The sequence below is a fragment of the Tachyglossus aculeatus genome, chromosome X1 (genome assembly GCF_015852505.1).
Source record: "Tachyglossus aculeatus isolate mTacAcu1 chromosome X1, mTacAcu1.pri, whole genome shotgun sequence".
Classification (NCBI taxonomy): domain Eukaryota; kingdom Metazoa; phylum Chordata; class Mammalia; order Monotremata; family Tachyglossidae; genus Tachyglossus; species Tachyglossus aculeatus.
Genome location: NC_052101.1, coordinates 58,177,098 through 58,465,455, shown reverse-complemented (window position 1 = coordinate 58,465,455; position 288,358 = coordinate 58,177,098). Strand labels below are relative to the sequence as shown.

At 45.3% G+C, this 288,358-nt stretch overlaps 1 protein-coding gene and 1 non-coding gene across 2 annotated transcripts; both read left to right on the top strand.

Annotated features, from left to right (window-relative positions):
• Positions 1-154,036: 154,036 nt before the first annotated feature.
• Positions 154,037-267,044, top strand: LOC119950242 (RING1 and YY1 binding protein). The gene is made up of 5 exons (XM_038772434.1): positions 154,037-154,249; positions 155,057-155,182; positions 258,895-259,071; positions 259,206-259,304; positions 263,247-267,044. The coding sequence occupies exons 1-5, from the start codon at positions 154,218-154,220 to the stop codon at positions 263,497-263,499; spliced, it is 687 nt and encodes a 228-aa protein (XP_038628362.1). The 5' UTR covers positions 154,037-154,217; the 3' UTR covers positions 263,500-267,044.
• Positions 267,045-271,254: 4,210 nt separating this feature from the next.
• On the top strand, positions 271,255-271,392 carry LOC119920539. Its single transcript, XR_005448278.1, has one exon. It is a non-coding gene; the product is annotated as a small nucleolar RNA SNORA7 (small nucleolar RNA).
• The last annotated feature ends 16,966 nt before the right edge of the window (positions 271,393-288,358 follow it).

Here is a 288,358-nt window from a genome sequence, read left to right as displayed (position 1 = left end):
AAGACTGTTCATCTGATGAACTTTTTATTTTCATTTAACTGGCCACACACCCTAATTATAGTCTTTTTAAACTACTGAACTCAATTTATAACCTAATTGCCCTTACCTTGTTTGTTTAATGAAGCTTATATAATGATTCTTGTAATTTTTCATGAAACATTACCCTGAGATTTTATTTTTCACTTTGGAAGTTGTGATTTTATATTAATGTTTTATAACCTCAGGTTATTAATCATGAAGTCATAAGTAGTTTAATTGATTTGAAACAAGCCATGCCCTGCAGTATGTACATTTCAAATTGACTCAAATTGATCCAATGTACTTAAATAAAGCTTAGTCCAGAAAGTACATATCACCTTATGCTACCAGATATTTGCCTAAAGCATTTAACTCTGGCTACTTAATTATGGTGCTATCTTGGTATGATAGTTATTGAAGAAACACTTTCATGTGTGTGTTGTTTGTCACAGCGTTAGAAGCCAGGATGATTAAAAAATAATGTCCAGGAATATCCAGACCAATTGAGGAATATTAGAGTTTTAGTGCTCTTTTCTAGGCTTTGCAGAGAGCCTAAATTGTATGCATGTTGGTGTGAAAAAAAATGAATTTGCATGTTTTGCTTTGAGACTTGAAATTCAACCTTAAAGTCTACAGTGGGAACATTTGGAAATTAATAGGAACAATGGAACATAATGAAGCTCCATTTTGCACAATTTCCTTTTTGATCATTCCAGACACCTGATCAATACAACTTAGCTCTATTAAGCTGTGAACTTTCCTCAGCCAAACATGCACAAACTGGCAAAATCCTAAATTTTCAAAGAACAGGGTAAACTGTGTTAGGCACTTGGACCAGAGACCAGATCAATTGAGTTATTATTAGTTTTAATTGGCACCCGATCCCACATGCTGTTAAATTCTTTAACCGCATCCCAGCAGCATGTACAGAGGTGTGAAATTCTCTACTAGACTTTGAAACATCAAAGGCATCATTTCCCTGCCTATCCTTCTAAGCCTGATTAGTGGCTGAATGCAGAAGAGTAACTGCTTTGGGATAAATGCTATCCTTGCTACACTGATGGTGCTTGGAAGACTGGACAACCTCGCCCCATTAGTGTTGGGGAAAAGGTCAGACAAGAGCCCTTGGCCGTACCACAGGCCACCTTAGGATCTTGAGAAAATTTCATATGGCAGTCCAACTTTTTTAGGTGTATCCAGAGCCTAGGTCTATTGCTTAGGCCCCAAACCATGTAGGCAGCTTGACATCGTTGCCTGTATCCAACATGCAACAAAAGGTCGGGACCAATGTGGTTCAGAGCCTCTTTGAGATTAGGATTTGTGAGGAGGGAATGTATCCATTTATTGTTGTACTCTCCCAAGCACTTAGTACAGTGGTCTGCACAGAGTAAGTGCTCAGTAAATACAACTGAATGAATGCATGAATTTGGCCAGCAATCGAGAATAATGAGATCCCACAATTTCCCCTGGTAGGTTCCTCTTCCTCTTAACAATGGCAATAATGGTGACATATTTGAAATCCAGTGGCAGTTCCTCTAGACTATAAGCTCCTCCTCTGGACTCTAAGATCCTTTTTTTAAAAAAATGATATTTGTTAAGCACTTATTATGTGCCAAATACTGTTCTAAGCACTGGGATAGATACAAATTAGGTTGGACACAGTCTCTGTCCCCCATGAGGCTCACAGTCTAAGTAGGAGGGAGAACAGGAGAACTGAGGCCCAGAGGAGTGAGGTGACCTGTCCAAGGTCATACAACAAGCAATCGGCAGAGCCCGGATTAGAACACTCTGATTCCTAGGTCCATGCTCTTTCTACTGGGCCATGCTGCTCCTGGAGGGCAGGAGTGGTGTCTCCCAACTCTATTGTATATTATACTTTCCTGAGGACTTAGTACAGTTGTTCTGCACATAGTAGGCACTCAACAAATACCATTGATTCATCGCATTTCCTCAGCGTTCCACATGCCGAGGAAGAGTCTTTGCAGGAATCTTAGCAGCGCATGCTCTTCCTGCCTGTAGACTTTGGCAGATCTGGAGTTTCATCATTCTTCCTGGCTCTAACTCCTGGGTGACTCTGTCAAACATCAGAGTGAAGGCCAAGCCTTCCTTCACACATTGGCAAAAACTATTCTGGCTAGAGCCTCATCTTTCAAGGCGGAAGGTGTGTGAAGGAGATCACTGAATTGCTGCTGCCATCTCTTTGACATTCCCTCATTGCCTGCCTTGCCTTTTGGAGAAGTGAGCCAATGAAATTATTCAGCAGTGCTGTGGCTATGTGGATAATAATAATAATAATGATGACATTTATTAAGTGCTTACTATGTGCAAAACACTGTTCTAAGCGCTGGGGAGGTTACAAGGTGATCAGGTTGTCCCACAGGGGGCTCACATTCCTAATCCCCATTCTACAGATGAGGTAACTGAGGCACAGAGAAGTTAAGTGACTTGCCCAAAGTCACACAGCGGACAAGTGGTGGGGCCGGGATTTGAACCCATGACCTCAGACTCCAAAGCCCGTGCTCTTTCCACTGAGTCATGCTGCTTCTCGATGGAGATGGATGGAGCTATAATCTGTGAAGCCTTTGATTTCTTCAGCTTGGGTCAGGACGTTCAGTATGCCACAAGACAGGAGTCCTTTTTCTTTATCAAGATCACAAGGAGCTTCAAGGGGTTAAACAACACATTGCCTGCTTTCTATTCTTACGTGAGGAGAAAGGGCCGCAACTGAATATCCTAACAGCTGCTGTGGGCTGAGCTGAAGTGGGGGAGGGGCGGCACACAAGGAGGGTTAAAAAAAAAAGAAACCTTTCAAAATCATAACAAACCAAGCCTCACTCATTGTGGCAGAGTTTTGGACAGCTGTGAGAAAGCAATCAATCAACCAATCAATCGATAACATTTATTATGGAAAGAGAAAGAAAAAATGAAAATAGGCTCATATAAAGACATTTAACATAACCACAGTAAAACTGACAGTAATAATAATAATAATGGTATTCTTTAAGCACTTACAATGTTCTAAGCACTGGGATAGATACAAGGTCATCAGGTTGTCCCATGTGGGGCTCACAGTCTTAATCCCCATTTTACAGATGAGGTAACTGATGCACAGAGAAGTTAAGTGACTTGCCCAAGATCACACAGCAGACAAGCGGCTGAGTCAGGATTAGAACCCACATCCTCTGATTTAGAGTTGATCTCCCTTGGTCATATCACAGCTTCAGGCGGGGTCATAGGCCACAACCTTTCCAACATTCTAAAAGTTGGCACGGTGGCTTCAACTGACCTCTAATCCTGAAGGGGGGTGTGGGGGTGAGGGTCATAAGAGTTGGGGGACTTAGCTCCTGTGGTAGGGTATGGCAGCATGAAGGTGGCTCTTGCTACTAGGCCACCACTTGTGGATCCCAGAGCTTCACCCGAGAGAAGACCAGAGGGTTAGGATTTGGCTGCTATAGGTGTTGAATAGAGGATGTAGCAGTCAGACTAACCTGATGAACAGCAGTTAAAATTTTTATGGTATTTGTTAAACACTCACTTTGTGTCAAGCACTATTCTAAGCACTGAGGAAGATACAAGTTAATTAGATTGGTTACCTTCCCTGTCCCACAAGAGGCTCACAGTCTAAGTAGGAGGGAGTAAGGTTTAATCCCTATTTTAGAGTTGAGGAAACTGAGGTCCAGAGAAGTTGAGTGACTTCTATTTATTCTGATGGTATTGACACCTGTCTTCTTGTTTTGTTTTGTTGTCTGTCTCCCCCTTCTAGACTGTAAGCCCCTTGTTGGGTAGGGACTGTCTCTATAAGTTGCCAATTTGTACTTCCCAAGCGCTTAGTACAGTGCTCTGCACACAGTAAGTGCTCAATAAATACGATTGAATGAATGAATGAATGAGTGAATGAATTTGCCCACAGTCACCCAGCAAGCAATTGGCAGAGCCGGGATTAGAACCCAGGTCCTCTGACTCCCAAGCCCGTGCTCTTTCCACTAGGTCATGCTGCTTCTCTAATGGGGTGACTCTCAGAGCAGAGACTACCAGAAGATTGTGACTCAAAGGGGGAGAAATAAAAATGTCACCAGGCCTTGAAAGAAGCAAATATGGCAGTGCAACCAGGAACAATCTGAACATGAACACTATATAGAGAGAACTGTCCATTATGGATCACTCTTTTCAGCCTCACTTGCACACTTTGAAAAATCTCACCGTCATTGGTGTCAACAAAAAACTCCACTCCACAGGACACCTCTTTTTCTCTCTGTCTCTCCACCCCCTCCCCCTTGCCCCACCCCAAAATACACACACACACACACACACACACACACACACATTAATATTGAACTGTGAAATCAATCAATCATTTTTACTGAGTGCTTATTGTGTGCAAAGCGCTGTACTAAGAGGTTGGGAGAGTACATTATAACAGAGTTGGTAGGTATATTTCCTCCCCACAAAGAGTTTAATCAATCAATCATGTTTATTGAGTGCTTACTGTGTGCAGAGAACTATACCAAGCACTTGAGAGGATAACATATGATAGAGTTGGTAGACACATGCCCTGCCCACAGCAAGCTTACAGTCTAGAGAGGGAGATAGACATTAACATGAATCAATAAATTACAGATACATAATTTACAGATATGTGATATGGAGCTGAGGGAGGGGTGAATAAAGGGTGCAAATCCAAATGCAAGGGTGATGCAGAAAGGAATTGGAGAAGAGGAATTGAAGGCTTAGTCAAAGAAGGCCACTTGAAGGAGATGTATTTTCAATAAGGCTTTGAAGGTGCAAAGAGTGATTGTCTGATATGAAGGGGGATGGAGTTATAGGCTAAAGGAGCACCTGGTGGCAAGATAGATTCATTCATTCATTGTTGTGTTTATGAGATCAAGGTACAGCAAGTTGGCATTGGAGGAGGGCAGGTGGTAAGGTAGGAAGGGGCAAGGTGAATAACTTAAAGCCAATGGTAAGGAATTTCTCTTCGATGCGGAGGTAGGTGGGCAACCACTGGAGATTCTTGAGGAGTGGGGAAGCATGACCTGAAAGTTTTTGTAGAAAAGTGATCTGGGCAGCAGAGTGAAGTATGGACTGAAGTGGGTAGAGACTCAGGAGTCAGGAAAGTCTGCAAGGAGGCTGATGCAGTAATCAAGGCAGGATAGGTATCATGTGGTATCAATTTGGATAGTGAGAAAAAGGCAGATTTTAGCGATGTTGTGAAGGTTGAATTGACAGGTTTTAGTGACAGATTGAACATCAGTCAGTCAGTCATGTTTATTGAGAGCCTACTGTGTGCAGAGGACTATACTAAGCACTTGGGAGAGTACGATATAGTAATAAACAGGCACATTCCCTGCTCACGATGAGCTTACAGTCTAGAACAAATAAATAAACAAATAAATGACAGATATGACTATAAGTGCTGTGGGGCTGGGAGGGGTGATGAATAAAGGGAGTGAGTCAGAGCGACGCAGAAGGGAATGGGAGAAGAGGAAAGGAGGGCTTAATCAGAGAAGGCCTCTTGGAGGAGATGTGCCTTCAATAAGGCTTTGAAACAGGGAGACTAATTGTCTTGTGAGACAGGAAGGAAAAATTGTCTCCTGAGACAGGAAGGATGATAGTGCTGTCTACAGTGATGGGAAAGTCAATGGGAGGACAGGGTTTGGTTTGAAGATAAGGAGTTGTGCAGAGAGGAAGAGAGATCAGGACTGGAGATGGAGATTTGGGCATCATCTGCAAAGAGATGGTACTTGAAGCCATGGGAGCAATTGCATTCTCCAAGGGTGTGGGTATAGATGGAGAATAGAAGGGACCCAAAACTGAATCTTTCAGGACTCCCACAGTTAGGAGGTGGGAGGCAGAGGATGAACAAGTTAAAGAGGCTGAAAATGAGCAGCCAGAGAGATAGAGGAGAACAAGGAGAGGACAGTGTCAGTGAAGGGATGGAGTAGAGGCAGTCACATTTGGCAAGAAGGAGACCATTGTTGCCCTTTCAGAGGGTGGTTTCTGTGGAGTGAAGGGAGTGAAAGCCAGATGGGAGGGGGGCAAGGAGAGGAGGAGGAGGAGAGGAGAGGAAGCAATGACAGCAGACGTAGCCAACTCACTGAAGGAGTTTGGAGAGTGTATCAATCAATCAATCAGTTGTGTATGGTAGGAGGGAGATGGGGCGATAACTGGAGGGAGCCGTGGGGTCAAGGGAGGGTCTTTTTTAGGATCAAGGAGACATGAGGATGTATTAAAGCAGTGGGAAAGGAGGCATTGGAGAGTAAACAGTTGAAGATGGTGATCCGGGAGGGAAGAAGGGAGGCTGCATGTGCTTTGATAAGGTGCAAAGGGAAGGGATAGGAGGGGCAGGTTGAGTGGTTGGATTTTGAGAGATGGCAGGAGATTTCCTCTTGAGATACAGTGGGGAAGATTGGAGATTTGAAGAAGGTGCAGGATGAGGGAGGGACTGGGGAGACTTTACACCCTAGATAGGGAGACAGATATTCATATGAATAAATAAATTATTAATATGTACATAAGTGCTGTGGGGTTGAGGGTGGGGTAACTAAAGGATGCAAATCCAAGTGCAAGGGTGGCACAGAAGGGAGTGATAGAAGAGGAAATGAGGCTTAGTTGGGAAAGGCCTCTTGGAAGAGATGTGAAGCTGAATTCTGCTGCGATTCATCTATTGAAATACATTTCTCTTTGCAAAAAACTTCCCCAATAGCACAATAGTTCCTTTCACACTCAGAGTTTCTGTGACTTGTGGACAGTTCTTTTAGCTCAATCCTTTTCAAGTACAGGAAAGTGTCTTTTATTCATTCATCCATTCAATCGTATTTATTGAGCGCTTACTGTGTGCAGAGCACTGTACTAAGCGCTTGGGAAGTACAAGTTGGCAACATATAGAGATGGTCCCTACCAAACTGTGGGCTTACTTCAGTCAATCAATGAATCACTGAGTGCTTACTGTGTGCAGAGTACTGCATGCAGTATTTGGGACAGTAAAATATAACAGACGTGGTAGACATATTCCCTGCCCCCAATGAGCTTACAGTCTAGAGGGAGAGACAGACATTAATATAAATATATGAATTATGGATTGTACATAAGTGCTGTAGGGCTGAGGGAGGGGTGAATAAAGCGTGTGAATCCAAGTGCCAGGATGACGCAGAAGGGAGTGGGAGAAGAGGAAAGGAGGGCCTACTTGGGGAAGGCCTCTTGGAGGAGATGTGCTTTTAATAAGGCTTTGAAGGTGGGGAAGTGATTGTCTGTCAGATATGAAGAGGGAGATATGGTAATAGTTTTCATGGAAAGGAAAGGGCAGATTTTAACAATGTTGTGAAGGTTGGACCAACAGGAGTTGGTGACATTGAATATGTGGGTTGAATGAGAGAGATGAGTAGAGAATAATAATAATATATGGAATTTGTTAGCACTTACTTTGTGTAAGGCACTGTATTAAGCACTGGGATAGATATGAGCTAATCAGGTTGGACACAGTCCCTGCCCCAAATGGGGCTCACAGTCTTAATCCCCATTTTACAGATGAGATAACTGAGTCACAGAGAAGTGAAGTGACTTGACCAAGGTCACACAGTAGACAAGTGGCAGAGCTGGGAGTAAAGCCCAGGCCCTTCTGACTCCCAGGCTCATTCTCTATCCACTAGGTCACGCTGCTTCTCGATAATGCCAAGGTTATAGGCTAGTGAGACAAGGAGGATGGTGGTGCTGCCTACAGTGGTGGTAAAGTTCTGGGAAGACAGGGTTTATGTGGGAAGATAAGGAATTCTGTTTTGGCCATGGACATCTAAGTAGAGATGTCCTGAAGGCAGAAGGAAATGTGAGATTGCAGAGAGGGACAGAGATCAGGACTGGAGCTAGAGATTTGGGGATTATCTTCATAGAGATGGTAGTTGAAGCTATATGAGTGAATGAGTTCTCCAAGGGAATGGATGTAGATGGAGAATAGAAGGGGACCCAAAACTGATCCTTGAGGTACTCCCACAGTTAGGAGGTGGGAGGCAGAGGAGGAGCCTGCGAAAGAGACTGAGAATGAGCGGCCAGAGAGGAGGAGAACCAGAGAGGACAGTGTCAGTGAAGCCAAGGCTGGAGAATGTTTCCAGGAGAAGGGGGTGGTTGACAGTGTCGAAGGCAGCTGAGAGGTTGAGAAAGACTAGGAGGGAGTAGAGGCCATTGGATTTGGCAAGAAGGAGGTCATTGGTGATTGTTTCTGTGGAGTGCAGAGGGTGGAAGCCAAATTGGAAGGAGTCAAGGAGAGAATTGGAGGACAGGAAGGGGAGACTGCAGGTGTAGACAACTTGCTCAAGGAGTTTGGAGAAAGAAACAGTTGGAAGGAGAAGGGATGATAACTGGAGAGAACAGTAGGGTTATGGGAAGTTTTTTTAGGATTGGGGAGACATGAGGATATTTGAAAGCAGTGGGGAAAAAACACTGGAGAGCGAATACTTGAAGATGGCTGTCAGGGAGAGGAGAGGGGCCAAGCTTTTTAATAAGGTGTGAAGGGATGGGGTCGGAGGCACAGGTGAAGGGGGTGGAATTTCAGAGAAGGTAGGAGAGTTTCCTCTGCCTCCACCTCTTTCTCCTGGAAACATTCTCCAACCTTAGCTTCACCGACACTGTCCTTTCCTAGTTCTCCTCCCATCTCTCTGGCCGCTCATTCTCAGTCTCTTTCATGGGCTCCTCCTTTGTCTCGCATCCCCTAACTGTGGGAGTTCCTCTAGGTTTAGTTCTGGGTCCCCTTCTATTCTGCATCTACACCTGCTCCCTTGGAGAACTCATTCGCTCACATGGCTTCAATTACCATCGCTATGCAGAGGATTCCCAAATCTCCATCTCCAGCCTTGATCTCTCCCTCTCTACAGTCTCACATTTTCTCCTGCCTTCAAGACTTCTCAGCTTGGATGTCCTCCCATGACCTCAAGCTTAACGTGTCCAAAATAGAACTCCTTACCTTCCTTATCTTATGCTGCTGAGAACAACGGGAGATTTGAAGAAAGGGCAGGAGGAGGGAGGGACTGGAGAGGAGCAGGGGTGATTTGAGGAAGATCACGCCTGATGGTTTTGCTTATAGTGTATCTTCTTCTAGACTATAAGCTTGCCTTCTAGTCGAAGCTCGTACTCTCGGCCGTAAACTCATTATGGACAGGGGACGTGTCTACCAACCCTGTTGTATTCTCCCAAGTGCTTAGTACAGTGCTGTGTACATAGTAAGCACTCAATAAATAACATCAATTGATTGATTGGAGGGGCATTGAGCTGTTTTCGAGAAGCAGCATGGCTCAGTAGGAAAGAGCATGGGCTTTGGAGTTAGAAGTCATGGGTTCAAATCCTGGCTCCACCAATTGTCAGCTGTGTGAATTTGAGCAAGTCACTTAACTGCTCTGTTCCTCAGTTCCCTCATCTGGAAAATGGGGATTAAGACTGTGAGCCCCACTAGGGACAACCTGATCACCTTGTAACCTCCCCAGCGCTTAGAACAGTGCTTTGCACATAGCGCTTAATAAATGCCATTATTATTATTATTATTATTTTAGCTGTCTGGCACTAAACACCTCATATGCAGGAAATTATGACTGGATTCTACCCATCAGCCTCTTCTTTAGCATTAGACTTGATGCCTTGAGTCATTACTCAAATGATGACTTTGAAGGGCATTCCTTTAAAACACAGAACTTTACTCTAGATCTTCATGACATTTAGCAATATCTGTATCTTAGAATTATGTCAAGGTCCTCAATTTTAGCTGGTGTGAAGTTTTTCCCTTGAGTTTTCGATGAATTTAAATCATCCAGAAAAAACCCAACAGCAAAAAACCTCCCAAAAAACAAGATATCTCAAACCACTGTGACCCCAGTGGCAGTATTTCCCCCTTTTCTTGTTCAATGTCATGTGCCTTGAAACCTGTACAGCTTCAATTGGGAATCTCCAACTGCTTCAGTCTATTCTGAAATAAATTCAGTTTATCTTGAAGTTGGGGAACTCTAGGAAATGTCTCTGTGAACCTGCCTCAACAATTCCATTTGGCCTGAAATATCTCCAACCCACCTGTGGTCCCCGCCCCTTGCTACACACACCGTCACCACCTTTTTGTTTTTTATTATGAAACACTTAGCTCTGAGCCATGCAGAACTGAGTTCTCTGTGAAATTTTGAGGTCCATGCTTTCTTCTTTGTCCTCAAACTCCAGCCAGAAAGCATCCATTCCAGAATGTGAAAGACTTGGTCTTGTCCATAAAATTATCTGAACTTTACTTAAGAAACTAGAAGAGTTGGTTCCTGACCAATTTCTTTGCGTAAATGACAAAGCGAATCCTGCTTATGTGGAGTCTCTTAGAGTCTGATTTCTGCAACTTGTCCATGTCAGCGAAATGTAGATTGGGAACATGACCATGTTAAAATGAAAGAATTACCTAAGCACCTGATTACTAAAGAAAATATTTGGCTGGCTTCAGCATATTTTTCAGGCCCTTTTACTCAGGGATAATCTTAGATTGCACTTTCCAACTTTTCTGCATAAATTATATTTTGTCTATCCTCCTGGTTATTAATAAGCCTGACACAACTGTGGCATCCCAGGGTGATGGGGAAATCCCCAGAGAGAGCAATTGGAAGGGTTTTTTTTGTGTTTTGTTTTAATCAAGTATTTTCTCCATTCCACAAACAGAGTCAGCTGGAACGCAGTCAGCGGGCCACTCTTCAGTTTGCGGAACATTTCAAACCATCCTTCAGCGAACACTTGGTGTTTGCATTTTGCCAAGCAGTTCCCCTTCATTTTTATACCCCAAAGGGCTTTAAGGGGAATTTAATCCATATGTTTAACTCATCAAAATGCAGCTTTCCTAGAGCTATTTGATCTCTAGGATGTCATATGAGCCTCCTTTTTCTTAGACAAAGTAACAGTGTTTGCCAAGAGAAAATGAACTGCAACCCCCCCCGCCCCCCCCCCCAAAAAAACCCGAGTTTGGTTCGAGACACCAGGTCCAGAAAAGTCAAGCAAATTTTCACTTGGCCACAGATCTTTCTTTTTTTCGGATGTCTGCTTCCAAAAGCCAGGTCATTCGGGTACTGCCGTCTGCCTGGGTACTTGACCCCCAAGTTCAATGACTTCTCCATTTTGCCTTACCAAGTTCTGATAGCTGTATTGATCACAGCATACTCAACAATCAAGGAGCACATTGTTTCTCTGATGGGCTGCACCCCTTTAACATGCAAATTGGATTCTCATAATAGGTCATCATGCACAGCCCCAGCTGTGCAAAGAGAATTGACATGTTTTTTTTTCCAGACGTTTCTCTGCATTTTTCACTTCCTTTGGGATTTCAAAATAAATTGCTATCTCTTCTTCAGTCTCTTTGTATTTCCAAAGCATGTGGAAATGCAAGTGCAATCACATTTTTCTCTTTAGGGCTCCATTTTCTATTTTTTGTCTGAACAATTGCCACAATAAATGGCATCTCTTTCTTTAAGAGTTAAAGGCCATGGAAATCCTCAGTCGGTGCCAATCTCCAAAGGTGGGAAAATCAAGATGAACATATTGATTTCAGAGTTTGACTTCCAGTGGCAACAGGGTATATCTAGGGGCTTCTCAATGAGTAAATCACCCAGCTTCACTCTGACCTGAGGTTCTATAGCACCAAGAGAACTGTGTTTTAATCAATGCCCTAATGAAAGGGCTAAGCAATGACACTAATTCTAGTATCTCTCCAACCACAGCTTCCTGAGGAGAGAATCACTTTTTCAAAGACAAAAAAGGCATTTTAATTTAGCATCCTCTTGACATTTTCCTTTGCAAGCCTATAAAGGATGCTTATATTAAAGAAGAAGTATTGGGAAATTTTGTTCTTGGATCATTGCATTTCTTGCCTGGTTAGGCTAACCCACACACAACCGCTTTAAATTATAAGCAAATAAATACAGGAAGCTTTTGTAGTGGGGCTAATATGCCATAAGACAAACCAGGACCTGGAATTACTAAGTTTGAAAGCAGAGACTAGGAATTTCAGTTCAGGACATCATCCCGTTTCACTGCTGATTCTTCAGGGGCTAAGGCTGGTCCCTGATTGGCTCTTTTTGAAAATGTCATGATGGTTGATTTATCTACCTCGGAAGAATGAAGGACTACACTGAGAGTAGTAGACTTCAAGCTGCTGACCATGAAAGGCAAGATACACTCGAATGGCTGTTTCTAAAATACTTCAAACCAATTGGTTTCATCTATTACTTTTGAGTCTCTTTCATAAGAGGATAGGACTCCACCTGGACTATGTGTGCATGGGAATTGAGCCATGAGCCACCCACCCTCTACTTCTTCTCCTAACCTCTCATGCTCCTTTAGACTCTAAGCTCACTGTGGGCAAGGAACGTGACTACCAGGTCTGTTGCACTGTACTCTCCCAAGCATTTAGTACAGTGCTCTGTGCACAGTAGGTGCCCAGTAAATGCCATTGATTGATTGATTGGTTGAGTGATAACCATCTCATCCCCTCCTCTGGGATTTATTAAACTCCTTTCAAACCAGCTGGAACAGTGACAGACATGGCCAGGGGGCCAAATCCAGGAGCACAAGAGGGGGATTCACAGCCTGGGAATTGGGATGATGGAGGCAAAGTTTATAATTTCTCTTCTATGCCTTTATTGGTTGATTGGTGTGCCAGAAGTAGGAATCCCCCCCCCCCCCCCCACTTCTTGGAGCAGAATGGAGATGTCAGGAACCAAAGCAGCAAAGTGGGGGTGCCATTTCAATCCATCATTCATATTTATTGAGTGCTTATTGTGTGCAGAGTAGTGTACTAGGTGCTTGAGAGAGTACAATTCAACAGAGTTGGAAGACACATTCCCTGCCTACAAGGAGATTATAGTCCACAGGGGGAGACAGATGGTAATATGAATAAATATGTACATAAATGCTGTAGGGTTGAGGGAGGGGTGAATAAAGGGTGAAAACCCAAGTGCAAGGGCGATGCAGAAGGGAGTGAGAGAAGAGGAAATGAGGGCTTAGTCAGGGAAGGCCTCATGGAAGAGATGTGTTTTTAATAAGTCTTTGAAGGTGGGGAGAGCGATCATCTGTAGGATATGAAGTGGGAGGGAGTCCCAGGTCAGAGGGTTGGGTTGCAGAAGACTTGCATTCTTCCTTAACTGGGGTTCGGAATCTTTGGGTCGGAATCTTTCTGGCTCTGGACTATGGCCAGAAGCAGGCTGTTGTCCAGACCTAGCTACAACTGGGAGGGAGCTCTTTTCTATACCCGGTCAGTGATGAGATCACCCTGCTCCCTGTGGGGCTGGGCTTCCTCTAACCATGGCTCCAGACCTAAGCAAGGGCTCTGTGCTTTCCTGCCATGTTCTAGGCCTGGGGAGGTGTCACAAGTTGATAAGATCTGGGTTCCGGGATCCCACTTAACGGCCACCAGTGTGAGCCAGGGAGCTGAACAGAACGAGCTGAATTGCATTTAAGAAAAGAATCTTGATTTCTTTATTTGGTCCCTCACCCCAAACACACACAAGCAAAAGTAGAATCACAGAAAGGTAGAAGCAAACAGTCAACACCCAACCAGCAGGCTCCCCAAGATCATCTACTGTATAATAATGAATAATAATTGTGGTACTTTTTAAGCGCTTACTATGTGCCAGACACTGTACTAAGTGTCTTTAGACTGTAAGCCCGTTGTGGGCAGAGATCATCTCTATTGGTGTATTGTACTTGCCAAGCGCTTAGTACAGTACTCTGCATACAGCAAGTGCTCAATAAATACGACTGAATGATGAATGAATGACTACCAAGAGCTGGGGTGGATACAAGCAAATTGGGTTGGACACAGTCCCTGTCACACGGGGAGCCCACAGTCTCAATCCCCATTTACAGATGAGGTAACTGAGGTACAGAGAAGTGATGTGGTTCACCTGGTTCTCCTCTTATCTCTCCGGCCATTCATTCTCAGTCTCCTTTGTGGGCTCCTCCTCCCACTCCCATCTCTTACTGTAGGGGTTCCTCAAGGGTCAGTTCTTGGTCCCCTTCTGTTCTCTATCTACACTCACTCCCTTGGTGAACTCATTCACTCCCATGGCTTCAACAATCATCTCTACACAGATGACACCCAAATCTACATATCTGCCCCTGCTCTCTCTCCCTCCCTCCAGACTCGTATCTCCTCTTGCCTTCAGGACATCTCCATATGGATGTCTGCCCGCCATCTAAAACTCAATATGTCCAAGACTGAACTCCTTATCTTCCCTCCCAAATCCTGCCCTCTCCCTGACTTTCCTGTCACTGTAGATGACACTACAATCCTTCCCATCTCACACGCCCACAACCTTGGTGTCATCCTCAATTCTGTTCTCTTGTTCACCCCTCACATCCAGTCCGTCACCAGAACCTGTTGGTCTTACCTCCACAACATCGCCAAGATCCGCCCTTTCCTCTCCGTCCAAACTGCTACCTTGCTGGTTCAATCTCTCATCGTATCTCGACTGGATTACTGCAACAGCTTCCTCTCTGATCTCCCATCCTCTTGTCTCTCTCCACTTCAGTCTATACTTCACGCTGCTGCCCGGATCATCTCTGTGCAGAAACGCTCTGGGCATGTTACTCCCCTCCTCAAAAATCTCCAGTGGCTGCCTGTCAACCTACACATCAAGCAAAAATTCCTCACTCTCGGCTTCAAGGCTCTCCATCACCTCGCCCCCTCCTACCTCACCTCCCTTCTCTCCTTCTACAGCCCAGCCCACACCCTCTGCTCCTCTGCCACTAACCTCCTCACTGTACCTTGTTCTCGCCTGTCCCAATGTCGACCCTCGGCCCACGTCCTTCCCCTAGCCTGGAATGCCCTCCCTCCACACATCTGCCAAGCTAGCTCTCTTCCTCCCTTCAAAGCCCTACTGAGAGCTCATCTCCTCCAAAAGGCCTTCCCAGACTGAACCCCCCTTTTCCTCTCCTCCTCCCCATCCCCCTGCCCTACCTCCTTCCCCTCCCCACAGCACCTGTATGTTTGTACATATTTATTACTCTATTTATTTTACTTGTACATAGTTACTATTCTATTTATTTTGTTGATGTACATTTTGCTTTAATTCTTTTTGTCCTGACGACTTGACACCTGTCCACACATTTTGTTTTGTTGTCTGTCTCCCCCTTCTAGACTGTGAGCCCATTGTTGGGTAGGGACCGTCTCTATATGTTGCCAACTTGTACTTCCCAAGCACTTAGTACAGTGCTCTGCACACAGTAAGCGCTCAATAAATACAATTGAATGAATGAATGAAAGAATGAATGAACATCCGCCAAGCTAGCTCTCTTCTGCCCCTCAAATCCCTACTGAGAGCTCACCTCCTCCAGGAGGCCTTCCCAGACTGAGCCCCCTTTTTCCTCTCCTCCTCCCCATCCCCCCGCCCTACCTCCATCCTCTCTCCACAGCAGTTGTATATATTTCTACAGATTTATTACTCTATTTATTTTACTTGTACATATTTACTATTCTATTTATTTTGTTAATGATGTGCATATAGCTTTAATTCTATTTGTTCTGATGAATTTGACACCAGTCTACATGTTTTGTTTTGTTGTCTGTCTCCCCCTTCTAGACCATGAGCCCGTTGTTGGGTAGGGACCATCCCTATATGTTGCCGACTTGTACTTCCCAAGCGCTTAGTACAGTGCTCTGCACACAGTAAGTGCTCAATAAAAACAATTGAATGAATGAATGAATGTGATTTGCCCAAGGCCACACAGCAGACAAGTGGCGGAGGCAGGATTAGAACCCATAACCTCATGACTCCTAGGCCCTTACTCTATCCTCTGCGCCATGCTGCTAATTCGTTACAACTCAGTCTGGGTTCACCTAGTTATCTAATATGGTAGCATTCAGATTAAAAGTCATGACAGGCCTGAGCCACCGGACTTACCTAGGTCCAACGCACTATGCTATGGACTATGCTGTGAGTACAGTCCATAGCTATTCAGACACCCGGGTCAACTCACAAACAAACAATGACCAACCAGGTGCCCCATCTTCCTAGTAGAGCCATTGCGAAGCAGACGTCCCACACTCTGGGTAGAGGAGAGTGTTAGACCAGCTAACAGTGATCTCGTCCTGCTACAGTTGAATTAATTTAATTTAATTACAGCCACAAAGGGCTGTTCCCCGATATCGATTTTTATGGGGTCTAGTGTGGGTTGGGCTCCACCTCGTTCTGCTCATTCCAGCGGGGTTGGGCGAATACCACTTCCGTATCTTATCTCTTTATCAGTAGCTGGTCAGTGTTGCCCAAAGGGTCTGCTGGCTCTGAGATAAGAAAGATACATGATGTCCAAACAAGATGGAGTACAGTTCCTAGGCATGTCACAGGCAGAAGCTCCATTCATCCCCACCAGGCTCTGAAGTTGTGATGGGAACTTCTCTCTCTTCTATGCCTATCCCTAGGGCTGAGTTGATAACTTTTGGCTCCTCCAACGGGCTCTCTGTACCCCCAACAAGGCTGGGGCAGGATTTCTTGTATCTTCGTTCAATTACTCGTCTGACTCTCTCCTCCCTACGTTTCTGTCTGTCTCTCTGTCTTCGGTCTCTTGGAAATCCTGCCCTTGCACGTCTCACTCCAACTTTTCCTTTATGCTCAAAATGGAAAACTGACACTTAGAGAACTGGTGTGTCATCTTCAAATGGTACGCTTTTGGCAGGGAGATTACTGCCTCTAAGCCTAAGGAGAGCTCTTTAAAGCTAGCTCACAAGGCAGTAGAGAACTGTAACAGGAAGTGACACTTCCGCTCTTTCCCAGATTTTGGGCAGTCAACTTTGAACACTCAATACTGGTCTGGAGCTATTCACTCTGCCTGGCTCCAAGTGATTTCATCCTTGTTGTTTTTTTAAATGATATTTATTAAGCATTTACTATGTGTCAAACATTGTACAAAGTGCTGGGGTAGATACAAGTTAATCAGGCCAGGTGCAGTTTCTATTCTACATGGGGCTCACAGTCTAACTAGGAGGGAGAACAGATATTGAATCCCCATTTTGCAGTTGAGGAAACTGAAGCCCAGAGAAATGAAATGACTTGCCCAAGGTCACACAGCAGACAAGTGGCAGAGTCAGGATTAGAACCCAGGTCGTCTGGCTCCCAGGCCCTAAAGGAAGGAAGTTAATCAAGCTTTCTTTCAGTAAAGGGATTTTGGTGTGAGGGAGTGGGGAGGAGAAGGCAAGTGAAGGGGCTGATCATCTTTGCCCCAGGTTCTCTCGCTGAAGGTCTGGAGGTTCTCTTTCTCGACTTCCCAACTGACAGAAATTGAACCGAGGTTCCTACATGGCCAGAGCCTACTGAATGGTGGCCTTAGTAACAGGCCAGAGCTACAGAGTTGTATGTGTGTTTGGGGTGGGAAGGAGGAGGAGCAGCAGAGGATTCCGCCACAGGATGGGGAGTGATTGAGGAACAAGTGCGTTCCATCCTGCTGAACTTGAGGGTGACTTTTGGTGGGGGCAGGGATAAGAGCTTGGGGCAGCACTGTGGGGTGTTCAGGGTTCCTTTATCCCGGGGCGGGGGGGGGCTCTGGGCTTCAGCCCTGTTAATAATAACAATAGTAATGATAACTGTGGTATTTGTTAAGCGGTCACTATGTGCCAGGCACTGTACTAAGCACTGGGGTAGATAAATGAAAATCGGGTTGGGCACAGTCCCTGTCCCATATGGGGCTCACAGTCTTAATCCCCATTTTACAGATGAGGTAACTGAGGCACAGAGAAGTTGTCAATCAATCAATAATAGAAACAGCATGGCTCAGTGGAAAGAGCATGGGCTTGGGGGAGTCAGAGGTCATGGGGTTCTAATTCCGGCTCCACCACTTGTCAGCTGTGTGACTTCAGGCAAGTCACTTAACTTCTCTGTGCCTCAGTTACCTCATCTGTAAAATGGAGATTAAGACTGTGAGCCCCATGTGGGACAACCTGATCACCTTGTATCCCCCCCAGGTGCTTAGAACAGTGCTTCACACATAGTAAGTGCTTAACAAATGCCATTATTATTATTATTTTGAGCATTTACTGTGTGAAGGGCATTGTACTAAGTGTTTGGAAGAGTACAAGTAACAATATAACAGGAATATTTCCTGCCTACATTGAGCTTTTATTCTAGAGGAGAAGACGGACATTAATATAAATAAATAAATTATGGATATATATCTAAGTGCTGTGAGGCTCTTGGTGGGGGGGTGGGGTGAGAGGCATGAATAAAGGGAGAGAATCAGGGTGATTCAGAAGGGAGTGAGAAAAGAGGAAATGAGGGCTTAATCAGGGACAGCCTCTTGGAGGAGATGTCTCACAAGCCCGCACCCTGGATGTCATCCTCGACTCCTCTCTCTCGTTCACCCCACATATCCAATCCATCAGCAAAACCTGCCGGTCTCACCTCCGCAACACTGCCAAGATCCGCCCTTTCTTCTCCATCCAAACCGCTACCTTGCTGGTTCAATCCCTCATCCTATCCCGACTGGATTACTGCATCGGCCTCCTCTCTGATCTCCCATCCTCCTGCCTCTCCCCACTTCAGTCTATACTTCACTCTGCTGTCCAGATCATCTCTGTGCAGAAACACTCTGGGCACGTTACTCCCCTCCTCAAAAATCTCCAGTGGCTGCCTGTCAACCTATGCATCAAGGAAAAACTCCTCACTCTCGGCTTCAAGGCTCTTCATCACCTCGCCCTCTCCTACCTCACCTTCCTTCTCTCCTTCTACAGCCCAGCCCGCACCCTCTGCTCCTCTGCTGCTCACCTCCTCACTGTACCTCATTCTCACCTGTCCCGCCATCGACCCCCAGCCCACGTCCTCCCCCTGGCCTGGAATGCCCTCCCTCCACACGTCCGCCAAGCTAACTCTCTTCCCCTCTTCAAAGCCCTAATGAGAGCTCACCTCCTCCAGGAGGCCTTCCCAGACTGAGCCCCCTTTTTCCTCTCCTCCTCCCCATCCTCCCCGCCCTACCTCCTTTCCCTCCCCACAGCACTTGTATATATATTTGTACAGATTTATTACTCTATTTGTTTTCCTTGTACATATTTACTATTCAATTTATTTTGTTATTGATGTGCATATAGCTTTAATTCTATTTGTTCTGACGATTTGACACCTGTCTACATGTTTTGTTTTGTCGTCTGTCTCCCCCTTCTAGACTGTGAGCCCGTTGTTGGGTAGGGACCATCTCTATATGTTGCCAACTTGTACTTCCCAAACGCTTAGTACAGTGCTCTGCACACAGTAAGCGCTCAATAAATACAATTGAATGAATGAATGACTGTGCCTTCAATAAGGCTTTAAAAGTGGAGAGAGTAATTGTTTGTCAGATATGAAAAGGGAGGGTGTTCCTGGCCAGAGGCAGGTCATGGGCCAGAGGTCCATGGGTGAGATAGAAGAGATCGAGGTACAGTAAGTAGGTTGGCATCAGAGGAGTGAAGTGTGGGCTGGGTTGTAGTAGGAGAGTAGCAAGGTGAGGTAGGAGCGGACAAGGTGATGGAGTGCTTTAAAGCTGATGATAAGGAATTCTGTTTGATGCAGAGGTGGATTGGCAACCACTGGAGGTTCTTGAGGAGTGGGGAATCATTTGTAGAAAAATGATCTGGGCTGCAAAGTCAAGTATGGGGAGAGACAGAAGGCTGGAAGGTCAACAAGGAGGCTGATACAGTAATCAAGGTGGGATAGGATAAATGCTTGGATTAGTGTGGTACCACTTTGAGTGGGGAGGAAAGGGCAGATTTTAGCAATGCTGTGAAGGTTGAGCTGACAGGATTTACTGTTAGGTTTATATATGTGGGTTGAATGAGAGAGAGGAGACAAGGATAATGCCAAGGTTCCAGGCTTGTGAGGTAGGAAGGATGGTGGTGCCATCTACTGTGATGGGAAAGTTCGGGGGAGCACAGGATTTGGATGGTAAGATAAGGAGCTCTGTTTTGGACATGTTAAGTTTGAGGTGGTGGCAGGACATCCACATCTTGAAGGCAGGAGGAAATATGAGACTGCAGAGAGGGAGAGAGATCAGGGTTGGTGTGGTAGATTTGACTAAGTAACTTGCCCAAGGTCACCCAGCAGACAAGAAACAGGATTAGAACCCAGATCCTTCTGATTTCCAGACCCGTGTTCTATCCACTAGGCCACACTTCTTCTCCAGCCCCAGAAGTTGAACTGTTGCTACCAGAAAACAGGGAATGTACATGTAAAGCAGGGTGACTGGGGAGTTTAGCAACAGTCTGATTGTTTTAAAGACCTTTCGTTACAAGTGTCTGGTGCCTGTACTTCATGAATTGCCTTTTTCTCTATAAATACCTCTTATACAGACTCCACCTGGAAATCCAAAGCTTGATCTTTCCTAAAACCTGAATAATGTTTTATCCGTTCAAAGCTATCTTCCCTAGTCTTCGTTTCATCTGATACAACATAAGAATACTGTGTTCTCTTGTGAAACAATCTTGCCTGAATCCCAAAGCATGATTAGCCTCTTTCTTTTTGGCCCTAGATACAGGAGGTAAAGCATTTTATATCCTCAGTTTTACAGAAAGGGTGTTCAAGGCCCAGAAAGGGAAAGTGACATCAAAAGTCCTGCCACAGGTGAGTGACAGAGTGGGGAGAAGAAACTCAGACTGGGGATTCTGAGTCCTCTGAAGCCTCACCAGAATGCTCCACCCAGTTCACTCACACTGGACAGTGTACTCATGATCGTGAGAAGCCACAGTCCCTCCATGCACCCCTCCCTGCCCCTCCCCCCAAACACACACTTCCTACCCTCTCCCTCCTGCGCCAACAGATCTTTTCTCACTGCTGTACAGCCACAACTGCTTTGGACACAGTGATGCAGGGCCCTGTGTTACCCATTTTACCACAGTTCTTTGACTGAAAGTGGCAGTGACCATGCAACAGGGATGGTAAGCGGAGCCATGGGGCTCCATACAGCCACTTCTACAGTCAGGTCCTCTTTCCTGAGCAAACTTCATCTCTGAGAAATGGTTTTAACTTAGAAGCCTCCCCCACCACTTTGATCTTCTGCAGCCTGGCCCACACTCCCTGGCAGTACTCCTGGCCTGAGGATCCCATTCTAGGCTCTGCTAGTAAACTGGAGAGGAGAGTGAGAAAAGTGTATTAATTCTACTACCTCTGATGTGGAGTAGACCTCTAGGGGGCAATTTTCTTTCTTGCTGCACTGGAGTTATGCGCAAAGCTTCTTTTATTTTAGGTTATTGTTAATAGGAATTGTGCCCTTATTCCCCATACACCACTCTGAAATTTGCCCCATATGTTTTAAAAGGTTGATTACATTTTGGGCAACTTTGACTAATATGAACATGAACTCTAAAGTCTCAATAGAAATTGCTCTTGGGGAATGAAATCTTATAGGACAGTTTTTAAAGAATCCCATGTCTGATATTTGTTTGGTGACATAAATGAAGTGTCGTTCTTCTCCTTCCCACCAAAATGGCTGTTGTTAGATTGCAAACTCTCTGAGGGCAAGGATTGTATCCACTAACTCTATTATACTCTCCTCAGCCCTTAGTATAGTGCTGTGCACACGATATGCAATAGATCAATGCTATTGATTGAGATTTATCAAGTAAGCAGTAGCACAATCTAGAACCCGTTATCAAAAGAAATAACTGATTCCTTGTGGGCAGGGATCATGTCAACCAACAAGCATAGCCCGGTGGTAAAAGCACGGGCCTGGGAGTTAGAGGACCTGGGTTCTAATCCCTGATCTAACACTTGCTGTTTTGGGCAAGTCACTTAAATTCTCTGTGCCTCAGTTCTTTCACCTGCAAAATGGTGATTCAATACCTGTTCTGCTTCCTACTTATTCTGTGAGCCCCACTGGGAACCCGATTATCTTTACCTATCATAGGGCTTGGCACATAATAGGTGCTTAACAAATACCACCATTATCATTAATAGTAATTATGACTAATAATACCACGTGCTGAATTGCATTAAAAACACTTGTTTTCTAAGTCCTTTCTGTCTGGGGTGAAAGCAATTTGAAGTTGATTCAGGTTTCAGAACACCCTTTTTGGTGGGGTCCCTCTAATTCGAACATTGGGCTCAGATGGAGATAACTACTCAGCAGTCTTCATTCAGAGGGAGAAGCAGTGGGGATGCAATTCATGGCTAAGCACAGAATACCCAGTTTCACCAATGGAACCCTTCATGAACCAAAGCGGTAGGATAATCTCTGTGAATTTATTTCAGGTCAGCGATTAAGTGGAGATTTCAGTGGTTCAGCAATCAACAGAGCACTACTGTGTGCAGAGTACTATATCAGCTGCTGGGAGAACAAGCCAAATAAGTAAAAACACACAGTTCTCTGTCTTCTAGAAGCTCAGCACTCACTGATGAATATACCATAGTAAAGATTAAGAGAATACACATATGAAATAGGCTTAGGTAAATATACGAATAAACCAACAGACATATACATGAGTCGTGAGGTGGCAGATGAAATCTCACAGCCAGATAGGTGGCAGATGGGATCGGGTGTGCAGTTAATCAGGGAATGGTTCCTAGAATTGACTTTTTAGGAGAGCTTTGAAGGAGGGGAATGTTCCAGGTAGGAGGAAGAGACTTCAGATGGGGAGATCAGAAAGGATGCTATTAAAGTAGTCCAGCCAGGCAGTTATGGGAGCCTCTTCTCTGCTCTGTTTCCTTGGGCAAGTTGCTTAACTTCTCTGTGTCTCAATTTCCTCACCTGCAAAATGGGGATTAAGTCCTCCTCTCTCCTCCTTGGACTCTTAGTCCCTGTCCCACGTGGCACAATGTCCAACTTGATTATCTTGTACCTACCCCAGTGCTTAGTACGGTGCTTGGTACATAGCAAGAGCTTAATAAATACCATAATTCTTATGCCATGGTGGTTGTGGGATTAGAGAAGAAGGTATGGATTCAGGAAATATTATAGAGGAATGAATGGCAGTACTGCAAGACATGTTGCTGTGAAACGTAAATGAGAGAGTGGAGGTTGGGTGCTTGTGGGTCAGAGAGAATAGTGGTTTAGGTGACCGTGATGGGAAAAGTTAGGAAGAGGAGAGGGTTTATGTGGGAAGACTAGGAGTTCAGTTTTGGCCATATTAAGTTTAAATTGACAGAGGTCATGTAGATGGTGATATCCCAAAGGCAGAAAGAAATGCGATCTTGTACAGCAGATAAGTCAGGGTAGGAGTTATATAGAGTTGAGAGGTTTTTTAAAAAAAATTTTAATGGTATTTATTAAGCTCTCACTATGTTCCAGGCACTGACTGTAGTAAGCACTGTGGTAGATATAAGCTAATCAGTCAATCAATTAGTCATATTTATTGAGTCCTTACCATGTGCAGAGAAGCAGCATGGTCCAGTGGTTAGAACACGGGTTTAGGAGTCAGAAGGACCTGGGTTATAATAATAATAATAACTGTGGTATTGTTTAAGCACTTACTGTGTGCCAGGCACTGTACTTAGTGCTGCAGTGGATGCAAGGAAATCAGGTTGTACACAGTCCCTGTCTTGCATGGGGCTCACAGTCTTAATCCCCATTTTACAGATGAGGTAACTGAGGACCAGAGAAGTGAACTGACTTGGCCAAGGCCGCACAGCAGACAAGTGGTGGAGCCGGGATTGGAACCCATGACCTTCTGACTCCAATACCCATGCTCTATCCACTATGCCATGCTACTTCCCATAATCCTGGGTTTTAATCCTGGCTCTGCCACTTGTCTGCTGTGTGATTTTAGGCAGGTCACTTCATTTCTCTGTGCCTCAGTTGTCTCATCTGTAAAATGGGAGTCTAGACTGTGAGCCCAATGCGGGACATGGACTTTGTCCAACCTGGCAAACTTGTATCTACCCCAGCACCTGGTACAGTACCTGACACATAATAAGCACTTAACAAATGCCATAAAAAAGTAAAAAATGTACAAAGCACTTAGCAGAGTACAATATATCAGAGTTGGAGACATGTTCCCTGCCCATAATGAACTTAAAGCCTAGAGGGGGAGGCAGGCATTAATATAAATAAATAAGTAAATAAATAATGGATTTGTCCATAAGTGCTATGGGGCTGAGGAAGGGGTGAATAAGGGTGCAAATCCAAGTGCAAGGGTGATGCAGAAGGGAGTGGGAGAAGAGGAAATGAGGGCTTAGTTCAGGAATGCCTCTTGGAGGAGATGTGCATTTATTAAAGTTTTGAAGGTGGAGAGTGTTTGTCGGATATGAAGAGAGAGGCTGTTCAAGGCCATTGGTCAGAGGCAGGATTTGGGCTAGGGCTCACACAGGGATACAAGATAATTGGGTTGGATACAGTCCCTTTCCCCATGGGGCTCACAGTCTAAGTAGGAGTGAATAGGATTTAATCCCCTTTTCACAGATGAAGAAATTGAGAAGTTAGGTGACTTGCCCAAGGTCACACAGCAGACAAATGGGAGAGCCAGGATTAGAAACCAGGTCCTCTCGCTCCCAGGCCTGTGCTTTTTCCACTGGACCACACTGCTTCTCTAAGAGATAACTGAAGGAGTGGTAACTCAGGGCATTTTTGTTTTCAGATCAGGGTAGACATGGGCATAATAATAATAATTATGGTATTCGTTAAGCGGTTACTATGTGCCAGGCACTAATGTTTGGAGTCAGGTGGAAAAGAGCCAGAGGAGAGTGAGAGGCTTAAAATAGTGATGTCCTGACAACACCTCATGCTAAACATGTCCAAAACAGAACTTCTTATCTTCCTACCCAAACCCTATCCTCCCCTTGACTTTCTCATCATTATAGATAATACCATTATCCTCCATGGGTCACAAGCCCGTAACGTTGGCATTGTTCTCAACTCATCCCTCTCATACAACCCACGTATTCAGTCCATCACCAAATCCTGTCAATTCTACCTCCAAAACATTGCTAAAATCTGCCCTTCCCTCTCCATCTGAACTGCTGCTTTGCTGATCCAAGCATTCATCCTATCCAGTCTTTACTATTGAATCTGCCTCCTTGCTGACCTTCCGGCTTCCTATCTCTTCCCACTCCAGACCATACTTCACTCTGCTGAACAGATCATTTTTCTACAAGAATGTTCAGTCCACGTTTCCCCACTCATCAAGAATCTCCAGTGGTTGCACATCCACCTCTGCATCAGACAGAAACTCCTCACCGAAGGCTTTAAAGCACTCAATCAGCTCTCCCCCTCCTACCTTACCTCACTGAGTTCCTACTACAGCCTGGCCCACATGTTTCACTCCTCTAGCGCCAGCTTGTTCACTGTTCCCCAAAATTGTTTATCTTGCCACTGACCCCTTTCCCACGTCCTCCCTCTGGCCTGGAGCTCCCTCCCCCTCCATATTTGCCAGACCACTTCTCTTTCCACCTTCAAGGCCTTATTAAAGTCACAACTTCTCCAAATGGCCTTCCCCAATTAAGCCCTCTTGCCCAACTCCCTCTCCCTTCTGCATCATCTGTGCATTTGGATCCTACCCTTTGGGCACTTGGAATTCACCCCACCCTCAATCCCAAAGCCCTTATATACAGATCCATAATTTATTTATTTATATTAATGTCTTGTCTCCTCCTCTAGAGCTTTTTGTGGGTAGGGAACGTATCTACCAACTCAGTTATACTGTACTCTCCCAAGCGCTTAGTACCGTTCTCTGCACACAGTAAGCGCTCAGTAAATACTATTGATTGATTAGAATCAATCATTCTACCACTGGTTCTAATCTCAATTCCACCACATACCTGCTATGTGACCTTGGTCAATCAATCAATCAATCAATCGTATTTATTGAGCGCTTACTGTGTGCAGAGCACTGTACTAAGCGCTTGGGAAGTACAAATTGGCAACATATAGAGACAGTCCCTACCCAACAATGGGCTCACAGTCTAAAAGGGGGAGACAGAGAACAAAACCAAACATACTAACAAAATAAAATAAATAGAATAGATATGTACAAGTAAAATAAATAAATAAATAGATAGAGTAATGAATATGTACAAACATATATACATATATACAGGTGCTGTGGGGAAGGGAAGGAGGTAAGATGGGGGGATGGAGGGGGGACGAGGGGGAGAGAAAGGAAGGGGCTCAGTCTGGGAAGGCCTCCTGGAGGAGGTGAGCTCTCAGTAGGGCCTTGAAGGGAGGAAGAGAGCTAGCTTGGCGGATGGGCAGAGGGAGGGCATTCCAGGCCCGGGGGATGATGTGGGCTGGGGGTCGACGGCGGGACAGGCGAGAACGAGGCATGGTGAGGAGATTAGCGGCAGAGGAGAGGAGGGTGCGGGCTGGGCTGTAGAAGGAGAGAAGGGAGGTGAGGTAGGAGGGGGCGAGGTGATGGAGAGCCTTGAAGCCCAGGGTGAGGAGTTTCTGCCTGATGCGCAGATTGATTGGTAGCCATTGGAGTCACTTAACTTCTCTATGACTCAGTTTCCTTATCTATAAAATGGGGATTAAATACCTGTTCTCCTTCCTCCTAAAACTGTGAGCCCCATATGGGACCTGGCATGGTATAGTGGCTAGAGCCTGGGCCTAGGAGTCAGAAGGTAATGGGTTCTAATCCTGGTTCCACCACTTGTCTGCTGTGTGACCTTGGGCAAGTCACTTCACTTCTCTGTGCCTCAGTTACCTCATCTGTAAAAACGGGGATGGAGACTGTGAGCCCCATGTAGGACAGGGACTGTATCCAACTTGATTTGCTTGCATCCACCCCAGTGCTTAGTACAGTGCCTGCCACATAGTAAGCACTTAACAAATACCACAGTTATTATTACTTTACAGGGAAGCAACATGGCTTAGAGGATAGAGCATGGGTCCAGGAGTTGGAAGGTCATGGGTTCTAATCCTGACTTTACCACATGTCTGCTGTGTGACCTGGGGCAAGATACTTAACTTCCCTGGGCCTCAGTTCACTCATCTGTAAAATGGGGATTAAGAGTATGAGCTCCATTTGGGACAGGGACTTGTATCTACCCCAGTGCTTAGAACAGTACTTGGCACATATAAGCACTTTAAAAGTACCATTATTACCATTATTTATTATTATTATTATTATTACCCCAGCACTTAGGGCAGTGTTTGGCACATAGTAAGTGTTTAACAAATACCACAATCATTATTACTATTATTACCCCAGCATTTAGTGCAGTATTTGGCACATAGTAAGTGTTTAACAAATACTATAATTATTATTATTATTGATTAGAAGGAAAGGAGAGTGGAACCAGCACTTTTAAGGAATGAGAGGGAATGGATTCCAAAGCCCAGGGAGAGGGGGTGAGCTTTTAGAAGAGGACAGGGTTCCTCTTGAGAGGTAGCTGGGATGGAGGAGCATGTGGGTGGAAGGGGCAAAAGGGTCCTTGGGGGAGCTCACTTATGGTGGTTTCTATCTTGTTGATGAAATAGTTTGTGGGGTCACTGAGAGTTAGAGAAGGAGGAGGTGGGGGCAAAGGAAGCTTTGGGGATTAAAACTGTGAGCCCCCCGTGGAACAACCTGATCACCTTGTAACCTCCCCAGCACTTAGAACAGTGCTTTGCACATAGTAAGCGCTTAATAAATACCATTATTATTATTATTATTTAGAAAGAAGTCAAAGGCCTACAATACTATCCTTGAACAAGGATGAAGGAGCTGACAAGGAAAAAATAGAAGCATTGTTTAGGGTAATGATAAGGTAGAGTTGTCCCATGAAACAGAGAGGTGAACATGGCTTTTGGATTTTTAGCCAAGATTTTTCAGCAACACAATTGCAGGGATAGAGAAAGTGAATTGTGGAGGCGATCAATGTTCTTTTTAAATTATTGTTTATCTTCTTTATTAATGGTATTTGTTAAGTGCTTACTATGTGCCAGGCACTGTATAAAGTGCTGGGGTAGATACGAGATAATCAGGTAGGCCACAGTTCATGTTTCATACGGGGTTTATAGTCTTAATCCCCATTTTACAGATGACATAACTGAGGCACAGAAGAGTGAAGTCACTTGTCCAAGGTCACACAGCAATCAAGTGGCTGTGCTGGGATTAGAACTCTCTTCCTCTGACTCTCAGGCCCATGCTCTTTCCACTAGGCCACGCTGCTTCTATGAGCCACACTGTGCTCTTATTGTGTGCAGTGCACTGTACTAAGCGCTTGAGGAAGTACAACACAATAGAGCTGATAGACACAATCCCTGCCAGTGCTTGGCACATAGTAAGCACTTAACAAATACCATCATCATCACCATCACAAGGATCTCACAGTCTAGGGGGTTCCTGGCTGGAGGAAAGGAAGTAGAGAGTGCAGTGTGGAAAGCAATATGATCACTGCACTTTGTGCCCTTAGCAAGAACATGACTGGCAAGGACGAGAAGAGCAAGAGTGGCTCTGTGCAGACCACTACTGCTCTCTGTGCATAGTGGTTAGAACATGGGCCTGGGAGTCAGAAGGACCTGGGTTCTAATGCTGTCCCTGCCACTTGTCTGCTGTGTGACGTTGGGAAATGACTTCACTTCTCTGTGCCTCAGTTACCCCATCTATAAAATGGGGTTTAAGACTGTGAGCAACATGTGGGACAGGGACTGTGTCCAACCTGATTAGCTCGTATCTCTTAGAACCATGCCTGGCACATAGGAACACTTAACAAATACCACGATCGATTCTCCTGTGCTGGCTCTTGGTCCTGAAATCTTATGACTGAGATGCCAATCTGTCATTCCAAACAGGATACTCCATCATTGAATGCATGGACCACCGAGTCTCGGGAAAGGCCTTCCTGTGACAGAGACAAGAAGGAGCACAGTAGTGTGGATTAGGTGAAGACAGTAGTGAGGCTGAAGGCCTTGATTGGGACAGAGAACAGATTTGGAATGGGAGGGAAAGTGGGATTACGTGTGAATGATGTGGCTGGTTAAGAGTTTGTGGTCAGAAAGCAGGAGTTTGGAGCTGGTGGCACAGGAGATGGAGTTTGTGATATCAAAGGTGATGAGTGGCCCATTGGGAGTGGAGTTGGAGGCCAGCAGAATTGTGTAAAGTACAGAAATGAGAGGCTGTGGGGATCAGTATGGTCCGAAGCAGCATGGCCTAGTGGAAAGAGCACGGGCCCTGCGGGTCAGAGGATGTGGGTTGGGTCAGAGGACGTGGGTTGGGTCAGAGGACGTGGATTCTAATCCCAGCTCTGCCACTAGTCTGCTGTGTGACCTTGGGCATATCACTTCACCTCTCTGTGCCTGAGTTACCTCATCTGCAAAATGGGGATTCAATACCAGTTCCCCCTTCTACCTAGGCTGTGATTCCCATGTAGGAAAGAGATTGTATTCAATCTGATTAACCTGTACCTATTCCAGCACTTAGAACACATAGAAGCAGTTAAAAAATAAAATAATAATAATAATAACTTCATTAACAATCGAAACCATCAGGCATCGTCTCCCTAAAATCTCCCCTGCTCCTCTCCAAACCCCCCTCTTCCTCTGCCCTCTTTGACTCTCCCTACATAGCCTGCAGTAACTCAAGAAGAAATCTCTTGCCTCATCTCTAAATCTACCCCCTTCACCTATGCTTCTGACCCCATTTCTTCATACCTTTCATAAACACCCCCCCCTTCCCTCTTGACTGCCATCTTCAACCATTCGTATTTTAACAGCTTCTTCCCCATTGCTTTCAAACATGCTTACATAACCCCTATCATAAAAACCCTCCCTTGACCCCACAGTTATCACCCCATCCCTTTCCTACCATCCCTCTCCAAATTTCTTGAGTTGTTTATATTCACTGTCTCCACCTCCTCTCCTCCAATTCTCTCCTTGATCCCCTCCAATCTGGTTTCCACCCCCTTCGCTCCACAGAAACAACCCTCTGTAAGGTAACCGATGACCTTCTTCTCACCAAATTTGACAGCCTCTACTCTATCCTAATCCTCCTAGACCTCTCAGCTCCCTTTGAATGTAGACCACCTCCTTCTCCTTGAAACATTATCCAACCTTGGCTTCACTGACACTGTCCTCTTGGTTTCCTCCTCATTCATTCATTCAATCGTATTTATTGAGCACTTACTCCTCCTATCTCTTTGACCGCTCTTTTGCAGGCTTCTCTTCTGCCTCCCACCCTCTGACAGTAGGGGTCCCTCAAGGGATTAGAACCCAGGTCCTCTGACTCCCAGGTCCATCCTGTTTCCACTAACCCACACCGATCCAAGCATTTATCCTGTCCCAGCTTGATTACTGCAACTGCCTCCTCTCTGACCTCCCACCCTCCTGTCTCTCCGCACTCCAGACCATACTTCACTCTGCTGCACAGATTATTTTTCTATAAAACCATTCAATCCACATCTTCCCATTCCTCAAGAACCTCCAATAGTTGCCCATCCACCTGCACATCAAACAGAAACTCCTTACCATGTGCTTTAAAGCACTCAGTAGGCTCACCCCCTCCTACGTCACCGATCTCCTAGTACAGCCCTGACCACACACTTTGTTCCTCTAGCTCTAGCCTACTCACTGTGCCCTGATTTTGTCTATCTCTCCATTGACTCCTTTTCTATATCTTCCCCCTAGCATGAACCTCCCTTCCTCTCCATATGTGCCAGACTGCCACTTTCCCCACCTTAAGGGCACATCTCCTCCAAGAGGCCTTCCTGTAGTAAGCCCTAATTTCCCTGGCTCCCCCTCTCTTCTGCACCATCTGTGCACTTGGAACTGTGATCTTTGGGCATTGTATTTTTACCCCATCCTCAACCCCTACTAATAAAATAATGATAATAATAATAATAATAATAATAATAATAATAATGGTATTTGTTAAGTGCTTACTATGTGCCAGGCACTGTACTAAGCACTGGGACAGTACTTATGTTCATATCTTTAAATTATACTTTATGCATTTATTTATATTAATATCTGTCTCCCCTTCTAGACTGTAAGCTCACAGTGGTCAGGGCATGCATTGTATTTTACTCTCCCAAGCACTTAGTACAGTGCTCTGCACACAGTAAGCACTCAGTAAATACCATTGATGATGATAATATTTGATTTATTATTTGATATTTATATTTTATACTCACCCCTCCCAACCCCACAGCACTTTTACACATGTCTTTAAATTATTTATCATAAATTATTTATTCATATTAATGTCTTTCTCCCCCTCCAGACTGTAAGCTCATTATCGGCAGGGAATATGTCTGCTAATTCTCTTGTATAATAATGTATTTGTTAAGTGCTTTAACCATACGCACATAGTACAAACTATGTGCCAAACGCTGGAGTAGATACAAGATAATCAGGTAAGATACAGTCCCTTTCCCACAGGAGGCTCATAGTCTAAGGAAGAGGGATAACAGGTATTTCATCCCCATTTTACAGATGTGGGGGAAACTGATGCCCAGAAAAGTGAAGTGACTCTCCCAAGCGCTCAGAAAGGTGCTCGGCACATAGCACTCAGTAAATACCACTGATTGATTGATTAATAATAATAATCATCATGGATGCTGACATTTCCAAGGACCAGAGCCAGAGGATGGGGTAAGGAGGGGAAAGGTAAGAGAAGAACATAAAAAATGCAGAGGTGAGTCCCAGAGTGGGGGAAATGATAGCAACTAGGAATCTGTAGCAGGAGTTAGAGGTGGATGATGTGGACTTGGAATGATATGGAGGTGGTGAAATGGTCTGAAATTGACCCCCAGGGGAAAAGAGTAGGCTGAATCTTCCATCTTACCCCAAAAGCTGGAGGGATTCAAGGAAGGCGAGGCTTCCCCGCTACTGCTGGCCCCCAGATCATGCCAGGGCGTCAGGTGTTTGCACCACATTTAGAGTGGAGAATTGACGCATAACGCTTTAGTTAGTGTGGAAAGGAGGACTAGAGAAGCAGTGTGGTATAATGGAAAGGACACGGGTCTGGGAATCAGGGGACCTGGTTTCTAATTGCTGCTCGGCCACCTGCCTGCTACATAACCTTGAGCAAGTCACTTCAATCAATCAATCAATCAGTTTCCACATCTGTAAAATGGGTTTGAAATACCTGTTCTCCCTCTTCCTGAGACTATGAGCCTTGTGTGGGCAAGGGACTGTATCTGACCTGAATATCTTGTATCTACCCCAGCGTTTGGTACATAGTAAGCACTTAACAAATACATTATTATTATTACAACTATTAGAATTGACATTTCATGAGTCCTGGGTCGGTATTCTTTGTGGACTGTGTTTCCTCCACATTAACTACATAGTAAAAATTCACCAGTGGAATTACCTATATTCTCTTGATTGATCGATCAATATAATAATAATAATAATGGCATTTGTTAAGCACTTACTATGTGTGAAGCACTGTTCTAAGTGCTGGGGAGCACTGTTCTAAGCGCCTGCTATGTATACATTGCCAATCTAAATCCTCAAGAGTTTTTCTCCCACGTTTTTTTTTTGGTTTGAACTCAGAAGGAGTGGATGATTTGGGTGCTCTTGTGTTTGTGTTGGTTTGCAGCAGATCTTGGAGTCCTTTTGAAATTCTCTAGCTCCAGTGTCTCGTGTGGCTCTCCAATGCTGTCTGCTCAGTAAAGCTTTAAAAGCCAAGCATGCAATTCTCACAAAAGAATTGTGCTGCATACTGTCTTTGGATTGCCTGTTAGTGAAGAGTCATTTATAGCTCAGCTGAAGCTACTAATTTATTTTACATAAATCTTCCAATAAATAATTCTGTATCCTAGCATTGTTATTACTGGACCACGAAGCTGGTAACTTTCAAAAAGGGCAGACATGAGTAGAGCATCCTTATTTATTGCGACCGAGCTAACCGAACTGGGTGATCTTTCAAAAGGGGCAGAGGGAGTTAGAAGTGATAGAAAACAGAGGGCAGAAAGAATTATCCCCAGAGTTGGAGGGGAAAATCTTTATGGGGCCAGAGGCTATGCTGTTTGTGTGATAAATTTAGAGTGTAAGCACAATATGGATTATTCCTTAGAGTTTTCATTTTAACTATGTGATGATTTTGCTGGACGTTAGGTATTTATAAGATATAAGGTAATGAGACACGATACATTTCCCAGCAGAGTGTCCTTACTAACCTTTCAATTGTTCCCCAAATGCCCTCAGTAACCTCCGCTTTAGAATAGATTAGAGGTCTTAATTCTCCTCTTATCACAGACAACACCCAGGGGAATCCAGTCATGCCCTTCTCCGCCCACTCTCCTTTAGGGTTTAATTTCCAGATCACATCATAATAGAGCAAAGCTGGCTGGATACTGACATTAGTATGGCGGAAGAGAAAAGGAACAAGAATTGCAAGAAGTCAGGTGCAATAAGTATGTGGCTATGTAGGCACAGGATTTTTTAAAGAAACGGAATGACAAAGAATATTTAAAAGGTTATCTGTCAGTCGTCTTTCTTATCAGAATCCCAATTTTGTCCTGTGTAAAGGAAAAATCACTCCTTCAGAATTCATGTTTATGTCTATGTTTTAAAGCCTCAAGGTTTTACAAACCAGCCACTAGTGTTTCTAGTCCGTAAGCTCATTACGGGCAGGGAACGTGTCTGCTAATTCTGTCGTACTCTCCTAAGTGCTTAGTACAGTGCTCTGCACACAGTAAGCACTCAATAAATGCCATTGATCGACAGTGATATTCTTCTCGGGGTAGGGTTAAATTGTACCATGAAGCAGGCAAATGACTTTAGTCGGCATCACACTGGATGCCACTAGTGAAAATGCAAAGAGATGCTGACAGACTGGCATTTGCTCTGAGGTTTAAGATGGCTGAAAAAACATTTTGATGCCTTTCCATTTTAGCCCCTGTCATTAGGCAGATCCATATCCAGCTATTAGAGCACCCGTTTAATAAAGAAATATTGATTTATAAGAAACCAAGCAAATATCTTAGAAGCAGACTATGGTGGTTTCTTCTGGTACAGTGAAACTCTGAAATGCTGTTGTGTTGACGACCAGTTTCTTTGATAGCTGGTGAAGATTGTTGAATTTCTTCCCAGTGAGGCAAAAAGTTCTAAGGAATTTACAGGTAGTTCTAAGGAATTTACAGGTCCAAAGGGAACCCTGGAGTTTTATCAATCAATCAATCAATCAATCAATCATATTTATTGAGCACTTACTGTGTGCAGAGCACTGTACTAAATGCTTGGGAAGTACAAGTTGGCAACATATAGAGACAGTCCCTACCCAACAGTGGGCTCACAGTCTAAGAAGGGGAGACAGAGAACAAAACCAAACATACTAACAAAATAAAATAAATAGAATAGATATGTACAAGTAAAATAAATAAATAAATAAATAGAGTAATAAATATGTACAAACATATATACATATATACAGGTGCTGTGGGGAAAGGAAGGAGGTAAGATGGGGGGGATGGAGAGGAGGACGAGGGGGAGAGGAAGGAAGGGGCTCAGTCTGGAAAGGCCTCCTGGAGGAGGTGAGCTCTCAGTAGGGCCTTGAAGGGAGGAAGAGAGCTAGCTTGGCGGATGGGCAGAGGGAGGGCATTCCAGGCCCGGGGGATGACGTGGGTCGGGGGTTGATGGCGGGACAGGTGAGAACGAGGTACGGTGAGGAGATTAGCGGCAGAGGAGCGGAGGGTGTGGGGTGGGCTGTAGAAGGAGAGAAGGGAGGTGAGGTAGGAGGGGGCGAGGTGATGGAGAGCCTTGAAGCCAAGGGTGAGGAGTTTCTGCCTGATGCGCAGATTGATTGGTAGCCACTGGAGATTTTTGAGGAGGGGAGTAACATGCCCAGAGTGTTTCTGGACAAAGACAATCCGGGCAGCAGCATGAAGTATGGATTGAAGTGGGGAAAGACACGACGATGGGAGATCAGAGAGAAGGCTGATGCAGTAGTCCAGACGGGATAGGATGAGAGCTTGAACGAGCAGGGTGGCGGTATGGATGGAGAGGAAAGGGCGGATCTTGGCAATGTTGTGGAGCTGAGACTGGCAGGTTTTGGTGACGGCTTGGATGTGAGGGGTGAACGAGAGAGCAGAGTCGAGGATGACACCAAGGTTGCGGGCTTGTGAGACGGGAAGGATGGTAGTGCCGTCAACAGAGATGGGAAAGTCAGGGAGAGGGCAGGGTTTGGGAGGGAAGACAAGGAGTTCAGTCTTGGACATGTTGAGTTTTAGGTGGCAGGCAGACATCCAGATGGAGATGTCCTGAAGGCAGGAGGAGATGCGAGCCTGGAGAGAGGGGAAGAGAGCAGGGGCAGAGATGTAGATCTGGGTGTCATCAGCATAGAGATGATAGTTGAAGCCGTGGGAGCGAATGAGGTCACCAAGGGAGTGCGTGTAGATCGAGAACAGAAGGGGACCAAGCACTGAACCTTGGGGAACCCCCACAGTAAGGGGATGGGAGGGGGAGAAGGAGCCTGAAAAAGAGACTGAGAATGAACGACTGGAGAGATAAGAGGAGAACCAGGAGAGGACGGAGTCTGTGAAGCCAAGGTCAGATAGCGTGTTGAGGGGAAGGGGGTGGTCCAGTGTCGAAGGCAGCTGAGAGGTCGAGGAGGATTAGGATGGAGTATGAGCAGTTGGATTTGGCAAGTAGGAGGTCATTGGTGACCTTTGAGAGGGCAGTTTCCGTGGAATGTAGGGGACGGAAGCCAGACTGGAGGGGGTCGAGGAGAGAGTTGTTGTTGAGGAATTCGAGGCAGTGCGTGTAGACAACTCGTTCAAGGAGTTTGGAAAGGAATGGTAGGAGGGAGATGGGGCGATAACTAGAAGGTGAGGTGGGGTCAAGAGAGGGTTTTTTTAGGATGGGAGAGACATGGGCATGTTTGAAGGCAGAGGGGAAGGAACCAGTGGAGAGTGAGCGGTTGAAGATGGAAGTTAAGGAGGGGAGAAGGGATGGAGCGAGAGATTTCATGAGATGAGAGGGAATGGGGTCAGAAGCACAGGTGGCCGGAGTAGCACTTGAGAGGAGGGAGGAGAGCTCCTCTGAGGATACTGCTGGGAAGGATGGGAGAGTAGCAGAGAGTGTTGAGAGCCGGGGGGTTGGAGAAGGGGGGGAAGTGACTTTGGGGAGGTCGGACCTGATGGATTTAATTTTGTTAATGAAGTAGGAGGCCAGATCATTGAGGGTGAGGGGGTTTTACCCAAATGACCCCAGATTCCTTCGCCTCGAAGACATAATTGAGTACATTTTCGTCATGACTCATTTATAATTGTAAATAATTTAAAATCCAGAAAAAATATCAGCAGTATCTGTGTAGTAGCCCGTGGACATTGGACTCTTTCATGACTAAAGTGGAAGATCCTTTGGAAGCCTTGAATTTCATTCTCAGCTCCAGTTCCACAGTGCATGATGGTTCCCTACTCTCTCTCTCAGTTTCCCCTGCTAATCAATTGGGCTGATCAGTGCTTTGAGGTGTTGGGGTGGAAGCGGCCATGCAGGTGCCAAGCCTGATAATCAGGGGTGGAACTGGGGGAGATGGGAAAGCAAGAGCAGGGTGGGTTTCAGGCAGTAACTGAGGTAAGTAATTGCCCCAAGATGGCACCCAGCAGAGGCTGTGGCACACCTCTTGACCCTCTCAAGATGGCTGCTGCTTGGGCCATCAGTCATTCATTCATTCATTCAATCGTATTTATTGAGCACTTACTGTGTGCAGAGCACTGTACTAAGCGCTTGGGAAGTTCAAGTTGGCAACATATAGAGACGGTCCCTACCCAACAATGGGCGCACAGTCTAGAAGGGGCACAGTCGATCAATGATATCTATTGAGCACTTACTGAGTACAGGGCACAGTACTAAGAGCAGGTGAGAGTACAACACAATGGATTAGGTAGCCACGATCCCTGCCCACAAGGAGCTTACAGTCCAGAGGACATTCGAAGATGACATTTTTTCTTTTATGGTATTTGTGGAACGTTTCCTGTGTTCCAGGCACTGTACTATACTCTGGGCTAGATGCAAGCCAATCAATTTGGACACAGCCCATGTCCCATGTGGGACTCACAGTTTTAATCCCCATTTTACAGATGAGGTAAAGGTCACCCAGCGGACAAATGACAGAGCTAGGAGCCGTCATTCTTACCAGACCTGACCATAAGAACCACCTCACACCTGCACAGGGTGGCACTGGAGCTGATGTGCATGTCCCACCCCTGCCACTCCCTCTGATGTTGCGCATAAGCATTCCTCTAGTGATTCTGCTCTTGCTCTGCCTCCCCCTAACATCCCCCAACAGCTCCCTGAAATTCATTCATTCATTCAGTCATATTTATTGAGTGCTTACTGTGTGCACAGCACTGTACCAAGTGCTTGGGAGAGTACAGTGTAACAATAAACAGACACATTCCTTGCCTACAACAAGCTTGTAGAAGCAGTGTGGCTCAGTGGATAGAGCACGGGCTTTGGAGTCAGAGTTCATGGGTTCAAATCCCGGCTCTGCCAATTGTCAGCTGTGTGACTTTGGGCAAGTCACTTCACTTCTCTGGGCCTGTTACCTCATCTGTAAAATGGGGATGAAGACTGTGAGCCCCCCGTGGGACAACCTGATCACCTTGTAACCTCTCCAGCGCTTAGAACAGTGCTTTGCACATAGTAAGCGCTTAATAAATGCCATTAAAAAAAAGCTTACAGCCTAGAGGACTGAAATAAAAAAAATGTCTCTACAAAGGTTTGTTTGTACATTTTCTTAAGTGCCAAGGACTAAAGCACTGATTTCTGTCCCTTCGGCCCCCTTCCCTGGACCGGAGAATGTAATGTCATGGGGGTGGGCAGCATACAGCCAATGAGGTGAGGAAACCAGAAGTGCATGGATCTGTGAGGTATGGGTTGTCAGCGCCAGGTGGCCCCAGGAGGGAGACTGCAACCAGGTTGCATACACAGGCAGAGGGGAGCAGGAGCTGGGAGGATTTGGCCATGCTGAGGGGGGGGAAAGGAGGAGCCTGGGGCACTGCCAGGGGAGTCAGGAGATTGGGTTCCAGGCTGCAAAGGGGATGAGGGAGTGTGGTGTGTGTGTGAGGGAGATGCCCATGTGAACTACAAGCCCGTAACCATGGTGTTATCCTTAACTCCTTGCTCTCATTCAACCTACATCACGAAATCCTGTCGGTCTCACCTTCACAACATCGCCAAAATCTGCCCTTTCCTCTCCATCCAAACTGATACTACGTTAATCCAATCACTTATCCTATCTCACCTTTTTTTTACTGTATCAGCCTCCTTGCTGATCTTCCTGCCTCCTGTCTTTCCCCACTCCAGTGTATACTTCAGTCTGCTGCCCTGATCCTTTATTTTACAAAAACGTTCAGCCATGTTTCCCCACTCCTCAAGAACCTCCAATGGTTGCCCATCCACCTCAGCATCAAAAACTCCTCACAATTGAATTCAGAGCACTCTTACCTTGCCCCTTACCTTTGTCTTGCTACTCTCTTACTACATCCTAGCCTGCACACGTCACTCCTCTAATGCTAACCTTCTCACTGTACCTCGGTCTCATCTATCTTGCCACCAACCTCTTGACCACGGCCTGCCTCTGTCCTGGAATGCCCTGCCTCCTCATCTCTGAAAGACAATTACTCTTCCCCGCTTCAAAGCCTTATTGAAGGCACACCTCCTCCAAGAGGCCTTCCCTAAGCCCTCCTTTCCTCTTCTCCCACTCCCTTCTGCATCACCCTGACTTGCTCCCTTTATTCATCCCCCCCGGCTCCACAGTGCTTATGTACATATCTGTAATTTATATATATTAATGCTTGTCTCCCCCTCTACAGTGTAAGCTCACTGGGGGCAGGGAATGTGTCTGTTTATTGTTGTTCTGTACTCTCTCAAGCGCTTAGTACAGTGGTCTGCACAAAGTAAGTGCACAATAATTGAATGAAATGAACTACTAGCTGGGGCACTGCAGCAGCTTGGTGGGCCATGGTGGGGCTGCCTGGGAAGCGCTAAGCACTTCGCCTCACAGGTGATGCCATGTTGCATAACATCATCACACTGTGCTCTGAGGGTGGCATGATGTGCTTACATCATGCATCTGGAGGCTGCGGCACCTGTGGACTCTTGTCTCAGTGCACATGCCAGGTTGGGGCTTGGTACTGAGTGAAGAGGCAGAAGAAGGAGAAACTGGGGTCCAGAAATGGGTTTGGAGTGACTTTCCTCCACCTCTGGCACATGTACCCTATTAATAATGCTAATATTAATAATAATAACAATAATCACATTTTATAAATACTGTGTTTCAGGCACTGTTCTGAGCACTGGGGAAGATACAAAATAATCGGGTCAGACACAGTCCCTGTCCCACACAGGGCTCACACGCTAAGTTAGAGGGAGAACAGGTATTGCATCCCCATTTTACAGACGAGGTAGCTGAGGCAAAGAGAACTGAAATGATTTTTTTATGGCATTTGTTAAGCACTTAGTATGTGCAAGACACAGTACTAAGTACTGGGGTAAATACGAGCTAATTGGTTTGGACATAGTCCATGTGTCAAGTGGGGTTCGCAGTCTTAATACCCATTTTACAAATGTGGTAACTGAGGCACAGAGAAATAAAGAGACTTGCCCAAAGTGATACAGCAGACAAGTGGCAGAGCAGGATTAGAACCCAGGTCCTTGGAACAGGTGCTCTTTCCCCACCCCTTCCCCAAGGCAGCTGCCTTGTTTTAATAATAATAATAATTTTGGTATTTGTTAAGCACTTACTATGTGCAAAGCACGGTTCTAAGCGCTGGGAAGGATTCAAGGTGATCAGGTTGTCCTATATGGGGCTCACAATCTTAATCCCCATTTTACAGATGAGGTAACTGAGGCACAGAGAAGTTAAGTGACTTGCCCAAAGTCACACAGCTGACAAGTGGCGGAGCAGGGATTTGAACACATGACCGCTGACTCCCAAGCTCGTGCTCTTTCCACTGAGCTATGCTGCTTCTTGTTTTGTCTTACGTCATCGAGTTGTCTCCTACCCATAGCAACTCCATGGACACATCTCTCCCAGAATGCCCCACCTCCATCTTGCAATCATTCTGGTAGTGTATTCATAGAATTTTCTTGGTCAAAATACGGAAGTGGTTTACCATTGCCTCCTTCCGCTCCACCCTCGACTCTCTCCCATGCCGCTGCTGCCCAGCACGGGTGAGTTTTGACTTGTAGCAGATTGCCTTCCACTCGCTAGCCACTGGTCAAGCTAGGAATAGAATGTAGCTGAGACTGGTAGAGTACTGGAAACTGCCCTGGTGCCATCCTGAGAAGGGAAAGCAGCTGTAGAAGAAGGGAAAGGTGGAGGTGGCAGAGAGGCCTCCAACCCCATGGCCTACTCCCTGGTCTCTGGGTCAGCAGTGACCCAGCAGACAATGCTCCTCTCCCTCTGGAGAACCTCCAGGGTTGCCACCCTACAGCAACACGAGCAGGCTCTGCGGCCAAGACACTGAGACGCAAACAGGGTTGGCTTTGGGGCTTTCCCTGAATTCAGGGAGTGGGCTAAATGTTGGAGGCCAGCCCTCTCCCACCTCCCACACACCGCCTCTGTGGCCATGCTGGACAGCAAGGAGGGGCAGTAGCTGGGTGCCTGCCCCCCATTCCTCCATGTTGTAGAGGAGGATGAAGGCTTGCCTCTCTTGGGTGAGGTGAGGAGGAAGAGCCACGCCAAAGCAGGCCTCTCCCTCTGGCACACGATCAGGGAGTACTACTTCTACTGCTGCTAATCATGAAACTTTGTATTGGGTACAGTGTGAACTGAAGATCTGATCTCCTTTTAGAGTAAATGCTAACTTCCCCTGTTGTGTCCTCCGGTACACGTGGGAGTCTGAGAAAGTAATAGGCCTTTGGAGTTGTAAATCACTCACTCCATCTAGGATCATAAAAAGAAAAAAAAAAGCCAGAGGTTTAGGACGGTGTGAAGGTTACTAGTTCTTCTGCTTAACCTAGGAGATGGCAAATGGAATCGGCTTCTCCAGAGAAGTTACAGTGTAGCTGGCCAAGTGCCAGAATATTGCCAAATTGCTATTGATTTTCGAGCAGGATGTCTGAGTCAGAGATAAGAGAGTTTGCTCTTTAGTTCCACTCCATGTTGTGACTAAGGGAAAAAGCAGTAATGTGAGTTTTGAAGAGACTAGTGCTGCTCACCAAAATAAAGAGGTTGGGTCCAGAAGCACTAATGGAAAGATGATTGTTTTGCCATTATTATTTACAGTATATAAATGGGGAGGGCAAAGAGAAAAGGAAGCAGGAGTCTGGTGAAAGGCAGGAAGATAAGCCTGCAAAGGATCAGACGGACTTTCTTTGTGCTTTTTTTTTCTTTTTTTTAGTTTTCCTCTTTGGTTCCAGGAAAAGCCCCAGCAAGGCCCAGCACTAGATATTTGTTCACCCTCGGGAAGATTCCTTGGGCTTCTTTTTTTTTAATGGTATTTGTTAAGTGCTTACTGTATGCCAGCCACTGTACTAAGCGCTGGGGTTGATACAAACTAATCAGGTTGGACACAGTACATGTTCCACATGGGGCTCACTTCAGTCTTAGTCCCCATTATACAGATGAGGTAACTGAGGTACAGGGAAGTAAAGTGACTTGCCCAAAGTCACACAGCAGACAAGTGGAGGAACCAGGAATAGAATCCAGGTCCCTCTGACTCCCAGGGCTGTGCTTTATTCACTAGGCCATACTGCTTCTCCTTTGCTCGGGGAGCGGTAGACGGTGAGGGGGTTAAGGAGCAGAACTACTCACCAGGGCACAAGTTCTACTTCTTAACTCCCACTAGACTGAGCCCAGGGCCGCATTTTCTGGGGTTCTGCACTGGATTTTCCCCTGATTGGTGCCCCCTGAAAATTGGCAGTCATTCAATCATATTTATTGAGTGCTTACTGTGTGCAGAGCACTGTACTAGGCGCTTAGCACTGTACTAAGCGCTTAGCACTCGACTTCACCCACCCCTAAAAACCGGCTCTGAGTATCAGCAGATACTTGAAGCTCTCAAGTCGAATTCCTGCCTCACTAAAGTCAGATGGAAGCACCGCATAACTGAGCCGCTGGACAGTATTAACGATTGGCGAGGCACCAATATTGCCTCTCATTAGTGCACCACATTTGTGAGGGAGCATAATTACTCAGTCTTCCAGTAAGTGGAATCTTTCCCTTTCTGGTTGGCCACAAGTAGAAGGTGGGTGGGTCCCCATTTCTGAGGAGGCTAGAGGATTTTCAAGAAAGGCAGGATCCCACTTGGTCCCAGGAGGGACTGGAATGATCCTGCTGCCTCTCAGGGGTTAAATCTGTGCCTGTGGCTTAGCCATCCCACTTCCTCTTTTCTTTCCCCACAAGGTCTGGGGAGATAGCCATTCAAATGGGAAATTCAGAGAGCATCCAGCATTTGAAATGGAGTGGATGCAGCCCAAGCAGAGAAGAGTCTGTTTATCCTGGTCATTGTGTTTATCCTTTTTCAATGAGAGTTGCCCACCCTGACATTTTAATGACAACTCATTTATATTATTCAATGACCATGACATAATTTGGCTTTGATTTTCATTCAGCAATTCTTTTGCAGGGGAGTCTCTTTCCACAATACATATGTTTTTTGTTGATACCTAATCCTCTCTCTGGACGGGTACTGATCTGTGGTGTCCACATTTTCGTCTTCCTTAGTCAAGTGAGTTTCTTCCAACATGCGTTGAGTCGCTACACTTAGTGCAGGCCATGATTAGATCTTAGCCCCCCTTCATCTCCTGCATCTGGTTCATCTGTAAACTCAGCAACAGCTCAACTGCCTTCCATTTCTCTCTGCTTTTTGATCAATCTCCACACATTTCCACTTTTTAATATGAAGTCAACTGTTATATAACTGTCTCATGGAACTGTTTCACATAACCAAAGTGCCTGTTGCTATAACTACAATGCTCATAAATTCAGCCCTAACTTAAAATTATGTGTTTTCTAAACTCTTGCATGGAGGGTTGGATTAGCTGGGTTTTTTTTAACCATAGGCAAAGTTCATATCTAGACCCCCAAATCCATAATGTTTATTTTTAAAACTGCACTGCAGAGAAGCAGGTTGAATAGAGTCTTGGTTTCCTTTATTTTTTTCATTCCCTGCAGATGTCTAAAAGGTAAAAACTTTTTTCTTTCCTTGACTGGAATCATAGTCACATTCTACTCTTACTTAGTGAAAGAATTGCCTTGATACAGACAGAGGAGATTTGGGCAGGATATTGCTGTTAATTTCCTTACAGGCTTATACATACTGGTTTTGACATCTTGTGCTTTTCCATGATTACCAACCCCCTCTCCAGTGGTCTTGTTGAATCTATTTTTCGAACATTTTGAGTTCCTGATTCTTTATTCAAGAGGTCAGAGCCCTAAAGGGATTAAGGTGACTTTGTAAATTTGCATAGAACCTAATTGAGGTTTAGGTGTAGCTTTCAAGGTGGACAGACTTGGGGCAAGCCAGAATCTTATTAAAAAGGGAAAGAAAATCCCTCAGCATTGGTACAATTCTTCTCGATGATGATGACAGTGATGGTATTTGATAAGTGCTTATTATGTGTCCAGCACTTTTCTAAGGGCTGGTGTAGGTGTAAGTCAATCACACTGGACACAGTCTCTGTCCCCCATGGGGCTCACAGTCTAAATAGGAGGGAGGTAGGGTATTGAACCCCCATTTTACAGATGAGGAAAATGAGGCACAAAGAAGTGAATTGACTTGCCCAAGATCAGCCAGCAGGCAATTGGCAGAGCTGAGATTAGAACAGAGGTCCTTTGACTCTCAGGCCTGTACTGTTTGCACTAGGCCAAGCTGCTTCTTCAGGTCATTCTACCCATCATCCCCCTTGGTGTTGGCCCATCTGTGAGGGAAGGGATGGTGAATTTTTGCAAGCTGATTGGAGTTTTGCTGAGCTAATGAATTCGCGAGACATACTTGGGCTATGGGTTATAACTTCATAGCATATCCAACCTGTGAGTTGAGTAGGGTTCCAACAGAGGTGGGCATTTTTTTTTTCTGATGATTGAGTGCTGATTTAGCCTCTTAATCATGGTGGTCACAGTTGGACAGCAATTTCTTTGAGTTCCATTTAGACTTGTGGAACTGTGGAACCGATACCATGGACTCCACGGTACCGGATTCCAGAGGACTGTAAAAGTTTCATTTCAAGGATGAAGGTGGAAAGGCCTATGAAGGAGGCCTGAGCCCTAGACACATATTGAGAAGTGATATTGTAGCAAGGAAAACTTCCCATTGGATATATAAACTTGAAATTCAGTGAATCATCCCATGACACTCTTCCCCATAAGGGTGAGTAAGGGCAGGACAAAAAAAGCCTTGGATGTTGTCTTTGGAATTGACATTATTCAATGTCTGATTATGGTGGGAACCAAGTAGGATAGGATCAGGTGGAGTCACAACATGATCAAAGCTTCCTTTTATTTTGAAGCTGACAAAAACTGTGTTTCCTCAGTTTAGCTCTGGCTTAATTCCAAATACTTTCCAAATCCGAGTCGAGGGTTAAGGGAATAATAATAGTAGTGGTGGGATTTATCAGGCACTTACTGTGTGTCAAAAACTGTGCTAATCACTGGGATAGATACAAGATAATTAGATTGAATATAGTCCCTGTCCCACAAGAGGTTTGCAATTTGCGTGAGGGAGAAAAGGAATTTTATTCCCATTTCACAGATGACAAAATTGAGGCAGAGAGAAGTCAAGTTGACCTGCCCAATGCCACACAGCAGGCAAGTGGTGGATTCAGGACTAGAACCCAGGTTTCCTGACTCTCAATCCCATGTTCTTTCCATTAAGCCACACTGCCTCCCTGAATCCTTCAGGGAGGAATTTTTCGGAAGAGGCTTGGTATATTCTAAACACTGAACTTCCAGGTTTCTTAGAAAATTCAAAGAACCTTCAAACCTGAGACTCAAACCACTTAAGAACATGGCGCCAGAAAAAAGACATATGGCCTGACCTCTCCCTATCCCAGGGTAAATGTACTGAACACTGAATGACTCTGATCACCCACTGGGATAAGGGCCTGAAATATGATCAGGGCTCGGGCAATAACAAAGAAAATGGAAAGTACAGTTACTACCCTTGAGGAACTTAAAATTTAATGGGCAAGACTGAACACAAGCACGCATTAGAACACAAATGACAGGAGTTTCTGAGCAAGAAATAGCAAAGGGCTGTACCTGGACTTCTCAGTGCTTTCCAGCCCTAAACTACAATAGGGCAGCTGTAGAATCTCAGCCACAACTCCAGCTCCATGCATTTCCATGGTGGAAATTTGTGTTTACCAGCCACAACCATGGCTCAAGGTTGTGGAAGAAAGTATCAGAGGTTTCCATTTCATTCATTCAGTAATATTTATTGAGTGCTTACTGTGTGCAGAGCACTGTACTAAGTGCTTGGAAAGTGGCAACAGATAGAGACAATCCCTAACTAGCAACGGGCTCCTAGCCTCCCCACCTCGTGTCTACAGATCATCATCATCATCATCACTAGCATTTATTGAGTGTCCACAATGTGTGTAACATGGTACTAGGTACTTGGGAATACACATAGAAAATTGATTTTCCTTCCCACAAAGGAGCTCACAATATAGGGAAGTGGGGGAAGGGAGTGGGGAGGGAAGACAAGCATTCAGACAATTTAATATCAAACAGAGCAGCAGTGAACCACCTCCCCTTCTCTCTCTCTCTCTCTCTCTCTCTCTCTCTCTCTCTCTCCCTCTCCCTCCCCCTCTCTCTCTCTCTCACACACACACACACACACACACACACACACACACACACACAGAAAAATGGCCCAACGTTCTAAATTTTACAAAGGTCCGAACTGTCTACTTCACAACCCCTCTTTTCCTGTAGAGGGGTGGGACTTAGACAACCACCAAGCCACTTTCTCTAGCAGTGGGACTAAGGCCTTGAGTCCCTGAGCAGTAAATACATAAAATGTAATTCATCTATTGTATGAAAATGCCATGCTGGAGACAAGAGTAAAAATGAGCTCCTTTTCCCCTCCAATTTGCATGAATTTATTCTTTATAATTAGAATCACCCTCCCAAAGGAATGGAAATTGACATTTTTAGAGTAACTATTGAACTTTTTAACACCTCACATTTAATATCTAACTCCCATCAGTCAATGTAAATATAATCTTCTGATTTAAGTAAGGAGGTGGATACAATGTGGCTGAAATATGGGGATGTGCTTGTGAATGCAAAGCAGTCATTTAGAAAACCACCAGAACTGGAGGGGAACTGATGTTAAACCAAGCAGCTGTTTGCTTTGATTTCACTCTAGAAGCTTGTCAGAGATCATCTCCTCCATCACAGGCACTTAAAAATCTTTGACAATCAATTCATATTCTGCTCTGGGCAGAGAAAAGAATGACTACATTTGCTACTGTGGTTGCTGTGGAATTTTCCCATTGCCATTTTCAGCTTTGCCCCTCAAAAGCAATACCTGGGTCTTTCATTCATTCATTCATTCAATCGTATTTACTGAGCACTTACTGTGTGCAGAGCACTGTACTAAGTGCTTGGGAAGTACAAGTCGGCAACACATAGAGACAGTCCCTACCCAACAGCGGGCTCACAGTCTAGAAGGGGGAGACAGACAACAAAACAAAATGTATTAAAAAAATAAAATAAATAGAATAAATATGTACAAATAAAATAAATAAATAGTGTAATAAATACGTACAAACATATATACATGTATACAGGTGTGGTGGGGAGGGGAAGGAGGTAAGGTGGGGGGGATGGGGAGGGGGAGGAGAGGAAGGAGGGGGCTCAGTCTGGGAAGGCCTCCTGGAAGAGGTGAGCTCTCAGTAGGGCTTTGAAGGGAAGAAGAGAGCTAGCTTGGCGGATGTGCGGAGGGAGGGCATTCCAGGCCAGGGGGATGACGTGGGCCGGGGGTTGACCGCGGGACAGGTGAGAATGAGGCACAGTGAGGAGACTACGAGGAGATAAATATAGACCCTGGGAGATTGGACTCACTTTGTTCAAAAAAAAGTGTAGATGGCTGTCCTTCAGAATTCAGAGCTGACATCAATAGGGGTGTATAACACTTATGCTTTACCATTCTTCCCTCATTGTATGCATGTTTAAACCTATCCCCTCCTACCCTGTTACATCTGCAATGCCTGGTGCCATTTTTGTTTCTGTCTGACTATACAAACTACAGTTTGCCCCTGCCTGTGCTTAACTTGTGCAGGGTTTTTAACCTAGCACCCATCCCTTTACCAAGTAAGTGTTGGCCTCTGCTCTTTGAAAGGCACTCCATTCCTAATCCTGAAGGCCAGGCTAGTCTGTCTCCTGCTGATGGCTCTTAACTGCCTTTATATGATGCCACGTGTGGTTTTGCTTCATTATGTCTTTTAATTGGATTCCCTCCACCACTTCAATTCACCATCCTGCAGCTGTTGGATTTCTTTCTGTCATCCATTTTCATCAAGTATTCCATCCTAGCATACAAGTTTAAGGCTGTGAGGGAGCAAATCTGGGGGCCCCAATTGTATTTTCCCTTGAAGAACTTGAAACAGGCAGAAAAGGACTTAGAACATGTTATGAGCGATTTCCTAGCTCACAGGAGGAGGGAAAATGAGCATACAGCATCTGGGGACACTTAATGCAAGTTTGAAGTAGTGATTTGCTTCCAGAAAGCCAGTAGGCTACACAGACTTGTAACATTTGTGGCAAAATAGGGGTCTGCCTGTAAGGGGAGGGGCTCAACCAGTCCAATAGTCCATTACCCTAGGGCTCTGGGTGGAAAGAATTGCAGTCATGCTTGGGTCTTTTTCATAATGACAATGATATGAATTAAGCACATACTATGCGCCAAGCACTAAGACAGATACAAGATAAATCAGAGCAGACACAGTCACTATCCACGTAGGGCTCACAGTCTAAGGTGGAGGGTGAACTGGTATTCTTCATTTTTTTAGATGAGGAAACCGAGGCACAGTGAAGTTGCTCGCAGTCACCCAGCAGGCTAGTGGCAGGGCTGGGATTACAACCTGGGTCTGCTGAATCCCAGCCCTACCCACTCTCCACTAGGCCAGTCAGTCAGTCAATTGTATTTATTGAGTGCTTACTGTGTGCAGAGCACTGTACTAAGCACTTGGGGAGAGTACGATATAACGATAAACAGACACGTTCCCTGCCCTCAGTGAGCTAGGCCATGCTGCTTCTCTTTTTGACCCAACTTCTTTTACATAGGGGCCTCAATATGTCAAAAGTGACATCTGAATGGCAGTGCCATTTGGCAGATACAGTTCCTACCAATGAAAAATCACTCTAGTAACTTTGTTTCAACAGGATCTTTGGGGCCTGTTTAGAAAGACAGTCTGGTTTAGAAGCGATGACCCTGATTCTCCTCTGAGCCGCTCATAGCTGTCTGTTAGGGTATTTGTAGCCTGTTGAGGTAGCTGATCACAGCTGGGAAGTCGGAGGGGAGAGACAGAAGGAGAGAGAGAGAGAGAGAGAGAGAGAGAGAGAGAGAGAGAGAGAGAGAGAGAGAGACTCAGGTGGACTGTCTATCCCTGCTCTGCTGGCTTCTCAGTTCCTTGCTGTAGCCTGAAGAGGCTGCTGCCAAGAACAATTGATGATGAGCATTGGTCTGAGCTGAAAGAACTGACCATAGCGCTGGTGATTTGCTCATCTCCCCTCTCACTCTCCTGTCCCTGCAAATCATGGCCCTTCTAGGTCTGGAGTACAATGAGCAAGAGAAGCAGCATGGCTTAGTGGATAAAGGACGGACCTGGGAGTCAGAAGGACCTGGGTTCTAATCCCGGCTCCACCATGTGTTGGCTGTGTGATCTTGGGCAAGTCACTTCACTTCTCTGGGCCTCAGTTACCTCGTCTGTAAAATGGAGATTGAGATTCATTCATTCAATCGTATTTATTGAGCACTTACTGTGTGCAGAGCACTGTACTAAGTACTTGGAAAGTACAATTCTGCAACAAATAGAGACAATCCCTGCCCACAGTGGGCTCACAGTCTAGAAGGGGGGACAACAAAACAAAACAAGTAGACAGGCACCAATAGCATCAATATAAATAAATGGAATTATAGTTATATACACATCATTAATAAAATAATTAGAATTTATTAGCACCAAAGGAGCAGAGTGTGTGGGCTTGGGTTGTAGAAGGTGAGAAAGGAGGTGAGGTAGGAGGGGGCAAGGTGATGGAGAGCTTTGAAGCCAATAGTGAGGACTTTTTGCTTGATATGGACGTTGATAGGCAACCAATGGAGATTTTTGAGGAGGGAGGTGACGTGCCCAGAATGTTTATGTAGAAAGATAAGGTAAGAGTGTAAGCCCCATGGGAAATCGGGACTGTGTCCAACCTGTTTAACTTGTATCTACTCCAGTGCTTAGAACAGTGCTTGGCACGTAGTAGGCATTTAACATGTACTTTAATTATTATTATTAAGTTGGCAGGCAGGAGTGCAGCACTTTGCGAAGGGTACCCAGAGATTCTTTATGTGCAGGATCCATTTATGGCTAGAGGGACCATAGCATAGAGTCAGTGCTCTGTCAGGGCACCTGAACCCGACAGGCAGTTGCCTTGAGAGCCACTGTGGTCTTTGCCACTCGCGTTAGCCCATTGAATTTCTACAGGGCTTCTTTGGGAAGATAGTTCCAGGACATTGAATCTGCAAGACAGTACACTCAGTTCTGCCTGAAAGAATGTTTTTAATGAGTGTCTCTGCTAGAATGCAATGGTAGAATTAAGGAATATTTTCCTGACAACACCCTGCCTCATTCATTCATTCAATTGTATTTATTAAGCACTTACTGTGTGCAGAACACTGTACTAAGTGCTTGGGAAAGTTCATTACAACAATAAACAGTGACAATCTCTGCCCACAATGAGCTCACAGTCTAGAGTGGGAAAAACAGACATCAATACAAATAAATAAAATTACAGATAAATGCGTAAGTGCTATGGGGCTGGGAGGAGGGGGAAGAGCAAAGGGAGCAAGTCAAGGTGTTGCAGAAGGGAGTGGGAGCTGAGGAAAAGTAGAGCTTAGTCTGGGAAGGCCTCTTGGAGGAGATGTACCTTCAATAAGGGGGAAAGAGTAATTGGCTGGAGGATTTGAGGAGGGAAGGCATTCCAAGCCAGAGGCAGGACATAGGCCAGGGGTCAGCGACAAGACAGGCGAGATCGAGGCACTGTGAGAAGGTTAGCACCAGAGGAGTGACGTATGTGGGCTCGGTTGTAGAATGAGAGAAGCAGGATGAAGTAGGAGTGGGGAAGATGATGGAGTGCTTTAAAGCCAATGGTGAAGAGTTTTTGTTTGATACGGAGGAGGAGAGGCAACCACTGGAGATTTTTGAGGAGTCGGGGGTGACATGCCCTGACCGTGTCTGTAGAAAGATGATCCGGGTAGCAGAGTGAAGTATGGACTAGAGTGAGGAGAGATAGCAAGTTGGGAGGTCAGCAAGGAGGCTGATGCAGTAATCTAGATGAGATGGATGAGTGATTGTATTATTGTGGTAGCAGTTTGGATGGAGAGGAAAGAGCAGATTTTAGTGATGTTGTAAAGGTGGAGCTGACAGGATTTGGTTACAGATTGAATATGTGGGTTGAACAAGAGAGAGGAGTCAAGGATAATAATTCCAAGGTTACAGACTTGTGAGATGGGAAAGATGGTGGTGCCGTCTACAATGATTGGAAAGTCAGGAAGAGGACAGGGTTTGGGTGGGAAGATAGGGAGTTCTGTTTTGGGCATGTTAAGTTTGAGATGAAGAGAGGACATCCAAGTAGAAATGCCTTGAAGGCAGGAGGAGATGTGAGCCTGGAGAGAGGGAGATAGATCGGGGGAGGGGATGTAGATTTGGGTATCATCTGCATAGAGACGGTAGCTGAAGCTGTGGGAGCAAATGAGTTCTCCAAGGGGAATGCGGATGAGTTCTTCAAGGGGAATGAGGATGGAGAATAGGAGGGGACCGAGAACTGAACCTTGAGGGACCCCCAGAGTTAGGGGGTGGGAGACAGAGTAGGAGCCCATGAATGAGGCTGAGAATGAACAGATGAAGAGATAAGAGGAGAACCAGGAGAGGACAGAGTCAGTGAAGCCAATATTGGATAACATTTCCAGGAGAAGGGGGTGGTCCACAGTATCGAAGGCAGCTGAGAGGTTGAGGAGGATGAGGATGGGGTAGAAGCCATTGGATTTGGCAAGAAGAAGGAGATCATTGGTGACCTCTGAGAGGGTGGTTTCTGTGGAGTGAAGGGGATGGAAGCCAGACTTGAGGGGGTCCAGTAGCAAATTGGAGAAGAGGCATTTGAGACAGCAGGTATAGATGGCTCGCTCAAGGAGCTTGGAGAGGAATGATAGGAGGGAGATGGGGTGATAACTGGAGGGAGCCATGGGGTCAAGGGAGGGTATTTTTAGGATGGGGGAGACATGGGCATGTTTGAAGGCAATGGGGAAGAAGCCATTGGAGAGTAAACGGTTGAAGATGGCTGCTAGGAAGGGAAAGAGGGAAGAGGTCAGAGGTATTTTTATAAAGTGCAAAGGAAAGGAATCTGATGCACATGTGGAGGGGGTGGCATTTGAGAGGAGGCAGAAGATCTCCTCTGGAGACACTGCTGAGAAGGATGGATAAGTTGAAGGGGGGGTGGGAGGGGGAGGGAATGAGGAGGGAGAAGGGCAATTTTAGGGAGCTCACAACTGATGGTGTTAATTTTCTTAGTAAAGTAGATGGCCAGGTCAGTGGGGGCAAGGGATGGGGGAGGCGGGTGGACAGGGGGCCTGAGGAGGGGGTTAAATGTCTGGAACAACTGGTGAGGGTGATGGGACTAGGTATCAATGAGGGAAGAGAAATAGTTTTGCCGGGCAGAGTTAAAGCAAGCAAAGATAAACTTGAAGTGGACAAAGTTGGCCTGATAGTTTGATTTCCACCAGCAGCATTGTGATACTCGAGCACAAGAGCGAGTTATAGGTGATCCAGGGCTGTGGATTTGTAGCACGAGAGCAACAAAGGGACAGGGGAGCAAGTGAATTGAGTTCAGTAAAGAGGGTGGTGTTGAAAATGTCTATTTAGTTATCAAGAGTGGGTAGATTGGGTATGGAAGCTAAGTGGGGAATGATGAGTTGAGAAAGTTGGATGGGGTTCAGAGATAGGAGGTCTATGTGGGGGAATAGCACACATTTACAGGGAAGAGGAGTGTGGGAGAGGAGGCAAGTGAGAAGGTTTGTGGTCAGATAGAGGGATTAAAGAGTTGGTGAGGGTAGAGATTGAGCAGTAGCTAGAGATGATGAGATCAAATTGGCAGGTGGGGGAGGTGGAGTGGAGCAGAAGGTTAGCGAAGTTGAGGAGTGATAGAAGGGGGACAGCAGAGGGGTCATCAGGAACATCTATGTGGATACTGAAGTCCCCAACGATCAAAGTGGGCATGGAGAGAGAGAGAGAAGGAATGTGAGAAAGGGATCAAAATGGTTAAAGAAGTTGGAGGTGGGACCTAGGGGGTGGTAGATGACCAAAACTAGAATCTGGAGGGGGTGGTAGAGGTGGATGATATGGGCTTCAAAGGAAGGGAAAGAAAGGGTAGGGGAAGGTGGGATGGTACGAAAGCAGCATTGGGGCGTGAGAAGGAAGGCAACACCTCCTCCTTTCCCAGTGAGTCTGGGGGAGTGGGAGGAGAAGAGGCCCCCTCTGGAGAGAGCAGCTGGGGAGATGGTGTCATTTTGGGAGAGGCAGTTTTCAGTAATGGCGAGGAGGAGGAGTGACTGAGACAGGAACAAGTCAAGGATGAAGGGGAGCTTCTCCATCATGGAGCAGGGGTTCATTCATTCATTCAATTGCATTTATTGAGCGCTTACTGTGCGCAGAACACTGTTCTAAGCGCTTGGAAAGTACAATTTGACAGTAAATAGAGACAATCCTACCCAGCGGGCTCACAGTCTAGAAAGGGGGAGACAGACAACAAAACAAAACAAGTGGACTGGCATCAATAACATCAGTATAAATAAATAGAATTATAGGTATATACACATCATTAATAAAAATAAATAGAATAATAAATACGTACATATATACACAAGTGCTGTGGGGTGGGGAGGGGTGGTAGAGCAGAGGGAGGGAGTAGGAGAGATGGGGAGGAGTTCCACAGGCCACACTTGGCAGCCACTGTGCCAGGGCCGGGAGGGGTGTCGTGGGGGGGAGGTGTGAGGGCTCCTGTTTCTCCCCACTCCAGTCTGTACTTCACTCTGCTGCTCAGATCATTTTTCTAAAAAAAACTGCTCAGTTCACATCTCCACAATCCTCAAGAACCTCTAATGGTTGCCCATCCACCTCCGCAGCAAACAGAAACCCCTTAACATCGGTTTTAAAGCATTCAATCAGCTCGCCCCCTCTATCTTACCTCCTTGATTTCCTACTACAGCCCAGCCTGCACACTTCACTCCCACAGTGCCAACCTATTCACTGTAACTTGATCTCATTTATCTTGCTGCTGACCCCCTCGCCCACATCCTCCCTCGGGCCTGGAACTCCCCCCACTTTTACATACAGCAGAATACCGACGCCCCACCTTCAAAGCCTTATTAAAATCCCATCTCCTTCAAGAGACCTTCCCCAACTAAGCCCTCATTTCCCTTACTCCCACACCCTCTGCATCACCTATGCGCTTGGATTCATACTCTTTAAATACTTGATCGTCACCCCACCCTCAGCCCCACAGCATTTATGGATATAGCTGTATTTTATTTTAATATCTGTCTCTGCCTCTAGACTGTAAACTCCTGGTAGGAAGAGAACATATCTACCAATTCTGTTGTAATGTACTCTCCCAGGTGCTTAGTATCGTGCTCTGTGCACAGTAAGTGCTCAGTAAACACCATCAATTGACTGATATACAGCATGATGTCTGGAAAAAACAGTTGTGCGCAATATCAGATTAGTTTTCCTTAAAGATGCAAGAACACAATCCCTGTGGTCATAATAATAATGAATAATAATCATGATACTTATTAAATACTCACTATGTGCCAAGCACTGTTTTAAGCACTGGGGTAGATACAAGATAATCAGTCTGGACCCAGTCCTTGTCGCACATGGGGTTCACAGTCTAAGTAGGAGGGAGTAGGATTTAATCCCCATATAACATATGAGGTAACTGAGGTACAGAGAAGTGAAGTGACTTGACCGAGGTAATGCAGCAGACATGAGGCAGAGCCGGGAATGGAACACAGGTCCTTTGACTCCCAGGCCCGTGCTCTTTCCATTAGGCCACGCAGCTTCTCTTATAGGAGTTATAGGAGAATGGGGTGCAATAGAATTAGTTCTATTCACCAATTTCATTTCCTTTTGTTCTGTACAATAATGAGGTATTTAGGAATAATTTTACAAATAACTCATTGTCAACTTGCAGCTATTTAAAAATCCAATCTGACTGCATGTCATGTGAAAATTGAAATAGTAATCCACACATGGTAATGAGTTTGACATGCCTGGCTTCTCCTCAGGTGAGGGTTAGGCACCAGTTCAAGGTGGCTGGATAAGCTAGATGGGGGTGAGGTTTAACAATGGACAGGGCCAGTTTGGCCACTGATGGCATTCTGAGAAAGTGGGAGTAAGGGAAGCGGGGAGAGAGGAGGGGGAAAGGGAGAGAGGAAAAATGGAGAAGGAAAAGAGAGGGGAGGGGGGAAAGATGAAAGGAAGAGAAAGAAAGAGGAAAGGGGAAGAGAAAAGAACAGGGGAGAGGTAGGGGGAGTGGTGACTTATCTCTTCCTCTTCCTCCTGAGCTGCCAACAGATCTTCTGGGCCAGGTAGCTGCTACTGGCCATTAGTGCAACTGTCACCCCGAGCCAGGCAACGACGATGAGCAGCAGTGGTTGCCACATCCAAACGGGCTGCTGTTTTTTGCGTGGCCGGATGGCATAGCTCTGTCCACTCTGGAATTTCCCAACCGGGGCCAATTCGTCCACCAGAGTCACCATGTTGATTTCTGGCCTAAGGAAGGATCCTAATGGCATTGACTTAGGCCGATTGGGTGGTAGTTCAGAACCCCAAAAAGCATGACTGTCCACTCATTTGGGGACATTGAGTCACCTTGCACCAGCTGCAGGAACTCCTTCAGATTCCTGGATACTAGAGGGACTTTCAATGCACTCCTCATTTGCCTCTTCACTTACAAGCTTCATGTACAATCAGTTAAAGCTTAAGCACTGGAAGACTCCAGGATCAACATGTTCTCGGGCGAAAAACAAACTAGAGTGCAAGCCCACCAAGCAGATCCGGCACAGGCCTGCCAAGGCACGTAGAAAAGTACAACAAACCCCAAGAGAAGTGTTTGCCCAGGTTGAGAGGTGGAAAAGGAAGGTCAGAACGTGAACGCATAGAGGGGATTTGGGGCAGGCCTCACAACCAGTATTGAGTTGCAACAACCCTAAGTCCCGGCTCCACCACATGTTTCCTGTGTGACCTTGGGCAAGTCATTTCGCTTCTCTGGGCCTCAGTTACCTTATCTGTAAAATGGGGATTAAGAGTGTTAGCCCTATGTGGGACAGGGACTGCGTCCAACCTGACTAACTTGTATCTACCCCAGTGCTTGGAACATAGTAAGAGCTTAACAAAGTACCATAATTAATATTATTATTATACTCAATAATGGCTTAGGAAATAATGATAATAACTGTGGCCTGGAATTCCCCCCCTTCCTACATGACAGACCTTCACTCTCCGCACCTTCAAAGCCTTAGTACAATCACATCTTCTCCAAGAGGCCTTCCCTGATTAAGCCCTCGTTTCCTCTGCTCCCTCTCCCTTCTGCATCGCCCTTTCACTTGGATTTGCCCTCTTTATTCACCCCACCCTCAGCCCCACAGCACTTATATACATATCCAAAATTTAGAGCACGGACCTGGGAGTCAGAAGGCCGTGGGTTCTAATCCCCGCTTTCCCACTACTCTGCTGTGTGACCTTGGGCAAGTCAGTTCACTTCTCTGTGCCTCAGTTGCCTCATCTATAAAGTGGGGATTGAGACTGTGAGCCCCACATGGGACAAGGGATTGAGTCCAACCCAATTTGCTTTCTACTCACCCCAGAGCTTAGTGCAGTGCTTGGCACATAGTAAGTGCTTAACAAATACCATTATCAATATTATTATTATTATGATTAATTTATGTAAATTTCGGTCTCCCTGTCTAGACTGTAATCTCCCTATGGGCAGGGAATGTATCTACTAACTCTGTTATATTGTACTCTCCCAAGAACTCAGTACAGCGCTCTGCACACAGTAAGCACTTGATAAATATAACTGATTGATTGATTGAATTGTGGCATTTGTTAAGCTCTTACTTTGTGCCAAGCACTGTCCTAAGTGCTGAGGTAGATATGGGATAATCAGGTTAGACAAAGTCTCTGTCCCACACAGGGCTCACAGTCTAAGTAGGAGGGAGACCAGGCTTTGAATTCCCATTTTACAGGTGAGGAAACCGAGGCACAGAGAAGTGAAGTAACTTGCCTAAGTTCAGACAGCAGACAAGTAGCACCTGTTCTCCCTCCTACTTAGACTGTGAGCCCCAGGTGGGACCTGATGATCTCGTCTCTACCCCAGCGCTTAGTACAGTGCTTGGCACATAGTGAGCCAAGGACTAGCTGGTTCTCATCCCGGCTCTGCCACTCGTTTTCTGTGTGACCGTGGGCAGAATCACTTCACCTCTCTGGGCCTCAGTTCCCCCATCTGTAAAATGGGGAGTAAGACCGTGAACCCAATGTGGGACAGGGACTGTGTCCCCTCTAGACTGTAAGCTCATTGTGTGAGGGAAATGTATCTGTTTATAGTTGCACTCTCCCAAGCGCTCCCCAGACTGAGCCCCCTTTTTCCTCTCCTCCTCCCCATCCACCCGCACTACCTCCTTCCCCTCCCCACAGCACTTGTGTATATTTGTACACAAGTTTTATCACTCTATTTTATTAGATTTTATTTAGTTTTATTAGATTTATTACTCTGTTTCTTGTACATATTTACTATTCTATTTATTTTGTTAATGATGTGCATATAGCTTTAATTCTATTTGTTCTGATGACTTTGACCTGTCTACATGTTTTGTTTTGTTGTCTGTCTCCCCTTCTATCAATCAATCAATCAATCAATCAATCGTATTTATTGAGCGCTTACTGTGTGCAGAGCACTGTACTAAACGCTTGGGAAGTACAAGTTGGCAACATATAGAGATGGTCCCTACCCAACAGTGGGCTCACAGTCTAGAAGGGGGAGACAGAGAACAAAACAAAACATATTAACAAAATAAAATAAATAGAATAGATATGTACAAGTAAAATAAATAAATAGAGTAATAAATATGTACAAACATATATACATATATACAGGTACTGTGGGAAAGGGAAGGAGGTAAGGTCGGGGGGGGATGGATGGACTGTGACTGTGAGCCCGTTGTCGGGTAGGGACCGTCTCTATATGTTGCCGGCTTGTACTTCCCAAGCACTTGGTACAGTGCTCTGCACACAGTAAGCACTCAATAAATACGATTGAATGAAGTAGCAGCCAGGATCAGAGTCTGTGAAGCAGTGTGGCCTAGTGGAAAAAGCACAGACCTGTGAGTCAGAGGATCTGGGTTCTAATCCTGGCTCTGCCACTTGTTTGCTGGGTCACCTTGGGCAAGTCACTTAACTTCTCTATGCCTCAGTTTCCTCAACCATAAAATGGGGATTAAATGCCTCCTACTTAGACTGTGAGCCCCAAGCGAGTCAGGGACTGTGTCCGACCAATTAACGCTTGGAACAGTGTTTGACACATAGTAAGCACTTAGCAGATACTAAAAGAAAAAAAAGGTCTCCTGACTCCCAGGCCCAGACTAGGCTATGCTGCTTCCCAATGAAATAAGTTAAAGCAAAGCAGAATCTGCTGCTGAATGTGGTCTCATTCATTCAATCATTCATTCAATCATATATATTGAGCATTTACTGTGTGCAGAGCACTGTATAATAATAATAAGGATGTTGGTATTTCTTAAGCGCTTAATACGTGCCAAGCACTGTTCTAAGTGCTGGGGTAGATACAAGGTAATCAGGTTATCCCATATGGGGCTCACAGTCTTCATCCCCATTTTACAGATGAGGGAACTGAGGCCCAGAGAAGTGAAGTGATTTGCCCAAGGTCACACAGCTGACAAGTGGCAGAGCGGGGATTAGAACCCATTACCTTTGACTCCTAAACCCGGGCTCTTTCCACTTGGAAGAGTACAATGCAACTATAAACAGACACATTCCCTGTTCACAATGAACTTACAGTCTAGATGGGGGAAACAGACACAAATATAAACAAATAAATTACAGATATGTACATAAGTGCTGTGGGGCTGGGAGGGGAGAAGAATAAAGGGAGCAAGACAGAGAGATACAGAAGGGAGTGGGAGAAGAGGAAAGGGGGGGCTTAGTCTGGGAAGGCCTCTTGGAGGAGTAGTGCCTTCAATAAGACATCAAAGGCAGGGAGAGTAATTGTCTGTCCGATTTGAGGAGGGAGTCTAAGTGGGGCTTGAAGAGTTGAGAAAATAGAGTGGGATCTAAAAATCGGAGGTCTCTCTCGGGGAACAGTACAGATTTACGGGGAGGAAGTGTGTGGGAGCAAAGGCAAGAAAGTTGTGGTCGGATAGAGGGATTTCAGAGTTGGTGAGGGTAGAGACTGAGCAGTGGACAGAGATGATGAGATCAAGTGTGTGTCCACTTGTGTGTGTCCTTCTAGACTGTGAGCCCACTGTTGGGTAGGGACCGTCTCTACGTGTTGCCAACTTGTGCTTCCCAAGTGCTTAGTACAGTGCTCTGCACACAGTAAGCACTCAATAAATATGATTGATTGATTGTCCAAGTTAGTGGATGAAGTGGGGTGGAGCAGGAGGTCAGCGGAGTTGAGGCATGATAGAAGGCGGTCAGCAGAAGGGTCATCGGGAATATCTATATGGATACTGAAGTCCCCAAGGATCAATGGTCATGAAGAAAGAGAGAAGGAATGTGAGGAAGGGATCAAACTTGTTAAAGAAGTTGGAAGTGGGACCTGGGGCGGGGCGGGGGTGTCGATGACCGTGACTAGAATCTGGAGCAGGTGGTAGAGGCAGATGATATGGGCTTCGAAGGAAGGGAAAGAAAAGGATTGGGGGGATGGAATGGAGTGCGAGAAGGAAGCCAACACCTCCTCCTTTCCTAGTGAGTCTGGGGGTTGGGAGAATACACATCTCCCCATTCCTCAAGAACCTTGATTACTGTATCAGCCTCCTTGCTGACCTTTCAGCATCCTGTCTCTCCCCACTCCAGTCGGTACTTCACTTTGCGGCCCGGATCATTTTTCTACAAAGTCCTTGTTTCCACAGCCCTCAAGAAACTCCAGTAGTTGTCCATCCACCTCCTCATCAAACAAAAACTCCTCACCATTGGCTTTAAAGCACTGAAACACCTTGCCCCTTCCTACCTCACCTCCCTACTCTCCTACTACAACCCAGCCTGCACACTTCGCTCCTCTAATGCTAACCTTCTCACTGTACCTCGATCTCCACTGATCTTGCCACTGATCTTGCCTCTGGCCTGGAATGCCTTCCCTCCTCAAATCCGACAGACTGTTTCTCTCCCCTTCTTCAAAATCTTACTGAAGGCACATCTCCTTCAAGAGGCCTTCTCTGATTAAGCCCTCCTTTCCTCTTCCACTCCCTTCTGTGTCACCCTGATTTGCTCCCTCTATTCATCCCTCTCCCCACCCCCACAGCACTTATATACATATCTGTAAAATATTTATTTATATGAATGTCTGTCTCCCCCTCTAGACTATAAGCTCTTTGTGGGCAGGTAATATATCTGTTTATTTTTGTACTCTTCCAAGCACTTAGAAGCATCGTGGAGTAGTGGATAAAGCACGGGCCTGGGAGTCAGAAGCTCTAATCCTGGCTCTGCCACTTATCTGCTGTGTGACCTTGGGCTAGTCACTTCACTTCTCTAGGCCTCAGTTACCTCCTCTGTAAAATGGGCATTGAGACTGTGAGCTCCATGTGGGACAGGGACTCTGTCCAACCTGATTTGCTTGCATCCACCCCAGTGCTTAGCACAGTGCCTGGTACATAGTAAGAGCTTAACAAATATCGTTATTATTATTCTTCTTCATGATTCATATGGGGATTTTTTGAAAGTGAAAACTACTGGGAGGGCCATACAAAAATAGAGCAAAGTACATTTTCTAACCCATTATCCCATTGGGTGAACATTACATGCCTCATAAGGGCTGCTCAGGCACCAAGGCATTACTGTCCAATGGCACTGTTATCTCTTCACCTGCCCCCTTTCATTGGGTGTGTGGAGGAAGAGGAAGGAAAAATTACCATAAGATTAACTGACTGACTGACATGTGTTTGAGTAGTTTTTTCTAGTAGTGATGATGGACAGCACCAAGTCAACCATACTTCCTTGCCTGTTCCCAGGAGATTCAATTAATCAATCAATTGAATTTATTGAGCACTTACTATGTGCATAGCACTGCACTAAGCGCTTTGGAGATACAATATAACAATGTAACAGGCACACTCCCTGCCTATAACAAGCTTGTTATGGAGCTTAAATTACGGATATGTACTTAAGTGCTGTGGGGCTGAGGGGGGTATGAATAAAGGGAGCACATCAGGGCAATGCAGAAGGGAGTGGGAGAAAAGGAAATGAGGGCTTAAGTGAAGGCATTTTGGAGGAGATAGGCCTTCAGTAAGGCTCTGAGGGAGAGTAATTTGTCTGTCAGATATGAAGAGGGAGGGCATTCCAGGTCAGGGGAAAGATGTGGGCGAGAGGTCAGAGACGAGATAGATTAGATCGAGATACAGTGAGTAGGTTGGCATTAAAGGAGCAAAGTGTGTGGCCTTGATTGTAGCAGGAGAGTATTGAGGTGAGACAGAAGGGGAAAAGGTGATTGAGTGCTTTAAATCTGATGGTAAAGAGTTTCTGTTTGATGAGGAGGTGGATGGGCAACCACTGGAGATTCTTGAGGAGTGGGGAAACATGAACTGAATGGTTTTGTAGAAAAATTATCCAGGCAGCAGAGTGAAGTATGGAGTGGAATGGGGAGCGACAGGAGGCTGGGAGGTCTGCAAGGAGGCTGATAGAGTAATCGAGGTGAGATGGATAAGTGCTTGGATTAATGATAATGATAATAATAACAATAATAATAATAATAATAGTTCTGGTATTTGTTAAGCACTTACTGTGTGCCAGGCACTGTACTAAGCTCTGGGGTGGTTACAAGCAAATCTGGTCAGACACAGTCCTTGTCCCACATGGGGCTCACAGTCTCAATGCCCATTTTACAGATGAGGTAACTGAGGCGCAGAGAAGTGAAGTGACTAGCCCGAGGTCACACAACAGACAAGTGGCAGAGCCAAGATTAGAACCCCCGACCTTCTGACTCCCAGGTCTGTGGTCTATCCACTTTACCATGCTGCTTCGAGAGGAAAAGGTAGACTTTAATGATGTTGAACCGACAGGATTTAGCGATAGATTGAATATGTGGGTTGAATGAGAGAGAGGAGTCAAGGATAACACCAAGGTTCTGGGTTGTGAGACAGGAAGGATGGTGGTGTGGTCTACAGTGATGGGAAAGTCAGGGGGAGGACAGGGTTTGTATGAGAAGCTAAGGAGTTCTGTTTGGACATATTAAGCTTGAAGTGATAGGAGGACATTCAAGAAGAGATTCTTGAAGGCAGGAGGAAATATGAGACTGCAGAGAGGGAGATCAGTGCTGGAGATGGAAATTTGGGAATCATCTGCATAGAGGTGGTAGTTAAAGCCATGGGAGTGAATGTGTTCTCCAAGGGAGTGGGTGTAGATGGAGAATGGAGGGGACTCAGAATTGAACTTTGAGGGACAGCACAGTTAGGGAGTAGAAGACAGAGGCGAAGCCTGCAAAAGAGACTGAGCAGCCACAGAGATAAGAGAACCATCTGGTTCTATTTCTGCTGGTTCAATCTCTCATCCTATCTGACTGGATTACTGCATCAGCCTCCTCTCTGATCTCCCATCCTCCTGTCTCTCCCCACTTCAATCTATACTTCACTCTGTTGCCTGGATTATCTTTGTACAGAAACACTCTGGGCATGTCACTCCCCTCCTCAAAAATCTCCAGTGGTTGCCTGTCAGCCTACGAATCAAGCAAAAACTCTTCACTCGGCTTCAAGGCTCTCCATCCCCTGGCCCCCTCCTACCTCACCCCCCTTCTCTCTTTCTACAGCCCAGCCCGCACCCTCTACTCCTCTGCCGCTCACCTCCTCACTGTGACTCATTCTCGCCTGTCCCGCCATCGACCCCCAGCCCACGTCCTTCCCCTGGCCTGGAATGCCCTCCCTCCACACATCCGCCAAGCTAGCTCTCTTCCTCCCTTCAAATCCCTACTGAGAGTTCACCTCCTCCAGGAGGCCTTCCCAGACTGAGCCCTCTTTTTCCTCTCCTCCTCCCCATCCCCCCCCACCCTACCTCCTTCCCCTCCCCACAGCACCTGTATATATGTTGGTACAAATTTATTACTCTATTTATTTTGCTTGTACATATTTACTATTCTATTTATTTTGTTAATGATGTGCATATAGCTATAATTCTATTTATTCTGATGATTTTGACACCTGTCTACATGTTTTGTTTTGTTGTCTGTCTCCCCCTTGTAGACTGTGAGCCCATTGTTGGGTAGGGACCGTCTCTATATGTTGCCAACTTGTACTTCCCAATTGCTTAGTACACTGCTCTGCATACAGTAAGCGCTTAATAAATATGATTGAATGAATGAATAAACCAGGAGAGGACAGTGCCAGTGGAGCAGAGGTTGGATAATGTTTCCAGGAGAAGGGGGTGGTCAACAGTGTCAGAGGCAGCTGAGAGGTTGAGGAGGATTAGGATGAAATAGAGCACAGGCCTGAGAGTTAGAAGGACCTGGGTTCTAATTCTGGCTCTGCCACATGTCTACTGTATGACTTAGGCAAATCACTTCACTTTTCTGTGCCTCAATTACCCCGTCTGTCAAATGAGGTTAACACTGTGAGCCCCATGTGGGACAGAGACTAGGTCCAACCTGATTACCTTGGATCTACCCAGCATTTAGTACAGTGCCTGTCACATAGTAAATGCTTAACAAATACCGTTTAAAAAAGGGTCATTGGATTTGAAAAGTAGGAGATCATCTGTGATCTTTGAGAGGGCAGTTACTGTGGAGTGAAGGGGTTAGAAGCCAAATTGGAGGGTGTCGAGGAGGTCTGGAAAGTTTTTTTTTTATTAAGTACTTATGGGAGGGTGGCCAAATTTAGGACACTGGAGCCAGAAACACTGCCTCTACCATTTTGAGGAATGTCTTCCTTGACTAATTTATCATCCCCCCACCCTATTTCCCTCCCTAGTGCATCACCTATTCAATTGGGTGTTTATCCCTAAGGGCTTTGTTACTCATCCCACTACCACCCCTACAGCATTTATGTACCTATCCTTGTACCCTCTCCCTCAGCTGTAATTTATTTTAATGTCTGCCTCCCCAACTAGACTATAAGCTTCTGGAGGACAAGGACTATGTCAACCTACTCCTAGGTGCTTAGTACAGAGCTCCACCCACAGTAATTGATTGACTGAAGGCTTCCCCTCCCTTGTTCCTTTGAGTGAAAGAGGAAAGGATGACGTTTATTATTTGTCACAATTCCACCGTACCAAGCCAAATTAGTACTTGCTAGGACTCTGCAGGAAGTCCACAAAGACCTGTGAAACACAGTTTTTTCCCTAGGGAGCCATTAGGTGAAGTGGGAGGAAATACTGACATACATGGAAAAGAGGGTTTAACTGCAACTTACCCTAGATTTAGGGTGAGTTGGTTGTGTCAAAGGGAGTTGGGGCATATGGTTTCTGACTTCTTTTAGGGAATCGGGCTTGAGCTGGACCCCTTTTTCAAGATCATGTAGAGGAGGCCACAGCTTTCCAGTCTGCAGTGGAGGTGGTAATAATAATAATAGCATTTATTAAGCGCTTACTATGTGCAAAGCACTGTTCTAAGCGCTGGGGAGGCTACAAGGTGATCAGGTTGTCCCGGGGGGGGGGCTCACAGTATTTATCCCCATTTTACAGATGAGGGAACTGAGGCCCAAAGAAGCAAAGTGACTTGCCCAAAGTCACACAGCTGGCAATTGGTAGAGCCGGGCTTTGAACCCCTGACCTCGGACTCCAAAGCCCGTGGTTTTTCCACTGAGCCATGCTGCTTCTCTAGGTGGTAGGTCCAGTCTGGGAAGGAGTTCATGGCAAGGGGCTTTCAGTACCTAGGACGAACTGTGGTCATGCATGCAGAATATATGCAGAGCCCTGAGGCAGTCCTAATTCAAATGAATAGCCACTTCAGAAGACTGCTGCATTTGGAAGCTCTGTTAAACTGTGTGTACAGGATTGAGGAGAATCCAAAAAATCAGTGAGGGTTTACTTGTTCAAACTTCTGTCTAGCCATTCGCTGGTGAGCCTGTTTGCCACTCATAATGGAAAGAGCAAAGGTTTGGGGGTCAGAGGACCTGGGTTCTAATCCTGGCACTACAACTTTAAAAAAAATCATATTAAGTGCTTACTGTGTGTCAAGCACTGTACTGCACTGGGGTAGATACAAGCTAATCAAGTTGGATACAGTCCATGTCCCACATGGGGCTCACACTCTAAATCCTCATTTTACAGATAAGTGAAGTGACTTGCTCAGGGTCACAGAGCTGACAAATGGCAGCAAAATTAGAACCCAGGTCCTTCTGACAAATGGCAGCGGAATTAGAACGCAGGTCCTTCTGACTCCCCGGACCATGGTCTATCCACCCAGCCATGCTGCTCCTCACTAGGCCACTTGCCTGAGGTGTGACCTTGGGCCAGACACTTAACTTCTCTGTGCGTGTTTCCTCATCTGTAAAATGGGGATCAAATCCCAGTTCTCCCTCCTTCAGAATGTGAGCCCTCTGTGGAACAGGGACTATATCTGACCTGGCTACCTTGCATCTGCCCCAGCGCTTAGTACAGTACTTGACACATATTAAGTGCTAAACAAATACCACAGTTGTTATTATTCTTGTCAAACTGCAAGCAACAAACCCTGGTGATGGTAAGAATAAGTAGTCCTGTGGTCATTCAGGAAATGGATGAAGGCACCCATTTTCTAAACTGCTTAAACCCCAGAAAGCAATTTTCCATCAACGATTACAAATGGGATCTCAAAGAAACACTATAGGAGTGGAGAAAGGGATCATCCAGGTCATTCATTTTTGCAGGTCGACCTGGAAATAATAATAATAATTAACAATTATGGTATTTGTTAAGTGATATGTGCCAAGAACTATTCTAAGCACTAGGGTTGATATAAGGTAATCAGGTTGTCCTACATGGGGCTTACAGTCTTAATCCCCATTTTACAGATGAGGTAACTGAGGCACAGAGAAGTTAAGTGGCTTGCCTAAGGTCACACAGCTGACAAGTGGCGGAGCCAAGATTAGAGCCCATGACCTTCTGACTCCCAGGCCCGTGCTCTATCAAATATGCCACACTGCTTCTCTACATGCATTAGTTTTGGCATAAAACACATGGTCTCCTGGGTTATAATACCATTTTTAGAATCTGACATCTTCGATTTGAAAGTGGTATTGTTAGAGTCAGGGGGTAATTTGAAAAGTTTGAATGGAGGAGAAAAACAGACACTTGATTTGCAGCAGAGCCTTAAAATGAAGATGCATGGAGAAGAACAACAGACTGGCTTGAATGGCCTCATCCAGTCTTCTTTAGTGAGGATTAAAATATATGGTTTAATAAAAACTGCAAATTCAATTTCAAACAGGTTTATATACAATGCTTCAAATATGCATAAAGAGATGCTGTAGAAAATCTGAAGCCTGATACCAGGAAGAATATGGCCTGTGGTGTTTCAGTGGGGAATGCTGTCATTAACTGGGGGAATTTTCAGTGTGGGTGCATTTGGCCTGAGTTTACACAATGGGATAAAGTCAAAGTTTTGATACAGAGTTGTTTTATGGAAGCATAAAACAAAATCTCAGCTTAATTAGCAGAAGATAATAAATCATCAAGCAGCAGGGTAATTTCAGAGAAAAAACCAACAACCAACTTCCCCACGCCAATTCCGCATCCCCTCCCAAGCCCTTGGAAGGACCTCAACCCAGGGGTTACATGTTACTTTAGAAAGGCAGGAGTTCCCAGTGTTAGATGCTGAAGGGCATTTCTATCAGCTCCGAAGTGGTTTGCCAGAGTCTGGCTGTCTCCTGTGCAACCTTTTGTCCTTTTTCTATAGTGGTGGAACAACCCCTACCTGCAAGCAACTTTATTCTAAAAAACCCTCCCTGCACTCCTTCCCCCTTTACAGCCACTGGGTTATTATCTAAATGGAAGAGATCAGAGGTTAGAATAAAGATCAGCGTTCAGAAGCCAAGAAAAAACAGACTCATTCCATTGTAGGTAGCACCTTTAAATACAATCGGAGGATAGTCAATATACTGTACTGTAAGTTATTATTATTAGTAGTAATATACTATGTACTATGTCTGTGTACCCTGAAAATCATCCTCCAGTGAATATTTGGGAACTGTGTACTTTGTTTCTTCTTTTTTATTGGGCTAGATATATTTCACTTTGATTAAAAATAGGATTCTATATTATTTTGGATCTAATTTCTTGTCATTAGGGGCCAGTTAGGCTGGCCTAAGTATACATTAGACATTCAAGTCCCAGCCTGGGTGACCTAGGGCAAGTCACTCAACTTGCAGTTCAGCTTCCTATTTGCAAGTGAGGATGATAATAGCCACAGAATGGTGATGATGTAGAATGCTGGGGTATAGGAAGCACCTTATGATTACTCATGAATGAAGCATTATTGGTCAATTTCCCAGAAAGGGAGCAGTAAAGATGCTGGAAAAGAAGATAGCTCTTTCTAAATATAATGTATGCTCCTTGTGGGCAGGGAATGTTCATTCATTCATTCATTCAGTCAGTCAGTCATATTTATTGAGCACTTACTGTGTGCAGAGCACTGTACTAAGCACTTGGGAAGTACAAGTTGGCAACATATAGAGAACGGTCCCTACCCAACAACGGGCTCACAATCTAGAAAGGGGAGACAGACAACAAAACAAAACATGTGGACAGATGTCAAGTCATCAGAATAAATAGATATAAAGCTAGATGCACATCATTATCAAAATAAGTAGAATAGTAAATATGTACAAGTAAAATAAATAGAGTAATACATCTGTGCATACATATATACAGGTGCTGTGGGGAGGGGAAGGAGGTAGGGTGGGGGGAATGGGGAGGAGGAGAGGAAAAAGGGGGCTCAGTCTGGGAAGGCCTCCTGGAGGAGGTGAGCTCTCCATAGGGCTTTGAAGGGAGGAAGAGAGCTAGCTTGGCGGATGTGCGGAGGGAGGGCATTCCAGGCCGGGGGGAGGACGTGGGCCTGGGGGTCGATGGCAGGACAGGCAAGAATGAGGTACAGTGAGGAGGTTAGTGGCAGAAGAGCAGAGGGTGCGATGTACTAAGCACTTGGAAAGTACAATTTGGCAACAGATAGAGACAGTCCCTACCCAACAACGGGCTCACAGTCTAGAAGGGGGAGACACACAACAAAACAAAACAAGTAGAAAGATGTCAATGCCATCAGAATAGTTAAATAGAATTATAGATATACACACATCATTAATAAAATAGAGTAATAAATATGTACAAATATACACAAGTGCTGTGGGGAGGGGGAGTCTGTAGGACAGAGGGTGGGGGGCCGATGGGGAGGGGAGGAGGAAGAGAGGAAAAGGGGAGGCTCAGTCTGGGAAGGCCTCCTGGAGGAGGTGAGCTCTCAGTAGGGCTTTGAAGGGAGAAAGAGAGCTAGTTTGGCGGATGTGTGGAGGGAGGGCATTCCAGGCCAGAGGTAGGGTGTGGGCCAGGGGTCGACGGCGGGACAGGCGAGAATGAGGCACAGTTAGGAGGTTAGCGGCAGAGGAGCAGAGTGTGGGGGCTGGGCTGTAGAAGGAGAGAAGGGAGGTGAGGTAGGACGCGGTAAGGTGATGGAAAGCTTTGAAGCCAATAGTGAAGAGTTTTTGCTTCATGCAAAGGTTGACAGGCAACCCTTGGAAATTTCTGAAGAGGGAAGCGACATGCCCAGAGCATTTCTGTAGAAAGATAATCTGGCAGCAGAGTGAAGTATAGACTGAAGCAGGGAAAGACAGAAGGATGAGAGATCAGAAAGGAGGCCAATGTAGTAATCCAGTCGGGTTAGGATGAGAGATTGAACCAACAAGGTTGCAGTTTGGATGGAGAGGAAAGGGCGGATCTTGGCAATGTTGTCAAGGTGAGACCGGCAGGATTTGGTGACGGGTTGGATGTGTGGGTTGAACGAGAGAGTGGAGTCAAGGATGACACCAAGTTTCCAGGCTTGTGAGACGGGAAGGATGGTAGTGCCATCCACAGTGACGGTAAAGTCAGGGAGAGGACAGGGTTTGGAAGGGAAGATAAGGAGCTCAGTCTTGGACATGCTGAGCTTTAGGTGGTGGGTGGACATCCAGGTGGAGGTGTCCTGAAGGCAGGAGGAGATACGAGGTTCCTGCCCCTCCTCCTTCCCTCACCCCCAACGATCTGGCCTCCTACTTCATTAGTAAAATTAACTCCATCAGGTCTGAGCTCCCCAAAGTCACTCTTCCCCCTTCTCCAACCCCCCGGCTCTCAACCCTCTCCGCTACTCTCCCATCCTTTCCAGCAGTATCCTCAGATGAGATCTCCTCCCTCCTCTCAAGTGCTACTCTGGCCACCTGTGCTTCTGACCCCATTCCCTCTCATCTTATTAAATCTCTCACCCCGTCCCTCCTCCCTTCCTTAACTTCCATCTTCAATCACTCACTCTCCACTGGTTCCTTCCCCTCTGCCTTCAAACATGCCCATGTCTCCCCCATCCTAAAAAAACCCTCTCTTGACCCCACCTCCCCTTCTAATTATCACCCTATCTCCCTCCTACCCTTCCTTTCCAAACTCCTTGAATGAGTCGTCTACACCCACTGCCTCGAATTCCCAGGTGCAGGAATGTCCTATAGGGAGTCTGGACTAAATCAGACCACGAGGGCTGGTATAAGCTGTTGGGTAACCTTGGGCGAGTTGGCATTTCAAGATTCTGGTATGGGGTTGGGGGAGCAGAACTATGTCGCCATTCCTTAAACTGGTCATCCCTGGGTTGGGCTTGGAAGATATTGATTCTGGGCCTAACACTGTCCTGAACTTGGTCTGAGGAGGGGACTATTTAAGGAGTCAGAAGGTCCTGCGTTCTTATTCTGGCTCTACCACTTGTCTGCTGTGTGACCTTAGGCAAGTCATTTCACTTCTCTGTGCTTCACTTTCCTCATTTATAAAATGGGAGTTGAGACTGTGAGTCCCACTTGGGACAAGGGACTGTGTCCAACCTGATTTGCTTGTATACACCCCAGCACTTAGTACAGTGTTTGGCACATAGTAAACGTTTAACAAATACTGTAATTATTATTATTATTATTATTATTATTATTATTATTATTAAGTGGACCTGAGGCCATGGCAGGGAGTTCTGTTTTGAAATAATAATAATAATGGCATGTATTAAGTGCTTACTATGTGCAAAGCACTGTTCTAAGCGCTGGGGAGGTTACAAGGTGATCAGGTTGTCCCATGGGGGGCTCACATTCTTCATCCCCATTTTACAGATGAGGTAAATGAGGCACAGAGAAGTGAAGTGACTTACCCAAAGTCACCCAGCTGACAATTGGCAGAGCCGGGATTTGAACCCATGACCTCTGACTCCAAAGCCTGTGCTCTTTCCATTGAGCCACGCTGCTTCTCTGAAATGGTTCTGCCTCTCCATCTCCTCAGAGCCATCAGATGACCACATCACCAGGGCAGTGGAGAGAGGTCAGGAGAGTTTCCCCTCCATGTCTCCGCTTTTGGAAGCACTGTTGGATATGGCAGGCCTTTGAATTGGAACTCCCAGGCCATGGGTAGTTCCTGGTGTCTGCTTCACCAACCTCTAAAATTGGTGTTGCCAGCCACTGGGATATAGAGCAACACAAAACAGGCCCACAAACAAACCAAAAGGTTGCTTCAGAGGTAATAATAATAATAACTGTAGTATTTGTTAAGCACTTACTATGTGCAAGGCACTGTACTAAGTGCTGAGGTGAATACAAGCAAATCGGGTTGGACACAGTCCCTGTCCCACAGGGGCTCACATTCTTAATCGCCTGTTTATTGTTATATTGTACTTTCCAAAGCTCTTAGAACAGTGCTCTGTCACAGTAAGTGCTCAATAAATATGATTGAATGAATTTTACAGATAAGGTAACTGAAGTAAAGTGATGTACCCAAGGCCACACAGCAGACAGGTGTCAAAGTTGGGATTAGCACCCAGGACCTTCTGACTCCCAGGCCCATGCTCTATCCACTAGGCCACGGTGGGTTCCGGGATTTGTTGGCCTCAGGCCTACAGTGACCATTCCATTTTTTTCCCCTTATGGCTATTTGTTAAGCACTTACTATGTGCCAGGCACTGTACTAAGCACTGGGGTAGATACAAAAAAATCAGGTTGGACACGGTCCCTGTCCCACATAGGGCTCACAATCATCCCCATTTTACACATGAAGTAATTGAAGAATAGAGAAGTGAAGTGAGTTGCCCTAGGTCACAGAGCAGACAAGTGGCAGAGCCAGGATTAGAACCTGGGTCCTTCTGACTCCCAGGGCCATGCTCTATCCACTAGGCCATGCTGCTTCTCATTGAGATCCTCCCGATTCTGGAGGTTCCATCCAGTCATTCATTCATTCATTCATTCCATCGTATTTATTGAGCGCTTACTGTGTGCAGAGCACTGTACTAAGCGCTTGGGAAGTACAAGTTGGCAAAATATAGAGACGGTCCCTACCAAACAGTGGGCTCACAGTCTGGAAGATCCAGACTGCCTAAGATGGGACCCACTATACTTTGGGCCGGGTGGCAGGAAGACAACCGAAGCAAGTATCGCCACCACAACCAGAGCATAAACAGCGGCAGATGAGCTGGAGACAATGTGCAGAGGCAGATAAGTTCTGTTATTTGCCCTTCTCTCAGTTTCCTCTTTGTCACTTTCCCCTCTTTCCCTTTTTCCTTCTCTCTTAACCTCTTTCCTCCCTTATCCCTCTCCCCTATTAACTCCTTTCCTCTCTCCTCCTCTTCCCTTTTCTTTCCCCCTTCTCCTCTTTTTCTGTTCCAGTCTCCCTCCCCTCCCCACAACCCCGCCATTTGGGTCCCAATTCTGGCACACTTAAAGGGTTCAGATTTCTGGTCACTGTAATCTGTCCTTCCTGGTCAGAGGTCCCTGAGAGCCAGTCTCCCTCGGAAACCTCAAACCAGACCAGTCTCTACTCTACCCAGAAGCCTATAGGTGACTCCCTACAACTCATAGGCTTCCTCTCCTGTGTGACCCAGCTCTTAAAGGAGCTCTGTGCTTCAGCTTTACTCTGAGCCACTCACTCTGTGAGGCTGCTCATTTTTTACCTCCTCATTTTTACACTTAATGAATAGCTTCCAACTCGACATTTTGAGCCCTGACTTTTACAGTAACATGTGTTTAGTAATGTCCTTAAAGAAATAACTCTGGGGCACATGTGGCTCTTGAGGCAATAGCTAAGAGAATGATTTCTCTGAATGTTGAATATACCCAGAGATTACCTAATCATTGCCCTCAGCTCTGACCTTTATCTCAACAAGTGAAGAAAATGATAACTTGGTGTCAGGAGAGGCACAAGTGACTTATTTGATTTCTCCTCGAGTTGAGATAAAGGTTGACTCATTATAGGATGTAGCTGTCAAGGATCCTCTTAGGTACAGTGGACGTTATTTTCCTGTTCTTCATCTTCTCCCCTTTTTATGGCAGTATATAGAAATAGTTTAACATGAAATACTCTGAATATCAATGCAAGAATTAGTTCTGGATGAAGAAACTATTAGAAAGCTTAAAGAACAGAATTTAGTTTCATCAATGATTTTATTAAGAGTTGGTGAAAGAGAACTAAAAAATTATCTTCACTATTGTTTCTAACGAAATTTTTTTCTTAATTAAAATTAAGCACAGGATAATAGGATGTGTATTAAGCAGAAAATATTTAATTTTAGATCCTTCACATTCTATACTTTAACTTATATGAGATGAATACTGGAAAAATATAGGAATTGAATATATGGAAAATCAAAAAAGTAAAAAAAAACCCCTAAATATCATTTTGGAGGCAGAGATCATTTAGGATTCTATGCCTCTTTTTCTCAATTCTCTCATTCTGTGATGATGATAATAATAATACTGGTATTTGTTAAGTGCTTACTTTGTGCCAAGTTCTGTACTAAGCGCCGTGGTAGATACAAGGTAATCAGGTCTGACATGGGGCTCACAGTCTAAGTAAGAGGGAAAACAGGCATTGAATCCCCTTTTGCAGATGAGGGAACTGAGACACAAAGAAGTGAAGTGACTTGCCCAAGGTCACATGGCAGACCAGTGGCGGAGCAGGGATTAGACCCCAGGTCCTGTGACTCCCAGGCTGGTGTTCTTTCCAAGCCACGCTGCTTCCCTGTCTACTCCATTACCCATTTCAGGCTCCTTGTACAGTGATTTACACACAGTAGGTGTTCAATAGATACTATTGATTGATGGATTATTAATTGGTGTCCTAGTTCAGCTCTGAAACTTCATCTCCTTGCTAGAGGAAACAAAATGGGAGGCTGAGATGATTTTTAACATCTGCAATCAGTCTCCAGTGTTCACCAAAGAAAGGGCTTAATAGTGAAATAGTTAATGCTATTACTTCTTCACACCGTATCGTGCCTCCAAACAATTGTCAGGGCAGGGGCACTCACACAACACTGATAGAGAAGCAGTGAAACATCTTGGAGCTGCTCTTTCATGGACATCAGATTCATTCATTCATTCAATCATATTTATTGAGTGCTTACTGTGTGCAGAGCACTGAACTAAGCGCTTGGGAAGTACAAGTTGGTAACATATAGAGATGGTCCTTACCCAACAACGGGCTCACAGTCTAGAAGGGGGAGACAGACAACAAAACAAAACATGTGGACAGGTGTCAAGTCATCAGAATAAATAGAAGTAAAGCTAGATGCACATCATTAACAAAATTAATAGAATAGTAAATATGTACAAGTAAAATAGAGTAATAAATCTGTACAAACATATATACAGGTGCTGTGGGGAGGGGAAGGAGGTAGGGCAGGGGGGATGGGGAGGAGGAGAGGAAAAAGGGGGTTCAGTCTGGGAAGGCCTCCTGGAGGAGGTGAGCTCTCAGTAGGGCTTTGAAGGGAGGAAGAGAGCTAGCTTGGCAGATGTGCAGAGGGAGGGCATTCCAGGCCAGGGGGAGGACGTGGGCCGGGGGTCGATGGTGGGACAGGCAAGAATGAGGCACAGTGAGGAGGTTAGCGGCAGAGGAGCAGAGGGTGCGGGCTGGGCTGTAGGAGAGAAGGGAGGTGAGGTAGGAGCGGGCGAGGTGATGAAGAGCCTTGAAGCCGAGAGTGAGGAGTTTTTGCTTGATGCGTAGGTTAACTGGTAGCCACTGGAGATTTTTCAGGAGGGGAGTAACAAGCTCAGAGCGTTTCTGCACAAAGATGATCCGGGCAGCAGCATGAAGTATAGACTGAAGTGGGGAGAGACAGGAGGACAGGAGATCAGAGAGGAGGCTGATACAGTAATCCAGTCGGGTTAGGATGAGATATGGAACCAGCAAGGTAGTGGTTTGGATGGAGAGGAAAGGGTGGATCTTGGCGATGTTGCGGAGGTGAGACCAGCAGGTTTTGGTGACTGATTGGATGTGAGGGGTGAACGAGAGAGCAGAGTCGAGGATGACACCAAGGTTGCAGGCTTGTGAGACGGGAAGGATGGGAAGCTGGTTGGAATGTTGATCTGTTTTGATGCAGAAATGAAATATTGTACTACTATACAACTGTACTGAAGCAATGCCCACATCATTTAAGTAGTGAATTATATGCAAATAATGACTTTTGCTGGTTATTGTGGGAGTTGAAGCAGATTGGATTGATTTTTCATGTTTCAAAGAAGTGATCTCAGGCAGAATACTAGGCGGACAAAGTTTCGGCGAGCTCACACTTGGTTTGCCAGAAATCAAATAGTGGTGATTTCTTTTCAGCAGGATAGACCTCATTCACTCAACTCAGAGCAAAGGGGTTAGAGACTCTAAGTTGCAAAGAACCACACTCTCATTTCAAATAGTGATAAGAAGAGCAAAGTTCCGAGAACAGAGCCAAACAGCATCAAACCCAATTCTGTGTATCCCTTCTGCTGCTGTTACCAAGGCAAAAGTTCTGCTCATCGAAGGAGGACAAAACAGTACAAACTACATGAAATACATTTATACAGACCTGGCATGGATAACTGTAGAGCTGCACCAGGCTTGCAGAAGCCATTTGGAAATCTCAAACTAAATGTGTAGTGCTGTATTTTGGGTTGGATTTCCCACGGTGGGTTTTCCCTTTTTTTGTTGTTCTGTAGTTAAACAGGTGGGGTTCGCTCCTTTCTAAATTGGATGAATTCTTTACAAAAAGCTGTGCGTCAGTTCACACGGCAGTTAGACTGGACTTGTAAGCACCTGATTAAACAGAATTCTTCTTTATAGTTTACTAGACATCAGTTCCTTTCTCTGCTAGTTTAGGGCGGGGAAATCTGTAAACCTTTCTCTTCCAGAGAGCACAGATAGAGCCCTGGAACACAACTAGCTGGAGTTTATGGACAAAGACCCCAGCTTAGCTTTGAGTTCCAAGTTTTGCCAGGTTTTGTGATTCTACATCACCGCCATGGATCAAACTTTTCAGTTCAGGAGGCTTTTTTTGGGGAAAATTGTTAAAAACACTCAGCAGTGCAGTCACATGAAACCTGTCACCAAACCCAGCATTTCTTTGGTGAGCTCTTCCCTGAATGATAGTGTTCTACATCAGATCAATTGGACAAGATTTGAGCGATGAAGCCTAAATCACTGAATTTGGGGTGAAATTGAATCCTTTCAACACAGTAACAAAAAGACCAGTTTGAACTGACATTTATGGCCCTTCCAGTAGATGATTAGCTCAAAGCAGGAGGCTGAAACAGTCATTGCTATTGTAGTGAAGATGGGGTCACTGAGATCTGGGTAGGTTAAGAATCTCAGTTGAGGTGACACTAATGGTGAGTGGATTCTAAACTGGAAACAGAATCCCAAACTTTCATGTCAAGATCTCTGTCTAATCAGGTGTCTCCTTTGGCTATCTTGAAGTTGGGGGTATGAAAATGTTGAGATCCTAGTAGCTAATGAACAAAAAATGATGCTATTCTGCTTCACCAAGCACTAGAAAAATTGAACTCGGAGAATGTTCAATTCAAAGAGTTTGTCTGCACCCAGAAGAGGACGTTCATGACCTTGGACTTTCCTCCATCCTTCACTCCTCCCTACAAACACACACACACACACACACACACACACCAAAAAACACCTACTTTTGAAAAGATCTCTTCATCGTAGAGGTGCATGAACTGTTGTATTTCTTTCCTGTCTGAAAGGAATTCATGTCAAAAGCAGATAAGGGAAATCTGTGATAAAGTCTTTATGAGGTTGGAAGACAGTAATCTTAGCAATGTGAAGGTGTCACTTGGTGTAAAGAAAGATGTCAAGTGCTTTGTTGGTGTCCCACTACAGATACTTGAAGTCTTAGAGTTACTTACAATGATTTGGATTTCATAGCCACAGTCAATCCCACTGGATATTTATCTCCTGGAAGCTTAGTGAAAAGGGATGCAAGGAAGAGAAGGAAGCAGCGTGGCCTAGTATGTACATCACAGGCTTGCGAGTCAGAAGGATCTGGGCAAGGACCTTGGGCAAGTCACTTAACTTCTCTATGTCTCAGGTACCTCATCTGTAAAATGGCAATCAAAACTGTGAACCCTAGGTGGTATATGGACTGTGTCCGACCTGATTAGCTTGGATCCTCCCCATCACTTAGTACAGAGTGCCTGACACATAGTTAAGTGCTTAACAAATCCCATAAAAAAGAGAGAGAGAATCAATCAATCAAAGGGATATTTATTGAGCACTTACCATGTACAGGGCACTGTATTAAGTGCTTGGGAGAGTCCAGTAGAGTTGGTAGCCAGGATCCCTGCCCTCAGGGAGCTTTACAATCTCTTGAGACTCAAGTTTGTTGTCCCAGGGTTGTTGTCCTAGAAGTGGTAGAAAAGAGTCTTCCCATGACTCTAAATGGACAAACTGCTGAAGAAAAGAAAACAGAGAAGTAACTGGGAAACAGCTATGGATGATAGCTCAACCTAAAGGAAAGGTTGCCTAAACTTAAGCTAATAATAGTAATAACAATTCTGGTACTTGTGAAGTGCTTACTATCTGCTGGGGCAGATACAAGATAATTAGCTCCCACTTGGGGCTCATAGTCTAAATAGGAGGGAGAACCGAGGCACTGAGAAGTGAAGTGACTTGCCCAAGTTCACACAGCAGACAAGTGGCAGAGCTGGTATTAGAACCCAGCTCCTTCTGAGTCATATTAATGTCTGTCTCCCCCTCTAGGCTGTAGGCTTCTTACGGGCAGGGAATGTTTCTGCTAATTCTGTTGTACTGAACTCCCCCAAGCACTTGGTACAGTGCTCTGCATATAGTAAGTGCTCAATAAATACCATTGATTAATGGATTGATTGATTCTGACTCTCAGATCCATTTTCTATCCACTTGGCCATACTGCTTCTTAAGACATTAGGTAGCTATTAAGGCTGAGGCATTACCAAAAGCAACGGCAGACCTAGTCAAATACGGCCAACACACGCACTCAGCAAGGAAAGGAATGCTGGTCAAGTACTACTCTTATCAGGGCATCCCAAAAACGAGGACAACAGTATTATCAGGGTCATTTTCTACTGTGACTGGTGTTTAGATTTATATGCATATGTGTGATTCTGTTCACCCATCTGGTGTCCTCCTTCCTTTCAAGGGGAATAATTTCCTCTTGGATGGTTGGTCTTTTAAGGGGCAAGGAACGGAAGTAAGATATCAGGAGATAAATGGAGAGATAAGGTCCCTTCTGAGAACTATCATTGGTTTGATTTCATAAATGTTAGTTTCAAGTGTTAGCATGTGTTTCAGATGCTCGGGAGCATTTTTAATAAACACGCCTCCTTCCTTAATGAAACTTTCTTGTCATTTTACACCTGGATTTCTGGAGATGTGAGGTAAGTCAAAGTGGGAGCGTATAAATGAAGCTGTAAATGAAGAGGTTCTCCAAGGCAGGAATTTCTTTCATCAAAGAAAAGGAATGCTTCCAGTCTGACACAGAGATCACCAATCAAAATGCTCAACAATGTGTGGTCTTGAAGTTAACTGTCATCATCGTCATCATTAGAATTCATTGATCATAATAATAATGATGATGGCATTTGTTAAGTGCTTACTATGTGCCAAGCACTGTTCTAAGCACTGCGGTATATACAAGGTAATCAGGATGTCCCATGTGGGGCTTACAGTCTTAATCCCCATTTTACAGATGAGGGAACTGAGGCACAGAGAAGTTAAGTGATTTGCCCAAGGTCACACAGGCCAAGATTAGAACTCATGACCTCTGACTCTCAAGACCCTGTTCTTTCCACTAAGCCATGCTGCTGTTCATGTCAGTGGTACTGTGGCAGTACCATTGGCGACCCTAATAGTATGCTAATCTTCTAATTAGCAGCCAGATTAGTTACCACAGTGTCATTTGCTACAAGTCCAGAGGCCCTTAACCCTCCTTCAGCCACTTCTGACAGCTTGCAAACCACCGATCCAGCCACTCCAGGCACACCTCAACTCCTTTTCCCAAACTTTCAGCCTGCAGACTGATTTAAAGTTGGTGCTGGGAGTATGTACCGGCTCTTCTCCCTTTCCTGTCTTGGAGGGTGGGAGAGGGGTCCCCCTCATGCTCTCGGCAAAGCCAGAGTAAGGTTCTTCTGGGCCCGGGGTAGGGGAGGCTGGGAGGGTTACCAAGCTAAAGTTGACTTTTGCACTCAGTGTTATTTTCATCTGGTTGGCACCCTGAGAGCAGGGCAAGGGAGCAGCTGAAACTAAGGAAAGTGGAAGGCAGAAGACAGTGCAGTTTTGAAGATCCCCAAACCCTCCTCTTTCCTTCTTCCCCATGACCTACTGATGGTGATTGGGAAGCAGAGGCTGATCTCCCTCACCCTGTCTCATCTCACCCAGCCTCCACTCCTAAATGTCAAGGTTGGACCACTCTGGATGTCATATGCCCTGCTGAAGGTCAATCCACAGTTTCTATTTTCATTGTATGTGGTGTCCCAAGAAAGATACGAAATGCAATCTTAGAAACTGCCTCTCTGACTCCAAATTCCAGGAGAGGAATGTGAATGCAGGAATGCTGTGATACATTATTACACAGTGGTCCTTTGAGTACAATAGACTTCCTTTTTTCTCAATTATTCTCAAGGTCCCCTGCCAGTAAAGTTTCAAAATATTGGTGGTGGAAAAAGTGATTCTGAGATTTTGCTGTTATCTCAATAGATTGGGTTTGATTCTGAAAAGCTTTCCACTCATTTCAGGCATTGGCCCAAGAGTGAAGGCAGGTTTGGGAAACCATCCTTCAGAGCTCTGATTTATTTCAAAGATGGAGCACTCCATGATACCTCCACTGTCTTCCAGCTTTCCGTCTCTCTGCAACCAGGGTGTTGGACAAAATTCAAATTTCCTACAAAGAGCCCCTGTGTTGTTGGGCTTGCTTATTCCCTGTCATAGAAATTAAGACTCAAGAGAGTCTAGGCCATGAAGCAGGATGGCCTAGTGGAAAGAGCCAATGCAGAAGGGAGTGGGTGAAAAGGAAATGAGGGCTTAGGCGAAGGCCTTTTGGAGGAGGTATGCCTTCAATTAGGCTTTGAAAGTGGGGAGAGTAATTGTCTGTGGGATATGAAGAGGGGGGGCATTGCAGGCCAGAGGCCAGATGTGGGCTAGAAGTTGGTGGTGAGATAGACGAGACTGAGGTAGAGTGAGTAGGTTGGCATTGGAAGATTGAAGTGTGTGGGCTGGGTTGTAGTAGAAAATCCGGGAAGTAAAGTAGGCGGGAGCAAGATGATTAAGTGCTTCAGAGGCGATGGTAAGGAGTTTCTGTTCGATGCAGAGGTGGATGGGAGACCACTGGAGATTCTGGAGGAGTGAGAAACATAGGCTGAAAGGTTCTGTAGAAAAATGACCCAGACAGCAGAGTGAAGAATGGACTGGAGTGGGGAGAGACAGAAGGCAGGGAGGTCAGCAAGGAGGCCAATGAAATAATCAAGGCGAGATAGGGTAAGTGCTTGGATTAACATCGTAGCTGTTTGGATGGAGAGGCAAGGGTGGATTTTAGTGATGTTGTGAGGGTCTAACCAACAGGAGTTGGTGACAGATTGAATATGTGAGTTGAAGGAGAGAGATGGGTTGAGGATAACGCCAAGGTTCCAAGCTTGTGAGACAGGGAGGATGGTGGTGCTGTCTACAGTGATGGGAAAGTCAGGGGGAGGACAGGGTTTGGGAGAGGAGATAAACAGTTCAGTTTTGAACATGTTAAGTTTGTGGTAGCATTGGGACATCCAAGTAGAAATGAGACTGCAGGGAAGGAGATAAATTCGGGCTGGAGATGTAGATTTGGGAATCATCCACATAGAGATGGTAGCTGAAGCTATCGGGGCGAATGAGTTCTCCAAAGGAGTGGGTGTAGATGGAGAATAAAAGGGAACCCAGACCTGAGCCTTAAGGGACTCCCACATTTAGGGGGTGGGAGGCAGAGGAGGAGCCCACGAAAGAGACTGAGAAGAAGTGGTTAGAGAGAGAGGAGGAGAATCAGGAGAGGACAGTGTCGGTGAAGCCAAGATTGGATAATGTTTCCAGCCAATTGCTTGCTATATAACTTTGGGCAACTCATTTAATTTCTCTGTGCCTCAGTTTCTTCATCTGTAAAATGGGGATTAAAACTCCATTTCTAAGTCTACTACTTAGACTGTGAACCCCATAAGGAACAGAGACTGTACCCGACATGATTGTCTTATATCTACGGAATTGCTTAGAACAGCCCTTGACATATAGTAAGTGTTTAACAAATACTATTTTAAAAAAATAAGAGACAGAGCACACACTGATTCTGAGAACTATCTTACCTGAGAGATATGAGGTACACTCAGTCTTTTCATAGCATGTGTTTTCACTGCGCGTTGGGGATAGAACACGATTAGGAAATTAGGGACCATTCTTCTGACAATTCACAGCCATGCCTAGCTGCTCAAAGACAGTTGTTGGCAGAATCCCCTGAACAGTCTACATGCCCCCCCTCCTATTAAATAATAATAATAATAATAATGACATTTGTTAAGCACTTACTATGTGCCAGGCACTGTACTAAGCACTGGGGTGGATACAAGCAAATCAGGTTGGACACAGTCCCTGTACCACATGGGTCACCCAGTCTCAATCCCCATTTTACAGATGAGGTAACTGAGGCCCATAGAAGTGAAGCGACTTGCCTGAGGTCACACAGCAGACAAGTGGCAGAGCCAGAATTAGAACCCGGGTCCTTCTGACTCCTAGGCTTGTGCTCTAACCACTAGGCCATTATGCTTCTCATGGATATGCCAAATAGATTGTTAGATCTTCCATAGTTGCACAGGGTAGTCATACTGTCCACCTGGAAGCATGAGGGAAGACATATAGTGGGAGACCAACCCGCCCCCACCTCTGCCTGCAGCGTGGCTCCTTCTCCAACCTAAAGGGGCTGTTGCTGCCTCAGGGGAACCCCAACATCATCAGCAGCAGAGACAATGGCTCCCCCAGCCCAGAGCAAGGAACTAAATTGCCGGTCAAGGTGGGAGCGGGATGATCTCCATTATGTTGCAATAATCTGTGAGGAAGATGATTTGGGCCTCTGTGAGTGAGTGGGTGGTGTGAGTGTGTGTGTGCGGGCATGTTTGTGAGAGAAAGTATGTGTGTGTGCGTGGGCTTCTCTGTCCCCATGTATTGCTTGGTGTCTAGTTCCTCTGTCTTCATGACTCTACATCTCTCTGTCTCTTGTTGTCTCTCTCTCCTTCCTTCCCTCACTGTCTCTCACTGTCTCTTTCCCTCTCCCTCCCTCCCTCCCTCTCTGTCTCTCACTGTCTCTTTCTCTCTTTCTCCCTCTCCCTCCCTCTCTCCCTCTCTCTGGTCTCTTCCTTTCCTGCTTTTTCTTCCCTCATTAAAATTGCCAACTAAAATTCCTGCCCGCTAATATTGTCTGAACAAGAAATGAATAAATACAGTTTTATTCATCAATTTCATCTTTTGATTCTACTTAATAATAACGAATCAGGTTGATAATTATTTTACAAAGAGTGTAGAAGTAACTTATTGCTTTATAAAAGTGCCACCCATGTGCAGATGGATAACTGCACAAGTATCCTATCCAGAGGAATTACTTTGACATGGCCTAAAGTGTCATAGTGTCCGCTGTACACTGCTCCTAGCTGGGTCGGATTTGGATGTTCCACCGTGGAGAAGGTGCTTTAGATTTTTCCTGGAGAATTACCACAGGTCACAGGCCACATGTGTAAATGCCCGGTGAGAGTTATGACCACCTTCCTTATGTGCTAAGTAAAAAGCTTTGCACCCTCACCTCTGCTTAAAGCTGATTAATAGGGCTCCCTTTCTCCCAACCCCAGGGAATTGAGCTCATTCTTCTTAGAATTACTGCTAGCAAGAATGCAGGAGAAGCACCCTATTGTACTCTGCAGCTTATTAAATAACAACACTGCTCATGTGAATGGTGGTTCAGTGGCATCTGGGTTGCGGCTTCTAAGAGAAATAGAGAGAGCCGATAGTATCTCAGTGTTAAAAACAAAAAGGCCTGAGCAGCAGCTTAGCAACTGTGGTATGTGTTCCCTGGCCACGCAGGTCAGCAACCATAAGCTTTCTAGGAAAAAGGAAGCCAGGAGAGGGTAGAACAATGGGAGGAAGTAGTCAAATGCTCTCCTGCAAGTTTCCTGCAGAGACAGAGTGCAAAGACAGCTCTGGTTGGCTCAGCCCACCATCCCCTATTTATCCGGGGGAAGGAAAGTCAGATGATAAGTCATTGAGCTTCACTCCATGACCAAGGCATTGTTGAAATCACCCCCAAGTAGAGTTGGTCCCAGGCTCAGAAAATGGATTTTGATTTGATAATAAAGCTTGAGTCATTAAACTCCGACCGACCTTAATGGACGGAATTCAGTGGGTTGGAGCCTAACTGTCAGGAGCCTGCCTTCTGAAGTAAGGGAGAGGGAAAGGCACTCCAACCCCCACTAAATCCTTCCACCTCTGCTAACTTCTTCCAGGCCCAGCTGACTTCTCCCCATCTTCCACCTTCTTTCAAATCCTTCCATCCTCTATCTCCACCCCCTCCACTAAGTCTCCCCATCCCTACAAATTCTCCCCGCTCCACTCTGAGTCCCTGGCATTTTGTGCTAACTTGTCCCATCCTTTCTGAGTCCCACAAAATTTTCCAACCCCCGCCCCCCACTGAGGCCCCCTACTCACTGTTACCCCTGCTTCTCCCTCCCTTCTCCTGTTGCTCTCTTCTTAGCCCATCGACTCCTCCCCTGCTTCTTGTTTCGCTCTGCTTATCTTTTCCCATCCTACTGCCCAGATACTACTCCTCTTCCAGACTCTTCTGGCCACTTCTCTCTTCTTCTTTCTCCTTGAGCTTCCAGAGCTCCTGCTGCTTCTCCTAATGCCCCAGTGCTTCTGAGCGGGCTTCTGTCCATTTGAGGGCAATGAGAAATCCCCCAGAAATTCAAAGCAAAATTCAAAGATCATAGCCTAGAAAGAGAGAGCTAGAAATGTTTCATAGAGCTTGAAAAATCCTCAAAAGATCAGCTGGTCCTGTCTCTTACATCCACTTTTCAGATCATTTCTGAAACTGGGAGTGCTAAGGCTTAGGTTTTAAGTCTACAGAACTTCTGAGTCCTTCATAGATCATCTTCCTTGTTGGTCCTATCTTCGTGTCAGGAACATGCTTTTTAAAAAGTGTCTCGGTAATAGATACCTGGGTGTACAAAGTTGAAGTTATAGCTCTTTCACAATCTCTCCTGAGAAATTTTACAGAATTCATGAGCCCACAATTTGACTGTAAGTGCCTGAAGGGCAGGAATCATCATCAACATCATCGAAATAGTATTTCTTGAGTGCTTACTGTGTGCAGAGTACTATACTAAACGCTTGAGAAAGTACAAATACAGCAGAGTTGGTAGACACATTTCCTCCCCAAAATGAGCTTACAGGCTAGAGGGGCTGACAAACATTAAATAAATCAACTATGGAAACAGACATAAGTGCTCTGGGGCTGAGGGAGGGAAGGGGAGGGCTGAGAGATCAAGTTTCTTGCTTCTACTGTGTGTTTCCCAAACCTGTTGCAGAGAATGGAACTGCCTGGCTAGCCAAAGAAGAGTTCTTTTAAATTAGCCTTCAAAATAAGTACAAAATAATTGCTAGCTCTTACAGATTTCTAAAGTCTGATTTCCCTTGGCAGAGTACACTGATCATAAAATGAATGAAATCAGAGGAAATCTTAATTGTTCTAGGGTAAGTGGTTATACAAACTATGTGAGCAGGAGAATGGGTCTTTTAACTAAGGCTATTCTAAGAAGTGTTTTGCTTGGATGTTCATCTGTTATTTTCTCAAGATTGCATTGCTATTTAAATAATAATAACAATAAATAGTTATGATATCTGTTTAGCACTTACTATGTGTCAAGCATCATCATCGATGATATTTATTGAGCTCTTACTGTGTGCAGAACACTGAGCTAAGCATTTAGGGAAGTATAAGACATCAGAGTTGGGAGAAACATTCCCTGCTCACAACAAGCTTACAGTCTACCGGGGAGACAGACATTAACAGAAATATATAATTTATTATTTATTATTTATAGATACGTACATAAGTGCTGTGAGGCAGAGGATAGGGTGAATTTCAAATTCCCAAAGGTCACAGATCTAAGTTCAAAGGATGCAAGAGCACTGTTCTAAGCACTGGGGTAGATACAAGTTAATCAGGTTGGACAGTCTCCGTACCACATGGGGCTCACAGTCTATGAAGGAGGAAGAATAGGTTTTGAATCCTCCTTTGAGAATTAAGGAAATGGAGGCTCAGAGAAGTTAAGTGATTTGTCCAAGGTCACACAGCAGGCAAGTAGCAGAGCCAGGATTAGAACCCGGGTTCTCTGACTCCTAGGTCTGTGCTCTTTCCACTGGGCCATGCTGCTTCTCTTTTCTGTCCTGAATTACTGTGACAAATGTGCTTCATTCAATACAGGTTCAATACAACATATTGTCAATACAAAGTATTAGTAGTGTCTCTGATATTACGGGATAAATCCTTGACAAATCAAACCAGTACAAGAAAGGCAAACTTCCCAACTGTCTCTTGTGGAAGTTAGTGGAAATAAATACAAACAGATAGATACCGTGTGGCCCACAGAGTTGGTGAAGGAAAAATAAAGGTTAAAACTATAAGACAAGACTATATAGACACAAAGGTCCCTATAAATGGTAGATTCAAAATGCTTTGCCAACATTTGAAAAATATATCCTGTAGATTTATTTAAGGATTAAGGAGTGAGAGACAAGTGAAATTAGCTACAGTTTCAGCATTTACTATAGGAAAGCAGCATGGCCTATTGGGGAAGCAGTGAGGCCTAGTGGAAAGTATATGGGCCGGGGAAACAGAGGGCCTGAGTTCTAATTCAGCTCCACCACTTATCTGCTGAGTGAGACCTTGGGCAAGTCACTTCAGTTCTCTATGTCTGTTTCCTCATCTGTAAAATGGGAATTAAACCTTACTCCCTTCTACTTAGACTGTGAGCCCCATGTGGGAAAGGGACCATGTCCAACCTGATTATCTTGTATGGAGCCCAGTGCCTAACACAGTGCTTGACACAAAGTAAGGACTTAAAAGTACTGTAAAAAAAGTACCAATTGTTTTTTTCCAGTCAGACTGGGAGTATGGATACTTTGCATTGGGTCTGGCTTTATGGCAACCAGGCTTTTTAGATAAGGATTAATAAATATAATGATTATGGTATTTGTTAAGCACTTACTATGTGCCAAGTACTATTCTAAGCACTGAGGTAGATACCAGGTAATTAGGTTGGACACAGCCCCTGTCCCACGTGGGGCTCACTGTCTTAATCCCCATTTTACAGATGAGGCCACTGAGGCCCAGAGAAGTGAAATCAATCAATCAATCGTATTTATTGAGTGCTTACTGTGTGCAGAGCACTGTACTAAGCGCTTGGGAAGTACAAGTTGGCAACACATAGAGATGGTCCCTACCCAACAGTGGGCTCACAGTCTAGAAGGGGGAGACAGAGAACAAAACAAAACATATTAACAAAATGAAATAAATAGAATAGATATGTACAAGTAAAATAAATAAATAAATAGAGTAATAAATACATACAAACATATATACATATATACAGGTGATGTGGGAAAGGGAAGGAGGTAAGGCGGGGGGATGTGGGGGGGGAGAGGAAGGAGGGGGCTCAGTCTGGGAAGGCCTGCTGGAGGAGGTGAGCTCTCAGTAGAGCCTTGAAGGGAGGAAGAGAGCTAGCTTGGCAGATGTGGGGAGTGAGGGCATTCCAGGCCAGGGGGATGACGTGGGCCGGGGGTCGACGGCGGGACAGGCGAAAACGAGGCACAGTGAGGAGATTAGCAGCAGAGGAGCAGAGGGTGCGAGCTGGGCTGTAGAAGGAGAGAAGGGAGGTGAGGTAGGAGGGGGCGAGGTGATGGAGAGCCTTGAAGCTGAGGGTGAGGAGTTTCTGCCTGATGCGTAGGTTGATTGGTAGCCACTGGATCAATCAATCAATCAATCGTATTTATTGAGCGCTTACTGTGTGCAGAGCACTGTACTAAGCACTTGGGAAGTACAAGTTGGCAACATATAGAGACAGTCCCTACCCAACAGTGGGCTCACAGTCTAGAAGGGGGAGACAGAGAACAAAACCAAACATATTAACAAAATAAAATAAATGGAATAGATATGTACAAGTAAAATAAATAAATAAATAAATACATAAATAGACTAATAAATATGTACAAACATATATACATATATACAGGTGCTGTGGGGAAGGGAAGGAGGTAAGACGGGGGGGGATGGAGAGGGGGACGAGGGGCGGCGGAAGGAGGGGGCTCAGTCTGGGAAGGCCTCCTGGAGGAGGTGAGCTCTCAGTAGGGCCTTGAAGGGAGAAAGAGAGCTAGCTTGGTGGATGGGCAGAGGGAAGGCATTCCAGGCCAGGGGGATGACGTAGGCCGGGGGTTGACGGCGGGACAGGCGAGAATGAGGCACGGTGAGGAGATTAGCGGCAGAGGAGCGGAGGGTGCAGGCTGCGCGGTAGAAGGAGAGAAGGGAGGTGAGGTAGGAGGGGGCGAGGTGATGTAGAGCCTTGAAGCCAAGGGTGAGGAGTTTCTGCCTGATGCACAGATTGATTTGTAGCCATTGGAGATTTTTGAGGAGGGGAGTAACATGCCCAGAGCGTTTCTGCACAAAGACAATCCGGGCAGCAGCATGAAGTATGGATTGAAGTGGGGAGAGACACGAGGATGGGAGATCAGAGAGAAGGCTGATGCAGTAGTCCAGACGGGATAGGATGAGAGCTTGAACGAGCAGGGTAGCGGTTTGGATGGAGAGGAAAGGGCGGATCTTGGCAATCTTGTGGAGCTGAGACCGGCAGGTTTTGGTGACGGCTTGGATGTGAGGGGTGAATGAGAGAGCGTAGTCGAGGATGACACCAAGGTTGCAGGCTTGTGAGACGGGAAGGATGGTAGTGCCGTCAACAGAGATGGGAAAGTCAGGGAGAGGGCAGGGTTTGGGAGGGAAGACAAGGAGTTCAGTCTTGGACATGTTGAGTTTTAGGTGGCAGGCAGACATCCAGATGGAGATGTCCTGAAGGCAGGAGGAGATGCGAGCCTGGAGGGAGGGGGAGAGAGCAGGGGCAGAGATGTAGATTTAGGTGTCATCAGCATAGAGATGATAGTTGAAGCCGTGGGAGCGAATGAGGTCACCAAGGGAGAGAGTGTAGATCGAGAACAGAAGGGGACCAAGAACTGAACCTTGGGGAACCCCCACAGTAAGGGGATGGGAGGGGGAGGAGGAGCCTGCAAAAGAGACTGAAAATGAACGATCGGAGAGATAAGAGGAGAACCAGGAGAGGATGGAGTCTGTGAAGCCAAGGTTGGATAGTGTGTTGAGGAGAAGGGGGTGGTCCACAGTGTCGAAGGCAGTTGAGTGGTCGAGGAGGATTAGGATAGAGTATGAGCCATTGGATTTGGCAAGCAGGAGGTCATTGGTGACCTTTGAGAGGGCTGTTTCCGTGGAATGTAGGGGACGGAAGCCAGACTGGAGGGGGTTGAGGAGAGAGTTGGTGTTGAGGAATTCGAGGCAGTGTGTGTAGGCAACTCGTTCAAGGAGTTTGGAAAGGAATGGTAGGAGGGATATGGGGCGATAACTAGAAGGTGAGGTGGGGTCAAGAGAGGGTTTTTTTAGGATGGGACAGACATGGGCACGTTTGAAAGCAGGGGGAAGTAACCAGTGGAGAGTGAGCAGTTGAAGATGAAAGTTAAGGAGGGGAGAAGGGATGGAGTGAGAGATTTCATGAGATGAGAGGGAATGGGGTCAGAAGCACAGGCGGCCAGAGTAGCACTTGAGAGGAGGGAGGAGAGCTCCTCTGAGGATACTGCTGGGAAGGATGGGAGAGTAGCAGAGAGTGTTGAGAGCCGGGGGGTTGGAGGCGGGGGGAGTGACTTTGGGGAGGTCAGACCTGATGGATTTAATTTTATTAATGAATTAGGAGGCCAGATCGTTGGGGGTGAGGGAAGGAGGAAGGGGAGGAACCGGGGGCCTGAGAAAGGAGTTGAATGTACGGAAGAGCTGACGGGGATGATGGGCATGGATGTCAATAAGGGAGGAGAAATGGTTTTGTCTGGCAGAGGAGAGGGCTGAATTAAGGCAGAAAAGGATAAACTTGAAGTGAACGAGGTTGGCATGGTGTTTAGACTTTTGCCAGCAGCGTTCGGCAGCTTGAGCATAAGAGCGAAGGAGCCGGACAGTGGCAGTGATTCAGGGCTGTGGGTTAGTGGTACGAGTGCAGCGAAAGGAAAGGGGAGTGAGTGAGTCTAGCTGAGTAGAAAGGGTAGAGTTGAGAGCAGTAATCTGATCATCAAGCTCAACATGTCCAAGACTGAACTCCTTGTCTTCCCTCCCAAACCCTGCCCGCTCTCTGACTTTCCCTCTCTGTTGACGGCACTACCATCCTTCCCGTCTCACAAGCCCGCAAACTTGGTGTCATCCTGGACTCGGATCTCTCATTCACCCCTCACATCCAAGCCGTCACCAAAACCTGCCGGTCTCAGCTCCGCAATATTGCCAAGATCCGCCCTTTCCTCTCCATCCAAACCGCTACCCTGCTCGTTCAAGCTCTCATCCTATCCTGTCTGGACTACTGCATCAGCCTTCTCTCTGATCTCCCATCCTTGTCTCTCTCCCCACTTCAATCCATACTTCATGCTGCTGCCCGGATTGTCTTTGTCCAGAAACGCTCTGGGCATGTTACTCCCCTCCTCAAAAATCTCCAGTGGCTACCAATCAATCTGTGCATCAGGCAGAAACTCCTCACCCTCGGCTTCAAGGCTCTCCATCACCTCACCCCCTCCTACCTCACCTCCCTTCTCTCCTTCTACAGCCCCCCCCCCCGCACTCTCCACTCCTCTGCCGCTAATCTCCTCACCGTACCTCGTTCTCGCCTGTCCCGCCATCGGCCCCCGGCCCACGTCATCCCCCGGGCCTGGAATGCCCTCCCTCTGCCCATCTGCCAAGCTAGCTCTCTTCCTCCCTTCAAGGCCCTACTGAGAGCTCACCTCCTCCAGGAGGCCTTCCCAGACTGAGCCCCTTCCTTCCTCTCCCCCTCGTCCCCCTCTCCATCCCCCCATCTTACCTCCTTCCCTTCCCCACAGCACCTGTATATATGTATATGTTTGTACATATTTGTTACTCTATTTATTGATTGATTGATTTTACTTGTACATATCTATTCTATTTATTTTATTTTGTTAGTATGTTTGGTTTTGTTCTCTGTCTCCCCCTTTTAGACTGTGACCCCACTGTTGGGTAGGGACTGTCTCTATATGTTGCCAACTTGTACTTCCCAAGCGCTTAGTACAGTGCTCTGCATACAGTAAGCGCTCAATAAATACGATTGATGATGATGATGATCAAGACTGGGTAGAGAGGAGAGGGAGGCGAGGTGGGGTGTGAGGCGCTCAGAAAGATGGATGGGGTCAAGAGAGTGGAGATCTCTGTGAGGGAGTAATATGGATTTACAGGGGAAAGGAGTGTGAGTGAGGAGGCAGGTGAGAAGATTATGATCAGAGAGAGGGATTTCAGAGTTGGTGAGGGTGGACACAGTGCAGCGGTAGGAGATGATGAGGTCGAGGGTATGACCAAGTTGGTGACTTGCCTAAGGTTACACAACAGACAAGCTGTATAGCTGGGATTAGAACCCATGACCTTCTGACTCCCAGGCCCGTGCTCTATTCACTAGGTCATGCTGCTTCTCGCTACAAACTTCTACCCCCTCCCTCCTCAATGGCCTTCCTGTTCTCCCTTAACCACCTCATCCCTTGTCTCCCCACCCTTTCCCCTCGGCTCAGCGTTGTTCCATCCACTGCCTCTGACACTTTGGAACCCCACTTTTCAGAGCCTTTAAGCTGGGAGGGCAGACTGGTGGTGGCTGCAGTAGCTACAGTGGCAGATGATGTTGCCATTCATGCATAATTATCCCCTTGGTTACCAAGACAACTCTTAGCAGTCAATGGTTAGGCAACGCAGAGCCACCAAGAAATGAATTCTAGGCTGCTGCTTCTGCTGAGTTTGAACTCAGCCCAGACTTGACTACCATATTCTGTTTATCTACTTAAGCTGGGCTGAGATCTCATTGCTGGGCTTTTCCAGGTGTAAAGGGCCAATTATCCTAGGCCTGTGCCTTTCTTTCATTAATAGTGTTTATTTAGTGCTGAACTCAAGAGCCTCTCAGAGTACAACAGAAGCAGAACACGTGTTTCCTATGCTCACTATCTCACTAGCTTACTATCTAATGAGGGAGCCAGAAGACAAAAATGATTTACAAAGGGAAACAGTATGGCCTAGTGGAAAGAACATGGACCTAGGAGTCAGAGGACCTAGGTTCTAATCCTGGCTATGTCACTTGTCTGCTGTGTGACCCTGGACAAGTCACTTCACTTCTCTGTGCCTCAGTTACCTCATCTGTAAAATGGGAATTAAGACTGAGAGCCCTATCTTGCTTATTTTGTATTTGTCCCAGCCCAAAGTACAGTGCCTGAAACATAGTGAATGCTTAACAAATACCAGTAAATGAAAAAATAGAGGGAGTAGGATGATGTGAGTTTCCTCTGAAGCCTATATCACCCGCCTCTACCACCCATTCCAGTTATTATTATTATTATTATTATTATTAATAATAATAATAATAATAATAATAACAATGGTATTTGTTAAGTGCTTACTATGTGCCAAGCACTGTTCTAAGACTGGGAGGGGGGATACAAGGTAAACCAGGCTGTCCCACGTGGGGCTCACAGTTTTAATCCCCATTTTACAGATGAGGGAACTGAGGCACGGAGAAGTTAAGTGACTTGCCCAAAGTCACACAGCTGACAAGTGGCGGAGTCGGGTTTAGAACCCATGACCCCTGACTCCCAAGCCCAGGCTCTTTCCATTAAGCCATGCTGCTTCTCAAGTCACATAGTCATCTACTGCTGTCCCGAGGTGACCCTCAGGTACCGGCCATCTCAAGATCAAAAGCTATCTCGTGACCACCTGAGCCAGCAGGCGGAACTCGGAAGTGAGGGTGGGATACCGCCCCCATGACCAAATCTGCTAGATTGACAGCCCAAGCTGGGAATACAGAAGGTGTCCCTCGCCCCCGTGCCAATCAAATTAGGTATGGAGGAGGCGGGGAGGGCAGAGATTGGATAGACTGAGGCCGGAAGCTGGAATGGCCTAGGGGCACAGGCAATAAATACCTGTCGCCTCTGACCTTCCGGGTCAGAACACCAGGACACGCAGCAGCAGCCCACGTGTCTCTCCCTGCCCAGAAGGCCAGATGCCCGCTCTACAACCAGAACCAACACACTGAGGCAAGGGCCGCGGGATGGGTGAGTGTCTCGTGGGTGGGACCCAGGGATCCCGCTGCTGATGGGAATTATGAGTGGATTCCTCCCATGTAGGGAGAGCACATTGTGAGAGCTAGCCGCCCACCACGTGCGCGGGTAATGTAATGAATTCTTCCCATGTGGGAAAGTAAGTGGATTCTTCCCGAGTGGGAAGTGCACATGGGTGAGAGTTAACCAACTCACCCATGTGCGATTAACGGATGATTGTGTTCCTCCCGTGTAGGGAAGCTCTAATATTGCTAATTGATTATATTCCTCCCGAAAGGGAAGCTCAATCCATTGCACCTAAACAATTACATAAATTCAATTCACCTCGCGGAATTTTATATAAAACTTAGGCTTTCCGTCCCCGGCCTCTCTCTCTCTCGCCTCGCCGATCACTGAATGAACCCGTCCCCGGACGACGGGTGACAACTGCCCAGCCCTATCTCCCGACCCCCACCTCTAACTTTCTGAACCATTTTGATCCCTTTTTCACATTCCTTCCCTTTTTCTCCATCCTTGCATTAATAAGTGGGGACTTCAATATCTTCAATATCATTTCTGATAACACTTCTGCTGCCTGCTTCCCATCATTCCTCAAATTTATTGACCTCCTGCTCCACTCTACCTTATCTAGCCACCAATTTGGGCACACATTCAACTTATGATATCTATTCATTGTAAAATCTCTACCCTTGCCTCCTCTGAAATCCCTCTCTCCGAACACAACCTCCTCACCTGCCTTCTCTCCCACACATCCCCTCTCCACAGATCTGTACTGTTCCCCCAACAGAGACCTTTGATCTTTTGACCTGCACCAATTTTCTAAAGTCTTCATGCCCTATTTGGTCTCCATACCCAAACTAACTTCTCTTGACACACAAATCAATGCCCTCAACACTGCCCTCTCTCATGCCAGCTGTTTCAGATGTTTCACACCCTCCTCAAACTCCATGACCTCTTACCCACGCATCTTTTGACCCTAGTAACCTGGCCACCTGGCCACATATTTTATTGATAAAATTGAAACCATCTCCCTAAAATCTCCCGTTCCTCTCCAATAATTCTCTCCTTCTGCCCCTCCTTCGACTCTCCCATCTTTCCCAGCAGTACCTCAAGAGGAGATACCTCGCCTCCTCGTAAAAAACAACCCTCTCCACCTGTGCCTCTGACCCTATCCCTTCATACCTTATTGAAACACTCGCCACCCCTCCTCTCTCCCTGACTGCCGTCTTCAGCAGTTCATTTTCCGGTGGTTTCTTTCCCACTGCTTTCAAACATGCTTATGCCTCCCCATCCTAAAAAAACTCCCTTGACCCCATGACTCCCTATAGTTATCACCGTATCTCCCTCCTACCATTCCTCTACAAACTCCTTGGTGAGTTATCTACACCCGCTGCCTCCACTTCCTCCAATACTCTCCAAAGGGGTTTCTGCCACTTTCATTCCATGGAAACTGCCTTCTCTGAGGTCATCAATGACCTTCTTCTTGCCAAATTCAGTGGCCTCTACTCCACCCTAATCCTCCTCAACCTCTCAGCTGTCTTCAACACTAAGGACCATCCCCTTCTCTTGGAAACATTACCCAACCTTGGCTTCACTGACACTGTCCTCTCCTGGTTCTCCTCCTATCTTTCTGGCCATTCATTCTCAGCCTCTTTCACAGGCTCCTGTCTGTCTCCCACCAGCTAACTGTGGGAGTCCCTCAAGGATCAGCTTTGGGTCTCCTTCTATTCTCCATCTACACCCATTCAGTTAGAAAATTAATTCACTCCCATTCCACCATCTCTATATGGATGATTCTCAAATTTACCTTTCCAACCTTGACCTTTCTCCTTCTCTGCAGTTTTATATTTCCGACTGCCTTCAGGACTTCTCTATGTGGATGTCCCACCCTCACCAAAAGCTTAACATGTCCAAAACAGAACTCCTCTTCTTCCCACCCAAACCCTGTCCTCCCCGTTTTTCCCAACACTATAGACCCTATCTCACAAACCTATATGCTTGGCCTTATCTTTGACTCACCACTCTCTTTCAAACCACATATTCAATATTATCACCAGATCTTGTCAATTTTACCTTCACTACATCACTAAAATCTGCCCTTTCCTCTCCATCCAAATGGCTACTACACTGATCCAAGCGCTGATTATACCCCACCTTGGTCCAGCAGGTAAGCGACAGATCTGGAATTAGAACCCAGGTCCCCTGACGCCCAGACCTATGCTCTTTCCACTAGACCATGCTGCTTCTCAAGTTATGATTCTGCTCTTTAACAAACTGCCCATGGTAAAACTAGGAATATCTGATCCTCTTCCTATCCCGTTCACTTTCAGCCTGCTACCATTCTCCTGAAAGGAAGATAAATAGCAGCTGGAAGTGTGTGTGTCAGTACAGCAAGTTGTGCACGTGGAAACCTAGAGTTGTGATGCAATAGAGAAAAATGTGAATTGGTCCTCTATTGCAGTCCGATCAATTAGAACATGCACTTTGTTGAATGAGGTGGCAGAAATGCTTTCCGTCTGTTTAACTTACTGGGAGAGTTTGCCCCAAAAGCTGGCTTTACAGAAACCTTCTCTAAATTTTAATGAGCCACCTGTCTCCTGCTACTAAAATCCACAAAGGAATGAAAGTAGCCACATTGTCTTTGGAGCTTTTCAGGAGCACATGTCGGATCACTCTGGAAAATTAAAGTGAACTCTATAGGGTCATAAATGTTAATCATTGCCACATTGGAATACCCATAGATGGAGACAGCATAACTTGGTGAACTCAGAAGCTCATGAGATTTGAGGCCTGGGTTCTACCAAGGATTTTTTTCATATATGGCTCTCTGGTATCAGTAAAAATAATTATAATGATGCTGATGGTATTGGTCAAACACTTACTTGGTGCCAATAACAATAATGACTGTGGTATTTGTTAAGCACTTACTGTGTGCCAGGTACTGTACTGAGCTCTGGGGTGGATACAAGGAATTGGGGTTGGACACAGTCCCTGTCCCACATGGGGCTCCCCATTTTATAGATGAGGTAACTGAGGCACAAAGAAGTGAAGCAACTTGCCCAAGGTCAAACAGCAGACAAGTGGTGGAGTCAGGAATACTGTGCTAAGTGTTGGGGGGTAGATACAAGATAATCAGGTTGGACGCAGCCCCTGTCTCACACAGGGTCCACGGTGTAAGACATGATATCTGTGATAAAATCAGATCATTCCAAATGTACCGTTGTCATTCTCAAATCTACCTATATGCTGAAGGACATTTGAGAAATAGCCATTGATTAACCCATCTCATCATTATACATTCTTATTGGTACCTCAAAATAGCATTTGAAAATGAATCCCTTTTGTTGTCATGATTTCTGGGGGCGTATTAAGACTTAAGTCTGTAAAGCATCTTAGTTGTTACTGGTAGGCTATTTCATCATTACCGCCGGATCTGCTTTAATGAGTGGAAAACTTAATTTTCATATCCTTCCTTTACCCATACAGATGGTTGCCTTTGAACTATGTCATGTCTTTCATGTTTGTGTGGAAATGCTGCTTTGTTAGTTTTATGCAAGAAATAAAAATATGGTCAAGATGCTTACGGAGATTTTGTGTTTGGATAGAGGAACTGTCTTTTCAGGAAAACTGTAGGAAATGGAGGTCTTTCTTATTAAACGATTCCACATGTTTGGATAATGGACCTGTATACTTAGATTAAAAGATGTGAGCGCGGGCCTGTGAGACAGGAAGGATGGTAGTGCCGTTAACAGTGATGGGAAAGTCAGGGAGAGGGCAGGGTTTGGGAGGGAAGACAAGGAGTTCAGTCATGTTGAGTTTTAGGTGGTGGGCAGACATCCAGATGGAGATGTCCTGAAGGCAGGAGGAGATGCGAGCCTGGAGGGAGGGGGAGAGAGCAGGGGCAGAGATGTAGATTTGGGTGTCATCAATGTAGAGATGATAGTTGAAGCTGTGGGAGCGAATGAGGTCACCAAGGGAGTGAGTGTAGATAGAGACCAGAAGGGGACCAAGAACTGAACCTTGAGGTTCAGTGATAAACAGTAATGGGATGGGAGGGGGAGGAGGAGCCTGCAAAAGAGACTGAGAATGAACGACTGGAGAGATAAGAGGAAAACCAGGAGAGGACAGAGTCTGTGAAGCCAAGGTTGGATAGCGTGTTGAGGAGAAGGGGGTGGTCCACAGTGTCTAAAGCAGCTGAGAGGTCGAGGAGGATTAGGATAGAGTATGACCCGTTGGATTTGGCAAGCAGGAGGTCATTGGTGACCTTTGAGAGGGCAGTTTACGTGGAATGTAGGTGATGGAAGCCAGATTGGAGGGGGTCGGGGAGAGAGTTGGTGTTGAGGAATTCGAGGCAGCGCGTGTAGACAACTCGTTCAAGGAGTTTGGAAAGGAATGGTAGGAGGGAGATGGGGCAATAACTAGAAGGTGAGGTGGGGTCAAGAGAGGGTTTTTTTAGGATGGGAGAGACATGGGCATGTTTGAAGGCAGAGGGGAAGGAACCAGTGGAGAGTGAACGGTTGAAGATGGAAGTTAAGGAGGGGAGAAGGGACGGAGCGAGAGATTTCATGAGATGAGAGGGAATGGGGTCAGAAGCACAGGTGGCTGGAGTAGCACTTGAGAGGAGGAAGGAGAGCTCCTCTGAGGATACTGCTGGGAAGGATGGGAGAGTAGCAGAGAGTGTTGAGAGCCAGGAGGTTGGAGAAGCTGGGGGGGAGTGACTTTGGGGAGGTCAGACCTGATGGATTTAATTTTATTAATGAAGTAGGAGGCCAGATCATTGGGGGTGAGGGAAGGAGGAAGGGGAGGAACCAGGGACCTGAGAAGGGAGCTGAATGTACCGAAGAGCTGACGGGGATGATGGGCATGGGTGTCGATAAGGGAGGAGAAATAGTTTTGTCTGGCAGAGGAGAGGGCTGAGTTAAGGCAGGAAAGGATAAACTTGAAGTGCAAGAGGTTGGCATGGTGTTTAGACTTTTGCCAGCAGCGTTCAGCAGCTTGAGCATAAGAGCGAAGGAGCCGGACAGTGGCAGTGATCCAGGGCTGTGGGTTAGTGGTACAAGAGCGGCAAAGGGAAAGGGGAGTGAGTGAGTCTAGCTGAGTAGAAAGGGTAGAGTTGAGAGCAGTAATCTGATCATCAAGATTGGGTAGAGAGGGACGGAGGCAAGGTGGGGTGTGAGGCCCTCAGAAAGATGGATGGGGTCAAGAGAGTGGAGATCTCTGTGAGGGAGTAATATGGATTTACAGGGGAAAGAAGTGTGAGTGAGGAGGCAGGTGAGAAGATTATGATCAGAGAGAGGGATTTCAGAGTTAGTGAGGGTGGACACAGTGCAGCGGTAGGAGATGATGAGGTCGAGGGTATGACCAAGTTGGTGAATGGGTGAGGCGGGGTGGAGCAAGAGGTTGTCAGCGTCAAGGAGAGATAGAAGGCAGGCAGCAGAGGAGTCATCAGGGATATCCATGTGGATGTTGAAGTCTCCGAGGATCAGAGTGGGCATGGAAAATGCGAGAAGGAAGGTGAGGAAGGGGTCAAAATCGTTAAAGAAGTTGGAGGTGGGGCCGGGGGGGTGGTAGATGACGGCTACAAGAATCTGGAGGGGGTGGTAGAGGCGAATAATGTGGGCTTTAAAGGAAGGGAAGGAAAGGGAAGGGGGAGGAGGGATAGTACGAAAGCGACATTGGGGGGCGAGAAGAAAACCGACACCTCCTCCTTTTCCGGTGAGTGTGGGGGAGTGGGAGAAGAAGAGGCCTCCACTAGAGAGAGCAGCAGAAGAGACCGTGTCGTCCGGAGACAACCATGTTTCAGTTAGGGCGAGGAGGAGTAGAGAGCTGGAAAGGAATAGGTCCAGGATGAAAGGGATCTTACTTAAAATGGAGCGGGGGTTCCAGAGGCCACACTTGGCAGTAGCTGTCGAGGGAGGGGAGGGAGGGGGAAGGGTGCGAGGGGTGGGGAGGGTTTGGATTGGGATGAGTTGGCGGGGGCCTAGGCGGGGGGAGTGGGAAGAGGGGTGGCGATCGGAAAGGAGAACTGGGATGGGGTGGGGGTGGGGAGGAGGGGAGGGAGGGGGCTGCAAGGGAGGAGTGGAGGATTGGAGGGATCCTTGGTAGGGGGTGAGGGGGAGTGGTCTTGGTGGGGGAGAGGGAGGGAAAAATCTGGGTGGGAGAGGGGAAGGGGAAGGTGAGGAATGGGAATGGCAGTTGGGAGCAAGGGAATTGAAAGTTCATGGTGAGGTCAGCAGGTGAGTGACAGTACAGTGGGACGTTAACATTTGAGATGCAGAAGCGATAAAACATTATAAATGATATAAATAGGCGATGGCATCACAGGGGGTAGTTAACGATTAACATGCTATGGCAATAATAAAATTGGCAGATGATGTCACAGAGAGTAGATACAAACTATTATGTGCTGGAGTAGGTTGGACCTGTTAAGGGGGTCAGGGAGCAGAGATACCTGGGGAGAGGAGTGAATAGCCCAACTAGCATGGGAGGGCTGAGTAGGTGCCAATGAGGTTGTCGTTAATGTAACTTGGTGATAACAAGGGCCTTTTTCCCAGGAGAAGGGGTGGGGGGGAGTCAGTCAGGACCGGACCGGGAAGGGGGGGATGGGGGGCACTTTAATGAAGGTCGCTTAAGTGGGGGGGGTGGCAGCAGGGGGCGTCTATGGGGGCGCTCTGAGGAGAGGATCCTTCCGGGAGCAGCAAGGCCGCGCGGTGTGATGGCGGTTGGGTCTCTCGGGAACGGGGTACCGGGCGTCAACGGCGGCGCTGTGAGGAGAGGAGCCTTCCGGGAGCAGCAAGGCCGCGCGGTGTGATGGCGGGCGGGCGGGCCTCTCGGGAACGGCTGTAGTGGGGGAATTACTTAACTTCACTGTGTCTCAATTTCCTCACCTGTAAAATGGGGATCAAATACCTGTTCTTCCTCCTCCTTAGACTGTAAATGCTGCAAGGGACAGGGACTGTGTCTGACCTGATTATCTTGTATCTCCTCCAGTACTAGTAGTATAGTGCTTGGCACAGAAGTGCTTAACAAATACTCCAATTATTATTGCTAACTTATTAAAGCATCATTTTATTTTAGTTCTTTCTCTTCCGGTCTTAGCATGTATTTATTGCTTAATGCGTGTTCAGTGCTGCAAACTCGTTGTGGGCAGAGAACGTGTCTGCCAATTCTGTTATATTGTACTCTCCCAAGCACTTAGTGCAGTGCTCTGCAAACAGTAAGTGCTCAATAAAGATGATTGATCGATTACTGTAATAAGCACTAAAATAAATATAAAATAAACACATTTAGATAGATCCCGTGCCACAAGGGGCTCACAATTTCACCTGGGGTGGACATTACTTAGAAAAGAAAAATAAATGATAACAATGTGCAGACAATAGAAGCATTCAAAATATAAGAACCAATACCAAATGGAAAGATAGGTAGAAAACAGGAAGGGACAGTCCTGATGCTCAAATGAAACAGCGTGAACTAGTGTAATGAGAAGGGGCCTGGGAGTCAGAGGATCTGGGTTCCAATCCCAGCTCTGCCACTTGTCTGCTTGGGCAAGTCACTTTACTTCCCTGTGCTTCCCTCATCTGCAAAATGGGAATTCAATATCTGTTCTCCCTCTTTACAGAGACTGTGAGCCCCATGTGGGACTTGATTATCTCGTATCAGCCCCAGCAGTTAGTACACATAGCAAGTGCTTAACAAATACTCCAATTACTTAATAATAATAACAACAATAATAACAATTATTATTATTATCTTTCCCCACATCAGGCACACCTGCCCAATGTTTCAACCCTTTTAAATCAATCAATCATATTTATTGAGCGCTTACTGTGTGCAGAGCACTGTACTAAGCGCTTGGGAAGCACAAGTTAGCAACACATAGAGACGGTCCCTACCCAACAGTGGGCTCACAGTCTAGAAGGGGGAGACAGAGAACAAAACCAAACATATTAACAAAATAAAATAAATATAATAGATATGTACAAGTAAAATAAATAGAGTAATAAATATGTACAAACATATATACATATATACAGGTGCTGTGGGGAAGGGAAGGAGGTAAGGCAGGGGGGATGGAAAGGGGGAGGAGGGGGAGAGGAAGGAGGGGGGTTGCTGGCAGGCTGTTGCTTGTCTCTGGCTCCTAGCTCAGTTTGGGGCCTGAACTAGACTCTGGTCCTGGCTTTTTCTGGCCTCTGGCTCCTGCTGGGACAGATGGAAGTTGGCACTGCTGTGGGAAGGGCAGGTGGAGACAAGTTGTTCTGGGCAGAGTTGAATCCCCACAGACCTTGGAGTTTGCCATGACAGGATGACTCTAGGTTCATCTTTGTGGATGTGCTGAGATCAATCAGCTCACTCATCTCCCATTGCCACAACCCAGCCCACATGCTTCGCTTCTCTGATGCCAACCTACTCACTATACCTCCATCTCATCTATCGCACCGCTGACATCATCCCTCTCCATCGCCCTTCATAGCTGACAAACCACCACTCTCCCCATCTTCAAAGCCCTAGTAAACTCATGTCTCCACCGGGAAGCTTTCTGAGACTAACCTCTCATTTCCCATTGCTCTTCTTCTGCATTACCTATACATTTGGTTCTGTACCTCCTATTCACTTTGATACTCACCCCACCCTAGCTCCACAGCACTTATGGAAATATCTTTATACTCTGCCATATCTGTAATTTATTTTTAATGTCTGTTTTCCCCCACTAGACTGTAAGCCCCTTGGGGGCAGGGATTGTGCTTAACAGTTCTATAGAGTTGAACTCTCCCAAGCACTTGGTACAGAGCTCTGCACACAGTAAGTGCTCAATAAATACCATCGATTGAATAGTCTTGCCTTCAAGATATTGCTCTTAACCCTCTCCAGATCTATGCATAGGGCAGTTAAGTCCCCACTGCCTCTGCGTCTATTCCTCTCTTGGGTTAACTGAGGCTCTGTTAAACACCCCGCAGAGCCAAAAGCATCCTACTCTAGAGCCATTCCTGTAGCTGCAGTAGAGAGAGCAGAGGGAAAAAGAACTGGGCTGTCCAAATAAATGTTCACAGATTCCTAATTATATGGATCCGAATTTGTGAGGTTTTACAGTACAGCCAGGGTGGGAATTCAGAGTTTAGAATCAGACTGTCCATCGAACAGGTGACAGGTATGACTAGGAAGAGGTTTCTTCAGATGTTCAGCTCTGACCAAGGGATGCCAGTCTGTCCTTTCGACTTATTATGGTGCAATTCTGCTTTGGAAGGGGGGCCCTATTTGCGTATTAGCTTTCACTTCCCTTCAAGCGGGAACCAGGGTATTTGTGCTACATAAGAGAGTACAGGCTTGGGATTTTACTGACCCCTTCCATTTGTTTCCAGAGTCCCAGAGCTGCTCTTTGTTCAGATCCTCTAGGGAATGAAATATTATTACTGTAAAAGGCAGACAACAGGCATCTTCTAAGACTAGGAAAATGTCGGTATGGCCAGAAAGACTTAGAAAATAAGCATTTGAGCCACAAGGATAACAATGAAAATAATAGTGGCCATAATCATATTTTCCCACTTGTTCGTGTGTGTATGTGTGTGTATATAAATATATATATATATATGTGTATATATATATATATATATATATTCATTCATTCAATCGTATTTATTGAGCACTTACTGTGTGCAGAGCACTGTACTAAGTGCTTGGGAAGTACAAGTCGGCAACTTATAGAGACGGTCCCTACCCAACAATAGGTATATATACATATATATATATATATATACATATCTGAAGAGAAAGAGAAATAGAGAGAGAAAGAGAAAGAGAGAGAAAAGCAGCATGGCTTAGTGGAAAAAGCGTGGGCTTGGGAGTCAGGGGGCATGGGTTCTAGTCCCAGCTCCGCCACTTAGCTGTGTGACTTTGGGCAAGACACTTAACTTCTCTGTGCCTCAGTTACCTCATCTGTAAAATGGGGATTAAGACTGTGAGCCCCACGTGGGACAATCTGATTACCTTGTATTTACACCAGTGCTTAGAACAGTGCTTGGCACATAGTAAGTGCTTAACAAATACAATTATTATTATTATTATTATATACCTATATATATACAACTACATAGAGATATATGTGAATTTTTCCTTTCTACTGAGTCATAAAAGTCACAGAACGTGGTGTTTACAACCCAGTGAGTGTACTTGGAGGACTTCATTTTGAAAAGATGGTGAAAACTAAAAGCTACCAGCAATGCTGGCTTGATCCCCAGGAAGAAGCTTTAATAGAAGGGAAGAAACACGTATCAGTAGAGCACATTAGGCTCCACTAAAGTACTAGAATGCTTTCTCCTAAGAAAGCCTTCCTCCTCTGGGGTTTATATTTCTTGAATAAATTAGAATAAATATATTTGGTTGAATTTTGCAGCTGGGCTGCACTGATTTTTACCACTGTTGGAAGCAAGAGCCATTTTCCCCATTGAAAATGGTCATTTTTGCATTTCATCGATGACCTTTCATTTTTTTCAGAGTTTTGTGATACTTCCCTGAGCTTTATTGCTGAATTCCCCTAAAGAAAAATCATGCTCAGTGAACTTCAAAGTAATGCTGACATCCCTGATAAAATACTGAAACCTGCACCCCATTTTGCTATTTTTCAGATCATATGAGGACTACAAACAGCAAGGATGGATTCCAGCTTTGTATAAATTATTTGTACATATTACCCTTAACATAGTTGAAACGTAGATCTCTAAGTATCCATTTGAGGCATGGCCAATGTTCAGACTCGCTGGCCTGACAAATGAGTCCATTTTTCAATGGAATTTTTTTTTATTTCTACTCACGGGCAAATGCTACTAAGAATGCAGAATATACTGCTGCGATCTCCTGAATTAGCTTGAGAAAATACAAACATATTCTTGCCCTTTTCACTACAGGTGACAATAACGTGATACTGTGTTGATTCTAATATGAGGTTAGGGGTTTTGTTTGAGTTTTTCCTCTTTATTTTTTTGCCAGAAGAAGCTTGTGAGGTTCAAATTCAAGAACTTAGCAAAAGGATAAGCCAATCTAGAATGCCCTTTGGATAGATAAGAGGGCCAGGACCAAACCAAGGGTGAGGCCATCATGGCCACTGCCACAGAAGGGCTTTCGTTGGTCATCACTCTGCAGTGAGGGGAGAACGGGTGAGGCAGCAAGGCATCGGAGACAAAGGGAGCCATGGGATTTTGTTGTAGTCAGGAAGCTCTCCTCTCACACTTCTCCTCCAGATCACTCCAGTTGCTGTTCAACCAGAAGTTGTAACTGTAGCTGCTATGTGGGGGGAAGGGTTCACATTTCCCTGAGGGTGGAAGGAAAGGTACAGAAGCAGGGCTGCATCCCTGAGCCTTGAACAAAAAGGGGCCACAGCCATGGCCCAGAGCCATGTGATTCATGCTGCTAGTGCTTCACATGGTAAGTGTGTGCCTCCTGATCCTATCAAGATGGCCGCTGTTGGGGACAATCTAAGATGGAGCCTATATCAGACTTTACTAAAATGACTGCTGCACATATGCAATGTCATATGCAGTGTCTGCCACCTGCCATCTGCCCTTCCACCACACCCCCTCTGATGTTGCAGGTGCTCAGCATTTCGGGATTTTTGTCTTCTCTCCCTATTGAAGTTCCCCAAATGCTTAAGACACTACTCTGCACAAAGCAGGGGCTCAATAACTACTAATGATTGATTTGATGGATATGATACAGCCCCAGTTGGAGCCATAACAAAGGTGTTTGGGACTGAAATGTTTTGTGAATGTCCCTGATGTTTTTCTTTTGTTTTGTTTTGTATTTACTGACGTTTTGGGGTTCGCTGCCTGTTTGAATATTTCTTTACAGTGTCTTGCATTCTTTGGAGAAAAGGTGTTAGAGAAAGCTAACATCTGAATAGTATAGGCCCATTCCAAGCTTCAATTGTCCCCTTTTACTTCCTTTGAAAAAAAATACCATCAACCTGTAAACAAATTACAGCCCATAACTATAGTAGTCTTCTTTGAAACCATGTAGTGTGTTATACTTTCCAGCCTTTATATGTTGAATGGGATCTTCATCAGTCAGTCATATTTACTGAATGCTTACTATGTCCCTGGCTTCGGGACATCTCTACTTGGATGTCCTCCTGTCACCTCAAACTTAACATGTCTAAAACAGAACTCCTTATCTCCCCACCCAAACCCTGTGTTCCCCCTGACTTTCCCATCACTGTAGATGCCACCACCATCCTTCCCATCTCACAGGCCCATAATCTGGCATTATCCTCGACTCATCTCTCTCATTCAACCCACATATTCAATTTGTCAACAAATCCTGTCGGTTCAACCTTCACAGCATCATTAAAATCTGCCCTTTCCTCTCCATCCAAACTGCTACCATGTTAATCCACCTATCCTATCCTTCTTGATTACTGGATCAGCCTCCTTGCTGACTTCCCTGCCTCCTGCCTCTTCCCACTCCAGTCGATACTGCTGCCCAGATCATTTTTCTGCAAAGACATTCAGACCATGTTTCCCCACTCTTCAAGACCCTCAAGTGGTTGCCCATCCACCTCTGCATCAAACAGAAACTCCTCCCCATTGACTTTAAAGCACTTCACCACCTTGCCCCCTCCTACCTCACCTTGCTACTCTCACTACAAACAACCCACATATTTTGCTCCTCTAATGCCAACCTTCTCTCTGTAACAAGATCTCTTCTATCTCACCTCCGGCCTGTCGCTCAAGTTCTGCCTCTGGTCTGGAATGCCCTCCCTCCTCATATCTGACAGACAATTACTCTGCCCCCCTTCAAAGCCTTACTAAAGGCACATCTCCTCCAAGAGGCCTTCCCAGACTAAGCCCTCCTTTCATCTTCTCCCACTCCCTTCTGCATTGCCCTGACTTGTTCCCTTTATTCATCCTCCCGCCCAGCCCCACAGCACTTATGTACATACCTGTAATTTATTTATTTGTATTAATGTCTGTCTTTAATTCTATTTGTTCTGATGATTTTGACACCTGTCTACATGTTTTGTTTTGTTGTCTGTCTCTCCCTTCTAGACTGTGAGCCTGTTGTTGGGTAGGGACCGTCTCTGTATGTTGCCGAATTGTACTTCCCAAGCTCTTAGTACAGTGCTCTGTACACAATAAGCGCTTAATAAATATGATTGAATGAATGAATGAATGTCTCTCCCTCTAGAATGTAAACTCGTTGTGGGCAGAGAATGTGTCTGTGATATTGTTATAGTCTACTTTCCCAAGGGCCTGTTTTAGTGCTCTGCACACAGTTAGATCTTGATAAATATGATTGACTGACTGTAGTGCACTGTACTAAGTGCTTGGGAGAGCACAGTACAACAGAAGTAGCAGACAGGTTTCCTGCCCATGGGTGAGTCCTTCACTTTCATTATTGGATGACAGGTGGAAAATATTGGATAAAGAAAATACAAGCATAAAAATAAAATAATAGGGAAAAACTAGGAGCCCCTTAAAAGTTCCCATGAGGAAAAAAACTTATCTGAGTACTTTAATAGATTATTTGGAACCAAATGATAAATATCCAGAAAAGCTTCTATAAGAAATGGTGTTGAAGAATTCAGATTAGCTCACTGTGGGCAGGGAATGTGTCTACCAACTTTGTACTAAGCACTTGGGAGAGTACAATACAACAATGCTCTGGATTCAGTAAGCCCTCAGTAAATACTATTGATTGATAGATTGATTAGTAGCATGAAAATTTACTGATTTATTGATCAGCACTGATTGGGTTTCCCTCATAATGATAGACATTAGAATCAGAATTAACACTGTTCCTCTCCCATTTCCCAAGAAAGAAAGGAGGGAGAGGGGGCGAGGACTGGGAGGGAATGAAATGCATGTGTGTGTGCTTTAGGAATATGTGTTGCTGCTTGCCTGTCTTAGGTTTTTAGTCTCCATTTTATTTTTGCAAGAGTCTTTTGTGAACCATGCTGCCTAGGCTATGGGAAAGACGGGGTCACCCCGGGGTGGGGGGCCTCACCATTGAATCACATTTATTGAGAGTTTATCCTGTGCAGAGCACCGTACTAAGTGCTCACCACGCCTATTCACTGAGGCACAACGACCCCGCAAGTCTCCGGTTTACGGTTGGAGGCCTTCCCACACTGAGCCCCTTCCTTCCTCTCCCCCTCCTCCCCCCTCCATCCCCCGCTGCCTTACCTCCTTCCCCTCCCCACAGAACCTGTATATATGTATATATGTTTGTATGTATTTATTACTCTATTTATTTATTTTATTTGTACATATCTATTCTATTTATTTTATTTTGTTAATATGTTTTGTTCTCTGTCTCCCCCTTCTAGACTGTGGGTAGGGACCATCTCTATATATTGCCAACTTGTACTTCCCAAGTGCTTAGTACAGTGCTCTGCACACAGTAAGCGCTCAATAAATATGATTGAATGAATGAATGAACTTCCATTCAGCCAACTACCATGGACCTCATAGAAAACTTAAGCAATCAGTCTTTGTTTTAGCCTTTGATTTTCTTCAACAAAATAAAAGATCATCTGCACAACTTGTTGCAAGTAAGCTAGACATTTTCAAAACAACCCCATTTCCTGGATTTTGAAGTAGGATGGGGGTGGGGTGTCAAGAAGATGGGCTCCTATAGGTCAGAGAATACAAAGTGGATGGGAGGGAGGCAGGGAAGGGAGGCAGAATATACATGTATGTATGTATAGAGAGAGGGAGAGAGAAAAGAAAGAAAGAAAGAAAAAGAGGAAGGGACAAAGAGAGGAGAAAGACATTATCAGAATGACAGAAAAGAGGCAGTAAGGCAAGAGGAAAACACAGAGGGACCCAGAAAGATAGAAAGAAACAATTTAATAGAAATATAGAATAATAGAAATAGAAATAGAATAATAGAAATTAACTTTCTCCTGAAAGCTTCAAATGCTGTCCAGAGTTTAAGGTCCTTGAGGGCAAAGGCTAGGTCTTTGGAGTACTCGTACCTATATGGGAACATTTTTGGTGAAGAATGCCTATTTTCTGTAAAGATCATCAAGAACCTAAACGTATGAAACCAAGAGGATCAGTAATAAATGAGCATTTACAAATAATAATAATTGTATTATTTGTTCAGTACTGTCTATGTACCAGGCACTGTATTAAGTGCTGAGGTAGATACATAGTCCCTGTCCCACATAGGACTCAAACTGGGGATTAAGGCTGTGAGCCTCATGTGGGACATGGACTCTGTCCAGCCTGATTAGCCTGTATCTACCCCAGCAGTTAGTACAGTGCCAGGCATGTATGTAAGCACTTAACAAATGCCATTAAAAAGCTGTACTGTACCCTCCCATGTGCTTACAAAAAATACAAATGGGATCAGAGAAATCAATCAATCACATTTATTAAACACTTACTGTGTGCAGAGCACTGTACTAAGAATTTGGAAGTGTATAATATGACAGAGTTGGTAGAAACTTTCCCTGCCCACACAGAGCACACAATTTAAAGGGGGAGAGACCGATATTAAAATAAATTATGGATATGTACATAACTGCTATGGGGTTTAGTGTGGGGTGAACAAAGGTACAAATCCAAGTGCAAGGGCAGTGCAGAAGGGAGAGGGAGTAAGGGAAATGAGGGCTTAATCAGGGAAAGCCTCTTGGGGGAGATTTTTAATGCTTTTAATAAGGCTTTGATAAGTGCTTTTAATAAGGCTTTGAAGGTGGGGAGAGTGGTAGACTGTTGGATATGAAGGGGAAGGGAGTTTCAGGTCAGAGGCAGGACATGGGTGAGGGGTCAGGGTCAAGATAGATGAGATCGAGGCACAAGTGAGTAAGTTGGTGTTAGAGTGAGCAGGCTGGTTTGTAGGAGGAAGTTAGCATGGTAAAATAGGAGGGGACAAGGTGATTAACAGAAATATATGTCCTGTTCTTGGGTGTACCTTATGGGCATTTATTATTCATAGCATACCTGAAACACATGTTATTTTATTCTGTAATCAAATTGCACTCCATCCATAATGTGGATGAAGTGTGAAACTAATAATAAGATTAACGGTATTTGTTAATTGCTTTTTGCCAAGCACGGTACTAATTGCTGCAGAAGCAGAGTGAGCTAATGGACCTGGGAGTCAGAGGATCTGGGTTCTAATCCTGGCTCTGCCACTTGACTCCTGTGTGACCATGGGCAAGTCATTTCACTTCTCTTTGCCTCAGTTCTCTCATCAGCAAAATGGGGATTCAATACCTCTTCTCCCTCAGACTGTGAGCCCCATGTGGAACCTTTCATTCATTCATTCATTCATTTATTCATTCAGTCAGTCATATTTATTGAGCGCTTACTGTGTGCAGAGTACTTTATTAAGCACTTGAGAGAGTACAGTATAACAATAAACAGACACATTCCCTGCCCACAACAAACCTACAGTCTAGAAGGGAAGAGAGACATTAATCTAAATAAATAAATTACAGACATGCACATAAGTGCTGTGGGGCTGGGACGGGGGATGAGCAAGTCAAGGCGACGCAGAAGGGAGAGGAAGAGGAAAGGGGGGGCTTAGTCAGGGAAGGCTTTTTGGAGGAGATGTGTCTTCAATACGGCTCTGAAGCCGGGAAGAGTAACTGTCTGTCAGATATGAGGAGGGAGAGCCTTCCAGGCCAGAGGCAGGACGTGGGCAAGGGATCGGTGGCAAGATGGGTGGAGACTGAGGTACAGTGGGAAGGTTAGCATTGGAGAAGTGAAGTGTGTGGGCTGGCTTGTAGCAGGAGAGTAGCGAGGTGAGGTAAGAGGGGGCAAGGTGATAATCTTGTACCCAACCCAGCACTTAGTACAGTGCTTGACACATAGTAAGTGCTTAATAAATACTATCAATAGGGTAGATACAAGATACACAGAGTGGACACTGCCCCTGTCCAGCATGGGGCTCATAGTTTAAGAGAGAGGGAGAACAGGTATTTAATCCCTATTTTTACAGATGAGGAAACTGAGGCACAGAGAAATTAAATTACTTGCCCAAGGTCACACAGCAGACCAGAAATTAAGACTTGAAGTCTTTTTAACACTTTCTCAGCCCAATAATCAAGTAAATCATTTACTTTTCTAGATATGTGACTCCCAAAAAACAAAACACCCTGAAAAAAGGACCTGACTGAAAATGCTTGAATTTCTGGAACAACAAAATGGTGTGCTGTTAGTGTATTTCTCATCTATCTAGTATGTAGCAAAATGATGACATCTCAAGGCGAGAGCCACAGAATAATAATGATTTTTAATCAGTACACATTTTTGGAAAATGTGCCTGTAAAGATATTCATCTAAATAATCACAGTACATTTGAAAAGCCTGATTTTCACCAAGAACATTCAACAACAGTGCTGCTCAACTTCAGCATCAACGGAAGACCCCTAAAAGCTGCAAAAATAAAAGTGCAAACCTGGCACTTTAATAAAAGACCCAAAGGAGTAAGATGGAGACGAGATAATATAAAGAGCCGGTAGCTGAGAGATGAACTTACATGAATAAACACATTCGCCGGTATGCTCACATCATGTGTATTTTTCGTCAGAAATGTTCTTCTCTTTCTAAGGAAATGAGTCAAGGGAAGGCGAGAGGGTCAGAGGATCTTTTTGGTAATGCAGTGGCTGCCATAGGGCTACATCTACTACAGCTTTCTTTTTTAATGATATCTGTTAAATGCTTACTATGTGCCAGGCACTGTACTGAACGCTGGAGTTGACAGAAGGAAATCAGGTTGGACACAGTTCTTGCCCCACATGGAGCTCACAATCTTAATCCCTATTTTACAGGTTAGGAAACTGAGGCACAGAGGGGTGAAGTGACCTGCACGAGGTCCCAGAGCAGACAAGTGGCGGACCCAGATCGTCTGACTCCCAGGCCCACTCTCTTTCCACTAGGCCATGCTGCTTCTTTGGCACTTTGGAAGGGCTGTAAGGAAATTGCTTCATGGGCGGCCACATGGGAATCAGTGCCTGAGGAGTGCATCACTTCTTAAATCACGGGAACAAGTCCAGCTGAAAGAATTTTCAAGGGGTGCAAAATGAGGGTTTTCTCCACTCAGGGTCCAGGAGGGCCAGGCTAGTGCTTTCCCAATTGCAAAATGAAGTTGGATCATTAATTTTGTTTACTGAGACACTGTTCAGAGAGCCCTAAAGAATGAAAGTAAGAACAAAATGAAATCCATTCTCCCATTGCAGCTCCCAAACCCCAACAGAAACAGTGTGGTCTAAGGGGTAGAGCACGAGCCTGGGAGTCAGAGGATCTGAGGTCTAATCCAGGCTCTGGCACTTGTCTGCTGTGGGATCTTGGGCAAGTCATTTCATTTCTCTGGGCCTCAGTTACCTCATCTGTAAAATGGGAATTAAGGCTGTGAGCCTCATGTGGGACACAGAGTGTGTCCAACATGATTAGCTTGTATCTACCCCAGCGCTCAGTAGAGTGCCTGGCACATAGTAAACGGTTGACAAATACCATTAAAATAATGTGTCATACTCTCCCGCGCACAGTGCTCTGAACATACTAAATGCTCAATAAATACCATTGACTGATTGATTGACTGAAAAGGACTGTGTCTAAGTCTGTCTTATATCTACCCCAGTGCTTAGTACAGTGCCTGACACACAGAAAGTGCTTAACAAATGACAAAAAAAAATTTAAATGGTGTGGAGAGGAGAACAATGGCTCTCCCATGTTGTCCAAATTAGAAAGTCCCATTCAAGGTGCTAGCAATGTCTGTCCCTGTTCATCCAACTCTTTGAGCCTCAACTAAGTGACTCTGTGAGGAGAGGCCACAAATGGTGCAGAAACATTGTTGTAGCATGTCACAGCTTAATATTTTGCTTCACTAAACCCATCATTTATTCCCCTGCTACAAGCCTCTCCCTTTTCCAGTCAATCTAACACACAGTTACTGGGATTGTCATCTTAAATTCCATTCAGAACACAGACTTCCCATCTCAAAAGAATTCAGATGGATGCATTAGTTATTTGTCCACTTTTGGTTTGTTCTTTGCATGTATTCTTTCACACTTTACTTACTGTATATCTGCAATTTTGGTCTATTTGTTTCCCTAACCCAACTAATTGAATTTAGTCAGCTTCTTGAGGGCAGGAAATGTGTCTTATTCTTCTACTGTATGTTCCCGAGAGACCAGTCCAGTGTTCAACACAAAGGAGGCCCTTCAATCAATGCTGTTGAGCCTAATGGTGATGGGAGTTTTTCAGATGACAAATGACAGGAAAGCTGGATTGCTTGCAAAGAAATCTGAAGCAAAACTAACTGGGCAAAGACAAAATGGGGGTTTTCAGAGTTACGAATATATTCCTATCGCATGGGTGGTTTCTTGGTTAAGACTTGAAAAAAACTGAGTATAGTTGAAGCATCAGCCATGGAGGACTATGGCCCTAAAATATTTTCCTGAACCAAAAGAGGCATCTTTTATTAGTAGTGTTTCTTGAGGAAGTATGATTGAATGACTGATACAACCCCTGTCATTCCCAAACTAAGCTTTAGAACCATATGGCGTGCAGGCAGAAATTTGCAAAAGGCTCCTGGGAAAGTATTTCAGTTTTTTGGCCTGTAAGCAGCATGATAAGATTTTATTCAGACAATACAATTTTACTCTCTAGAGGCTAAATAAGAGAAAGAGTAGGCCTAATGGGGAAAGATAGAGGAAAGATAATCATAACACTACTTTATACTCATGTAATGTCTTTGATCCAAGGCTTTTCAAGGGCTTTACAAATAGCATTGGGGACCCAATTGAACAGATAACAGAAATTATAGACTATAGTAAACAATTTAGATAATCCCATAGAACCCTTGGTTGGTATGTTGGGGAGAATTGTGGGATAAAAGGATAATTTATAAGAATGTGGGCCTTTTGATATTTGCTATGATTCACATAATTCTTTCAATTAAATGCTCTTTGAAAACAAATGCAGGAGTGCCTTTGAATAGAGTACCCCATTAGAGACCTATCTTCCACTAGCAGATGTAGCATAGTTCTCTATGGCACTTGACCAATTGCTTAGCTTCATGGGGGGAAGAAAAAAGCCATAGATGCTTCTGAAACAATTAAAACAGAAATTCACAAAGCAAAAGCAGAAGTTTTCAGTCCTTTGTCTTCATCCTCAGCTACCTTAGCCATGCTAATCAGAACCACTCTACAGGTCTGGGGTTTAAAAGAAATTAGCACAAACGAAAAGCACCCGGGTTGTGGGTACATAAGAATTTTAATACAATTGAAATATGATGCACACTACTGAGAGGATGTTTGCTTCTGCTTGGGCATGGGTGAGTCCGGAAAGCGCAGTTTATCATACAACTGTAGGGACCCTCTTAATCAGTCAGTGGTATTTACTGCATGCTTTACTGTGGACAGAACGCTGTACTAAACTCTACGGAGAGTACAATATACCACAGTTGGAAGACACATTCCCTGTCCATAATGAGCTTACAGTCAAGAGGGGGAGACAGTCATTAATTTCAATAAATTATGGATTTGTATGCTGTGGGCTGAGGGAGGGGTGAATAAAGAGCTCAAATCCAAGTATGAGGGGGATACAGAAGGGAGTGGGAAAAGAGGAAATGAGAGCTTAGTTGGGGAAGGCCTCTTGGAAGCATTGTGCTTTAAATAAGGCGTTGAAGGTGGGGAGAGTGAATATGTGCTAAGGTGTGACAGGTTGAATATGTGGGTCAAATGAGAGAGAGAGTCGTCGAGGATAACACCGAGGTTATGGGCTTCAGAGACAGGGAGTTGACAACCTGTACTTCCCAAGCGGTTAGTACAGTGCTCTGCACACAGTAAGCACTCAATAAATATGATTGATTGATTGGTGGTGTCTACAGTGATGGGAAAGTCAAGGGGAGGACAGAGTTTGAGTTGGAATATGAGGAGTTCTGTGTTGGGAGTTCTGTTACACAAGTGCTGTGGGGCAGAAGGTGGGATGAATGTCAAGTGCTTAAAGAGTACAGACAGTAAGAGACCACCTTCTCCTTCTTCCCGTCTTTCCTAGTCATCTGTGGTTTTGCTCGGACAAATTAGGGAATAATAAATATCGTATTTGTTAAGTGCTTCCCATATACCAAGAACTGTGCTAAATGTTGCCAGTGACAGCCCTCCATCGACAATGTAGCAAGTCTCTGTAAGAGCAAAAACTACATCCCCACCCCACCCTCAGTCTCGACATCCCAGCATAGTTATCCAAGAACGAGCTGAGAGGTGAAGAGGTCCCAAGAAATGCCCTTTACTGGAAGCAGAGGCGTCGGAGAGCCGCCATCCCTCAGTGGCACCCTGGCCAGTGATTCCCTTCAACCCAGCTGGACCGGGATGCTGCCCAATCTGAGGAATCAAGTGAGAGTGACCGTCCCAGACACCAGAGACCAAGCTCCCCACTATTCACCCATGTTTCCCTTTTATTCCCCTCTGGTTCCACCCCTTAGGCGGGTTTCCTTGCCTCTGGGGTCACTTTGCGGTGGTCAGGGGTGTTCCCCATTTTTTTTAACTGATATCTGTTAAGCAATTACTATATGTCAAGCACTGTTCTAAGCGCCAGGATAGATGCAAGTTAATCAGGTTGGACACAGTCCCCATCCCACATTGGGCTCATTCATTCATTCATTCATTCAATCGTATTTATTCAGCACTTACTGTGTGCAGAGCACTGTACTAAGCACTTGGGAAAGTACAGTACAGCAATAAACAGTGACATTACCTGCTCACAACGAGCTCACAGTCTACAGAATCTCCATTTTAGAGTTGAGGAAACTGAGGCACAGAGAAGCTAAGTGACTTGCCCAAGGTCACACAGCAGGCAAGTGCAGAGCCAGGATTAGAACTCAGGTCCTCTGACTCCCAGGCTCGTGTCTTTTCCATTAGGCCATGCTGCTTCCCGGGGTGTATATGGTCTGGAGAGGCTGTGGGAGTCTGCTTATCGCTCTGCAACTGTTGCTCAATCTTTCCTGGCATTCTCTTTGTTCTTTCCCATCACTGTCTTGATTTCCTCACCCCAACTTTTCTTCACTCTTGTGCTGCTGCTCACAACTGCCCCAGCCCATCTTCCTCTCCTTCCACTGTTCCCCCTCCCCACACATACAGTTTGAGTACCCCAAACTTTATATATATATATCAGCCTCTTATCCCCCAACCTCAATTTCAGCCACACTAATACTAAGCTCTGGGACACAGTCCCTGTCCAACCCAGGGCTTACAGGCTGAATAGGAAGGAGAACAGATATTTAATTTCCATGTTACAGATGAGGAAACTGAGGCACTGAGAAGTTAAGTGACTTTCCCATAGTCACACAGTAAGCCAATAGTAGAGCTAGGACTAAATTATTATTATTGTGAATTATTTGAACATCAGCCCTCTAGATTGTAATCTTATGGGCAAGAAATGTGTCTGTTTATTGTTGTATTGCACTCTCCTAAGTACTAAGTACAGTGCTCTGCATACAGTGAGCACTCAATAAATACAATTGACTGGCTGACTGACTATTTACTGGCATCTCAGATCCATAGACTCATAAGAAAGGAATTGTAACCAGTTGTTCCCTGTAGACATCTGTCTGCAGGTTAGCATCTTTGCTGATTGCATTACTGCTCCTGGAACCTTCTCTTAAGGCCATTCAATAATCCTCAGTTGCTTGATTCTCTTTGTATTGTTGAGTAGGACTCCCTTGGTCCAGGCAGCAAACACATGTCCTCTTGAAGAGCACATTGGAAAGCACAAGCATGGGTAAAAGTTTCCCAGATTCTTTAGAATTGCCGACTCTACCTCCAAACATGCCCTTTCAGTGGTGTACACTCCAGCCACCTCTTAAGAGGATGGCAACCAACTGCTTCTAATCTATTCCTGCCTGTACCACTGGCCCCATCGCCTCACGCTTTCTGGAGACACTGCACCCATTCCTCTTCCCTCCCTGACTGCCATCGTTATCCCCTCAGCATGGCAGAGCAGCACGGCCTAGTGGATAGAGCCTGGGCCTGGGAGTCAGAGGACCTAATCTAATCTAATCTAATCCTGGCTCTGCCACGTCTCTTCTGTGTGAACTTGGGACAGTCACTTAACTTTTCTGTGCTTCAGCTACCTCATCTGTAAAATGGAGGTTAAGACTGGAAGCCTCATGTGGGACATGGACTGTGTCCAACCTGATTACCTTGTATCTACCTTGTACAGTGCCTGGCACATAGGAAGCACTTAACAAATACTCATTATTATCATTATACTTAATAGCAACAATAATAATAACAAATACCATAAATGTGCACACACACACACACACACACACACACACACACACACACACACATTTGAGGGCTCCTCCTCAGTCTCTTTGGCTGACTCTTCTTCCATCTTTCACCCCCTAACTGTGGGTATCCCTGAAGGTTCTGTTCTGGATCCTTTTCTCTTTACACTCACTTGCTCATGGAGTTCATTCTCTCCCATGGCTTCAGCTATTGCCTATATGAAGATTACATCCAAATTCACCCTAGCTAACTCCGACTTCTCACCTCCTTAGCAATTTTTCATTTCCTCTTGCCTCCAGGACATCTCCAAATGGGTATTTATCTTCCTGCCCGTCAAGCTCAGTATGTCTAAAATGAAATGAATCCTCCATCCTAAATCCACTCCTCTGTTTCACTTTCCCATCATAGTCAATAACACTACTATCCTCCTTGTTCCAGGAGCCCACAACCAATCAATCAATCATATTCATTAAGCACTTACTTTGAGACCATAAAGGGTTGAGAGGAACATACAACCTAGGAGAATTGTCCTTCACTCTTCCCAGTTTTTCAACATTCACATTCAGTTTATCACTAAATCCTCCCTCATTTCCTGAACCTGCCCCTAATCTTGCCATCCAAATGACTACTGCCCTGGTCCTAGTGCTAGCCATAAGCCAGATAAGCTACTGCATTCATAGACCCTTCGATGCTCAATAAATACTCTTGATTGATTGACTGTGGGCTCTGCAGCTGTATATAGAGCTCCCTCCTCCCTGTCCCCACTCCCGGCATTCCTCCTTCTCCTCCTTCTCTTCCTCCTCCTCCTTCTCCTTCATAAAATCCACTTTTCACTTCTTGGGAAGTGCTAGGCGTATTGATTGTGGTAAAAAAAATGCATAGAGGAGAGTTGGCATTATCGCTATCAATTATATTATTTTTCATTACTATATTGGCTTTTCTCATTAAGCTATCATTTATATGAATACACTGTATTTCAAATAGTTCACTAGAAATGTGACCTTCACAAATGCAACTTTAGGATCAAATGCTGGCAGCCTTAATAGTATAAAACCTACATTGGATAGCTCAATGTCACAGAGCTGTCAGCTATGTTCAGGTTTTTTGTTGCTGTTTTTTGATAGTATTTGTTAAGAGCTTAGTCTGTCCCAGGCACTGTACTAAGCCCTGGGGTAGATATAAGCTAATCAGGTTGGACACAGTCCATGTCCCATATGGGGCTCACAGTCTTAATCCCCATTTCACAGATGAGGTAACTGAGGCCCAGAGCAGTTAGGTGACTTGCCCAAGGTCAAACAGCTGACAAGTGGCAGAGCTGTGACTAGAACCCAGATCCAGTTCAGTTCTTAATTAACATCTAGTGTGGTAGTCATTGATCAAAGTTGTTCAAAATGTAGGAACTAGCTAGTTTGAGAGCTTCTGGTTTGAGACGTCAGGCATAGACAGAAAACTTGGATGAGATCTAAGTTTTAATCTGGAGCATGCCCTAGAGCTTTTGTTCAAAATGTGATGTTTATTTAAATAATTTCTAACCCACTTAGGCTGTTGATCTTACGATGCCATGCCCCACATTATTCTCTACTTTCAAAAATTACATAACTGAGAGAAGATGCCTGGGTATAATGCTACTGAATGAGATCAGACAGCTAATGCATCAAAATGAATCAACTTAATTCACAGTGCCATGGCATTTCCCCATGCTTCTGAAACCACACTAGTAAGTAAAATTGAGTGTTTATTTTAAATGCTACCGGTATATGCCCTATTCATTAGTGAATGATTTACCCTCCAATGAGTTAGGAATTGAAACACAGCACTGGAAAGTACTGTTTGAATTTTAATCTAAACATTAGCTAGAATTAGAATGAGATGTATACCAGAAGTTCTTTAGATTTATGATCTCATTGTCTTTATGTTACCAATTCACCTCACTCCAAATTCTCTTTGACCATGCCACCCTCAAAAAGTGTTAGCCTTAGGTAAATTAAGAGATCAGATAAGCAAAAAGTTTTGAAGCCCGGGAAATTTTCAAGATTCTGAGCAGATTCAGAAGTTCCAAGTTCATGCAGGTGATTCTGAGCATGGCCAGAATCTAAGGCATCTTTTCTGGAGCTATAAATCCTAGAAATTCTTGGAGTTTTCAGTGCTTGGGAAAATATAAGACCACAAAGTTGGTGGATGCATTCCCTATCCACCAAACGTACAGTCTGGAGGACGAGCTTGCTCTCAATCAATAAGATTGATTGATTGATTGATTGATTGTCTAGGTCCCTTTGTGGGTTTAGGAGATATATAAATGATTGCTTACCTAAAACCTCAGCCTTGATCCTGTGATATCTCCTGCCTTCTCTCAAAATCCACCTGCTCCACCCATGCATCTGACCCCATCCCTTCGCACCTTATCCCTTTATCCCCTTGCCCCCTTCCTTCTTCCCTCTCTGACCACCATCTTCAACTGTTCACTCTCCAATAGCTTCTTCCCCACTGCTTTCAAAAATACCTATGTCTGACTTATCCTAAAAAAAAAACCCTCCCTCCAGCTATCGCCCCATTTTGCTGGGCAGCAGAATGGTGTAGTGGATAGAGCACGGGCCTGGGAGTCAGAAGGTTGTGGGTGCTAACCCCAGCTCTGTCACATGACTGCTGTGTGACCTTAGGCAAGTCAATTCACTTCTCTGAGTCTCAGTTTCCTCATCTGTAAAATGTGGATTAAGACTGTGAGTCCCATGTGGAACAGAACCTGGGTCCAAACCAATTTGCTTGTATCCACCCCAGCACTTAGTACAGTGCCTGGCACACAGGAAGTGATTAACAAGTACCAGAAGTATTATTATTATAATTATTCCTCTCCAAACTCCTTGAGCAAGTTGTCTACATATGCTGTCTCAAGCTCCTCTCCTCCAATTCTCTCCTTGATGCCCCTCCAATCTGGCTTCCATTCCCTTCACTCCACGGAAACCGCCCTCTCCAAGGTCACCAATGGTCTCCTTCTTGCCAAATCCAATGGCCTCTACCCTATCTTAATCCTCCTCAACCGCTGAGCTGTCTTTGACACTGTTGACCACCCCTTCTCCTGGGAACATTATCCTGTTCTCTCCTGGTTCTCCTCCTATCTCTGTGGCCACTGATTCTCTGTCTCTTTTCTGGGCTCCTCCTCTGCCTCCCACTCCCTAATTTTGGGTGTCCCTCAAGGTTCAGTTCTGGGTCACCTTCTATTCTCCAATCTACCTCCACTCCCCTGGAGAACTCATTCACTCACATGGCTTCAACTATTACCTCTATGTCAGCAATTCCCAAATCTACATCTCCAGCCCTGATCTCTCTCCCTCTCTGCATTTTCACATTTCCTCCTGCCTTCAAGACGTCTCTGCTTGGATGTCCTGCTGTCACCTCAAATTTAACATGTCTGAAACAGAACTCCTTATCTTTTCACTCAAACCCTGTCTTTCCCCTGACTTTCCCATCTCTGTAGATGGCACCACTATCCTTCCTGTCTCACAAGCCTATAACCTTGGTGTTACCCTTGACTCATCTCTCTCATTCAACCCACATATTCAATCTATCACTAAATCCTGTCCGTTGGACCTTCACAACATCGCTAAAATCCGTCCTTTCCTCTCCATCCAAACTGCTACCAAATTAATCCAAGCACAAATCCTATCCCTCCTCGATCACTGTATCAGCCTCCTTGATGACCTCCCTGCCTCCTGTCTTTCCCTACTCCAGTCCATACTTCACTCTGCTGCCCAGATCATTTTTCTACCAAAATGTTCAGGCCGTGTTTCCCCACTCCTCAAAAACCTCCTGTCATTGCCCATCCACCTCTGCATCAAAAAGAAACTTCTTCCCATCTGCTTTAAAGCACTCAATCAACTTGCTTCTTCCTACCTCACCTCACTACTCTACTATTACAACCCAGGCTGCACACTTCACTCCTCTAATGCTAACCTTCTCGCTATACCTCGATCTCGTCTATCTCTCTGATGACCTCTCACCCACCTCCTGCCTCTCCCTCTTCATACCCAAAAGGCAATTACTCTCCCCCACCTTCACAGCTTTACTGAAGTCACATCTCTTCAAAGAGGCTTTCCCTGACTAAGCCCTCTTTTCCTCCTCCCTAGAATGCCTGGAATGCCCTCCCTGACAGACAATTACTCTGCCCCCCTTCAAAGCCTTACTGAAAGCACATCTCCTCCAAGAGGCCTTCCCTGACTAAGCCCTCCTTTCCTCTTCTCCCAATCCCTTCTGCATTGCCTAGGCTTGCTCCTTTTATTCATCCCCACTCCCAGCCCCCCAGCATTTATGTACTTATCTGTAATTTATTTATATTAATGTCTGTCTCCCCCCTAGACTGCAAGCTCATTGTGGGCAGGGAATGTGTCTGTTATATTGTTATATATATCGTACCTTCCCCAGCACTTAGCACGGTGCTCTGCACACAGTAAATACTCAATAAATACTATTGCCTGACTGGCTGACTCAATCATCAGGGCCATTCTGGAGACAGCATGGCACATAGAAAGAATTTAAAGGGGCCACGCCTTTCTTAAATTGGAGCTTTGCCATGCAGGCATTTACTTTTTTTTTCTAATAATTTAGGGCTCAATTGGGCCAGAACCTATACGTTTTAGTTTCTGTCAGGCTCAGGCACCTCAAGTTGGGTTGGGTTAAGCCCCCCAACTCTTGCTAATATAGAGTTCTAAAATGGAGAGCTTAGGTGGGAAATTCCAGACTTTAATAGATGGCTGCATTATTTGGGATTCCCGAGAGCAGACCCATTTTGGCCATGTTGAGAAGCAGGATGGCCTAGTGGATAGAGCACAGGCCTGGGAGTCAGAAGGTTATGGGTTCCAATCCCGGCTCCACCACTTGTCTGCTGGGTGATCTTGTGCAAGTCACTTCACTTCTCCGTGCCTCAGTTCCCTCATCTGTAAAATGGGGATTAAGACTGTGAGCCCCATGTGGGACAACTTGATGACCTTGTATCTAACCCAGTGCTTAGAACAGTGCTTGGCACATAGTAAGAGCTTAACAAATACCATAATTATTATGTTTACCAGCTGTGCCCATTGCTTCCAGTAACCCCTTCTAATAAAAATAATATTTGTTAAGTGCTTACTATATATCAAGCACTGTTCTAAGCACTGGGGAAGATACAGGTGAATCAGGTCAGATACAGTTCCTGCCCCATGTGGCGCTCATAGTATCGGTATGGGGAAGAACAGATATTTAATCCCCATTTTACAGATGAGGAAACCGAGACACCATAAGTGAAGTAACTTGTCCAGGTCTCACAGCAGGCAACTGTCAGAGGCAGGATTAGAACCCAGCTCCTCTGACTGGCAGGCCTGTGCTCTCTCAACTAGGCAATGCTGCCTCTCAATTCTCAGAACCATTGAGAAGAATGCTGAGACTTCACACTTCAGATGACAAATTGCCATCTTCTACTTAATAGAGAATTGCAGTTCTGGTAGAATTACAGGAGCCCAGTACTTTACTCATTGACATACAGTACTCCCTAGAGAAGGGATTAAGGTTAGACTTTAATTTGACTCAACAGATAAAATGAGAAAATCACTTGAGGGTAATATTAATTATTTACAAATGTATATAATTAGTTAGAAGAAAGTGCATAAATCAATCAATCAATCAATCATATTTATTGAGCACTTACTGTGTGCAGAGCACTGTACTAAGCGCTTGGGAAGTACAAGTTGGCAACATATAGAGACAGTCCCTACTCAACAGTGGGCTCACAGTTTAGAAGGGGGAGACAGAGAACAAAACCAAACATATTAACAAAATAAAATAAATAGAATAGATATGTACAAGTAAAATAAATAAATAAATAGGGTAATAAATATGTACAAACATATATACATATATACAGGTGCTGTGGGGAAGGGAAGGAGGTAAGACGACGGGGGGGATGGAGAGGGGGAGGAGGGGGAAAAGAAGGAGGGGGCTCAGTCTGGAAAGGCCTCCTGGAGGAGATGAGCTCTCAGTAGGGCCTTGAAGGGAGGAAGAGAGCTAGCTTGGCGGATGGGCAGAGGAGGGCATTCCAGGCCAGGGGGATGACGTGGGCCAGGGGTCGACAGCGGGATAGGTGAGAACGAGGCACGGTGAGGAGATTAGCAGCAGAGGAGCGGAGGGTGCAGGCTGGGCGGTAGAAGGAGAGAAGGGAGGTGAGGTAGGAGAGGGTGAGGTGATGGAGAGCCTTGAAGCCGAGAGTGAGGAGTTTCTGCCTGATGCGCAGATTGATTGGTAGCCACTGGAGATTTTTGAGGAGGGGAGTAACATGCCCAGAGCGTTTCTGTACAAAGACAATCTGGGCAGCAGCATGAAGTATGGATTGAAGTGGGGAGAGACACGAGGATGGGAGATCAGAGAGAAGGCTGATGCAGTAATCCAGACAGGATAGGATGAGAGCTTGAATGAGCAGGGTAGCGGTTTGGATGGAGAGGAAAGGGCGGATCTTGGCAATGTTGCGGAGCTGAGACCGGCAGGTTTTGGTGACGTCTTGGATGTGAGGGGTGAAGGAGAGAGCGGAGTCGAGGATGACACCAAGGTTGCGGGCTTGTGAGACGGGAAGGATGGTGGTGCCGTCAACAGTGATGGGAAAGTCAGGGAGAGGGCAGGGTTTGGGAGGGAAGACAAGGAGTTCAGTCTAAAGAATGACTTTAGTAAAACACAGTCATCATGAATTTGTCCAGATAAGTAACCTTAAGAAATTGTTAGAGAAAACTCTCTAACAAAAATAAAGGCCTGCAAATGAATAAATCTGGCCATTGCCGGCAAATGGCAATTCAGACTTACCTCAGTGGACTCACCGTTGGACATTGCATTAACTCTAAGTCCCTAAGGTTGGATTTTTTTTTTACATCTCTCCTTCAGTGGATCCTAGTGCTCTAGTGACCTGAAAGAGGCAATGCAGGTTTTCTGATTAATGCAAGGAAATCATATTTGGGGGCTGGGGAGGGGTGGGGGGTTCGAATTTGGATAGCCTTGAGTGAGTGGGGCATCGTAGAAGCAAACCTGAAAAGGCAGGAAAAAGAGAAATAGGTGGAGGGGTTGGAACAGACAGACAGAGGGCCAGAGGACAGGACAGAAAAATAGAGATAAGTGGGAGGCAGTGTGGTCTAGTGGAAGGAGCATGGGATTGGAAATCAGGAGACCTTGGTTCTAATCCCAACACTTCCACCTGCATGGTGGATGACCCTGGGCAAGTCAGTTAACCTCTCTGTGTCCCAGTTTCCTCATCTATAAAATTCTTTTTACTATTATGGCATTTGGTCAGTACTTACTATGTGTCGAGAGCTGGGGTAGACAGAAGTTCAGACACAGTCCCTGTCCCACATGAGGCTACCAGTCTAAGTAGGAGGGAGAACAGCTATTGAATCCCCATTTGACAAGTGAGGAAACTGAGGGCCAGAGAACTTAAGTGACTTGCCCAAGGTCACACAGCAAGCAATTGGCAGAGCTGGGATTAGAACCCATGTCCTCTGACTCCCAGACATGTGCTTTTTCCACTAGGCCATGCTGCTTGAGAATCAAATACCTCTTCTCCTTCCCTCCTAGACAGGGAGGCCCATCTGTGTCTGTCCTGATTATATTGTGTCTACTCCCAACGCTTAGCATAGTGCTTTGATAATAATAATAACAATGATACTAATTGTGGTATGAGAGAGCTACTGAGACCTCACCTTCTCCAAGAGGCTTTCCCAGACTGATCCCCCTTTTTCCTCTCCTCCTCCCCATCACCCCCCACCCTACCTCCTTCCCCTCCCCACAGCACCTGTATATAGGTTTGTGCAGATTTATTACTCTATTTTACTTGTACATATTTACTATTCTATTTATTTTGTTAATGATGTGCATTTAGCTTTAATTCTGTTTGTTCTGAAGACTTGACACCTGTCCAGATGTTTTGTTTTGTTGTCTGTCTTCCCCTTCTAGACTCTGAGCCCATTGTTGGGACCATCTTTATATGTTGCCAACTTGTACTTCCCAAGCGCTTAGTACAGTGCTCTGCACACAGTAAGCATTCAATAAATATGATTGAATGAATTAATGAATGGTAAACATTTAATAAATACCATTATTAGTGTTAATGTTAGTAGTAGTAGTAGTGATAGTAAGTGCTGTGGGACAGACCAGGGAAACAGCGTGAGAAAAGAATGAGAGTGAAGCAGCATGACTTAGTGAATAGAGCATGGGCCTAGGAGTCAGAAGGACCTGGGTTCTACTCCTGGCCCCGCTAAATGTCTGTTGTGTAACCCTGGGCAAGTCACTTCACATCTCTAGGCCTCAGTTACCTCATCTGTATAATGGAGATTAAGAGTGTGAGCCCCATGTGGGACAGGGACTGTGTCCAACCTGATTAACTTGTATCTACTCCAGCACTTAGAACAGTGTTTAGCACATAATCAGCCCTTAACAAGTACCATTATTATTTTTTAGCAGCAGTTCTCTTCCAAGCTCTTAGTACACTGATTGACTGATACACACACCAACAACTATCACTGCTTTCTCTGCCATCAGACTACCATTGCTGTTCATGGATATTGGTCTCGCCACCTGGGTTGCAGCAATCAGTTTCTTGACCACTCCTCAGGCCATGGTGGTTCTGGTCACACTGACCCAGGTGGTGGTTACAGCCTCTCTTGTCACCACCACTGCCCAGGCTATTTTCTAGAGGTTTCCAGTGCAGTCAGAAATACATCTCATTGGCCACTCTGGAAACCTCTAGGAACCATCTGAGAGGATTTCAGGTGGCCAATGATAGCAGCAGCTGCTGACAGGGAGGAGGGAGAGAAGGAAGGACAGGAAGAGAAAGTGAGGTAAGCAACAGACTCATGGTGCAATTTTTAAAATGGTATTTGTTAAGCGCTTACTATGTGCCAAACACTGTACTAAGCACTGGGGTAGATACAAGTGTATCAGGTTGGACACAGTCCCTGTCCCACATGGGGTGAGGAGATTGCCTTAGCTTCTCAAGAAGGTGGCTGCCACAGTGTTCTTCTCCAAAACAGAAGTGGGGCAGAAGTGATCCATTAGTGAGATGTGAGTTGGGGTCTCATCCTCTCAGGGTCGCAACTGGAGAGTTTCTAGTACTCACATCTCGACTATGGGAGGGAGAGTCAAGCGGAAGCATTACTATTCCATTCTTAGCTTGGGCAGTGGCTAGCAAGAAGAAGGCCATCTGCTACAAGTCAAAACTCACCTGTGCTGGGCAGCAGCGGCATGGGAGAGAGCCCAGGACGGAGACTCAAGTTTACCGCGCGGAAGGAGGCAATGGTAAACCACTCCCATATTTTTACCAAGAAAACTATATGGATACACTACCAGAATGTTTACAGCTGGATGTGGGGGGTTCTGGGAGAGATGTGTTCATGGCATCGCTATGGGTCATCTGTTCAATCTCATGCATTGATTCTCGATGGGAGAAAGTACAACTGACCTTTGCCACAGTCTCTCGCATCCAGGAGCAGGTTTTAGACTCATTTTGGAAATTTTTCTGGAAACTGCTTGCTTTTCTCAGGCTCACTTTTAAGTTACATGCTCAAGGGTTGGGCCTGGGAAAAATCTTTTTGTTTTGGTCCCAGTGGAAACGTGTAAAAAACATTACTTATTTGATTTATTGTTTGCATTTGTAAAGTGTTTACTTATGTGCCAGGCACTGTACTAAGCACTGGGTTGGATACAAGCAAATCACATTGAACACAGTCCCTGTCCCACGTGGGGCTCACAATCTCAATTGCCATTTTACAGATGAGGTAACTGAGGCACAGAGAAGTTAAGGAGCTCTCCTCCCTCCTCTCAAGTGCTACTCCGGCCACCTGTGCTTCTGACCCCATTCCCTCTCATCTCATGAAATCTCTCGCTCCGTCCCTTCTCCCCTCCTTAACTTCCATCTTCAACCGCTCACTCTCCACTGGTTCCTTCCCCTCTGCCTTCAAACATGCCCATATCTCTCCCATCCTAAAAAAAACCCTCTCTTGACCCCACCTCACCTTCTAGTTATCGTCCCATCTCCTTCCTACCATTCCTTTCCAAACTCCTTGAACGAGTTGCCTACACGCGCTGCCTCGAATTCCTCAACACCAACTCTCTCCTCGACCCCCTCCAGTCTGGCTTCCGTCCCCTACATTCCACGGAAACTGCCCTCTCAAAGGTCACCAATGACCTCCTGCTTGCCAAATCCAACGGCTCATACTCTATCCTAATCCTCCTCGACCTCTCAGCTGCCTTCGACACTGTGGACCACCCCCTTCTCCTCAACACGCTATCCGACCTTGGCTTCACAGACTCCGTCCTCTCCTGGTTCTCCTCTTATCTCTCCGGTCATTCATTCTCAGTCTCTTTTGCAGGCTCCTCCTCCCCCTCCCATCCCCTTACTGTGGGGGTTCTCCGAGGTTCAGTTCTCGGTCCCCTTCTGTTCTCGATCTACACTCACTCCCTTGGTGACCTCATTCACTCCCACGGCTTCAACTATCATCTCTATGCTGACGACACCCAAATCTACATCTCTGCCACTACTCTCTCCCCCTCCCTCCAGGCTCGCATCTCCTCCTGCCTTCAGGACATCTCCATCTGGATGTCTGCCCGCCACCTAAAACTCAACATGTCCAAGACTGAACTCCTTGTCTTCCCTCCCAAACCCTGCCCTCTCCCTGACTTTAACATCACTGTTGACGGCACTACCATCCTTCCCGTCTCACAAGCCTGCAACCTTGGTGTCATCCTCGACTTCACTCTCTCATTCACCCCTCACATCCAAGCCATCAACAAAACCTGCCGGTCTCAGCTCTGCAACATTACCAAGATCCGTCCTTTCCTCTCCATCCAAACCGCTACCCTGCTCGTTCAAGCTCTCATCCTATCCCGTCTGGACTACTGCATCAGCCTTCTCTCTGATCTCCCATCCTCATGTCTCTCCCCAATTCAATCCATACTTCCCACCGCTGCCCGGATTGTCTTTGTCCAGAAATGCTCTGGGCATGTTACTCCCCTCCTCAAAAATCTCCAGTGGCTACCAATCAATCTGCGCATCAGGCAGAAACTCCTCACCCTCGGCTTCAAGGCTCTCCATCACCTTGCCCCCTCCTACCTCCCCTCCCTTCTCTCCTTCTACAGCCCAGCCCACACCCTCCGCTCCTCTGCTGCTAATCTCCTCACCATGCCTCGTTCTTGCCTGTCCCGCCGTCGACCCCTGGCCCACGTCATCCCCCTGGTCTGGAATGCCCTCCCTCCCAACATCCGCCAAGCTAGCTCTCTTCCTCCCTTCAAGGCCCTACTGAGAGCTCACCTCCTCCAGGAGGCCTTCCCAGACAGAGCCCCCTCCTTCCTCTCCTCCTCTTCCCCCTCTCCATCCCCCCCATCTTACCTCCTTCCCTTCCCCACAGCACCTGTATATATGTATATATGTTTGTACATATTTATTACTCTATTTATTTATTTTACTTGTACATATCTATTCTATTTTATTTTGTTAATATGTTTGGTTTTGTTCTCTGTCTCCCCCTTCTAAACTGTGAGCCCACTGTTGGGTAGGGACTGTCTCTATATGTTGCCAACTTGTACTTCCCAAGCGCTTAGTACAGTGCCCTGCACACTGTAAGTGCTCAATAAATACGATTGATTGATTGATTGATTGATTAAGTGATGTACCCAAGGTCACACAGCAGACAAGTAGAGAAGCTGGGATTAGAACCTATGTCTTCTGACTCCCAAGCCTGGACTCTTAGATTAGAACCCAGGCCTGCTCTTGTCGAGGTACATGTTCCAGGAATACCTGGGACCTTTCTGGGGCCACTTCCTGCTTTCCTTCTCTCCCATAACCTCCCTTCCCCACCCCTTCAAAATATCTGTCCTGGGCAGGTTAGGGGGTAAAGAGGCAGTGTGGCAGTGGAGATACTATTCTGCCTTGAATTGAGAAGCAGCATGGCTCAGTGGAAACAGCATGGACTTGGGAGTCAGAGGTCGTGGATTCTAATCCTGCCTCCACCACTTGTCTGCTGTGTGAATTTGGAAAATTCACTTAACTTCTCTGTACCTCAGTTACCTCATCTGTAATATGGAGATTAAGACTGTAAGCCCCATGTGGGACAACCTGATTACCTTGTATCTCCCCTAGGGCTTAGAACAGTGCTAGGCACATAGTAAGCACTTAACAAATGCCATCATTATTACCGTTATTAAAGAGAAGCAATGTGGCTCAGTGATAATGAGCCATAATAATGATAATAACATCATCATTATCATTATTATTACTATACTGGGCATTTCCTTATTCCTGCTTGAAACCCATCTGGAAGTCAGAACTTTCAGAGCCCCATTAGATGATTCTTTGTTGCAGTGGACCCAGCTGCACTCTTATGGCAGGCAGGCTAGGGTCCCCTTCAACAAGGAAGCGTGAAGAAAACAATGCCGAATCAAGTAGGCTCAGCAAACTATGCTACATAGGAACTTCTTCCCTGAAGCAGCATGGCTTAGTGGAAACAGCCCGGGCTTGGGTGTCAGAGATCGTGGGTTCTAATCCTGGCTCCCCCACTTGTCAGCTGTGTGACTTTGGGCAAGTCACTTAACTTCTCTGTGCCTCAGTTCCCTCATCTGTAAAATGGGGATTAGGACAGTGAGCCCCACTTGGGACAACCTCATTACCTTGTATCTACCCAGTGCTTAGAAGAGTGCTTGGCACATAGTAAGTGCTTAACAAGTACTATTATTGTTATTATTATTATTATTGTTATTATTATTATTATCTCGGCTTTGTTCCCGACAAGGTGTATTAGGCTTGTGAGGGCTGATTGATGTCATAAGACATCATATTGACAACTTTATTTGGGGGGGATGGGGGGATGGGTGATCTCTGAAGAGAGACCTGCAATACCAATTATGACAGCTGTTTCTGCAGGAAAGGGACTAGACTTTGAGAAGCTGAATGTTTTCTGTAGCTTATTCCCAAAGACTCAACGTTCTAATATAACTTGAAAATTGATGAAAACTATAGTTTTTAGCAATTCCTCTAAATTAAGTATAGTGTCCATCATAGCATAAACAACACCCTTCTCTCACCACATCCTCCAAAGGCTTTGTAGTTTTCCATTTTGTTCTTCCTCCCTGCATTGAATCTGGCTAATGCTTGCCTCACGTATAGCTCCCACTGAATGGCTGTGCTATTTATTTATGCAGAACCTATCACTGTAAGATTTTTAGGGCACACTGAAGCCCGATTTAAGGCAACGAGGCAGAGCCACTGACTGATGGGAAGCAGCAGCAGCAGCAGTGGCAGCTGACAGACCCAACCTGCATGTGGCAACTGGAGACGGGATAAGCTTATTTGGAATAAATGTGCTGTGGGATCTTGGAAACAGCAACCTGCACTCTATCAGCCCTGGAGCTGGCAGTGACTTGGAATGGAGGGAGATGCCGTGGGGGAGGTAAAAGGAGGTTGAGTCTCCATAGGTTGTTTCAAAACTTATCGTTAATTCTCAAAGGGGAAGTGTGGTTTTAATAATGATGGTATTTGTTAAGCACTTACTATGTGCCAAGTACTGTTCTAAGCGCTTTGCGTGTCAGGGGGAGGGGAGTCTTTGAAAAATACCTTGAAATTTGGGGACGAAGTAAGGAAAGCCATATCTTCCCCCGACCCTTCCTCCAAGTTCACCACCATCCAGAAAGGTCAGGCAGGTGGTCACTGTTTGGGAAAAGGCAAGGCACATAAGATAAAGAGGTAGAGTTGTAAATAGCCCTACATAAGGCATAATTGTTAGCTAGAGAACAGACTTCCGCTCTTCTCAGCGGGGTCCCAAGATGACAGACTGGTTCAAGGGATCAGTGATGTGCTAATTAATAATTATTATTGTAATTATTCTTATTATGGTATTTGTTAAGCGCTTACTTTGTGCCAGGCACTGTTTTAAGCGCTGGGATGAATACAGGCAAATCAGGTTGGACACAGTCCCTGTCCCACATGGGGCTCACGGTCTCCATCCCCATTTTACAAATGAGGTAACTGAGACACAGAGAAGTGAAGTAACTTACCCGAGGTCACACAGCAGACAAGCTCATTGTTATCCCTCAACAGCAGTAGAATTTGGATTGGGTTCCTGGGTTGTGTTCAGTGAAAGAGGTGAGATGGTAGCTATTCCCCCTGGAGCCTCAGCCCTGCTAACCTTCCCTCTTCCTCTCCTCTTCCTAGTCTGCTCCCGGGGCCCCTCCCCAACATGTACAAACCCAAATGGGGCTCCTGGGCACCCCCACTGGGCTCTGCTTCAGCAGGAGTCTCCTCTCCCTTCTGGTCTAGCCGGTAAAATACAATCAATCAAAAAGTGAAGTTGCAACCTTGACTCCATATTTGATCCCAATAGGTGGAGTGGTAGAGTATCAGCATTGCCTAGTGGATAGAGCACAGGCCTTGGAGTCAGAAGGATCTAGGTTCTATTCCCGGCTCTGCCACTTGTCTGCAGTTTGGCGGGCAAGGCACGTAACGTCTTTGTGCCTCAGTTACCTCAGCTGTAAAATGGGGATTAAGACTGTGAGCCCCATGTGGGGACAGGGACTGTATCCACCCCCATTTGCTTGTATCCACCCCAGAGCTTAGTACAGTGCCAAGCACATAGTAAATACTTAAATTCCACAGTCGTTGTCATCATCATCATCATCATCATCATCATCATTTAGTTATGGCTGCCCACCCTGCCCAAAAAGCTGTGGAGGCAAAGCTAGTGGTTTTTCTCCAACAGCGTTAATTATGTGGGGGTAAAGCCCGCACCCTGCTATGGAGTTGGGATCCCCGGCTACTAAAAAGATATATTTGAGGGAGTGGACAAGTCACTTTTACATCTAAAATACCTCCTCTCACATTTATTTGTCCCCTGTCCATTTGTCTATGTGAAATATAGATGTGTGCATGTATAAAAATACAACATAGAAGGCTGTTTTACTGCCAAGGATATAGAGGAAGCAAAATGGAGATAAGGGATATTATCCTAGATATGTTATCCTAGAATACAGAGCCAGTTAGAGGTATAAAAGGGATTAGAATTCACAAACACCATATTACCAGTCTATTAGTTTGCTGTCTACCGAGCCTTCAAACTAAACTATCGGTAGCTCCCAGAACCACAGAGAGTCACTATCATACTGTGAGCCAGTTGTTGGGTAGGGATTGTCTCTGTTGCCAAATTGTACTTTCCAAGTGCTTAGTACAGTGCTTTCTACACAGTAATCGCTCAATAAATACGATTGAATGAATGAATGAATAAACTATTCAGGTGGCTCCATGTTATTAAACCCAGTACAACTTTATGGGACAAAAGTCAATGTGAGCCTGTTGTTGGGAAGGGACTGACTCTATATGTTGCCGATTTGTACTTCCCAAGCGCTTAGTATAGTGCTCTGCACACAGTAAGCGCTCAATAAATACGAATGAATGAATGAATGAATTTTTGAAACTTTCAGTGAGGTTCTATATTTTAAGTACCAAAAATGTCATTAATTCAATATTTCCTCTTTGGAGGAAAGGTACTACAAGAAACTTGACATAGTGCAACTTCAGAAAACATAAATTCATCAAGAAATGGTTCACAAACCCCAAGAGACAAAGTGGTTTGCCTCAGTAAGACATGTTTTGCCAAGCTGAAGGTGTTTTACTCAGTGGGCGGTCAATTTGATTTAAAGGCACAGTAAAAGGAAATAAAGAATCAGCCACCTTTTTAGCAAAATGCTTTAAACGGTGGCAAATCCTAGACCAATGTATGCTAGTGCAAAAATGTTTCAATTTTTTTAAAACTAAAGCATGGAAAACTGATTTTAACACCTTGAACTGTATATGATGCCCCCGCCCCCCCCATGCACCATGGAAAGGTTGCAGATATTGTTTTAATGTACGCGGTCCTGTTGCCATATTTGGTATGGGCCTTAGACCCTGCAGCCCACTGGCTGGGTCCAGGAACCAAACCAAATAAGGAGGTAGACTCCGCCCAGCTCTGCACGAAATCTGTACCAAATCTGCACCAATCCAGTCCCCACTGTTTTCAAATCTACCAATCACTGTGATCAGCAACAGCAGTATATAAGCCCATTGTATCGGGCACTCGGGGCCTTTTCCTTTAAGGAAATAAGCCTGGTGGGTGCGTTACCTCCTATTCGGTCTACGGGGCCTTTTCCCTTAAGGAAATGAGCCCGCCAGGTGCGTCACCCCCTATTCGGTCTTCAGCCTTACCAATAAAACTTTATTAAAACTTTTGGCAGTCACATGCTGTCTGACTAATTCTTTAGTCACCCGGCGACTTGGTGGCCATCCGGAACAACCGCTGCCATCATTTGTACAGAGAAAAAAGAAAAATCTGGATCCCAAATGAAACAGAATGTCAGAGAAAACCTGCTCCAATCATCATCACTGAGGTAAGGCAGTAGCCAACCCACTGAACCGGGGAATGTAGTGAAACGTCTGTCAGCTGGTGCCGACATGCACCCGTCCAGCTGGGATTGTTCAGTCATGTCACGCAGCTGGCTCAGCCTCAAAACCTGCCCCCAGTGTCCACCCGTTGGCAAATATATGGACATTTTGAGAATGTTGGGAAATGACTCATAAAGGGAGGGACCAATTTAGGCATAGAATTTGAGAATTTTGTTGGTCTGGTGGCACATTACTAGCAAACTCTGAGCATCCTCCCCTGTCTTTCAATTGTACTAGGACATGACTCCTGCAATAGTTAATTAGCTTTGACTAGAAAGCTTCAGATGATAAGATAACAATAAACTTGAATAAACAAAAGTGGAGGGAAATCCTTTACATTTAAGAGTAGTGCTACAGGACAATTTAAAGGCTAGGGCTGACCTAGACCCTAGGAACCAGCCTGGATCCCTGCTCCTGCTGCTGCTGAACAATTCCTTTAGCCCAGGCAGCTGAGAAGTGCAGCTGTTAGACCTCTCTTGCCTTGACTAGAGCCCCGGAATGTAGGCCTTACTCTCCTCCAAGTGAAGGAGGTCACACCTCCTACAAGACTCCCTCCCCCTTCTGCATCGTCTATGCACCTGGATCCACGTCCTTTGGGTATTTGGTATTGACCCCTCCCTCAGCCCCATCGGAATTTAGGTACATATCCTTTAATTATTTATTTATATTAGCAACTGGCTTCCCGTCAAGACTGTAAACTCATTGTGGGCAGGGAGCTTGTCTCCCAACTCTGTTTGGTTGGACTCTCCCAAGAGCTTAATACAGTGCTCTGCACACAGTAAGTGCTCAATAAATACCATTGATTGATTGATTGATGTCCCAGACAACTCGGACCATCCCAGTAGCAGCATCTCCAGGAGAGGTTGGCAAGGGTAAAAGGGTACAAGGAGAAAAGGCTAGAGTGTGAGTCATGAGGTGAGAGAAACAAGAGGAAGCAAAAAATAATTGAGGGAGAGAAGGCAGTAAGATACTTCCAAACTCTCTTATTCTTTATATTTTTAAATACTATTCTGGAATATTTGTCCACCTGTTCTTTTTGAAATAATTTATTTAAAAACCTGAGCTCTTGAGAACCTAACCTCCTATTTCTCATTAACTCAATGATTCAGATTTCATATGACCTAACGTTTTGTAAGAACACAGTTATAATGCTACATGAAGGATTAGCATGTGATAGTCCAATAAATGGAAACTGAGTAAGGTCTATTTATGACCGTTTTTCCATACCACAGGATCAAAATAAGATAATACTCTCCAGTGCAGTCTTTAGGGAGACTACCCCAAATGTAAAATAGTAATAGTAATAATAATGATGGTATTTGTTAAGCAGTTACTATGTGCCAAGCACTGTTCTTAGTAGTAGTCATCACAGTGGTAGTTGCATTTACCAAGGCCCACTTGGTGTGTTACAATGAACTAGGCACTAGGGAAGTACAGAATAACAAAGTGACATGCTCCCTTCCCACAAAGAGCTTACACTCTAACAGAGAAGATAAAGACAAACTTTTTTATGACACTGTCAAAATAAATAAATTGAGTAGACATATAGACCTGAATACCAAGGAGTGTATAAATAGGTCTCATAAAAACAAAAGAATCATGGTGTATACGGTAAAGGCAGGACATTTTTTCTTATGAATGCACTGTAGCAATGCTTAGGAACCTTTGATCAGTATAGTCAATAAACAGTCCTCAACAAGGGGAGGGGTTCAAGAGAACAAACATCTAGGCTAGGGAAAGATATGGTGAGTGCAACAAGGAGGGTTTTTTTTTTCAAGTGTTATATTTCCCTTGACCACCAATCAGCTTCTTACCATCCTTGCTGGGGAACAGAGGCCAAATGAAAGCAGCACAAGAATATTTAAATTTAAAATAGGGAACTGCAATATGATGTGAGCATAGAGGACAAAAACTGAGAGAAGTAAATAAAAAAAGCGAGTAACCTTTTAAGTCCAGAAGCTAGGTCAGAAGACTTAATCTAAATTGCAATAACCACACAGGATGCCTTAGACCAAATTGATAAACTATAGATAATAATGATGGTATTTGTTAAGCGCTGTTCTAAGCGCTAGCACACTCCGAGGACCAGGTGGCATCTACTAAGGTATTCTGAAGGAACTCAGAGAGGAAGTAGTGGAATATGTATTGAACATATGACCTATTGTTACAAATGATATCAGGGCACGACAAGACTTACGGATCAATAACATAAATCACATCTATAAGGAGGTTTCCAGAGACAACACTGGGAATTATAAAACAGTGGGCCTCACTTTTATATCTGGTAAACTGGTAGAAACTCTGATTAAATTCAATGAAAAGTTAGAAAAACACACCTGGTAAGACATTGTGGTTTCTCTATGGGAAAAATCATGTCTCATGAATCTTTTGGAGTACTTTAGAAGATCCAACAACTATTTGGAGCCAGGAAAATTGGTGGACGTATTTAGTTTTTTAAATGGCCTTTGTCAGGGTTCCACCTCAGACAGTAAAAAAAAAAAAAACAAAAAACAAATAACCCAAAACACCACCAGTAATCATAAGATGGGGAGGTTATATTCTTTTTCAGAGAGAAAACTGCTTAAAAGATAGAAAGCAACCAGTAATGATATATGGCCAATTTCCTGGATGGAGAAATATAAGTTGTCTTAGGATCATTTTGTTTAATATCATCATAAATGATTTGGAAGGAGGAATGCAGTGAAATCTCCAGGACTGCAGATGATCCTGGGCTCTCCCAAGTGGTGAAATGCTCTGCAGATGAGGATAACTGCAGGAAAAATCTCATAAAGCTGAGTGAATGCACAGAAACAAGGCAGATGACCTTTACTCTGAGTAGAATAAAGTACACTCAGTTCTGCCAACACCTGTTTTTTTTACGTGTTTGGGCTAGGATGTTCCTCTAGACCATAAGCTCATTGTGGGCAGGGAACATGTCTACCAGCTCTGTTACATTGTGCTCTCCCTAGTGCTTAGTACAGTGCTCTGCACACAGTATGTGCTCAATAAATATGATTGATTGAATAGTGTTAGGAAATCAGGGAATGCTTGTCTGACAATGTCAGGCCTGTTTAGATACGGTGTGCTGTGATTTTGGTAGAAACCATTTGTGTGTGTACACTCAGTGTTGAAAAGGGTGAGGACTACTGTGTAAGTAGTAGGCATTATCCTTGACTCCTCTCTGTCACTTAACCCGCATATTCAAGGTTTTGCTGTAATATTACCCTCACATTATAGGAGAACTGGGTGTATGCCTATTGTGACCACCAGTTCCACTGGTCCCCAGTTTAAGAGAGGGAAGAGGAAGCCAGGAGAGCCCTTGGTGCCCAGGAAGCCTTGGTGCCCTTTCCAGAACTGTTAGCCGAACCAATCGGAGAGAAGGATTGGAGAGGAGGTAGAGGGGCAGGTTGGGAAGAAGAAAGAGAACCTTGGTCATCTTGAGGTGAGGAGTTCATTGTGGGCAGGGAATGTGTCTGTTTATTGTTACATTGTATTCCCCCAAGCGCCTAGTACAGTGCTCTGTACATAGTAAGTGCTCAATAAATACAATTGACTGACTGATGGAGAAGTCATCTGGTGTGTCTGCACCTTATAAAAGCACTTTCCCCCTCCCTTCTTCCCTCCCTGACTGCCATCTTCAACCATTTGTGCTCTAATGGCTTCTTCCCCATTGCTTTTAAACAAGCTCATGTCTCCCCTATCCTAAAAAATACCTCCCTCAACTAAACGGCTCCTGCCAGTTATTGCCCCATCTCCCTCCTGTCATTCCTCTCCAGACTCCTTGAGTAAGTTGTCTACATCTGCTGTCTCAAGTTCCTCTCCTCCAATTTTCTCCTTTACCCCCTTCAATCTGGCTTCTGTCCCCTTCACACCACAGGTCACCCTCTTACAGGTCACCAATGATCTCCTTCTTGCCAAATCCAATGGCCTCTACTCCATCCTAATCCTCCTCGACCTTCGACACTGCTTCGACCTTCAAAGCTGCTTTCGACACTGTCAACCACCCACTTCTCCTGGAAACGTTATCCAACCTTGGCTTCATTGACAGTGTCCTCTCCTGGTTCTCCTCCTAACTCTCTGGCAGTTCCTTCTCAGTCTCTTTCGTGGGCTCCTCCTCTGCCTTCCATGTCATAATTGTGGGAGCACCTGAAGGTTCACTTCTAGGTCCCCTTCTATTTTCTATCTTCACCTCCTCCCTTGGAGAACTCATTCACTCCCATGGCTTCATGGGAGAGAATTGTCTATGCAGATGATTCCCAAATCTCTGTCTCCAGCCCTGATCTCTCTCCCTCTCTGCTGTCTCTCATTTCCTCCTGCCTTCAGGACATCTATTCTTGGATATCCCTCCAACACCTCAAACTGAACATTTCCAAAACAGAACTCCTTATCTTCCCACCCAGACGCAGTCCTTCCCCTGAGATTCCCATCATGGTAAACAGCACCACCTTCCTTCTTGTCTCACAAGCCTGTATCCTTGACTCCTCTCTGTCACTCAACCCACATATTCATCCATCACTAAATCCTGTCGGTCCCACCTTCACAACATCGTTAAAATCTGCCCTTTCCTCTCCATCAAACTGCTACCACGTTAATCCAAGCAATTTTTCTATCTTGCCTTCATTACTGTATCAGCCTTCTCCCTGGACTCCCTGCCTCCTGTCCCTCCCCACTCCAGTCCATACTTTGCTGCCTGGATCATTTTTCTACAAAAACAATCAGTCCAGATTTTCTCACTCCTCAAGAACCTTTAGTGATTGCCCATCCACCTCCGCTTCAAACAGACATTCCTTATCATTGGCTTTAAAGCGCTCAATCACTATGCCCCCTCCTAACTTACCTCGCTGCTCTCCTACTACAACCCAGACCACACACTTTGCTCCTCTATTGCCCACCTACTCATTTTACCTCATTCTCATCTATTTTGCTGCCACCCCTCGGCCACGTCCTGCCTCTTCCCTGCAATGCCCTCTCCCTTCATATCTGACAGTAGATGGCTCTTCCTCACCTTGAAAACCCTTTTTAAATGCACATCTCCTCCAAGAAGCTTTCCCCAAACAAGCCCTCATTTCCTCTTCTTCCACTCCCTTCTGTGTCACCTTTTCACTTGGATTTGCTCCCTTTACTCACCTCTCCCTCAGCCCTACAGCACTTATGTACATATCCATTATTTATTTATATTAATGTCTGTCTTCCCCCCAGATTGTAAGCCCGCTACGGGCAGGGAATGTGTTTTCCAACTCTGTTATATTGCACTCTCCCAAGCACTTAGTATGGTACTTTGCACACAGTAAGCACTCAATAAATACAACTGATTGATTGATTTATTATCTTAGCCCACCTTGATTACTGTATCAGCCTCCTCACTGATCTTCTTACCTCCTGTCTCTCTCCACTTCAGTCTATATGTCACTCTGCTGCCCAGATCATTTCTGTACAAAAACGTTCAGTCCATGTTTCTCCACTCCTCAAGAACCTCCAGTGGTTGCTCATCCACCTTAGCATCAAACAGAAACTCCTTACCATTGGCTTTAAAACACTCAGTAACCTTGCCCTCTCCTATCTTACCACCTCGATCTCCTACTACAACCCAGCCTGCACACTTCACTCCTCTAGTGCCAACCTACTCATTGTTCTTTGCTCTCACTAACCTCTCAACTGACCCCTTGCCCGCATCTTGCCTCTGGCCTGGAAAGCCCTCCTTCTTCATATCCGACAGACGATCACTCTCTCTACCTTCAAAGCTTTATTAAAGGCAGATCTCCTCCAAGAGACCTTCTCTGACTAAGCCCTCATTACCTCCTCTCCCACTTTCTTCAGCATCACCCTTGCCTCTGGATTTTCACCTTTTATTCACCCCTCACTCAGCCCTACAGCACTCATGTTCATATCTGTAATTCATTCATTCCCCTCTCGACTCTAAGCTCACTGTGGGTAGGGAATGCATATATCACCACTGTTATATTGTTCTCTCCCAAGCGCGTAGAACAGTGCTCTGCATAGCAAAAGCTCAATAAATACCATTGACTAATTGATTGCTTTCCCTCCTTTCTTCTCCCTCCTCATCCATCAGTTTTCTCCCCTCTCTCCACCATTCCTCCCCTACATCCACCATGTCTCCCAGCCTCAAAACTGGAAATAGATAGGTATTTTTTAAAAGGATGTAAAATACTATATAGAGGAATATTGTAGTTCCGATGCACAATCAAAAACTGACTTTTGGATTGATAGGGAGAAATATTAGTAAAATACTTAGAATCCCATACTAAGATACCTTTGTTCCCTTGTGGAACAGATTTAATTCTACCTGCCCTAATGTTTTCTGTTTGTATTTTGCTCATGTGGTTAAATTGCAATGTAGAGTCCCTCAGAGCTTCATCATGCTTCCTGGGTTTTTACTATTTGGGGAAATTTATTGTTTTCTCACATATTACTACTTAGACATCATTGCTATGCAGATGTGACCCAAATCTATTTATCCTTTTCCACTTACCCCATTGCAGCCACCTATTCAATATCTTAGTGCCTGACCGTAGTGTAAGCTTGAGCATCACACAGATCATTTAAGGGCTTTAAGGAAAAAGCATGTCTTCTTAGGGCCTAGCATCTTTTGGAGAAACACTGAGCTATTGGTACTTCCATGAATAATAATCAGTAAATCCCATTACCTAAACAAGGGCATGTATCACAACACTTTGAACTATGTGACCCAAAGGAATCCCAAAATGTCTGTTCAGGCACTGGTGATATTCATGTAGTTCAATTGCAGTGTGTCATCCCCCCCCGACCCCTTTTTTTTCCTTTAAGTGGTATTTGTTAAGTGCTTACTATGTTCTAGGCACTGTACTAAGCACTGGGTAGATGCGAGTTAATCAGGTTAGACACAGTCCCTATCCCAAATAGGTCTCGCAACCTTAATCCCCACTACAGATGAGGTAAAAGACACAGAGAAAATAAGTGACTTGCCCAAGGTCCCACCGCAGACAAGTCCCCTTGATAGGTATTCCTGAATTAAACTGCATGGAATGCAACAACTGCAGAATAATGTAACCGATGTGGTATTAGGCCTGATGGCTCTGGATTTGGGGAGAGTCTTTTTTCCTGGTTTGTACTAGCCTTATTGTCTTTCGTCTTTCCTTCCAAACTGAATAGACATTTTAAATCAGTAGTCCTCAATGGTTGACTCTCACGGCTCAGAGAAAGAAAAACACTGACCTCCAAAATTTGTTTTTCATAAGGTGGTCTTCACCACCCTTGGCACTTTCCCATTTCTGTCCCCTTCTCAAGCCTTATCCTCCCCTTCCTCAAAGTCTCACTCATCGTATGCTTTTGGTGTTGTCCATCTGTTCCCCATTCCACAACCCTGGAATCTCTCATCCCTTTTTGTGTTCATTGCTTTCCCTCCCACTTTGGGCTCCCAGGCTGTCCTTCCCATGATCCTTTCCTCCTGCTCCTTTTCCCCAGGAGAATGTTGGCCCCTTCAGCTCTCTCCCTTGCTCCCTCTGACCTGTCTCAAATGCCTGAAACTACTGGGTCTTTCCTGGCCTCCCTAGTTGTAGGCCTAGTGAAACTCCAGAAATTTGCCTCTCCAACTTTTCATTCTTACCCACGGTGGGAGTAATGGGTAAAATAGCTGTGGCAGTCTCTGGAATCAATCAATCAGTCATACTTGTTGAGCCCTTACTATATGCAGAGCACTGTACCAAGAGCTTGGGAAAGTACAATATAATAGAGTTGGTAGACACCTTGTATGCCCACAATGAGCTCACAGCCTAGAAGGAGAGACAGACATTAATATTAATAAATCACATACATAATAAATAATGTACATAGGTCCTGTGGGGCTGAGTGGGTGGGGTGAATAAAGGGAGCAAATCAGGGAGAGGAAAGGAGGATGTCGTCAGGGAAGATGTCTTGGAAGAGATGTGCCTTCATTAAGAATTTGAAGTTGGGGAGAGTAATTGTCTGTCAGATATGAAGAGGGAGGGCATTCCAGGCCAGAGGCAGGATGTGGGTAAGAGATAGGTGAGATTGAGATACAGTGATTAGGTTGGCACCAGAGGAGTGAAGTGTGTGGGTTGGGTTGTAGTAGGAGAGCAGGAGAACAGGGGACGAGGTGGTAAGGAATGTCTTTAAAGCCGATGGTAAGGATTGTCTGTTCAGTGTGGAGGTGGATGGGCAACCACTGGAGGTTCATGAGGAGTGGGGAAACATGGACTGAACGTTTTTGTAGAAAAAATGATCCTGGCAGCAGAGTGAAGTATCAACTGGAGTGGGGAGAGGCAGGAGGCAGGGAGGTCAGCAAGGAGGCTGATACAGTAATCAAGGTGGGATAGGATAATGACTTGGACTGATGTGGTAGCAATTTTGATGGAGAGGAAAGGGCAGATTTTAGCGTTGTTTGCAGAGGTTGAAACCTCCGATGGAGGTGATAGCTGGGGGAAACCATCCCATCCTTGTCCTGGCAGGTATAGGAAGAGAGGGAGGAGTCATGATGATGCTGTGAGGACCCAGCTGAATTGGCAAGATCTAAGCCTGGGTACCAGTGGAAGTACTTCCCGGCTCTGAGTCATCTCCTTACAGAGTGGTGGAGGAGAAGGAGTAGAGAATCAGGTCTTCTCCCTTTCCTGATGCAGCCTCTCCCAGCCTCTCCCTGGCCTCCCCACCACTGAGGGACACATTCTATCCCAGGAGCTGATTTCCAAGTTCATCTTATTCCCCCCTTTACTCCAGGAAAGGCAGAGCTCTGGGAAAGTGGTACACCATATGTCACACTGCACAATTGGGCGGCCAGCAGGGGAAGTTGAGGGGCAAATGAGGCCTGTGTGAAGTTGGATTCTTTTCAGGAATCAAATGGAAAAGTCAAGAAGAGTTTCCAAACCCTTGAAACCGTGAGTTGGAAAAACATTTGTCAGTTGATTCCCGGGCCTGGGTATCTTTGGCTTGGCCTTAGCATTTCTATGGTCGTAGGTGTTTTCGGCCTATTCTAACCCAGGACATCAATGCTCATTCAAGGTCTAAGTAAGGCATCAATGGGTCAAGGCTCTTACCTCTATCATGTTAGCAGAGGGCAGAGGTAGGATTAGGCAGTGCCTCAGCCAAACCAAGCATTGACCTAGGGTAAACTTTGCAACACCTCTGGTAGCGCTTAGTTGAGTGTTGGGGCCAGAGCTCATCTGGTCTGAGATCATAATAATAATTGTGGTTTTTGTTAAGTGCTTACTATGTGCCAAGTACTGGGGTGGTCACAAGATAATCAGGTCCCACATGGGAATCACAGTCTAAGTAGCGGGGAGACAGTCCCCCTTTTGCAGGTGAGGGAACTGAAACACAAGAAGTTAAGCGACTTGCCCAAGTCACACAGCTGGCCGGTGGCGGGGCTGGGATTATAACCCAGGTCCTCTGATTCCTGGGCCTGTGCTCTTTCCACTAGGCCATACTGCTTCTCATAGATCAGTTGCTCTCACGCCTTCTTGGACTTCAGGTGAAGTTAGATTTCCCAGGCCTTCTGTCTTGCTCACAGAAAATGTACAGATCTAAAAAGGGGGAAAAGATTTAAGATCGTGAGAGATCCCAATCAGCTTCCTTTTTGGGAATGGCCCAGATAGGATTCCTTTTCATCTCAAGCTACTTTTTGGTATGGGGAGAAGAGGAGGAAAGAAGTTGAAAGGGGGAGGAGAGGAATGGAAATGAAGGTCTTCCAAGGTCTTCCCTGGGTCAGTTCTTCTCTTATGGTATTACTGTCCTTCATGTTTATGCCTATTGGAACAATATTCATGAAAGTGCTTTTTTTCTGGATAATTTTCTAAAAAATAAAAACAGCTAGGGAGGCATTTTGCCAGTGCATGTTATGTGAATGATGTACAGATGCAATTAAATGATCAACAAGTGCCTGCCAGAAATCCTATTGCAAACTGAAGGAGAAATTGGAGGAAAAGATCAAAGCCAGTCAGGCACAATGTCAGAAATAGTGAGATGAAGTGTGTAAGGAGAAACAGGAAAATGAATGTGAATGCAGGCAAAGAAAAGACTTGTACAGATGATGAAATCAACCTTGGCATTCGGTTGAGATTATCACATGTAGTTTGCCCCACAAAGGTTGGCGATTGAGGTGTCTGATTTACAGAGCTCTCCAAAGTTTGAGATTAACAATTATGGTAATTAATTATGGGATTTGTTAAATGCTTACTATGTGTCAAGCACCCAAGAGCTGGAGTAGATACAAGGCTGCTGTGGAAGTAAACTCGCTGATTCTGCAGTGCTTTACCTCCACATCATAGCCTGTATGTTCTGCCCGATGCAGAACATCAAATCAGTTTTTTGGGGGTTTTTTAGGGCACTTGTTAAGTGCTTATTATGTGCTGGGCACTAATAAACACTGCGGTAAATATAATCAGATTGGACACAGTCCATGTCCAGCATGGGGCTCATGGTCTTAATCCCCATTTGACAGATGAGGTAACTGAGGCACAAAGGAGTTAAGTGACTTGCCCAAGGTCACACAGCAGGCAAATGATGGATCTGGGATTAGAACTCAGGTCCTCTGACTCCTAGGTCATTTGCTCTTTCCTCTGGGCCACGCTGCTTCCCTGCTTCATATGCCCAAATCTGTTGTTTTTGCTTTTTGGATTTGCCATTTCATTTCTGTCCCCTCACTGCCAAATCCCTCCTCCATCAGCCCTCCTGACTCTTCTTTTCTAGCCAATTTAGCCAGCCCTCAAAATTCTCCAAGGGCACCTTATCACCTTCCACATCAGTCTCAAACTCCGGATTAGGAATTTCAAGACTCTCAGGCAGTTTCCCTTCTACCAAATCTTCCCATTATCTGGCAGCCCTTCCCGACTGCTTCACCCCTGCTGATCTCGTTCCCACTCCCACCTCTGCTCCACTCAAGCTGGATCATTTACTATTTCCCTCTCTAGATGCTCAGCCTTGACTCATTTTGCCGCCCACATTGAAACTGCTCTCTGTTGGTCTCGTCTCTCCCTGGAAGGGGTGGGGGGTGGGGGGAGTTTCTTTTGTTCTCCCCAGATTTAGTCATTTCATGAGAATCATTTCCTTTCCCCCTTCCCCCCTCAGTGGAAAAGGAACATTATGGGCAGGGAGTGTATCTGCCAACTCTGTTGTAGTGTACCGTCCCAAGTGCTTTGTAAAGTGCTCTGCACATTGTAAGTGCTCAATAAATATCATTGAATACACTGCAATAGCCAAGCTACTCTAAATAGCATAATCTTCATCCTGGGAGTTAACAGCTAATGTTTTTTGGCTTTTTTTAATGTCGCTGTTAGTTTTTTTTTGAGGGATGGCTACTTGTACCCTTATGGATGGATTGGAAATGTGTTTATTGTTAGACTGTACTCTCCCAAGCACTTAGTACAGTAATCTGCACACAGTAAATGCTCAATAAATATGATTGATTGAATGAAGGAAGGAATGGATTCTTTCCCTGACTCCAAGGCCTAGACCATCATCATTTCTTGATCTGTAGGTGGGAGTTCAGAGAATTCTGGAAATTTCATGGCATGACCCCCATCATTTGCCAATTTTTCTGTATGTTTCTTATGCCCATGTAACTTTTATTGGCTTTGAAGAGCAAAATAAACAGTACCAAAAAGGTAGGTAAATCAACAGATTTATGCAACTGAAGCATGGAAGCAGCATGGCCTACTGGAAAGAGCATGGGCCTGGGAGTCAGAGGGCCTGAGTTCTAATCCTGGATCTGCCACTGGTCTGCTGTGTGACCTTGGGCAAGTCACTTAACTCCTCTGTGCCTCATCTGTCAAATGGGGATTAAGACTGTGAGCCCCATGTTGGACATGGACTGTGTAGTAAAGAGGAAGTGGAGAATTTGGTCTCCTATTTGCTCTTGAACATTAGTTTCCCTCCTTCCGAAGCTGACTCAAGGCACAATTCTGGATTCTGAGAGTGCTAATAACGTGTTAAGCTAGCTGACACTCTTCCTCCAAGGATTTAGAACACCAGCTCTGTAATTTTCCTGCTTCCCATTAATTTGAAGTGCAAAAGGCTGGGTTTGCACCCAAATCAGAAGTAACAGGGAGATTATTGGTAAAATAAACATTAGAATACTTTCAAATAACAAATCAGGATATGGAGAAAAGCAGTTGTAGTCTTGAAAGATGTTATGCACAGTTGATGGGTAATATCCATTCTGCAGACATAAAGTCCTGCCTGATTAATAATTGGCATCAAACACTTGCAATAAAAAATAGTTTTTCCTCCTTGTCCTTTGTTTTTGCTAAGTTTTGAAAGGCATCCCAGGTGCAGCGGCATACTCTGAACTTTTGCTCCCCAGGATGGTGCAATCCAGAGGCAATGAACTTGGGTCACAGCAGAATGGTGGAAGTTGGTCTGTTCATGAAGGTTCCCTGCCCACTTCCTCATGACAGAAGGAGAAAAGGACAATAGGCCTGGAGCTAGAGTAAAGAAACAGTAGCAGCTTCAATCATCACTAGGTATAAGGGACGAGTCAGTTGGGAGCTAAGTGACTGGGGGAAAAGGGAAAAGAGAGGGAAGACTTAGAATAGGTTTAGCAGCCCACAGTCAATAGTCACTACCATTATCAAGCGCTTAAAAGGTGTGAGGTGCCTTACTAAATCTGGAAAGACAACATGGACATTGATTCAGACATGGCCCCTGGCTCATAGTGGGCTCACAGGCTAAATGAAGACTTGGATTATGCTGAAGGATTCTGTCCCGTGAAAAAAAATAAAATGAGACCATTAATGGAAACCCTACTTAACCTGATCCTTATGACAAAATCTCCCATAAAAGTAACTGCCTTCTTTTATGAAAGAAGGATTTTCAGAATTAGATTGTGCATGCAGATTTTATTAGCCTCAAGCTTTCCTTAATATGTACCTGGAGAAAGTCTGCACTTCATTTTATTCGAAGAGCATACATTCGTTTTGTAGAAAAAAGACTACAATGGTCTAATGGCAAGAAAATACAAATATAAAACCGAGCTGCACAGTTGGTTTTTAAACATTTCACATATGAGGACTAACCACCTAAGCATTACTGAAAAGGTCATTTCACCCAGTTATTGCCGGGCCAGATTAAGGTTCTGGTGACCAAGGGTGGAAGAAGCTGAAGAGCCTGCCCTGTCTCCGAGGGTCTCCAAGTCTGTGACTCCTGTTTATGGCTGTAGTGGAGTAGATTGAGAGGGGAGGACTCTGGGACTTCCCATTCTCCCCCATAAACAGGGTAGACATCTTGATGGTTGCTGGGGGGAGAGGAGTTTGTGGGGGAGGGGGTGCTAAGAGGAGAAATCGCAGAGATGCTGTTCCAAATCCTTGGAGGAAGAGTGTCAGCTAGCAGGGAGCCTGGGCAACTGCTCTTTCTGCTCTACTACAGTAAGGCGGAAAACTGATGTCTGTCAGTCTTTGAAGTGTGCGTTTAAAATTATTTTCACTTTGGCTAAAATAACTTAAATAATTATATGGTAAAAACTCAAGTAATTCAGATTTTGAAGGCTTTATTCCCATGCTCAATGTTATCTGGGAATAATTCTCTTAAAATACAAAGTTGATTGGATGCCCCATTTTTGACATCTAATTTGTAAGATATCAGGCTTAACTGGGCTTTAAATAAAATTGACAAGGAAGTGCTTGGAAAGATGGGGCAGATTTATTGAGGAATAAACATTTCATTTTTTAGAGACTCATAATTTATCTAATGATTGGTGTCTAAATAAGATCTTTTGACACTGGAAGCTTTTAAAAAAGATGTCCAAGAGATGGACAAAAGTCATCATTACCACGGAGAGGATTCTTAAGAGAGAAATGAAGAACACCACTTAAAGTATTGTGGGTGAATAGAATATTCTAATTTAAACAGCACTCAGTGGATACACTACCAGAACGATTGCAGATGGAGGTGGGACGTTCTGGGAGAGATGTGTCTATGGCGTCGCTATGGGTTGGACACGACTCGACAACATAAGACAACAGCAATGCTAAAGACATTCCAAGAGAGCTAGCTCTGCAGAGAGGGAAATGAAAGTGCTCTTGCCTCACTGTTACACCCAAAGGGTAAAGACATACTAGAATATTGAACCATACTCTCCCAGGGCCTAATGTTGCCTTTGTTCCAGATTGACCAGGTCAACCTGGAAATTGTGAAGAATATTTGTTGACCTGGAGTGTGTAGGACAGGCTCAGCCTGAGCTGAGTCCCAAGACCACAGATTTATGCTGGTCCAATTCCCCTGCCAGTCTAATGGGAAGCAGTGTGGCCTAGTGGAAAGAGTGTGGGCCTGGGAGTCAGAGGACCTGGTTCTAATCCTCGCTCTGTCCCTGGTCTGCTGTGTGACCTTGGGCAAGTCACTTAACTTCTCTGTGCCTCAGTTCCCTCATCTGAAAATGGAGAGCCTCATGTGGGATAGGAACTGGGTCCAACCTGATTATCTTGTATCCACAACGGGGCTTGATACATAAGTGCTTAATAAGTGCCATTATTATTAATCAGGGTCTGGTCTCCTTTGGGCGGAGGCTAGGCTGGGCCTAGCCTGAATAGTGGCCTGAATGTGTGGTTATCCCCATGGGCTGCCCAAACTTGCATTATGGATGAGTTATGGAAGCTTCTGTGCAGCTGTGACTTTTTTTTGGCATTTATTAAGCGCTTACTATGTGCCAAGCACTGTTCTAAGTGCTGGGGGGGGGGGGGGGGGGGATACAAGGTGATCAGGTTGTCCCACATCTTCATCCCCATTTTACAGATGAGAGGAATGAGGTTCCGAGAAGTTAAGTGACTTGCCCAAGTTCACACAGCAGACATGTGGTGGAGCCGGGATTAGAACCCATGATCTCTGACTTCCAAGCCTGGGCTCTTTCCACAGAGCCACACTGCTTCTCTGGGCCATCTCACTTTCTGGAGGCCTCTGCCATGCTTTATCTCCTAAAGATCATTAAAATCCACCACTGCACATACATCTTACATTCCGACCTGTTTCAGAAGTTGCTTAATTTCTCCATGCCTCAGTTATCTCATCTCTAAAATGGACATGAAGACTATGAGCCCTGTGTAGGACAGGGACTGTCTCTATCCCAGAGCTTAGTATGGTGCCTGGTACATAGGAAGCGCTTAACAAATCCCATAAAAAAAATTCAAACCTAGACAAGTATCACTCAAGTTCTGCACTCTTTTGGAATTTTTCAATGCTGTTTTCAGAACATATCTGGTGATCCACTCTATTTCATGGAGGGAGAAACTGTGACCAAGACATCTTTTGGATTAAATGAATCAGTCCTCCCCACTAAGTCAATTCCCATTAGCAAGTTAAGTGCTCAGGGCAGCAGGATAATGATTTCACAGCCTTAGGGAGCCATTCGTACTGTAGGAGTGCAATAAATCAGGCATCGCAGTATCAGTAGCCATATCAATTGTAGTTACTGAGTACTGACTGTGTGCAGAGCACTGTACTAGGCACTCGGGGAACATAGAAAAGAAGTAAAAGATGCAATCCCAGCCCTCAGGGAGCTTATTACTTAACAAGGGAGATGATAGACATAAAAATGATAAATATATCATAGATGAGTGGAAAAGGCAGCTATAAATAATAGGCATACATACATAAATAATTGGCAAATAAACCCTGGCCATGACAGATCAAGGGATGTCACAGGAAAAGGAGGGAGAGAGAGAGGGAGAGAGAGAGAGAGAGAGAGAGAGAGAGCGAAAGGAAGGAAGGAAGGAAGGACGGATGGATGGGGTGCATAGGGCGCATATTGGGCTACCCTCCTTAGCTTAAGTCCACCTCAACTTTGCATTTAAAGAGTCTCAATGATAAAAGGCAGACGGGCAAGAGGGATAGAAAGCTGGGATTGGGGCAGCAATGTGGGGATGGCAGTTGGAAAGTTGGAAAGGGTGTCACAGCCAAGTGGTGGCTGAGTATGCTGGAAAGGATGGGATGCACCAACTGGTGCCCTATCCACCTAGCTACCTCTCCTCCCCAAATGCCTAACTTCATGCTAGCAAGCAATTTTGATATAGGGGCAGAGAGAGCCAGGTGAGGAAGACTCCTTCCTCCCCCTTTTCTCTCCCCCTCTAGGAACCCCCTTTCTATTTCAGGTGCTCCCTCCCTCCACCCTCTCTAATCCCAGGCCCCTTGGCTCCGTGCTTCTTCCCCCCAACCCCCTCGACACACACTCTCACACGTACGCCCCAACACCACAGAGCACCACATGTTGGAAGCCTCATTCCATTTTTATTTTTTTTCATGGCATTTATTAAGCACTTACTACATGCTGGGATAGATATAAAATACGATTGAATGAATGAATACAAGCTAATCAGGTTGGACATGGTCCATGGCCCACAGTCTTAATCCCCATTTTACAGATGAAGTAACTGAGGCACAGAGAAGTGAAGTGACTTGTCCAAGGTCCATCAGCAGGCAAGTGGTGGAGCCAGGATGAGAACCTGGGTCCTCTGACTCCCAGGTCTGTGCTTTATCCACTGGGCCACGCTGCTTCTCATTCCCTTTAGTGGGGAGTAGGGAAGACCTGGAGTCTCTAGGTTCAGGATTTCCAAGTTCTGCTGAAGCATCTTGATGTGCCAACCGGCCATCTCGTCACCACAGAGCACCCCTCAAGGAAAGCCTATCTTTACAATGCCATTTACTGGGTGCTTACTATGTGCGGAGCACTGTACTAAGCACTTGGGAGAGTACACTCCAACAGAGTTAGTAGATATGTTCCCTGTCCAAGAGGAGCTTACAGTGGGAGGGGGAGACTGGAGGTTTGTAAGGAAGGATTGTTGCCTGGAGTAATGAGGAACCAGAGGACTTCTCTTTCCAAGTTCTGTTTAGCTATTTTTAGTATAACATCGATATCGTGGCTCGTTGCCGTCACTACTTAATGTTGTTTGTCCTTCACTATTGTCGTTCTTTGTACCTGTCTACCCCCGACTTAGATTGGGAGCCTATGAGGGGCAGGGACCTCGTCTGATCTAATTAGGCTCCATTCACCTCAGTACTTAGCACAGTGCATAGCAACATAGTACATAAAGAGCATAACAGAACGGAAACACATACAGAGGTAGAGTTTCATACAAAGTCACAGGCACGTGCGTGTACTCACATTTCTAGCCTTGTCTATGGAATCAGAAATGTACAACATGAAACGAATGAAACATTTGATATATGAAAAACATTTAGTGATATTCAAAATGATCCCAGTATTTTTAAGCACATAGTTATGAGGAAGCAAAATCAGGGCACACTTACGTTTCAGTTCTTTAGCCAATCAGTCAGTAGTATTTAGTGGACACTTACTGTGTCCAGAGCACTGTCCTAAGCACTTGGGAGAGTACAATACAACAGAGTTGCCAGACACGCTCCCTGCCCACCACAAGCGTATGGTACAGAGGATATCAACTTTAATTTTGTTAAGTGAGACAGACATTCCAGGAGACGAAATAAAACCAAGCAGAAATGTCCGGTCTACATCTAGGTGGCCTAAAAGAGCCCAGGCTTGGGAGTCAGAGGTCGTGGGTTCTGATCCCTACTCTGCCACTTGTCTGCTGTGTGACCTTGGGCAAGTCACTTAACTTCTCTGAGCCTCAGTTACCTCATCTGTAAAATGGGGATGAAGACTGGGAGCCCCACGTGGGACAACCTGATTACCTTGTATCTACCCCAGGGTTTAGAACAGTGCTAGGCACATAGTAAGCACTTAACAAATACCAACATTATTATTATCTTCCACATTAAATTGTAAGCTCCTTGAGGGCAGGAAACAGGTGTCTTGCTTCTGCATAGTCTCCCAAGCGCTTAGTAGGGTGCTTTGCACACAGTGGGTGCTTGATAAATACCACTGATTTATCAATTGATTGTCCATGGCCTCATTCCTATTCCAGCCAATAAAAGCATTCAGAGGTGGCCCAAATGGAGAAAACATCAACTACACACACACACACACACACACACACACACACACACACACACACACACACACACACACACACACACACACACACACTGATGCTTTGAAAGATAATTTTGCTGTAGGGAAATCAAAGATGTATAATTTACTATGACTCAGCATCTTCTGTAATAAATGACTTTGTGTTACTTTTAATTTATATTTTTAGTTAATGCTGAGTTAAATCTCTAGAAAACAAAGCAAAACAAAAAAATGTTGGCAAGTAGACCTGAATTTTTAACCTTTTCAGCTTGATGTAGTCTTTAGTTTTTCTATTTCCCCACTGGTAGCACTTTCTCCTATTAGCCTCTAAAACCACTTCATGTTTAGGAGGGCCTGTTAGAGTGGAATTGGAATTGGGGCAGCTATCCACCTATCCACTCTTTCATCCTCTCACTTATTTGTTAATTCAATCACCTTTAATCACCTTTAATCACAAAGGTTAATCACCTTTGTCAGCTAATCACTAGGCTTAAATTCCTGCCCCTAGGATATACAGATTATTTATTCTTTGTATGAATAGTGCTTTTAAATTTTAAGTAGGGCAGTTTAATTCGGTATTTACATTTTTCACCAAATCACCTCCATTTTGACTTGTTCCCTCCCACTTCTCACTTCCTTTATATATAAACACACGTGTGTTTCTGGAAGTCCCTGACGAAGGGTGTTGTAGGATATGATTCCTGCTGCATATAAATGATCTCTTTCCTTCGCTCCTAGTATTGCCCATATATTTTTCCTGACTTGCATCTTCCTTATCTCTGGTTTATTCTCTATTCACTGTGTATAGATGAGTGGACTTAATGTCTACACAGGACTCACTTGATGACAGGTAAAATTTATGAAATCTGTCTCAAACAATCAATTAATCATAATATTTATTGAGCACTGGCACTCGACAGCGTAAGACGAGACGAGACTGTGTGCAGAGCTCTGCACTAGCAGGGGAGATGGACACCAAAAATAGCTTACAGGTGAGAAGAGAAAAGAAAAGGAAATATGTACATGAATAAATGCTTAAGTACTAGGGTATATACGATATGTATATGTGACACAAGTACACCACTGCTTTGGTGACATAGGAGTGCCCAAATGGCAGTCGGAAGAATATAGCCTGGGGAGACAGTGCACTGAGGAAGGGCTTCTGGAGAAATGTGATTTCAGAAGGGCTCTGACAGATCTGAAGGGGCTCCAGGAAGACGGAAGGGGGTGGAAAAGGGGTCCACAGTGGGGGAGTGGGAGCCCCTCTAAGACTGTGAGCTCCTTGTGGGCAGGGAATGTGCCTACCTACTTTATTGTACTGTATCCTCCCAATTACTGAGTATAGTGCTCTGCACACAGTAAGTACACAATAAATCCGATTGATTAACTCACAGTGAGTAGGTTGGCTTGAGAGGAGCATAGCGTGTGAGCTGGGATGTAGAGGGTGATGGGAGTGGATAAGTAGGAAGAAGAGATCTGATTGGGTGTCAAGTCAATAGTTAACAGTTTTGGTTGCTGCAGAGAGGAGTGGGTAAACACTGAAAGTTTTTGAGGAGTTGGAAGGCATGTGCAGAAAAATTATCTGGGCAGCGGAGTGAGGTATGGAAGTAGAGAAGCAGCATGGTGTAGTGGATAGAGCACAGGCCATGGAGTCAGGAGGTCATGGGTTTTAATCCTGGCTCTGCAACATGTCTGCTACGTGACCTTGGGCAAGTCACTTCACTTCTCTGTGCCTCAGTTATCTCATCTGCAAAATGGGTATTGAAACTGTGAACCCCACATGGGATAGGGACTGTGTCCAACCTGATTTGCTGGTATCCACCCCAGTGCTTAGTACACTGGTTGGCACATAGTAAGCAATTAACAAATACCACAGTTATTATTATTACTACAGGGGGGAGAGACTGGAGGCAGGTAGACCAGCGAGGAGGCTGATGCAGTAGTCAAGCCAAACTTTAAAATGGTTGCTAAAATGGTCCTAATGGTACCTGACTCGATTGCAGTGATAGATTTCTTGCTAGTAATATGCCACGAAACCAAAATAATTCTAACATTCCATACTTAACATTTTTTCTCTAAGTTCAAGTCATTTAACTAGCATAAAAGTGCCCCTAATTTTTGCATTTGTAATTAGAGTGGCCAGTCATCTGGTTTATACAGTTCAGTCCAGTTTTCAGGTGGTCTCTTCCCAGTTTGGGACTGAAATGGCCCTGGAAGCCTCTTGTTTCCAGGGTCCAGTCTCTCTCCCTCTCCTCCGCGGGTCCTACCATGTGGGAGGAGGTTGATCTGGGCCTGCTCACAGTTCTCAGGGCTGATTTCAACAAGAAGTGCCTAAAATTTCTCAGCTGAACAGGCACCCACCAACGCTGGTTGCTGATGTACCTAAAGTGCATTTGTTTAAATTCCTAAGCTTAGCACTTACCACATTCAACACAACTTCAGAGTTTTTACTAGTTAGAAAAAGGACTGAGTCAGCAGGATTGGCAGTACGAGGGATAGGGAAATTTGTTACTAATACATTTTGTCATAATTCAGAATGGAGGACTGAAAAATGATAAATTGGGGTTGTGAAAATGGGGTTGTTTTGATACTGAATTATATGTAGGAGCACCAAACCTTCATTTTGAACATGGGGAAGAACTTGGGGGTAGAGCTTTGAGAGGGAGGAGCTTTGAGGGGACTGAGGAGAAAGACGTGGAGGGGTAAGGAAGAAGAGAGGGAGGAAGAAGAAGTGGAAGAGGGAGGAAGAGGAAGGACAAGAAAGGAAGGAGAGAGAAAGAGGGGAAGGAAGAGGAAACAAAAGTTTCCAGAGGAGAAAGCCGCCTCCTTCTCCACCATTTCCCCTCTGTTTCGCACTGGGCACAGTAAACAAATGGCTTCCCTTACCCCTGCCCCACAGTCATCCACCTGCTTGCCTCACTCCTGATTTATTGGCCTCCCCCATTCCCCTCAGTGCAACCACAGAAGCCCTGTTGCCATAGGAGCCATGATGCAGCTGTGGCTCCAGAGTTCTGACCCCTGTTCATGCCCATCTCCCTCTTGTGTCTTGATGACCCCAACCCACCCTTGCACTGCAAAAAACTTCTCCAGCCAGGGCTGCTGAGACCCCTTCCCAACTCCCTCTCAGGCTGTTGAGGCCCTAGTCTGAATTTGTACTGTCAGAACCCAAGCCTTTGCACTCGCTGTAAAGATTTTAGCCTGCTCAGAACCCCTTTTCACACCACGGAGTGCCCCCTCCCCCCAACCACACACATTACTGTTCACACCATAGAGACCCCTACCCCTATTTGTGCTGCAAAAATCCCAGCTCACCCCCAAGGTCACACAGCAGGCAATTGACAGGGTCAGGATTAGAACTCAGATCTTCTAACTCCCAAGCCCATACTCTTTCCACTAAGCAACCCCGCTTCCTCCCTCTGAGAAACTTTAACAGGAAAGGGGAAAGGGGACAGGAGAAGAGGGGGAAAAGGGGATCAGAGGAAAAATGGAATGAGGGAATGGGGGAGAGGAGAAGAAAGGGAGGGTAGAATGGAAGAGAGGGATTCATTCAATCTTATTTATTGAGTGCTTACTGTGTGCGGAGCACTGTACTAAGTGCTTTGAAAGTACAATTCAGCTACAAGAGAGACAATCCCTGCCCACAAACGGCTCACAGTCTAGAAGGGGGAGACAGACATCAAAATGAGTAAACAGGCATCAATATAAATAAATAGATTTATAGATATGTACATATATACACAAGTGCTGTGGGGCGGGGAGGGGTTAACGGGAGGAAGGGGGAAAAGGAGACAGGGAAATGGAGAGAAAGAGAGGGATGGGGAGGAGAAAAGATGGGAGAAATGGACAAGAAGAAGCACCCTCTGCTAATAATAATAATAATAATAATGATAATAATAATAATAACTGTGGTATTTAAGAGCTTACTATGTGCCAGACACTGTATTAAGTGCTGGGGTAGATACAAGCAAATCAGGTTGGACAGGGTGTGCCTGTCCCACGCTGGGCTCACAGTCTAAATCTCCATTTTACAGATGAGGTAACTGAGGCTCAGAGAAGTGAAGTGACTTGCCCAGGTCACACGGCAGACAAGTGGCGGAGTCGGGATCAGAACCCAGGTCCTTCTGACTCCCAGGCCCGTGCTGTATCCACTGGGCCGTGCTACTGCTCTGTGCTGCTCGTACTGCCATGCCAGCTTCACTGTCTTCTGGCACTGTTGCCACCCGTCAAGCAGCAGCGCTACAGCACCCAATCTAGGACGGGCCAGCTCATGTGGTGGCTGAGAATCGGGGCTGAGGCCTTGATAGTGACCTTGCAGAGCTGCCACATCCGCTTCGGAGTCTGCACTCCTGTGTTCCTCGTGGACAACTGTCTGGGTAGACTGAGGGTGAGGCATGCAACCCCCTTACCCACACCAGGGTCTGAGCCCAGTGGGTGGGGTGGGCAAAAGGACCCCTCCAGGTTGGGCGGCTGGGCTGGAGAGCTATGGCCGGCTGGAAAGTCACACACACACACACACACACACACACACACACACACGTCCAGCCACATGCTCTCTCTGTGTCTCAGATCTCCCTCTGTATCCCTGTCTTTGTCTCACTGTCTCTTCCAGATCCTCTACCCCAAGCAGCCCTCCTTGATCTCCCCACCGTGCACGCACATGCCCGGCCACGTGCTCTCTCCATCTGTCCATTCGATTCAATCAGTGGTATTTATTGAGCACTGACTGGGTGCGGAGCACTGTACTGAGCGCTTGGGAGAGTACAATACAACAAGAAACAGACACATTCCTGCCCATGAGGGGCTCACAGGCCCTCCTTGACCCTTGTGGCGTCCCCTCCCAAGCGCTTAGTACAGTGCCCTGCCCACAGTAAGCGCTCAATAAATCCGATCGATTGATTGGTCGACCTCTCACCGTGTCCAGATCCGCGCACACACATACACACACACACGCCCGCCACATGCTCTTTCTGTCTGTCTCTGCCTCTCCTCCAGATCCTCTACCTCAGGCAGCCCTCCTTGACCTCCCACAGTGGCCAGAGCCGCGCGCACCACACCCATCCGCGCGCGCGCCCGGGCACATGCTCTCTCTCTCTCTGCTGTCTCTGCATGTCTCTGTCCGTCTCTCTTCCAGATCTATCTCAGGAGTGTCTCCGCCCCTCGTCGAAGTGGCTCCACCCGTGATTGGCTGGGCTGTCGAGTGACGTAACCTCTAGCCCCACCCCCAGTCAGTCACTCGGAGGAGTCGGCGCTGGCGGGGACTAGTCTCGTCCGGAGACTGGCGGCGGCGGTAGCAGACGGAGCTCAAGTTGCGGCGGTAGTAGCAGCGGTAACAGCAAAAGCAAAAAACAGCAGCAGCTGTGGGGACGGCGACGCTCTCCAACACCCCAGCGAACGATTGAGCCGATTTTCCTCGCTCCTCTTCGCGACCCCTGCTTTTCTAAGGGGGGGCGGGGATCAAATCCATGACCATGGGCGACAAGAAGAGCCCGACCAGGTACCTGCTCCTCCCCGCCTGATTGGGGGGGGGGGGGACGGAAAAGGGGGAGTTATAGGCCCCGTGCAGCCGAGGGCAGTGGGGGAGGCACTGTTAAGATGGAGATCCGGGGTAGGCGGTGGCAGCGGGAGGGGGTGAGGGTGGTTGGGGCGGGTGCGGGTGGGGGGGGGGGTGGGGGAGGCGGTGTCTCCCTGTCGGTGCCAGGGGCTCAATGTTAACGCTGCAGCTATGGCGGCTCCTCCTTACCCTCCTCCTCCTCACCCTCCTCCTCCTTGTCTTCACCCTCCTCTTCCTCCTCCTCCACTTCTTCCAGACAAAGGGAGATTTAACCAGGTAGGGAGGGAGAGAGCAGGGGAGGGGTGCGGAAGACGCTTTACTACCCCTCTTCTGCCCCCTCCAGGAACCCCCTTCTATTCTAGGCGCTCCCTCTCCACCCCTCTAATCCCAGGCCCCTCGGGCCCCCCTCCCCCACCCCGCTTACACACTCTCGCACACTCTCTCGCGCACACACACACACACACACACACACACACACACGCGTGGCCCCTTCCAGCGCTTCTCTTCGAAAATGCTGCTGTTGGGAGAGAAGCGATTGTTTAAAGCTGATCGAGAGGAAATGTCCCCTTGCTTTCCGTCGGGTTGCGTTGGACCTCAGGGGTGGGCAAGGAGTAAGTTTCAGTCGTTTATCCCGTGAAAGACGATTCCTCATGAGTGTATGTTGTTTCTCTTACGCCCCCCCCCCCCCGGCCTTCCAACCCCATCGCCCCCCCCATCCCCTTATACCCTCCTCCCCACTCTTTTTTCAAGGCCAAAAAGACAAGCGAAACCTGCCGCAGATGAAGGCTTTTGGGATTGTAGTGTCTGCACCTTTAGGAACAGCGCCGAAGCCTTTAAATGCAGCATCTGCGATGTGAGGAAAGGCACCTCCACCAGGTACCTCTAGATCTACCCTTCGTTAAATCTCTTTTTGGGGGCGACAGTAGTATAAACCCAGGCGTCCCCCCCACCCCGACTTGTTGATGACAATTTTTTTTCTGCGTAGTGCTTCAAATTTGGGGGGGGTGGGGGTGATAGTGGTGTTTTTGTGTGTATCTGCATTGTGTGAAAACCCTTGTGCACACCAAGCGACTTAGAGGAGGGCATTTTTCCAGTTTTTTCTCCTCGTATTTCATCTCTTAAACGACGGTCGTGGCCCGGGCTGTTGGCTTCGATTGACTTTATTGGTGTTAGTTTTAAAGGAGGCAGCTATTTTCTTTTTTCCGAGTGAATTGTGGGGGATTTTGCCATTTTGAAAAGGGCTTGATTCGTCGGAATCCTAGATTTTATTTGGAGGTGAATTTTTAAAGAGAAGGTGCTCCAGGAACCGTGTGTTTGGTGTCTTATTCCCGTCTTGATCTGCAAGAGCCTATTTATCATTTTGTTGCACTTGAAATGCGTCAGCTCGATCCAGAATTAAATGGATTTCAGAAAGGCTGAGCTTTCAGTTCTTTCTGATTAACTTATGCAGAGCATCGATGGAAGTTCTTTCGAGATGTCCAACTGATATGAAGTAGCTAAATAGTGCTCATATTAAACCGTCGCATTTAAGCGTGTCGCTCGGCGAGGGGAAAATGAATGTCGAAGCGTTGGAATTGAATCTTGTTTTGACTCGAGGCTTAATTGGAAAAAAAACGAAACGAAACAAAACACTTCGGGACATGCAAGTCCTTTCTTCGGAATTTCTTTTTAGTCACCGTTTTTCTTTGGTTCTGTGATACGTATTTGAGTTCGAATTCATACCGTTCTTGGTGGCATTTGATAGTTACGTGTTTGGTGTGTGTTCTGGATTGGTACTCGGAGTTGATTGCCAAGAGTATATTGCTCTTTCAGGTACACGCTTTGGGGCCGATGATGAATATCTGACATGACTTGGAACTGTGTGTAATATCCCAGTACTCCACTAGGTAGCCTGAAGATTTTCATTATGAGAAACCTTAAAGCAAGTCCCTTTATTTTTAGAAGAGTTTGTAGGCTTAGCACTTTGAGCTTGACAGATGTAAAACTGGGCACATTTCAAGCTTCTGGATGTTCATGGCTTGTTGGTTTAAAGCAATTCTCTTATCAGTAAATTATTCACACGTGAATAACTTCAACTTAAGAATTGATTTTGTTTTCACTAGCATTGTTTATGGAGGCTGAATTCATTTTACCTTTGCCTAATTTATTTAGGTGGCCTTTGTTATTTTAACACTTGATTTTCCCTGAATATGGGTGCATTGTCATCTATGCAAAATGGGAGTTTTATCAGATAGCAAAAAGTTTTGCACCTTTTGACATTGAAAGTAGTAGGGATTGGATATTGTTGGTGAGTAATGGTTTTTTTTTTGTTTTTTTTTTTTTTTGCATTTAGAATTCCTCAGAGGCCAAACCTCTTTATTGTGGTTTTGCTTTGAGTGTTATGGTAGATGATGTGCAAGTCAGTGGCTGGGAAACTCTTAAAGAACTTTTTCTTCACAAAGCACTAGTACAGAGGAACTTCACCTAAATCGCTTAGGGTTGATTGTTGGGAATAATTATTATCTCATAATGAAACTTTTTATGAGTTTTTATGCTTTTTCAAATTAAGAAATATGACAAAATTTAATTTTGTTTGAAGTAAGCTATACCCGCTAATTACCAGAATTTTACTTACCAAAAAAATAAGCATCCAGTTTCATTTGTAATATGTTTAAGTAGAAAGCATAACGTGACATACTTTCTTTAAGCACCCACTTAGAGGTGCAGGTAGTTGTGGACTTTTTAGTCTTCAGTACTTGAGAAGATTTTTACTCGAGGTTTCAAAAGACCATGAGCTCATTGTGGGCAGGGAATGTCTGTTGCTGTGTTGTACTCTCCCAAGCGCTTAGTATGGTGCTCTGCACACAGTAAGCTCCCAATAAACAGGACCAAATGAAAAGTGGTCACTTAGATTTTAACAACCCAAATTAAATGAGCAAATTCCTACGTGTTTCAGCCATTGCAAACTTGACTTCAAATCTCTTTCCAAGCATGCGATTCTTACAACATTAGGATGACGAGCTATTATGAAAAGTGCAGTTGGTTTACTTTGCGTTTGCAGCCGTAGCATTTGAACACTGTGTTTCTGTGGATTCACTTCTAGAAGTTTTAGTTGACTGCAGAGAACATTTTGGCCTAATCTGATTACAGATTAGTTCATCCCAGAACTCCTTTGGCTGTGAAGGGACTATATGACATCCTTGCTTTCAGGCACTCATTCCAATCTAGTAGTTTTTCTTTAATTTCTTCTATATGGCGTCTGGGTCCTATCTGCTGGCAGTCAGCCCTCCTAGAGTTAGTGGAATTCTGGTCTTGACGAACCTCACATGAAGAAAAACTCAGGTCGTGGTCATCGTGCATGTGCCCAGTCATTTCTTCAGACATAGCACCAGCAGTGTGGCTTAGTGGCAAGAGCACAGGATTGGGAAACAGAGGTCGTGGGTTCTAATCCTGGCTCTGCCGCTTCTCCACTGTGTGACTTTGGGCAAGTCACTTAACTTTGCTGTGCCTCAGTTACCTCATCTGCAAAATGACTGTGAGCCCCACCTGGGACAACCTGATTACCTTGTATCTACCCCAGTGCCTAGAACAGTGCTTGACACATAGTAAACACTTAACAAATACCATCATTTGAGAAGCAGCGTGGCTTAGTGGAAAGAGGATGGGCTTGGGAGTCAAGTCATGGGTTCTAATCCCCCCTCTGCCACTTATCAGCTGTGTGACTTTGGGCAAGTCACTTAACTTCTCTGTGCCTCAGTGACCTCGTCTGTAAAATGGGGACTATGACTGTGAGCCCCATGTGGGAAACCTGATTACTTTGCATCTACCCCACTGCTTAGAACAGTGCATGGCACATAGTAGGCGCTTAACAAATACTATTATTATTATTATATTCAGTTAGACCCATGTTGTCAGAAGACCTTCCCAAGTTTCCCAAGAGCAGTCTATCCAAGACGTGTGGTGAAAAACTTGTTCTGGAAGAACTACCTACTCTCTTCTTGCCCCCTTTTATGCCTCATTTTTCTGTTCCTTACAGAGTGTAACACCTATGAAACTTACTGCTGTAGTAGTAAGGGGCTTAAATAGTTTTCAAATTTTACCAACTTGATATTTGTTCATATTCTTTTAAACTTGGATGGGTTCTCAAGAAAAGAGTTGAAATCCGTTCCTTAACTTGCTTTGGAAAATAGTATCAGTAATAGCCCGTCTGTTGCTTAATTAGTATGTCATCTAGGCATGTTAAATTGATTTCACTGAAATTGGTTTGGCTAATCCTTCCCCAGTGTGCCGTGTGGCTTTATTCAACTTGCTGAACCCTATGACTCCCAAACTATTGGCCAGTATAAATCTGGTTTACTGATACATAGTTGTAAAGTTAGAACCTGAGAGAGGTTTTTTGGTGGATTTAATGTTTGTAAGTTTTAGCAGCACAGAGGAAGAAGTGGCCAGTTAATGAATGGCCTGTATCAGAAGAAGATCAAAAGGATAGGGGCCAAGGCATTCATTTGCAAGGACACTGGGTCCCCAGATATTTTGTACCATTCATTCATTCATATTTATTGAGCGCTTACTGGGTGCAGAGCACTGTACTGAGTGCTTGGAAAGTACAGTACAGTGGCAGAGAGAGACAAACCCTGCCCACAATGGACTCACAGTCTAGAGGAGGAGAGGCAGACGTCAATACAAGTAAACAGGCATCAATATAAATAAATAGTTATAGATATATACGTATATACATAAGTGGTATGGGGCGAGGAGGGGGGGAAGAGTCAGGGTGACGCCAAAGGTCACAGTTCCTGACCCACAGTCTCAACTTCCAATTTGCAGATGAGGCAACGGGCACAGAGAAGTGAAGTGACGTGCCTGTGGTCACACAGCAGGCAGAAGGTAGAATTAGAACCCAGGTCCTTCTGGCTCCCAGGCTTGTGCTCTGCTCTCCCCTCCCCATCCAGCCCCCTCGGCCCCAGCTGCTCCCCGGGGCCGATTTCCCCCAGGTTGCCCCTCACGTCTTCCCTCTCATTGGCAGCTGGCTGGCACTCCCTCTGGATAAGCCCCTTGTCGGGGGAACGAGGTGGGGTCCCATCCAGGCTCCTGGCCCTCATGTCCGTGTGGCCAAAAAGACAGACCACGCACCTGGGAGGCAGGACATGGGTTCTAATTCCACCCCCTGCCTGCTGTGTGACCACAGGCAAGGCACTTCACCTCTCTGTGCCCATTATCTCATCTGCAAATTGGGAACCAAGACCCTGAGCCAGGGACTATGTCCAACCTGATTTGCTTGGATCTACTTCACCACTTAATACATTGCCTGGCACAGTTTTTAAGAACTTCTTCTAGTTTTGTTCCTGCATTGAAGCATATATGCTGCCTATTGTACTAAGCCTCCCCGTTAGATCTGTTGTCTCTGATACTTGAAGCTAGGGAGCATAGACGTATCCCACAAAACCACTAAAATATTGTATCCTGGGCTCTCCCTGAAATGAAACTGAGTGCATTTAACCTCACACTTTTCAGTTTGGGTGTTAAAGGGAACAGATAACTCTTTATCTCTGTGTTTGCCAAGGATGCATTCTCCCCACTGCCTCTTCACATCCAAGAGAAAGCATTGGATTAAAAAAAAAAAATCCTGTTTCGAGATCCTGTGAATTCCAGCCCCGTTTAAGTCCTGGTTTTATCAAGTTGAGGCTTTTTTTTTTTGGTAGAATTGTTTCAAAATAACTGTTAAGGTAGCTTTCATTTGACATGTGTTACCTAAACTGGCTTGCTGATGGTGTGTTGATTAGAAAGAATAGTTCTAATAAGTAAAGTAAATGCCCAATTAATGGTTTTTGAAGATGATGGCTCTTGAACTTCAAGAACCTCTGCACGACTTGGAGGAACAAGTGTCACATCATATAAAACTTCTCTGCCTAAGAGTTTTTTTTTTTAAATTAATGTGGGGTTTTATCTATATTCTTTCATGTTAAATAGTGATGAAAATTTAGCTCTTAGAAAAGTTAATTTTGCTTATTTATGAACCTCTAAAAAATGACCTTGTAACTGTTAACTTTTGACTCAGTAATCTGCAGATTCTGTAGCTCTGGGATGAAATTTATAGAAAGCTGCAACTTACTCTGAAACCTTTTAAATGCCTTCTCATTCGTTGCAGTGTACTTAAGAATTATAATTCTCTCTGGAAGAGCAAGCAACAAACAAAAGGCCAGCACCATTCTCCTCACGCAGATCTTTAGTTCCTTTTCTAAGTGATAGTTGTGCTGAATATAGCTATTACACATCCAGGAGGAAGAAGTTGTTCTCTGGCTCTGGATTTGGATTTGGATTTTTGTTTTTCCATACAGCTGGACCTCACTTTTCATGTGGTTCGAAGCAGACATTTGTGTTTGGTTTTAGAAAAACCGAACTTACTACCTCTTGAATTATTTAGTACCCTTTCTGGGGAGATTTAAGTGCTTTATGTTTGTCATCTTATGGGTAAGATGATGGCTCCATTATGTGTCTAGGGAGACTAGCTCCGAGAACTGATTCTGTAAATTTATAGTGGCAGAGTCAGGTCTTGTACCTTCATAACCCGACACCCAGATCCAGTGCCTTTTTCTCTAAACCGCATGGATTTACATCAAGCACCTTTTGTATTAATGGGATGTGTTCAGGTTTTCCAAATAAAGTGAAAAATGAGTATAATCTCCCAAATCCCTGCCACTTCTGTAGCTGTTGATGAAGGTGATGTGCTTCTTATGAGGATATATTTCACTTGGAAGTGGGTTGAGAGCACTACTGTAATGTTGATTATTAAATGGTTCCATAGTAACTATTTGGGTTCCAAGATTAGTGAACTCTCAAGGTGGATTGGAGCCCACTTTCCTTTGTTCCCCTCAAATCCTGTGTGAAGGGAAAATTTAGAGGTGTCCTTAAATGGTCTTGTCACTCCTAAACCGTCTGGGCGTATTCTCTGGTATCAGAACAAGAAACTTGTATCTGGATTGGGAACCAGCCTCCAAACTGTTGTATTGTGCTTTCCCAAGTGCTTAGTACAGTACTGTGCATACAGTAAGTGCCCAATAAATACCATTGATAATAATTATTACATTTTATTTGGAGCCTAGTGTTGGTCATAAATCAGATTGGGCCAACTCCTGAGGCCCCCTCCGTTGCGTGGTGACTGGAGTCAAACCTCCCCTCCTGATTTGCCTCTTTAGAGCTGAGTGGTTTCCTCTGCCTCCAAACCCTCTCTGAGACTGCACTGAGGATAGAGACAGGAGCTGGCCCCAGCTCCAAATTCCTTTCTGGGGAAAGAGTAGGGAAGGCGGGAAGAGGGACATTGTAGAAGAAGAAGGTGGTGGAGGGGAAGGCAGAGCTGCTTCTCAACTCAGCCAGGTGAGTTGAGAAGCAGCTTATCCCAATGGGAAGAGCATGGACCTGGGAGTCAGAGGTAGTGGGTTCTAATTCCGGCTTCGCCACTTGTCAGCTGTGTGACTTTGGGCAAGTCACTTCACTTCTCAGTGCCTCATCTGTAAAATGGGGATTATAACTGTGATCCACACGTGGGAAACCTGATTACCCCAGAGTTTAGAACAGTGCGTGGCACATAGTAAACACTTAACAAATATCATCATCATTATTATTATTCTGCCAGTTGCTTGCTGTGTGATCTTGGGCAAGTCACTAGGTCTCAGTTACCTCATCTGTAAAATGGGGATTAAATTCTCCTTCTTCTGATTTAGATTGCATTCCCCATGCAGGATAGGGACTGCATCCAACATAATTAACTTGTATCTATCCCAGCACTTAGAACAGTGCACATCACATAGTAAGGGTTTAACAAATACCATTAAAAGAAGGTTGACGTGAGTCAGCTCTACAGGGGCATTTACAGGGGTGATAATTGTGCATGTAAGTGTGGTGAGCCCCATTTTTCACCTCCACCTTCTTGAACCAGCATCGTGAGTCTGAGGTCCAGGTTTCCTTGATGCATGTAGAAAGGACATTTGGATAAAGACTATGCTTCCAGGTTCTACTAGTTCTAAAAAAAGGCTCCAGTTTTATGTTGGCATTTATTAAGCACTTACTATGTGCGAAGCACTGTTCTAAGCGTGGGGGTTACAAGGGGATCAGGTTGTCCCACGTGGGGCTCGCAGTCTTAATCCCCATTTTACAGATGAGGTAACTGAAGCCCAGAGAAGTGAAGTGACTTGCCCAGTGTCACACAGCTGACAAGTGGCAGAGCCGGGATTAGAACCCATGACCTCGGACCCCAGACTGAGCCCCCTTTTCCTCTCCTCCTCCCTATCCCCCTGCCCTACCTCCTTCCCCTCCCCACAGCACTTGTATATATGTTTGTACAGCTTTATTACTCTGTTTATTTTACTTGCACATATTTACTATTCTATTTATTTTGTTAATGATGTGCATCTAGCTTTACTTCTATTTATTCTGATGACCTGACACCTGTCCACATGTTTTGTTTTTTTGTCTGTCTCCCCCTTCTAGACTGTGAGCCTGTTGTTGGGTAGGGACCGTCTCTATATGTTGCCAGCTTGTACTTCCCAAGCGCTTAGTACAGTGCTCTACACACAGTAAGCACTCAATACGATTGAATGAATGACTCACAAGCCCATGCTCTTTCCACTGAGCTATGCTACTTTTCAGCTCAGGACTTTGGGACTTACAGTCTGCATATTATTTGGGGGAGAAAAACTGCTATTCCTGCTGTTGTGAGGACCCTAGGCTGTGCAGTGTGTGCCTCTTAGCATCCCCGATGCCATGGCCAGCTGTGTACTGAGGGTCAGAGAATAGAAACAACAGTTGCTGCTGCCTCCAGTTATGTGGCCAGGGATGGTGTCTTAGGCCTGGCACTTTCTGTACCTGAATGGACCCAGGGAACTAGCCTCTACCTCCTCCCCCCAACTCCTCTCCCCAATCTCTTCCCCCCCCTTCCCCCCATTCCTCCCCTCCTCTTCCCCCCTCCTCTTCCCCTCCTCCTCTCCTCCCCCCTCCCCTCCCCCCTCCTCTCCTCCCTCCTCTCTCCCCCTCTCCCCCCTCCTCTCCCTCTCTCCCCCCTCCTCTCCCTCTCTCCCCCCTCCTCTCCCCCTCTCCCCCCTCCTCTCCCTCTTAGCACCAATTATCACCTTAGAAGTAGGGAGGAGCTGCTTAAAAACCTCCCAGGGAGGCAGTGGGGTCTAGTAGAAAAAGCCTGATGCTGAGTCAGGAGATCCAGGGTTGAGTTCCAGCTCATCCACTGGCTTGTTCTCTGCCCTGGGGCAAGTTACTTATCCTTTCTGGGCCTCAGTTTCCCCATCTGTAAAATGAGGGATAAGATACCTGCTGAGCCTTGCTTGGGACAGGGACCATGTCCCATCTGATTATCTTGTATCTACCCCAGCCTTGGAGCACAGGAAGTGCTTAGTAAGTATCACTATTACTATCAAAGAGAGAAGGTGAAAACTTTTCCTTTCATCTCTTACGGGGTTCATCTGTAACCTAGAGTTTGTGGTCTGGTTACACATGTCTGAGCCATGCAGTCTTCCATAAGTAGGAAATTGTCATGACAGAAAATAACTACTTCCAGAGTTTAATAAATAAGCAGTTCAGTTAACTCTCTTCCATTGATTGCAACAAAAATTAGTTGTGTTCCAAGGGAAGAGTTTTTTATTTGGCCAAGTTACTCAAGCACAATATGTTTGAAGGCTAAAGAACTGTACAGAAATGGACTTCATATTGAGTGGGCAGAAGCCAGATTCCTGCTATTTGTTTCCAAAATTCAGATATTAGCACCCTTAAGGAGTGCATGTCAGCTGCCCCATATGGGGACAGGACTGTGTCCACCCCGTTTTGCTTAAATCCACCTCAGTGCTCAGTGTAGTGCCTGGCACATAGTAAGTGCTTAGCACATGCCACAATTATTATTATTATTATGCAAGTGAGCATTCTTTTCTTAACAATGTATATATTCTGTTTGAACTTCAGGTCCCTGAAATGCTTTGCATAGGTGATGGAAAAACCCAGTGTATTCCAAGTGAAATAATCAACTTCTGATCTATGCTAGTGATGATCTGATTTATTGTGTCCCTAGCAAAATCAGTTACAACCCTACACTTTAGGAAACTGAAGTTAGTGTATCCCAAGTGCCCCCTTTTAGGTGTGCTTTTGTTTTGAAGAGGGTTAACTGATGATGATTTTCAAGCTTCCTTCCTGATATCTCCATCTCTATTTAGAAAATCTATTTGAACATTTCTGTGAGTGATTTAAGCCGAGGAGACCTGTCAAGGAAACTCATTCCCTGCCTATTTAAGAGATGGTAGAATTTTAGAACCAGGGGTACTCAAACTAATAACCAAAATTCCTAGCTCTTTAAGTAGGAGTGGAAGCTGCTGTTGTGGCAGTTGGGTGCTAAAGTTAAATATCAACTGTGCAAATAAACATGCTCTCTCCCTGCTGAGCTGATTTGATTGTTCTCATTCTTTGGAAGCCACAAAACAATCTTCGGGCTCATCTTGAAGACAAATTTCCAGTTGGCCTATAAGATTTTCACTAGCCCATCTCCCACTTGCAAACCTTAATATTACTGAGCTCCTTCTGTGTAAAGAAACATTGAGCTAGGATCTTTGGGAGTTTTCACTTCAGAGGAGCTTGCAGTCCACTAGGTAAGACTAGCAAAAGCATAAAAAGATCCATGGCAATGGCATTTCCTAAGTGCCTACTGAGGACTAAGCACTGAACTAAGTGCTTGGGAGAGTTCAGCTGTTACAAGACACAAATTCCCCAGTGCTTTGCACATAGTAAGTACTTTATAAATGCCATTATTATTATTATTATTATTGAGTTTACAATTTAATGAAGGAGGCAGACAAGATAATTTACAGATAGTGAAAGCCAGAGGATGAGCAATTATGAAGAGAAAGCAGTACAAGCACATCAGGGCCAAATAGATGAAAAGCAAATGGAATGTATTCTTACGTGTTTATAATTGTACATGAGTGCTAAGGGTAGGTGTTTCTCCGATGTGGCTGGGGTGTTGTGAATGAATTGGGGGAAGCTTCCTGGAGGAGGTGGGATTTTTGGAGAACTCATCTTTGGGAGGAGTGAAGAGAGCCAATTTGGAAAGTGGAGATTGCTGGTGGAGAGACTTAAAGCCAACGGAAAGGAGTTTCTGCTTGTTGCAGAGTAAATTAATTCTGGATGCACAAGCGTTCATGTGTCACTCTCCCTCCCCTTCCCCATCTTTCTAGTAAAAACTAGTTTCCAGATAGAGGAAGGCGTCTCCTGGGAATAATGTCACAATAGGGGACTGGGGCAGAGCAGAAGAAGCTGGAAAGAGAGGTTGGCTTGGGTATTACAACACTGGGTAAAGGGGAAGTGAAAAGCAGGGCTCAAAAAATTCACTTGGCTATCTGTTGCAGAGTCATTGGTGACAAGCCAATAATCTAATGTGCAATTAGCAAACATAGCAGCAGGAGGCAGAGAAGGATTGAGATGCAGTCAACTGATAGATGGCAGAGGCAAAAAGTGTCTGACTAGAGGGGAATGTTGATTGTTGAACAAAACGAGCATTTATTGAGCCCCAGACCTACAGTGATACACGAGTGCTTAAGTAGCTGAAGAGATGGCGTGGTTGAGGTAAACAGGGCGAATGCTTTGTGCGGAAAGTGGCTTTTTAGGAGGGCTTTGAAAAGGACTCGGGTTTGGTGAAGCAGAGTTGGGGGGTGGGGGGGGCTTTCTATACCGGCGCGAATGACATGAAGTACAGAATAAAGTGTCAAGAGCAGGTAGGAAATTACCTTGGGAGAGACAGAGAAGAGGCAGCTAGTGTGGGGAAGCCAGCTGATAGTGGTTTTATGAACAATATGAGCTTCCTCAGAGTCCAGAGGATTTCACAATTGAGCCCTGAGGGTCATCCACAGTTAGGGTGGGAAGAGGAGCCAGCAAAAGAGATGAAGAAGCAGCACTTATAGGTAGGGTCATACTAATGAGGCATTCAGCATCTAGTGAGCATCAATAGCCTGGTCATCCCTAGTTCTGAGGGTCATATTTTCAATTAAAATTCTTCCCTAAAATGTGCTATTCTTCTGCCCCAGGCCTGTTTAGTTCTGTTAATTCCTATGGCTGCTTAAATTCACACCTCCATAGAAAAGGAAAGAATAGCTATTAAAATTGCCTTTCAAATATATGTTTTTAAAACACACTAACTATAGGAGATAATTCTGTACAAAGTAAAGTGAGGCCAGGTTGCTATTTGTTATCGGCTTGTTTCCGGTTGAGGATCAAGGAAAGAATATTTCACTGTATATTCAGTATATCTAGTTCTCCTACGATGCAAGGTTTGTATTTGTGCCAAAACTCGTTAGTAGTACTCACTTGTTCCAGTGCCATGGGCATGCACATGAGCCCTTCCTCCAGCACTGCAGCCGGTGCATCCAAAACAGGCTCCTATCGTCAGGAGAATGTTCCTTAACTACTTAACAGCTTTCTAGCGGAAATGGGATAGGAAAAAACCTGTTCTGGCAGAACCAAGTGCACATTCGATAGACCATGTGAATTATCAGTTAACAAACAGTGAATATGTAAATAATAATTGTGGTGTTTATTAAGCACTTACTCTGTGACAACACTGTACTAAGCGTTGAGATAGATACAAGATGATCAGGTTGGTCACAGTCCCTTTCCCAAGTGGGTCTCAGGTTTAAATGTGGGAAACAGGTAATCCCCCTTTGACAGATGAGGAAACTGAGGCGTGGAAGAGCTGTGACTTGCTTAAGATAGACAAGTGGCAGAGCTGGGATTAGAACCCAGGTCCTCTGACTCCCAGGCCCCTGTCGTTTACAGTAGGACATGCTAGGAACTAGAATCTAGGACCTTTATTTGTTCTCAGTTTTATTATTGTGATTATGTGTATGGTCTAGTAGAAAGCGCATGGGGCTGGAGTCTAACCCCAGCTCTGTCACTGGTGTACTGTGTGACTTTGGGCAAATTGCTTAATCTCTCTGTGCCTGTTTCCTCATCTGCAAAATGGGAATACAGTACTGTACCCATTTTCCCTTTTGTGAGCCTTGAGTGGGACAGGGACTGTTGTCTGATCTGATTATATAACACACTGATTAGCCCAAAAGAAGCATTTAAAAAATGTTCTAGCTTGTGTGACCCAAAATATCAGTTAAAGAGACCATGATGGAAAAATGTGTTTATATTTTCTTTTCTGACTCATCTCGTTCAATACACATATTCAGTCTGTCACCAGATCCTGTTGGTTTACCTTCACAATATGTCTGGAATCTTCCTTTTCCTTTTCATCCAAATCGCTACCACACTGATCCAAACACTTGTATCCCGCCTTGACTACTTCATCGGCCCCCCGGCCGCCTCCCGACTCACCTCTCTCCAGTCCATACTTCACTCGGCTAACCAGATCATTTTTCTCAGAATAATGTTTGGTCCATTTCTCCCCACGCCTCAAAAACCTCCAGTGGTTTCCCATCCACTTATGCATCAAAGGTCTTAAAGGCACACAGCTCTCCCCCCTCAATCAATGGTATTTATTAAGCACTTACTATGGGCTGAGCACTGTACTAAGTACTTGGGAGAATACCTTGCTGATATCCTACTACAGCTGAGCCCGCCCAGTTAGTGCCCTTTAATACTAACCGACTCACTATTTCTTCATCTCCCTTGCTCATTGTGAACTGTCCTCTCACTGTCAACTCCCTCCCCCTTTTGTATCCAACAGACCACCACTCTCCCCACTTTAACAGCCTGACTGAAATCACAGACTTCAAGAAGCCTTCCCCAACTAAGCCCTCATTTCCCCATTCTCATTTGCACCTGTCCCCTTGAGCACTTTTGATTACCCCACCATCAGCCCCACAGCATTATGTGCATATCCTTACACTCTGCCATTTCCCCTTTCCTCAATTTTGTTTGTGTCTGTCTCCCCCTCTTCTGTAAACTCCTTGGGAGCAGGGATTTTGTCCACCAACTCTATTGTATTGTACTTTCCCAAGCGCTTACTGCAGTGCTTTGCACACAGTAAGCACTCAATAAATACCACTGATTTTAACTATTATTATAGTCTCATTTTGCATTTAAGAATACTGGTGTTTTTGTCACAGTGAAAAGCCACTTTCCTCATGTATGAGGAGTAAATGATATAATTGAGCAGTATTTGAAATACCACTTGCTTTTAGAGAAGCAGTATGGCTCAGTGGAAGGAGCCTGGGCTTGGGAGCCAGAGGTCATGGGTTCAAATCCTGACTCAGCCACTTGTCAGCTGTGTGACCTTGGGCAAGTTACTTAACTTCTCTGTGCCTGTTACCTCATCTGTAAAATGGGGATTAAGACTATGAGCCCCACGTGGGACAACCTGATCACCTTGTATCCCCCCCCCCCCCAGCACTTAGAATGGTGCTTCCCACATAGTAAGTGCTTAACAAATACCACCATTATTATTATTGTGAAGTTCTGGATATACTATTTTAAAACATAATTATTGAGCAGTTTATAGCATTGCTACCTTTCCTATTTTGTAGTCAGCTATATTTTTTCTGAATGATCCCCATATGGATCACCCTAATGACATCAGCTTATTCTTTTTATGACAATGACAATGAAAAATATTGCTGGGGACATAATGACCTTTTGTCTTTCGATTTGAATTTCTAATCTGTGTGTTCTGCCTTTGCTTCAGTGTTTTGGATCTGATTTTTGAGAGCATTCTTATGCATCATTTTTCAAAAATTATAATGGTGGTATTTAAGTGCTGTGCCAAACACTGCACTAAGCACTGGGGTAGATACCAGATAATCATGTTGGACACAGCCCCTGTCCCACATGGGGCTCACAGTGAAAGTGGGGGTGAGAACGTGTCTTAAACCTCCGGTTTACAGTTGGGGAATTTGAGGAGCAGAGAAGTCATGACTTGCCCAAGGTCACACAGGCAAGTTGCAGAGCCAGGAATAGAACCCAGGTCCTCTGACTCCCAGGCCCGTGCTCTTTCCACTAGGCAGTTGATATCCCAGGAGAGAGAAGAGGGAATTTATAGCCGAATGATCTAATCACATGAGCATTAATCAGCATTGTCATTCATCTCTTGGATAGGCAGATGGAGGATCCCTTTATAAATTGTAGTTGGGGGGACCCAGGATCCAGAGAACACTAGTTCTGGCTTGCAAGTGAAATTGGGACAGGGGCTTGGCTATCTGTGGTTTTTATGGGTCGGGAAAGGACTTGGGAGAAAGTGAGGACAGCTGTGCCTCTCTTTCCCCGACTCCTCCAAATTTCAATCTGTCACCAGGTTCGCTAGCCCGGAGTGATTTGTCATCAGACCAGAAGGGGGGCATCATTAGCCGGAGATACGGTTTCATGCTCTACAATACGGAGGTTGCATTTTCCCTGAAATTCACCGACTTAAACTCTGTAATTTTTTTTGCAAGTAGGAAAACATAGAAAGGGAGAGGGAAAAAATCTCCCCCCACCCCTCCCCCACCACTTCTGCTTTGGAAAAATAGGGCTTTGTTTTATGTTTTTTTTAAACCCAAAACTTTAGGATATATTTTGTCCTGGTTTTTGTACCACTGCTTATTGTATCAAGTGAATAGTAGCTGCTCCTTGCTGACTTTATCCCCCTGCTGATTCTAAGAGCCTTGTTGCACAGGGGGGATAAAGCTGAGTAGGGTGGAGGAGAAAGGAAGTCAGTCAAGAAGCATTTTTATTGTAGGCCTGTTGCATGGCTCTGCACTAGCACTTTTTACAGTATTATTTTTCTCCTCTCCCCCAACCTTACCTTCTTTCCACTGATGCTTCTATGTGATCTAGAATTCTTTCTCACTTCCGCTCCTTTTGGCACCTTGGAGTTTCTCTCTTGGAGTTTCAACTGTGAGTTTCTCTTGACATTTTAGTGCCAATGGCATAATATTATTTGTCTCCCAACCCCAAGCACACTGAGTGTTAAACACCATCAATATACTCTCAATCAGTGGTACTTATTTAGCACTTGCTAATGTGCAGAGCGCATTACTAAGTGCTCGGGAGAGTACAATACAACAGAGTTAGCAGACACATTACCTGCCCACAATGAGCTTAAGTCTGATTGCTCTTTGCCCAAATCCAAGCCCTACTCCCTTGCTCCTTGAAACAAGCAGTTTTGGTGAGTACCTCCTATTAAAGCTCCTTGGGCTGGGAAGTGCCCAATGGTGGAGGTTTGTCTTGCCTCCTGAGGCACAGGGGGTGGGTGGAAGCTTAATTTTATTCTTTTTATCTCATCATCATAAGTCAATCAGTTCATATTTATTCTGTGCTTTCTAACTGTGCAGAGCGCTTGGGAGAGTACAATATCCCAGACACATTCCCTGCCCCAAATGAGCTTACAGTCTAGAGGGGGAGACAGACATTACTATAAATAAATGATGGATAAGTACAGAAGTGCTGTGGGGCTGGGAGGAGGTGGGTGAATAAAGGAAGCAAGTCATGGTGACGCAGAAGGGAGTGGAAGAAAAGGAAAAGTGGGGTCAGTCAGGGAAGGCCTCTTGGAGGAGATGTGCCTTCAGTAAGGCTTTTAGGAGGGATGGCTTTTCAGGCCAGAGGCAGGATGTGGGTGAGGGGTTGGCAGCGCGACAGACGAGACCGAAATACAGTGAGTAGGTTGGCATTAGAGGAGCGAAATGCGCTGGCTGGGTTGTAGTAGGACAGTACCAAGATAGGTTAGGAGGGGGCAAGCCAGTAGAGTGCTTAAAAGCCAACGGTAAGGAGTTTCTATTTGATGCGGAAGTGGATGGGCAACCACTGGAGGTTCTTGAAGAGTGGGTAAACATGGACTGAACATTTTGTAGAAAAATTACCCGGGCAACAGAGTGAAGTATGGATTGGAATAGGGAGAGACAGAAGGCAGGGAGGTCAGAGAGGAGGCTGATATAGTAATCAAGGCAGGACAGGATACTTACTTACCAGAGAAGCAGCGTGGCTCAGTGGAAAGAGCACGGGCTTTGGAGTCAGAGGTCATGGGTTCAAACCCCAGCTCCGCCAATTGTCAGCTGTGTGACTTTGGGCAAGTCACTTCACTTCTCTGCGCCTCAGTTCCCTCATCTGGAAAATGGGAATTAAGACTGTGAGCCCCCCTGTGGGGCAACCTGATCACCTTGTAACCTCCCCAGCGCTTAGAACAGTGCTTTGCACATAGCAAGCACTTAATAAATGCCATTATTATTATTACTTGGAGTAACACGGTAGCAGTTTGGTTGGAGAGGAAAGGATGGATTTAGAAAAGAAACCAACAGGATAGATTGAATGTGTGGGTTGAATGAGAGAGAGAAGTCAGAGAATGTTATGGGCTTGTGAAACAAAAAGGATAGTGGTCTCCTTGACCCCCTTCAATCTGGCTTCCGTCCCCTCCACTCAATCAATCAATCAATCAACCATATTGAGCGTTTACTGTGTGCAGAGCACTGTACTAAGTGCTTGGGAAGTACAAGTTGGCAACATATAGAGACAGTCACTACCCAACAGTGGGCTCACAGTCTAGAAGGGGGAGACAGAAAACAAAACCAAACATATTAACAAAATAAAATAAATAGAATAGATATGTACAAGTAAAATAAATAAATAGAGTAATATATATGTACAAACATATATACATATATACAGGTGCTGTGGGGAAGGGAAGGAGGTAAGACGGGGGGATGGAGAGGAGGACGAGGGGGAGAGGAAGGAGGGGGCTCAGTCTGGGAAGGCCTCCTGGAGGAGGTGAGCTCTCAGTAGGGCCTTGAAGGGAGGAAGAGAGCTAGCTTGGCGGATGGGCAGAGGGAGGACATTCCAGGCCAGGGGGATGACGTGGGCCGGGGGTCGACGGGACAGGCGAGAACGAGGCACGGTGAGGAGATTAGCGGCAGAGGAGCAGAGGGTGCAGGCTGGGCTGTAGAAGGAGAGAAGGGAGGTGAGGTAGGAGGGGGCGAGGTGATGGAGAGCCTTGAAGCTGAGGGTGAGGAGCTTCTGCCTGATGCGCAGATTGATTGGTAGCCACTGGAGATTTTTGAGGAGGGGAGTAACATGCCCAGAGCGTTTCTGGACAAAGACAATCCAGGCAGCGGCGTGAAGTATGGATTGAAGTGGGAAGAGACACGAGGATGGGAGATCAGAGAGGAGGCTGATGCAGTAGTCCAGACGGGATAGGATGAGAGCTTGAACAAGCAGGGTAGCGGTTCGGATGGAGAGGAAAGGGCGGATCTTGGCAATGTTGCGGAGCTGAGACCGGCAGGTTTTGGTGATGGCTTGGATGTGAGGGGTGACTGAGAGAGCGGAGTCGAGGATGACACCAAGGTTGGGGGCTTGTGAGATGGGAAGGATGGTAGTGCCGTCCACAGTGATGGGAAAGTCAGGGAGAGGGCAGGGTTTGGGAGGGAAGACGAGGAGTTCAGTCTTGGACATGTTGAGTTTTAGGTGGCGGGCAGACATCCAGATGGAGATGTCCTGAAGGCAGGAGGAGATGCGAGCCTGGAGGGAGGGGGAGAGAGCAGGGGCAGAGATGTAGATTTGGGTGTCAAATCCACCCAAATCTCCACCAAAACTGCCCTCTCAAAGGTCACCAATACCTCCTTCTTGCCAAATCCAATGGCTCCTACTCTAACCTAATCCTCCTCGACCTCTCAGCTGCCTGTGACACTGTGGACCACCCCTTTCTCCTCAGCACCCTACACAATCCTGGCTTCACAGACCCCGTTCTCTCCTGGTTCTCCTCTTATCTCTCTGGCCGTTCATTCTCAATCTTCTTTGCAGGCTCCTCCTCCCCCTCCCATCCCCTTACTGTAGGGGTTCCTCAAGGGTCAGTTCTTGGTCTCTTTCGGTTCTCTATCTACACTCACTCCCTTGGTGAACTCATTCGCTCCCACAGCTTCAACAGTCATCTCTACGCTGATGACAGTCAAATCTACACCTCTGCCCCTGCTCTCTCTCCCACCCTCCAGGCTTGTATCTCCTCCTGCCTTCAGGACATCTCCATCTGGATGTCTGCCCACCATATAAAACTCAACATGTCCAAGACTGAACTCCTTGTCTTCCCTCCCAAACCCTGCCTTCTCCCTGACTTTCCCATTACTGTTGATGGCACTATTAATCAATCAATCGTATTTATTGAGCGCTTACTGTGTGCAGAGCACTGTACTAAGTGCTTGGGAAGTACAAGTTGGCAACATATAGAGACAGTCCCTACCCAACAGTGGGCTCACAGTCTAGAAGGGGGAGACAGAGAACAAAACCAAACATATTAACAAAATAAAATAAATAGAATAGATATGTGCAAGTAAAATACATAGAGTAATAAATATGTACAGACATATATACATATACAATACCATCCTTCTCGTCTCACAAGCCCGCAACCTTGGTGTCATCCTTGACTCCGCTCTCTCGTTCACCCCTCATGTCCAAGCCGTCACCAAAACCTGCCGGTCTCACCTCCGCAACATTACCAAGATCCGCCCTTTCCTCTCCATCCGAACCGCTACCCTGCTTGTTCAAGCTCTCATCCTATCCCATCTGGACTACTGCATCAGCCTTCTCTCTGATCTCCCATCCTCGTGTCTCTCCCCACTTCAATCCATACTTCATGCGGCTGCCCGGATTGTCTTTGTCCAGAAATGCTCTGGGCATGTTACTCCCCTCCTCAAAAATCTCCAGTAGCTACCAATCAATCTGCGCATCAGGCAGAAACTCCTCGACCTCCGCTTCAAGGCTGTCCATCACCTCGCCCCCTCCTACCTCACCTCCCTTCTCTCTTTCTACAGCCCAGCCTGCACCCTCTGCTCCTCTGCCGCTAATCTCCTCACTGTGCCTTGTTCTCGCCTGTCCTGCCGTCGACCCCCGGCCCACATCATCCCCCTGGCCTGGAATGTCCTCCCTCTGCCCATTTGCCAAGCTAGCTCTCTTCCTCCCTTCAAGGCCCTACTGAGAGCTCACCTCCTCCAGGAGGCCTTCCCAGACTGAGCCCCTTCCTTCCTCTCCCCCTCGTCCTCCTCCCCATCCCCCTGCCTTACCTCCTTCCCCTCCCCACAGCACCTGTATATATATGTATATATGTTTGTACGTATTTATTACTCTATTTTATTTGTACATATTTATTCTATTTTATTTTGTTAATATATTTTGTTTTGTTGTTTGTCTCCCCCTTCTAGACTGTGAGCCCACTGTTGGGTAGTGACTGTCTCTATATTGTTGCCAACTTGTACTTCCCAAGCGCTTAGTACAGTGCCCTGCACACAGTAAGCGCTCAATAAATATGATTGATTGAATGAATGAATGAATAAGCCTCCTCTCTGATCTCCCATCCTCCTGTCTCTCCCCATTTCTGTCTGTACTTCACTCTGCTGCCTGGATTATCTTTGTACAGAAACGCCCTGGGCATGTTACTCCCCTCCTCAAAAATATCCAGTGGCTACCTGTCAACCTACGAATCAAGCAAAAACTCCTCACTCTCGGCTTCCAGGCTCTCCATCACCTCACCCCCTCCTACGTCTCCTCCCTTCTCTCCTTCTACAACCTAGCCCGCACCCTCTGCTCCTCTGCCGCTAACCTCCTCACTGTGCCTCGTTCTCACCTGTCCCGCTGTCAACCCCTGGCCCACATCCTTTCCCTGGCCTGGAATGCCCTCCCTCCACACATCTGCCAAACTAGCTTTCTTCCTCCCTTGAAAGTCTTACTGAGAGCTCACCTCCTCCAAGAGGCCTTCCCTGACTCAGCCCCCTTTTCCCTCTCCTCCTCCCCATCCCCCCATGCCCTACCTCCTTCCCCTCCTCACAGCACTTGTATATAGTTGTACAGATTTATTACTCTATTTTACTTGTACTTATTTACTATTCTATTTATTTTGTTAATGATGTACATATAGCTATAATTCTATTGGTTCTGACGATTTTGACACCTGTCTACATGTTTTGTTTGGTTGTCTATCTCCCTCTTCTAGACTGTGAGCCCATTGTTGGGTAGGGACCGTCTCCATATGTTGCCGACGTGTACTTCCCAAGCGCTTAGTACAGTGCCCTGCACACAGTAAGCGCTCAGTAAGTACAATTGAATGAAAAATAAAAAAGTTAGGGGAAAGACAGGGTTTGGGTGGGAAGATAATGTCATCTATGGTATTTATTGAGTACTTACTGTGTGAAGAGCACTGTACTAAGTGCTTGGAAGAGTATACAATACAACAAAGTTGGTATACACATTCCCTGCCTACAGTGTGCTTGCAGTCAAGAAGCTGCATGGTGTAGTGGATAGAGCACAGGACTGGGAGTCAGAAGGTCATGGGTTCTAATCCAGCTCCGCTACTTGTCTGCTGTGTGACCGTGGGCAAGTCACTTCACTTCTGGGTCTCAGTTACCTCATCTGTAAAATGGGGATTGAGACTCTGAGCCCCACGTTGGGCAGGGACTGTGTCCAACCAGATTTGCTTGTATCCACCCCAGCGCTTAGTATACAGTGCCTGGCAGATAGTAAGTGCTTAATTCATTCATTCAATTGTATTTATTGAGTGCTTACTGTGTTCAGAGCACTGTACTAAGCGCTTGGGAAGTACAAATAGAAAACAGAGACGGTCCCTACCAAACGGGCTCACAGTCTAGAAGGGGGAGACAGACAACAAAACAAAACAATTAGGTGTCAGTACCATCAAAATAAATAGAATTATAGCTATATTCACATCATTAATAAAATAAATGGAGTAATAAATATGTACAAATATGTACAAGTGCTGTGGGGAGAGGAAGAGGGCAAATCACTTAACGCTGTGCCTCGGTTCCTCATTGGTAAAATGGGGATTACATACCTGTTCTCTCTCCCCCTTAGACCGAGCCCCATGTGGGACGGGGATTGTATCTGACCTGATTATCCTGTATCTGTCCCAATGCTTGGCATATAGTAAGTGCTTAAATACCACAATTATTATTGCAGGCAGGCAGACAATGGAGCCAGGATTAGAATCCAGGTCCTCTGATTTACAGGCCCCTGCACTTTCCGCTAAGCCACACTGCTTGTCTGTTGCTGAAATGTTTCCATTGCTTGCTCTTGTGAATTTGAATTTTTTCTTGTATTGTCCCCCTTGGGCTCCCCACCCCCACCCCATTCTCACACACCACCTCCTCCGCCTATCCATTCACAGGCTTTTTATGGGCAATAACCTTGTCCTTTCTGTAATGTCATTGTAACTTCTCAGTGCTGAGAACAATGCACAAAAGTGTGAGTGATAAGGACTTTTGAGGACAATTTTGGATAAATTATCCAGTGCTAAATGTTTTACAAAATATTTCTCCAGTCTGGCTCAGTGGAAAGAGCCCGGGCTTTGGAGTCAGAGATTCCATGGGTTCAAATCCCAGATCCACCAATTGTCAGCTGTGTGACTTTGGGCATATCATTTAACTTCTCTGTGCCTCAGTTCTCTCTCTGTAAAATGGGGATTAAGACTGTGAGCCCCCCATGGGACAACCTGTTCACCTTGTAACCTCCCCAGCGCTTAGTACAGTGCTTTGCACATAGTAAGCACTTAATAAATGCCATCGTTATTGTTATTATTATTATTATTCTCCTAGTTCTCTTAGTTGTAGATTGATACCCTACTGAACAGTAACACACTCTTATACCAAAGTAGCTGAACAGCATTTCCTATACCAATCCCCTGGTGGGAGAGAGATGATAGTGGAGGATTATTTTCTGCAATATTGTGATCTATCATCTAATTTCTGTTTTGCTTGACACTTAAATATCTCAGGATGTGGATTTTTTTTCATTATATAATAATAGCCTAATACTGATAGAGCTTTTTTGAGCAGAAACATACATAGGTGATTTTCAATTTTCACCACACAGTGGCACTTTCTATTCTGGAGGCTTAATAATATGGTGAGGAAAGAGTGGATTTATTGGAGTCTGAGAAGGCGCTGGCTTGGATAAGACAAGGGGTTGAGGGAGCTTATCTCCTCCTGGGCTTGTCAGTTCCACTCCCATGTGGCCAACTCTGATCCCTGGCTCACCCGGACTTATAGCCAGAGTCATGGGCTTAGGTCCCACTGCAGCAAAACCTCTCCTCTAGCTTTTGTCTCTTTGGCTGAAGATTGTTCCTCCAGCAATGCTGATTATCTCCACTCGACTGTACTCCCTACTGTTGGTCACAGTATTTTAGAACACAGGAGGTGGCTATAGTGAATGTTTATTGTACTAATAATGGTCTAAAATAAAGGTGTCCAGGAATAAATCACCCATTGTAAAAAATGTGTGTCTGGGAAAGTAAGCTTTGATAGCTATCTTTTTGCTTCTCCAGCTTCTGCAGAGCTACTGCAATAGTCAATATTGACTATTGAGGAAGGCCTGTAATGGACTTTTCTGATCAAATTTTTTTCATGTTATTTGTCAAGCACTTACTGTGTGCCAGGCACTGTACTAAGCACTGGGGCAAATGCAAGCTAATGAGGTTGGACACTGTCCCTGTCCCACACAGGGCTCACAGTCTTAATCCCCATTAGTGTGGAGCCGAGATTAGGAGCCAAGTCCTTATGACTCCCAGGCCTGGGCTCTGTCCGCTAGACCATGCTCCCTCTCAGCTTCTCAAATGGGCTAGAGATTTGAAATACTTAAAAAAATATTTTTTAGTCATAGTAGAAAATTCAGATGAAAAGATTAGGCCATAAAATAGGAGCTGAACCATGTTGTATGCAGTTCTGATCAAACTTAAGTATTTTAGGATGGTGCACAAGCCATTTCCTATGGAGGAATCTTCTGAAGTCTAACAATCTGTCAGAGAAGTAGATTAGAATTTCTCGTTGTCTTTCCCTTTGATTTATCCCTTTTGCACCTCTTATGCCATATAAAATAATACCTCTCCCTCCTTTTATGTTGTGTAGTGTCTTTTGACCCGCTACTGATATTTTGCTGAGAAAAAGAATGCATATTTAGGTTTTTAACTCATTTCTATCACTGCATTTCCCAGAGGGATTCTTTTCATTCCTAGAATCTGCTTATGGTTTTCACCATTTTAAGAATACTAGTGCATCATTGATATCTACGTAGATGATCTCTGTTTGACGACTCTTACTTTGCAGTCCCCAAAGTATTTCAGTTGTCCTTAGCTAGAAAGCATGTTATTTAAATTAACTTGTAAGCGTACCTTCTGAGAGTGTGTGAAGTCATCCTCCTCTTTTGTACCTTTTTTCTCCTCCCCTTTACCTTGGCATGATTGTGTCTGCTTCAGACTAGTAGAATTAGTCCTCAGTCCAGCCTAGGCACCCATTCTGGCAGGGATAATAATAGTAGTAATAATAATTGTAGTATTTGTTAAGCACTTACTATTTTCCAGGCACTGTACTAAGCGCTGGGGTAGATATATGTAATTGGATCGAACACAGACCCTGTTCCCCGTGGGGCTCACGTGCGGATCACCATCCTAATCCCCATTTTACAGATGAGGTAACTGAGGCACAGAGAAGTGAAGTTACTTGCCCTAGGTCACACAACAGACAAGTGGCAGAGCTGGGATTAGAGCCCAGGTCCTTCTGACTCCCAGGCCTGGGCTCTAGCCACTAGGCCAGGCTGCTTCCCTGTGAGGTTAAGATGAGACAAGGTGTTCATCTACCGGGAACTGGGAGTGTGAGGCAAAGCTCTTTCCTTCACCTCCACTGGCTTTCGGTGGCAGGGCAGGTGGCTTCTGTGTTTACTGCTGCACTTCTGGAGCTGAATCCCCTCTTGGCAGGTTTGGGATCTCTCCCACCCCCTGCCGCAGCTAGGAGGAACAAGATCTCCCAGGGGTTGCAGGAAGCAGATGCTCTCTCCATTTTCCCTAGCACTGGGTGAGAGTTTTCTATCAGCAGCAGCCACAAGCTGGCTTTGGGATCAGGCTGGGATTTTGGTTGTTTTTTGTGTTTTTTTGTTAATCATCTCCGGATTTCTTACTGGGGCACAGATCTATCCTTCCTGCCAGCTTCACTACCAGGGTGGAATAGGCCTTGGCCCAAATAACGGGCAGGCGATTATTACTCCAGCTCGGCCCAATTGACCCTGGAAGGAGGATGGGCATGTCAAGTTTCTGGTGGCGTGGGGACTGGGGGTGGGGGAGAGGATGGGGACGGGTGGGGGTCTCTTCTCTCATCTCCCACTCCCTGTAAGCCTTGTTAGCTCCTAGGACCAAAATTAAACAGTTCCCGCCATACCAGCCAGTAATAATAATAATAATAATAATAATAATGACATTTATTAAGTGCTTACTATGTGCAAAGCACTGCTCTAAGCCCTGTGGAGGTTACACAGTGATTAGGTTGTCCCGCAGGGGGCTCACAGTCTTAATCCCCATTTTACAGATGGGGCACAGAGTCACAGAGAAGTTAAATGACTTGCCCAAAGTCACACAGCTGACAACTGGCAGAGCCGGGATTTGAACCCATGACCTCTGACTCCAAAGCCCGGGCTCTTTCCACTGAGCCATGCTGCTTCTCTAGGATGCAAGACATTTAAAAATTGGTGACATCATTGCCTGTTTCCATCCAGGTAGTAAAAAGCTTTGCACTGTCATTCGTGACTTCGATAGCTGAGGAATATGTCAAACTTGTTCAGCTGGTATTGGCTGTTTCAGGCTCCAAGGGGGTAAGAAATGTAAGCCATCCTCCTTTCCCTTCTCCTTGTTTCAACTGATGGTGCGCTAATGGAGTGTCAGATGCTGGAATGATTAACAGCTGCTGAACCAGCTGTATGAGGCTGTTGAGAAGCCACTGAAGACAAAAGTTGGCAGGTTGCATTTCAGATCTCCCCAAACCCCCAGTGGTTTCATCAGAGTTAGAATTGGGAGAAAGTCAGCTTGGGGAAAAAGGGACCCTAAGAACCTGTCCCACTCTACTGAGAACCCTTCCCAATCCACTTCCCTACCTGGGCCTCCTCCTTGAGTGACAGAGGCTTCAGTAGGCAGAGTCCTGGGTGATACTTGGGTTGGTTCTGGGGCTCCTTGGATACTGGATCTTATTTTTTGCCTTTTGTGGTAGTTGGAGCTTTGGAGCTCTCTCCTTTCACTATGCGGATGATTCTCAAATCTACATCTCCAGCCCTGACCTCTCCCCATTTCCTCCTGCCTTCTGGATATCTCTACTTGGCTGTCCTGCTGACACCTCTAATTTAACATGTCCAAAGCTGAGCACGTCTTCCCTCCCAAACCTCCCCTCCCACCCCCGACTTTTCCATTACCGCAGACACCACCACCATCCCCGTCTCACAAGCCCGTGATCATGGCTTTATCCTCGGTTCTCTCATGCAACCCATATATTCAGTCAATTACCAGGTATCGTAAGTTCTACCTTCCCCAAATCTCTAGAATCCACCCCCTCTTCTCCATCCAAATTCTGCCACGCTAGTCCAAGCATTTGTTACATCCCTTCTTGACTACGGCATCGGCTTCTTTGCTGATTTTTACAGCCTCTTTCGTCTCCAGTCCATACTTCACTCTGCTGCCCAGATCATTTTTTCAAAAAAATCGTTCTGTGGTCACATGGGGGAGAAGAGGAAGGCTAAACTGTTACCCCTAAAGAAGATATATAGTACTGGTGCCAGCAGTGGAAAGTGATGGGGTGTTACTCAAGTTGACTTTTTACTGAAAATTTTTGGGCTTAAAAAGATAATTCAGTCCCCTCACCCTCTTTTTACTGTAGCATTTTGCTGGAAACTCAGAAGAAATCAATTATGCCTTTTTTTAATAACCCAGGAAATTTGTACAAGAAATAAGTTGTGCCCCTTCTGTCTTCTCTGGTTAGGTGAGTTGCTTCAGAATATTAATTATTTTGAAAATGCATCCAGGTTTTTGAAATTCATTTACAGAAAAACTCTGAAGTACCATTGTGACTTAAACCACAGTGCCAATTTTTGCCAATTTTTCCAAATAGTTTTTCATTCTGCAATAAAATGACTTCCCTAATGTAAACTCGCACGTGACAGTGAGTATAATATTGCCTTGTTTAGAAAATATAACTGATTTGAGATTTTCTATTGTTTGTTTAGTACCAAATGCAATCAGATTGATATTTTGTTCATAAATTCTGAATCCACATAACAGGGTAAACTGAGGTTGCTCATTGATCTAAAGATGATCTAAATGGTTTACTGTCTACTGGATTATTTTTTTCCCTAAAGGACTGTCTAGATTGTATTAGCTTTATTTCGCAGTTACTCCCTGTTGTTTTAACCTTACATTCTCACAGATTTCATTGTCACACAGCTGACAAGTCGCGGAGCCGGGATTAGAACCCATGACCTCGGACCCCAGACTGAGCCCCCTTTTTCCTCTCCTCCTCCCCATCCCCCCCCCAAAGCACTTGTATATATGTTTGTACAGATTTATTACTGTATTTATTTTACTTGTGCATATTTACTGTTCTATTTATTTTGTTAATGATGTGCATCTAGCTTTACTTCTATTTATTCTGATGACGTGACACCTGTCCACATGTTGTTGTCTGTCTCCCCCTTCTAGACTGTGAGCCCGTTGTTGGGTAGGGACCGTCTCTATATGTTGCCAACTTGTACTTCCCCAGCGCTTAGTACAATGCTCTGCACACAGTAAGCGCTCAATAAATACGATTGAATAAATGAATTGTTTCATTGTAGCCATTGAATGGCCATGCTATGAATTACGTTGTTTAACAGGTGAAGCAGGACACATCAACCCTTATTTACAATAGTGAGGTAGGTAAGTACTAAAAATCACCATTACTGGAGAAGACAAAATAGGAAGAATCAATCAGTCAGTAGAATTTACTAGCATTTACTCTCTGCAGAGCACTGTACTAAGTGCTTGGGAGAAGACAGGAGATCAACCAATGGTGTTTATTGAGCACTTACTGTGTGCAGAGCTTAGTTCTTAAAGGAGAGCACAATACAACAGATTAGGAGATATGATCACTGCTCACAAGACCTTACAGTCTAGAGGGGGCGACAGACATTAGTATACATTAATTTATAATACCTAGTTTCAAGATATGTGCGTAAGTGTGGGGTTGGGGAAAATATCAAATGTCCAAAGGTCACAGATCCAAATGCATAGATGACACAGATGGGAGAGGAAGCTGGGGAAATGAGGCCTTAATGGAGGAAGGCCTCTTGGAGGAGATGTGACCTCAGTAAGGCTTTGAAGGTAAAGTGAGTGGTATTCTGGCATATATGCAGGGGGAGGAAGTTCCAGGCTAGGGGACAGATGCGGGAAAGGGGTTGGTGACGAGATAGAGATTGGGGGACAGTGAGTTAACTGTCGCTAGAGGAGCAGAGTGTGGTGTCTGGGCTGTGGTAGGAGGTCAGCCAAGTGAGGTAGGATGGGCAAGCCGATCAAGTGCATTAAAGCCGATGGTGAGGAGTTTCTTTTTGATACGGAGGTGGATGGGCAACCACTGGAATTTCTTGAGGAGTGGAGAAATGTGGACTGAAAGTCTTTATAGAAAAGTGATCTGGACAGCAGAGTGAAGTCTCAACTGGAGTGGGGAGGGACAGGAGGCTGGGTGGTCAGTGAAGAGGCAGATGCAGTAGTCGAGGTGGGACAGTAAATAGACACTTATCCCTGTCGTCAAGTTTATGTTCTAAGAGGGAGGGGGGTGGAGGGGGGAGGCAGACACTAAAATAAATCACAGATAGGGGGACTTGAAACTGAGTTTTAAAAAGTTTACAGAAGTGCTGTGGGAGGAAGGGTTGGGGTGAGTCCCTAAGTGCTTGGGGGGGGGGGGGGAGAGCCTAATCAATCAATTGTATTTATTGAGCGCTTACTGTGTGCAGAGCACTGTACTAAGCGCTTGGGAAGTACAAGCCTAAGTGCACAGGGGAAGCAGAATGGGTGGGGAGATGTGTAATTAGTCAGGGAAAGTTTTCCAGAGGAGATAAGATTTCAGCAGGGTTCTGAAAACGGGAAGAGTCCTGGACTGTCGGATTTGAAGGGAGAGAGAGTTCCAGGCAGGTGGGAGGGTGTGGGAAAGAGTTCCATGATAGGGAAGACAAGATCGGGGTACAGTGAATAAGTTGGTGTTACAGAAGCGAAGGGCATGGGGTGAGTTGTAGTGGGAGAGGAGGGAAGATGGGTATGGGGGAGAGAATCTTCCCATTTTGTAGATTAGGTAACTGAGGCACAGAGAAGTCAAGTGATTCACCCAAAGTCACACAGTGACAATTGGTGGAGCTGCGATTAGAACCCAGGTCCTTCTGACTCCCAGGTCTATGCTCTATCCATTAAGCAACACTGCTTCTCAAAACCTCGAATAGTTACCCATTCTTCTCCATATCAAGCAGAAACTCCTGACCACTAGCTTTAAGGCATTCAATCAGCCGTCTCCCCCATTTTTATCCACTTCCTTTTCCCACTAAATCCCAGCTCACAATCTTCATTCTTCTCTAGTTAACCTACTCACGGTGACCTGTTCTCGTCTCTTCGCCGCTGGCTTCTGGCTCATGCAGGCCTGCAACTTCCTCCCCATTTGTCTTTGCAGACCACAGCTCTACTGGTCCTCAAAGACGGGTTTGAAATCCTACCTCTTCCAGGAAGCCTTCCTCAATTTCTCATCCCTTCTGCTCCTATTCCCCAACTGCCACTTCAGCAAATGTTATTATTATTATTATTGTATTGTTAAGCATTTACGATGTGTCAAGCACTCTTCTAAGCGCTGGCAAAGAAGTTGTGAGTTCTTACTTACATACCCTATTTGCTTAATCCCTAACTCCTGTACATGTCTCCTCTTAATGTATAGATAGAATGAAGAAGTTATTTTATTCATTCATTCAATCATATTTATTGAGCGCTACTGTGTGCAGAGCACTGTACTAAGCGCTTGGGAAGTACAAATTGGCAACACATAGAGATGGTCCCTACCCAACAATGGGCTCACAGTCTAGAAGGGGGAGACAGACAACAAAACAACACAAGTAGACAGGTGTCAATACTATCAGAATAAATAGAATTATAGCTATATACACATAATTAATAAAATAAATATAGTACATATGTACAAATAAAATAGAGTAATAAATATGTAGAAATATATACAAGTGCTGTGGGGAGAGGAAGGGGGTAGGGGAGAGGGAGGAGAGGAGGCAATGGGGAGAGGAGAAAGAGGAGGGGAGGAAAGTGGGGCCTCAGTTTGGGAAGGCCTCCTAGAGGAGGTGAGCTCTCAGTAGGGCTTTGAAGGGAGGAAGAGAGCTAGTTTAGTGGATGTGAGGAGGGAGGGCATTCCAGGCCAGAGGAAGAACGTGGCCCAGGGGTCAACGGCAGGACAGGCAAGAACGAGGCACAGCAAGGAGGTGAGCGGCAGAGGAGGGATGTATGCAGGCTGGGCTGTAGAATGAGAGAAGGGAGGTGAGGTAGGAGGGGGTGAGGTGACGGAGAGCCTTGAAGCTGAGAGTGAGGAGTTTTTAGTGTCTGGTTATCCAACTAAACTGTAACCTTCTTGAGGGTTCTTGAGTCATCATGTCTGTACTAATTCTATTGGTCCCAAGTGCTTAGAACCATGTTCTGCGTACAGTAGGCTCTCAAATTATATTGATATTGAGCGATTTGATTCAGGATTCAGTTCTTCTTGGTCTGTCTTATCATGAGCTCAATATTCTGTCTCCTTGGCCTTCTGTGTTTCTGATCTGCTTCTAAAACCTGCAGAAATGAAAATAAAACACCTGGGGACTTTGCTGGACATTTCATGGATAGTACAGTGCTCTCAATAAGCGCTCAATAAATACGATTGAATGAATGAATAGATAAAAACAATTGACTGAGGCAGGACAGGAAAGACAAGAAAGAAGCATGCAAGTAAGAACTGTTGTCCCCAACAAAGTACTCTTAAGATTACTGCATATTTTTTGTGATCATTTATAACATTGGGCTTACACGATCAAGTCATCATATTTGCTACAAGATAGTGCATGAAATTGTATTGCCATTGCACCTTTTTTTTAATCAAGGAGCAAATATAGTGTCCTGATTGTGAATATTAAAATCCTATTAAATACTAATAAGCTATATGTAAAAGACTAGTAATAATAAGCCCATTTCAAACTCTTTTCAAGACATTCTTATGATTTTTGGCCCTAAACTAGAGAAACGTTTGTTTCCCTCACTCCCAAACCCTGTCCTCTCCCTGACTTCCCCATCACTGTAGATGGCACTACCATCCTTCCCATCTTACAAGCCCACAACCTTGGTGTCACCTTTGACTCCACTCTCTCATTCACCCCACACATCCAATCCGTCACCACAGCATTGCCAAGATCTGCCCTTTCCTCTCCATCCAAACCGCTACCTTGCTGGCTCAATCTCTCATCCTATCCCGACTGGATGACTGCATCAGCCTCCTTTCTGATCTTCCATCCTTCTGTCTTTCCCTGCTTCAGTCTATACTTCACTCTGCTGCCTGGATTATCTTTGTACAGAAACGCTCTGGGCATGTCACTCCCCTACTCAAAACTCTCCAGTGGTTGCCTGGTCAACCTTCAAATCAAGCAAAAACTCTCAGCTTCAAGGCTCTCCATCGCCTCACCCCTCCTACCTCACTTCCCTTCTCTCCTTCTGCAGCCCAGCCCGCACCCTCCGCTCCTCTGCTGCTCACCTCCTCACTGTGCCTCGTTCTCGCATGTCCCATTGTCGACCCTGACCCACGTCCTACCTCTGGCCTGGAATGCCCTCCCTCCACATATCTGCCAAACTACCCCTCTTCCTCCCTTCAAAGCCCTATTGAGAGCTCACCTCCTCCAGGAGGCCTTCCCAGACTGAGCCTCCTCCTTTTTTCTCTCCTCCTCCTCCTTCCCTCCCCACCCCCCTCCCTTTGCTTTGCTATATGCGCCCATCTCCCCTCTCCTCAAAAGCCTCCAGTGGTTACACATCCCTCTCCATATCAAACACCAACTCACATCCTACGCATAAGGCAAAAACTCCTCACCCTCAGCTTCAAGGCTCTCCATCACCTCGCCCCCTCTTACCTCACCTCCCTTCTCTCCTTCTACAGCCCAGCCCGCACCCTTCCCTCCTCTGCCACTTATCTCCTCACCGTGCCTCGTTCTTGCCTGTCCTGCCTTCGACCCCCGGCCCACGTCATCCCCCTGATATGGAATGCCCTCCCTCCGCCCATCCGCCAAGCTAGCTCTCTTTGTCCCTTCAAAGCCCTACTGAGAGCTCACCTCCTCCAGGAGGCCTTCCCAGACTGAGCCCCCTCCGTCCTCTCCTCCTCCTCCCCTCCCCATCCCCCCGCCTTACCTCCTTCCCCTCCCCACATCACCTGTATATATGTTTGTACATATTTATTACTCTATTTTATTTGTACATATTCTGTTTATTTTGTTAATATGTTTTGTTTTGTTCTCTGTCTCCCCCTTCTAGACTGTGAGCCCACTGTTGGGTAGGGACCGTCTCTATATGTTGCCCACTTGTACTTCCCAAGCACTTAGTACAGTGCTCTGCACACAGTAAACGCTCAATAAATACGATTGAATGAATGAATGAATTTGTCTTACCCCATCCCACTCCCCACAGCACTTGTGTATATTTGTACATATTTATTACTCTATTTTATTAATGATGTGGATATAATAATAATAATGATGGCATTTATTAAGCACTTACTATGTGCAAAGCACTGTTCTAAGCGCTTGTATAGCTGTAATTCTGTTTATCTGATGGTATTGACATCTGTCTACTTGTTTTGTTTTGTTGTCTGTCTCGCCTTCTAAACTGTGAGCCCGTTGTTGTGTAGGGACCATCTCTATATGTTGCCGATTTGTACTTCCCAAGCGCTTAGTACGGTGCTCTGCACACAGTAAGTGCTCAATAAATAGGATTGAATGAATGAATGAAGAAATCCATGAAACCTATTCAGGTGTTGGGGTGGGAACATTTTCCACATATCTAGGCTCCTGAAATTATTAATTTAAAATTCTGTCAGAGTTGGTTTCCTCATGGACAAAAGAATGTAAAGTGGAAAGCATTTTCTTAAAAAAAAGTAGCAGAAATAAAAAATTTTCACAGTAACCTACCTATGCATGTCCACAAACCATTATTGCTACTGATTCTAGGTTATGGGAATTACTATTGAAATTTTATTCAGTTGTGTTTTGGGTCCCACATATCTAATTGCTGTATTGTCAGATTTGTAAGTAAAGCCTGGCTCAAAATATGTTTTAGGGGAGAATGTGGGGAATGTTTTTCTTTATGTGAACAAAGAAGTTAGATGAATCATGCCCCTCTATATTATGCAAATATAAAATAATTTTAAGCATACATGTAGATGAGGTTTTTTTTTTGGTATGAACTAGAGATCAGCATACTCTGAGCATTTTCTCTCCACAGATTATTTCTTCTGTGAAGTAGTTTCCTTAAACAGTGTTCGATGTATTTGAGATCATCTGCAGTTTTGCATTGTCTTAGAAAGTATATGGGGTTTGGTACTGGCCCTTTTTTGGGGGGATCTGTTGCCATTAGCTTGATAGGAGTACTGATGTCAGTGTCTCAGGAGTGTGGAATTCCCTTTCAACATATTGTTTGTGTTCAGTCTATTTTTCCTTGTGGGGTTGGGGGAGGGTCTTTGAGGGTGCATTTGTGATAATTTTTTTTTAAATTGTTCATCTGTATCTTATTCAGAACACTTGCTTTCCCTTCACAGGTGTTTGTTTTTAGAGAGTCCTCTTAGTCCTTTCATTTTGATTATTTTCTTTGATGTTCTTTTTGCATGTATAGCAGGTCAGGTACGGAGTGCTTTGTAGTAATACTTTCTGAAGTTTATCTGACCATGTAAACTTTCAGGTGTTTGAAGCTACTAATTCAGTGGAATAATTGTCTACTTTATTTCGTAACAATGGAGTTTGTCTTGATAAAACTTCATCATTATCAGTATTTGAGCATCTACCCTGGACAAAGTGTGTACTAGACACTTGGAAACATACAATAGAAGCAGCGTGGCTTAGTGGAAAGAGCACGGGCTTGGGAGCCAGAGGTCGTGGGTTCTAATCCCGGCTCCACCGGTCAGCTTTGTGACCTTGGGCAAGTACTTAACTTCTCTGTGCCTAAATTACCTCATCTGTAAAATGGGGATTAAGACTGTGAGCCCCACGTTGGACAACCTGATAACCTTGTATGTACCCCAGCTCTTAGAACAGTGCCTGACACATAGTAAGCACTTCACAAATACCATCATTATTATACAATAATAATAATAATTGTGGTATTTGTTAAGCACTTACTATATGTCAAAACTGTACTAAGTGCCGGGGTAGATACAAGATAATCGAGATAGGAGTAAAAGACACAGTCCCTGCCCTTATGGAGTGCAATTAACTGAGTTCATAACTGTTCCTTTTGAAATGTATCCATTTATCAAGATGAGATCTAATCCAAAATATTTAGAGAAAGCTAGCTAGCTACACTAGATAACATAACTAAGAACGAGATCAATTCCCATCACCCAAACCCAGCCTTTGGAATGGGGATGGTGACAGAGCAGGGCAGGATGGGAGTAATAGCTTTTGCTCCATCCATGGCTTTCAGTGGTGTCCTGCCCTCTCTTCCTGGCTTGTTTTTGGTAACTGGGGGAGGGAGATGGGGCTACAACAGCATCAGCTGTTGCTGTTATTGCAGTTCAAACAGTAGTACTGGAATATGGGGCCTGGGGAAAGGACTCGTGAGACGGGGAAGGGAGGGGGTCAAGTTTGGGATCGAAGGGGTGGAGCATGAAAACAACAGGGAGGAATTTATAGTGCAATTTTTACTTACCTGGAGGCCTTGGCCATAATGTTGGAGTTGGTTCAGAATGGAATAATAATAGTAATTGTGGTATTTGTTGAGCACTTACAATGTGCCAGGCACTGTACTAAGTGCTGAGGCGGATACAAGCAAATCGGGTTGGACACAGTCCCTGCCCACCTTGGGGCTCACAATCTTAATCTCCATTTTCCAGATGAGGTAACTGAGGCCCAGAGAAGTGAAGTGACTTGCCCCAGGTCACAGAGCAGACAAGTGGCAAAGCTGGGATTAGAACCCAGGTCCTTCTGACTCCTAGGCCCATGTTCTATCCACTGGGACACACTGCTTCTCAACAGAACCTAATTGTCTGTGGGAAAATGTTCCCTGTGTTCAATCAGTCATTATTTACTGAATGCTTATTGGGTGAAGAGCACTGTATTAAACACTTGGGAGAGAGAACCATTTAGGGTATAGGAGTATAACCCAGTTAGAACATGGGTATGGTAAGCCTGAACTGTCTTTTTCTCTAAAATTGGTTGCTTCACAATGGGAGAAAATATTTCCTCCATATATTCACCTTCCTCCACTCTCTGTAGGACTGTCATTTAACGCCTATCTCAATCACCTCTCCACTGGTGACAGGCAGGGAGGCAGACTGCCCCAGAATGTTTGCTGAAGATTATTACTTTCATGTGACTTTAACATTTTCTTCATTACATTACTGCTGTTTTATAGTCTTGGCTTTTATGTCAGAAACCGTAGAGATGTTTCCCATAGTATTTTAACGCCATAGTCCTGCAATCTGAGATTGAAGGGAGTCATGAATTGCCTTTATCTGCTTGGAATAGCGGGAGGGAAACTCAAACTCAGTATGTCCGAAACTGAACCCCTCATCTCCCCTCCCAAGCCCTCTTGTCCACCTAGCGTTCCCATCACAGTTGACACCACCGTCATCCTTCTTGTCTCTGAAACCTGGAACCTTGCTATTATCTTTGACTCCTTGCTTTCACTTTCAGCTCTCATATTCAGTCTGTTGCTAAATCCTGTAATTTTTTTCTTCCACGAGATTTCCCAGCTCTACCCCTTTTCCTGTCCATCCAAATGGCCATCACCCTGGTCCAGGCGCTTGTCATATCCCAGCTTGTCACTGTATCTGCCTCTTCACTGATTACCTTGACTCAGTCTTCTCCTGCCTGTACTTCCCTCTGCTGCTTGGATCATTTTGCTAAAGCATTCTGCCCATGTCTTTCCTTTCCTCTTCTCAATATCTCTAGTGGTTACCACCCACTCGGTCTCTGCAGCAAAGAGAAACAAACTCCTGGCCCATTGGCTTCAGGGTACCCCATCAGCTCATTCCCATTTACATAGCCTCTCTCTTCTACTCCACCCCACTTGACGCTTTCTCCAGTTCTCCCAAGCCCACCTTTGTACTGTGCTTCGTTTCCTACTCTCTCTTGCCTTCGATTTCTGACTCAAGCCCTTCCTCCTGCCTGGAACTCTCAGCTCCTCAAATCTGTCAGACCATAGCTCTTCCCATCTTCCAGGTCCTTACCCCACCTCCTCCAGGAAGCTTTCCACAATGAATGTTTTTCTCCCCTGGTTGCATCCTCCCTACTATCAATTTCAGCACTTTTGTACTCCCAACATCATTTTACACTTTTGTACTTATTGTTGTAACTATTCCACTATTTACGCACTTTCCATCTGTAAATTACAATGCCAGTCTCCCCCATTAGATTGTGAACTCCTGGTAGACAGGGATTTTTGTCTCCTTTATTTTTCGTATTCACCCAAACAGTACACCGTTCTGCACAGAACTGTGCCCAGAACTGAGCACAGAAGGTGTCCAGCAAATACTATCAATTCATGGGAAACAATAGAGAAGCCATGGAAGGCAAGTGATAGAAGAAAATAATTAAATAGAAACCTCCGTGTTTGTGTAGTTAGTCACGGTGAGGAAAGTAAGGTTCTGAAAGAGCCTAGAATTCCACGAGTCTCTGTCCAGCCATAAATCAACTAAATGAGGTAGGAGGGCCATAAATGAGGTAGGAGGGGGCAAGGTGATGGAGAGCCTTGAAGCTGAGAGTGAGGAGTTTTTGCATGATGCATAGGTTGATTGGTAGCCACTGGAGATTTTTGAGGAAGGGAGTGACATGCCCAGAGCGTTTCTGCACAAAGATGATCCGGGCAGCAGCGTGAAGTATAGTATAATCGGATAGGACTCAGTCCCTGTCCCACATGGGGCTCACAGTCTTAATCCCCATTGAGGAAACTGAGGCACAAAGAAGTTAAGCATTCATTCATTCAATCATATTTATTGAGCACTTACTGTGTGCAGAGCACTATACTAAGCGCTTGGGAAGTACAAGTTGGCAACACATAGAGACGGTCCCTACCCAACTGTGGGCTCACAGTCTAGAAGGGGGAGACAGAGAACAAAACAAAACATATTAACAAAATGAAATAAATAGAATAGATATGTACAAGTAAAATAAATAGAGTAATAAATACGTACAAACATATATACATATATACAGGTGCTGTGGGGAAGGGAAGGAGGTAAGGCGGGGGGAGGTGTGGAGGGGGAGAGGAAGGAGGGGGCTCAGTCTGGGAAGGCCTCCTGGAGGAGGTGAGCTCTCAGTAGGGCCTTGAAGGGAGGAAGAGAGCTAGTTTGGCAGATGTGGGGAGGGAGGGCATTCCAGGCCAGGGGGATGACGTGGGCCGGGGGTCGACGGCGGGACAGGCAAGAATGAGGCATGGTGAGGAGATTAGCGGTAGAGGAGCGGAGGGTGCGGGTTGGGCTGTAGGCGGAGAGAACGGAGGTGAGGTAGGAGGGGGCGAGGTGATGGAGAGCCTTGAAGCCGAGGGTGAGGAGTTTTTGCCTGATGCGTAGGTTGATTGGTAGCCATTGGAGATTTTTAAGGAGGGGAGTAACATGCCCAGAGCGTTTCTGGACAAAGACAATCCGGGCAGCGGCGTGAAGTATAGATTGAAGTGGGGAGAGACAGGAGGATGGGAGATCAGAGAGGAGGCTGATGCAGTAATCCAGTCGGGATAGGATGAGAGATTGAAACAGCAGGGTAGCAGTTTGGATGGAGAGGAAAGGGCGAATCTTGGTGATGTTGCGGAGGTGAGACCGGCAGGTTTTGGTGACGGATTGGATGTAAGGGGTGAATGAGAGAGCAGAGTTGAGGATGACACCAAGTTTGTGGGCTTGTGAGACGGGAAGGATGGTAGTGCCGTCAACAGTGATGGGAAAGTCAGGGAGAGGACAGGGTTTGGGAGGGAAGATAAGGAGTTCAGTCTTGGACATACTGAGTTTTAGATGGCGGGCAGACATCCAGATGGAGATGTCTTGAAGGCAGAAGGAGACAGGAGCCTGAAGGGAGGGAGAGAGAGCAGGGGCAGAGATGTAGATTTGGGTGTCATCAGCATAGAGATGATAGTTGAAGCCGTGAAAATCATTTGCCAAAGCCATGGATTTATCCCCCTGGCCTTTCTTTCATGTCTCTTCCTTGGCTTTCCCCAGGCTACCAGGAATTCTGCAGCTCTCCATCACTTTTTCTTATCCCACCTATCTTTCCTCTCTCTCCCTCCCTGAAGGGCCGCTCCTCTCTGTAAACCTGGTGCAGAAGGGAGAGGGAGACTGAGTTGCTGGCACTGGGCTGGAGCTTAGAACGCTCTCATTGTAGGATGGGGTTAGGATCAAAGGGTCGTTTGGCATGCAGTTTAAGTCCAAGGTAGGAATTCTAAGATGAGGCTTGAGAGTTGTATTTTGGGGGCCTTTGGGGGCAAATGGCTTTGCCTAGCAAAAGAAAATATCCTTGTGTGTAGGACTGGATAAAACGAAAAGGCAGGGGGAGAAATGATTGAAAGTAAGGAAGTGGCAGAGGGATAAATTATGTAGTACTCAGGGAATTACAGATAAGATTAGAATCCTGATTGAGTGTTCTAGCCCCTGATTACGTGCACATTCTCCTCCTCCCCTCACCCCAAGGTGCTGTTCTAGAAAGGATGGAGACAAGGACACAGTTTCCATCCAGTATCGTACCCTCTCCCTGTGGCTACCCTCCAGTTTCTTCCCCCCTACCCTTAGTGCCCTTTTTCTCCTTTCTTAAAAGGTGTACATGTATGCGATGTACTCAGTTTGGTGGGGGTGGAGAAAAGGAGGAATGACATTATTCTAGGCCAGTGTAACTCTGAATGGAGAATTAAAGTCCTCATTCTCTTCCTCCCTTACCCTGTGTGCCATGTACTACCTAGCTCACACTAGTGTAGTGTTAACCATAAATGCTAAATGTGAAAGATGGGTATAAAATAGGTGCTGTGAAATGATGGAAGGGAAAAAAATGAGTAAAAACGAAAGGAGCACATATCGTGCAAAAGTAGCCTCTTGTCAAGTGATTTCAAAAGCTTTTTGGAGAGTTCTAGAGAGCAATAGAATTGTACCTGCCCTCTTCCCCTGCCTGTATATCTGAAGATAACGCTGCAGCTGGATTTCATCCACATATGGCCAGAATGAAGTCTCTTTTCCACCTGTGAAAATAAGGTACCTTGTTTAGCCCCTTTCCCAGTCAGGATGAGCTATGTATTCCTAAATGAAGGGGCTCCTCTAGATATCTAAAGAGTGGGCAGCCTACTTAGGACTTTAGCACCTGTTCACATGTTTTGTTTTGTTGTCTGTCTCCCCTTTCTAGACTGTGAGCCCGTTGTTGGGTAGGGACCATCTCTATGTGTTGCCAACTTGTGCTTCCCAAGTGCTTAGTACAGTGCTCTGCACACAGTAAGTGCTCAATAAATACGATTGAATGAATGAATGAATTTAGCGCCCTAGTCTGAGAAATAGAGGAGGAACTGAGAGGAGATCACATCTCGGACAGGTCTGTTTTATACAGATGAAAGCAACTGGGTACTCGCAACAGAAATATACACAGGATAATTGTTGCAAAGACACCCTAAGGATGTGGGAAAGTGCTCTCTCGTAGTCTCATAACCAATTTGACATAGCTTCTTTAATCTTTGTTGACAATTGAGTCATGTTGAAAAGTAGAGTTTCCATTAAGCAGCCAGTTGCAAGCCAGTAGCCTAACAGACAAGATGCCAAAGAAGTTTGAGTAGGCAAACGGCAGGGGAAGGGGCTTATTCTGCGAAACTTTGGAAGAAAAGTCTATGGTTCGTTCAGCTGAGATCAAGTTGCGATCCTACCTGCAACATTGCCAAGATCCGCCCTTTCCTCTCCATCCAAACCGCTACCCTGCTAATTCAAGCTCTCATCCTATCCCGTCTGGACTACTGCACTAGCCTTCTCTCTGATCTCCCATCCTCGTGTCTCTCTCCACTTCAATCCATACTTCATGCTGCTGCCCGGATTATCTTTGTCCAGAAACGCTCTGGACATATTACTCCCCTCCTCAAAAACCTCCAATGGCTACCGATCAATCTGCGCATCAAGCAGAAACTCCTCACCCTGGGCTTCAAGGCTCTCCATCACCTCGCCCCCTCCTACCTCACCTCCCTTCTCTCCTTCTACTGCCCAGCCCGCACCCTCCGCTCCTCCACCACTAATCTCCTCACTGTACCTCGCTCTCGCCTGTCCCGCCATCGACCCCCGGCCCACGTCATCCCCCGGGCCTGGAATGCCCTCCCTCTGCCCATCCGCCAAGCTAGCTCTCTTCCTCCCTTCAAGGCCCTGCTGAGAGCTCACCTCCTCCAGGAGGCCTTCCCAGACTGAGCCCCTTCTTTCCTCTCCCCCTCGTCCCCCTCTCCATCCTCCCGTCTTACCTCCTTCCCTTCCCCACAGCACCTGTATATATGTATATATGGTTGTACATATTTATTACTCTATCTATTTATTTATTTATTTTACTTGTACATTTCTATCCTACTTATTTTATTTTGTTGGTATGTTTGGTTCTGTTCTCTGTCTCCCCCTTTTAGACTGTGAGCCCACTGTTGGGTAGGGACTGTCTCTATGTGATGCCAATTTGTACTTCCCAAGCGCTTAGTACAGTGCTCTGCACATAGTAAGCGCTCAATAAATACGATTGATTGATTGATTGATTGATCTCCTAGAGAGGTAGCAAAGTCTCGTTCATTACACGACTGTTATAGATAGGGGTGGATTTTTATGAGTGTTCCATTTATTATGTCTGTATGCCCTTGGGTTCGGTGGTGGGGGCAATGGTGGAGACAAGTGAGCCTACATTCCCACTTTTCATTTTGAGAGAGTGGGTGGCAGGAGGCCAGTTGGGACTTGGGAGTGGCAGGCAGGTTTTGACGCACTAACAATGGCTCTGAAGAGCCATCTGATTTTTGGACTTTTCCGCCTCTCTCAGGAACCCTGCTCTCTTCCGTCCTGTGCTTGGAATCTCGTTGTCTAAGGTGGGCAGCTTCCAAGGCAACCACTTGCTGCAGTGTATGCTTGGCAGCATGCCATACCCTGGCCTGCCCATTGGTTCGTGGGCAGGAAAGAGTGCGGGAGTAGCATGGTGCAAAGCCTTCTAGTGTAGCACCTGATGGCTCTGTGATGATGATGATAATGGTATTTAAGCACTTATGTGCCAAGCACTGTTCTAAGCACTGGAGTAGATACAGGATAATCAGGTTGCCCCACGTGGGGCTCACAGTCTTAATCCCCATTTTACAGATGAGGTAACTGAGGCACAAAGAAGTTAAGTGACTTGCCCAGAGTCACACAGCTAAGTGGCAGAGCCGGGATTAGAACCTCTGACTCCCAAGCCTAGGCTCTTTCCACTGATCCATGCTGCTCCTACTGCTGCTCTGTGTAGGATCTCAGTCTTGAAGTCTCAGGCAGGAGACCCGTCCGTTGTTTCTGATGGGAGAGTCCATCCATTTGGAGAGCTGGGATGAGAGGGGCTGGAAGTTTAGCCCGAAAGGGTGCGAGGGCGAAATCCACGGCTCTGTTCCGCCTGCCGAAGTCTCAAGGATGCTCTGATTTCTAGGGGCCCCCGCAAAGTTAAGGACAAAATCGGCCTGATATTTAGGTTTCTGCCAGCGGTGCTCTGCGGCTCGTGCACAAGAGCGAAGGAGAAGGACTGTGCAGGTGATCCAGGGCTGTTGGTTAGCGGTGCAAGATAGGATAGGGGAGTGAGTTGAGTTCAGTAGAGAGGGTGGTGTTGAGCGTCAGCTTGGTCATCAAGGGAAGGTAGTTTGGGTGTGGAGGCTAAGGTGGGACATGATGAGTTGAGAAAATTGGATAGGGTCAAAAGATCGGAGGTCTCTGTGGGGGAATAGTACAGATTCACAGGGAGGAGGCGCATGGGAGAGGAGGCAAGTGAGGAGGTTGTGGCCAGATAGAGGGATTTCAGAGTGTAGACATGGTGCAGTGGCTAGATGGAGGGCGTGTCCAAGTTGGTGAGTGGGAGAGGTGGGATGGAACAGGAGGTCGGCGGCTTTTAGAAGTGATAGAAGGCGGTCAGCAGAAGGGTCATCAGGGACATCTATGTGGTTATTGAAGTCTCCAAGGATCAATGTAGGCATGGAGAAAGAAAGAAGAAATGTGAGAAAGGGATCAAAACGTTTCAAGAAGTTGGAAGTAGGACCTGACTAGACTCTGGAGTGGGTGGTAGAGGCGGATGATATGGGCTTCGAAGGAAGGGAAAGAAAGAGATGGGGGAGGTGGGATGGTGTGAACGCAGCACTGGGGCGCAAGAAGGAAGCCAACACCACTTCCTTTCCCAGTGAGTCTGGGGGAGTGGGAGAAAAAGAGGCCCCCTCTGGAGAGAGCGGCAGGGGAGAAGACCGTGTCATCTGGGGAGAGCCAGGTTTTGGTGATGGCAAGGAGGAAGAGTGAGACAGAAACAGGTCAAGGATGAAGGGAAACTTACCCGTGATGGAGCAGGGGTTCCATAGGCCACATGTCAGAAGCTGGGGGTTGGGGGTAGGTGAGATGGAGTACAGGAGGGGTCAGCATGAGGGTTAGGGAAGTTTTGGATGGGAGTAAATTGACAGGCCCAGTGCAGGGGGAGGGGAAGAGCGGTGGTGCTGGGACAGGATTACAGGGGTGGAGCAGGGAGGAGTTGGTGGAGGGGATGGGGAAGGTGTGGTGAGAGGGGAGGACTGGAATGGGTTGAGGGGGTGGGAGAAATTGAAGGGTCACGGTGGGGTCGTTTAAATTAAAAACAGCAATAACAACTTAATCCAGTGATACCCAAAGGAGATGGTTGAATTGTCTTTGGATCCTTGAGAGTGAAAAGGCCAGGGACTAGGAGAGCCCTGAGGAGATTATTTTATTAATAATAATAATGATAGCATTTATTAAGCACTTACTGTGTGCAAAGCACCATTCTAAGCGCTGGGGAGGTTACAAGGTGATCAGGTTGCCCCACGGGGGGGCTCACAGTCTTCATCCCCATTTTACAGATGAGGGAACTGAGGCCCAGAGAAGTGAAGTGACTTGCCCAAAGTCACACAGCTGGCAATTGGCAGAGCTGGGATTTGAACCCCTGACCTCGGACTCCAAAGCCTGTGCTCTTTCCACTGAGCCACACTGCTTCTCTTTTATTGTCCTTAGGTCCTGGGGAGCTATGAGGTCAGTGTTTAAGAGAACCCAGAGGAGTTGGTTAAATTGTCATTGGGCCTTTGAGAGTGAAGAGTCCAGTGTTTAGGGGAACCCTGAGGAGATGGTTGAATTAAGTGCACACTGCTCATACATTGTTTGCAAATCGATTATTTCCTGCCTCAGTTCATGCTAGTAGATTCTCAGACAGCTTCTGGTTAATTTTACAAATCGACTGAATGGTCTGAGTGTTTTCTTTTCCTTAATCAAAGTGATCCAAGATTGATTTTTCAGCCCCCCCCCCACTTCGGGTTGGTGTGCAATCTTTAAAATGGAGATGGCCTTAATTCTAGAATAGTCAGTTCTTCTTTAATGTAGGAGTTGTGTTCCCGAAGACCGTCATATTCACAAGAACTTGTGATTTAGTACTTGCACCCTGGTGGATGTTATATTCAAGCACAGAGCCGTTTCTTCCGGCACCACGTAGTGTTTGACAAATACCACAATTACTATGTGCCAAAAACTGTCCTAAGAGCTGGGACAGTGCAACCAGATCAGACACAGTTCTTCCCCGCCACATGGGGCTCACAGTCTAAGGGGGGGACAGAACAGATATTCAACCCCCATTTCACAAATGAGGAAACTGAGGCCCTGGAAGGTTGTGTCGTGCCCAGAAACAGAGAGCAGGCAAGTGGTGGAGCTGGGATTAGAACCCTGGTCTTTAGTGCTGTACCACTAGGTCATGCTGCTTCCTAATTCCTTAATAGGATTCCAGCCATATAAACAAAAATGTGTGGTAATAGAAGAGCTTGACTGGACTTGGAAAAATATTTATAAGGTTCACCATGTATTTTAATGTTTTGAAATCCTTCACAGCTAAAAACAAGAAGGAATGGTTATTAAAGTTTATTTCAGTAACTACCTAAAGGGCAAGTCAGTATTTGGTTTTGCACCCTCCTGAATTCTGATTGTTCAATTTTATCCTGTTAAACAGGAGCAATAAAACTATTATCGATGTTGAATTCACAGGTATTTTTTTTTTGGCTAAGGTCAGCCGTCTCAACAGATACTATTATAGAAATACATTGTTATCTATTAGCTAACATTGTTATCTTTAAAGCTTTGCTGAAGATTTTTTTTCCCAGAACAAATACATTCATTATTAAATGTAAAATTCAAATGAAATGGTTCCAAACCAAAGAAAGCTGACATTCTGATCATGAGACAACTCTGGAAAACGTATTATCCTCATTTGTCCTCTATTCCTTCATTTCTCCCAGGAAAATCAACTCAATGTTCCTTTCGCTCTGTCATTTCTATCTTGCCCTCAGCCTTTCCCAAACCATATGTAAGCTGGTATTGCCCTTCCTGCCGCCTTTGCCAAATCTCTCCTTTCCATCGTTAAATAGCTCCCAAAATCTTTCCTCCTCCCTGAGCATTGCTTGTTTAAAAGTAATGGGGGAGAGAGAGAAGAGTTGTGGGGGGGATCATCACTGCTTCTGCCCTACGCCTAACACTTTTTTCATTCACCTCCCCACTTCTTGTCCTCGTGTCAGGAAGTCACGATTGCAAGATCTGAGCCTCGGGTTTGTGTACAGGGGTGGAAGGGGTCCTGGGGGCCCACACCTCTCCCCTCCAAACGGGGACCTCCCCCCATAATAGCACGAGACGGGAGACCCCCGGAGTGGGGAGGTTGTTGGGGGTGGGGTGGGAAGGGTATCCTGCCCCTGCCTCCCTGGCAGTGGAGTGGGGTAGATGACAGAGAAGCAGCGTGGCTCAGTGGAAAGAGCACGGGCTTTGGAGTCAGAGGTCATGGGTTCAAATCCCGGCTCAGCCACTTGTCAGCTGTGTGACCTTGGGCAAGTCACTTTACTTCTCTGGGCCTCAGTTACCTCATCTGTAAAATGGGGATTAAAACTGTGAGCCCCCCGTGGGACAACCTGATCACCTTGTAACCTCCCCAGCGCTTAGAACAATGCTTTGCACATAGTAAGCACTGAATAAATGTCATTATTATTATTATTATTTTGCTGTCGAGTTGTCTCTGACCCATAGCAACACCACGGACACATCTTTCCCAGCGGTCCACTCTCCATCTGCGATCGTTCTGGTAGTGTATCCATAGAGTTTTCTTGGTAAAAATCTGGAAGTGGTTTACCATTGCCGCTGCTGCCCAGCATGGGTGAGTTTTGGCTTGTAGCAGATTGTCTTCCATTTGGTAGCCACTGGCCTAGCTAGGAATGGAATGTGTAGGCCACTGCTTGACTCTCTGTCCCATAGCCGAGACTGGTAGGGTACTGGAAACTCTCCAGGTGCGACCCTGAGAGGGGACCTCCTCACTAAATTCACACAATGTGACCTAGAGGAAAGAGCACGGGTTTGGGAGTAAGAGGACATGGGTTCTAATCCTGCCTCCACCATTTGTCTGCTGTGTGATCTTGGGCAAGTCACTTACCTCTGTGCCTTAGTTACCTCATCTGTAAATTGGGGATTAAAAGTGTGACATGACCATGCCACCGCATGGGACAACCTGATTACCCCGTATCTGCCCCAGCGCTTAGAACAGTACTTGGCACATAGTAAGCACTTAACAAATACCATAATTATTATTATTACTATTATTATTATGTACACAATATCAGTAGGTATGTATTCGTTTAATGTTTGTTTACATGACCTTAATAGGGCTATTGTTTCACTGAAATTAGCAAATTCTTGTATGCAAAGTGATGCTTAATATTATAAATGCATCAGGGATAATGATGTAGCAATAAACTGTCTTAAGAGCTTGGGGAAAGTAAAACAGAAGGAAAAGACATGTTCCTTTTCCACAAGGAGTTTAACACTTTTACTCGGGGAGGTAGACATAAACATATTTGTAAATATCCACCATAATAAATTACATACCCCAACTCCTCTCCCACTACACCCCAGCTCACGCCTTTCATTCTTCAAGCCTACCTACTGACCGTACCTCGTTCTTGTCTCTCTGTCTGCTTGCTCAGGCCCTTCCACCTGCCTGAAACTCTTTCACATCCAGCAGCCCATTGCTCTCCCCATCTTCAAAGCCCTTCTTAAATCACATCTCTTCTAGGAGGCCTTCCTTGATTAATCTCCCATCCACCCCCCAGTTCCCCTCCACTGCCATTTCAGCACTTCTGTATCACTTAAGCACTTGGGCATTCACCCCCCCCCCCACAACCCTGGACTAGCCCTATCTCTGTTGCTTCCCCCTACTTGTATTTTGATTGTTTGTCTCCTCAGCTACATTGTTAGATCCTTGAGGGCAGGGATAATAATAATAATAATAATCATGGCATTTATTAAGTGCTTACTATGTGCAAAGCACTGTTCTAGGCTCTGGGGAGGCTACAAGGTGATCGGATTGTCCCACGGGGGGCCCACAGTCTTAATCCCCATTTTACAGATGAGGGAACTGAGGCACAGAGAAGTTAAGTGACTTGCCCAAAGTCACATAGCTGACAAGTGGCGGAGCTAGGATTTGAGCCCATGACCTCTGACTCCAAAAACCATGCTCTTTCCACTGAGCCACGCTGCTTCTCATAACCCCATGTCAACTAATTTTGTCATAATTTTGTCAACTAATTTTGTCGCAAGTGCTTAGTACAGTGCTCTGCCTAGGGTAAGCGTTCAGTCAGTACTATTGATTAACTGAGTGTACAATTAAGTGTGTATAGACTTGAGTGCCTACTGTGCTTAGTGCTTAGAAGACTACAGTAGAATTAGTCGAGAGAATTCTGACCTCAAGGAATTTACAGTGTAGTGGGAGAGGCAGGCACTAAAATATTGGTAGGACCAAGTAGTAGAAAATATCGATATGCACATAATAATAATCATAGTAACTGTGGTATTTGTTAAGCACTTACTGTGTCCACCAGGCACTGTACTAAGTGCTGGGGTGGATACAAGCAAATTGGGGTTCGACACAGTCCCTGTCCCACATGCGAACCAGTCTCAATCCCCAATTTACAGATGAGGTAACTGAGGCACAGAGAAGTGAAGCGACTTGCCCAAGATCACACAGCAGACAAGTGGCAGAGCTGGGATTTGAACCTATGACCTTCCGACTCCAGGCCCATGCTCTATCTACTACATAAGTGCTTGGTTGGCCTGGAAGTCCTGAAATGGCAGTTGGGAGATAGAAAGTAGGGAGATGAGATGAGAAATCAGAGACCACCTCCTCCAGGAGGACAGGTGATTATAGAAGGACTTTAAAGCTGGGGAGAGCAGTGGTCTGCTAGATGTGAAGGGGCAGGGAGTTCCAGGCAAGAGAGGAGTTATCTATGAGCAAGAGGTCAGCAGCAGGAAATACAAGAGTGAAGAACTGTGAGTTGGTTGGTTTGGGAAGACTGAAGAGTGTGAGCTAGGGTGTAGTGGGAGAAGAAAGTGGATAAGTAGAGGGAACAGAGTTCATTTAGCACCCTGAAGCCTGGTGGTCAGGAATTTCTGCTTGATGTTGAGAGGAATGGGCACCCAGGGGGAGGTTTTGGAAGAGCATGGGCATGTGGAGAGAACAACATTGTAGAAAATGTTGTCATCTCTAGACTGTAAGCTCATTATGGGTGGGGAAAGTGTCTTTATTGGTTTATTATGCTCTCCCAAGCGCTTAATATAGTGCCCTGCATACAGTAAACACGCAGTACTATTGAATGAATGAAAAATGATCCGGGCAGCAGAAAGAAGTATGGACTGGAGAGGGGAGAGACTAGAAGCAGGAAGGTCAGCAAGGAGGCTGATGCAGTAGTCCCATTGGACTCTGACAAGGGTTTACATGAGGATGGTGGTCATTCGCAAGGAGAAGGAGGGGTGGATCCTAGAACTCTTGAGGGGTAATGAACTGATAGGATTTGATGACAGACTGATTTTGGGCGGGGGAGGAGAGGGAGAGCGCCAAAATTAAGGGTTTAAGTGACTGGGTTGGTAGTAGTGCTGTCAACTGTGATGGGAAAGTTAGATGGAGGATAGGATTTGGGAGGGAAGACCAAGAAAGAGTTCAGTTATGGACCTGTTGAGTTTGAGGTGCTGGTGGGATGGAGGCTGGTGGAGATGTGAGATGGCAGAGAAGGAGAGAGGTCAGGACTTTCAAGGTGGATTTGGAAATCCTGTTCATAGAGTTGGTAGTTGAAGCAGTGACACTAGACTAGTTGTAAATGAAGACAATTTACTTTCTCCTCCTTTATGCAATTTGTCAAATAGAGATTTGCTTTAAAGATGGCAGTTACTTCTTTTTGATACAAGTAAAAAAATCATTCTTAAAATTATAAGGCCTTTCCTGGGATGCAATCACCCCAGGAATACCAACTGTATTGTTAGATGCCTTTTTGTAAAATTGGTAATTGTTAAGTGCTTAATATGTGCCAGCCACTGTACTAAGTGCTGGGGTAGATATAAAATAATCAGGTTAGATCCAGACCCTGCCCACTAGAGCCTTAGTCCCCATTTTACAGATGAGATAACTGAGGCACAGAGAAGTTGTGATGCCTTGCTCTAGCTATGCATAGGCCTAGGCAAGTCTGTTCCTCCCTTGCCCTTTTCACCCTTGCAAGCCCCCTGAGATTAAGCAGTCAACAATGAAAGGATCTTGGCAGGCATTTTGTCTACAATATGTGTCAGATTTTCAAGGTGTTCTAGGTACCCCATGGCAGATAGCCTTTGAAGCCACGGGTGGGGAGGCAGCTTAATTTAGAAATGAGTAATGCAGAGCTTGATGAGTTAATTGCATCTTGTTCAACGGAATCGTGCAATGAGGAGAAGCAGCTTGGCTCAGTGGAAAGAGCCTGGGCATTGGAGTCAGAGGTCATGGGTTCAAATCTTGGCTCCACCAATTGTCAGCTTTGGGCAAGTCACTTAACTTCTCTGGGCCTCAGTTACCTCATCTGTAAAATGGGGATTAAGACTGTGAGCCCGCTGTGGGACAACCTGATCAGCTTGTAACCTCCCCAGAGCTTAAAACAGTGCTTTGCACACAGTAAGCGCTTAATAAATGTCATTATTATTATTATTATTATGAGGACCTCATTGAACTTGGACCATCCAGCGCACAATTGCAAGATGCTGAAACGGACAAAGTAGTCGTTGTGATTTTTCCATCACCAGCTAAACTCTTGGGATTAAGAAGTGTCGCATCAATTTTCAAGCAAGTGGATGAATGTATAAATCTAATTAAAGAAAACCCTGTTGGAGGCAGAGCTTGAATGGTGTGCAGAGGTGTTCAGAAGAAGTTGACTTACTAAAAGATGCTTTATGATTAATCTACATTGGATACATTTTGCTGAAGTTGAAAAACTATTATCACAGTCAGCAGAAGTAGCTTCTACTTTTGCACGCCCTGCAGACTCAGGCCTATTGCAATTCCTCATTCCGAATTGTAATGTTATGCTTTGAATTTAATAAAGGTTGAACAGTAGTTTAATGATGATTATCATTATAGTACATAGTACCTTACGGAATATCACAGTACTTTTCCAGAAATTCTGGAAGGGATCCTACTTTGTAACATATAGATACAACGAGGCTATCTGCTTTGAAAATGTGGTTGTATCATGATGAGGAGTTGAACTGTGGGAGCCATCTGAATATAGCTTTAATGTCAGTGGAGAAGGTACTAAACTAATATTGAAGAGAACCTTGGTTCTAGTAGCGACTGTATTATGTCAAAGCATTTTCAGAAGTTTTTTCAAACTTGTGAATGATGTTAGTTTTGCCCTCTTGCATCTTTAAAACACACTTTAAATCAATTTTTATTCTGAACGTACTTTCCAGAGTGAGGGTAGGCGGAAAATCCAAACGTGTGTGTGTGTGTATACACAGACACACACACACTGATATATATATATATATATATAGATATATATCTATATCTATATATATATATATCTGTGTGTCTGTGTGTGTGTGTGTGTGTGTGTGTATATATATATATATATATATATATATATATATATATGAGAAGCAGCATGACTCAGTGGAAAGAGCATGGGTTTGGGAGTCAGAGGTGATGGGTTCATATCCCGGCTCCACCACTTGTCAGCTGGGAGACTTTGAGCAAGTCACTTAACTTCTCTGTGCCTCAGTTCCCTCATCTGTAAAATGTGGATCAAGACTGTGAGCCCCAAGTGGGGTAACATTTATTACTTTGTATCCCCCCCAGTGCTTAGAACAGCGATTTGCACATAGTAAGCGCTTAACAAATACCATTATTATTATTATTATCCCTTCCCTAATGCTGCTTAAAACTTCAGCTTTGAAATTTGAAGGCCCAAGGCAGTTGCTAAGCAGCCATTGCTGCATTCCACATTAGTCCAGAACTCTGCAGATGACACATTGTGTTAGACTGACAGTTCGACCTGTGTTATGGGCCAGTCACATTGCCAGAGGCTCAGCGTTTAACCAACAGGGGAAAAGGCATTAGGAAGCCCAATAATCCACACATCATTCATCGTATGCTCTAGTCAGTGGAGATTGAACAAGTGAGTTGTGGAGAGATTGTGGGTATTAAAGTAGGATGGGTAATTAAAGGCTACTCTAGCATTGATGTGAAACTGTGGAAATAGAAAATGACTTTACATGATAGTGCCAGGGAGTGACTTAGTTGGCTCTAGTTCAGAGTGTAACTGAAAGTTCTTAGAAAGAATTTGCTTATTTCTCTCATTGCAATCAATTGTTTGTAGAAAAAGAAGTTTATCTACATGGAAGAAATAACAAAATGAAGTGACCTTTTCAATTTGTGACCAAGTTGAATAGACAAATAATGCAAAGCATTATTATTTTAGGGCCTAACATTGTACTCTTTACAATGGCTACGTACACTGTGTTTTAACATCTGTGCTTAAAACTTGGAACTTCGTGCCCCTAGATGAACAATGAAAATGAATGGTCATTCACTGGGCAAATGCAATGTAATTTTCTCTCTCCTCTGACTTTAAGGAACAGTTTTAATGACAGCCCATCACGTGCTGAGCCGAGAAATCATCAAAGTTGCCACCAGTCTATTATTTGTCTCTCTCACTATTCTTCAAAGAATTAAGTGCTGCTGTAGTACCACTTTCTGCATACTTCATGGTTGAACCTGCAGGAAGCCTAAGATTATTGTGATGGTTGTGGTAGATTCTAAATATGACACATAAAGAAAGAAAAACTTAAAAGCTACTTCCCACAGATTGGTGTTGAAATTTTGTCCAGCCTGAAATGCATTGGACTCCCACTATAAAGTAGTTTGCTCTATACCATTTGGAACCCCACTTTTTATGATTTTGGGAAAAAAAATTAGAGGACTCCCCATTAAAAATAAGGCAAGTATTTTCCTTTGCCCTCATCCATCCTTGGACTGTAAACCGAGACTGGCTGTTCCCAGGAAACAGGGCCCTACAGCATGTTGTTTCTTCATTTGAATTTGTACTGAACTTGCCCTGGAGCTAAACTCTAAGGAGGCAGCAACAGCTAGGGAGTCTGTGTTGCTTAATCAGGTGCATAAATCAGAAACCTGCTATAGATTTTTCTCTTGAGAAAGGATCATTTGAAATTTAAACCACATAAACGAAAATAGAGGGCCCTGATTTAACATATCTACCGTAATGAAGCAGGCATTTTGGAATTAGCAGTGTATTTGAAACAAAATTGAGTTGCTTTGTTACCTTTCAGTCTCATTTTTAAAGGACCCAGTATCCTTTTTTTTTTTTCTTTCTTCCCCCCAGTGCCTATTTCCTGCTGTATTGTGCAGGATGGACTGCAAGGAAGGCAGTCATCCCATGGTTCTCTCAAGCATCCTTTGATGCTGTAGTTGCAGCTGACCACTGGACCTAGCCAGTTTTGGCCTTGCCCACTTTGTTATCCCGCGTGTTTTTGCAGCATGGCTTAGTGGAAAGCACACGGGCTTGGGAGTCAGAGGTCGTGGGTTCTAATCCCGGCTCTGCCACTTGTCAGCTGTCTGACTTTGGGCAAGTCACTTAATTTCTGTGACTCAGTTACCTCATCTGTAAAACAGACTGTGAGCCCCATGTGGGGACAACCTGATTATCTTGTATCTACCCCAGCGCTTAGAACAGTTCTTGGCACATAGTAAGCGCTTAACAAATATAATTATTATTTTCCTCAGATCACACATCATTATCACCCTTAATTTTCTTTGAGAATTTCAGTGTGAGTTTGTGAGGTGGTGTTTGTAAATCTTCAAAATACTAGTCAAGTTTTATCAATTTGTCGAACTGGATAGAAGAGATGAGGCATGTTTAACTACCCAGCACACTGGAATCCCGGTGTTTCAATAACAATAATGTTATTATACAGGACTAAAGAAGACTTAGCCTCTAGTTCCCAAATTCAGCAGGAAATTTCCAGATAATTCCAAAAATAAGTAAGCCAACCGATTACTCTAACTCTGTAAACACTGCAGTAGACACTGAGGACCTTTGAGCGAGTTTCACCTGATATGTTTGGGCATACCAAAGGTTGAAAAATGTTTTAGCATCCCATTGCAGGAGTCATAAAACACTGGTCTAATTCAGACTGAGTACCATGACTGGTGTCTGAGTCCAGCTGAAACACTTCATTCATTCATATTTATTGAGCACTTACTGTGTGCAGAACACTGTGCTGATTGCTTGAAACACATATAATGCATTTGTTCAAGTGGTAGTATTAATGTTAAATGCTTACAGTCTGCAAAGCACTATACTAAACGCTGGGGAAAAATACACTGATGAGAATTAGACCTGGTTTTTGCCCCCCCCCCCCCCCCCAAGGAGTGACAGTCTAAGAATTGTGGGGAGGGGTAAAGAGGGACTGGCATCAGACACTTAAGTAAAGGTGAATCAGTCAATCAGTAGTATTTATTGAGTGCTTACTGTGTGCGGAGCATTGTATTAAGCACTTGGGAGAGTACAGTATAACAGAGTTGGTAGAAAAATACCCTGCTCACAAGGAGTTTATAATTTAGAGGGGAAACAGTCACTAATTTAAATAAATAAATGATAAATCTGTACATAAGGCTGAGAGTGGGGTGAATAAAGGGTGCAAATCCGAGTGGAAGAAGAGGAAATGAGGACTTAGTCGGATAAGGCATCTTGGAGAAGATGTGCTTTTAATAAGGCTTTGAAGGTAGGGAGAGCAATCGTCTGTCAGACATGAAGGGGGAGGGAGTTCCAGGCCAGAAGAAGAATGTGGGCACCAAGGTAGAAGAAGTCAAGTTCAGCAAGTAGGTCAGGATTAGAAGAGCGAAGTGTGTGGTCTGGGTTTTGGTAGGAGAGGGCAAGGTGATTGAGTGCTTTAAGCCTATGGTAAAGAATTTCTCTTTTATGAGGGGTGGATGGGCAACCATTGGAGGTTCATGAAGAGTGGGGAAACATGGTCCAAACAGTTGTAGAAAAATGATCCAGGTAGCAGGGTGAAGTATGGACTGGAGTGGGGAGAGACAGAAGGAAGGGAGGTCAGTGAGGAGGCTGATGCAGTAATGAAGGCAGGATAGAATAAGTGCTTGGATCAATATGGTAGCAGTTTGGAGAGGAAAAGGTGGATTTCAGAGATGTTTTGAAGGTTGGGCTGACAGGATTTGGTGGCATTGAATCCTTGGGTTGAATGAGAGAGAGGAGTCAAGGATAACACCAAGGTTTCAGGCTTATGAGATAGGAAGGATAGCAGTGCAATCTACAGTGATGGGAAAGTCACGGAGAGGGCAGGGTTTGGGTGGAAAGATGAAGAGTTCTGTTTTGGACATGTTAAGGATGAGCTGTCGGTTAAGGATGAGCTGTCCCTGGGACATCCAAGTAGAGATGTCCTGAAGGCAGACTGTAAACTCATGGGCAGGGAACACCATCACTTACGTTGTTATGTTGCACTCTCCCAAGTGCTTAGTATGGTGCCCTGCACACTGTAAGCACTCAGTAAATTGAGGAAATATGAGGAGGAGAAAGTTCAAGGCTTGGAGATGTAGATTTGGGGATCATCCATATAGAGATGGAAGTTGAATCCATGGGAGTGAATGAGTTCTCCAAGGGAGGATGTGTAGATGGAGCGCTTAGAACAGTGCCTGGCACGTAGTAAGCGGTTAACAAATACCGTAATTATTATTAGATGTAGAAAGAGTTGCCAGAGATGTGGTAGAACCAGGAGAGGACAGTGTCGATGAAGCCACGGTTGGATAATGTTTCCGGAGAAAGGTTGGATGACAGTGTCAAAGGCAGCTGAGAGATGAAGGAGGATTAGGGTGGAATAGAGGCTGTTGGATTTGGCAAGAAGGAGATGATCGCTGACCTTTGAGAGGGCAGTTTTTGTTGAGTGAAGGGAGCGGAAGCCTGATTGGAGGGGGGCAAGGAGAGATTTTGGGGAGAGGAAGTGAAGGCAGTGGGTAGCTCAAGCAGTTTGGAGAGGAATGGTAGCAGGGGAGATAGGGTGATAACTGGATGGGTCATGGGGTCAAGGGAGTTTGTTTTTTTTTAAAAGCACTGGGGACAAAACAATAAAAATGAAACAATGAAAACTTCAAACAATAGAAGAGACAAAGATAAAAGTAAGACCAAAGCAATAGGACCATTGTGGCTAGAGGAGCAGAGTTCTCCTCATGTCCAGCAGCAGAAACCTCCCCCTTCTCAGCATTGTTAAAAGTCCAGCTGGGCTATCTTCACCCTCTCTGCTGGAGAAGGAGCTGACAAGAGGCCCAGTGGTGTGGTGGTCTGATGTAAGAATGTAAGCTCCTTGTGGGCAGAGAATATGTACCAACCCTGTTATATTCTACTCTCCCAAGCACTTAATACAGTGCTTTGTACACAGTAAATATCAGTAAATACAATTGATTGAAAAGGGAGCTAGTTGTCGGCTTCTGCTACTGATGTTTGTCACCCTCCACAACAGTGGTTATCCCATTGGGCTGCTCAGTTTTGTAGTACCAGAAGCCCACTGGAACAACTCACCATTGCATTGCATCCAGCTCTGCTCTAAAAACCTTTGGGGAGAAAAAAAAAAGATTCAAATCGTGTGGTAGCATCCAAGCAACTATTCTGGTGGAGATGAGTTGTTGCACGAGAGGATTTGAATGTGTTTTTGTTGTTGTTTTTTCCCAATCCAGAGTTTCATTTGACAGCATGGACAAGAGTGCTTAGATTTGGAGGCAGTTGCCTTTAAAGGATTTGAGGGTCTTCCTAAAATGTCATAAACCATCTACCAGGAGACTAGACAATGAAGTGGAAGAATGAATGCAATTTGTGAAGACTGGCCTTTTCTTTTGAACAGGGCAGGCATAGCTTGAGCCTGTCAGTTGTCCTGATGGCGTTTTCTGGGTCATTTGGTCCATCTGATTGATATATGATGGTTTCAGGATATTTTTAGTGATATTTTCAGCTGTTCCAGCAGCTAGCAGCAGTAGCTAGCTTTCTGCTAAAAGACTGTCTATTTCTTAGTGATTGTAGCTACTTATATTATGATCACAAGATTTAACAAAAGAACTGACAATTTATGATAATTGAAAAAAGAGGTTTTTTTCTTGTGTCAGGATCTCTGTCAGCTAAGAGTTTTCCTAAGGACAAAAATATATTTTTCTTATTTTCTTGACTTAATTTCCTCCTTCCAATGAAAGCACATCTGCTACCCTCTTACATATAGAGTAGCTCTTCATGACTTTATTGTATTTGAATCAGTCAGTTGCTTTAGCATTTTTTCTCTAGACCTCATTGTTTCTGAGGCTAGTATGTGACACTGACTACTAAATGAGGACTCTGAAAGGATGGAATCATTTTAAGTTTTCATAATCTTATGAATCGGAGTTATTTTAAATGAATAATATTCTAAGCGTGTAGGTTCTCTGTTGCCTGTCTACATACTTAAGGTGAAAGCTAATTTTTCAGTTAGTAGTGGTGATTAATGGGGTACCTACTTTGCATATGGGGCCAAATCTGGTGGGGTGGGGGGGGGTGTAGATAATATTATGGATGGGCCTTTGAGGGGGAGAAGTGGAGGGAAGGAGGAGAAGATGGAGGGGAAAGTGGGAGAGGGAAAAGAGGAGAAGCAGCCTGGAGTAGTGGATAGAGCACAGGCCTGGGAGTCAGAAAGACCTGGGCTCTAATCCTGGCTCTACCATTTGTCTGCTCTGTGACCTTGGTTAAGGCACTTCACTTCTGTACCTCAGTTACCTCATCTATAAAATGGGAATAATGATGGCATTTGTTAAGCACTTATTATGTGCGGAGCACTGTTGTAAGCGCTGGGAGGAATGCAAGGTGATCAGGTTGTCCCATATGGGGCTTAAAGTCTTAATCCCCATTTTACAGATGAGGTAACTGAGGCTCAGAGAAGTTAAGTGACTTGCCCAAGGTCACACAGCAAACATGTGGCGGAATTGGGACTAGAACCCATGACCTCTGACTCCCAAGCCCGGGCTCTTTACACTGAGCCACGCTGTTTCTCTAACCCAGTATCTAACCCAGTTCTCAGTATAGTACCTGGCACATAGTAAACACTTAATAAGTACTATTTAAAAAAAGGAAGGGGGAAAAGGAGGAGGAAGGTGAAGATTCTCATGGCCCTGTCATTTATTGGTTGCCATGGCTTCACTTGGCCTTACTGGGCTCCTGCCTTGGAGCCCTTTGAGGATAAGGTTAGACTTGTGGATTTATGGCTGCTGCCTTAGCAAAATCAATTCATTGAGTATTTACCATGTGCAGAGCACCGTACAAATTCTTGGGAGAGTACAATACAATAGTGTTTGGAGATACGATCCATGCTGCCCTTGAGGAGAATCCATTAGGACCACAAACCACTTCTGCTGCTCAGCATGTACATCCCTCAGCCGGGTTTATGCCACCACTGTGGAGCTAAGACTTCCACTACATCTTCATGGGACTTTGGAGCGAAGGGTGAGAGAGTAGCCTGCGGCCTGGCCCCCAGGGAGAAAAATGGCTGAATGCTCCTGGAAAGAAGAAGGGTAGTTGTGGTATTTGTTAAATGCTTACTATATGTCAAGTACTGAACCGAATGCTGGGGTAGATACAAGGTTGTCAGGTCCCACATGGTGTTCACAGACTAAGTAGAAGAGAGGACAGTACTGAATCCCCATTTTGCAGATGAGGGAACTGAGGCCCAGAAAATTGAAGTGACTTGCCCAAGGTCACACAGCCGCATGGTCTAGTGGAAAGAGCACGGGCCTGGGAATCAAAGGACCTGGGTTCTAATCCTGGCTCTGCCAGTTGCTTGCTGTGTGATCTTGGGCAAATCACTTCACTTTATACATGCCTCACCTCTCCTGTTCTCCCTCCCACTTAGTCTGTGAGCCCCATGCAGGACAGGGATTGTGTCCAACCTGACTAGTATCTACCCCAGTCCTTAGAACAGTGTTTAACCCATAGGAAGCCCTTAGTAATAATAAATAAATAATGATGGTATTTGTTAAGCACTTACTATATGCAAAGCACTGTTCTAAGCACTGGGGTAGATACAAGGTAATCAGGTTGTCCCACGTGGGGCTCACAGTCAATCCCCATTTAACAGATGAGGTAACTGAGGCCCAGAGAAGTTAAGTGGCTTGCCCAGGGTCACACAACTGACAGAGCCGGAATTCGAACTCATGACCTCTGACTCCCAAGCCCGGGCTGTTTCCACTGACTGAACCACACTGCTTCTCAACAAATGCATAACAAATACAAATACCACATTAAAAAAAATGGCCCAGTGCTTCTTCCAGGTGCAAACGCTTTGGTTTTGCTCCCAGTTCTTTTCAAGCTACAGAGGATGAGACAGCTTAACTCTGGCTACCCACCGTGCTTCGAAAAAACCATGACGGCTGACCTTGGCTCGCTTTACCCTTATGGAGTTGGTGCCTACTGGTAGGAATAATATAGAACTCATATTTGTGCACCACTTTGTACTAGATGCTGGGGATATTAGAGCAGAAATATAAAATGAGGCCCTCACTCTGGAACAATTTAGCGTTGAAAAATTTCAATGGATCCGCAAGACGAATCTTTTTTTCTCCCTTCCTCTCTTCTTCAAGCCCCCCTTTCCCCTCCTCGCCAAAAAGCCCAGTAAAAACTTGGCATGGTCAAAAGTCCTTAGGCTTTGAATAATTAGTATATCATTTTGATATTGAAAATATACTCCACTTGAATATGTGGCAAGCCTAAAAACCCACAACTGGCATCGGAGTTCTCCCTTTAGTACATGTCAGCTCGTAACCTACCACGTCTGTCTTATAGAGAAGCAGCGTGACTTAGTGGAAGGATCATGGGCTTGGGAGTCAGAGGACGAGGGTTCTAATTTCGGCTCCACCACTTGTCTGCTGGGGCAAGTTGGCAAGCCACTGTAACTTCTCTGTGTCTGTTACCTCATCTGTAAAATGGGGATTAAGACGTAGGACAACCTGATTACCTCGTATCTACCCCAGCACTTAGAGCAGTGCTTGGCACAGAGTAGGTACTTAATAAATACAATAATAATAATAATCATTTATTATTATATCCTGCCTCGATTACAGTATCAGCCACCTCATTGACCCCCGTGCCTCCTGTCTCTCTCCACACCAGTGTAAACTTCACTCTGCTGCACAGATCATCTTTCTTAAAGATCCTCAAGAACCTCTAGTGGTTGCCCATCCACCTCCACATCACACAGAAACTCCTTACATAGGCTTTTAAGCACTCAATCAGCTTGTCCCCTCCTACCTTACCTAACTGATTTTTTTTAATAGTATTTAAGTGCTTTCGTTGTGTCAAGCACTGTTCTGAGCACTGGGGTAGATACAGGATAATGAGGTTGGACACAGTCCCTGTCCCACATGGGACTCTTGAGTTCTAAGTAGGAGGGTGAAGGATTTAATCCTATTTTACAGACGATGAAACTACTACAACCCAGTCTGCACATTTGGCTCCTCTAACACCAGTGTGGTCCCTGTACCACAATTTCATCTCTCTTGCCATCAACCCCTTTCCCAAATCTTCTCTTTGTCCTGGAACTCCGCCCGCCCCTCCCCTTTGTATCTGACAGACCACCACTCTCCCCACCTTCAAAGATTTATTAAGATCACATCTCCCCCACGTATTTTTCACCTACTCCCTTCTGCATTGTCTACATACTTGGATCTGGAGCCTTTAACCACTTGATATTCACCCCCACAGCATTAATGTACATATCCGTAATTTATTAATGCCCATCTTCCTCTCTTGACTCTAAGCTCTTGATGGGCGGGGAATGTCTACCAACTCTGTTGTACTCTCCCAAGTGTTGAGTACAGTGCTCTACACTCTAACAGTGCTTAGTACAGTGCTCTGCACGCAGTAAGCGCTCAATAAATATGATTGAATGAATTTAAGGACCATAGGATTCATAGTCTGAGGTACCTTGCCAGAAGTAGCACTTACATCCATGTATGTTTTAATTTGTGCAGCTAGTTAATAATTCTGCCGTTTCACTCTTGTATAGCTTCTTGTTCTAAGTTCCTACTCTATTTGTAAATAATATTTTCTGTGCCTGCCCCATTAAATTGTGAACTCCTTCAGGGCAGGGAGCATGTATCTTGCTTCTGTTGTACTCTCTCCTGCTCTTAATTTGCAGTGTTTCACACTCAGGTGCTCTGTGAATACCACTGATTGATTTTAGCTTTGCCAGTTTTCTCCATTCTGCCTAATCATTTCTTAAATCTATAACTAGTGATGAAATAGTTGAGGCGATAGTTTAGGTCCCAGGTCCCAGTTGGTCTGCCGCTGTGGCTTTGAGGTCAGCTACCCTGGGCACCTGGTCATGCTTGAAATTTGTTATAGATGTATGGGTGGGCAAGCACACATATGTTCTTGCATATATAGGTAAATCCAGGATCATCATTTCATCTGCATTGTAACTTTATCTTCCCTTCCGCTCCCACCTAAAGACCAGTGCCCCTCATGGCTTTGTGAAGGGTTGCCAATCTGGTAGTTCAGGATGAAGACATGGGTTGTCCCAGACCTATTGATATGGGTTGTGTAGCAGCCTGCCCCGACTGTGTGGATTATGGTCTTTGCTGACATCTCCAGCTTGCTGGAACATTTATAGCAGGGTCAGAGAGTCTACAGGTCAAAAGGGAAAGAGACTCTTTTAAATACTGTTCATTAGCTGCCTGCAAAAGGTTTACAGAGATCAGTCCTATATTCGGTCAGTGATATTTATTGAGCACTTATCGTTTGCAAAGCACTATACTAGGCAGTTGGGAGAGTACAGTACAGAGTTGGTAGACAGGTTCCCTGTCCACAAAGAGCTTACAGTCAAGCTGGAGAGTCAGACATGAAAGCAAATTACAGATATGTACATAAGTGCTGTGGGGCTGCAAATGGGGAGAAAATGAGGGGCCTGAAGGGTACAGATGCTTGTATTTCTTTCTCTCCCCCGCCCCCAGTGCTTATTACAGTGCTTGGCCCACAGTAAGCTCTTAATAAATACCACATTTTTTATTTCCCTTGATAGTGGGACCTTCCTTGATTCAGTCTTGGCAGCAGAATCCGTAGGCTAACTTGCCATTTAAATTGAAGATACGGAAGCAAAAGGAAGTTCTGATTGCTGCTGAACTATCATATGGATGTTGGCAGAACTACTATTAAAATTTGTACACTCTTGACATGCTTTTCCTTTCCCCCCTTACCACTAGAACAGGCTACTTCAGGTTGTGACAAGTTGAAAATGTGAATATTCTGTTCTGCCTAAATAATAATCTTTATATACTGAGTATGTTAAGCACCCTAGCACTCACAGTATTTGAGTGCTATATGCAGAGCACTATGCCAGGGAGACATAGGAGGATAAGACATGAAACCTGCCATTGAGGGACTTACAGTCTAATGGGAGAGGACAGACATCAGTTGACACAAAAATCAAGTTAGAAGAGTAAGGGTAGGTAGATAATCAACATGCATGGGAGGATAAAGACCGCTCAATCAATGGTATTTTTTTTAGTGCTTACTGTGTGCAGAGCAGTGTACTAAGTGCTTGAGAGAGTGCAATATAACAAAGATGGTAGACATGCCCCCTGCCCCAAACAAGGAGATAGATCAATGCATGGCTCCAAGATGGCAGAGGCAGTGGTTCAGTTGGGAAGGTGGGGTGATCAGGGAGCAATTTCTGCATAAGGAGCTTTCCTTGTGCCAGCTTCTTAATTTGGGGATTCCAGGGTTCATGGCCCGGAAAAGTGGGAGGCAGAACTCTGGCCTTGGATTATAGCAGATGGTGGGAAGGAGCTTTCCTGAGCTAGAAACCACAGGGCTCAGAATGCTTCTTTTCTCTCTTGGGCTTCCGTCTGGAATAGGAGGTTGTGGAGTGTAGGTTGTATGATGGGCTGCCTTACCTTGGGCTGTCAGTTCTCTAGACTGAAAGCTCGCTGTGGGCAGGGAATGTGTCTGTTTATTATTGTATCATACTTTCCCAAGCACTTAGTACAGTGCTCTGCACACAGTAAGCGCTCAATAAATACGATTGAGTGAATGTCAGGCAGGGTGTGGGGTTGGCAGAATATTCTTGCAGTCATTCATTCAATCATTTGATTGTATTTATTGAATGTTTACTGTGTGCAGAGAACTGTACTAACCGCTTAGGAGAATACAATATAACAATAATCAGACACATTCCCTGCCACCATTGAGCTTATCGTCCTGCCAGGAAGGAGGGAAGATGGTTGTAGTTTTCCCATCGCCCGCCCTCCCTCCCTCCCTCTGCTCTACTCCTTCCCCCGCCCCACAGCACTTGTGTATATTTATACATATTTATTACTCTGTTTTATTAATGATGTGTATCTAGCTATAATTCTATTTATTCTGATGGTATTGACACCTGTCTACTTGTTCTGTTTTGTTGTCTGTCTCCCCCTTCTAGACTGTGAGTCCGTTGTTGGGTAGGGACCATCTCTATATGTTGCCAATTTGTACTTCCCAAGTGCTTAGTACAGTGCTCTGCACACAGTAAGTGCTCAATAAATATGATCGATTGAATGAATGAATAGTAATAGTATTCACTTCCTAAGGTGTGCAAAGCACTGTACTAAGCACTGGGGAGAAGTCTCAGGATCAGAATCAGTTAAAGGTCCTAGACACTCAATGGGTTGTCAGTAAAAGAGTAATCCATCAATCAGTGGTATTTATTGAGGGCTTATTGTGGGCAGAGTACTGTACTAAGCGCCTGGGAGAGTACAATACAACAGAGTTGGTGGACACATTCCCTACCCATAAGGAATTTACACACGTGAGAAGAGCTGAAACAACAAACAGCCTAGAACGGCAAGGACAAGTATAAATACTATTAGGAACTGCTGTTTCCTTCTCACTCTGCCACTCTGGAGAGAGCCAGTGGGCCCCAGGAGTCAAGGAGGAATGACGGTTCTGGGGTATCTTCTGACCAGTGGGGCTTCAAGCTACTGCTTCTTCCTCACCCTGCTGGGTTTGGAAAAAAAAAAAACGGGTCCCTGGAAAGATTAAACCTGGCTGGAGCTGCTGAATTGATGTCCGTCCCTGCTCTTCTGATCACTCATGAAGGGGAAGAGACTTTCCCCCCTCACTTCATTCAGTCGTATTCATTGAGTGTGTACTGTGGGCAGAGCACGGTACTAAGCACTTGGGAGTATACAGTAAAAAGACATTCCCTGCTACCCTCCCAGGCAGAGATCCTGGGAGTGAGGTGAAGGGAAGGGAAGTAGGAGTGGAAGGGACAGAGACTACCATGATTCAGGGAAGAAAGTAGGAAGAATTTTAAGTTGAGGGCAGGGAGGAAAGGATTCTTGCTGGAGCCCAAGTGAAGCCCCAGGTAGGGGCCATCTTATCTGAACAGGAAAATCCTCTTTGATTGGTTCCCACCGGCAAAAAGGTCACAAATTCTCTGGTAATGAGAACTCAGACAGATCTCTCCCCATGACTTGATCTGTTGACTGTCCACTTTTTGGGGAGAATGTTAGAATTTTCTGAGTTGGATCTCCATATTCTCAGTTGCAATGAACATACGTTGTCTTGCCAGCAAACGTACATCCTAAATCTCCCAGTAGTACTAGTAATAATGATAGTATTTGTTAAGTGCTTACTCTGTACTATATACTTTTCTAAGCACTGAGGTAGATACAAGGTAATTAGTTTGTCCCATGTGGGGCCCCCAGTCTTAATCCCCATTTTACAGATGAGGTCACTGAGGCATAGGGAAGTGAAGTGACTTTCCCAAAGTCACACAACCGACAAGTGGCGGAGTTAGAATTAGAACCCATGACCTCTGACTCCCAAGCCCATGCTCTTTCCACTAAGCCAGGGTGTATTTATTGAGCGCTTACTGTGTGCCAGGCTCTGTATTAAGCGCTGGGGTAGTTACAAGCAAATGGGGTTGGTCACAGTCCCTTTCCCACATGGAGCTCACAGTCTCAATCCCCATTTTACAGATGAGGTAACTGAGGCAAAGAGAAGTAAACTCACTTGCCCAAAGCAGACAAGTGGTGGAGTTGGGATTAGAACCCATCACCTTCTGACTCCCAGGCCCTGTGCTCTATTCATTACAGCATGTGCTGGAAATTAGGTAACTCAGGGGGCTCATAATCTTAAAAAAGAAAAGCATGGGGAGGCAGGCTACCGACACATAAGGGGAAATGAAACATGAGGAGAAAACCAAAGCTCAGTAGGTTCTGTGGCTAGAGGAGCAATCAGTCACTCTGTGGTATTTATTGAGCGCTTACTGTGTACAGAGCCCTATACTAAGCACTTGGGAGAGTTCAGTACAACAGAGTTGGTAGGTGCATTCCCTGCCCACAAGGAACTTACAGTCTAGGGTTGAGGACAGCAATTAATAGAAATCAATCAATCAATCAGTCGTATTTATTGAGTGCTTACTGTGTGCAGAGCACTGTACTAAGCGCTTGGGAAGTACAAGTTGGCAACATATAGAGACAGTCCCTACCCAACAGCGCGCTCACAGTCTAAAAGGGGGAGACAGAGAACAAAACCAAACATACTAACAAAATAAAATAAATAGAATAGAAATGTACAAGTAAAATAGAGTAAATAAATATGTACAAACATATATACATATATACAGGTGCTGTGGGGAAGGGAAGGAGGTAAGATGGGGGGGATGGAGAGGGGCACGAGGGGGAGAGGAAGGAAGGGGCTCTGTGAGGAGGTGAGCTCTCAGTAGGGCCTTGAAGGGAGGAAGAGAGCTTGCTTGGCGGATGGGCAGAGGGAGGGCATTCCAGGCCCGGGGGATGACATGGGCCGGGGGTCGATGGCGGGACAGGCGAGAACGAGGCACGGTGACGAGATTAGCGGCAGAGGAGCGGAGCGTGAGGGGTGGGCTGTAGAAGGAGAGAAGGGAGGTGAGGTAGGAGGGGGCGAGGTGATGGAGAGCCTTGAAGCCCAGGGTGAGAAGTTTCTGCCTGATGCACAGATTGATTGGTAGCCACTGGAAATTTCTGAGGAGGGGAGTAACATGCTCAGAGCGTTTCTGGACAAAGACAATCCGGGCAGCAGCATGAAGTATGGATTGAAGTGGGGAGAGACATGAGGATGGGAGATCAGAGAGAAGGCTGATACAGTAGTCCAGACGGGATAGGATTAGAGCTTGAACGAGCAGGGTAGCGGTTTGGATGGAAAGGGTGGATCTTGGCAGTGTTGCGGAGCTGAGACCGGCAGGTTTTGGTGACGGCTTGGATGTGAGGGGTGAACGAGAGAGTGGAGTCGAGGATGACACCAAGGTTGCGGGCTTGTGAGACGGGAAGGATGGTAGTGCTGTCAACAGAGATGGGAAAGTCAGGGAGAGGGCAGGGTTTGGGAGGGAAGACGAGGAGTTCAGTCTTGGACATGTTGAGTTTTAGGTGGCGGGCAGACATCCAGATGGAGATGTCCTGAAGGCGGAGGAGATGCGAGCCGGGAGAGAGCAGGGGCAGAGATGTAGATCTGGGTGTCATCAGCGTATAGATGATAGTTGAAGCTGTGAGGGCGAATGAGGTCACCAAGGCAGTGAGTGTAGATCGAGAACAGAAGGGGACCAAGCTCTGAACCTTGGAGAACCCCTACAGTAAGGGGATGGGAGGGGGAGGAGGAGCCTGCAAAAGAGACTGAGAATGAACGACCGGAGAGATAAGAGGAGAACCAGGAGAGGACGGAGTCTGTGAAGCCAAGGTCGGATAGCGTGTTGAGGAGAAGGGGGTGGTCCACAGTGTCGAAGGCAGCTGAGAGGTCGAGGAGGATTAGGATAGAGTATGAGCCGTTGGATTTGGCAAGCAGGAGGTCGTTGGTGACCTTTGAGAGGGCAGTTTCCGTGGAATGTTAGGGGACGGAAGCCAGACTGGAGGGGGTTGAGGACAGAGTATGGATACGTGCATACGTGCTATTTTAACTGCGGGAAGGGTGAAAAAGGGAGCCAATCCAAGTGTCAGGAGGAGAATCTCTGGCTCCTTGTGGCTCAGAGTGCACAGTAAAATGGGGATTAAGACTGTGAGCCCCACGTGGGACAACCTGATTACCTTTTATCTACCACAGCGCTTAGAACAGTGCTTGGCACATAGTAAGCACTTAACAAATACCATCATCATCATCATCATCATCATCATCACAGTCATGATGGCGGCTATGGCCATCCGCTACAGCAGCAGCCGCCAGGTTGGTAACCTTCTTGTGCAGAATAGCCAGATTAAATTACGAAATGCTGCACGTGACTAAGCCATCAGTATCCTCTCTACCCATTTCCATTTTTAGATTGCAAGCCCCTGCCCCCAAGGATAGGGACCATGTCTAATTCCCAACTCTGCACTCATTCCCAGTGCTTAGTATAGCGCTCTGCACACAGAAAGCTTGTTTGTATGTACTGGAATGTATTTGTTTACACAAAATGATGTGCTCTTTTTTTTTTAAGAATTGAAGATTGTTGCCAATTTTTTTTTAAATCAAGGAATTTTACATTTCTCCTGCACGAGAACATGGTGTGATGTGACACAGTAGAAGACTCACTAAAAGTCAGTTGCATCTTTGCAGGGGTAGTGCAGAACGTGCAAATGATAATTTCAGTGTTGTTAAAGGAGTAGGAGTGTATGTTTGCAGGCTCTTCTTTGTGATAAATTGTCCTCCTTTCTGGAGGGATTCAGGGACTGAGTAGAGGAATTTGATTGACGGAAGTGGTGATTTGGGTCATGGAAGAACAGAGGACCAAGTTAGTAGGGGCCTGATTTGGGGAGAATCCAAGGTTAGATTGGCCAGAGAATGAACAGCTGCCCCCCATCTCTTCTTTTCCCAACCATCTCTGCTCTGCATAACTAACCCTGGCACATGCCTGTTTGGCAGTGTTCACCGAGAAGGAGTGTGCCCAGGTGGAAGGAGCCCAAGCCTGTGAGTCAGAGGGCCTGGGTTCTGCCACTTGCCTGCTGCGTGTGTGTCACGAGCCATCCGGTTCCTACCAACCTGAACCTGGGGAGCCTCAGTGACATGTAGTAGAGTTCAGACCACACCTCTGATCTCCAAGGTTACTATGGAAAGTTTTTTACTTAGTTTTACCAGTGTGAGAGGGAGTGACACATACATACATTCACTCATTCATTCATTCAATCATATTTATTGAGAGCTTACTGTGTGCAGAGCACTGTGTTAAGCACTTGGGAAGTACAAGTCGGCAACTCACTCCACCAAGTGTCCAATACTAGTCTATGGTCAAAGGAGCCCATTCTGCCAATGCTGCTTCTTTCTGCTTCCAAGTGTTGCTGCCTTCTGCTGCTTTCGAATGCTGCTCTTCTGTTGCTTTCAGCTTGCTTCCTTCTTGCTTCTCTGCATGCTTCTGCTCCTCTTGCTTGCCTCTGTCTGCATGCCCCCCGCGATTCAAAGGGGCTGTCTTTTATCTGCCGTAGGTATCGCAGCTGTGACTCTACGTGACAGGCCCGTTACCAAGTAGAACAGGGAGGGAAAGTCACGCTTCCCTTCATGCTCCGCCCCCCACAGGCCCACAATCACCTGCCTCAAGTAGAGTGCATCATTGCCTTTGCAAAGTCTCTCCCTTGTAGTTGTTTGTGGGATCGCAGTCACTAGAAAGGCAGCTTATTGTGGGCTCACCACAGTGTGACCTTGGGCAAGTCACTTCATTCTTGGTCTACTTTGTGGGCTCCTCCTTCCCCTCCCCTCCCCTCCCCTTACTGTAGGGGTTCCTCAGGGGTCAGTTCTTGGTCCCCTTCTGTTCTCCATCTATACTCACTCCCTTGGTGAACTCATTCGCTCCCACAGCTTCAACTATCATCTCTACACTGATGACACCCAAATCTACATCTCCACCCCTATTCTCTCTCTCTCCCTCCCTCCAGGCTTGTAGCTCCCCCTGCCTTTAGGACATCTCCATCTGGAAGTCTTCCCGCCATCTAAAACTCAACATGCCCAAGACTGATCTCCTTATCTTCCTTCCCAAACCCTGTCCTCTCCCTGACTTTCCTGTCACTGTAAATGACATGACCATTCTTCCCATCTCACAAGCCCACAACCTTGGTGTCCTCCTTGACTCCTCTCTCTCATTCACCCCTCACATAGAGAAGCAGCGTGGCTCAGTGGAAAGAGCACGGGCTTTGGAGTCAGAGGTCATGGGTTCGAATCCTGACTCCACCATATGTCTGCTGTGTGACCTTGGGCAAGTCACTTAACTTCTCGGAGCCTCAGTTACCTCATCTGTAAAATGGAGATGATGACTGTAAGCCCCACGTGGGACAACCTGATCACCTTGTATCCCCCCCACAGCGCTTAGAACAGTGCTTGCACATAAGCGCTTAACAAATGCCATCATTATTATTATTATTATCCAATCTGTCACCAAAACCTGCCGGTCTCACCTCCACGACATCACCAAGATCCGCCCTTTCCTCTCCATCCAAACCACTACCTTGCTGGTTCAATCTCTCATCCTATCCTGACTGGATTACTACATCGGCCTCCTCTCTGATCTCCCATTCTCCTGTCTCTTCCCACTTCAGTCTATACTTCACTCTGCTGCCTGGATTATCTTTGTACAAAAACGCTCTGGGCATGTCACTCCCCTCCTCAAAAATCTCCAGTGGCTGCCTATCAACCTTTGCATGAAACAAAAATTCCTCACTCTCGGCTTCAAAGCTCTCCATCGCCTCGCCCCCTCCTACCTCACTTCCCTTCTCTCCTTCTACAGCCCAGCCCCCACACTCTGCTCCTCTGCCGCTAACCTCCTAACTGTGCCTTGTTTTCGCCTGTCCCGTCGTCGACCCCTGGCCCACGCCCTACCTCTGGCCTGGAATGCCCTCCCTCCACACATCCACCAAACTAGCTCTCTTCCTCCCTTCAAAGCCCTACTGAGAGTTCACCTCCTCCAGGAGGCCTTCCCAGACTGAGCCCCCCCTTTTCCTCCTCCCCTCCCCATCATCCCCCCACCCTCTGTCCTACCCCCTTCCCCTCCCCTCAGCACTTGTATATATTTGTACATATTTATTACTGTATTAATGATGTGTATATAGCTATAATTCTATTCATTCTGATGGTATTGACACCTGTCTACTTGTTTTGTTGTCAGTCTCCCCCTTCTAGACTTTGAGCCTGTTGTTGGGTAGAGACCATCTCTATATGTTGCCAATTTGTACTTCCCAAGCGCTTAGTACCGTGCTCTGCACACGGTAAGTGCTCAATAAATACAATTGAATGAATGAGTGAGCTTCTCTGTGCCTCAGTTTCATCTGTGAAATGGGCATTCACCACCTCTTCTCCCTCCCCCTAAGACCCATGCAGGACAGGGACTGTGTCTGACCTGATTGACTTGTAGATACCTCGGTGCGTAGAACAGTGGTCGGCAAATAGTAAGCGCATAACAAATATTATTATTATCCATGGTTTACTTGTGATGGGCTGGATGTTTGAGTCAGTTTGGGGGTGCCTTATAGCTAAGAGTGAGGGAGGGCTTGATTTGGAGGGGAGGCTTAGGCAGCATCTTTCACCAGCTTTATGTCAGTGCTGACTGGCAAATCTTTGACTGCTCCTAGAAAGGATTTGTGTAACCCGTATGAGCGAGTGTCTCCTATCCTAATCTACCAGACTGCACGTGTTGTGGTCACGGTATTTACTAAAGGTAAATCTATTACCTGTCTACCTGGCTGCTAAACATATTTGCCTTCCCCATTTGGGGCAGAAATCGATATTGAAAAGAATTGAGCAAGGCCTACCACAATTTCCCTTGTATTTTTACTTCTTCATGTTTGACGTCCTCCTGACCCCAACAGGGGTCAAACTGACTGCAGGTCCCGTGATCATGTATACTTGGCTCAAAAGACTCCATTAAGATTGGGTTGGTTCCAAGGCTGCACAGGGTCCCATTTTACTTTGATGCCAACCTGAGGCATCCTTTGAGACTCCAGTCTGCAGGATCCCCAAGCCCCCAGATCCTCTGAATTGGGAATGACCTCGAACTTGAGCAGGCCTCCCAGCAATCCTAGCTTCGACAGGAAGTGATTTTCAGAGAGGTGGTGTAGATTGGGCAGGCAGGGATGGGAAGGAAATAAACTGTAGCTTGCCACTCTCAATTTTCCTTGCCAGCCTGATTCCAAGGACTGGCAAAGCAGAGGCTTATTAGGATTTATGCAAAGCAATCTTGATCTCAGTCCTTTTTTAGGAGTCAGGCAAAAACCTTGCCTTCTGCCTTTGCAAAGTTTCCAATTTAACTTTTCCCACGTTTCTCTCTTCCTCGTGTTAAAAACCCCAATTAGACTGCACGCAGAGCTTTTCTTTTGACCTTATCCTTCCACCTTTTCTACCCACCTACCCCCATTAAAACATTTTTCATTTTCATGGCCTTTTCATTGCCTTTTTTTCCCCCCTTTAAATCCAGCTCATGTATCAAGGAGGTCCTGTGGATGAAACTAAATTAGGACACTATTATCTCATTAGCAAGGAGAGTTTGAGTTGCTTAACTAGCTGTTAATGTGAAGAATGTGGACCCAGACCTACCCGCAAAGGTTTTTAGGTGGGTGTCCAATTAACAGTTTGTGGCATATGAGTAACAGAGGGGATTACATCCACCCTGGCTGGGTGGATTCATATTTGGTGCTGCTTTAAATTTGAATAGTGTACCCCTATCAAGTATGGAGAGCCAAGGATGTTTTAGGCTATTTTTCTTAAGGAGGCATAATGAAGTGCTTGTAGCCAGGGCTCCGAATTGTGGGAATACGTTGAATAAAGAGATTCAATCAGTTTTATGTATTGAGCACTTACTGGTTGTAGAGCACTGTATAATAATGATGGCATTTGTTAAGCGCTTACTATGTGCGAAACACTGTTCTAAGCACCTGGGTTGGGAATACAAGGTGATCAGGTTATCCCACGTGGGGCTCACAGTCTTAACCCCCATTTTACAGATGAGGTAACTGAGGCCCAGAGAAGTCAAGTGACTTGCCCAAGGTCACACAGCAGACATGTGGTGGAGCCGGGATTAGAACCCGTGACCTCTGACTCCCAAGCCCATGCTCTTTCCACTGAGCCACGCTGCTTCTCTGTACTAAGCGCTTGGGAGAGTACAATATAACCGAGCTGGTCGACACATTCCCTGCCTACAAGAAGCTGACAGTCTAGCGGTGGAGACAGACATTAACATAAATAAAGGAATTACGTATATAAGTATGGTAGAGCTGAGGCAGGGGTGGAGGGGTGAATAAACAGAACAAATCAGGGTGATGCAGAAGGGAGTGGGAGAAGAGGAAATGTGGGCTTAGTCGGGGAAGGCCTCTTGAAGGAGATGTGCCTTCAATAAGGCTTTGAAGTTGGGGAGAGTATAATTGTCGGATATGAAGAGGGAAGGGTGTTTCAGGCTAGAGGCAGCACATGGGAGAGAGGACAGTAGTGAGAAAGACAAGATCGCGGTACAGTGAGTAGGTTGGCATTAGAGGAAAGAAGTGTGCAGGCTGGGTTGTAGTCGGAGCGAGGCGAGGTGAAGTAGGAAAGGGCAAGGTGATTGAGTGACCTAAAGAGAATGTTGTCTGTTGTCTGGAAAGTGTTTCTTGCTGTGGATAAATGTCCACCTGCATATTTTTAATTCTCAGCTCCTTCAGTTTAATGCCTTCAAACTTTGGAAGCGCTTTCTTTTTGCAAACTGAAATTTTCTGTACTTGCTCTGTACCATTCGGGCAGAGCTGCAGAAAAAAATGGAACTTCCTAATGATGATAACTTCTACATAACTAATTTAATTGGTTAAGCCTAGTGTTTTGGTGTGCTGGATTCTGTTTCCTGTCCTACACTGACAAGTAAAGCCATCTTTTCATATATCAATCAAGGGTCTTTGAGTGCCTATTCTGTACTCAGAGGTGGGGAGAGTACAATAGATACCTTTTGAGTTGCTGCTTTTGGGTAGCAACTCGTAATTTTGTATTGCGATGTGACATACAAAAGATCTTTTTTTAAGAAAAAATGAGTAGTCTTCTAGATTTGATAGTTGGGATCTTGTTTTAGTCCCGTGCCTTCATCCACAGAATGTGACCAAATGTTCTATAAGGCACTGTACTATGTACTTATGAGAAGCAGCTTGGCTTAGTGGAAAGAGCATGGGGTTGAGATTCAGTGGTCGTGGGTTCTAATCCCGGCTCTGCCACTTGTCAGCTGTGTGACCTTAGGCAAGTCACTTAACTTCTCAGTGCCTCAGTTACCTCGTCTGTAAAATGGGGATGAAGATTGTGAGCCCCATGTGGGACAACCTGATTACCTTGTATCTACTCCAGTGCTTAGAACAGTGCTTGGCACATAGGAAGCTCTTAACAAATACCAACATTAGTATTATTATTACTAGGGAGCTTGAACTCTGTGAACCCATTAGGAAAATGGAAGGAATAACAGGATTGGACAGAATGGTGGGGAAACATTTCATAGCCACAGAGCTCCTGCTTGTTTCCCTTCTTTTTCACTCGAGTCAAATGGATGAATGGCTCCCCTCGTTCAGGGAATGTTCTGCAGGGAATGTAAGACCCGGGTTACTGCAGAAGAAACGTTGTAAGAGGTCTTCTACCAATGTATGCTGAACTGGGCTAACACTCTCTAGAGATGGCTGCTACGTGTCCCAGGGAGAGGTGGTCACTGGCTCTGGAACATCTTTAAGGACAGACGTTTAATTGAATAGATGTTATCACAGCGTTTGTCGAACACTTACCACACGCCCGGCACCATGCTAAGCACCAGGGTAGATACAAGGTAATCAGGTCAGACACAGTCCCTTGTCCCACATGGGGCTCACAGTCTAAGCGGGAGGAAAAATTGAAAATTGCTATCCCATGTACCTTTTCAGTGTGGAAAAGAGCAACATTGTCCAGTGTCATTCAGAGCCTATCAGGAGTGACTCCTGAGGGGCAGTATCGCAAAAGGAGTTTCTTCCCCCTGGATTGAAAGCTCATTGTGGGCAGGGAATGTGTCTACACACTCTGTTCTATAGTACTCTCCCAAGTGCTTAGCACAGTGCTCAGCAGTAAGCACTCAATAAACATCACTGATTGATTCTAGATCTTCAGATCAAAAGTTGACAAAGCTTTCCGAGGTGTCTTCAGGTTAGAATAGGATGACAGGAGGCATTTAACTACTTGATGTTCTTTTATGGTGCATGTTTCCATTACTGGTTTTGATAGAGCACTGTTAAATTAAGGAATGTTCTTATAAAACTTGAAACTGACTCGGTACCACGCGATGCGGTGTCTGAAGAAATGGTTTGGCATGTGGTACCGGCTAAGATGCGCAAACCCTCAGTTCTTCCTTAATTTGTATTTTCATGCCAGGTGTTGGCTTTAATACTATGGAGGAATTAGGAATATTCTTCCAACAGCGTGCATCTCAATGCAGTGCGATGTAAGAGAAATTTTTCCCTGTGCGAATGGTATCAAAGTGCGTGTGCTCTAATGCCAGTTCTCCTTACTGCGGTGTTGGTCAAGAAGTTAACTCCCACATTATAGCAAAGCCAAGAATGCTGTAATGCATGTTCTTGGGGAACACGACCCCCACATCATGGAAGAAATGATTGTAGTCACATTTGTTGGAAAAGCATTTAGGTGTACCACAGGTTGTCCTTTTGGTTTTTGGATTACATTGAGGATGGTTTCCTAATGCACAAAATAAAGAAATCGACTAACTCGGATTCCTTTTGCTTCCAACCTTACTAATGGGGAAGAATTAATCAAGGATCTACCCAGCATCTGATGAGTGATTATTATTTGACTGAAAAACAAAGTTATTTGTTAAGCCCATCCCTGGTAATTCTATACTAGTAGTAACAAGCCCAATATTGACATATGGTGGGGAGGCAATAGAGCAAATGGCCAAACTTCAGTTTTCAGTTTGCACAACTTTATATAGGTGATTGGGCCAGACCTATTTAATCTACCAATATGATAATGACAAAGCAGGTAGACAAGAAAGAAGCAGTACCTGTAACCTCTCAGTCTTCAGCAAGTCTTTGGAATCCGTTCTCCCATGATTCCCTAATAATAATAATAATAGTAATAATCATGGCATTTGTTAAAACGCTTACTATGTGCCAGGCACTGTACTAAGCGCTGGGGTGGATCCAAACAAACCAGGTTGGACACAGTCCCTGTCTCTCATGGGGCTCACAGTCTCAATCCCCGTTTTACAGATGATGGAACTGAGGTACAGAGAAGTTAAGTGACTTGCCCAAAGTCACACAGCAGACAAGTGGTGGATCTGGGATTAGAACCCATGACCTCTGACTCCTGAGCCTATGCTCTTTCCACTAAGCTATGCTGCTTCTCAGTAAGGCCTGGAAGTCAGAGGACCTGGGTTCTAATCCCAGCTCCACCACTTGTCTGCTGTGTGACCATGAGCAAGTAACTTCACTTCTCTGGGCCTCCTCATCTGTAAAATGGGGATTAAATCCTACTTCCTCCTGTTCTAGGCTGTGAACTCCAAGTGGGACAGGGAGTGTGTCCAAACTGATAACTTTGTGTCCACCCTCACGATTAGAACAGTGCTTGGTGCATAGCAAGCGCTTAATAAATTCCGTAATGAAAATAACATAATGAATAAACCAGGAAAACACGGCCTTCACTTTACTGCAGTGAGATGGGTGTACAGCTGCCCCCTTCTAGACCGTAAACTCAGTGTGGGCAGGGAACGCATCTACCGACTCTGTTGTATTCTCCCAAGCACTTAGAGCAGTGCTTTGTACACAGAAAGCACTCAGTCCATACCATTGATTAATTTCAAGTCCCATCCAAAGGTTAGTCATCAGGTTTAGCGTTTCTCTTGCCTTTCATGTGCACAATTTGCAAATATAAACTAGAAATAAAAGACGCAGTCTCTACCCTCAAGGAGTGTAAGTATATAAAAATACATTTAAGAACTTGAAAAGGCTTCATAAACCCAATTAAGATAATTTGAACCTGTTCCTCTCTGAAGTGATATACTATTGCTTATTAGGAGGCCAAATCAGCATTGCTTAGTGGAAAGAGCATTGAATTTGGGAGTCAGGAGAACTGGGTTTTAATTTCAGCCATGCCACAGGCCTGCTGAGCCTTTGGGTGAGTCCTAGCCTCACTGGACAGCCATTCCCTCATTTGCAAAATTGGGATAACAATACTACCTGCTCCAGGTATTTTTTTCTCATTTGGGACTTTCATTGTTACCAGTCGTATCCATCTTCCCTGTCATTTCTGTTGTAAGGATACTATCGGTGTCTGCCTCTCTACCCTGTTAGATTTCAAGTAGCTTGAAGACTGGTACCGTGTCATCTACCTTTATTGCACGTTTCCAGATTTCTGGTCCAGAGCTCTGCACATGGGTGCACCATAAATACCGATGATGAGGATGACTATCCGCCCTGTATGCAGTGACCCTTTATAGCGTTCTTTCAGTTAGCATCCTCTTTTTCAAGGACCGCATCCTGAGGACAAAGCAGGGTCTCGTGATATTTACAATGGCGGTAACCTCCATCCCTGGACATTCATGTTTGGTTTTGACTGGCGCATCGTAAAAAGAGCTGGAGAAAATTCCTAGAAGGGTCACCAAGAAGATCGGGTGGTGGATCTTCTGTTTAAGGTTAGACAGAAAAGGTAGAACTCCCTCTGGAAAGACAGAGGTTGGGAGAAGATGTTCCCGAAGTCTCCAAGATAATGAAGGGCATGGGTGGACAGGGCAAACATGAAACTTTTTCACCCAATTCCATTGGCAACCAGACCGGAGGCACTGGGTAAAAACTGAAAAGGTGGTCAGTTCCAAGTCAACCAAAGGAAAATGTTCTTTGCCCAGCTGGTTGCAAGCAGGCGACCTTTGATACCACATAGGAGTTGGAGTGTGTCAAAAACGTCAGGTGGGCGGGGTATGGATGAATTAGTGGATGAGAGCTCTGTATTGGGTTCCTAGTTAGGGGTGCAGAAGGTAAGGGGAGGGAGGGAAAGAGTGTAAGCTCATTTTGGGCAGGGAACGTATCTGCTAATTCTTTTGGAGTGTACTCTCTCAAGCACTTAGTACAGTGGTTTGCGCATAGCAAGCTCTCAATAAATACCATCGATTGATAGGTAGCACATCCCCAACTATTAGAGCAGATGTCAAGGAGGGCAGCTGTCACACAGTTTCTCTAAGCATCCCGTTGCCACTGTCAAAGACGGGATACTGGGCCGGAGAGACCCAGTACTGGCGATGTTTCTGTTCTTAAGCATCTTCGTACTCTCTCGCTTTTGTAATACTACACTCGGAAATTTGGACTGCCCTCCAAGGCCTGGCCCACTCGGCACCACCCCGCCCCTATTTACAGGTTATTTCCAGCCTTTCTGCTGGCTGGAGCCAATGATACAGGACTTTTCCTGTCCAGGTAGGTGGCCAATGGAGCCAGTGATACAGGATTTTTCCTGTCCAGGTAGGTGGCCCCTCCCCTCCGACCGGGGCTCATCTGTGGCTCCAGCCGACAGACCCCACTTCTCTCTGTCCGCCGCAGACGAAGGATCTCCAGCCTTCTCCTCCTACCTTTTCTCAGGATTCCAGGTAGGTCCTTTTCTTTCTCCCCCAGCAACCAGAGCCTCTCTGTCAGGGAGGAAAGGAGCAGTGTAAACTTGCCCCATCCCTCCCCAATTTGATGCCCAACTAAGAGAGACATTGGGCAGGGCCTCCCTTCTCCTCCCTCCTCCCCTTCCCATTGGAATATTAAGCCAGCACTGGATTGCCTGGTCCCACCCCACTCGCCCTTTCTGGCCACCAGTAAGGGGGGAACGTCATGAATGAACAACCCCGAGGAATTGCCCTTGAAGATGTGTTGACAAGTTTGTTTAGTATCTAGTAGCCGGAGTGTAACGTGTCTAAAATGGGGCAACAGAGCCAATGGTCCAAGCATGTGTGGAAAAGGGGTGGAGGTGAGGGGGGACAGTAGGAGAAAATAAAGGCAGGGCAGAGGCGGAGTTGGTGGGAGTTGGCAAGCAGAAAGGCCAGTCACCAGATGATCCCACCCTGCCCCTTCTGCCCCTTTCCCCACTTTCCTCTTCTTCCCTTCCATTTTCTACAAACCAGTTTCTCACTCAGGTTATCTATCCTCCAAAAGAAGCTAGCTGCTAGATAAAACCATGGGACGATCCCTGTCCCATCCCCGTTATCAGGATGATGTTCAGCCTCTCTGCCAGCTGGAGCCAATGATCGAGGATTTTTCCTGTCCAGGTAGGGGGCCCCTCCCCTCCAACCGGGGCTCACCCATGGCTCCAGCCGGCAGACCCCACTTCTCTCTGTCCGCCGCAGACGAAGAATCTCCAGCCTTCTCCTCCTACCCTTGCTCAGGATTCCAGGTAGGTCCTTTTACACTCCCCTTTGCCACGCTCCCTACCCGAGACCTCTGACAAGGAGGGAAGGGGCAGTGCAAGCTTCCCGGCCCGCTCCCCACACGTGGCACATGACTATGAGAGAGGACTTAGATGGACATCCCTCTTTCGTGTTCTTAGGTGGTACAGGGCAGAAGACCCCATTGTCTCATCAGGTCCCCGTACCACTGTTTATTCACTGCCCCACTTCCATAGTGGAGCCAAGACAGAGAAGCGGCAAGTGAGAGAAGGTGGGGAGGGAAATACTCCCCTGGTCCTCTAGCCATGGGCCCGGGTGGGTTCCCCACAGGTCTTGGTGGGGGACTGGGGTCTTGCCCCCGAGTAGCGTTCAGGCCCCGCAAGTGAAGTGGCTGGATGCCGCAACGATGTGGCAAACTGTGTGCAAAGTAGAAAGAAAAAGCCTAATGGGACCACTCCACTGACTGGACAGTGCTGCAGACCTGACTGTCACTTGGCTGGATTGGGTGAGATAGGAACTCACAGTACCCTTCTGCTGTCTTCCTACTGCTCCTACAAAGTGGATCCCTCTCCTGTCAGTGACGGTCAATCTTACTTCACTCGCTGGGGCCCCCTCCCTCCCTCCCTCCCTCCTCCCCATCCTTCTGTCCTTCCTTCCCTCCTTTCTGTCCTTCCTTCCTTCTTTCCCTCCCACCCACCTACCTACCCTTCCTTTCTTTCCCTTTTTCTTTTCTTCCTTCTCACCCTTCCTGCCTGCCTGCCCTCCTGCCTGCCTAACCCTTCCTCTCTAGGCTGAGCTACTGAAACCAGCTGGGGTGGGGAGAGGGTACTGAAAATGGATGGCATCCAGCATGGTAATGCAACCTGGGAAGCTTATGATGCCCCCTCCCTCACTCATGTGGCTGCTTGCACACTCCCATACTCTGCACTTTATGTATACATATACATTTCCATAGTCCACTCATTTTTTTTCTTTTTTCCATACTCTTATTACTACTGATTGCATCTCTGTTTTCCTCACTGTATGTATCCAGTGTGTTTGCCTGTTTCCCTCATTAGATTGTAAGCTCCTTAGAAGCAGGGACCGTGTGTTTGATTTATATTGTATTCTCCTAAGGCCTAGCCTTGCTCTGCACACGGTAAATGCTCAGTAAATACTGTTGAATGGGAATTGAAAAGGTCAGGGTAGAACCAGGTGCAGGGAGGAGCGATTCATCCCTTCCTGAGAGGGAGGGAAGAGAGAAGCACCCCCATCCTCTCCCCTCCCCAAGCCCAGGGTCATGAGAATTGGCTCACCTGCTGGCTTTGCCTTAGCATAATTTATCCTCAAAGCTGTACTTGATTAGCAGTGATCTGGTGAACAACATACTTTTCCAAGAGTGTCTATTATGGGTATTTGTCCTCGCTGCATGCTCTCTCAGCCTCCTGCAGCATACTATGAACAGACTGCCTGGCCTCTCTCTTTAGTGCCCACAGCTCTTCCATAACCATGCACGAGATATATGCTCCACAGTATCTCCCTATCTTTCCTCGGGTCGGGGAGGTTTCCAATAGGGATTGGAGCCCATTTAAGCCGAATCCCGTGTATGGGATCAGATGCGAAAACTGGTGGCAAGTGGCTGTTGGAGTGGGGAGGAGGCTAGTAAAGCCCAACTTGAGATAGAGGAGAACAGCTCGTTTCGATTCAGGACTGCCCCATCCAAATTGGGACCTAGATTTCGGTAACTTATTGGGATTGTTGTATTTAAACGACAGCAGTATTCTCCCCTTTTTACAACCTTGTAACTTAAACAACAACAACAAAAACGAGAGTCTTGTTTCATTTCTCAAAATTTCAGCTATGGATGCTATTATGGCTCAGCCCTACTAGAAAAATCTTGTCGTTTTCAGATGTGCTAGAAAGAATTTCAAAAAAGTTGTGTTCATTTTGTTTGAGTTGAAGTCTTATCCTTGATTTTCACACTCGTGAAAGGAAAAATTTTTATAATATGCAGTGGTATGTGTCCAATTCAGAGGTTCACGGTCCTTCCACGTAGAGGTAACAGAGCAGGTAAAGTTGCAAGGCCTGCACGTACACAGATTCAGAAGGATCTCGGAATCCTGTTGTGGGGATAGATGGTGTACAATACACTGCTCTCCATGGGCAGGCATATCTGTGCTTATTGGTTACTGTGTTCACCTTGTGTTGTATGCCAGGCTTCCCAGTTTTTGGAGAGTTAGTAAAGTCATTCAAAATTTTCAATTCTGGACTGCAGCAAGCCAAATGAAATAGGGAGCAGAGTTGCCCTGGCAGGATACACTGCACCTGCAAAAAGCTTGAAGAAAACTAAGGTATGTACCAGCCTGTACTTGGCGAAGCCTCAACAACTAATTTTCATTTACAGCACAGAGCTGAAACTATTACTGAATTCTGCTGCCCAGCCAGTGCACCGTCCAGTGACACACGTTAAGGAAACAAAATGGAGAAGGCCAGCCTGGCCTAGGGAAACTGACAGAGCATGACGCTAAGCCTCATTCTGGACTCAAAACCAATAAGGCCATGGTACTGTGCTAAGCACGGGGGTAGGGGCACAATAAGATCGGATGTGACACAGTCCCCGTCCTACCTGGTGCTCACAGTCTAAGGTGGAGGGAGAACGGGTACTTAATTCCCATTTTACAGGTGAGGCAACTGAGGCCCAGAGAAGTTAAGCAACTTGCTGCATCAGTGTCTTAATGGTAGTTAAGATCATTCTAACTTGGGATGATGGGAGAAAATGGTGCTTAGCCCTTCCCCTCCACAAAAAAACCTTCTGATCGCTAGTGATCTTTCCCTCCTTAGCGTTTCTGTTAAATTTTGCTCTCCAGTGCCAGACTGTGGAAACACTAGGGATTCAAGATAGAGGCCTGCTCTGGGTACTGTAGTTTACACCCATATATACTCAACCAGCATCCACGGGCTATTTGTACCTTGGCTGTAACTGCAAAGAAAGCCTACATATGTGAGTCTTCTGGGGGGAGAGGGGAGAGATGCCAAATAAGGACAGGAACCTTCTCCAGGTGACTCATCATTCAGGGCTCCCTGTTTGACTGTTCCCAGTTTCAGTTTGGAATCAAATAGGGGCTGTGTGTGTGCATTCAGTTCCTGTCCAGTCTATTCTTCCAAGTCTTCATCATCTTCCCACTTTTTCCCCTGCAGGGAGTAAATGAGTAATCAGTGAGTAATCGCAGCCAGCTCTTTTCCCTCAGCATTTTTGTCCACCTCTCCCCACCCCGAAGCGAAGACGATCCAACCCCACCCTTGGTTTTACTGCAGATACAGTGGGTCCGGTCAGGTAAAGTGTAGGCTCTAGTTCAGGAGGCTCTGCCTCTAGACTGTAAGCTCCTCTAGACTATTAGCTTGCTGTAGGCAGGGATCATGTCTACCACCTCTATTGTACCGTACTCTCCCAAGCGCTTGTTACAGAGCTCCTCAAACAGTAAGCACTCAACAAATCCCATCAATTGGTTGATTGACCGATTGGCATATCCTGCTTCTACCTGCGCTTTGTTCCTAGGGGCAATCACTTGGGGTATAGCTGACCTTCTTTCAACCATTAGTATAATAGGGGGGCCCCCAATGGTGACATGTACCCCATTTAACATTTGCAGTTTCAATGGAGTAGTTCTCTTTACTTAAGATCAGACAAAAGATACTGTGGTGCTTGCTTTGCGGTTCAATTTTTCTTTTCCCTGAGAGAGTCTTGATTGCTCAATATGCTTTCGGCAACTAGATGCTATTTCAGGCTTTTAATTGTGCTTTTTTTCCCCCTTCAAAGATTACTAATTGTTGCATTTTGTAAATGTCTGACTTTATGACGTGAACTACAGTCTAGTCTGCTAAATGCATCTTAATTGGGGTCTCTGACAGAAAATAATCGTTTTCAGAGCAGATTGGATTGGTTTGTTGTACTTTTCGTCTCAGAGATTTGATGAATCTAGTTTTATCAGCATCTAAAAAATGTGTGCTTTACATTCATGAAAAAGTAAAAAGTCCAATTTGGTGTGTGGGGGGGACTTTGCAGGTCTTGTTTCACCAAATCATTAATGAAAACTTAGCCTAACCTCATATTTCCATACATTCTCAGGGACGGATTTCTGTTGTGAATGTTAGCCCTCATTGACCTTAGTGTGGAAAATTTGAAGTTGCCTACTCTTGATACAAACCAAATTCCTGCCCACCCCTCACAAGCAGTTCAGGATAAATCGAAAGCACAGTGTTTGGTTGCAGCATCTTTATGAAAAATTAAATGGAGGCCTAATCAAAACTCCCGTTCACCCGAAGAATTTGGTAAGCGGGTATTTTATTGCCAAGTCATCGCTCTTTTCTGTTAGAGTGGAGTTAAAGTCAACCTAAAAGATCCAAATGTGACTGAAATTGCAGTGGTGGCAGGGCGCTGTAATTCCAAAATTACTCTTGAAGTACTGCAAAGTAACAGTTCATCTTGGTAATCAGTAAACCTGCCATTAGACTCCCAAATAAAGCTGCTTAGTGTGTACAAGGAAATGTGATTGGTGGCTACTTGTCCAATACATTTATATCTATAAAATAGAAGTCATTGGGGTCACAGTACATCTGAGTACTTGACTTGTAGGCCTGGCTTCTGAGGGTTGATTAACTGGGAGCGCTGGGTCTTGGGAGGGTTAGGCGCAGGGGCAAGAGGGAGGGATGAGGAGGAAGACAACAAGGCTGGAGCCTAGAGCCACTGGGGGAGAGAAGAGAGTGGCAGGGGCAGCTCCTGGGGAGAGAGTTTGGAGGTAGAGTAGGCCCATTCAGCTGTGGAAGCAGGAGCACCGCTAGTGACAGGGAATGGGGCTGGAGTAGAGGTGGGAGCAGAGTTGCGGGTGGGTACCTGAGTGCTAACCTGATATTTCCTCAAGGATAATACGATAACTTGTATGTGAGTATATAGACACACGCAGTCAGGTTTCCTTCCATTTACCACTGTGGTTATTTCTTGACAAGTACCACGTAAGTAGAATGTATGCGTGCAGGTATCTTGGGCCTCTGGGGAAATGAAGGCTTAGAGGCTCTCTCAAAGGAGGGTGTATGGGTCTCTCAGCTCATCAATCGGGTAGGGTCCTTCCGGGAGAGGATCAGCACTGCTGTGAAAAGCTTCAGGGGTTGCCCCACCAGGGAAGAACCCCGAAATCTGCCCAGGTGGGTTCAGACCTCGCTTCCTCCCATACTCTCTGTTACCTCCCCTCCCCAGCGTACCTGCTCAGGGTAGCCTCTCCCTCTCCAGATTTTCTTTCTCTGCTAGAGGAATCACACTACAATTTGAAGCTCATCAGGTGAACTTCGGAAGAAGTTTCTGCTACCAGGTAAGTTCATACTTTCGAGCCAGGACAGGGCAGGGGGCTTCGCTTGCCTCCTCCCCTCTCCTCCCCTAGCATATCCAGTACCCACACCTTGGCTCTCTTCCCACTTTCACCCCCTGCTCTGGCAGAGAAGTTGAGGGAGAGGGGCTTCTGGTCTGGGATTCCACCAATTCCCCCCGCCCCCCCCCCAGACAGACCCTGGGAGACTCCTTGATCTCCCCATTGGTCTGCTAGAGCCTGGGTCCCTTGTTAACCTCTTCATCCTGTGATTCTCCCTGCCTTTTGGGTGGACACTCTGCTGGGGTCTCAGGCCTAGCCTGCACCCTCAAAACAAACTCTCTCTCTCTCTCTCTCTCTCTCTCTCTCTCTCTCTCTCTCTCTCTCTCTCAGCAAGCTTCCTCTCTCCTTTTTCCCCACTGCTGTTTGGGAAGGGTCCCAGTCTCCCCCCCCCCCCCCACCGTGGGAGGCCCCTTCCGCAGTCCACTGCCCCTTCTTGCCACCTGCCCCCCTACACCGCCCCCCCCACCACCACCACCCAGCTGGATCCACACCAGATCCTCTGTCTCCTGTCTCTGGGGAGGGGGAATTTTCAATCAACTCAGGTGGCAGAAAAGTTTTCCACAGATTCTATTCTCTGTTTGGGTCTATCCTCCTGGTTAGAGTGACGGATGCCATCTTGCATAGCCATGAGGGAGGCTGGAGCCATTTTTGTCCTTCTTTCTGAGTGGCGAATGATGGAGGGACCCATATAAGAAACAAGCCTCTGCTCCCGAAGGAGCGTGGCACGTCAGCCTCTTAATAGGCTGAAGAAACTTTTTTTTCCTTCCTTCCGGAGGAATGGGTCTGCTAACATTAAGGGGAGATCTTAGGGAAAAACTCCCCTCCCTGGGTGACTAGAGGATGGAGCCTAGAGATAAAGACTCTTGAGGGTTGGTTTTCCAAGGGAGAAGCCCATTTCTGGAGTTTTCCCCCTTGCCCCCTCTCACCCTTCCCTGTCAACTAGCAGCCCGTCTAGAGACTGTAAGCCAGCTTTTTCGCTGCTCTGGTGGTTTCCTCCTCCTGCTTGTAGGTGCAATGGCTTCGACTACTAATCCTGCAGCTTGAAAGTGCCTATCATGTGGATTAAGGCTTGCCAAGAACAGAGGGAGCAGTCCAAGTGCTGCATGGATCTTACCGCTCTCCCAGAGTCTGATGCACCCTATCTGCTCTGCTGAAGTCTGATACTCCCCAGCCTCCCATTGGAGCCCTGGATGAGGTAAGCTGCTTTGCGCCGACCACAGCCCCAGCTGACCCTGTCCCGGTTCCCCTGAACCCACCCACTACCTCTGTCTCATCCAAGACAACAGAGAGGCTCCCACCCTGGCGGGCACCTTGGCACAAGCCGTGGTCCACCCACTTTGGGACCCTCTCAAGGATGTGATGGCCTCAGTGGTCCTGCAGCAAGCACCCACCACCCCACTTCCAGGCCCCATGTCACCGGGCCCCTCCCACGTGGAGCAGGAACTACACCAAACCACAGACGACCACATCATCTTGTGGCTCCTTAGCAAGACAGCCAGGGCTGCGACTTCATCCTGCAGGGATTCATCCTTCCCCCGCCCCACCCCCTCACACCTTTCCCAGCAAGTGGTGAATCAGAGGGATGAGAGATTGATTACCTATGTTTCATCTTGCTGAGTGGACAGGGTGCTGACCCTGCAAAAAGTTGGATTTTATGGCCATCCTAGAGAAAGTGGAAGAAGAGGATGTCTTTAAAGACTCCCCATGCACCTTTAGTTTACAGAACAGGAGCGAAACCTCAACATCCTCCCTGAGAAGTCCAAGCTGGCGGTTCCATTCCTCCTCAAGATGGACATCTTGCCCAGAGGCCTTTGAGGAGCCTGCTAGTCTGGCAGAAGTTGTACCCAATACACAAGGATGAAGGTTGAGGACCTCGAAAGCCAATATCCTGGCCAGAGATTCAATGGAGAGCAAGTGAAAACCTACCCCTAACCTTCCAAATGCTGCGCTCGGTCCCATGTCCAAAACACTAGACCAGTTCACCCGCCCAGGCACATTGCATCCAGATGCATAGCAGTCGGAGGGGGGCCGGCTACTTCACCTACTTCACCCAGTTTTCAAGAATCATTTTCCCAAAATTTCACTTCCAGCTATGTGGCCGTTAGTGAATCCTCCGGAAAGGATAAAAGATCTCCTTGATGTACTGACCATCTCTCTGGGACCGAGGCCTGACGTCACATACTTGACCTCTGGGGGAGACATTTTCCAACAGCAAATCCATGAGGCCAGACCCAACCCATCAACTGCATGGTGGGAGGGCGACTGCAGGGCTCGGTGAGTGAATGATCACTCATAACAACCGACTACTAGATCGCCGCTTGTACAGGTGGATATTGCATTGAACAAGTGCTTAGTACAATGCTCTGCACACAGTAAGTGCTCAATAAATTTGAATGAATGAGTTGACCTCGAAGCCATTGGGTGGATCTCAAGACACCCCTTTCCAAGGCCTCAAAGTGGAACATGGACTGTCGGGGGTGACTCTGAGAAGAAAGATCTCTATTCGAAAAAAGAGCCAGTTCCCAGAAACGAAAGGGGCGAGGACTTCAGTTCCTCTTTCTTTTTTGTGTCACCTAGTGGAAAGAGCACAGGCCTGGGAGTCAGAAAGTCATGGGTTCTAATCCCGGCTCCACCAATTGTCTGCTGAGACCTGAGGACTGTCCTGGACTTCAGGGAGATCAGCCTTCTAGTGAAGAAAGAAAGATTCAAGATGGCCACCAAATGAAAGGTGTTTCCCCTTATACAACAGGGGCACTTGCTATGTACCGAAGACGGCAAGCACGCCAAACTTCGACATTCCAGTGTCCCAGACCTGTTAGAGTTATCTCAGATTCTGAGTGAAACACCACCACTTCCGACTCAAAACCCTGCCATTTGGGCAACCTTCAGTTGGGTATTTTACCACATGGTGAATTGGTCTGGAAGCCTGATTTAGGGGGTCGGAGGGAAGGACTGTGTGTGTTGCTATACCTGGGTGGCTGACTCATCGAGACCTGGTCAGGGTTGTAAACATGACAACTTTCACCCAGCTGGGCTTCCAACTAAGTAACCCTAAATCCCAATTCCCACTGAATGAGTGAATGAGCGTGTGTCTCGCTACTGTTGTACTCTCCCAAGTGTTTAGTACAGTGTCTAGCATGCAGTAGGCCCTCAAAAAATGGCATTGATTGATTGATTGCCCTTTCATGAAGCCCATTTGGACACTGCCATGTAAAGGGCTTTCTTTCTAGTAACTTCCATAGACACAAGCTGCTCCTTGCTGTCATCTTGGAGGACTCCTGAACATACTCTTCTGCAGTTGCTGGGGTCAGTGGCAACCCTACCCCCCTATCCCCTGTCCATGTCATCCCCTCCCCCACGTCCCCATCCCCAGAGGTCATACCATATGTGAGGCATCAAAAGGGAAACCTTAATTAAGTTTGAAGTCTCTCTGGTCTGATGCATGGAAAGAGCATGGCCTTGGGAGTCAGAAGATGTGGGTTCTGAACCCAGCTCTGCTACTTGTCTGCTGTATGACCTTGGGCAAGCCACTTAACTTCTCTGTGTCTGTTACCTCATCTGTAAAATGGGGATTAAGACTGTGAGCCCCATGTGGGACAACCTGATTACCTTGTATCTACCCCAGCACTTAGAACAGTGCTTAGCACATAGTAAGCACATAAAAATGCCATTATTATTATTAATTATTAGTATGCCTTGGCCTGAAAGAAGAAAAAAAAAACCCAAACCCAAAGGAAAAAAAAACCCTCAGAACTCAGAGCATGGTTACCCATTCCTTTAACGGGTGGATAGCCACTCAGAACCTTTTGTCTAGAAATAACTGCAGAATCCCTGTGCATCTGGATGCATCACTAATGATGTAGAGAGCCCATTTACAAGGGACAAGATCTCAAGGCACCTGTTTTCCAGAAGACGAATCTCCTCACCAGTGTCTTGGAGATGAAGGCTGTACTGACTGGGCTTGAGACCTTCCCAGGCCTCCTCCCAGGACCCCATGTCAGGATCCAGTTGGATAATCAGGTAACGACGCACTGCATTAATGAGCAGGGGGTACCCATTCCATGTCTCTGGACAGAGAAGCTGAGCAATTGGCAGTGGTGCTTGAAAACCGAGCCTGGCTGTCCGCCACCTGCCTAACAGGAACGCAAAACAAAAATCGCAGACAAGCAATGAACCCTTACAAGTGGTCGGTCATTAAGCAGCTTGCTAGCTGCAGCATATTCTCAAGGAGAGGCAGTCTGAAGAGGGACCTCTTGTTCACCCCCAGGGTGAGCTGAGATGTTCAACTCTTTTGCTCATGGCGGCCAAACCTGATCAGCGACCACTGGTGCCTTGAACAGCCCCGGAACGAGGGCCTCCATGCATTTTCCCCGAGCTCCTCTCCTCTCACAAACCCTAGCAACCCTCATCCTGATAACCCTCCCTCAGCCCAGGCAGGAATAATAATAATAATAATGGTGTTTGTTAAGCACTTACCATGTGTCAGGAACTGTACTAAGCTCTGGGATGGATACGAGTCAATCAGGTTGGACACAGTTCCTGTCCCAGGTGGGACTCACAGTCTCAATTCTCATTTTACAGATGAGGTAAACTGAGGCACAGAGAAGTTGTGGCTTGCCCAAGATCACACAGCAGACAAGTGGTGGAGTCAGAATTAGAACCCATGACCTTCTGACTCCCAGGTCCTTGCTCTTTCCACTAGGCCACGCTGCTTCTCCTAGGAATGGTTCTCCACCCTATTGGAATTGGTGGCAGGCAGACCTGGGAGATCCAAACCAAGCCAAGACACCCTCACTCTCAAGACTGGGACCAAGTATGGCACCGTGGCTTCTGAGCTGGTACTTTGTACCAGAGTGGACACCTGAGCCATTAGCCTTCGGAATGCTCACTTTGAGAAGGCAATCCATGTACGTTGACAAGTGGCTCTGATTTACAGTTTGATCTGAACCTTTTACCCTTGATAACTCTTCCAATCCCGTCTAAGACATGCTTAATTGTCTCCTATGGCTTCTGGCAGTCTGGATTTAGTGCATCATCAATCGAGATGTGTTCACAAAACAGGTGGGGGAGGTTAATACCTCAGTAGGCTCCAACAGACCTGCCTCCATGTTCACAAGGGATCTAGTCAAACTCTGTCATCCTGTCAGGCCGCTTCCTGCCCCATGGGACCCGAACATCTGTACCCAACTGGCACAGCCTTTCAAGCCACTGCACTCCTTGCTTGTTGAAATTCTCCATGTGGAAACCATCATTCTATCTAGCTGAGGATCCAGGCATCAGGATCAGCGAGCCTCAGACTCTGGTTTCCCATGTCCCAAAGACCTTGATCTGTGAAGAACGTGCTATTCTTTGCACGCATCCTGCTTTCCTTCCTAAAACTGCAACCAGATTCCACGTAAATCAGCCAGTTGTCTTCCCAGACTTCTTCACCAGACTTCTTGGTGACAATGGACAAGTAGTACCGCCCATCCTTGCTGCTTGAAGGGCTCTGAGCTAGTACCTGGGCAGAACAAATTGTATCTGGCAGACAGCCTAGCATTTCATTTCCTCTGACCGCCCCCGCTATTCAGTAGAGCAACCAAATAGACCCTGAACAAGTGGCTCATGAACTGCACCTAGTTCTGGTTCAGCGAGGCCAGCACTGACCAAATGACCAGTTGACCACTGGTTCAACCAGGGGGCGAGGTTCCACAGTTCCTAACCTCTGAAGCATACCCAGAAATGGCATAGGCAAGAGCCCAACCAAGAGACTTTCTCCAGTAGATCAGTCCCCCATTGCTTCCTCTGATATTGGGGAACTTGATTGTTGAGCTGAGGAGGCTTATGCCCATCTCCGAGAGAAACAGGTTACTTGCTTGTAACCTTGGTTCTCCAAAGGTGTGTGTGGTTTCATCAGCTCATCACATCCTGCTCCTCTTCCCCTCGGATCAGACCAATTCCGGTACGGGTGTATGAACTGCATATATGAGTAACCTGTAGATTGTATTTTTTCTGGAACAGTCCACAACTTCTCGCTCTGTGTGGAATTCTGGCAAGGGAGGGGCGACCCAATACAGGTACCCTGAATGGGTGGGGTTCGAACCCTTTGGGGGGTGGGAGGTTGTGGCGGGGGTGAGGGGGTCTCCGGTCTCCTCCCTGGCAGGGCAGCCCCTGAAGCTTTTCACAGCAGTGCCTATACTCTCTGGCTTCCTAGAAGAAAGCAGCCTAATTTGATGAGTTGATGAGATTCCCACATCTTTGATGAACCAAGGTTTCTGGGTAAGTAGCCTCTGTTGCCAGGTTTGCAGTTTGGCCATCCTTATTTTCCCAATGGAGCTGATGTGCCATCCTTTGTTGGCTACAAAAGTAGTTTTTTTTGTGTGTGTGTTACACTTCGCTTTCCGAAAGTGGAAACAACCTCCTGTTTTAAGATATCATGTAATCCCTTGGCTGTTTCTAAAATCATAGGCCCACCCAGTGGAATTCTTTTCTGTGCTCAGACCTTAGTCTAGGTCTTCCATCTTTTCTTTAGTAGTAGAATCACAAACATGAGGTGACGTTTCTGTCCTTGAGGTGCACCTACTCCAATTTATGCCTCATTTCTCGAAACTGTATGCACGGTCAACTTTGGACATAAACTCATGGTAGACACTAATTAAGGGTGATAGAGGTAAAGGAAAGCAGACATGATGTTTGTGAGATAATAGCTAATGGCACAGTGAAAGCGCAGTGTGGTGGAAAAAAAGTTGGGTAGCAATCTCTGCTTCCAAGCTGGTGATATGACCATACTAATTTACCCACTATAATAGACAGACTGATAGGCTAGTTTCTAGACACGTCCGTGCACCTTATTCACCATGTTCCAAGTAGTAGTGAATCCATATTGTGTTTAAAAATAAAGCCACACAAGTGTGCAACAGGGGAAAAAAAAGCCCAAAACATACACACACACACACACACACACACACTATTGTGTAGGTTCTCCCGGGAAGTAACAAGGGCCTTCATCTTTTGGTGTTCTTCGGTTGATATTTAGTGTAGGTTTTCCTTCCTATTTTCAAAATGACCCTCTGTTCAGTGCTGTCTGCCAGCCATGTGGCTTGTGTTCACGGGATTGGGTCAGCACCTAGTGGACCCCAAGATCAATCAAAGGTATTTGAGCACTTATTGTGTGCCAAGCACTGTACTAAGCGCTTGGGAGAGTACAGTACAACAGGGTTGGTAGGTACATTCCGTGCCCACGAGGAGCTTACAGTCTAGAGGAGGAAACAGACATTAATATAAATATTTTATACTATTTATAGACATGTACATAAGTGCTGTGGGGCTAATACCAAGATCTGTCTCTGCTGGTTTTCTTGATGTTTACTGGCAACCAGCATATCGCAGAGGTCATTGTTGGGACAGTTCAGTTAACTGTATCATTAAAGGAATGAAAATCCCGAAGGATATGTGGGAAGCCACATAGCAAAAGTGGGCCCTAAGATTTCTTATTTGTATCCAAACTGCATAAGTAAAATGGGAGAATATATAATTATTTTTACATTACGGCATGTAATTTTGTATACTCTTGGAATAATTTATTGGTCACTTGCATGTCCTTAAAATGTAATTCCACTTTAAATGTTTTGGAATTGTATTTGGTTTGTAAACATATGGAGAACAGTAAGGCACTGGAAGATTGATTGGCTTTTAGAGTAGTGCTTTTTCTATTGTAGTTGTTATCCTCTACACTCATTTTCCCAAGTCATTACAGTCATTCTTGATATAATGCCATGTAGTTATGTTCTTGAAAAACCTATTGTCAACCATTATTTCAGTGGTTGGAGGGAGATGCTTTGCAAATGGGAGTTTCTGCTCCTAAAACTTGTTTAAGCAGTCTGCTCTGTGTTTCTGCATTGGAAACACTTTATCAATTCATTAGCATTTAACAGGGAACTAATTTGTAACTGCTTAAGTTCACTGTTTTCAGTGAACATATGGTAGCAATGAATCTTACACACTTACAATTGTGTTCCCTATACAATGTTAATGAACTGTTATGGGGTCTCTGATACAGAAACACAATGGCAGCACCCTATCATGTTGTGACAAATTCATGGTCCTTTTCTGCCTTTGTTTCCCTATTATTCCAAATTGTGCCCGAAAAAGTTACATTCTGGTAGCAACGATTACTCAGAGATAGTTGGTTGAAAACAATTGCAGGGGATATTTTTGAAGGGAAGAGTTGAGGCTTCAGTTTCATGATGGTAAAGAAATGGTTTCCATGGACTTTGAGTTAGAAACAAAGCTGCGATCAATGCTGAAAGTTGATTATTGCCTTGAAATGTTGTTTTTTCCTGGCAAAAATAAGGGCCTTGGATAGTACAGTGGAGTTAATGGACATGGTCTCTGCCCTCAAGGAGCTTAGATATCTTGATTCATTTTTTTAGCTGCTGTTAATGGATTTTCTTCAAGGATCTCTAAAATAGAGTTTTTAAGTGGGGGTAGGGGGAGATGTATTTGTATACTAAAGTTACTTCCTTTAGCATCTTCTAAAATTGGAGGCACCAAACTTCCCTTCAGATTTCCTGCCCTTGTGTCAGGCAAGACAGAAAACGCTTCAGAGACTGAAACATTCAAATTAAAGGCAGTAGTAAATTAACACTATAGAGCTAAATTTAAAAAAAATTTAAAAAATCCAAGCGTACTTTGCAACAAGAAAAAGCGATACATTAACTAATTTCTTCTAAATAGGAATAAGGGTTAAACTAAGTTTTCGAAAACTGAAGGTCTTGTCACATCCCTGCCGGAAGTCTAGAAGGAAGGCACTTTTTCCCAGGAAGAAGAGAAAGCTCTGAACACAGTAATGCACGGAGGAAAACAGTCTATCCATTTTTGAGCCATTTTCTATCATTCTTCACCTCTTTCTCCTACTGCACAGCGATCTCCCTCGAAAGTTGTTTTTTTCCTGCAAGAGTTGTTCTTAGTATTACATTCTTCAGTATTTTGCCAGTATTACTGGCCAGAAGGAATCAAGAAAGGGGAAAAAACTGATACTGGGGGAGAGTTAAATTCCTGGACTTCTTGCCACTGTAAGTGATTAAAAATAAGTTTGTGTTTTCCAATGTTGAATCTTGGGGCATTTCCCTTTCTGAACATTTCTGGGGCATGTGCCTGACTCAACACATTTTGTTTCTTGCCCAATCATTTTATTCATCATCATCATCATCATCAATCGTATTTATTGAGCGCTTACTGTGTGCAGCGCACTGTACTAAGCGCTTGGGAAGTACAAGTTGGCAACAGTCCCTACCCAACAGTGGGCTCACAGTCTAAAAGGGGGAGACAGAGAACAAAACCAAACATACTAATAAAATAAATAGAATAGATATGTACAAGTAAAATAAATAAATAAATAGAGTAACAAATATTTACAAACACATGTACATATATACAGGTGCTGTGGGGAAGGGAAGGAGGTAAGATGGGGGGGATGGAGAGGGGGACGAGGGGGGAGAGGAAGGAAGGGGCTCAGTCTGGGAAGGCCTCCTGGAGTAGGTGAGCTCTCAGTAGGGCCTTGAAGGGAGGAAGAGAGCTAGCTTGGTGGATGGGCAGAGGGAGGGCATTCCAGGCCCGGGGGATGACGAGGGCCGGGGGTCGATGGCGGGACAGGCGAGAACGAGGTACAGTGAGGAGATTAGCGGCAGAGGAGCGGAGGGTGCGGGGTGGGCTGTAGAAGGAGAGAAGGGAGGTGAGGTAGGAGGGGGCGAGGTGACGGAGAGCCTTGAAGCCCAGGGTGAGGAGCTTCTGCCTGATGCACAGATTGATTGGTAGCCACTGGAGATTTTTGAGGAGGGGAGTAACATGCCCAGAGCGTTTCTGGACAAAGACAATCCGGGCAGCAGCATGAAGTATGGATTGAAATGGGGAGAGTCACGAGGATGGGAGATCAGAGAGAAGGCTGATACAGTAGTCCAGACGGGATAGGATGAGAGCTTGAATGGGAAGGGTAGCAGTGTGGATGGAGAGGAAAGGGCAGATCTTGGCAGTGTTGCGGAGCTGAGACCGGCAGGTTTTGGTGACGGCTTGGATGTGAGGGGTGAACGAGAGAGTGGAGTCGAGGATGACACCAAGGTTGCGGGCTTGTGAGACGGGAAGGATGGTAGTGCCGTCAACAGAGATGGGAAAGTCAGGGAGAGGGCAGGGTTTGGGAGGGAAGACAAGGAGTTCAGTCTTGGACATGTTTATTCCCCTTCTTTCTCCCCACAAAACCCTTCTAAGTGACAGTCACCAATGTGTCAGGGCTGGGGACACCCTCCTGTGCACATGCACAGACATTCTGGCTTCTTGGCCAAGAGAACAGCAGCTCCAAACCCACTGAGCTTTGCCAGTACTACTTAACCCAGGGAAATAGACCCAGTTCAGCTGCTGGCTGGGAAAATCCAGACAGCTCTTTGAGAAGTCCACAGTGGTTCTGCATGAAGCACAGGGAACCCCCTTGGCCAGGGGTGGTCATAAAATGTTTTTTTTGTTTTGCTTTGTTTTTTGGTGTTTTTTTCTTAAAGAAGAGAATCATTTTGGATTATCTGTGATTTTCAAAAATTAATCTGAGCAATGGTTTCTCTAAATTTATGTGGATAATTGAGTGTGCCATAATGTACGATTGCAGGTACACATGGAGGAAACAACCTTCTGTTTGTGTTCTGTTCGGTCCCAGATGTTAATAATAAAAATAAGGAGCTGAGTTCATTCATTGCAGTCTTCTCAAGCTCTCCACTGCTGTTTGCATCCTTCACTTAGTTCCTGCTTCCAGCCGAGTTAACTGGATACACTTTTTGTTCCACTCAGAACGACTAACATTAATAATATCTTGCATTTCTTTTTGTCCTTTGAAGTGGTTAATCTTTAGTAAAGTCTACGGTCATAAAAGATAAGAGGCTTATGTCTTGTGTATTTCGGGAAGGGCTGACTGAAGTAACGATAATAGGGAGAGAAACGTGAGAAAACCACTTGTTTTTTTTGGTGAAATGCTGAGCAAGACCAGGAATGTGTTCACTGGGGAGGAAATGAATTTACTGTTCTGCTTGCTCCAGAGTTAGGTAGGTCAGACACTGGACTGATGACTTGGATTTTTCTCAGTGGAATGATGTAGCTTCAGCTGGCTCCTTGACATTTTTCCTAGCCCTCACAGTTAATTAAATTGCTTATTTGGAGGTGATACAGCTTCTTGGGATTGGGGGTGGCTGACCCGATCCCTCTCGGACCCTTTCTGCTGTTGCCACGACAGCACAAGTCCTTCCTTAAACGGGACCTACTGGACAAGCCGATCTTTTCCCTCTTTCATTCCCTCCTTGCTGCCATTTCCTTACCTTCTGTATGAAGGCAGCTATGAGCATGGGTGGCTGAGAGGGTGGGACTGATGGAGCAAGTGCCTGGAGTTTGTGTGTGGAGGAAAGAGGCCAGTGCTGTCCTCCTCTCCTTCCTAACACTAGGCAAAACTGGGCATTCGTGCTGGTACAAATACTATGATTCTCTCTTTCAGGTCTCTCTTTCTTGTGATCCAGCAAACTGCACAGTCAAATGTCTGGCAGGGGTTTTGATGTTGTGATCAACACTGATAAACTGTCATGCAACAGCTGTGTCCTTATTAAATCCTTTTTTCCTACTCCTGTTTGAGGTCTTAACCAAGGAATCAGTCAGAGAATGGTGTTAAGGGACAGCATGTATGAGATAACCTTTTTTGGGAACTTCACAACACTCTGAACATTTTTTTTTTATTCACTTCATTTTGTATGTGTATTTTGTATGACCGAGGCATTGGTTTTACATAGTATGATAGCAGTTTGGGGTTGTGCATTAAACAGTGCCCAGAATTAAGGTTTGAAGACTTTAGTATGGCAGCCTTCTCTGAAGCTGCTGTTTGTGTGAGCGCATATGTAGTGTTATCTAGAGTGAGCCTGATGCATTCACGTTCCTAGTATCAGAATGAAAGAAATTCAAGGTGTTGTCTAGTCTTTGAGCAGGCCTGATCTTAAGCCATTTTATTAGATTACCTGAGTACCCTTGTCTTCCATTGTTGGGTAGGGACCGTCTCTATGTGTTGCCGATTTGTGCTTACCAAGCGCTTAGTACAGTGCTCTGCACACAGTAAGCACTCAATAAGTACGATTGAGTGAATGAATATCGCCAGGGAAAGATTCCACTATCCCACTTTATAATAATAATAATAATAATTATTATTATTATTATAATGGTATTTAAGCACTTACTATGTGCGAGGTACTGTTCTAAGCACTGGGGTAGATCCAAGGTCATTGGTTTGTCCCACATGAGGCTCACAGTCTTAATCCCCATTTTACCAATGAGGTAACTGAGGCACAGAGAAATTAAGTGACTTGCCCAAAGTCACACTGATAAAGTGGTGGAGCTGGGATTAGAGCCTCTGACTCCCAAGCCTATGCTCTTTCCACTGAGCCATAATGCAATCAAGGGTATTTTTCTTTTATTTATTATGGTATTTTTCTAGCGCTTACTGTGTGTCAAGCACTGTTCTAAGCATTGGGGTAGAAACAAGTTAATCAGGTCAGCTCAGAGTCGAAGTCAGAGGGAGAACAGGTATTGTATCCCCATTTTACAATTGAGGAAATAGAGACACAGAATTTAAGTGACTTTCCCAAGGCACATAGGCTAGTGCCAGAACTGGGATTAGAGGACCCAGGTTTTCCATGTCCCAGGCCCGTGCTCCTTTGTTGTAGAGTCCTAACCATTTCCCAAACCACATGGGTGGCTGGGACCATGGGGCAAGAGAGCAGAGCAACCATAGTCAGTGACGGCGTCGGTCACAAAGCTGTGGATAGCCTGTCTTCCCCGTGCACCTCAACTTGCACCTCCCCACCCTGCCACGGGACTGGAGAGAGCTCTTTCCAGTGTTGGCTCTCCACAGGACACCCAGGTTCCCAAGAGTCCTCCAGAAGGGGAGCTGGAGTTGTCATTTCGGTTTTATAGACGCTGCTGCTGCTGAGGGTGGGGCTGCATCCAGGGGAAGGAAAAAGAGTAGGTAGGTGAGACCCAGGGCTCAGATAACTTTGCAGAGGGTAATGCCTCTCTTCCTTCTCTGGGAGCTCTGCCAGTGATATACGTCATCAAGGAGCTAGCCCTTGGATGAAACTATCAAGTTGGAAAAGTTTACATGCTGGAGGAAATGGGTGAGGGTGTAGCCAAATGTTGGCGAGTCAACCTCTTTTATCCTACCTGGGGGGGGGGAAATGACTAATGAATTCCTCATCATCTCTGTTGCTTTTATAAACACGGCCCACCGTGACCCACACTGGCAGGGCCTGTCCTGGAGCCTGACAAGTTTTGGCAATTGCAGATGTGCAATCCCCAGCCACCCATCTCCACATCCATCAGTTTCATTCCATTAACAGTGAAGGGATTCTAGCAGCGTTTTTCTTGAGGATGTTATTAGAAGTACACCACTTTTGGGCAGAAGAACCTTTGGGCTCTGGCTCTCACCAATGGCAGGTACACGAGGACCAAAACAGAGCAGAAACCTTCATCCAGGCCACGATGGAGAAGCATGAGAACCATAACTCTGTCCTGTCAAAGGCCTGCAAAGCCGATAGGAAGCATCGCCTTGGTTGTGGTGGGGACTAGAAGTTAATGCTGGTTGTAGTTGGGCAAGCTTCAACAAAGAATTCCAGCTGGGCCTGTTCTAACGCTGAGATCCTCTTCAGGGGGTTGGAGTTGTGGTTGCCATCCTGCCGCTGAAGGTAAGCATCTGTGATACCTACTAAAGGTCCATGCTGTCCTACAGATCCAGGAAAGAAACAGGGTCAGGGGCAAATGCCCCAACTATAAAGCAAACTGCATAGACATCAGTGGAAAGACAGTAGAAGAGCAGCATGGCCTAGTAAGACCTGGCTTCTAATCTTGGCTTCGCCACTTGCCTGCTGTGTGACCTTGGGCAAGTCATGTTGCTTCTGGGCCTCAGTTCCCTCATCTGTAAATTGGGGATTAAGACTGTGAGTCCCACGTGGGACATGGACTGAGTCCAACCTGAATAGCCTGTGCCTGGCACATCAGCGTTTAGTACAGTGCTTTGCACATAGTAAGCGCTTAATAAATGCCATTATTATTATTGTTATTATTATTATTATAAGTGCATAACTAACACCATTTTTTTTTTAAAGAGGCCACCTTAGGAGCCAAAACATCAAACCAAAAAACAAAAAGGTAACCAGACACAAGCTCCTTTGCCTTGGGGCACTGAACAGGAACAGAATACCTAACCCAGCCCCTGTAGGAATCATCTTCAGTCACCTCTGGGCACTTTCCCCTCCTGTGACACTTGAAACTTTCAGGTCTTGCCATTAGGATGGAAAACTGTTTTCCCAATACTGTAGCAGTGACCTCAGCTTGCAGGAACAACAAATTACAAGCCCTGACCTTGAACACCTTCACCCCTTTCTTTCTCCCTCCATCCCCATTCCTCCCTCTTCCTCTCTCTGGCTTCCCATCATCTTCCATGATGAGGCTGCACACTGGACCAAACCTATATTCCTCCTCAAGCTTCCCCTGAAAAGGAAAATCATGCCTCTTTACCTGTGGCCAGCAGAAAAGCTGGAAATGATCCAGAAACCAGGGCCGAGACTGAGCTCATCCCATAATTTGGTCTGGTGTGCTATCTAAACTTTCAGAGAATAACTACTACAGACGGGTAACCTGAGTTTCTGGTTCATCAAAGCCAGAGTCCGTCAGCATTTAAAAGACAATCTTTTCAGTCAGGCTTTTGTTGATTGAAGCAAGGGGATTAATGACCTGGTTGGGGTGGGAACCTGATGTAATTTTTTTTTTTGTGTGTGTGTGTGTGTGTGACATGCTCACACACAAACACAGCCCTCTAGGACCATGGGTCAAGCTGACATTAAGGCTAAACCCAGTCAGGTGTAGGCAGCCTCCTGGGGGCTTCCCAGTTCCCCTGATGTAGTGTGATGTCTGGGACCCTACCATGCACAGGGAGGTAGTTTCATTTATGTACATTTATTCCCTGGACCCTATCTCCCAGCAGCCCTTGGGTCAGCTGCAAATGTGTGCTAGACAAGGGGGTGGCACCTTTTGTTTTTGCCTTAGAAACTCCTCACCGTCGGCTTCAAGGCTCTCCATCACCTAGCCCCCTCCTACCTCACCTCCCTTCTCTCCTCCTACAGCCCAGCCCGCACCCTCCACTTCTCTGCCGCTAATCTCCTCACCGTGCCTCATTCTCGCCTGTCCCACCATCGACCCCCGGCCCACGTCATCCCCCTGGCCTGGAATGCCCTCCCTCTGCCCAGCTGCCTAGCTAGCTCTCTTCCTCCCTTCAAGGCCCTACTGAGAGCTCACCTCCTCCAGGAGGCCTTCCCAAACTGAGCCCCCTCCTTCCTCTCCCCCTCGTCCCCCTCTCCATTCCCCCCGTCTTACCTCCTTCCCTTCCCCGCAGCACCTGTATGTATGTATATATGTTTGTACATATTTATTACTCTATTTATTTTACTTGTACATATCTATTCTATTTATTTTATTTTGTTAATATGTTTGGTTTTGTTCTCTGTCTCCCCCTTCTAGACTGTGAGCCCACTGTTGGGTAGAGACTGTTTCTATATGTTGCCAACTTGTACTTCCCAAGTGCTTAGTACAGTGCTCTGCACACAGTAAGCGCTCAATAAATACGATTGATTGATTGATTAATGGAGACAGTCTGGGGCCACTAGGGTTGGTGAAAGTTTTGCTGCATCCGTAGCAAGGATTGCACACCTGCTTCCCAGCAGTTACCAAAACTGCAGATAATAGTCTTAATATGGGTTTGACTAGTGCAGGTTTTAAAGTATTACTTTCTAACTCTATGTGAAACTTCTTTTTATACATTTTCAATACCATGTGAAGTCTCTAAAATCAGAACACTACACTGCTGACTCATATTGGACATGGGGTCCATAATGCTCTCTCCCAGGACTGTTCCGTCTGTATTTGTCCCTACCCAGTCTTTCCCTACCTAGATTTCTGGTACATTCAGTTCTGCCACGACCTGTGTTTTCATTATGTGTCTGCGGGGAGAACGTAAAAGCAGAATTAGGGAACGTTCTTCCAGCAATGCAGATTTGTCCGGATACAGCACTGTGTGGTGTCAGAAACAACAGTCGTATGCAAGCCCGAGGTGTTGGACACGGTGTGAACACAATACCAGAGTTGCTTAATGTGGGCTTCTGCAAGAATGCGACCAAATAGGCCGAAAGGTGTACTCAATTTTTGGACCTATATGTGTATAGTTTGCACAAGTACCTGTTGAACTTTATCTCATTTTTGGAGGACTACTTTTCCAATTTGTCTAAATTCCCTCTGAATTTGTTTCCTGTCTACCAGAGTGTTGACAACTGTGTTCAATTAGGTAGCACTGGAAAATTTGAGCGTCTTGTCAATAGTGAGTAGAGTCGGCCCTGGACCAATATTTCCCTCAAGGTTATCATTATTATCATCATCATCTGTATTCAGTGTTTACTGGGTGTAGAGAACTGTACTCCACACTACAACAGAATTGGTGGACACATTCCCTGTGCCCACAAGGAGCTTAGAGTCTAGAGGGAGTGACAGACATTAATATAAATAGCTTATAATATTTATGGATTAGTGCTCTGGGGCTGAGGGTGAGGCAAATCAAGTTGATAGCCATTGAGTGTGATAGTCCTTTGGGTGTGACCTGGGCATCAGCTGTGCACTCACTGAACAGTATAGAGAAGCAGCGTGGCTAAGTGGAAAGAGCACGGGCTTTGGAGTCAGAGGTCATGGGTTCAAATCCTGGCTCCGCCAATTGTCAGCTGTGTGACTTTGGGCAAGTCACTTAACTTCTCTGGGCCTCAGTTACCTCATCTGTAAAATAGGGATGAAGACTGTGAGCCCCATGTGGGACAACCTGATCACCTTGTATCCTCCCCAGCGCTTAGAACAGTGCTTTGCACAGAGTAAGCTCTTAACAAATGCCATTATTATTATAGTCTAGTCAAGACTTTTCAGATCCATGTTATTATTGGACAGGGGTTGTGTCTGCTAACTTTGTTGTATCATACTCTCCTAAGGGCTTGGTAGAGTGCTCTGCACATAGTTAGTGCTCAATAAATACCATTGATTGACTGATACTCAGTAGCCATACCCAAATCCAGATTGCTTCTTCCTTAGCTAAATAGTCTGTTACTGTCAGTAAAGGAGATTTTCTGTCTCACAATTTTCTCAAAGCTCGGTTGTTGGCTTCCTGGTATCTTATGCTCTTCTAAGTGGTGGCAAATTGATAATTGTTCTCATATCTCCCCAGGTATTTCTAGTAAGCCAACTGGTCTGTAATTACCATGATCATTCTTTTTTTTTTTTTTTTGAAGATGGAAAGAACATTTTTTACTTTGAATACTTGGAGAATCCTGCCCTCTGTGAAACCACAGCTAGTAATTCTGCAGTGACGTCTGCCTCTTCCTTTAGTCAATCTAGGCTGCAGGTCATTCAGGTCCTATCTGTCTAAATAGCCAGTTTTTAAAAATACTTTTTAACCATTTCTTCCCTTATTCTAGTATGGCTTTCCAGCCTTCTCTGACGAGTGAGACTCACTGTGATCAACTACTCACATTTGTTGTTTTTTGCTTCTCTGCTCGTATACTCATCTGTCATACTTTGTTTCTCTTGTCATTATGCCTGTATGTATGACCTGTATGCTTATGACTTTCTGTTTTCATGGGTATTCCAGTATTCAGTGTAAGTTTCTCTGTGTTTTGTATGTGTGCAGGGAACGTCATTTATGTAAGTGGTTTCCGTTATGGGGAGCTGTAAGGTGAGTGTCATTTCCCTCCCACCCTCAATTGCCAATTCAGAGAATCAGACAAATGAATCCTCCTGCCCTGAAACTCTTCTGGGTCTCTCTGCCCTTTAAGAGGGACGGGGGTGAGTGGGATGAAGAAAACAATCTATGAAAGTTAACAGCTGTCATCTCAGATCACCTCTGAAATCCTGAACCTGCCATCCAAGCTAACATAATCCTCTATCCCCTGGCCACCTTCACTTTCACCTCACTGGCAGCTGCAGTGCCCTTCCTCCCATTTCCTGGGGATCAAGCATGGGGCAGGTAGCCCCAGAAGCAGGGGGCCTCTCTGTTCCTGTACTCTCCTCCCTTCCCAAACACTGTCGATGCACCAAAAGCTTTCCTGTGCTGTTGTGCTGACTTTCTGGTGTCGCTGAAATGGGAGCATGGGATTCGAAGAATTACATTAATCAGGGCCTGTTCCTTTTTTTGCGGGGGGGAGAGACGGTAGTGGGGGAGAATCAGCGGGGGAGGGTGTCTTTGGTCCATTCCAGGAGAATGAAGTGGCCGGTTTAGCTGGCTGCTACCAGACACCAACATCTGGCAACAGCTCTGATTGCTACTTCTCCAGCTGGTCTGGAACTTCACGATACTTTGGCTACTGCTTGCTCCCTTTCCTCCAATAACTACCACTGTGCACTTGCCACATATATGGAACATAGGCAAACAGGTATGAGATCAGTTGTGTTTCGGGAGAGGGGGCTTGTGTGGCAGCAATGGTATGGGTACCAGTGTAGACTCTTAGAGCTAAGGGCTAGTGAGGCAGGATCTAGGGGTGGGGCTGGCCTGGCTGAAGGGCTTTGTGTGTCTCCCTCTAGAACATGTGATAGAGGCAACAGATGTCTGTATTAGAGTGCAAACTCCCTGAGCGTAGGGATTGAGCACTGTGCGTAACCTTAATGTTTAGGTTAATTCTGTGCACTCACTGGGGAAATGGTGGAACTCTGGTTGATTGTAAGAATTGTCTTGTACTTCTGTATGTCCCCTAAGGCCTAGAATAGTGCTCTGCACACAGTAGTGTCCCATAAATGCTCTTAATAGTTAAACACCTTTTGATTATAATGGAAATGAACACTTTGAAGGGAAAGTGTGTGGTTTTTTAAAAAAAATCTGGGTAGTTCCCAACACAAGCAAACTTTAATTGCATTTACCATCTCTGTGCAAGACAAATAATTCTGTGTTATTGCAGTCAATTTCTGTTGAAAACGAAAGTTAAGTGGCATATTGGACATCTGGAAGATTATTTTTCTATGGAGTATTGTTCACTTCTGGTCTTCTCTCTTCTCCTGGATGGAGAGAAGAGAGATTTTTGAACTATGAAGCTTAAGGGGCCAAAAAGCCCTTTAAACTTGGAATTCCTATCTGACTCTAAACCTTCAGTGGGCCAGGAATTGCTGCTTGCCTCAGGACTTCTGCAGGTGGCTTCTATCCTATCCCTGTCCCAGATGTCTCACAGTTCTTGCTTGTTCAGCCCCACCTCCACTCATAGTCTCAGAAGCATCGTGACAGGTATGGGATCCTGGAGTGGCAACCTTGGGGGTAAGAAAGTGGCACAAACACTGTGAAAACATTGGCACTGTGGGTCAAGGGGCAGCTTCTGACTCACTGCCAGAAACTACTGCTCCAGATCCATTATTGTGTCTTCTTGACTTCTCACCAAAACTGTCCCAACCACTAAAAAAGATGGTTGATGCCTACCCTAGGGGGTGCACCAGTTACCTTATTTTCCTTTATATTTCCAGTGCGCTTGTTCTGAGCCCTGCTTGGCACTACAACTCCCAGAATTGGCATCCGTTCCTCACCTTGCCCCCTGTCCCCCTTCCCGCCGCCCCCGGCTTTCCCCCGCCAACCTCCTCTGTTCCCAGGTCCAGGTCTGAGATGCTAAGGTGTTTGGAGCTGGAACCCTACCTCAGGTGGTTAAATTCTTCCGTTGGTGGGAGGAGTGGAGCCCAGTAAGATTGTTTAAGTGAAAAGTACTGTATATACAGAACCAAGGGAGACTCCCAACTCCTGCTGAATAAAGGGCTTTGATGAGCTGTGAATGGGTAAGAAAGAAGCTTCTCTGCCCAGTGGGGGCATGGGGGTACTTAACCACAAACTGAGAAAAAACCCAGGATATCGGTTGCTGAAGAGGTATAGCAAGAGGCAACAATCCAGTTTGGCAGTACTCCGACGTTCTGATGAGAACAACAGTTGCCCAATAAGAAGGATGGCACTTTAAAAAAAAAATACGGTATTTGTTAAGCACTTACTATGTGCCAGGTACTGAACTAAAAGATGGGGTAGATATAATCAGGGTGGACAGAGTCCCTGTTCCACACAGGGCTCACAGTCTTCATTCCCATTTTCCAGATGAGGTAACCGAGGCATGGAGAAAGTGAACTGACTTGCCCAAGGTCACCCAGCAGAAAAGTGGCAGAGCCAGGACTAGATCCCAGGACCTTCTTACTCCCAGGCCCATGCTCTATCCACTAGGCCACACACTTGTTGCACATGAGTGAGTTAAATACTGTCAGTTTTCTAAATGAAGGCACATAGGGTTTGTAATCAGGCAGTAACTTGTTTAAGACTTCCCAACCTGCCCAGAGTCATTAATAAGAAGTAATGCCCTTATGCCTACCTCTAAACCTGAAGCGCTGTGCTACAGTTATTAGTAGTATGTCCACATTTAGCCTGATGGGCACCAGTGAGGAGGAAGTATCAAGAAACTCAGCAATGCCATTATTGTACAAGCTATTGGTTTGGATATTTTTATGCACACGTAAGGAGTGCTATTTAACCATGAAGAAAATGGGGGTCTGCTCCCTATCGGTGAAGGTTCTCACCATCAGCTTGTAGACACCAATCCATTGCTGCACTTAGCGAGGAAAAGAAAATTGTTGAATGCATCCGAGATCTAAATAATGGTAGCCACTTGCAATATCATGGTCAGACAGTGAGACCTGCCTGACAGAGTTCACACAATTGCCGATGTGCTTGGCATCAAGGGCTGGACTGACGGGCATGAGGTTCAAGCTTTCACTAGTGATAAATTCATCGTGTCACAAAAGGTCACTCTAACAACTAAAAGTCAGATTTGGGGAGAATAACAGCTGTAACTGTATGGTGACTTGAGGGGGGAGGTAGAGAGGTGCAACTGTAAGCAAGGACAGAAATAAAATTTTTAAAGACACAGCAAAGCAGCAGCCTTAAACGATGTGGCAAATCTGCGAACAGCGGGTATGTGAGGGAGAAACAAAAACAGTCCTGAGCCTGGTAGATCAGGCATCAGTCTTATCTAACCTCGCTTGTACAACCTGATAAACCTTTTAGTCAATTTTCATTCAACTTTGTTTATAAATTTTATCAGTAAAATTTCTGGTGGTGTAATTTTTTGTTTTCTCTCACCCCAGTTGCAGTGTTCTGACCTTTAGTTCCCTGTATTTCTCCTCCGATTTGTTTTTTTATGCCGGCCCCATGTGCTTAACTAATCGGGAATGTTTTGGAAAATTCTTTTTCAAAAAGTAATGCACTGCACACCTGTTCCATTTTTGTGTGAATGTGTAAGCATTGTGAAAATCACTTGGCACTGCTTAGAATATGTAGACAATAGTGCCAGGAGCCAGTGTCTGTTGGAGATTGGCACTGACATGACTGCTAATGGCATTGTGAGTGAAACGTTTACCTTCGAAAATCATTGCAAGAATTTCTCTCCTGCCCAGGGGGACCAAGTAAATCTTAGTTACCTTTTGTTGCTCTATATGTATTTTCCATGCCAAGCACACAGCTGCAGGGGCTTGCACCCATTCTGCATAATTGTATTAAAAGGAGTGAATGATTATATTCTCTGTTTAACACGTGATCAGTGTCTATTTAGTGAAATGAAATCAGCCTTGTGAGGCAGGCATAGTTGAAAGCCGTCTGTTGGTATAATAATAATGATAATAATAATGGCATTTGTTAAGCGCTTACTATGTGCAAAGCACTGTTCTAAGCGCTGGGGGATACAAGGTGATCAGGTTGTCCCATGGGGGGCTCACAGTTTTAATCCCCATTTTGCAGATGAGATAATTGAGGCACAGAGAAGTTAAGTGACTTGCCCAAAGTCACACAGCTGACAAGTGGTGGAGCCGGGATTAGAACCCATGACCTCTGACTCCCAAGACCACACTCTTTCCACTGAGCCACGCTGCTTCTCTAAGCCTAGCAACCTAAAGAAAGTGTAGCTTCGAACTCTCTTGGAAAACGTTGCTCTGGTTGGATTTGGATTTGAAAAAGGGATGAGGAATTGGGTGTATTGCCAGCACTGAAGTTCAGATGAGTAGGAAGGTATTTTGTATGGAAGGAGGTGCCTTGTATGTTTTTCCAATGTAATTGAACATTGGGATGAAATGTGTCTAACATTGTAAATTGACGCCTAATTGTTTAAAAGCACGATTCTGTACAAACTAATGATGACTGGTCTCTCTCCCCCACCCTTTATAGAAAACCTAGAATAAACTCCCAGTTGGTTGCACAGCAAGTGGCACAGCAGTATGCAACACCTCCACCACCAAAAAAGGAGAAGAAGGAAAAAGTTGAAAAACAGGACAAAGAAAAATCGGATAAAGAGAAAGAAATTAGCCCAAGTGTTACAAAGAAAAACACCAACAAGAAGACTAAGTAAGTTCCCTTAGCCAGCCAGTAAAATTGTCATTTTAAAAAATCAGCTTTGTGCACCCCTTTCCCTGTCCCCACCTTGCAAAGGAATAGATAAAATGTTAAGTTTTTTTTTCTTTTTTCTTCCTCCCATTTAGACCAAAGTCAGATATTCTGAAAGATCCTCCTAGTGAAGCAAATAGTATACAGTCTGGGAATGCTACAACAAAGACCAGTGAGTCAAATCACACTTCAAGGTAATTTGAATGGAGTATGCGAATTTCAAAACGAGTGAATGAATACTATTGTGATTTGGTGGCTCATTGTGGGCAGGGAATGTGTCTGTTAAATTGTTGTGTTATACCTCCCCAAGAGCTTAGTACAGTGCCCTGCACACAGTAAGTGCTCAGTAAAAATGATTGATTGATTGGTGATCTTGTATACCTTTTGGCTACGAGAAGAACAAGCACACCAAGAATTGGTATTGACTTTATTTTTGTAAACCTTGCTTCTGCACAACTCCAGCAAAAATAGAGGCTAAAGGGTCCATAAAGTCACAGGTTGGCTGCATCATTTAGACGTTGGAAATCGTTCAAGCATATCAGTGTATTTTGAAAATGTGTTTCTTTTGTGTAGTGTTTGGTTTGAATTGCCTTTGCACTCCTTACTATGTTTCTCCTTGTTTTCCAACCTTCTTAAGCCATAAATGGGTGGAGGACTCATTGTAGATCATCTGTCTTGAAAGAAATTCAGATTTTAAGAAAGTATTCTGTGCTTTTGAAATCTGAAACCAAATGAAGTTGATGAGACTGAAAGATATAAGCTGATGGCAATGGGAGTATATCAGTTACTCAAGAGATTTCATTAAGTGCTTGCTGTGTGCAAAGCACTGTGCTGGGTGTTTGGGGGTGAGAGGGTGCAATCTAATATTGTTGGTAGATGTGATCTCTGCCCTGAAGGGACTTACATTCTACAGAGAGGCAGCATGCCTAGTGGAAAGAGCACAGGCCCCCCAGGGGTCAGAGGACCTGGGTTCTGATCCCAGCTCTGATCTTGGGCAAGTCACTTAACTTCTTTACACCTTGATGCCCTCATCTGCAGTATGGGGATTCAATACCCGGTCTCTCTCCTACTTAGACTGTGAGCCCCATGTGGAACCTGATGATCTGTATCTACCCCAGCACTTAGTACAGTGCTTGGCTCATAGTAAGCATTTTACAAATACTACAGTTGTTGTTATTGTAATTTTTAAAAATTATTATTATTGTTAAGCACCCACTATGTTCTTAGGAGGGTGTTGGGCTATAGTACCATCTCTGAAGCATATAGTAGGTGCTCAGTGAATGCTTTTGATTGATAGGCTCCCATTGCCATCAATATAAGACATGATCTCAAACCTCAAGTAATTTGCAATTGAACTTCAAATATACTTCAAAGAGGATATCCTGTTCAATACCTGTTCTCCCTCTTACTTAGATTATGAGTCCCATGTGGGATAGGGACTCAGTTATCTTGACTGTGAGATAACTCGATTATCTTGTATCTACCCAAGTGCGTAGCACAAAGTAAGCGCTTAACAAATACCACAATTTTCATATCCTAGGTACAAAAGTGAGCACAAATTTGATAATTAAAATGGAAGCAGGGAATGTCATTTGGAATGGATTGAATGTTAGGCTTGTATTATTTACTATTATTGTTGCTGGGGTAAATTTAGCTTTTTAGGTCCTAAGCTCCCTCTCCAGTGTACTTATAGATGGGTTGATTTCTTCTGGAATTTATAAGTTCATTTCTGACATATTTTAAATGCCAGTGGAGAATGCAGCCAATAATTCAGGTTTCCATATCTAGTAGATATATCCTGTACATAATATTTAGTCACTTTAAATATGTCAGCTAGTAATTGGTTGCTGAATACGGACTCCAGCTTTTTAGATCACTCAAAATATTTAGAATGTTATTAGTTTCTAGACTGTGAGCCAGCTGTTGGGTAGGGACCGTCTCTATATGTTGCCAACTTGTACTTCCCAAGCACTTAGTACAGAGCTCTGCAAACAGTAAGCGCTCAATAAATACGATTCCCGCAACCTTGGTGTCATCCTCGACTCTGCTTTCTCATTCACCCCTCACATCCAAGCCATCACCAAAACCAGCCGATCTCAGCTCCGCAACATTGCCAAGGTCCGCCCTTTCCTTTCCATCCAAACCGCTACCCTGCTCGTTCAAGCTCTCATCCTATCCCGTCTGGACTACTGCATCAGCCTCCTCGCTGATCTCCCATCCTCGTGTCTCTCCCCACTTCAATCCATACTTCACGCCACTGCCCGGATTGTCTTTGTCCAGAAATGCTCTGGGCATGTTACTCCCCTCCTCAAAAATCTCCAGTGGCTACCAATCAATCTGCGCATCAGGCAGAAACTCCTCACCCTTCAAGGCTCTCCATCACCTCGCCCCCTCCTGCCTCACCTCCCTTCTCTCCTTCTACAGCCCAGCCCGCACCCTCCGCTCCTCTGCCGCTAATCTCCTCACCGTGCCTCGTTCTCGCCTGTCCCGCCGTCGACCCCCGGCCCACGTCATCCCCATGGCCTGGAATGCTCTCCCTCCCCACATCCGCCAAGCTAGCTCTCTTCCTCCCTTCAAGGCCCTACTGAGAGCTCACCTCCTCCAGGAGGCCTTCCCAGACTGAGCCCCCTCCTTCCTCTCCCCCTCATCCCCCTCTCCATCCCCCTGTCTTACCTCCTTCCCTTCCCCAAAGCACCTGTATATATGTATATATGTTTGTACATATTTATTACTCTTTATTTTACTTGTACATATCTATTCTATTTTATTTTGTTAATATGTTTGGTTTTGTTCTCTGTCTCCCCCTTCTAGACTGTGAGCCCACTGTTGGGTAGGGACTTTCTCTATATGTTGCCAACTTGTACTTCCCAAGCGCTTAGTACAGTGCTCTGCACACAGTAAGCGCTCAATAAATACGATTGATTGATTGAATGAATGAATTAGTCCAAAGACCTTTTCTTTTTTCTTTTCACATATAGGTTTACAATCAGTCAATCAATGGTGCTTTTTGGGCACTTACTGTGTGTAGAGCACTGTAAACTTGCTTGGAGACATTTTAAATTGCCTCCTAGTTTGAACCTGGAAGTAAAGAAGACCACTTAAGAGATTTGGTTCATGTATGATTTTTCTGCTACTCAGTTTATTGACTGCTGGATAACAATTTCAAAGTCAGACTGCTTTTCTGGTCCCCCACCCCTTTCATTCCCACCAAACCCCTTTATTTTGGAGATGTGAATGGATAGCTGTATTGTTTGTGGTCCTTGAAGGCTTTTTCTTCCACTCCCAGTTCCTCCCTCTAATCTCTTCATACCCTCCTAGTTCCCTTAGTTCAGTCTAATCACTAACATTGTTTCAATACCCCAAATCTTTCAGCCTTTGAATAGTTCTGTAAAATATATGTTAATCAATTAGTGATTTGCGACTAGGTAGCCAGCACCCAGATTAAGATCAATTTAATTTTGAAGTATAAGTATCCATAGATGTGTAAGTTTGGACAAAAACAGAGAAGATAAGTATCTGTTTTGAGCTTCTTATGAAAGCTTTATTCAAGACCAAGTTTAACCAATTCAGGTTATGAGGAGAAAGATGTGAAGCCCAAATGTGCCAACACCTGAGTTTTTGTAATTACAATTTTCCCCTTTAGATATGGTTCCGTAGAATATTTCAATTTCTAAGCCACCAACATCAGAATATATGACACTGACTAGAACTAGGTGGAATTTTCTTACACACACACACGTGCGCGCATGCGCGTGCAGCAACTTTTTGGTTTGGTTTTTTGGGTTCCCACCAACTCAGGTTTTTCTTCAGCTAGTGGTATCCCCTCCTTAGGACTGAGATTTTTTTTTCTCTTTTTTAATTTGTGAAAGAAAGAATTGTATGGACTCAGAAACCAAAGTGGTCAAGATTGCACATCCGTTTGTACTTGAACTTGACCTAGTGGAAATTTGCAAAACAAGCGTTGAGAAAGTTACCTGTCCTATTTCTCTGGGTAATTTCCACCAAGATGGGAAAATAGTGTGAGTCCAGTTAATGTTTCCCTGAGCCTTAGCATAGTGCCAGATATAGCCTTGACTTGGATTCCAGCTCTATTAACTGAATTTTAACGGCCTGTTCACTCTTCCTATCTCCTCCAGGCCCAGGCTGAAGAATGTGGACCGAAGCACTGCACAGCAATTGGCAGTAACAGTGGGGAATGTCACGGTCATTATCACAGACTTTAAAGAAAAGACTCGTTCTTCTTCTACATCGTCATCCACAGTGACCTCCAGTGCAGGATCAGAACAGCAGAATCAGAGCAGCTCTGGGTCGGAGAGCACAGACAAGGGCTCATCCCGTTCCTCGACGCCAAAGGGCGACATGTCGGCAGTAAATGATGAGTCTTTCTGAAAATTGCACATGGAATTGTGAAAACTATGAATCAGGGTATGAAATTCAAATTCTCCACCTGCCCATGCAGCTTCCATCCCCGGCAAATTCTTCCGTGGACGTCGACCTCTTACTGATGCTACCAGGATAGTTTTCTGCTTGCCATGGGCACCTGGCCACCAAGGAGTTTCACACCCTGACGATTACTCTTGACACTTTTATGTATTCCATTGTTTTATATGATTTTTTTTCCTAACAATCATTTATAATTGGATGTGCTCCTGAATCTACCTTTTTATAAAAATCTGCTGTGCACAGTTTTCCATGCACATTAGGCCTTTTTTTGTGTGAGGTTTTGGCTTTTTTGTTTTGGCTTTATTTATTGCGTTCACAAACTCCATCCTTTCAGAATATTCATTTAGTTCTTTCTTCCAGTTATGTGCTATAAGTTTTGATATAACTATATATTTATATGGTTATTTGAAGCCAATACATGGCAACGCTGGTGCTTGATACACTGTGAAGTGAAATAACATTGAACAGTTACAGACCGGGACAGAGCCTTCTATGAAAGTGCTGAAATTAAATTGAACCAGTCTTACATGAAGTGTATTCCAACCTCAGTGGGAATTTGATTCCCCTTCTTTCATGTTTGTCTAATGAGTACTGGACAAAAAAAAAAAAGATATACCTATACACACCTTAGTGCTACTATCTGCAATTACAAGTCTGCTCCAGAGATCTTGCATTCACGACAGACGACAGACTATAACTGACAGATCACAAGTTCTTGTCCGGTGGTAAATGCTCAGTCATTCAAAAGTAACTCAACTGACTTAAAGAATGCCAAGTGTCCATGTGTATTATGGTTGCACATTATTAACATTGCTAACTCCTGCATAATCATTCATAAAAATGTGGTATTCTGTAACTATGAATTCCTTCCATTTTCCAGGCCTGGGTTCATGACTGAGGTGATTTGTTAAAATCTGTGGAGTACCTGTTATTTTTAGGATTCCGGGCACAAGTAAACCTTAAAATGAAACTGTAAGGCTAGAAGCTTGGCAGCTGAAACTTTAGAGTTTACTTGTTCTTGCTTGACATTGCATAGACCTTTTGTAATTAAATTTCTTGGGTCTTTTTTTCCATTCTATTGTAGAAATTGTTGTTGAAATCTAATTCTGTTTGTTTTCTGAAAGCAATTTTTGAACCACAAATGTTATGACATGCTTTTTAATATTTGTAGACATTTCTTGCTGTGGCAACTAAAAGTTGGAAGACATTTTCACGCTAACCAACTGAGCAGCAAGTGAGGTTCAGTGATGGCCAGTGTATTTTGTTGTATACATAAAAATAACCATATGAAACCTATCTCCAAACATCTTAATGTTGCTTGGGTGTTGCCCTTCTGTTTGTAATGGTCCCGTGAAGTCACTAGTCTGAGATGTTTTGAGCTGCACAACCTTTCCTCCCACCCCCCACAGATTTCTTTGGCTTTTTACCCTCTGTCATGTGGCCCATAGTGCTTCTTATTCATTCCAAATACAAAGCCCATTGTTGTTCAGTACATGTGGTCCCGTTTTAGATATTCAAATGTGAGTCATTCCCCTTCAGTTTGGAGTGAAGCAGCAGATTATGAAACCTTGATTTAGTGACAAAAAATAGCTCGTGTACATATGGAGGCAGCTGATCAATTGTAGTTTTCAATTAGCCATCAGGCAGGGTTCCTTTCACATTTACATTCAAACTATTTCTCTAATGTAGACATTTAATTTCTATTCTTGAAGTTCTAGATTCCAAAGCAGTGCCATTTGTTACTCTGGTCCCATATAAAATGGCGTTCCCCTCCTTTAAAATTATGCTTGTAGCCGAGGTGCAAGTGGTAATTACCTTTGAAAATATGTTTTTCAAGTATTAAGAAACCAAAGGAAACTTGATGCTTTCTGAAAGCATTAGCCTCTATTATACATAGTGGTTTGACTAGGAATTTTAAAATTCACATTTTAGGGCCAGTGAACCTTTACAAAGACATTCCTTCTGAAGTTTTAATATTCTTTATATTAAGGGTCTCAGGGAAGGAAAACTGGTTAGCCATATTTATTTTCCAGAGGTGCATGAAAAGTCTATGTCCATTTTACACAAAACAATCTTTAAATGGCACCAAATGAATGTGTGTTGCACTGCTTTCTAAATCAGTTACTGTTCTAAGCACTGTGCATTTTTCAAAATTAGTTTCATGTAAAGTGAATGGACCGCTAGATTAATGGAAAACTGATGAGCCAGCTGCTCAGAGGCTCCTAACTCATTCATTTCAAGTGTCTTGGTTTTTCAGTTTTGCCTCGTAGATAGATAAAGGGTGTCTCTTAAGGATTTGGCTAGTAGAAAGAAAGGGTGGATTGCCTCAAAGGAAATGGGCTAAAGCTCTGCATTTAGTAGCGATTGCAAATTAAAAAGTGGAAGATGTTAGCTAAGCAACCAAAAATTATTGGGTCAGTCTTTTAGCTGTTTGTGTAGTTTCTGTTGAGGTAGTAGGTGCTTTAGACATTTCAGTTCCGAAATTGATTCCACCTCCCCAGGCACATATTCGGATATGGAATTCCCTTAAATTTCTGCATTTGCAGTTTTCCCTACAGTTAGTAGGCAGCACGGAAGAACACAAGTGTAGATTATATGTGTACTCTCACACACACACACACACACACACACACACACACACACACACGTATGAAACGTATATAAAGAGGACCAGAAATACTTGGTATTCAGTGGCACATTAAGCAGATGATAAAAGCACAGTGTTATGCTTGCAAGTTTTAATTTTTACACCAACACACACAATCACACACGTAGGTTGCCTGACTTGCTGATCTTGTAAGTTTTGCAATGAAAAAAGTCACAGCATTTTCACATAGAAAAAAATATTGAATTCGATCCACACATTTTAGTATAAAACTTAACAATTAAAATTCGGCAGTAGCTTCTGTGAGTTTATTTCCACTAAGACATTTCACCTGCTTTATCAAGACCATTCTCAGTCTATTTTTTAAGCCACCATATCTCAAATTATTGAAGATTTGTTCATTGCTGAATATATAATAATCTTTGCTTGTATGTTACCGAAAGTGGTTTTGAGAGCCAACATTTAAGAGTATGACAATGGAGCTGAACAGTTTTTAATGCGCAAGCAGTTCTGTTCTTGTGTATGACTTGTAACCTTAATTTACTGTGTAAAGATGGTTACATTATTTCCTTAGCTTTGTTTGTTGGAGACAAATAGAGAATGCTTGTTTAAGTATGTCAAAACATAATCTTGTGAATTTTTGTTAATGTTATTATACGAGCTATATTTTTCATTTGCCCAGAAAGACAGCTTGTATAACGCTTTTGAAAGTTTCTGCTCTGTAAAGTCTTTAGAGCTGACAGTCTGTTAGGTTTGTTTTATCTTCATGCTAAAGTGTCAGTTGGTGGTTTTGTGAACTGGTCAGAAATTCATAGGTCTTAAATGTTTTGGGGAAAATTTATATTGGGCACTGCTCTTTGTCTAGCAAATAAAAGATGTTAATATATTCCTGTTACTGGCATGTGCACGACTATGTTATTAGAAGCCACTTTATCATTTGCTTTATCTGCTTCAAATAGAAATGTCTATCTAAGAGTTCTGCTTGTAGTTTTTTCACAAATAAAATAGTAAAATGTAAATCTGAAAGCTTTATTTTTTATAGATTTAGACTGTGGAAAAAGAGGCAATCATATGACAACACAAATAAATTAAAATACAAAAAAGTTTGGATGGGTCTTACAAATCTGGCAGGCATCTTTAAATTAAAGATTTAAATTAAATTAAAATTTAAATTAAAGATTAAAATTAAACTGCTAGGTGAAATTTAGAGTTGAGGGGCTCAAGGTGTGGACTTGGTTTTTTTTTTTCCCTCTCAAAGTTAAAATCCATCCCTACTATCTAGTACAGTACAGCCCCTCTCAGTGTCGCACCTGGAGAGTTTCCAGTGCTCTACCAGTCTCAGCTACGGGAGAGAGAGTCAATCAGAGGCATTTCCATTCCTAGCTTAGGCAGTGGCTAGCGAGTGGAAGGCCATCTTCTACAAGGCAAAACTCACCTGTGCTGGGGAGCAGCAGCACGAGAGAGAGTCGAGGGTGGAGACTCAAGTTTACTGCGTGGAAGGAGACAATGGTAAACCTCTTCCGGATTTTTATCAAGAAAACTATGGGTACCCTACCGGAACGATTGCGGATGGAGAGCGGTACGTTCTGGGAGAGATGTCTCCGTGGTGTCACTATGGGTCGGAGACGATTTGACAGCATAAGACAAGATGGTCTTTTGAGGACAGTGATGTCTGATTTGTTCCTAATGGAAGCCCTCAGAAGTCAAATATATTAAAAATGAATGAGAAAGGAATTGTCCAGGACCTGACAGGCAGAATCAGCCAGCTAATGTAGAAAATAATCGTGACCACTTCCATCTTATTTGAAACTTTAAAAAAAAAAACTTGGTCTGTGATCTTGCACATAATAAAGGAGAGCTTTAGCTAAATGCTGTCTCAACCATTTGTAAGCTACTCCACAGCATACTGTCACGGATGCTTCATTGCTAAAATGCACATTGAGGTGCTGGAAATTAGAGAAGGAAATGTCCCTTCAGTCTCTCATATAGAACTACAAGCAGGCTCATTTTCTGGTTTTTGTGCTTAGAATTCAAATGATTGCTCCTTGAAAGTAGTTGACCAATTGAAGCCTCTTTTGGAAGGAATTACCCAAACGTTCAAAAATGAGCCCTTATTTTTGTAAACAGCATTTTGGGGCAAAAGAAAACAGAGATCATGAGTGTTCCCTTAATTTTTGTGTTGCGGCTAGTAAGTCACTAAAAAACTTGACAATTTGACCAAACTTGATGTACTAAAGTGTTTCTTAGGGGGACTTAATATTTCTATATCTTCTAAATAAAGGGCTTAAACATTTAAGGCATAAGGTGACTACCTGGAAACTTACATCTATCGCAGGCATAAGAGATTGCTTTTGTAATTGAATATCAAAATGTGGTCATAAAGATTACTTTTAAAATAATGTAAAAAAGACCGAGAAGCGTAAGGAAGTGTTCTGATTTTGATATAGTAATATGAAATGAGGATTGCTTGTTTTCTTTGGATCTATAACACCCGATTAAATAGAACAACCAAGAGAGTAATAATAGTGATGGTATTTGTTAAGCACTTACTATATGCCAGGCACTGTACTAAGTGCTGGGATGAATATAAGCAAATAGTTGGATGCAAGCAAATAGAGTTGGACACAGTTCCTGTCCCATATGGGGCTCAGTCTCAATCCCCATTTTACAGATGTAACTGAGGCACAGAGAAGTTGTGACTTGCCAAGGGGCAGAGCCAGGACTAGAGCTCAGGTTCTTCTGACTCCCAGGCCCGTGCTCTATCCACTATGCCATGCTGCTTCCCACCATGTAGCTTTTATTGTAGTTAATGGAGTGGAACTCACAAGGGACACAGCTGAAAACTCCCAAAGATAAAGAATTCCATTGGAAGGGTGGTATTTTCTGCCCAGCTGTACAGGAGTGTTGGATTACAGAGAAATCTCTATCATCCGATACTGTGTCCAATCAAAAAACCACCAGAAGAGAGAACATTGTTATTTGGGCAGGCAACAGAAGTGTTTCTTTCATAGAGGACTGTTGATGCTTTTGTCAGAGTAGTTACGTAAATTGCTTTCCTCTTGAGGGTAATGAAAACAATGTTGTTTAATATTTGCATAAAAGCCAGCCCAAACTTTTTTAGTGGCCCAGTACTCATTTGAAAATACTCCAGTTCTGCTTGAAGCAAAGGTTCGTGTTGCTTTTCCAATTGCACTTTGAATGTTGGCTCACTTTTCCCAGCAAGGGTAGGATTTTTTTGTTTTGTTTTTTTTGCTGAGGAGGGGAGAGCCTGTTATCTGGTAGTCCTCTGGCAGTGTAGAAATTTTTCTTGGCAGTTTGGTCTATTTGCCATTTGACTGGACTAATAAGGCTGTGGTGATGGTTTCCAGGTCCGTGCTGTGTCTCTCTGATCGTTGGTGGCAACCATAGCCCCGCATTTTTGGTGGCTGACTGGCCACCTCTTCTGCCTACTCTCTCTCCCCCAACCACCCAAAATCCCTAATTCATTCATTCGATCATATTTATTGAGCGCTTGCTGTGTGCAGAGCACTGTACTAAGCGCTTAATGGCCATGAATTGCAGGATAAACCTTTGTGTTATAAGTGCAGCTGCCGTTAGGCTCACGTGACATTTGTGGCGTCAACTCATTCCCGAATCCAATCCCCTGTGAATACCAAGGGACTACGGTATGTAAAAAATGGTCCATATGGTTCAAATTTGGTGCTGCTGATGTAAGATTTTTATCTGTGTCTGGGGCTGTTATGATTAATGTGGAAGGGATTGCCAGTCATTCATCACAGCCACGTAGAAAGCACTGTCCCGTTTGGTACCCCTGGCGGTTCAAGATTCTGTCTCTCAACGGTCACAATCTTCTCGAGGCTTCTGGCTTGCCAGCTGTTGCCGTCTACCCACTATCCACAGCTTTGTTTGCCACAGCCTCTGGTATTTTGCTTCATAGTATTCTTAATGGTGTCTTTAAAACATTAACTTTGTCTCTCTTGTTTGAGGTAATATCACCTCAGCTTATTATTCAGCAATTATTTGGTTAACCTGCTTTTGTCTGTTCTCAGGTAAACCAGCCAGCGAAGGTAGGCACAGAACAGTGAGAATTACTTTGATGCTGGGGGACTGGGCTTTGCGACCTCAACATTCATGATATTATCCTATCCTTGGATGTGAAGTATCACAGGTGGCAATGAATGAAAGGAGCTCACAGTCTAGAGCCAAGGGTGGCTTCAGACAATTGACTACCTGAGGCGGGGTTAAAACAGCTGCCCACGTGGTGATGATAACAGTTTACACGAAAATTCATTCATTCATTCTATCGTATTTATTGAGCGCTTACTGTGTGCAGAGCACTGTAGCAAGCGCTTGGGAAGTACAAGTCAGCAACATATAGAGATGGTCCCCAATCCACTAGATTGTAATCTCCCTGAGGGTAAGGATCATGTCCACTGATTCTGTTGTACTTCTGTGTTCTGCATGCTATAGGCGCACAAATACTATTGATGGATGGACAACATTGTGTGGCAGAATGCTTTTCTGCTGCCCCACTGATATCTCCTTGTCTGCCCCTTCAATGAGTGCCCTGAGCAGTTTGTCTGCAAGATCCCATCTTAAGCACTGCTAACTGATCCTCTTTGAGAAGGGCAAGGGTATGACCATTTCGAGTGAAGCTCTGAGGAAACAGCTTAGTTTTGTTTTCTGAGCTCTGTCTAAAGCAGTCATTCTCAAATAGGAACTCTTGTTTGCTTGATTCAAGGGTTTTCAGTGGTGCTCTCAGCCCAAATTTCCCAGAGGGCCAGAATTTTATTCTAAAACTAACTTCCAGATTCTTTTTTGCTTCCTCAAGCATGGCTGAGTAAAATAGGTTAAATGACACTGGACCTAGTACATAGCTCTTTATACTAATATGGAAAGGCTCAGACAAAGGCTTTCACCTCGGATACAATCGGTTGTATTTATTGAGCACTTACTGTGTGCTGAGCTCTGTACTAAGCTCTTAGGAGAGTACAGTATAACAGAGTTGGTAGACGTGTTCTCTGCCCACAATGAGCTTACAGTCTAGAGGGGGAGATGGACATTAAAATCAATTATGGACATGTACATAAGTCTTGCCCCTCTCAGGGTTGCACTTGGAGAGTTTCCAGTACTCTACCAGTCTCGGCTACAGGAGGGAGAGTCAAGCAGAGGCCTACCCATTCCATTCGTAGCTTGGGCAGTGGCTAGCAAGTGGAAGGCAATCTGCTATAAGTCAAAACTCACCCATTCTGGGCAGCAGTGGCCTGGGAGAGAGTTGAGGGCGGAGACTCAAGTTGACTGTGCATAGGGTGACAGTGGTAAACCACTTCCATATTTTTATCAAGAAAACTCTCTGGATACACTTCCAGAACAACTGCCGATGGAGAGCAGGGTGTTCTGGGAAAGATGTGTCCATGGTGTCACTATGGGTCAGAAATGACTCGATGTCATAAGACAAGATGACATAATTCTTGTGGGACTGAAGGTAGAGTGGATTAAGGGTACAAGTCCAGTACAAGGGTGACACGGAAGAGAGAGGAAGTAGGGGAAATGAGGGCTTAATCAAGGAAGGCCTCTTGGAAGAGGTCATTTTAAGAATGCTTTGAAGGTGGGGAGAGTGATGATCTGTTGGATGTACAGAGGGAGGGAGTTCCTGGCCAGAGCCAGGATGTGGGTGAAGTGTAGGTGGTGAGGAGGACGAAATCGAGGTACAGAGATAAGATTGGCATTAGAAGAACGAACTGAGCGTGCTGGGATGTAGTAGGAAATCAGGGAGGTGAGATAGACGAAGGCAAGGTGATTGTACTGTACTCCCCCAAGCATTTAGTACAGTGCTTTGAACATAGTAAGCGCTCAAATACCATTGATTGAATGATTGATTATCAACTCAGTAGTTGGTATAGGGGAACCCTAACTAGGATCTTTCCAGCAACGGAGAGCACTGAGATTCCACCAGCTTTCGTAGTCTCTGTCACCTTGAAGATGGTGAGAACCACGTGAAATCTTTGAAATCCCAAGGCGTTTCCTGAGCATTCCATATTTATAGGCATCTGGGCTGTCTTCATCTCCCTCCTGGCGGATCTCGGCTGGTATACCATCCGATAGGGTGCTTTCCTTTTATTCACGGCCCTAACTGTGAAGATGACTTCATTAAATGTTGCTGTGGTAAGCCCATGTTGGCAAGTTACCTATTCAAACCTCATCCTTAGTAGCGGAAGGTGTGTTTAAGGAGAACATTGAGATTGTTCCATCTCTTTATGATTCCCTTCTTGTCTGTGGTGGTGGAGCCATCTGCTTTCTGGAGCAGTGTTTAGGGTAATGATGATGATGGCATTTGTTAAGTGCTTACTATGTGCAAAGCACTGTTCTAAGTGCTGGGGAGGATACAAGGTGATCAGATTGTCTCCCGTGGGGCTCACAGTCTTCATCCCCATTTTACAGATGAGGTAACTGACTTGCCCAAAGTCACACAGCTGACAATTGGCAGAGCTGGGATTTGAACCCATGACCTCTGACTCCCAAACCCATGCTCTTCCATTGAGCCATGCTGCTTCACAAGGGTACACACAGACTTGCCACGTGTGCATGTGCGTTCTCTCAAAAATGTGTATAGGCCTTGTCCACTCAGGTGCCCCTTTCAGGGTGCCTGAAAATCAGATCAATCAATCAATCCATGGTAGTTAGTGAGCATTTACTGTGGGAAGAGCACTGGACTAAGTGCTTGGAAGAGTAATATAGTATTTGTTAAATGCTTACTATGTGTCAAGTACTTTTCTAAGCACTGGGGAAGACACAAGGTAATCTGGTCAGACACACTCCTTGTCCCCCACACAGGGCTCGCAATCCAAGTAGGAGGGAGGACAGGTATTGAATCTCCATTTTACAGATTTGCTCACACAGCAGACAAGTGACAGAGCCAAAGCTAGAACCCAGGCCCTTTGATTCCCAGGCCCATGCTCTTACCACTAGATCATGCTGCTTCTCATAGACATGATCCCTGCCCATAAGGAGCTTTCAAGACTAGAGGGGGAGACAGACATTAAAATAAATTGCAGATGAATAGGTACGTAAGTGCTGTGGAGGTGGGGTGAAAATCCAAGTGCTTAAGGGATACAGACTCAAGTGCATAGGTGACACAGAAGAGTGAATAGGGAAGCCAGGGCTTAAGGCAGGGAAGGCCTCTTGGAGGAAATATCATTTTAGTATTAATCAGTAGAGTTTATTGAGAGCCTACTGTGTGAAGAGTACAGTACTAAGTGCTTGCAAGGGAACAATACAGCAGAGTTGATAGACATGTCCCCTACCCACAAGGAGCTTACAGTCTAGAGGGGAATACAGAAATTAAAATGAATTACAGATATGTAACATGAGTTTTGTGGGGCTGAAGGTGGAATGTCTTTCAAATGCTTAAAGGGTGCAGATCCAAGTGCTTGGGAGACGGGGTACGGGAAATGAGGGTTTAGTCAAGGAAGGCCTCCTGGAGGAGATGGGATTTTAATAAGGTTTTGAAGGTGGGGAGAGTGGTGGTCTGTCATATCTGAAGGGGGAGGGAGTTCCAGGCCAGAGGGAGAATGTGGGCGAGAGGTCAGAGGTGACATAGACTAGATCCAGGTACTGAAATTAGGTTGGTGTTAGAGGAGTTCATTGTGAAGGCTGAGTTGCAGTAGGAGATCAGCACAGTAAAGTACAAAGTGGTGAGCCAATGGCAATCCATCTAAGACATTTATTGAGTGCTTACCATGGGCAAAGCTCAGTAATAAACACTTGGTAGACATGTTCCCTGGTAAAGAGTTTCTGTTTCATGTCAAGGCAGATGGGCAGCCACTGAAGTTTTTTGAGAAGTAAAGAGATGTGGGAAGAGCATCTTTTTAGAAAAATGATCCTTGCAACAAAGTGAAGTATAGATTGGAGACGGGAGGCAGGAAGGTCAGTGAGGAGGATGATGCAGTATTTAAGGTGGAATATGGTAAGTGCTGGGATCAGTGCAGTAGCAGTTTGGATAGAGAAGAAGGGGCAGATTCTAGAGATGTTGTGAAGGTAGAACGGACAGAATTTGGTGATAAATTGAATGTGTGGTTGAATGAGAGAGATGAGTATAATTCATTTAATAGTATTTATTGAGCACTTACGGTGTGCAGAGCAGGATAATGCCAAGGTTATGGGCTTATGAGACAAGGATGTTAGTGGTGTTGCCTAGAGTGATGGGAAAGACAGGGTGAAGGCAGGGTTTGGGTAGGAAGATGAATTCAGTTTGGACGTGTTAAGTTTTGAGGTGTAGATGGGACACCAAAGTAGAGAAGAAATGCGAAACTACAGGAGAGAGAGATCAGGTCATAGGAAGGTAGATAGGAATCATCTGTGTAGAGATGGTAGTTGAGGGCTATGAGAGCAGATGAAGAATGGAAAGAGACTGAGAACTGAACTTTCATTCATTCAGTAGTATTTATTGAGCGCTTACTGTGTAAACTTGAGGGACTTAGAGGAGCCTGTGAAAGAGACTGAGTGGCCGGAGAGATAGGAGAACCAGGAAAGGACAGTATCAGTGAAGCCAAGGGAGAGACTGGAAGCACTTAGGGGTGGCAGAGGTGGAAAAAAACTAGATATATGTTAATTGTCTCTGTTTCTCTCTCTTTCTTTCACTGTCTCACTCTCTCACACACACACCCTCTGCTTCCATTTCCCTCTCTCCCCTTTCACTTTCTCTTTCCTTTATTACCTCTCTCCTTGCCTGGCTTCTTCTTTTGGCATAATCCAGAAGGGTATTAATAATAATGATGATGGTATTTGTTAAGCACTTACTATGTGCCAAACACTGTTCTAAGCACTGGGGGGGGGGGTACAAGGTAATCGGTTGTCCCACGTGTGGCTTACAGTCTTAATCCCCACTTTACAGATGAGGTAACTGAGGCACAAAGAAGTTAAGTGACTTGCCCGAAGTCACATAGCTGACAAGTGGTGGAACCAGGATTAGAACCCATGACCTCTGACTCCCAAGCCCGTGCTCTTTCCACTGAGCCACGCTGCTTCTCTAACTCGGTTCCGAGTAGGAGGAGGGGCAGGAACAGAGGCCAGGGCCGGTTAGCAGGCTGACTGCCCTCTTCTCCCTTCCCAGCTCTGGAGGGAGTGTGGACAAGGGCTGACTCAAAACCTCCCCCCGCCGCTTTCCTCCATGCTTCTCTCCTCTAATCCTCCCTCTTCCCTGCTCTCTCCTCTTGTTCTCCCCTCTTGCCTTCTCTTTTTTCTTTCCCCTCCAATTTTCCCTCTCCTTTCCCATTCCTGCTGGCAGTAACAGCTGCTTGCATGAAGCAGCTATGTGGTGCAATGATATCATCACATTGCATTGGGTATGATGTCACAAATCACCATGACCTCTCTCACCCCACCCTCTGTTCACCAGATCCCTGTTCTCCTTTCTCACTGCTGCCCCAAACCACCTATGCTCTGCATTGCATCTCTTCAGCTCCCTCCCATCAAACTCTCTCCACTCTTCTTCCCCCAAACCCCATCTAAATGAGGCCATGCAACCCCTGCTCCATCTAGGGCAAACTCCCTTCACCCTTGTCCTGTTCCTGGCTCAGTCATAGCTCCTCCTAGCCATCACTGAAATCTGGCTCTCCCCAGAAGACACTGTTTCTCCTGTTCTCTCTCCTGAGGGGGCCTCACCTTCTCCCACACTACCTGCTCCCAACTCACTGGGAAAAGGGGAGGAGTCAGCCTGCTTCTTGCCCCCCAGGCCAATTTTGCACCATCCCACTCTCTTCATCCTTCTCTTTTTTCTTCTTGAAGTCCATGTCATCTGCCTCTCCCACTCAATGGCTAACTGCAGTCATCTTCTATCCCCTGGCTCCACCGCTAATTTTTGGAGTGATTTTTAACAGCTTTCTCACTTTCCATTCATTAATTCATTCATTCAACCATATTTATTGAGAACTTACTATGTGCAGAGCACTGTACTAAGAGCTTGGGAGAGTACATATAATAATAATAATAGCATTTGTTAAGCGCTTACTATGTGCCAAGCACTGTTCTAAGCACTGGGGGGGATACAAGGTCATCAGGTTGTTCCGCGTGGGGCTCACAGTCATCATCCCCATTTTCCAGATGAGGTAACTGAGGCTCCAAGAAGTGAAGTGACTTGCCCAAGGTCACACAGCAGACATGTGGCGGAGCAGGGGTTCGAACCCATGGCCTCTGATTCCAAAGCCCGTGCTTTTTCCGCTGAGCCACGCTGCTGCTTCTACATATAACATTAAACAGACACATTCCCTACCCACAGCTTCTCTCCTCTCCGACACTGATCCATGTGGATTTCAACATCCACATGAATGTTCCTGATGATTCCCCAGTCATCCGCTTCCTCTCGCTCCTCCACTCAGTCTACTTCCTGATCTACCTCACGTCACCCACTCACAAACTTGGTCTCACTCTGGATCTCCTCACCTTTAGTCCCTGTACCACCTCTAACCTCACAAATTCTGAAATCCCACTGCCCAACCACAACCTCCTAAGTGCCTTCTCTCCAACACAACACCCGCCTTCCTGCAAAACTTTTCTCCTCTCCAGTGGTGACCTTCAATCTCCAGACCCCCTCCACTTACTTCAGGCCATCGATCTGGTTTTCAGTCTGGTTTAGTGTTAGCCCATGGAACCCCCACATGTTTTAGTTATTTTTCTTTCCCACCCTTTAATTATCTACAGTGACATTTCTCTAGTGAACTCCTGATCGCTCATACTTCATACAGCAGAAGCAGGGCTGGCTTCAGACGGTAAGCAAGATAAAGTGGTTGACTCTGGGTGACATGTGGCAAGGGCAGCCTAATGCCTCCGATTTTCCCAAGATGGGAGACATTTGGGAGGATCGGGAGGATTTGGGAGGAAAGAAGAGGGGGTGAGCCTGTGAGTTGGCCCTGCCCCTCATCCTACTTGGTCCATGGTTCTGTTTACTCTGGGGTGAGTTCTGCTTTAATGTCAACAGAAGAAGCTGGGTGAGGAGAGAGATAATAAGGGAAAGAGAAAGTGAAAGGGGAGAGAGGGAAATGGAATCAGGGTGTAAGAGAGCAAGAGAATGAATTTATATGTAGTTTTCTTCCCCTTCTGCTACCCCTGTCTGAATGCTTCCAGCCTCTCCCTTGGTTTCACTGACATTGTTCTCTCCTGGTTCTTCTCCTATGTCTCGGGCCGCTCATTCTCAGTCTCTTTCATGGGCTCCTCCTCTGCCTCTCACCTCCTAACTGTGGGAGTCCCTCAAGGTTTAGTTCTGTGTCCCCTTCCATTCTCCATCTATACCCACTCCTTTGGAGAACTCCTTTGCTCCCGTGGCTTCAACTACCATCGTTATGCAGATGCTTCCCAAATCTACTCTCCACCCGACTTCTCTCCTGTGCAGTCTCACATTTCCTCTCTACTTAGATTTGGGACATTTATGGTGGTGCCTGAATTAGACCTCCTTATCAAGATAGCCACTGGGCACATGCAGAATTCTCACCGACTACCCCCCGCCCTCCCTCTGGTGCACTGTGCCTTGTCTTGTCTTATCCTATCAAGTTGCCTCTGACCCATAGCGACTCCATGGACACATCTCTCCCAAAACACTCTACCTCCATCTGCAATCATTTTGGTAGTGTATCCATAGAGTTTTCTTGGTAAAAATACAGAAGTGGTTTATCATTGCCTTCTTCCACGCAGTCTCCACCCTCGACTCTCTCCCATGCCGCTGCTGCCCAGCACGGGTGAGTTTTGACTTGTAGCAGATTGCCTGCTATTTGCTAGCTGCTGCCCAAGCTAGGAATGGAATGGGTATGCCTCTGCTTGACTGTCCCTCTAGTAGCCTAAACTGGTAGAGTACTGGAACTCTCCAGGTGTGATCCACACTGGGGAAGCAGGGTGGCTCAGTGGAAAGAGCATGGGCTTTGGACTCAGAGTTCATGGGTTCGAATCCCAGCTCCTCCAATTATCAGCTATGTGACTTTGGGTAAGTCACTTAACTTCTCTGTGCCTCAGTACCTCATCTGTAAAATGGGGATTAAGATTGTGAGCCCTCCATGGGACAACCTGATCACCTTGTAACCTCCCCAGTGCTTAGAACAGTGCTTTGCACATAGTAAGCGCTTAATAATTGCCATTATTATTATTATTATTATCCTGAGAGGGGTCGTTTGTGGCAATAATTTTTAATTTTATTTCTCCATGGATCCTCTGCTTCTCAACCTGTAGAAAGGAGTCTTTTTTTAATTTAAGCACCAGGGAGCCTTTCCCCCAAACCCTCCTTTTTCTCCTCTCCCCCCCCCCCCCGCCCCTTCCTCTCTCTTTCATCCCCCTCCATTCCTCTCTCCTTGGCTCTTGGGAAAGGCAGAGAATTGTTTGATTCCAGGGGAACTTCTCTTTGTTCAGGGTTTGGCTGTTGGACAGCCAAGAGTGAGGGTCCAGGGACGGATGGTGGGGGGGGGGAACCCAGGCTTGGCTGCACAGAGTGGTAGATAAGCCGGGGAGACCATGGGCTGGAGAAAGTAGAGTTGGAGGGGCCAATAGCTGACTTTAAGGATACTTTTCCTGGCTCGGACCAGGGACACAGAGACCTGGGAGGGAGCAGGGCCACTGAGGCCAGTCTCAGGCTCGGGAGAAAAAGGACCAGGGGATGGAGCTTCAGGAATCACCCAGTAGACTCAACCATGAGCTGTTTTGCAGCCCAAAGTACAGGACCAGGGTTAGAGGTCTAATTAAGTCTGAAAATCACTGTTGCATCACATGGCAAAATAGTGTGATCTGATGACAGCCCATGGAATACTGTGTGTTCTAGGTGTGTCATGCAGTGCCCTCGAGCCTCAGCCAGTCCTGAGCAGAAGTGACGGTCTTGCTAAACAGTGGTGTATGAACTGGATCCATTCATTCATTCATTCATTCCCATTTAGTGAGGACTTATTGGGTGCAGAGCACTGTACTAAGCGCTTGGGAGGGAACAACACAACAGGCAACAGGAGACAACAAGCAGTGTTAAGACATCGTCCTGACCGGCAGGGAAAAGGGATGTGAGTGCCACTGAGGAAATTGCTGTCATTATAATCAGTTCCTTTGCATAGGATTCTTGATCCTGAAATTTCAAGATCGAGGCTTGTCCATCATTCCTGATGAAGGAGACTGTTTGTTTGGAGACCTTGGGTGTTGTGCTCCTAACTTCCTAGTAAACAATCAATCAGTGGTGTTCACCAAGCACTTACTCTGTGCAGAGCACTATACTAAGCACTTGAGATGGGCAGGGAATGTATCTACTAATTCTGTTGTACTCTCCCAAGTGCTTAGTACAATGCTCTACACATAGTAAGCGTTCAGTAAATATGATTGATTGGGAGAGTACAATACAATAGAGTTGGTAGACCTGTCCCTGCCCACAGGGAGCTCACAGTCTAGAGTGGAAGACAGATATTTGAATAAATTACAGAATGGGGAAACATCAGAGCATAAAGATGTGTACGTAAGTGCTGTGGGACTGAAAGTGGGGTGAATATCAAGTACTTAAAGGGTACAGATCCAAGTACATAGGTGATATAGAAGGGAAATGAGGGCTTAGTCAGGGAAGGATTCTTGGAGGAGATGTGATTTTTGGATGGCTTTGAAAGCGGGGAGAATGGTGGTCAGTCAGATATGAAGGGGGAGAGAGTTTCAGGCCAGTGGGTAGATGTGAGTAAGGGGTCAGTGGCAGGGTAAATGAGATGGAGGCACAGAGAATAGATTGGTGTTAGACAAGTGAAGTGTGCAGGCTGGGTGATAGTAGCAGATCAGTGAGAAGAGCTGATTGAGTGCCTTAAAGTCAGAAGCAGAATTGCTTAGTGGGTAGAGTCTGGGCCTGGAAGTCAGAAGGACCTGGGTTCTAATCCCAGCTCTGCCATTTGTCTGCTGTGTGACCTTGGACAAGTCACTTAACTTCTCTGTGCCTGTTACCTCATCTGTAAAATGGGGATTAAGACTGTGAGCTCCACATGGGACAGAGACTGTGTCCAACCTGATCAGCTTGTATCTACCCCAGTGCTTAGAATAGTGCTTGACACATAATAAGCACTTAAAGGATACCATCATTATTATCGTTATTATTATTAATGGTAAAGAATGGTCAAACAAGGAGTGGAGTGTGGGTTTTAAACTTGTTTTAGGTTTTTATTTTACCACCTGCTGCCACCGCTTCCATACACTACCCCGTTGGATCGGATCAGGGTGCTGAGCAATAAAAGGCATTCGAGTGGATGGACTGGCCTGGTGTGGAGGCGAAATCACAGCGCGGCATGCATGAGGCTGTACCACCCAGTGGAGTGGGGCTCGTGGGCACGGGTGATGGCTGCAACTTCCTTTCGAGGGGCCTCCATGCACCAGGCAGTGGCTGGTTTGGGGTGATCCTGCAGTCAGACACTTGCTTGGGTTTGGGCCATCCAAATCTTAAAATGTGGTACCTGGTGACTCTGTACTGTCCCCTGAAACAACAGCTCTTGTCTACTTTTGGCCTGCCCTCATGTTCCTGCCGTTTTCCTGTTCTCATCTGTCTAGTTCTGTGAAGGATAATGGTATATTTCTGTTTTTCCTTTTCTGATGGTTTCCTAAGAAAGTGCAGAAAGCCCCCTCAGCATCTTCTAAACCACTCAGTTGAGTGTGACAGCGATGAAATGGGCGAGGGCAATGGTGTAGGCAGCTGATAGGATCCCTGAGATATTCTCTTCCATGACCACATTCTGCTCTTGCCATCCCTGCCAGCATTCTTGTGAGGTATGCCACTGGGATGAGAGAAAGAAAGAATGCATCAGCACAGACCATCACCATTACTGCAAAAACAACTCAAGTGTGTGTCATACTGGCAGTAAGAGAGACTGTTCCACTCCATCTTGTCTTAACCTTGTCTCTCCTTCCGTCTCTTCCCCAGAGGCCCTGCTGAGTGGGGCTTTGAACCTGCTCTACCCAAGAGTCCCCCACTCTGGCCACTAGATTGAAATAAGCCCAGGATCCTGACAGGTAATTCTTCTTCCACACTTCTAAGATGTTCAGTAAAGATGAATAATAATAATTACTGTGGTATTTGTAAGTGCTTACTACGAACCAAGCACTGTACTAAGCATGGGGTCCCATATGGGGCTCACAGTTTAAGTAGAAGAAAAAACAGATATTGAATCCCCATTTTGTAGATGAGGAAATCAAAGCACAGATGAGTTAAGTAACTTGCCCATGGTCTCACAGCAGGTAAGTGGTGGAGCCAGAATTAGATTGTTAGTTCTCTGACTCCCAAGCCTATGCTCTTTCCACTAGACCATGCTGCTTGTCTCAAGATGAAGATAATAATTGTAATAAGAACTGTGACATTTGTTTAACTCGCAACAAATACTGTGCTAAACACTGGGATAGATACAAGATGATCTGGTTGTACACAGTCCCTGTCCATGTCGGGGCCTCCAGTCTGAGAGGGAACAGGTATTGAAATGTCATTTTATAGAGGAGAAAAAGGAACCACAGAGAGGTTGTGATTTCCCCACTAGATTGTTAACTCCTTGATGGCAGAGATAGTATCTACCAACTCTATTGGATTGAACTCTCCCAAGCACTTAATACAGTGCTCTGAAGCACTCTAAAAAATACCACTGATCGATCAAATGGCAGATCCAGGATTAAAACCTCTGTCTTCTGACGGCCCAGGTCCATGATCTTTCCACTAGGCCACAGCATTCTTTTTGAGTCAGGGGGCTTTGCTTTTGCAATCTCATTGCTAAAAGCACCATTTTTGAACCTAAGGACAGCTCTACAAATTAAAAGCTGAAAGAGGAGGACATAACTGAATTGGAAGAATTCATGTATTCTAGGACTTTCCTGTAAATTATCCAAGAGGGATTCTGGCTTTTCTTGTAAATAAAGATAATCTGATAGTCTGCCATGAAATTATATAGTGTCCCAGCAGATTGTTTCTCTTATTCTTTTTAAAACAATGTATCACACCTGCTACTAATTGTTTCACTATGGAGAGAAATATTTATCTACCTAGAAGAGTTGGAATACTGCTTATGTTCAGTGGAACATGGTTTTGCTATTGCAAATGTTAGGATGATCCTGCTTCTATCCATCCTTGATTTCTTGACGTTTAGATTTAAATTGAATCAAGTAATTGAACTCACTAATATTGCTGTGCCATTGGACCCCAGGTTCAAGTAATAGAACCCATGTCCTTTATTCTCTTTCATCTGCTTTTTCCTAAGTATCCATGATAGGTTGTGATTCAACTTTCCCCAGTGGCAGTCAACTCTTCGCTTTGGCCTATTTAAGTCACAAATGGGAGGAGCCAGAGTTAACAAACTCAGCTGACTTGTATATGAGGGAATATTTTGGCACCCTAAGTGCAGTCTTTATAAATCAAATATTTGACTTAGTAACTGAATATTAGCCACTGTGTGAACAAGGAGAAGCATGGTTTCTGCCTTGAAAGTTTATAATCCATCATTAAGAATCCTAGTAGGTGTACTGGAGTAGAGAACAAGCTTCCCCCTCAGGGTCGCACCTGGAGAGTTCCCAGTAGTCTACCAGTCTTGACTATGGGAGGGAGAGTTAAGCCGAGGCCTACCCATTCCTAGCTTGGGCAGTGGCTAGAGAGTGGAAGGCAATCTGCTACAAGTCAAAACTCACCCGTGCTGGGCAGCAGCGGCATGGGAGTTGAGGGCAGGGACTCAAGTTTACTGCGCAGAAGGAGGCAACGGTAAACCACTTCCGTATTTTTACCAAGAACACTCTATGGATCCAACTACCAGAACGATTGCAGATGGAGGTGGGCATTCTGGGAGAGGTGTATCCATGGTGTCTCTATGGGTCGGAGACAACTCTATGGCATAAAACAAGAGAACAAACAATCAGATCAGACACAGCCCCTGTCCCACCTAGGGCTCACAGTCTAAGTAGGAGGGAGGACAGGTATTGACTCCCCATTTCACAGATGAGTGAACTGAGGTACAGAGAAGCTAAGTGTCCTGCCCAAGGTCACACAGCATACCTCCTGCCTTCAAGACACCTCTATTTGGATGTTCTCTTGTCACCTCAAACTTAACATGTCCAAAACAGAGCTCTTATTTTCCCACCCAAGCCCCATCCTCTCCCGGACTTTCCTGTCACTGCAGATGGCACCACCATCCTCCTCGTCTCACAAACCCCTAACTTTGGCGTTATCCTTGACTCCTTTCTCTCAGTGCTTGGCACATAGTAAGCGCTTAATAAATACCATCATTATTATTATTCAACCCACATATTCAATCCTTCACCAAATCCTGTCAGTCCCACCTTCACAACCTCGCTAAAATCCGCCCTTTCCTCTCCATCCAAACTGCTACCACATTAATACAATCACTCATCCTATCCCGCCTAGATTACTGCATCAGCTTCCTTGCTGACTTCCCAACCTCCTGCCTCTCCCACTCCAGTCCATACTTCACTCTGCTGCCCGGATCATCTTTCTACAGAAATGTTCAGGACATGTCGCCCCCCTCCTCAAAAATCTCCAGTGGTTGCCTATCCACCTCGAAATCAAAGAAAAACTCACCACTGGCTTTAAAGCATGTTATCGCCTTGCCCTCTTCTACCTCACCTCACTTCTCTCCTACAACCTAGCCCACACACTTCGCTCCTCTAGTGCTAACCATCTCAGTGTCCCTCCATCTCGTCTGTCTTGCCACCAAACCCTAGCCCATATCCTGCCTCTGGCCTGGAGCACCCTCCCTCCTCAAATCCTCCAGACAATTACTCTCCCCCCCCACTTCAAAGCCTTACTGCAGGCATATCTCCTCCAAGAGGCCTTCTCAGACTGAGACCCACTTTTCCTCATCTCCTACTCCATTCTGTGTCACCCTAGCTTTCTCCCTTTGCTCTCCCCACCTCCAAGCCCCAGAGCACTTATGTACATATCTGTAATTTTATTTGTATTGATGTCTGTCTCCCCCAACCCTAGACTGTGAGCTTGTTGTGGTCAGGGATTGTCACTCTTTATTGTTGTATTGTACTTTCCCAAGTGCTTAGTACAGTGCTCTGCACACCATAAGCGCTTAATAAAAATGATTTAATGAATGAATGAAATGGTAGAGCTGAGATTAGAACCCAAGTCTCTTGACTCACTGGCCTGTGCTCTTTCCAGGAGACCACACTGGTACTTATCATTCTTGGAAATGATCTGAAATTACTCACTGATTATTTGCAACCCTCTTGAGTGTCTTTTTATCTTGTTCACTCTTGCACAAGTGAGTCATTTTGTATTTCCTGGGTTGGTGAGTCTTGCACGTGAGAAGCTGGGAGAAGTTGCACCAACTACAGTGCACTGTTTCTCAAAAAAACATTTGGGAAAGAGCATAAGGAGCTGAGTGGTGATTAGGGACCCGAAAAAAATTTGGAGACAGCTGGTAGGAAAGAAAATAGTGTATGTGAACAACTATTGAAAGCACAGTGATATTTTCTTGCCAAACAAAGAGCAGAGTCATTACTACGTCTATCTCAATCACAGTCATATTGAGGAAAGGACCCTCCTTGACCAGGAATCTGTCAAAGGGTAAGATTTGGTGGTTTGCTCAGGGTTGGGGGGGGGTTCTGGAAGGCTGGGGGAAGGTCATACCACCAGCTTGGTTCTTTTTAGAGACAAATTGAAGAGACAGAGAGAAGGCGTGGTTTTGACAGGGCCCCTTGTGCTTAGTTCACACACCTTTCAGCCAACTTTCAACAAGACAGTGCCTCCTAGGGCAAGGAGGAGTGAACCTGTGAAAATGAAGTATCTTTTCTATTGCCAGCAGGATGTCTCTCTGTCTCTTCTTTTTTTTTCTAAAAGATATTAAGAGCTTACTGCATGCCGGGTACTGTACTAAGCACTGGCGTAGATACAAGATCCCTACTGAAAGCTCACCTCCTCCAGGAGGCCTTCCCAGACTGAGCCCTCCCTTTCCTTTGCTCCTCCTCCTCTCTCCATCGTCCCTACTCCTTCCCTCTGCCCTCCCCCCCCGCCCCACAGCACTTGTATATTTATTATTCTATTTCTTCTATTAATATGATGTGTATATAGCTATAATTCTATTTATTTATATTGATGCTATTGATGCCTACTTGTTTTGTTTTGTTGTCTGTCTCCCCACTTCTAGACTGTGAGCCCGTTGTTTGGTAGGGATTGCCTCTATTTGTTGCCAAATTGTACTTTTCAAGTGCTTAGTACAGTGCTTTGCACACAATAAGCACTCAATAAATAAGATTGAATGAATGAATGAACAAGCTTATCAGGTTCGAGACAGTCCCTGTCCCACATGGGGCTCACAGTCTTTATCCCCGTTTTACAGGTGAGTTACTGAGGCAAGAGAAGTGAAGTGACTTGCCTAATATCACAGAGCAGACAAGTGTGAGCAATAAATCCCTTCACTCACTGCAACAAGTGTTGACCTTCCTGTGGTTTGCGGCTCTATTCGGCCATCTTTTGTCCAGTTTTACTTGAGCGGGATCTGAAGGTGAGGTCCAAAGAAGTAGATAATCCCATCCTTAGGCACCAAGCTAGAAGCGAGAATGAGGGCACCTCCGACAGTGCTTCCTTGCCCTCTGGTGATGGTGGTAGAGGCAAAGACATAAACTTGCTTTCTTGCCCATTTTCCTAGTAGTGAAATAATCTGGTCCAAGTGAGTTTCTGAACAATTTAGAGAAGCAGTGTGGCCTAGTGGAAAAAGCCCGGGCCTGGGAGTCAGAGGACATGGGTCCTAATCCCAGCTCTGCCTCTTGTCTGCTGTGTGACCTTGGGCAAGTCACCCGACTTCTCTGTGCCTCAATTACCTCATTTGTAAAATAGGGATTAAAACTATGAGCCTTATGTGGGCCAAGGACTGTGTCCAAGCTGATTATCTCGTACCTAACAAATACCATAAAATCCTGTGATTGTACATTCAAGTGGTGTAAATTCCTGGTGGGCAGAGAATGTGACTTTACTTCTGTGGCACTTTCCCAAACGTTTAGTACAGTGCATCACACCCACTGGGCCGTTAAATAAACGCTATTACTACTACTACTACTACTACTTACTACCCTCTAGAAGGCAGAAAGGAAAAAAAGTAAGGATGGGGATGAGCGGAGTAGGAGAAGTTGGGAAAGATTCGTAGCAGTAACAGAGGAGAAGGAGAAGGGTCTGGGGTTTGGTGTTTGGTCTGCATGGTCAATCACTTAGTACAGTGCTCCGCACAGAGTAAAGGCTGAATATACAACTAATGATTGATGGACGGTGCCTTTCAGAAGCTATTTTGGGAGGGAATGCTTACTTCGGTTGTCCTCGAGAGTGCCATGTGGGATGCATTACCCTGCTTGTAATGTGTGATTAGCTTTTCCAGAACCATATAGCAAATTTTCCCAAATTGCAAGAGCCGCTGGAATATATTCCTCCAGTGTGTACCCAGAACTTTCCAGAGCTGTCATTTGAAATGGGGCTTACTGTCCCGTGTGTTGAAAAAATATGAACAAATGGCATCAAAGCCAATTTTTGACAAAATTTGAAGTTCTCTCTGCTAAGAACAAATTCAACCAGCAAATTTTGGCAGCTCTCTCACTCTAGAAGCTGTGGTAATAAGAGAAACTGCTTCTAGTTTTCAAATAGGTGTGTACAGAGATCTTTGTGAAGTAAATGGGACATGTGCTGCTTGAGTAAGGGCTTAACCTTGTTTGTAGTACAAGCCTCCCCAACCAAATATGGTTTAAGAAAAAAAAATTGCATTCTGATAATTAACAGATCCATGGCAACTTTCATCCAGTGATCCCAAAGCGTTTATTAAACATTACCATTTGCTAAATGTTAATTAAATGCTTACAACATTCCAGTGAACAGGACAGGGATAATGAGGTGCAGATTGTGAAGTGAATTGACCAAGATTTCCAAGTACCTCCTCTGCCAGGATCAGATTGTAGACTTCCCTTCCCCCGCCTGCCCAATTGCCACCAGAAACCAACGCACAGCTACAGACTTGGGAATAGCAGTACCAAAGAAGGGAAGTTGGAGTCAAAATGTTCTCAGCTTCACAGGACAAAAGAGTCTTCCACGTCCTGAGAACAGTGGCTGGCAATGGCTTGGACTAGAAAGAAACATGGAAGAGTCCATAATTTCACTTCAGAACCTCAGGCTCTTGCATAAAAGAGGCTATCTGTTTCAAGGTGGCAAAACTGTCATGGAATTTAAAGCCAAATAGAAACTTTTTCTTAATCGTTATTTTTCTTCCTTGGTCATTAAGCCAGCATTGCGTTTTTGGTGAATGATACCCATATGGTATTGTGCTCTAAGGAAGTGCTTTAATAATTATTATTATTATGGTATTTGTTGAGCACTTAGTATGTGCCATGCACTGTACTAGGCACTGGGATGGACACAAGCAAATTGGGCTGGACACAGTCCCTTGTCCCACGTGGGGCTCATGGTCTCAATCCCCCTTTTACAAATGAGGTAACTGAGGCACAGAGAAGTTAAGTGACTTGCCCAAGGTCACACAGCAGACACGTGGAGGAGATGGGTTTGGAACCCATGACCTTCTAACTCCCAGGCCTGTGCTCTATCCCCCAAGCCATGCTGCTTCTCTAACTTTCATTGATTTGCCCTGGCTAGTACATCAAATCCGTCCGGCTGTGCAAAGTGGACAGAACATGAAGGGAATTTGCACCTCCCTTCCATTCCTCAGTAACCTCATTTGCTCATTGCCTTCTATTGGCTTGCAAGAGCATGAAGTCACCTTCTAAATGTGAACAATATTCTTACCTATAGGGTTTTAGCCACGGTGGATCATTTGATTATGATTTGCCATCCTCATCAGTATTTATCAGATGTCTCCTTATTTATGATATTTGTTAAGTGCTTACTATATGCCAGGCACTGTACTAAGCACTGGGGTAGATAGAAGCTAATCAGGTTGGGCATAGTCCATGTATCACATGGGGCTCATGGTCTTAATCCCTATTAGACAGATGAGGTAATTGAGGCACAGAGAAGTGAAGTGACTTGCCCAAGGTCACACAACAGACAAGTGGTGGAGTTAGGATTAGAACCCAGGTCCTTCTGCCTTCAAGGCCTGTGCTGTCCACTAGGTCTAGCTGTGCAGACCGCTGTGTGGAGACGCTGGAGGGGCCTACGGAAAAAAAAAAAAATAATAATAATCATGGTATTTGTTAAGTGCTTACTATGTGCCAAGCACTGTTCTATGTGCT

Coding starts and splice junctions, on each gene's coding strand:
- LOC119950242 (XM_038772434.1), top strand. CDS start 154,218: ATGACCATGGGCGACAAGAAGAGCCCGACCAG. Junction 154,250..155,056: donor GACAAGAAGAGCCCGACCAG/GTACCTGCTCCT, acceptor TCTTTTTTCAAG/GCCAAAAAGACAAGCGAAAC. Junction 259,072..259,205: donor AACACCAACAAGAAGACTAA/GTAAGTTCCCTT, acceptor CCTCCCATTTAG/ACCAAAGTCAGATATTCTGA.